The sequence below is a fragment of the Lutra lutra genome, chromosome 3 (genome assembly GCF_902655055.1).
Source record: "Lutra lutra chromosome 3, mLutLut1.2, whole genome shotgun sequence".
NCBI lineage: Eukaryota > Metazoa > Chordata > Mammalia > Carnivora > Mustelidae > Lutra > Lutra lutra.
In genome coordinates, this window is record NC_062280.1 from 82831945 (window position 1) to 83120302 (window position 288358).

At 43.0% G+C, this 288358-nt stretch overlaps 2 protein-coding genes and 1 pseudogene across 9 annotated transcripts in view; 1 reads left to right on the top strand and 2 right to left on the bottom strand.

Annotated features, from left to right (window-relative positions):
• Positions 1-41310: 41310 nt before the first annotated feature.
• LYPD6B (LY6/PLAUR domain containing 6B) lies at positions 41311-219438 on the bottom strand. Of its 8 annotated transcripts, none has more exons than XM_047723286.1 (7): positions 219349-219438; positions 94806-94883; positions 51568-51626; positions 50134-50286; positions 47555-47653; positions 43611-43741; positions 41312-42077 (listed from the first exon to the last, which is right to left on the bottom strand). In XM_047723286.1, the coding sequence occupies exons 4-7, from the start codon at positions 50246-50248 to the stop codon at positions 41898-41900; spliced, it is 525 nt and encodes a 174-aa protein (XP_047579242.1). In that variant the 5' UTR covers positions 50249-50286; positions 51568-51626; positions 94806-94883; positions 219349-219438; the 3' UTR covers positions 41312-41897. The 8 variants fall into 8 exon arrangements, with proteins under 8 accessions (XP_047579248.1, XP_047579242.1, XP_047579246.1 ...); XM_047723290.1 differs by lacking the exon at positions 51568-51626 and adding an exon at positions 80771-80853; XM_047723285.1 differs by lacking the exon at positions 51568-51626 and adding an exon at positions 130311-130361 and having other exon boundaries at positions 219349-219425.
• Positions 119373-119542, top strand: LOC125096512 (uncharacterized; annotated as a pseudogene).
• An 11508-nt stretch (positions 219439-230946) lies between the features above and the next one.
• The window catches only part of KIF5C (kinesin family member 5C), a 158299-nt gene continuing 100887 nt past the window's right edge, over positions 230947-288358 (bottom strand). Inside the window, exons 12-26 of the mRNA XM_047722402.1 lie at positions 285061-285236; positions 280043-280111; positions 277358-277564; positions 275098-275244; positions 268688-268876; positions 264429-264546; positions 262062-262138; positions 260727-260836; positions 258584-258685; positions 258298-258358; positions 254054-254125; positions 251201-251305; positions 249072-249288; positions 247302-247414; positions 230947-234889 (exon numbers count right to left, since the gene is read on the bottom strand). Coding sequence (XP_047578358.1) covers positions 247308-247414; positions 249072-249288; positions 251201-251305; positions 254054-254125; positions 258298-258358; positions 258584-258685; positions 260727-260836; positions 262062-262138; positions 264429-264546; positions 268688-268876; positions 275098-275244; positions 277358-277564; positions 280043-280111; positions 285061-285236 — 1757 coding nt within the window. The 3' untranslated portion in view covers positions 230947-234889; positions 247302-247307. The remainder of the gene's footprint in view (positions 234890-247301; positions 247415-249071; positions 249289-251200; positions 251306-254053; positions 254126-258297; positions 258359-258583; positions 258686-260726; positions 260837-262061; positions 262139-264428; positions 264547-268687; positions 268877-275097; positions 275245-277357; positions 277565-280042; positions 280112-285060; positions 285237-288358) is intronic.

Consider the following 288358-nt stretch of genomic DNA (forward strand, 5'->3'; position numbering starts at 1 on the left):
ATACTTCATGATGACCCAGTTCAGTCCAAGAGACTGGCTCTGAGTCTATGAAGATGTGTGAGGCGAACGTGATAACCACTACACTACGGAAACGCGGCAATGAAGATGTGAATATTTATTTCTTATAACTTGAGTTCTTTAGGGATATCAGTCACTTAGGGAAAGTCGTAGAGGTTATCAAGATCTTTAAAGAATTTTGACTTATATTAAATGTTCCCAAATAACTGATTAGGTTTTCAAGACTACTTTGTGGTGTTTTCCACCTCCCACCTTTCACTCAGGCTGACCACAGTCCTTCTTCTCGTCCCCAGGCTCCCTTTAAGAGCCTTGTGGATCCATCTGGAATTTGCTAAGGGCCAGGAAACTAGAAGCTGAGTCCAGTATTACATGAATAAGTGTAAATGAAGTTCATACCAAGTAATAATTGAAACTACTATAATACTGATACAAAAGTGTATCGATGAAATATCACACAACTCACCGAAGAAATTTGTAAATATCAGAAATTAGGATATTTCAAGTAAGTGGAAAAGGAGTGGATTTTCACCAAGTGGTTAGGTTAAAAGACTAAAAAGTTGGGGGGAATGAGGAAGTCTCCCTATTCTACACTAAACACAAAAGTAATTCCAATTTGATTCAAGTTTTAAAAGTACAAAAAAGACACTATAAAAACAAAAGACACTAAAAAAAGACACTTTAAAAACAAGAGAATATTAATATATTCTTATATATATTTTGTATATATATAAAGAATATTAATATATTCTTGGGATGGGAGGGCCCTTACTATTATACTATCATACAAGGCAAAAATAATAAAGAAAAATGCTGATTTTATATGTAAAACTACAACAATTTTACATGTAAAAAATGAATAAAATTATAAAGCAATCAACAGAAAAATAGCTGTATATTTATGACAGCCAAAGGACCGATAAGTTTGGTATATAACGAGATCCAGCCAACCAACTTAAAATCACAAAAATGGAAAATGGACAAAGAACCTGCAAAAACAATTCACATAGGAAATGTGTCTGCCGAGAGTGAAGTATTACAGGGACTCTCCTAAAGGAGACATAGTGGACGCAGACCTTATAACCGCTATTTGGGTCATTTGATGACCCAAATTAAGTCTTCCCAGCTTCCCTTCTTGCTTCTTGAATGGTTGAGTTTGCCAGCTATATGCTCCTGAAAATAGAATGATTTGCCCTGATGGAGCCACATTTTCCCTGGGCTTCCATTAAGCCAAGACTACACTTACAAAACAAATAGCTTGAGCTGAGAATGCAGACTATGCAACCATGGTTTTGTGCTCATTTACATACCTGTCCCAAGTTCCTGAGGTAAGCAGCCATGGACACCAAACACTGTCTTCCATCTCTCTGGTGCAGGGATCATATGTGTGGAGGCAGTTCAGTGATGTGGACAAAGAGGAGGGCCTAGACTATTGTAGAGTTAGGGCTACCTCATCCTGGCTCACAGTTTACAATCTGAGTTCTTAACTTCTCTGAGCCTTACTTTTCCAGCTATAAGATAGGGATAGGAATAACAATAGTACCTACCTTATAGCGTTGCTCGGAATATTTAATGAGAATATACCTACAAAGCACTTAGTACTGTGAATGATGCTTAGCAGCTGCTGAGTAATTGTTGGCTATTACCTCCATTATAGGCAAAGGACCTTAGTTCCCTTCCTTCTGGATAAAAATGTGCCAACACAACAAAGGATGATTTAGTTTCCCTTTATGTAGGTATGTGTGTAGTACATTGGGAAAAGCATAACACTTGGCACTAGGAGATCTGGTCCTAGTTCCAATTCCACCCCTAACTAACGTTAGAGATCACATGCCCATTCTGGGCCGATTTGCCCATTTGTTAAACAAAGTGAACTACTGATTGCCCTCCCTTGTTCTGTCCAACATTCAGCCCCAGAGAAATACAAGCCAACAGATAAATCAGGGTCTTTAAATATGGCTATAGTCTATAAGGGGTAAAAATGAAGGTCTTTGAGCTAGTAAGTCACAGCTTTTAAAGCCTAAAAGAAAGTATACATGAATTTGCTAAAAAGCTGGAATTCCATCAATCCATAACGGCAGTGATTATGTTATGGCGATCAGAAGCTCCAATTGGCAGTTAAGCCTGTCTAATTTTTTTAACTACTTAATTAAAGGCGTTCATTTAGTGTATTGCAAGGCATGGGGAGTGCCTTAGTGATGAAAAGTTTGCAAACCACTAGCCTGGGTGCTCACTATCAATGAAGATATCTCCACCACTTACAGTTTCATAGGGAAGCCAAAGTAGATACTAATTTATTCTTCCGAGCAGGGAAAGGTTGTAATAACAAAGATACCCAGTAGTGTTGGGCATTTGTAGTGAGCCACGAACTGTCCAAATCTCTTTATGCAGATTACCTCTTTTAGTCCTCACAGTGATCCATTTACTTCCATTTTACACGTAAGAGAACGGAAGCTTGAGAATGAGACCTACTGTCATCAAATAAGGTGAATCTCCAGAATTGTGGTGTTTCGAGAATAAAGGAGTCTAAAAAAATCATTTGAAAACATTTGAAATTAAGTGTCTCCTTTTTTCAGGCCAAGCACTGACAATGTGCAAGCCACACACATGAAGCGGTTCCATTGGAGTCCAGACATTTCGGAGGGGCAGCCCTTGGAAAACACAAAGGTGACATATGCCGGCGTTGAGAAAACTTCACTGGTTTACCCACTTAAGAGTTATCACTAGAACATTTTTCATTTACTCTTGATGCTTCCTTGCTATTCAGCACCCTCTAGGCTTATAAATTCACATAATTAGTGTGAAAGCACACACACACACAAAAAAACCCATGAACTTCAGTATTAACTTAAGCAAAAGGTAATTAAGGAAGTAAATCTACAACTGAGAAAAAAACCATATAATGCTTTGCAATGTCCAAGGAAATGGCTTTTAGATTATCTGCTATTAGGAAGTATTTCATTCCTATTCCCTTTTCCTCTGCTCGTTCATTTTTTCACTCTGTAATTATACAGAACCTGTTAAGTACCTGGGAATTGGGCCCTCAGCGGAGGTAGATCATGGAAAACTGTAATGCTGAATTGATGTTGAGCAGTTGTTGTCACCATTCACCTCAGGGTCTCCTTCCAGAGCCGTCCTTTGATCTTTAAGTAGAGACACAGAAAGTGACAAAGAAGGACAAAAGTCCACACTGGCCACACTTATGGCTTTGTCTTCCAGCCAGAGAGTCCAAGGTGAATTTACACACCAATCATTCCTAACCAGATGCCAGTTATCCATCAGAGTCTCACCCATGGGTGTTGTCTTAATCTCCCCCCAAACACAGTGGTCACTTTGAAAGTGCCTCAAACAAACCCTAAATTACCAGGATTCCTTGCTGTTTCTTTGAAAATGACTTTCATGTGAAAATGCTTCAGAAACATAAAGTTAATCACCCCCTATCATGGCTTGCATCTAGCAGCAGAGTAAAGAAGAAATTAAATTCTTCTTCATTCTTTCTTACAAAATGAATTAGGACCTCACTCAATCTTCTCCACGTTTTATGTAAAAATAGATCACAACTCACTACTTCTCTCTCTCTCTCTCTCTTTCTTTCTCTCATTCTGTCTCTCAAAAAGGAAAAGGTAAAATACGGATTGTTCCAAAACTCAAAGTGGGAGAGGAATTCAGGGACAGCTACGTCCTACCACCCGTGTATTGTGCAGGTCTGAGAATACACATTCATAGGAGGTTAGGTCTCTAGCCAAAAAGATGTAACTTTCTGACACAGTCCACATGAACTATCCAAGCCTTCATAAGTAATGTGACCCCATATATGCTATTATGGATGCTCAAAAAATCCTTTATGTTCGTTTTTAATGAGGACGCCCAACCCTAAATTTCCCTTCTATTTCATATGTTTTCACAGGCTGGCCTGAGGGTAAAATGGAAGCTTTGTGTTTGGCTAACTCCAGGGGGCTCAGCTTGAGCTCTGTGAATAAATTATGACTCTGGTCATTAAAATGTAATCAAAGCTAGGGCTTTGAAACCTTCACCTATACAAGCCTGCTCTCTGATCTTGGGGGCAGACATCAGCTGGTCTCCCAGCAGGGCCTCCCCTGCCCAAAGCCCAGGCCTCGTGGACACTGCTGAAGCCTGCTCATCCCAGACACACACAGCTAAACACACAGAGCCACTGCCACGGCAGCAGGTTCCCAGGGGCTCTCAGGGCTATCATTCTCAGGCTGCCAGGACCATCCTACATCCTCTCCTCCCAAAAGAACAATGGGAGAGGCAGGCATCAGCCTTAGGCTGTAAAGAGGTTAAGTTGGCCACTGAGGGTCCCACGATGTGACTCTTCCAAAATCTCCTTGGAGAGAACAGAACAAGATGACCCCTCAGTCCACTCACTCTTTAAGGGAAGGCTGTCGATTCAGAGGCCTGTCTGAAGCAGACAAGTAGGGGAGAGACTGTCCAAGGCGGAAAAGAACAGGAAGAAACACGCTGGCTTTTTTCTTCCTCCAGCCAGTGTCTCCCATCAGCTGAACCGAGCCAGAAGCCAACCGGTCTGGGAACGTGGAAAACAGCAGAGGGAAGGGTGGTGAATCAAAGACAAACAGACCCAGGAGACCAAGATGTATAAGATGTACTTGGGGATAATAGCTCTTCTCTATTTCCTAGTGTTGCTATGAAGCTCATATATATATATATATATATATATATATATATGTGCATATATATATGCAAATACATGTCATAAACTATAAGATGTGATCAAAAAAGGTATTCAGGGGCACCTGGGTGGCTCAGTGGGTTAAAGCCTCTGCCTTCGGCTCAGGTCATGATCCCAGGGTCCTGGGATTGAGCCCCGCATCGGGCTCTCTGCTCCGCGGAGAGCCTGCTTCCTCCTCTCTCTTCCTGCCTGCCTCTCTGCCTACTTGTGATCTGTCTGTCAAATAAATAAGTAAAATCTTAAAAAAAAAAAAAGGTATTCAGTGTAATTCCCACTTATGATCCTTGGCTTATATTGCCTTCAATTATTTTTACATCACTTGTCCAAGTCAATCTATTATTTAGTAGTTCTATTAACTTAAGCAACTTAGCACATGGCAAAGATTATAATAAACAATACCAATCTCATGCAAGTTATCTTCCAATCTTGACTAATGCACACACAGCTCTGTACTGGAATCAGCTTGTGCATACCACTTGATGTTCTGCTTTTCTCACTTCACATCATACCCCATTCTCAGGCTCTGACATGCCCTGTAAACTCTGTTACCGCAAACCACTAACACGCTATAGTTCGCAGCATCATTCCTCACTAGGCCCTGGTCTGAAAATATTGACCAAGACACAGAAACCTTTCAAGATGAATGTCTGCGCTAGCCATGTCCTTGCACAAAAGCGGCAGGCTAGAATCGCATGCAAGTGGGAACAGAAGTGGAGTGAACCTTCTTGACTGAAAGAATCCTGAGGAAATACCTTGAGGGAAACGGAAATGCTGAACGTGGTGAATGACAGTCCTGTGGAAAGACACCTCAATGTTGCCAAGTTATTAACAAAGAAGCAAGGCTAAATGGATCACAAGCGAAAGACTGAAAGAGTTGAGTAGGGAACCCAGAGTAGGAGACAGTATACAGAGTGACTCATGACTTCAGCAGCATCTCTGCAACATGGGTCTGAGTTCTGCCACCAGCTAGTACTGCTTCCTTATCATTGGGAAGGATGCTTGGCCTCCACAAGTTTCTGTTGTCCCATCTATAAGAAGCGATGACAGTAGTCTCTATAACTCGTAAATTGGCTTGAGAAATTAAATGAGATAATATACATAAAGCACTTAGCAAATACTCAGAAATCATACCCATAAAATTAAATTTGGCAGTGTTTCTAGACCTTAAACATGCACAGTGGTAAAGCTAAATGACATCTCTGTGGAGTGCTCAAGGCATAGCAACCCTGTGAGGGTCAGACATCAGCAACTGAGGAGTGGCAACTCAGTTTCTTTATAAGGACATTGGCCGTTTTTAAAAACGAAAGCTGCATTCAGTCAGTAGCAAGATGGCACCCATCTCTCCTACTCTAAACCCTTGACTGATTCCTGGGTGCAAGGTAAAGGATGTACTATTTCCAAAAGCCCAACCTTCTAGCATTAATAAAGCTGTATAGCAGCCAACCCTATCTGGAGTCTCAGGTCCTTGAAATTCATCTTTAATTAGATAGCAGTATCTATTAGCGAAGGAAAATACTGAAGTCCACATCCATACATCACAAATTCGAGACGAATGGAAAATATTTCTAAAGCTGCTAATGAGAAGTAGGTTTATCCAAGTGTGAAAGCCAATCTCGTGATCCGAGGAAGGCAAGTGGCATGAAAACAGCAGGAAACCCACAGTTAACTAAATTCTAAGAGTCTGAAACTTCTCAACATGCCTCACACCTGGCAGCTTCCAAATACAGGTTCTTCTTAGTATCGACCCAGGAGCCACAGTTGGCTCCTCGTTTTCATTTGGCACAAAAGTCAGTTTCCAACAGATAGAAAACATCAAGGAGTCGATGTCAGGAAGAAAGCTTATACAATTCTCCCTGTTTTTCCAAAATGTGAATTTTATGGACATAATGTATGTCCCAGCAATTTTAAACCCTAGGTGTATCCCCAATACTGTTATCCATATGAGTACCAAAAGTACATACCACACAGTCAAGATAGCTTCATTCATAAGAGCCCAAAGTGGAAACAACCCAAATATCCATAATTGGAATGGAAAAATAAATTGTGGTATATTCATGTAAAGGAATAATAATCAGCAATGAAAATGATTGAACTACCACTGCATGCAATAATATGAAAGAATCTCACAAATACGGTAAGTCAAGAAGCCAGATGTCAAAGAATATATACATTATGATTGCTTTTACTAACAGCTCAAAAACTGGCAAGCTTCATCTATGATGTTGGATATTATGAGAGTGATCATCTTTATGGGGGAGGGAGGGGATAGTCATTGGGAGAGTGCCCAGCTGGTAATGTTCTATTTCTTGACCTAGGATGTCATTATATGGGTGGGTTAACTTGGTGCTAATTCATCAAACTGCCACTCTTATTTGGGCATTTTTCTAGATGCATAGTGTACTTTAACTAAAAAATGTATTAAAATAGATCTTTCCTAAATTGACGAATATGAAGAATGGAGAAATTGCCTTACTGGATCAGACTGATGGACAATTAACCTAACTTTCTTATAATAAATTAGGAGGTGAGGGTTGGAGTTGCTACCTATGGTGTCATCAGTGAGTTAAATCTCCTCCTTTTGTCCAAATAACCTGTTCTGAAGCTCTAATATAATGATCTACTATTACTTCTTAAAGCTAAATTATTTTTATTTATCTGATTTAATAAGCTTCATATATTTATTACTGCTATGAAAAATATTTCCCTCTATGTATCAAATGATGTCTTTTAAGCCTTAAGTGGAATCCCACCCATCTTAGTATACCAAAATTTGTATCAATTATGTTCACTTTCATATTTCATAATTTTATCAATGTGTTTGATACATTCTTTCCACATTCATATTTTCAGAGTCAACAGTTCTAAGGTTTTAGTCTCTGTTGGTAGACCTCATGTTTGGAGTTTCTTTTTACACATGTCCTTCTGGCTTCCTGAGCATTTTAGCTGCCCTCTTTGGACCTGTTCCAAGTAGATTATGTCCTTCCTAAGGTCTCAATATGCAATGTTCCTATAGCAGGTGGGCGAGCCCTGGAGCGGGTGAGCATCCCACTTTTTCCTTATGCCCATTTGACAGTTTTAAGGAAGATAACGGCACCCAGCCTGACCGGCCTCTTAGCTCACCTTCCATATATGTTATGGGGAAATGTATTATTTGGATTTGCCACATTGAAGCTCGTCTGTCTACCTTATTTTGGAACTTTCACAGAGCCTTCCATTAGCTTTCCAAAATAACTACCACTAGAGATTCTTGGAGTTTCTTAACTCTTTTTGCAAAGTTGACAACATCAGTGTGTATCCCTGCCTTCAAAATCATTATAAAGTAGCTTCAAATGCATGGGCCCAGCATTGACTCCATACATGACCCCACATTCAGCCCTGTTGATCCAGAGACATAGGTCTATAATTCTAAGTTTACACTTCCTGGCATTAGTCTGGCTTCTCCTCCTTGATAACATAATTTCCAAAGTCCATAATAATATATTTCTTAAAGTTTTTTTTTAATAAATTTAGAATATATGCTTTTATGCATAGAATATGTGCTGGGAAAATATGTAGCAAGATTTTGTTTGTTTATTTTGGGGGGTTTTTTAATGTTCAGTTAATCACTATATAGTACATCATTAGTTTTTGATGTAGTGTTCAATGATTCATTAGTGGCATATAACACCTAGTGTACATGAAACCTGGTCTATGACCTTTGAAAATCCAATACATATGCCCAATAGTTGACACTTATCCACATAAGGACAACGATAACATCAGGAGCTTACCACATATCAAGGACCATGTTAAGTGATCACCTGCTTAGGTCTCATTTAATCCTTTCAAATATCCCAGGAGGTACATACTAACACCTTTCCAAGTTTCACAACCTGGCTGGGTTCGCCTACCTCTCCCATGGCAGAGACTTGATATGAATCCAGGAGTGCTTGCTACTGTCTATACTCTTAACATATTACTACCCGCTCCAAGCCTATTTAATTTCCTTAAATAATTAAACTAGATTCACCATATTGTGTGAAATATTATGAATCATAATTATCTTATCTTAAAATGAAAGCACCAAAATGCACGTTGAAGCTAAATTTAACTTCTTTTTGGATTGGGGGGCCACTCTTAGATTACTCTTCCACCTTTAGTTTCGGTAATCAAGGTTTGAATGTAAACAGTAGCAATTTAAAGAGTAGCTGGAAAATACACTTGGCCCAAAGTTTTGGTGCAAAGAAAAGAACAGAAAAGACTCCCCTCTGGTCCGACTTCACTCTTGCAAGCTCATGTGATCCTGCTCTGACGTTACTGCTTGCCAAAAAATACGCAGGCAGACATATTCAGGTACCTTCAATTATGTTTTTACTTTATATTTTTCCTATTATTCTCTAGTCTCAAGTAAGAAGATAACAAGATTAGTGTGCCAGCCACATTTTTTAATGTTAATAGTATCGATTGTGCTTTAATTTGAAAAGACTATGATAAATGCCCAGATAGATAGGACTCAGCAGCAATCTCAAGAAAGGAGAAAAAGTTAAGGTCCAAGGAGTCACTGAGAACATTATTTTAATGTATACACGTACATATAAACAGAGTCTACTAAACAGGAGCTTTAAAATTAACAGGAAGGGTAAGTTAGGGTCACTGTGAGAGTGACTACAATTTGCTCCTTTGAAACAGGCTCAAATGACCATAAGGAGATTTTAAACGGCTTCATCTGAAATGAGCTGCAAGAAGTCTGATTGTGAAGAACTACTGTACGGCAGTGAACAGGCAGGAATTTCATTTTAGAAGAAATATTTTTATCCTCAACATCATTAGCCCTGTGACTGAATCAAGACCACTTGGGGAAAAAAAAGGAAAAAAAAGACCACTTGAAAATTAATTACACATATATTCAAAAATGGAGATGAGCCAATATGCATAGGCCTGGAAAGGCTTGTTAGCTGAGTGTGTTGATGCAAAAGCACTGAGGTCATGTAATACTCAGTGAAGACTTCACTCACCTTCGGGAATTGGGCAATGAAGGAAGAGGGCTGATGGGGCCTGAAGGATATTTATTCATTTCAAGTATACACCAGTTTCACCAAGGTTGAACTATCTCCTTGGAAGTGATAACAAAGTATTCATTAGAAATAAGCTTTTCCGAGAAGGAAAAGAAGAACATAATCCTAGAAGTTCTCACTCAGTCTGCCTTTTCTGTCCAAAAGGAAGAGGGAAGGCAGGGGAGAGCAGGAGGGTTGGGAGGGAGGAAAAAGGGATGAGAGGAAGTGAGGAAAGAAGGGAGGGAGGGAGGGAGGAGAGAGGGAAAGAACGACAATTCTTCCTTCTTTGTCCAAAAGACACTATGCCATATTTTATCCTTTTACGCTTGCTGTATTTTTTGTCACTGTGCTCATCAATTTCTAGAAATTAGCATGTATTATTTATCTATTTGCCATGTATCTTCTCTCTGCAATGAAAACTCCACACCGGCAGGGGTGCCATCTTACCGCAGCTCTGCCCCCAGCTCCTCTAAAATGACACCTAGAACAGTAGGCCCTCAGTGTAGATTTGTGGAAGGAGAGTGGGTAAGCTGATTTGTTCAATAATTAATAGCTGGGGTATCAAAAGATCTTGTTTTTCAAAATGTTACTATCTGGGCTTTCTTTCACCCATCAGACATACTGTCATGGAGGTGGGGTGACGCTGACATTACTTCCCATGCCTGAGCCCAATTTAGAAGCACTGTCTTGCGTGTGCATATGTGCGTGTGCACATACACACACACACACACACACAATTCTGCTTATGCAAAGAAATTCAAGCTAAAAAAAGAAAATATATATTCTGATAACAAGTGAGAAGACAGGAATAGGCAATTAAAAGGAAAGATAACAAAGAGCAAACATATATTCTCTGTGGTGATTAAAGAAATAAATCTAAAATAGTCATGAGATACCAGTTTTTTAAAATCTCTGCCACTTGGACATGAAGAGCCAATATCCATTTTGGGGCATGTACAGTGAAATGAACACTTTTATGTGCTGCTAGTGGGACTGTCACATCTTAGACATTCTTTTCAGTCTGTCTCATCTCTAGAGGAGACTCTCAGTTGTGAGGTCTGTCCTGCCACAGAGGTTAGCCCAAGATAACCATAGCACCCAGGAAAAGGTAGGAAATGGTCCTGGGAAGATTAATTCTTTGGATGCTGCAGATCACTACAGATATTTAAAATGCTAAACTCATTCAGACAGATCGATAGCCTAGGAATGACCCACTATAGCACTCTTCCACTTACTGTAAGTGCAGCATTCTCAGTGGATATCTGGAGAAGGAGAAACAAAAAGAACATTGTCCTGTTTAAGAAGGATGCAAAGAAAACCAGCCTGTAAATATCCAGGTCTTGCCAGCCAAACCCCATGGAATCACACACTACAGTATGGTAGAGAGTAAGATCGGAATGCCCCCATTAAACTAGAGGCCAGCCATAGTCCCAGAGATTGTGTATGGAGTGAGTGGTCTTCTCCCTGCAAGTTTCTCCCTTGAAACTCAGTAGCTTTGCTCTATAAGTTATAATAGACATTTACCTACATATATATTGGAGAAGAGCTGAACAATTTGGTGTTTAGTATCAACACTAAAACAACGTTTAAATGGGCTTTGGGTTTGCTTTGGGTGAGCACAGGTTAGTTATGCAATGAATCAGTGCTCAATCCAAGCCACATGGAATTCTTGGGTTTCAGTCATCATTTGCCTAAAGTAATCTCAAGTAAGCAAATGGAAATCTGTTCTCTTTTCCATATAGTTAAAGAGAATCAAGAATAGTTTTCAGAGTTTCTCAACAAATATCTTCCTCTGAAATAGTGTACAAGGCTTGTCATATCTGTAAAGTAAATATAAATTCTGCACATAGCCATTTTGATGATGCACAAGTCAAATTTTTTAGTCCCCAGATCTAGATGGTGACATTTGGGGCAGGGCTGATGGTGGTTCAATCCTGTGAGAACCTTTGTACTAAACATACTGCTACCAATTTCTAGTAGTCCCGAGAGGGGCCCACCAGGGGTGAGAAGAACAGTTACTCCTTTTCAATTTCCATTCTTCTTCACTCAGCAGACCATGGGACTATTCTCTACCATTCTGTTTGACTGAACATAATTTCCAGAATTCTTAAGGAGAATTGGAGAAAATAATATTAAATATAACTCAGAAATCTTATCCAAAATGATTCAAAATCCTTTTCATGGAAAGAATTCATCCCTGTTTCTCCCTTCTTCTATATTCTCCTCTACAAGTAGAGTATTTTCACAGTATTTTAAGTGAGAAAAACAAGATTTCACTTTTACTGCCAAATCCAGAGGCACTGGAGCTCTAGCATCAGTTGTAGTTTTGGATCTGATTCTTTGATTCTATCTTGGCTCTCATCCTCATAGTCATAAAATGGCTGCCTCACCTCCAAGCATCACTCAGTTTATGTGGCCAGAGACTGGAGGAAAGGAGAGCAGAGATTTCTCTCATATTCTTAGGTAGACCATATAATTTATCGCTTAAACTAGAATTTTTCAAAATGAAAGAGAACATTATTAATAATTTCGCTAGGATAATACACATATCCCAGCACCATCAGAAAAACTGGGATGTATGCTGGTTCTACTTAATTAGAGACCAAAGCATTTCCCAGAAGTCCCAGCAGTCTGGAAGGAGCTCCCCTTTCCTGAGCATGTTGCCACCCACATAGACTTCTGTTACATGAGCAAGAAAGAAGGTGGGTTAGCTGTTGAGTAGGCAACAAAGCATATCTGTCATCAATCCAGGTATATGATACTAAAACTGAATTTCTTCTTCAGATCTTAGAAATGGAAAAGGAGGCTCGCTTTTCTGAGAACACAGCTACAGTAGAAAGTGGAGCTGTTGTTGGTGGTTACCATTCTTCCTCCAGACTTACATCCTCACAAATCCTATCATTAGACACAAAACTCTCTACTGTCCCACTTGAGTTGGTATTGCCAAATCGCACAGAGCAGTGCCCCATACTTGGCACAAGTATTGAATTGGTTTTCGATAAGTGGGCCTTCCTTAGTCCAAAGCACAGACATCCACATACAGGTGAGGATCCTCACACCAAGAGATATATTTCAAACGGAGTGTCAGGTTGAATGGCATTTATATTCTCAAAGTCAAGATTTCCAGAATAAATACCTTGAGACTTTAGTTTCATTCTCCAAGTCATAACAATGAAGTATTGCCTCTTATATAATCTCTAGCCATTCCATTTTTTTAAATCAGTTGATGTACTTTTTACCAAAATGCCTCAGAGTCCCAAAAGGTTATTCAGAAGATTGGCAAGCAGTCAAATAGATGTGCAATTAAAATCTTTGTCATCCTTTTTTGACAGCATCTGAAACATCTAAAAACAAAGTCAACATTCTGTTCCAAGACGTTTGTTTTTATGGCGGCAACACATATGAAACCTGCCCTAAAAACTACATGCTGGAGGCACTGACCTAGTACAAGTTCAATATGTTCACAACCAAAAAAGAAATACTCACTGTCAGATTTTGACAATGATGGCTAAGGTCCAATACCCAAGGCTTTGTCATTCAGAATGAAAAAACATCCTTTAAACTCTTATTATATTTCTTATTTAGTCTTCATTTCTATCTGGAATAATTGACAATGAAAAGTATAGATGAAGAGAAATTTTTTTAGAGTTGCCTAAGTCTTTTTATTTCCCCCCAAGATTTTATTTATCCATTTGACAGAGAGAGACACAGCGAGAGAAGGAACACAAGCAGAGAGCCTAGTGGGGGGTCTCAGTCCCAGGACTCTGGGATCATGACCTGAGCCCAAGGCAGGCACTTATGGACTAAGGCATTCCTGGAGTTGCCTAAGTCTCATGCTTGACTTTGTTCAGGAAGTTGAGACAGCGTAGACCAGTTGCTGGGGCAAATGGAGATGGAGAATGGTTTGGGCTGTGTTACTTGCATATATGCATGTGTTGGTGGGGGGATGATGATGGTCACTCGGGGAGAATTAGACCTAATCTCCACACCTCTAAGAGCATCCTTTCCAAAATCTCCCAGCAGAGGAAATTAATGTATATGTCAATTGCTGAGGCTCTCCCCTTGTGAAATATGGAAAACCTCTAATTAAGTAGAAGGCAATGGAAATCAGACAAGAGTCTTGGGTTTGGGGCAGAATTATAATCCCATTATTTTAATAATAAACAAACAAACAAACAAACTCCTTTTCCACAAATGTATAAAATGTCCAGGAAAAGACAGACCTAACTATATTTTTTACTTTGACTCCTGTGACCATTTACCAAGGGGAATTGGTACTCTCATAAATGTCCTTTCCAATGATAGTGTATATACTCTAATTAATCTAGTCTATTTTTAACCAAAGCTATACTACTTCATTATTATTTTTGTCCATATTGCATTGCTCAGAAACAACAAAAAATCAACTCACACATCAGAAGCCTTTCTATCCCTCATGAAAGGAAGAAAAAGACAGCTGTACCGTTATAGTGATCCCCTTTGTGGATGATTTTTTCCATGGGACAACAAAGAAATGATATAGAGAAAGATAGTAATTTAGAAAGTGCTTTCCAGAAAAAGTGATTTTCTTGGCTTAAATCTTTGCCGAAGTGGGGGGAAAAAAAAAGAAAAGAAAGGCAACTCTGTACATATCAGACAAAAGGAGTTTCATTTTGCACATTACAAAGTGAACTCATTATAGTCTCTTGCTAAGGTCCCAGAGAGAACCCTAATCTTACCAGCTAAAGTCCACCGTGTAGCTTGGAAACCCTTGTTGATTTCTGCACTTTGTAGTTCCTCATGCAAAGATCGCACATCAAATGTGTCACCCCAGGAAGGGCACAGAAGTAAAAAGCAGTCTTAGGATCCTGTCCAAGCATACTAGAAGGTTGACAGTCAAACAGATTTGCAGGTAAAATCTTTCCTCTTCTTCAATAATGATCTCAGAAAGTCACAGGAACATGCTCTGTGAGTGTGCTTTTAACATGCCCCATTGACCTAGCCTAAAACTGTTCATTGCTTGGCAAACAGGCCTATTATTTTAGCCCAAGGACAAATTCCATCAGACAATAGAGGATTTGCCTCAAGCTTCCCAGGCAGCAGTCAGCTCTATGGGGTTCTCCGTAAAGACACACCTGGCTCAGGAACGCACCTGAGGAAGCAGGGGTTAGAAGACAAAACAATTCAAGCAACCAGGAGACTTTCCTTCTTGAGCTTCCTCCACACCCATATATTAAAACTAAAATCCCTAAATAAGTTGTGCTCAGTATGCTAGCTCACTTGGTCCTCTTCTTAATCGAGTCTCTCCTACAGGATTGAAGACTAAACATAGATTGGGGTGTCTTGAGCTAGAAATGCCAAAACTTAATTTAAGAGCTTCATAGCCAAGTTACCCTTCCAACACAGTGTCCTCTGCTGCTGTGGGACTCTTCCATCCCAGAACTTGAGTTCCTCTTTCATGTCTCCATTATACAGTGAAAAAAGTCAGGGTTTTTTTTAATTAAATGAAAAATATGATACATAGAAATAACACTATAAGACAAGAGTAGTTATTCTTGGCTGTAGAACTATAGGTGGTATTTATATTTCCTCTTATTTTTCAAATATTCTTAGAGTTCTTCAATAAGTGTATTATTTGCATAAAACAGGCACCGAAAACTAGGGCATCTAGGTGGCTCAGTCGGTTGAGAGTCCAACTCTAGATTTCGGCTGAGGTCATGATCACAGGGTCCTGAGATCAAGCCCCCCCCCCCCCATGGGCTCTGATCTCACTGGGGAGTCAGGTTGGGATTCTCTCTCTCTCCCTCTGCTCCTCCCCCCGCATGGGCACATGTGCTCTTTCTCAAATAAATAAATAAATCTTTTTAAAAATGCACAGAAAACTAATAGTCACAATAATTGTACTGTTGATATGGTCTCTTTCTAAAATAAAGCGGCTAGGTTTTTCTTAATGCAAATCTTATGGAGTTCCCTTCAGGAGGTTAATTTTCTACTCAGCTCCTTATTTCACTTTTTTTCTTTAGATTTTCCAGATTAATTTTATTTTGGGTTGGGAAGAGCTGTCTCCTTGGGCCCCTTTAACAGAACTCTTAGACATTAGCTGAATACAAATAGATTATATATACTGTGTTGTAACATATAAATATCTTCCAAGCATCTATGTTTTGCAAGCAGGGGAATTATTTGCTCTATGCACTGTGTGCAGCTGTAACTATGAGGACTTAGGTGGAAAAATAATATAGGTCCTATTCTCTTACCTGGAAATTTTATTTATTCATTATCTGTCCAAATGTTCCAAAAACTAATCAGCTGAAGCCCCAGAGTGCTGAATGATAAAGTATGGAAGAGATGTTCTAGATCTGTAAGATTCTGAGGGCAGGGATTATCAACTTTCTGCCTCTTCCAAAATATAACTTTAATAGTGTTCCCATACAACACCTGATTTCTGAGAGAGGCTGCATACCAATGAGGCTGCCACATCAGTTAGCTACAAAAGGTACTTCCAGGTAAATCATTTAGCCAATGATTTGCCTTTCGATGCATTCCAAGAGCCTCTTTTAAATACAGTTTTCCACACTGAATTGAAATTATTCACAGATATCTATCCCTTGGGACATGAGGGCTTCATGAGGGCTGAACCCTTGCTTCTCCTTCCCATCCAGTCCTTATCAGCGTGCTTAGTGCACAGCTGATATTCTTAAATATGTGTTCAATCACTCACTTCACAGTGGTATTGATTATTTGCATTTTGGGATGAACAAAGCTGTAACAAGAAAAGACTTTTTTAAAAAGCACTGTTTGATAGACACAGGTTACTCATGGCGTGACACTTCAATGTCTCCCTCTGCCCCAGTCCTGCTCCACTCCCTTCCTTTCACAGGTGTTGACCCCAAATCAACATCATGTACACAAAGCCTGTTTTAACACCCTCTTCCAGAGAATTCAACCCACAACTGCCTGGAACTAAAATCTAAGACAAAGCAGACTTCAAGGCCAAACACTTTTATAGTTTCTGCAGAAATGTCAGGTCTTCAGAGAGGCCTTTGCTGACCCCCCTTCCCCAGAATAGTTTCCTTCCATCATTCACCCCTACTCTGCCCATCTTCATCCCCCTCAGTTTGCTTTAGTTTTCTTCCTAACAATCTCTCTTCCTGGATTGTTCACTTGCTTACTGTCTCCCTGTACTAGAAGATAAATTCCATAAAGCAAAGACTATGACTTGTTCATTGCCGTACGCCCAGCACCTGAGAGCATGCCTGGAATATAGTAGGCATTTGATAAATATTTATTGAATGAATAAACCATTGCTAGATTTATTATCTTCGAAACATAAAGGGAAAACCTAAAAGCCAGTTTCCATATATTGAAATTTTAATAAGAGTTTCTTTCTATGGTTGAATTAAAAAAAAAATCACTGAATGTACCAAATCGTCTCAGCAGTTAATTGGATTCAACAGTTATGACTATAAGCCTTTGTGCAATCATGGAAATGATTACTAATTCATAAATCCCGAACAAATAAAAATCTGAGGCAGACCTAAGAGGACCATCATCCACCTTCCCTTCTGTAGTTTTGTTTGGCTTCCATGTAAACTCTTTGTGTTTTGTTTTGTTTTTAGAGAAAACTCTAAGAGTATTTGTTTCAGGAAGATCTCATTCTCTCCTGGGCTAGAAAGGGAGATCATAAGAGAAAAGAAAAGCAATGGCCAGAAAGAGAAGGGTGGAGTGTTATTCAATGTGAACTTGGTCTATTCATTAATTCATTTTAAAAATATGTATTTAAAAGAATGCATTGGGGGCTCCTGTGATCTGAGCATAATGCTGGACTTCTTACTTCCTATAGAGCATATGCTAGTAGGGGAGACAGAGAACAGACAAGCTAACAGGTCAGCAAAGCAAAATCCTCTTAGGAAAAAAATTAGAGTGCTATCTATGATGAAGAGTAAATGGGGGTAGGGTGGGATTAGTGTTAAAACACGATAATCACTTTCCTTAAGGAGGTGTCACTTAGGCTGAGACCTGAAGAACAGAAAGGAACCACCCATGCAGTGAGCTGATGGAAGAGATTCCATGCAGAGGGAGAAGAATAAACAAAGATCATGAAGCAGGAATGAACTTGGTGGTTTGAGCAGGGCAAGGACTAGCATGAGACACTCACCTAGGTTATAGAATTAAAGGGAGTGCCAACAACCTCAGTAATCGAGATAAATGAGATTTTAATGCAATATTTTCAAAATAAAATTAATGCAAAAAAAAAAAAAAAAACCATGATGAACAAAATATCAGTGTGGGAAATAAAGACAGGTTAAGTATTACTGACTTCCCTTTGCCAGAAGCTCCAATAGAACTTGGCATAACACTGGTACTGATCCTATCTTTAAATTTTTGATATTTTACGAGTCATTCACCTCACACTAGTCCCAGCACTGGGAGTGAGAAATAAAAGCAAGGAAGTGGGGCTGGAGAGTAGTAAGTGAAAGGGGAGGGAAGCAGGGTCCAAAAGCTCCAGGCCCTTGCAGATGTATGGATTTTACTCCTGGAGCCATGGAAGTCAAGGAAGTGATTTAAGCAAAGGCATGCCAAGCTTCTGTTGGCATTTTACAAGATCAGATGTGCTGTGGGTATAAGAGCAGAAGTGGAGTGACTGACTAGAGAGGAGCTTACTTACATAGGCGTTGCCCTAGCTAGATGTGGTAGAAGTGTATATTCAGAGATAGAAACAAGGCTTCCTGGTGTAGTAGATTGGAGAGAATGCAACAAGGCAGAACACACAGTAACTTTTCCTTTCTGGCTGGACCTGAGGAGATGGTGGCATCATTTAATGAAGGGGGTGAATAAGACTGAGGAGAGACCAAAGGAAGTGAATCAAGAATTCCATTTTAGTTTGTTTACATTTGAAAAGCCATTGAGCCATATACTATGTCAAGTACACAACTGGAAATGCAAGTTTAGGTTTCAGAGGAAAGATCTGAAGCAGAGTTAAAAATCTGGGATTAAAAAACATGGAGATGACTATTAGAGCTTTGGAAACAGATCAGACCAGGGAGGAGAGTCTTGAGAACAGCATTTTCAAACTTAACCGCTCATTAGAGTTAATACTGCATCATGCCACATCTCAGCTCTGATACGTGTAGAACTCTGTATCAGTATAATTCTATTGGCCTGTGCCCATACCCTTTGTGACATTGTAACCCATCCTTTACTTCTACATTCTTCATAAACTCTACCTTAAAATGTCACTATTTTTGCTTTCAAGAGTCAAATGTCCTTTAAGAAAATTAGAAAAGTCATATTCTTTTATATGTACACATTTACCATTTTGTGTGCTTCTCATTCCTTTCTATGCGTAAGTTTCCAAATGTTTCCATTTCTCTTCAGTCAGAAACATTAAGCTGTTCTCGTTATACAATTTACTGGCTACATATTCTCTCAGCTTTCAATTACCTGAGAATGTCTTTATTCCACTCACATTTTTAAGAAATATATTCACTAGATAAAAGATACAAAGTAGAAAATTTGGGTTGTATGGTGCCAGGGTACTTCAGTCAGCTGGGCTTCCAACTCATAGCTTCAGCTCAGATCAGGATCTTGGGGTTCTGGGATTGAGCCCCACATCAGGCTCTACACTCAATGGGTAATCTGTTTCTCTCTCCTTCTCCCTCTGCCCCTCCCCCCACACATACTCACTCACTCTCTAAAATAAATCTTTTAAAAAAGGGAGACTGCCTACTTGTGATCTCTCTCTGTCAAATAAATAAATTAAATCTTTAAAAAAAAAATAAATAAAAAATAAATAAATAAAAAAGGGGAGAGAGAAAAATTTGGGGTTTTCCCCCCTCCTCATTTTCAGAACTTTCAAGATGGCATTTCATCATACAGCAGTCTGCATTGTTTTTTGATGAAGACCAGCTGTCATTTATCTCATTTCCTCTGGAATATGACATTTCTCTCTGGCTGCTCTCAAGATTATCTCTTCATCTTTGTGTTTCAGCATTCTGACCGTGATATGCCTAGGTGTGATTTTCTTTGTATTTATCTGCTTGGAAATCATGGAATTTCTTGAATACCTAAGTTGTTCTTTTTCATCAAATCTGTGAAATTTAGACCATTATTTAAAAAAAAAATTTTCTATCACATACTCTTCTCCTTTTTGTACTCCAATTACACATATATTAGACCATTTGATATGTTTTGGGGGCCAATGCTATGTTCATTTGACTTCAATCTTTTTTTCTCTGTGTTCTCCAGATTGAGTACTTTTTATTGATCTGTCTTTAATCTCACTGACTCTCTATTCTGCTATCTTCAATCTGATATTAATTCCACCTGATGATTTTTCTATTTAAATTATTATAACTTTTAGTTCTAGATTTTCAAAAATTATATAATATAGAAGAGATGGAAGGTGCAGAAGAGAAGGGAAATGGGATCTAGTGAAAAAGAGGAGAGATTTACCTTTAGCAATTCCAAAATGAAAGAGAGTAAGAAGAGGAGACAGATACAGATGAAAATTGAATTTTAGCTTCTATCACGAGGACATTTCAGAACTCTGTTCAATAGCTTCTGATTTTTCAGTGAAATATGAAGCATGTTGTCAACTGGAAATGAAGGGAGAAGCTTGAGATAGAAGATGGTAATGAATTGCTATCTTCAACTGTAGAAAGTTTTCTTTATTAGGTACTTGAGTGCAGTTTGCTATGCGGAGATTGTTTTCATGATTTTCTCACAGTACTGAGCTACATGGATGGAGAGAATCGAAAGTTTTGAAGACAGGCGTGACAGAGACAGACAATGGCAACAGGCTTGAGTGCGCTTGTTACCCTGGATAGTGATAAACTAAAAAATGGAGAGAGAGCAAAATGAAGACACAAAGGAACTGACCACTTGTAGGTAAGTGTTAGGATCATTGAAGTGAAAGTCATGCTGGGTTCAAAGACCTGGGGCGGTGAGGGTGGAGGCACCAGGAAGCCTTGGGAGCCATCAAAGGATGGGGTATTTAAAACTGAGAATTTTAATTTGGTACAGTTTTTAGTGACGAGATATTCAGGCTATGAACATGAGAGGCGTTTGTGGTGGAATAAATCAAAGAACTGAGCTGTTGGGGGGCATGTGGATAATAGGGCTTGGGGAGGTAGAACTATGAGGCAAAATGTAAACTGGGTACCAGGGAAGGACGTTGGGTGGAGGAGAGATGCTAGAGGTACCAAACAGTGTGTAGAAGAGTCCAGGTTATAATGGATACTTGAAAAAGAGAATGGGACATCTGGAAAAATCTGATATAAATAGGGATGAAACATGACAGGACAAGTTTTGAAGGTCCCTAAGAAGGTGAGAACTCACTTCTAGAATTATATACCTAAACATTTTGTTCCTTTTGTTCAAAAGCAGTCTGGCAGAAAATTATTTGTGAAAACAATGAGCAATTCTTCCGAAGGTCTCTGACACAGGCTTGAGTAAGCTGATGATAAACTCTACTTCAATAATGATAGCTAATCTACCAAAAGTTTTTTTTGTTTTTGTTTTTGTTTTTAAACTCATGGCCTGTGTCTAGTTTTGAGGTTCCCCAACCACCCCTAAACCAGGTAACATAATAAATTTAATAAATGTACAGATGGAGATTTTTCTATTTAAAGGAGAAATTAGGGGTGCCTGAGTGGCTCAGCCAGTTAAGCATCTGCCTTCAGCTCAGGTCATGATCCCAGGGTCCTAGTCTGAGCTTTGCACTGGGCTCCCGGCTCAGTGGGGGGCCTGCTTTTCCCCCTCCCTCTGTCTGCAGCTCCCCCTGTTTGTGTTCTGTCAAATAAATAAATAAAATACTAAAAATGTAAATAAAGGAGAAATTAGTCTTAGAACTATTTTTATCAATCAGCACACATCTGGGTTTGTTCAGGAACAAAGCAGCAGCATGTACCCAGAAGCCCTATCACAAAGAGAGTATCGCACTCAAACATAGTCTGGAGAAACTTACTGTACTCATATTTTGGAGCAGTGAAGTAAAAATCAAAGAGGAACATATATGTTGGAACTTGAACTTAACATGTCCAGCGCAGCTCCTTAAGAAAACAGCCCAGCGGGGTGCCTGGGTGGCTCGGTGGGTTAAAGCCTCTGCCTTCGGCTCGGGTCATGATCCCGGGGTCCTGGGATCGAGCCCCACATCGGGTTCTCTGCTCAGCAGGGAGTCTGCTTCCTCCTCTCTCTCTCTCTCTCTCTGCCTGCCTCTCTGCCTGCCTGTGATCTCTGTCTGTCAAATGAATAAATAAAATATTAAAAAAAAAAAAAGACAGCCCAGCTTCCTTCATGCTTGCATGCTAAACAAGCAAACTACAGCATGCGTTTTAAAAATCTCTTTATTACACAAAGGAAGAACAATAAATTCATCATCTCATTTGCCTGAAAGAATGCTTTGAAAGTGAAACCAATCACGTATATAATAAATAGGTGCTTATTCCATGTACTCCAACTTTTTTGACAATTTGTATTTAGAGTTCTTTCTTTTGTTCTCTCTCTCTCTCTCTCCCTTCCTTCCTTTCTCTCTCTCTCTCTTTCTTTCTTTCTTTCTTTTCTTCCTTTTTTTTTCTTTTCTTTCTTTCTTTCTCTTTCATCTTCCCTGCCACCTTAGGGCAGAACCTGTTGTGACAAAGACTAATCAAACCTTGTTCATGGCCTCAGTGTCTCACCGATAGCATGCATTTAAGAAAGTATTTGTAAACATGTATTTGTTGACTGAATGAATGTAGACAAGCAAAGAAGACAACTAATGTCTGGGAAGGAAACTAAAGCTATAACCTCTTAAATCCAAGATCTCTGATAGAGTAATAGTTTGCCTCCTCCATCTGTTTCTCATAAAAAGTAAGAGTTAAAATAATGCCATGAGTAAGAAAATGTGTAAAAAAAAGAAAAATCAGTTCCACTCTTAAAACTAAGTTTTGAATAGCACTGCCCTGAAAAAGAGAGTCTTACTGCTACTGGACAAAGAAAGTGAAGAGAATTTACTAACTCCCAACAATGTGCTAAGGTGTTGACTAGATCAAAATGTTGTAAGAGTTCTTGCAGGACTTGTAGAAATATGGAGGCCTTCGAGAGTTGGTCTCTGTCTTGGCTCAGGCTCCTATAACAAAAGGCCACAGACTGGCTAGGTGGCTTATAAACCACAGACATTTATTTCTTACAGTTCTGGAATCTAGAAGTCCAACATCAAGGAGCTGACATGGTCAAGTTCTGGTAATGGCCCTTCAGATTGGGGTTGTATCCTTGTTGTATCCTCACATGGCAGAGTGTGAGAGAGCTTTCTGGGCTCCCTTAATAACTAATAACTAACATATAAATAATCTTACCGGTTTATAACTAAGTATAACAAATAAATTGTAACTAACCCCATTCATGAGGATTCTACCCTCATGACCAATCATCCACCAAAAGCCCCTTCTAAACACCATCACACTGGCCGTTAGGATTTCACCATATGAATCTGGGGTGCGGTGGGGACATATTCAATCTATAACTCTCTCTAGGGACACTACACTGAGCATAGGATCTCTTGGCATATTGTAGAGATTCGGTCCAGGATGACAAAATTGAGATGTCCCAGTTGGCACTAGCTGCACCATTTGGAGTTTCTGGTTCAGTCTTCTCTTCATGGCTGCCATTTCATATAAGGCTGCGTGTACTAACGGCTTTTCCACTTCAACAGAAAACAAAAAGAGACACATTGTATCTCATTTGAAAGGGAAGGAGGAATTTGGTGTATGAACATACACTTTTAAAAGAAAAAATGTTGGGACGCCTAAGTGGCTCAGTTGGTTAAGCGGCTGCCTTCGGCTCAGGTCACGATCCCAGCGTCTTGGGATAGAGTCCCACATTGGGCTCCTTGCTCAGCAGGAAGCCTGCTTCTCCCTCTGCCTCTGCCTGCCACTCTGTCTGCCTGTGTTCACTCTCTCTGACCAAAAAAAATAAAGAAAGAAAGGAAAGAAAAGAAAAGAAAAGAAAAAATGTTGTGAATTGGCAATGTAGTCAACATACAGAAATTAGTGTATCAGAAATTGTAAAGGACAAAATCCAGATTTTACCTCCAAAAATGATACAGCGAGACTGCCCACGTAGGAGCTGTGGTAAAACACCACCCGTGCCTGACCACATGGCTATCATCACAAATACTTCCCTACGTGGCCCTCTGCAGCCCTAGCACTTTGTACTGATTTGTGTACTCCCTTAGTGGACATCACCATATTTTCACATACGTGACTCTTGTTTTTCTCATTATCATAACAATTTACAAAAGGAGGAGATGTGCTTCCTCTTCTCTTTCCTCTATGTCTCTGCCTTTCCTTTGTCTTTCCAGCCTTCTTTCCAACTTTCTCTTTATTTAGTTTCCAAAGAGCTTGTCTTAATTCCTGTCTCTATTTACTACCAGTTCCTCATCCTCACTGTGAACTTCCCAGTGCTCTGAGAATCTGAAGACTTTATTGGGTTAAGGGAAAAGCATTTGATGCAGAAGGAACAGCAAGAATTGATCTTAGAGGAGGGGTAGGAGTCCCTTAATGCCAGGTCTTCTTCAGTGCCGCCCTGTGAGGAAATGGTGGTTTTTGTTTGAAAACCCCATTCATCCCAGGGCAGGAAAAGAGTCTCAGGCCATGGACTGAAAAACAAGGGATCACACCTGCTCTCATAAAGGTGGGGAAAAAAGGGCTCATGCTAGATGTTGCATGTAGCCAAGACTAGAAATCCCTTGGAACTATCTACCTGTCGTGGCACCTTAGCAATGCCTGAGGAAACATGTGTTTAAAACCCCAAAGAGCTGGTCACTTTTGGATCCCAGTTCTGGGTAGGCTTGGAATGACCTTAAATGAGGAAAACAATTGAAAATGAAGACTTCAGAAAAAGATATGACAGAGGATGAAGATGAAGATATGCTCAGTGGCCCTAGATCACCCAAACTCTCTTTCCTTAGTGGGAAATTATCATCCCGGATGGCCAGCTTATTGGACTTCATTTCTGCACACATCTCCACGTCCATGCAGCTTCAAGCAATGGCTGGCATGACACCAAGTGGTCTGACCATCAGTGTTTCAGCAGTGTAAAGGCAGCAACAACTACCCCCAAAATAAGAGGCCTATTAGTGGACTAAAGAGGTTTCCTGAATTCCTGTCAAATAGAAGATTATCCAAGAAAAAAAAAAAGATTATTAAATTAGGCTCACATCCTGGGCAGAGTGACTATGGCTGGAGTTCTTGGAGAGATCCCAGGAAGGAGAGCATGTTAGAGAGAATGATATTATTTGTGATAGAATGAGACTCCATGGCATTTAATATGAATATTTAAAATAATGAGCTGCTATTCCATGGCCTGAGCTGAAGCTGTGGCTGCCCAGACCAGAGCCCTTGGCTGGCCCAGAGGTCACGTGCAGACAAATCTTGTCCACAGCAGAGCTCCGGGCAGCTCTCTCCAGAAGGAGAAGGAACATGTTCAGTCAGTGCACAGGGCAGCCCAGAAGGGCCCAAGTTCACATCCAAGGGTGACCTCAGCCAACAAAGGGTGGGAATTATTGGAAAAATGCCTCAGGTTCCTCACTCCTCAAAGAGACCATTCTGAGGTGTGACCCATACCATTTATCATAAGGTCCCAGGGAGACTGCATCCCAGTCGCCCAAGTGGTAACCTCCTTCTTCGTGTTCTCCTGGGTGGCTTTGCCTTCTTCCCGTCCTGCTTCCCCACCCCTCAGTGTTTCCTGGGACTAGCTGGTGAGGGAGAGAGGAGAGACTACCACCCAAATTCCTTTTTCAGAGTTTGCTTTTGGGAAAACAATTAAAACTTAGGGAAATAAAATTTAAAACAATTGTTAAATTGTTAAAACAATTGTTAACAGTAGAAAGGGATGTATCTGTTTAATCTCCCTATACATCTAGCTCTCTACAAGATTTCAGTCTTTGGGGAAAGGAACCATGTCTGTATTTCTTGCACCTCCCATAACCTCATACTTGTCAGGTCCTTAAATATTTGCTGAATAAGTGAATGAGGTACCAGAAAATATCCATTTAAGCTAGAACAAATTCAAGTTCTGGTTCAAGAAGATGACATTGGAAGCCTGACTCACCTCCTCCCACAGACACACACAGTGAGTTGATAGAGACAGAAGTTTCCTCTGAGAAAAAACAACGATGACAACAACAACAACAAACAAAAATATCTAAAGACCACTGAAAAGGGAGAAGAGGCTGGGACACAATCTTGGCATAAACCTCACCCCTGGCACAGCAATCTTCAATTAGAAAGGAACTCAAAACCTGGAGTTGTTCCTTATAGAGCCAAGTTTGAACCCCATTTCAGGCACCCCAACTTTTAAGACCTGCACCAGAGAAATGAACCCGCAAAACATCTGGCTTTGAAAACCAACAGAGTTCTCATCCACAAGAACTGCAAGGCCCATAAGACTGTAGCCATCTGGGAAACCTGCCCCAGGGCCCACCCAACTCGGACAAAGGAGTCAGCCCAACAAAGAGGCTCATTTGCTTATATTATTAACACGAAGCCCAAGAGACAGACAACTGAATTAACTCACGTTTACAGGAGCCTGCTGGAGTGCTCTCCGGAGGTCAGAAACTGGCGGGCGCCATCTTTTTCCCCTTAATACTTTCTTTTTCTTTTTTCATTTCTCTCCTTTTCTTTTCTTTTTCTTTTTTTCCAGTGGGTGCCATCTTCATACTCTCCCTCTGCCATGCTCCAGAGCACCAGTATCTCCCAGAAGAAAGCTCTGACACCCATCTGGTGTCCCAATATTTGCAGCTGCAGCCAGGGCACAGCCCTAGATTGCCTGTCTGCGGGAATATAACAATCGGCATCAGTGGGAAAGAAGCTTCCACCCTTGTCTGATACCAGGACTTTCGCAGCTGCCACCCGGGGAACACTCCACCTAGCCTGGTTCTAGAGGCTGGCATGGTTTGCTTGCAGGTCCCACAGGACTATAACCAAGGAAGAAAGAGTTCTTACACAGTTATCACTCCAGGACGCAGTGAGAGGCCGTGGTCCGAGGGGCTTGGCCTTCCTGGGAAGGAGGCCTGTTAGCTGATCCTCAGGGCTTCAGCCTGCACCTGTGGGGCAGGCTTCTCATTAACCCCTCATCTCAGGGCTGGTGGCAGTCCTTTCCAGAGACCTCGGAGAGGGGAGCTAGTGCCGGGCTTTCCCTCATGGCCTCATTTTTCACGGTGCACCAGAGTGCCGGTGTCTCATGGAGAGAACCTCTTACACGTATCTGGTGCCCTGGTTTTTGGGGCAGCCACCCAGGGACACCCCATTATTAAAGCCACTCTCTGGGGGCCAGGTGGACTTGCCTTCTGGGTCCCAAGGGGCTGTATCTATTACAGACTGTTTTTGGCAGGCTACCACCCCCAGGGCACTGGGCACAGACAGGAGACTGAAACACACCCTCTGTCTTTCTGTGAAAGAGGCCCATTTGCTTGTCCAGGAGCTTTGGTCTATAGGGCAGGCCTCTAGCATGGCTCACATCTAAGGGCCTAATTAGCTGCTCTCTGGGAACTTAGGCTGATGGACGCCACCTTCCCACAATCCTCTGCCTTCCTAGAGCTCACCTGTATCTCCCAGAGAGAAGTTTATACACTCATCCACAGCCCCGATTTCTGTGACTGCCACCCAAGGGGACACCCCCAGATCACCTGGCTCAGGTTACCAAAGGGACTTATGCTTGTGGCCCCACAAGAATGTATATATTTGCAGACTTTAAAACCTGCTTCCTGAGGATCTGGCTTCTACCTAGCCTGAATTGAGGTGCTGAGATCCTCCCCTAGGGGATACATCAACAGGTATTAGCGTATCCTCAACTATTGGGAATGTGCTGTTAAAAATAAAGTAGGCTGCCTGGACAATCACAAAAATTCAAGAGACAACCAAGAGCTGAGGTAGGTTGAATGACAGGGTTCACCTCTGACACCAGGCCACCCCTTCAAGACTTCAAGACTGGGAGCGGTGGTTGTTTCTTCTACTGTGCAGAAACCAGCAAAGAGCCAAGCAAAAGGAGAAAAAAAAAAAAAAAAAAAAAAAACACAGAAATATGCTCCAAATGAAAAAACAAGATAAAACCTCAGGAAGAAAACTTAATGAAATGAAGATAAGTAGTTTACCTGATAAAGAGTTTAAAGTAATGGTCATAAAAATTCCCTCTGAACTTGGAAGAAGAAAGGATAAGCTATCATACTTCCCTTCTGATAAGCACCAGATTATTGGGTAAAAGCAAACTGGTGATAATTATTGCAGCCCATGAAAAGTGGTAGCTACTTTGAAAAAAGACATCCACTTAGTTTTTTACAATGAAAAGCAAAGATGACCTCAGAGTCTAGGCCTACCAAGAGTTCCCTCAGGGATTATTCAACACACACTCTCACACCACACACACACACACACACACACACACACACACAACCTTCCAGTGCTGTACAAGGCAACACAACACCATACGTGCAATAAAAGCATACAACACAGTTAAGGCAAAATGCCCTTTCATTTCATACAGAAACATTCAGCAAAGCCCATGCTGGCTGGTGGAAGACATCAGAGAGAATATTCTAGCAGGTAATACCTGCCCTCTCAATTGACTGGCAGCTATCAGAGTGGGGAAATGTCTCAGACCCAGTGTTAAAAGACAATAAAAAGCTCCAAAAATAATTTCTATCCCTTCCTGCTCTCCTCATTTTTGCGTCTTTTCTTTTTACCACTCTCCCAGATTAACATCTGGAATAAGTTAAAGAATGGTCCAACATCAGTACATTCTTGGTTTTTCAGCCTTAGCTAACACTATGTTTCATATAATTACTTTTAAAGTCAACCATAATATGCCAGAGGAGGTGGGGATAGAGTCTCTTAAATGAAGTAGGCATGGAGTCCCAAGAAACAGACTATAAACCAAAGAGAAGAAAAGACTCCATCCTTTCTTTGTGCCAGGTACAAATGGATCCTCAAATAATTTAAGCACGGATATACCCAGTGGAGTTCTGGAGGCTGAGATGTTGTGGGCCAGGTAGAGAATGGGATGTGGCCCATCAGCTGGCTGCTGGCCCAGTAAAGCAAGCCAGGGGCATGTTGGGACCCCATGGTGTGACCCGATGCAGCCACTTTGAGTATCAGTGGTCAGTTATTCTGTGTTGTACTTCTTCTCCAAGATCATCTAACTTGCAATGAGGTTTTGTTCACACCTGTTAGTATGGTCTTAGCTCTGGAGGATTAAGGGAGAGGATTCATGTCAGGGGACCATGCCCTGCTGTCTAAGTCCTGAGTGGTGTTAAGAGGATCAGGCGGTTGAGCAGACTGCTTTGGGGGTGGGGGACAAAGGGGAGATAGAGCAGAAGGACTTAGAAATCCAGTTCCTACAGAAAATAGCACTTTAGGAGAGTTCTTGGAAATAGCTAAAATTGTTCTCTCATGGTTGGTCCCCAAGTCCCCTCCAAGTGGGTGTGCTGAGCGTTTCATGGATGTCTTTGGTTACATGCAGTCACAGATTTGTTTTGAATGGCAATGTGCACATAATATTACTCAAGAGAAACCTTCAGGAGCAGGCAAGCTAGAAGGGGTTGTTCTCTCTCTTGAGTGTCCATTGCAAATATTGTCTAGACACTTCTCATCTCCCAATTATTTGGTGAGAAAGAACAAATATCATTTATTGATTATGGTACTGGTTCATTGCAATGACCAAGGTTAATGATTTGTTCATTTAAATAGTATGATGTGTTTGTATTAACCATTATGGTCCAGGAGCAAATATTAAGGAATTTGAACTTTCAAACATCAACTTGAATTTCTCCTTGACCTTGGCATTTGATAATGTAATTCATCAATCCATGAATTCTTTACTACCATTTGGACATCAACTTGTTGGATTTTACCTTTTATTTACATCTGTTAAGGTTAGTTAGTGGGTGTCAAATTCTAATTTTCTTGATCAATTTCTAGAGCCTCTTTTTCTATACCATCCAAAACAAAACCTACACATAGATTTTGAAATGCATTGGAATTTGAATATTGAATGAGACAACATTTCTGAAATTTTGATCTTGGAATGTTTTTCTCAAAAAGGTCCTATACACAGATAGTCCAAATCTCTTAACCTTCAGAGAGCAGAAGAGACAACCCTTTAGCCAGCCCTTGGCCTAATTCTGTTGAGTCCCAGAGCTGCCATTATTTATTGAAACATAAGCAGTTGGTTGGATGAATGCCCAGGGGCCTTGGCATCGTAGGCACTTAAATAAATCAAATTATCCAGAAAACTGGTATTATATGAGACCTCCACTTGAACTGCCACTCCCCCCATACCCACTGGTAAATCCAGAAGACAGGGAAGACCCTCATCCATTATAAGGAAGAGCAAGGCCAGGCAGAATAAGGGGAGAGGGCCAGCCAGGCATGTCTGGTGATAAGTGACATGGAGACCTTGTAATAATATCATGGTGGGAGTAGAAAGAGACCCTCCCCCCTTAAATGAGAAATGCTATTTAGATCCTTTCTGGTGCAAACTTAACTTCTAAAATCCAGGCTGTTCCTCGGGTCCTTGCCCCGATGCTTTACTAAAGCATACAGCACAGGGTCAGGCAGAGACAAGAATTTAGATTTTTAATCAGGTTATGATTTTCATAAGTTCTATCATTTTACTGAACACCTGTGGTTTGTTCTTTAAAAATCTGGTTATTTTGTAGCCAGATAATTCTCAGAAATCTCCTCCTAGGAAAACTAAACCCTACTTGAGCATAATAAAGAAAGGCAACCCCACTGTCGAAAAATTCAGGATAGAGGCAAAAAGGCCTAATTGAATATTTTTTTTTATTAAAGATTTTATTTATTTATTTGACAGAGAGAGATCACAAGTAGATGGAGAGGCAGGCAGAGAGAGAGAGAGAGAGGGAAGCAGGCTTCTTGCTGAGCAGAGAGCCCGATGTGGGACTCGATCCCAGGACCCTGAGATCATGACCTGAGCCGAAGGCAGCGGCTTAACCCACTGAGCCACCCAGGCGCCCCAGGCCTAATTGAATATTGACCAAACAAAGCTATCTTATTTGTTCCTTACTTTAATATTCTTTCTTAAAGCAAACCTTTTCAGTCTGGCTTTTGTTCTCAGTTAGAAAGACCCACCAGCAAGATCAACAGGAAATTGGAAATGCTGCATTAAAATATTTAGATCATAAGTCTCCAAAAGTAGAACCGCATCTGTCTCCCAGTTTAGTATGGATACTTGGAGAGACCAATGAATGTTATAATCAATTATCACAACGGCAATACCAGCAAACAGGCAGTGAGTTACAGCTTGAATACATTCAAGATGGACTTCACCTCCATGAGATTTAATTAAATGCTATGCATATAAATAATCTCACACATTCTAATTCCCTGCTTTAGTCAGAGTAATCCTGGGCTTGCAGCCTCTTGCTCTGTTGCATGACTAGGTGTTGATCTTAAAGCTGAGAACAACTAATAAAAGGGTCAGGCCCAAAGGAAAATCAAGCATTCTGAGCTGTCCCCTCTATCATCTTCCTTGTGTCTCTGTGGATTTTATCCTTTTCCAAACACAACCTCCCTGGGCAGAACATTAGGACACAGAATGTTTCCCACACCACTTCAAAACTGTAAGCCACTAGAAGTGCAGTAGCTGGCAAGTCATGGTCTTCTTAATTGAAATCCAGCTGCTGGTGGAATAAATTTGATGTTGGAAGGGTTGGGATGTGGAGGTAAGAAGAAAGACCAAGAGAGGAAGAGGTCCCTGTATTGTTATAATTAGCTTCATAAAGATCCTCCAACGTGTGTCCTCACATATTTCTGGGGGTCCGGACCAGAGTACTTAGCCTACCCAACTTATGAGGGAAATAGCCCTGCCTCACTGCGTTGCAGAGAGAGAGTCCCAGGGAGCACTGCTCCTGCAACTGTGAGCCACAGTCCTCCTACCCACACTTCGACTGCCGTTCCTGGACCGGGGTAGCCAACCTTTAAAAGGATGAGGGCCTGTGTAGGAGTCTGGCGGAGAAATGACTTCCAGAGCAAGGAAGTGCTGAATGACTCAGATTGTGCAGTAGAAGTCAATGCAGAAAGGTCATGAGGTCAAGAAGAGATAAGGGCCCAGAGAGCCAGAGTCATGAAGGCTTCAAATGTCTGAATAAAGCAGAAGCTACACAACAGAGCAAGCCAGAGAGCCAGTCCTTAGGAGGAGGGGCAGAATGAGAAGAGATCAAAAAGTGGTATAATTGGAAAGTCACATTAAAAGGCAACACAGTAGAGAGGAGATCCAAATTCTCCTGCTTTACAAGGGTCTTGAATCCCAGTGGGCCTTAGTTCCAGTCTCAAAGAGACCTGGTTAAGCCAGGTTATATTCTGCCAAGAGGCCTGCTTCCCACACTCCTTATAGGTGAGAAGCTTTCTTTTCCCCACATATTAAAAGCTAAGAAGCAGATGAGTTAGGCTAATGCTCTTCTGGTGGTAGGCATATTAAAGTCTCCTTATATGACAAGCATCAAGGACAGTATAGGAACACTTGAGATGAATTTACTTTTAACTGTCAAGTGCAATAGAACTGTTACCCATCAGCATCTTGAGATGAAGGCAAAAAAAAAAAAAAAAAAAAAAAAAAGGATAATTAAAACTAGCCTTTCAAATAAGCATCATTGCAAAGGTTACAAAACACTACAGTCATGCCAAACTTGGTGAAATCAATTTCCATTTTGTTGCAATGTGTGTCATGCAGAGATTGCTGAAACCAACCAAATGAAGAGCATTAATAATTGGTATTAATAGCTTATATAAATTAATTTGCTTATTTGCTGAAAAGAAAATTCACCAAACAATTAATTATATGGAAGCCCCACACATTGCATAACAGACAGCATACATGTCCTACTGTTTTTAAAAATGAAAACAAGCACTTGAAGTTTCAGGAAATCCAACCGGTCCTTGAAAACTGAGAATCCCTTTGCCAGTAAGATGAAACTAGTTTGATGGGGAAACAGAAAGAGCGTCTTAGTGACTTTAAAACCACAGAAAATATAGAGTAGTGTATTTAATGTAACTGAATGACTGAAAATAAAATGGAGGTAACTAAGTCCACATTTGTTTACAGCCCTTTGCTGATGACCAGTACTTAAGGGTCATAACTTGATTTCCCTGCCATGCCCAGGAGGAGGGGGAGGAATAAGTAATAAGCCCAAATGGGACATCAAATACTGGTAACATGAAGTACTATGTGAAAAGGATTTCATGGATTCATTTCCATAGGTGTTTAGTGTTGGGCCCACCATGGTTTGCCTGCCATTGGCTCTAACGGGAATTAATACCCAGTGGTGGGGGAGGGGAAGGAAGTTGAGGACCTTCTATGTCCATTTTTTTGTTTATAATCATATCTCTTGTCACATGCCCTGGCCACCTTCCGTTCTTTAAGAGCTAAGTTAGAAGCTTTGAGGACTGTTGGGCTCTAGGCTTCTTCCTCTACTCTTCCTCCCTTCTTGCTTGTTCATTTTTATTAAGGATTCTACCAGAGGTTGGTTTCTCCCTGCTCTCAACAAAGACAAGTACATCAAAAGTTGAATACAATATCAGAGTTCTTAGAAATTTATCATAAAAATCTAGCAGGACTTCAGCAGGAGCGAAACAAGGGGTAGGAAGAATCTGATTCTCAAATGGGATAATATATTAGATTGCAATGCCATTTTTTACTCCTGTCTTATAAATAATTCACCTTCACACATATCAACCTACACAATACCATCCACTCACTCTTGGTCACAGAGAACCACAGGGAATAAGAGCCATCCTCATTCAACCACCTGGTCCCGAGTATGTTTAGGATGTTAGGGCCGACGTCATTCGGACCCTGACTGCTCCTCGATTGAGCTCAATTCTCCAAACAAAGCCACAATGGCTGCAGCTCCCCAGGCATGTGTAACCTTTCGGGTCAGGTGCCACTGAACGCCAGCACAGATCCCAAGAGAGCAAGTACTGTGAAGCCCCTCTGCACATGGGGTTTTCTGTGCAAATCTCAGACAGTACCTCCCTCAAGGCACTGCAGGTTGCTGAGTAGAAGAGGTAAGCCCTTAGTAGGATTCTGCACATGCGCACTAAGAGCTGCACCCCGCATGCCTCAGTGTTGTCCTTGCATCGTTAGCACACACATGCATCCACGTCTGACAAGCGACACCCAACCACTTCAGGTAACTGTGTTTCCAGAGCAATTGATACTGAAATGGGGAAGGCTTGGCTTTGCCGCTTGCCTTGCTCCGAACTAGATAAAATCTAGCATTCTTTCTGTTTAAAAAAAAAAAAAAAATCAAGAAAGTTTTGCCTCAAACTATTTGACTGTCTTTTCCCTAACCAAGAACTCTTAAGTTTTTACCATGTTCCTTTGTTTGCAATATGTGCTTCATTATCTTATTTAATCATGGATTATCTTTCCACTTAATTAAACTCACTTTTCACTTTGAAACTTTGTATTAAAAAGAAAAATACAGATGTCACGTAGAATTATTTCACTAATCTATTATATCAATCAAATAATTGCTCCCTGCCCCCAGGTAGTTAAAGATGAGACATTGTTGATCAAAATCTCTCTCATATCTTTCTTCAAATTCCAGAATTTTTAAAGCCAAGTAAGTATAAAAGACCCAGATCGCAAACACTGCTAAAAAACATCTTCCAAAATCAATGTCAGACATTTGGATTTCTGATTAATTACAAGAAAAGATCCACCAAAAGGAATGTAGGCTTATATAAGGGAGGCAAAACACTGTGTTCTTCCTTTACTTTTCAACTCAGTTATATCTTCATGTTTTTTTGTTGGATAACATATGGAAAGACTTTCCTTGTGAATCTGATCATATCCCCGACAAAAAGGCCTCTTTGGAGCACTGATGAATTCTAGTTTAATAAGTTGAAATGAAGATAATTAATATTCAAGACCATCTCTAACTCAAGATTGATTTCATAATAAGTCTTAAAATATTTAGAAATAACAAATGACTACTTTAGATTCTTTAGAGAGGATATAGAAAGAAAAAAAAAAAACAAACAAGAAAGCATGCTCCTGAGAAAACATTGTCTTCTAGATTGATTTAGAATTGAGTCCCAAGGAGCAAGGAGCAGTAGGCCCTCAGACCTAATGAGAAATGCCATGAGTGGGATTAAAATCCATTCGGGACACTGAATCACTCAACAAATATTAAGAACAATACCAAAGAAAAAGTATCTGAAGCTACTCAGAAGCTGCTCACCGAAGGATATTAGAAACATCTGTACAGGACAGAGCCCAAAATCTTGGAGAAATGGGTGTTTCTGAAGGGTTCCAGGTTCTTTTTTTTTTTTTTTTTTTTTAAATTTTATAAGGTTCCAGGTTCTTGCATTGAAAACACATTCATTAAGTCCCCAGGATGTACTACACATTTTAGGAGTTATGTCTTACCCATTACCATGGTCTGCAGCTCCTCCCCTATTTCTCTACATTTGCAAAGTACTACTGACTCAACAAAATGTGTTCTATGGAACCCAGATGCTCAAGGAAGAAAAGCTTCTCTCACAGAACAGTTCAGGATCTCCACTACTTGCAGATTTACAATGTACATTAACCAAAACTGTGGTGGAAATTGCAGTAGGTAGGAGAGCTTCTCTGTCTGGGTCTTTGTCTAGCTGGCCATGTGGTTAGGGCAAGTCTGCACAGCTCTAGAGGGCTCAGCTCTCTCATCTCTGACATGATGGTATTTTTCTCAACCACCTTAACAACTGCCTCCAGACATAGGCTGACTGTGGAACAGACATTTCTGGCTGCCCACCGGATCCTCCTTTTAAATTCCTATTTGATTCAAAGAGCTACCCTCTGCCAGGCAGCACACAGGACTCAGGCCACTGAGCTCCCTTTAGCTGAACTAAGCCAAGAGTCATCATATCTTGCTTGCAATTTGCTGGCAGCCTGGGTGAAGACCATCTTCTCTCCTTGGAAGTTGTCTTGTAATTTCCCTCCAACTGTTCCTCTGGACACCAGGAGGGCTGTATGGAAGAGCTAGAAGACAGGTGGGAGGTGAGAGTTAAAAGAACAGTAGAGAGGGCGCCTGGGTGGCTCAGTGGGTTAAGCCTCTGCCTTCGGCTCAGGTCATGATCTCAGGGTCCCAGGATCGAGTCCTGCATTGGGCTCTCTGCTCAGAAGGGAGCTTGCTTCCCCCTCTCTCTCTGCCTGCCTCTCTGCCTACTTGTGATCTCTCTTTCTCTGTCAGATAAATAAATAAAATCTTTAAAAAAAAAAAAAAAAAGGCACAGCAGAGAACAGAGCTAGAACTGTTAGTTTAAGCCCAGTCTGAAAATCTTTCTCTGGACTTCAGTTGTGTAAGCCAATACACGTATTTATGACAATTTGATTGGGACCCTGCCGGTCATAGTTGAGGTCATCCTGATAGATAAGACACTATATAAAAGCTACACACCTTGGGGACCCTCAACAACCTTATCAGAATCTGTCTCTAGGACGTACTTACCCTGTGTTGCTTATCCTCCTTTAAAGAATATTTGCATTGGATTTTGTTTTTAATCTTTAGCCACTGTGGATGAGCTCACCTTGCCCTTTACATTGCCTTACTTCTTCCTGCCTCAGACAGCAGTCAGAAGCCCGGACATCCGGCTTGTAAGAAAGAGGCCCCAGTTTTCCCAGAGTTCCCACTCATCCCAGCCTCCCAGGACCATTCCCAGCACAGCAGCTCTGCCAAGCCTCAGGGTCCAAGTACTCCCAGCCCTTTACCAGAGACCAATTTTCTTAGACCAAAAAAGTACAAGTTTGGAGGTTTTTTAGAAGTTGTGTGGTGGTCTCTGCTTACACCTTAGTTATTGTTTCTAACATAATTCCCTCAGATGACCAGTATCCAAATCGCCAGTCTCATGATCAGATGCTTGTTAGAAATGTAGGTTCCCAGACTTGCTGAGTAGTACTCCTGGGTTCACAGCCTAGCCCACGGTTATCTCACATTCTGCATTACCCCAAAGACAGCTCAGCTTCCAGCCTCAGCATCTGATGAAACAGAGGCCACAGCAGTGAGAGCAGGAAACTGGGGAAAGAATTAGGAATCAAAGGGACAACCTGGAAGTGTGATGGGAAGGTGCTAGATAATTTCGGAAACTCGGAGTGGAACTGTGCCTGGAGGCAGATGCAAATTACGACAGTCATTTGCCTCCCAACTTCCGTGACTTTGACCTTCATGCATGCTCTACTAGCTTTTGCTTCTGGCATGATTTGCACCCAGACATACTCAGCATCACGATGTATCTGTCCACAAATCGTAGAGCTGATGACAAAGAACTAGGTGAAGGATAAAATGTCCAAGACCGAAAGGTCAAAGCGAAGTTTCATAAAATGGCAATCTACATGTCACAAAAGTTTTGCATGAGAGTTAGTACTTCCACAGATGTGAAATATATTTCCCAGTCCCGCAGCACACCTCATTTCCCAAGTCCGCACCAGTTCATAGTGCTCATTTCATGCTTTGTGTGGCTTTCTAAGTTCTCTCCAGTGAAAAAGGGAAGACCACCCACTTCCTTCCTTTTTCTTATGAAATATATTTTACACAGTGACTGACACAACAGAATGCAGATTATATGGGGCATAATGCCTATAACTTCTGACTGCTAACTTCACTCAGATTTGGCTTTAGGGAGACTGTAGACACACCTGGGAAAAAAGTGTTCAGCACCATTTTTTCTTTTTCAGAAAATAATGGAATGGAAATTGAAACAATCTATTCTAGAATCTGTTTATTCTGGAGTCTATTCAAAATAGATATTTAACAGTTCATTCTCTCAGACTCTCCACATACCTAGAATTAATCCCCTTTTCTCCTTTATAACAAACCTACATCCTCTTCTCTGCCCCTACTACTCCCGTTCTCATTGGGTATTTTTTGTTTTAAAGATTTTTTAAGAAAGGGGGGCGGTGATGCCTGGGTGGCTCAGCTGGTTAAGTGTCTGCTTTTGGCTCAGGTCATGATCCCAGGGTCCTGGGATTAAGTCCCACACTGGGCTCCCTGCTCCATGGGAGTTTCTGCTTCTCCCTCTACCTTTGCCTGCTGCTCTGCCTGCTTGTATTCTCTATCAAGTAAATAAATAGAATCTTTAAAAAAAGAAGAAGACAGAGAGGGAGGGAGGAAGGAATGAGCAGTGGGGTGGGGCAGAGAGAAAGAATCTCAAGCAAACTCCCCACTGGGCAGGGAGCCCCACACGGGGGTTGGATCTCATGACCCTGAGATCATGACCTCAGCTGAAATCAAGAGTTGGTGGTTAATAAACTGAGCCACCCAGGTGCCTCCTCCTTAGATATTTTGACACCAAAACTATTTTTCATTTTCTTGCTCACTAGGGGCAAATCAGTCTGAGGTTACACTTGCCCACCATTCCCGAGCCCCATGCAATGGTCTAAAAAATTTATGTAATGGATTCTAATCCTGGACTGAGTTCTTAGATTCTAGTTTTTAAATTACATTGCAAACACCAGAGTTAATTTATAATACACAGAGCTTTCATGTTAGAACTCAAATTCAGGTGTTAACATCTGGGCCTTCTGATCACCGATGTCACTCCCATCTCTATTCTCTAAGTTAGTAGTTCCCAAAGTGGATGTGAATCAGAATCACTGGAGGAGTTAGTTCAAAATAGATTTTGACACAAGTCTAACACAAAAAATCTGATTTTCTCCCTTTCTTCCTTCCTTTTTCCCTCCCTTCCTGCTTATTTTTATTTATTTATTTTTTGTTTTTTGGCAAGCTCCCTGAGTGAATCTCATTGCAACCACCCAAGGACTCATTTACTGAAGACATTTGGGAAGCACTTCTCTGGCCCTAGTGGTTCTTACATGTGCATCAGAATCACCTGAAGGCCTTATTAAACTAGGGACTAAACCCTCAAAGTTTCTTGTTCAACACATCTGGGAGGGAGCCTGAGAACTGTGCTTTTCTAACAACTTTCTGGGTGATGCCGACGCAGGTCTGGGGACCACACCTGGAGAACCACAGCTCTAAACCAGGTTACTTGTATACATGTTTATTAGTCATTAGGTTTTTTTTATTATGTAGCCAAGGACTGGGCTTCAGAGGAAGGAATTATCCTTTCAGATCAAGGGTAACACACCCAGCTGAACATCATAATCACCCAGGAGCTTTTATTTTCTTTAATTTAACATTCAATTACTGGGATTAGGCTTATGCTTCACCCCAGAACTACTGAATCAACGTCTCCAGAATGCCCTGGTAATTTGTATTGTTTTGAAGTTACCCAGAAGATTCTGATTACATGGATTCGAGAACATGGCCTTAGACAAGCCAAACTAACTTACACTAAAAATTATCTGAAATTAAATTTTAATGGGGCATCCCACATTTTCAATTGTGCATCTGGCACCCTTACTCAGCTGTATTTATGAACAATTTATTTCCTCTATGTGTTCCATCTTTTGCTCAACACAGCCCCATTTTAAATGCTCAAGGGGGTGGTGGTAAGGAGTGAAATCCATGCAAACATGATGTACTGGGTGAAGAAGAGAAAATTAAGATGTTTCCTCAGGAAAGACACACACACACACACACACACACACACAGAGGAAAATTCATTAATCTAGACAGCAGAAACAAAATCAGAAAGGAAAAAAACTACTGTCTGCTAATGGTTTTTTACCAGACGATTTGTCAATTATACAGTCAAAAGAAACCCTGGGGAATAAAAGGACACCAAAGATGCTATTAAAATGTTCCAAGTGAAGCCATATATAATTAATCTCAAACAAGCATAAGCTATGAAAACTCAAATACTTCAAGGTGCTGAGTGAAAGGAGGGATAAATCTACATCAAGCTTCAAAACTGTTGCTTCCAGGTGAGTCCAAGATTAAGCCAGAGACAGGAAGATAATGATGTCTGCTCCCTCCCTGTTTTATTGGAAGCTAAAGAGCCTTAAGAGGAGATGCTCCCAGGGCATCAAGGACGAGAAGAAACAAACATACAGCCCAGCACCTGACATCAGCACATAACAACCAAGAAACTGAATCGAATGAGTGAAACAAAACCAAAACAGAAAAGAAAAATTCACTGATGCAGAAGACAAAGAATTCAAACCACCACACAGCCTGCATAACCACCATTAGTACCATGGTCCCTCCAAAGCAAGCAAATTTCTCTTGATGCTGTTCTGCCATTTCATAGGTTAGTCAGCAGCAAACTTCTACTGTGAAGGACAAGATAATGAATCTTTTAGACTTTACAGACCATACAATCTCTGTTGCATCTACTCATTCTTACTGTTGAGTGTGAAAATAGCCATAGACACTTTGTAAATGAAGACATGACTGTCTTCCAAAAAACTTGACTCACAAAAATACATGGTTCCTGTGAACTGAACGCTTGTGTCCATTCAAAATTCATATGTTGAAACTTCAATTTCCAATTTTATGGTATTTGGATGTGTGGTCTTTGGGAGTTAGTTAAATCACGAAGGTGGAGTCCTCATGAATGGGACCAGAGCCCTTATAAGGGAGTGAAGAGACCAGACTCTCTCTGCCCTGTATGAATGTAAGTAGATGGTGGTCTTCAAACCAGGAGGAGAGCCCTCACCAGATCTCTGACCTGCCAGCATCTTAATCTTGGACTTTTCAACCTCTATAACTATAAGGATTAAATGTTTTTAAGCCACATAACCAACAATGTATTTATGACAGAAATCCAGCAGACTACAAGTGGTAGGACAATTAAAAAAAAAAAAAGTGGTAGGACATGTTTGGTTCATGGACAATAGTTTGCTGACTCCCACCATAGTTGAGCCCACGCAGCAAGGATAGCATCATTAATGGATTCTATGGAGTGCTCAGTGTTCTGAGGGTGGATGCTCAGTAAAACACCAAAAACAAAAACCAAAAAACTCCATTTGCTCATCCCCTGAACATATAAGGGTAGAGTGTTTGAAGATCACCCCAGTTGCAAAGGCAGGAAATCCAGGATTCTGGAAATAGAAAGAAGTTGTTGAGACTGTTAAAAAAGGGAAAGACGAGACAAAGGGACCAAACATTTTAGCACATTTTTAGAAAGGATCTCTCGGTGATCCTGACATTCAGAGAAAAGTTGACCCTATGGGGGAGGGGACCCCTTGACAGTTTCTTTGAAGTTTAGCTGCTACTGGGGAGGAGGCCTCCTAGGAGGACTTGTTTTGCTTCTGCATCAGAAAGGCTTGGGGCGCTTGGGTGGCTCAGCCTGGGATCGAGCCCCATGGCTGGGATTGAGCCGCATGGCAGGGATCGAGCCCCCTCCCTCTCCAACTCCTCCTGCTGTGTTCCCTCTCTCACTGTGTCTCTATCAAATAAAATAAAATCTTTAAGAAAAAAAAAAAGAGGAAAGGCTTCCCGACCTTCTCAATTCACTAATTTGCATTGAATATCCCAAGAAGTGTCCTTTCCAAAAAAGAAAAAAGCTAGGTCACTTTGGCATGGAAGTTTATAATTTAAGCCAGAATATATCACTCATGGTACATGGAAACATGACTTCAGTGACCTCCTTTACAACACTGGTAAATGTTTTATCCGAGGTCACCAGGTCAGTCAAGAAACACACAAGCATGCATTCTGCATGGTATAATTTTAAAGCTTTTATTTCCCCCCCAACACGAGCAAACGGGTTTCTTATTAGTCAACTAGAAGTCTTCTTCCTATAGCTAGTTGTCTTTCTCATTGACTATGTCATTGGTGGGAAAACTGCATTCTCACGGGGGAACGGTGAGATTTCATAGAGACACTCTGAGCTCGTCATGCACAGTAAGGAGACGGTCTGGTCCAGCAGCTTCCAAAAGAGTCTTGGGGTTGACGAATCCCTTCAGCTAACAGCCTGGGCAGGCAGGAGCAACACAGGCTTATCGCCACCCACCCGTCACAGATGCTGGCAGGCTCCTCCCGCTGCAAGTGACAAAATGCAGCCCCTCTGGCCAGGAAGCCGGGAAGCCAGACGATCTCCTCAGTCCCCTTCCTTGATCCCGTGACCTGATGCAGGAGTGCTCTAGCCCAGCAAACAACTGGCTTCCGCTTCGGGGTCCAAACTGCAGTTTTCCAGTGCGAAACTGGTCTTCACTCAAATGTTCAGAGTTCACGCAGTTTTTGGCCTGTGCTTCAGGAGGCGGTTTCTGCTCTCCTAGGAACAGTGGCTTTGCATCAGCAGAAGCACAGAGACCCAGGCAAGCGCGGGTAAGGAGGGCGTGGGGGCGCCGCTGCCGGATGTCCTCTGCGCGCGCATCACGGCGAAGACCGCATTCGTGTGGTTGGTGGGTAACTCTACGTTACAGATCATGCCTTCACAGCAGGACCTGCACTCCTGTCACAAAAGCAAGACGACAGGGGAAAGAGAGTGAGCAATGGGAAAGAGAGGAAAGGCGGAAGCAAAGAGCCACCGAAGCAAGCTTCTTCAGCGCTGAGACTGGACAGAATTAGAGTTCACCAGCTCATCCAGTCTACGAGAGCGTCAGGCCCCCTCGAGTAACGTTCCCCCCGACTGACGCGGCAGTACGCATGATCTTGAAGTAAGGGCGAATCTTCTCACTTAACAGAGATTTATCTGCAGTGAGCCAAGCATAAGCACGCTGGAAAGAAGACGAAGGGGAATTGAATAAGACTGCCTGACTGAGTCAACAAATCCTCTAAGGTTTGTAAGGAAACACACTGAAACAAAAATGAAAGCGAGGAACCTTTTGGACTGGTCATTGATTTTCTTTCTCCGTACTACTCCTCGTTAGGGGATGGTAATGGCTCTCTATTGTCTATACTAACACCTGATTCCTATCATTACAGCAGCAATGGCTTGCTAATTATAGCTGCTGGGTGGTGAAAAAGGCTTGCTCCCTCCCAGCACAAGATGTTTTCAGGGGAAGCAATCTCCTGTCATAATACCTGGAAGGATGCTTCAACCTGATAAAGCTAGCCAGCCATTCACAGAGGCTTCTAGGCTGGCGAGCTGAGAAAAAAGCAGCAGCTCTGAAATACCTTTATTGGCAGCTTTCAACCCTGGGTGCATAGGAGAATCTCCTTGGGGAGCTTTAAAAAAGAAAGATGCTGATGCCCAGGACCCCAGCCTGAAGTTCCGTTTTGGCCCATCTGGGATCCCCATCCCCCACGACATAGCTGTGAAAGTTCCCTGGGAGACTATCCTATGGAGCCAGAGCCGGAAGCCACTGGTGTCAGAACCACTTTCTGTACACATCAACTAAATCAAACTCTACAATCTCATGAAATTAACACACTTTTCAAATAATTTTTTTTCACAAACATTTCAGAATTCCAGGCAAATAAAAGAGGAAAATTGCTCATTTAGGACGAGAAAGTCGAGATCGAGTGATACAAAATCTATCTATAGTTCATCCTATTCAAGAGATGAACTCTTTCAGACTCTCGCTTCCTCATCTAAGCTGAGGTAGGGGGTAAGACCAGGACTCCTTAGTCAAAGTGTCCCCATTTCCCTCTCCTCACCTTCCAGCTTCCCTGGGCAGTGTGCTTGGTGATACCTGGCCAAAAGCAAAATCTGTGAGCGGGGCTCTGTGGGTTTGTCATTCTCTCATGGATGGTTTGCTCTCAGGCTTCCAGAGCAGACTTCAATCTACCCAAAGTCCGAGGTCTAGGGTGTAGTTGTGTGGCCTGGGAATTATTGGTTGTTTTTTGTAATGTTATTTTTCCTTGAAGGACAGAGAGTTTGCAACTTCTCTGTGGTCTCTGTTGCATCACTGTCAGGGAGTCCTTCCCCAAAGAGTAAACACATACACCATCTCATTCATCCTTCCTGCCTTTTCATTATGTGTAACTAACCATCAGGAACAAAAAACCTCAGGACAGTAACTTTACACACACAACTCCTTACTGTATGTTCAGAATCTCGGCTATGGTGGCAGCCAACAAAATGACATTCACTTCTGGAGGCACATTTTTTGGTGATGGATGTACTTCTTCCATGACTGGTGAAGTGGTGAACTGTCAGACAGTACTGTGTATCTAGGCAAGAAGAAAAAAAGCAACCTCATCTGTCACATTGCAAAAGAGAGACTTGAAAATCACTTCAGAAAGGACTAAACTTCAGGACGAGCCTTAGGTTTCCAGGCAAGAGCGTTAATGGGAGGAGCAGACACCTTGCCTTTGCTGTCTGCTAAAGCTGACCTTAGGTCTGCTATTTCATTTCAAAGTGCCTGTATCTCTCTCCCCCATGAAACACAGGTTCTAGGACTCTATGAAATGAACGGTGTAAATGCAATGGGCTAGAGCACTTTGGTGTATTATTCAGCATTTGCTTCTTATCTACCAAGAGGCAAGAGGTGAAATGAAAAGCAGATGCTTCAAAGTATACATCAAGACCAGCTTCCTGACGCACCCAGTTCCTACCCACGCTCTAATCCCCCCAAGCATGTCTGACTTTTCCTGAGTAGTCCCATTTTTCTCCTCTTTCTTTACTCTTACTCCTTCTGTCCCCTCCCTGCTACGTGCCTAGCTCATTTCTACAACTTTCCTTAGGCCTTTAAGCACTCATGTTTTACTACTTTGAAAGAAAGTGATCTCATTCACTATCTGAGGACCTTCCGCTTTGGTTTCGCATCTCTCTGTAGTGATCTCAGGCCACTGCAATGCTCCTTAGGTTACTGAGAAGGGACGACAGCGGCAATATCATAAGATGGGGGGAGGGGGAGACTTGTTTAATATGGAGAACACCCGGCTTCACAGAACGGCCTCAGTCACAAGTGAGCCCCTTCAGGTCCTTCAAGCTCACTCTCTTTTAAATAAAATGATGTTAAATAAAAAGTATGCTGGGGGCACCTGGGTGGCTCAGTGGGTTAAGCCGCTGCCTTTGGCTCAGGTCATGATCTCAGGGTCCTGGGATCGAGTCCCGCATTGGGCTCTCTGCTCAGCGGGGAGCCTGTTTTCCTTTCTCTCTCTCTCTGCCTGCCTCTCTGCCTACTTGTGATCTCTCTCTGTCAGGTAGATAGATGAAATCTTTAAAAAAAAAAAAAAGTATGCTGACATTTTGATAGGGTTCTTGTAACTTCAAATAATACTAACACCTACCAAGTGGGTACCAGCAGCTACATACTCTAACATGTATTCACCCAGCCAATCCTTACGATAACCCTTAAGACAAGTCGTATTAATACCATTGTACAGATTAAAAACAACAATAACCCAAATCCAAGGCCCACAGTTTACATCGGGTAGAAGGTGGTGGAAGGTAGGATTCTAACCTGGGCCGTTTTCTACGGTTTTGTACTCTTCCCCAGAACACTATTCTGCCTCTCAACATACTCAGTATGAAACCAGATGATGGTGTGGGGCGCTCAACAGGAGTAGCTGACTTCTGCATTTGGAAGGAAAAGGAATGACTGTAATGTTTTGGAAAGGCATTTCAACCTAGACTTCAAACAAAGGAGAGCTGAAAACTGGTAGCTGTGTTGTTCATATAAAATGTCACCCGTGCTAAAGCAGCCCTGGAAAGTCAGAACAGAAGCCAGGGTAAATAAAACAAGAAATGTCATTCTTGTCATATCCTGTTACACAGAGAACCGCTCTTAACAACACTGACAGACCACAGAAGGAAAACTCAAAGGTGAAAAGGAAACCTGAGATGATATCCAACAATAGTTGTGGGCCTGTTCGCCCCAAGAAATAGTTGACTATCACTCCCCTAAATAATGAAAAATTGTACGAAATTACACCCTCGGGTAGAATTCCAGATGGTTAGTTAGTATCTTTGGGGCTTGACTGGAGAACAATCAAGATTGCACCCTCATGCACACTGGAACATGGGGTTATTTCATGGAGAGCTCTTTAAACAGCAGGTGTTCAGGGTGGACCTGGAAGAGTCCACGGGCTTCGCTTTCCCATCTCTGACATTTGCTTGGTGGTAGAAAGCTGCAGCAGTCCTCTTTTGTTCACATGTTTCAACAGAGATAAAATTCCAAAACCCCAAATATCCATGCACGTTCCCATTAAAAATGACTTTGATGAATAAATGACAATTTGGAGAGTTACACACAGATCCGGGGGAACAGTGTTTTGATACAATTCAAAATAATACAGTCTGTGAAGATGAAGCACAAGAAGTTAGACATCAATGCCCCAATTTACTACTGTGTTCATCCTTACCACCGAGTGTTTCAGGAGAATTTAAAGCAAATAGCAAAAGAATGATAGCCACCTTCTGAAATAAGGTAATAAAGCAAGGATTGGTCAATCTTGAAAACTGTGAAATAACTAAGATATATTTCTGTACAAAATGTAGAAATCTCCAAATGCATAACATATAGTCATGTATTCACAAGCACGTACCCAATTGAGGGTCATTCTACGGAAACATAAAAGAACCTTAAGAAAAAATTATAATAATTATTTTTGAAAAGAAATCATGATAAATACTGTCCAAGTAGATATCATAACCACTTGTGCTAATTTACAGAATCAGGGACCCAGGCCCCAAAAAGGTCTGCAGTATGGACTATTTCTTGGGGCCACACACTGGCTTTCTCTGGAAGAGGTAAGGCTATTTCACTGCTTTGTAGAATACGATACAGAAATTTCCAAAAGAGTCAAGGTAATAGAACACCAAAACTGGTCATCTTTAACTCTGGAAGAGATTGTCAGTTGGCTGGTTGGCTTTTCTCAGGCTTTTAGGTCTGAAAACCTAAAAAAAAAGTACCTCCTAAAAAATGTGAATAACCTGATCTTCTTATAGCTCTAAGTAGAGCTTTCCAATTCCAAATCCCCCGTCAGCACATCCGGTCTGCCTTACCACCAAGTCTGTATATATTAAATCACTGAACCTCTTGTCCCTCGATTCCTACCACCCTAGTCCCAGTTGCCATCTTCTCTTGCCTGAAGACAATGAAAGACCCCATCTGGTGTCCACTTCTACTCTTTTCCTCAACCATCCATTCTTCACATAGCAACAGAACAGTATTTTAGAACACAACTAGTATCCTGTACTTCCCTAGCATACAACCCCCTCCTGCCTTCCCATCACATTTATAATGAAATCCAAATTCGACCAGAAAAAGAAGATCCTATGTGCCCTGGTCCTTATTTCCATGAGACCCCTTCTCTATCTTCCACTAAGTTTTAATGGCCAGTCTTATTCCTGTTGACTGAAGAGGCCAAATCTTGTTCTCTTGCAGACTTTGCATTTGGGGTTCCCTCTTCCTAGCATGTTCTTTCTACAGATCTCCGCATGGCTGCCTTGTTTTGGTCAGTCAGGTGTTAGTTCCTCAGAGATTTTCCTGACCACCTAATCAAAGGCATGTGTTCATTCTATCAACAAATATTTACTGAGTGCTTAGCATTGGCCAGGCAACTGGACCGGGCACTAGGGATGTGTCAGTGAACTAAGCAAACTAAGAAGATACTCAAATGTTTGTCAAATGAATGAATGAGTTAATAAAGCATTAATGTATCTCAAGAGTATAAAAACCTTTCTTTGCTTCAGCCAATGCGTATGACTTTCCTAGAGGTATCATCAAGCATTTCTGAAATTCCTGGAATGCCTTAGACAATATTGTGGTTTATTTGTTCTGCCTGATAAACACTATTTAAGAAATTCTCCTTGGAGACACATACACATCGACGAATTGAGGATATGCCATCAGTTTCCAAATACTGTCAGAATAGTCTAATATCTGCATAGTCTCTTAAATCTCTGATTTATACAGAGCATCATCAGCCTGTTGATATGCTAATTCCATTATATATGGCATGTCTGCTCAGGGCCAGACATGAGAGACCTAAATGAGGTAGGATCACAAGAGCGTCTTCCAAACTCAGCACACTTACTTTGTGGACACCATTTGTCTTCTGCCCATCGATTGCAGTTATAATTATCTCCGGCATTTTCACAAGTAAAACACTTAAAGCTGTTTGGAAATGGCGTAGCTTTAAAGAAAAATGCATGGTGAAACAGAAAGGTTACAAAGGACAAACTTTCAAACATCAAAGATGGCACAAAATTAGCAACCTTTGTTAGATCAAACAAAACATACAAGCCATCATCCTGAGAACTGTTGTTGCTAGCAAGCTGGATGTAACTGCCAGACTTTGGGGCATGTTTTTTATTCCCTTTTCTTTAAATACTTTGCCTACTTATCTACTAGAGAGTACGGAAAATGATTCCATAAGCCACTCTGAAATATCGCTCCATTACAATTTATAATTTGGGAATAAGTGCGAATTGAGAGAACGGGCAAGGGTGGGGATGGTGTCAGAATCAATAACTTGGTACAGAGTGGCCCCTGAGAAGAACTAGAGTCAGATAAGTGTGAGCTTGATTTCTACTCTTCCCACTAAGTAGCTGTGTGGTTTTTATATTTCAAAGAATAATAATATTTACAGCAACACTAACAGTGAAGATCCCCAGGACATGCAGAGGAATCCTGAATATTAAACAAGAGGTTGCAATAAAAATATCTAGGAGAGACCCTACCCCCTTGTCGAATCATGCTAGTTTCTGTCCACATGCCCTTCCATTACAGCAATCTCATTTGGTATATGTCGATTATCACAGCATTAGACCTCAGTCAGGAATGTAACATTTCCTATAAGGATGGGAGTAATTCTCAGGCTCTTATACTCAGGCTAGAGTGTTAGAGAAAGCAGGAATTATGACTGCTGGCTATCTGCATTGAAAGCAACTAGAATGTCCTTTTTGTCTCTATCCTTTTTTCCCCCTACCTTGTACCTTATTGTTTTAATGGGCAAGAAGTCAAAAGTATAATGAATTTGACATGTCTTTACAAGCCATGATATAAAGCCTTGTGTAAAACTTTCAATTCTTCCATTTCTGGAGAAAAAAACAGATAAAGATCAAGGAGAACCCCAAACCACCCTAGTAACCTGACTATGCATTGGTCAATTTTTTTTTTCATTTTTTTAAATGTGTTTTTTTCTTATCATAAATTGTATTAGACCCAAAAGTTGAAAATGTGTAATTTAGATTTTACGAAAACTGTCTGTGCCATGTCATAAATAATGTAATATAATCATAATATGATCATTACCAATTTAGAAATGTATAATAAATGATAGTTCAAGGTGTGTGTGTGTGTGTGGTACACATGTGTACGTGTGTGTGATATATATGTGTATGCACATGCACACACAATGTCCTAAATAATAAAAAAGCAAAGTAAAGAACAGTAATGATATAGGCTTCATTTAAAAGTAGTATAGGGGTGCCTGGGTGGCTCAGTCAGTTACGTGTCTGACTCTTCATTTGAGCTCAGTTCATAGTCTCAGGGTCATGGGATCGAGCCCTGCATCAGGCTCTGCATTCAGCGTGGACTCTGCTTGAGATTCCCTCCTTTTCCCTCGCTCTGCTCGCATGCATGCTCTCTCTCAAATAAATAAATAAATCTTTAAAAAAAAAAAGTAGTAGTATAAATACAGTAGTTCCTAAACCTGGCTGTGCATCAATAATATCAGGAAAGCTTTTCTTAAAAGGAGAGGGGGTTGGGGAGAGAAAGAAAAGAAAAAAATAATCTGCATCCACCCTTCTGACGACTGAATCTCTGCAGAAGGGACCAGGGAATATGTAGTTTTAAAGTCTTTTACCATGATTCTGATACTCTTCCAGGTGTGGGAACGCCAGGCATTGGTGTTTCTACCAAACAATTGTTATCTACAACAATCTTTCCCTAATAAAACATATCAGAGAAGTTTTATTTGTCTGAAGAGAAAGGAAGACAGAGGATATCTGTATACAAGCACATATATACACATATGTATGTAACGTGCAAAGTCTGCCTGAGATTCTCTCCTCTTCTCCCTTGGCCCCTCCGTGTTTGTGTGCTCTCGCTCTAAAATAAATAACATCTTTTTAAAATATATATATATTTATTTTATCCTATAGATGATATTCACTGACACTTTTTTTTTTAAGAAATTAGTGGGAAAGTTTTCTTTCCAATAGTGACCGCACATTATCAATAAAAATCCAAGTAATCTTTCCCTCTAAATTTCAAACAAACTAACCTGTTCCAAAATTGTTAATGACCATTTGAAAGAATGTATCATATATGGAGAAACTTCCTACAGCCAATATCCTTCTACAAGGAACAGATCAACAAAGAACACTGAATTTTCTCTGCTAAGCCGTTCTTGGGAACAATATTCAAGAGCTTATTTTAAACAAGAACCCCTTGGAAACTTCAGCAGAAAGCCAAACCATTTTAAAGAAATAGAGCAAACTTCTGTCACCATGAATTCCCCCTCCCCACAGAAGTAGGGAAGAATTCCTGGTTTATTCTAGGTGTAAACCAAACATTCCAGAGCAGGCAAAGTTACGATAGGTGGAAAGAGGGTCTCTGAATGGTCACCCTGACCCCACAGCCATGAACTATGACTCGACCAGTACTTACGGTCCAGAGGAGGCCTCACGTTGTAGAAGTTGATGTTCTTGCCCAATGCCCAATTTTCTGACAAGATGAAGACCTGGACAGCAGCAACAGCCAGAGCATGACGGAGGGGCAGCATTCTGACCTTGGCTGTGGGAAAATCCCAGACTCACATATCTACGATGGAGAGAGAAACTGGTCACAGTTATCTGCATTTTGTTTATCAGTAGGAGAATGTTTTGCTTCCCTTTGGAAATCCTGATTATTCAAATATATTCCAACATCTACTTGTTCCGTAGGGCCCACACCTGTGCTAAACAGCTCTTCCCACACAAGTGAAAGGTTTTGTTGTTGTTGTTGCTGCTGTTTTTGTTATTTTTAGGTTTTTTTTAAGATTTTATTTATTTATTTGACAGAGAAAGAGATCACAAGTAAGCAGAGGCAAGCAGAGAGAGAAGAGGAAGCAGGCTCCCCGCCGAGCAGCGAGCCCAATGTGGAGCTCGATTCCAGGACCCTGAGATCATGACCTGAGCCGAAGGGAGTAGCTTAACCCACTGAGCCCCCAGGTGCTGCTGTTTTTGTTTTTTTTTTAAATGATTTTATATATTTATTTGACCAAGAGAGACACAGCGAGAGAGAGGACACAAGCAGGGGGAGTGGGAGAGGGAGATGCAGGCTTCCCATAGAGCAGGGAGCCGGAGGTACGGCTCGATTCCAGGACCCTGGGATCGTGACCTGAACTGAAGGCAGAGGCTTAATGACTGAGCTACCAAGGTGCCCCACACAGGTGAAAATTAAGCGATTACTGCCTTCTACTGGTCAGGCCTTGACACCAGCCAGCAGAGCTGGGGCCAGACACCGAAAGGCTTTTTAGGCTCCAGTAGAACAAGCAGCTGCAGGGGTGTGGCTGCACCGCATTCTCTCACTGCCTGAGGCTAACCAGGGTGCTTTGTGCTGAATCACCCAATCTCTTACTGGCCAGGGTTCAGAGCATGGTCCCCTGAAGTTATACCAAGCCACCTTTCTGTCAACACCATTCCTTGAGTAAACACTCAAGTTTGAGAAATTCTGCAACATTTTCAGAACCTGGAAGGAATCATAAGAGTTGGAGCAGTGGGGAGCAGGGTCCGTAAAAGAAGAGTGAATTTGAGAAAGTGAGTCTCTGCTGGATCCCAGAGCACAAAGGCATGGAGAAGAGAAAGGATTCACTGTAAAAATGCCATCCCCAGGGGCGCCTGGGTGGCTCAGTGGGTTAAGCCTCTGCCTTCAGCTCAGGTCGTGGTCTCAGGGTCCTGGATCGAGCCCCGCATCGGGCTCTCTGCTCAGCGGGGAGCCTGCTTCCTCCTCTCTCTCTCTCTGCCTGCCTCTCTGCCTACTTGTGATTTTTCTCTCTCTCTCTCTCTCTCTCTCTGTTAAATAAATAAATAAGAATACCATCCCCACCTGTGTCTGTCATACCTGGTGCAAGAAGGCGCCAGTAGGTTCTAGAGGAAGCAGAATAAAAGTTTTTTGAAAAGCTGAAAACCATATAATATTAGTCCTAGCCCACAAATACTCACAGCTTTCAAAGACTTAAAGTAGGCAGGCTTGGTACCCATGAAACAACAGATGTCCACAGAGCACTGAGTAAGATGGTTCATCTTAAGTTCCCAGAGGTCCTACCCTCTAGAAGCAACCCGGTAGTAAGAAGATCTTCAGGAGAGATGCTAAGAACCTATTGTGTCACTATAAACTTGTTCTCTTTGGCAAGGGGGAGGTGTGGGAAGTGGAAAAGAATATAACTGGAGTCCAAAGACTTTTGTTCAGGTATTGGCTCGCTCTCTATTAGCTGCCTGAACTTGGGCAAGCTCTGGAAGCTCTATTAACCTCAATTTCCTCATCTATAATGTGGCTTAATAACACCTGTTCTGCCCACATGTCGGGGTAATTGTAAGCATCAAATATAGGCTCAGGTAGACTCACATAGGATAGTGTAGTAACAGCACTTATAATACGAGTCTGTGAAAATGCTGGAATCTTAGAGTTCAATAATATTGCCTGAGTTCATTTTCTTCTTGCTGAATCAGCTGGTCTCAGTAGGTTTAGGGAATTTTTCAAAGAAGAAAAGTGTGATCTCTGCACATATGAGCATAATCCTTCACATGGAGATTTTGTCTGAAGCCAGGCTACTAATGCATGGAATCTGGGGATTTTATTTTTCTTGTGTTGGGAGTAGATTGGTTTTCCATGTGTGGCTAATGTCTATCTATGGAGATGGAACTGGATAACAGACAACATACAGCCATAGCACCTCCATCCCTACAAACAGCTTCTGCCACTGAGAACTGAATCTCTAAGGAAGTACTCAGTGTAAAGGAAAACCTGGCAAGCTTCAAAAATCAATAGTGCTAAACTTTATATACTGCATTTCATTTCAGTTCAGGACAGAATGAGACCTACTATTTCTATATATTTTTCATATATCTTTTACATGAGAAAAATACATATATATATATTTTCCTGGTTCTACTTTAGAAACCAAAATTGACCTTTCAGAGTTACCAGATTTCCAAATCCTATTCATATGCTCTTTCTGAAGAAATAGACATTTCTTACAGCTAACTGTATTACTCCTTACAAACAAGTCATTACACTGGTACAAATTCTACTTCTTCTATTCATTTCTCTGAGTTGGACAGTTCCATATTCATTATGAATCTGGAGCCCACGAATGAAGACCCCTGCTTTACACCAGTGGGGAGTCTTTGAGTAGGGGAGACTAATCCTTCTTTCAAAAACCTCAAATTCACTGTGTTCCAATAGCCACCCTGTACGATGTCTATGATTCTAGATTGAAGAGTCATATTGTCTACATTCAGTCCCTTTTCCATCACTAAGCAAAGGTGGGACTTCAGACAAGACAATTAAACTTCCCAAGCCTCAGCTTACCCATCTGTAGAAGAGGCATAACAACAGTCCCTACCCCAGGGTGTTGAAGCACAGACTAAATGACACCACGTGTATGAAGTACTTTACCCAGTGCTGGGCACATGGGCACTTTCATCTGGTAGTAAAGAGCGTTGGCTCAAATACATCTTTCCAAACATAGAGCCTCATGCAAGTTCCTTAACCTCCCATACAACAACTTATGCATCTATAAAATGGAAGTAATAACACTTACCTCATAAGGTTGTGGGAATTGAATTAGTTGATATTATGAAGCACTTGAACTATCTCATCAGCTATGTTTGCCATTTTCTACTACTCCCCAGGTAAACATGCCCTCTGATGAACCAGAAATCACAAGCCAGAATCCCTGGTTTGCCTCATGTAATCTCTATGTGAGACAGAAGCCCATTCCTTCACTCAATGTGGCTATTGCATAGAAAGACTTTGTAGTGCACAGAAAGACCTTTGTAGTGCACAGAAAGACTGGATCTCCAAAAAGGTCTTTGCTCTCATCATGTCTGCATTTTAGAAGGAGAAGATAGGCAATAAATATGGGAAAAACAAAATTTCAGATAATCCTAATTCTGAGATAAGTACAATAAAGAGATGTATTAGAACAGGAGGAGCTACTTTACGTATATGGTGGGCCCAGAATGAGAAGAAAGCATCCAAGCAAAGAATCAAGAGAAAAGATACCACGGTCCCAAGATAAGGAGTGTGCCTTGTTGAGGAACTCAGAAAGTGGCCAGTGTGACCAGCGTGTTCCCGGAAGGGGAGCCCAGATCATACAAGCACTTACAGGCCATGGCAAGGATTTGGGATCTAAGGAAAATCAAGGAATGATTTGGTTTTAGATTTCTCTAATTTTGAAAAAAATGCTTTGTCTCTGCAGACTGATAAGTCCCAAATCCTTAGCCTTATTTCTAACTCCCAGAATAAAGGGATGCCTATAATAGAGAATATAGAGGAATGTAGAATTCACCTACCTGGGAATCACAAAGGCATCTCTGAATAAAAGGGTGCATGGCAGACGACTTAAAAATCAACCAAAGGGGGACGCCTGGGTGGCTCAGTTGGTTGGGCGGCTGCCTTCGGCTCGGGTCATGATCCCAGCGTCCTGGGATCGAGTCCCGCATCGGGCTCCTTGTTCTGTGGGGAGCCTGCTTCTCCCTCTGCCTCTGCCTGCCACTCTGTCTGCCTGTGCTCTCTCTCTCTCTCTCTCTCTCTCTGACAAATAAATAAATAAAATCTTTAAAAAAAAAAAAATCAACCAAAGGAACAACACACCCAAGGATTAGATTTGTATTTGGGTTTCTCTATTCTTCAAAACAGCACCATAGGAAAGGTGGCCTCATTACCATTGTACAAGAAAGGTTCAGAGGCTGCGCATAAAGACCCTAGCACACTGCCTGGAACATCCCCTCAAAATATTCCCACATAGTTTCCTCTAGCCTGCTACCCTTGAGCAGTAGTGAAAAACAAACTGTAGGAAAATTGCTTCCAAATGGACTGGTGTCTTTTCATTTTGTTTTCAACTAAAACAGCACAGCCTTATTCCATCAAAATTCTCTAGAACTGCAGAAGTTTTACCTGTCAAATGAGGAAAATACTAAATAAAAACATCGCCTATTTTCCAGAGCCGGCTCTATAATCCATTCCCCTATCCTGCTTTCCCCCTAAGTGCCCAGATCCATCTCTATCTGCTCGGCAGTGGGTGGGTTTGTGTTAACATAACTGTTTTATCTTCCACAACCAAAAGACATTAGGATAATGAAAAAGCAAATGACTAAGTATGGTATCTGAAAGTCGTTTTACATCTAGAATCATCTCACAGAGACTCTGAACTAAAAATCATCTGCTGGGACTCTGCTGAGTAGGCTTTCAGTGCCTCTCAGTTACAGAACAAGGTTACAGTAGAGCTTGTATTTTGTTCCAAAAGGAAAACAAAAAAATCTTCATTCTGTTACTTTCTCCAGGACCATCATATAAAGCAGAGTCCTTCATAGCGGGGAGGGGTGACCTATAAGCTTCTTAGGGTTATTTGCAAAATTTTGTGTCTATACATATTTTCCCCCTGGGCTGAGCATCTCAAAGGAATCAGACCCAAATGATAGTGAAGAGAGGCTGCATGCTGTTTCAGGATACAGCTGTCATGACTGGGCTTCCTTTGACTTAGATGTTTATATGTTTGGCACTAAGAAAATTCTGCACATACATCAAGGATGTGGTATACACTCCTCAAGTTTAAGGGTAGCTCAAAAACATTCCTCCCCAGACAGAGCACATTATTTTTATACTATTTTCCCAGATAGTAGGCCTAGTCAGAAACCCCTCACCTGCGGTGCTGGCCTTCCATTTGTTTTATGATCTTCTCTTTGGAAAGTATGATAATTCTTGCTCCAGAAGAAGGCAGTGTGCTTCTTTGCCAAAAGATGAGGTGCTTTCTGCAAAGCACCTTTATAGGGATACCACAGGGATGGGCAACTCTCAGGCCTTCCAGGAAATGGCAGGTAGCCAGATTTATAAACTTACAGAACCTGCTTGAGACTTTGGCCTACTACTGCCCAGAGTAAAGGACCTACACAGCACTTGGTCCAGAAGCATGATTATGTCCCAGGTCTGAGAAGTCATCATCATCCTGTCCCATACATGGTATTTTATGCATCCACAGAAAACGTGCAAAGCTGATGGGAGCTTCAAGAAGCAGCATGCCCTTGACATCATTAATAATCTGGGGGCAGGAACATGACCTATGTTATTTTAAAATTACCTGGGTCAAGGCTCAGTGCATGGTAAATACCCTATAAACACCTTTTTGAATAGAACCAACCACTTAGCTATGACCTATAAGGAACGCTTCCCTTAGCAAGTAAGACAGAGAATGTGGGCAGTAAGGAATTGGTAGAGTGTCCAAAGATAAAGAAATGGACTCACAAGGAGAGATGAAAAAGAAGAGTCCAGATAGATGTGGTAAATATTGGTACTTCCTGCACAGTTGCTGAAAATGAGTCAGCAAGCCAAGGCTAACTTCAGCTGCCAATAAAACAAATGAAATGGATAATTTAAAGAAGGCAGCTCTGCTAAGTCCAACATGCCCATCAACACTCACATTCACACCTTCCTGAAAGCATCACTTATCCCGCAGTAAGACACTTTAATGACAAACTTTAATAGGTCTGGCTTCTCTTGTAAAAAGAAGGAAGGCAAAGTGGAAATTCAAAATGAGTGCTGAAATTTTACTCAGAAAGAATGGACTTGATGAAAACACTGCTCTCAAGAGGAGAAACTTGCCAGAAAATTTTACCATCCGCAACAAAGATTATGTTACTTGTTTCTGGCTGTTGGGTTAGGTGGGCCAATGGAGATACTCTGGTTCCCATCAAATTCAAGAACAGTGTTTCATGGGACTTATGCCGAACTCTGTGCCAGTTCCCTTCTTTGCAGGGGGACTGAGTTCTCAACTGCTGACCTTGCCTGGCCATTGAGAGCCCCACTCCTAAGATGAGAGCTTCTACCTTCTCTAATCAGTATTCTATTTCTGGTACATGAAAAATCTTTCTTCCCCCTAAGTTTAAATATAAATTTCTTGGGGCATGTGGGTGGCTCAGTCAGTTAAGTGTCTGCCTTTGGCTCAGGTCATGATCCCAGGGTCCAGGGACCAGGGCATGAGTTGGGCTCCCTTCTCGGCAGGGACCCTGCTTCTCCCTCTCCCTTGGCCCCTTCCCACCCATGCTCTCTTGTTTGTTCTCTCACTCTTTCTCTCGCAAGTGAATAAATGAAATCTTTAAAAAAATACATAAATCTCTTGAAAGATATTTAGTCTAGCCTTTTTATGTGCCTGGAGCAAAATATAGGAGAGAAATTAACTTTTTGCCCAATCTATTATTTTCATCAGAAAATACAAAATATCCATGGACAACAACATTCACTAAGGAAAAATAGGGTTATGACTCAACCTCTCATTACCAGCTTGTCCAAATCTTAAAAAGTAGTAGGACTATAAGTCATATTTTTATACCAGGTACTCTGCGGAGCACTTAGAAAATAATAAATAAGAGACATAATCCCAGTACTCACACATATCATTGGGGCCAAAAACTCAATGTGGGATGTGTCTGTCAAGGGTTAATATAATCATTTTAAAAAGTAGGAAAAACAACAGACTTTAGGTTCAGAAAGGGCACCCAGAATAAAATGCTGGTTCTACTTTTTTTTAAAAACGGGATCAGCATTTTTAAAAAGTTTTTATTTAAATTTCAGTTAGTTAACATACAGTGTAATATAAGTTTCAGGTGTACAATGTCGTGATTCAACACTTCCATACAACACCCAGTGCTCATCACCCAAACGTCCTCCTTAATTCCCATCACTTATTTAACCCATCCTTTCACCCACCTCCCCTCTGGGAATCATCAGTATGTTCTCTATGGTTAAGAGTCTGTTTCTTGGTTTGCCTCTTATTTTCCCCCCTTTGTTCATTTGTTTCTTAAACTTTACATATGAGTGAAATCATATGGTATCTGTCTTTCTCTGACAGATGATGTTGACAGTGATGTGAGCATATTTTCATTTATCTGTTGGCCATTTGGATGTCTTCTTTGGAGAAAGATCTAGTCATGTCTTTGGGCCCATTTTTTAACTGGATTATTCACTTTTGGTGTGTTGGATCTTTTAAGTTATTTATAGTATACTTTGGATACTAACCCTTTATCTGATATGTCATTTGCAAATATCTTCTCCCATTCCATAGGCTGCCTTTTAGATTTGTTGACTGTTTCCTTCACTGTGCAGAAGCTTTTTGTCTTGATAAAGTCCTGATAGTTCATTTTTGTTTTTGTTTCCCTTGCCTCAGGAGACCTATGTAGAAAGAAGTTGCTATGGCTGATGTCAGACAAGTTACTGCCTCTGTTCTCTTCCAGGATTTTTATGGTTTCAGGTCTCACATCTAGAGTTTCATCCATTTTGAATTTATTTTTGTGTATGGTTAAGAAAGTGGTCCAGTTTCATTCTTTTGCATGTAGCTGTCCTCTTTTCCCAAAACCATTTGTTGAAGAAACTGTTATTTTCCCATTGAAGATTTTTTCCTGCTTTGCCAAAGATTAGTTGACCATAGAGTTGTGGGCTCAATTTCTGGGTTTTCTATTCTGTTCCATTGGTCTATGTGTCTGCTCTTGTACCAGTACCACACCGTCTTGATGACGACAGCTTTGTAATAAAACTTAAAGTCTGAAATTATGATGCCTCCAGCTTTGCTTTGCTTTTTCAAGGTTGCTTGGCTATTTGGGGTCTTTCGTGATTCCACACAAATTGTAGGATTGTTCATTCTAGCTCTGTGAAAAATGGTATTTGTATTTTGATAGGGATTGCATTAATTGTGTATGTTGCTTTAAATGAATTATGTAGTATTGACATTTTAACAGTATTTGTTCTTCCAATCCATGAGCATGGAATGTATTTTCATTTCTTTGTGTCATGTTCAATTTCTTATGAAAACTATAAATTCTGCTTCTACATTTACTAACCAGGTGACCACAGAGTTAAGAAATACTGTCCCCATTTGTCAATAAGATAAGGGAGGCTTAGAGTCATGTAGGTAAATTTCTTAAGCTGTTGTAGGAATTGGGTGTAATCACACAGGTAAAGCAGCTTTTACTTAGATGGCGTTGAAAAAATGTTAGGTCCTTACCTTCCCTCCCCATTTCTTCAGACATCATTAGCAGGAGAACAGAGATAAGATTAAGGGATATAACTGTCCAATTCTGTTCCATACTAGCTGGACCAAATCTGGTAAACAGTATTGATTTATCTGCACTAATTTCTAAAGGATATTTAGGAATTATCTTTCTTGCAACCAAATGAAAAGTTGGAAGGAATCCAAGGTTCTTTCCACTTCTAATATTTTATGATTTTTATAGAAGGATACTAATGAAATTTCCAGTTATACCATAAAAAGTCATAAATGTAATACAGTATTCCCATATTTCAGATTCCTGCTATAATGTGTAGAAGGATAAAAACTTTTTAAAATCTCATCAATCATAGGATCAAAAATTCACAGAAATGAATATCTCATTTCTAAATAGCAGGCTGCACATTTACAGTGCTAAAAAAGTTTTTTCTACTACATGCAACCTAATAAAATGTCTAAAACAGGGCTAATATTAAAATAACATTATGCAAATGAACCTTAAATCTAATCATGAGTTAATACAAGGCAATAAGAGTGCAATTTGGGGTGGGAAAATAGTCAAATCAATTTTAAAGACAATTATCTAAACGTGATTCAAATTTTAAGGAAAAAAAAACTAAAAAATAAAACCCTTCCCAAGTAATAGCTTTTCTACTGAGTTTTTGTCAAAAACATGAGTTTACATGTTTTGAGAAGGTTTTGATGACACTGAAAGAGATGGTTAAGAACACCATGTGAACAAGATTAAAAAGCTTAGATGATTAGGAATTGGATAATGTGCTCCTTCTAAAAAGAATCAAGATTGGTTTGCCGGGTTTTATTGAACTATTTGGACAAATGGTGGGAACTTAATAAATAGATGTTAACTGATGAAATTTGAGAGTATCCTTCACACAGGTGAAATAATTTTTGCCCAGTTTATATCCATAAATGATTTTTAGGAGGCTTATGACAAATCACTTATGCACTGAGGTTCTCAAAATGCAGAGTAAAAACCTTATTAGATGAGAGGAAGATCTTAACCGCTAAACTTCGTTCATCTACTGTGCATTACCTTCCACTCTGTACTTCTTAGGGACTAAAGGGGACACATATTTTCATTATTTGATAAAAGCAAACTCTTTCTGATACTTAATTCTCAAACTGATGGGCCCTATGTCTCATCATACAGAGAGCACCAAACAACATATGGATGATGCCCGAAATTTATTTCAAAGAGCTCCAGACGCATCCTTCAATTGGCCATTTCTTTAAAAAAAAAAAAAAAAAAAGCCAAGGGCGTAATATCAAAAGATAATTCTATAGTGATATTTCTGCTGTTGGGGAGGCAAATGCGAGAGATTATTTTCTTTTCCATGAGAGAAGCGGGTCTTTAAATTTGAGAGAAAGATACCAGCGGACAGGCGTTCTGCAAGAGAGCTGCGGGCACACAGGTGTTTAGTGCTGTTAATGAGCAATTCCACTGGCGGAACTACACAGACATAAACTAAGCGGCAGCACAGGCTGGGCACGGAAGACATTGTTTTTATGTCCCATACCCTTGCTTGCTTTACTGAACCCGTTTCTTTTCATAACCAATCAAGGCTCTTATAATAGAAATCAAGGCTGTAATGTCCAACAGCTGGCTAAGAATCCATTATTCTACATTTGTTGGAGAGATGTTTCTTGCCAAGTGCACATTCTCATATTATATCACATACACAACTCAACTGAGAAAATGTAGCTTTCAGGGTCAGCGTGTAGATGACGGCTAGTACTTCTGACTTCATTTGGTCTCAGCTGACATAGAAAAGGGACCATAAAAATAAAGTGTGCACAGAGATGTGTTCCTCATTTGAATCTTTCTGTATCTATTCTAACAGGAGAGAATGTCTTTACAAAGCAGAATTCTTAGGCAATCAATTCATCTGGATATGCGTGCATGCATATATACACTCCCACACACATACATGTACGTGTGTGCATATACACAGACACAGATTTTTTTTAAAGATTTTATTTATTTATTTGACAGAGATCACAGGTAGGCAGAGAGGCAGGTAGAGAGAAAGGAAGGGAAGCAGGCTCCCTGCTGAGCAGAGAGCAAGATGCAGGGCTCGATCCCAGGACCCTGGGATCATGACCTGAGCCAAAGGCAGAGGCTTAACCCACTGGGTCACCCAGGTGCCCCACAGACACAGATATATTTTATTGAATGATTTGATTGTTTAAGTGTTAACTACATGCCAGGTTGTAAAAGTGTCCCTAGAACTCTGTATGAAAGACTGTATTACCCATCATGTCAGCTGTTTTCAGCACCCACACGGTTATCTTCCAATTGGGAGAGGGTTAGGATGCAAAACTGTTATTCTATGTCTGGTCTGTCATCTTTCTTCTGCACTAGGGTTTTATGTCACTGACAGTTGTTTATAGAGCCCTCACTAACTCAACTTCATTCTTGATTCTACAGCTGAAATACATCACACAAGTAAACAACATGTTTGTGGATATCATTCTGAAAACAGAAGGGCATTTTAAAAAAAACACAAACTGCACACTATAGCAAAAGAATATCATGCTGACTTTTGCATAGTCACAAAATCCGGGGCAGATTAGTCAAAGAACTCTCTGGAAGCTGACAAGCTTATAAAAGCAACCCTAATAAAAAATATCTGCATTCTGCATATATAACAAAGTTACAGCATTTCACTTGCTCTATAAATTGTCACTATTACCACTTGGAGCAGAAGGAAATGTACATATATAAAGATATATATATGCATAATTTCATATTCCCAGAGGAAACTGAAAAATTATGTGCATTAAATAGTGTTTTAATTGCAACATGAAAAACTGCATTTAAGCAATAGTTCATGATTGCACCAGGGTAAAGTCAAGTGTAAATGTTACCGAGTATAATGGCAGAAAAATGGCCTTTGTATGCAGCCCAGTCTGGGTGCAAATTCTGACCCATTACTTGTTGGATCTACTATCTCTAGCCATTCCCTCTATTTCTCTGAGACTCAGTTTCCTTATCAGTAAAATAGAGATACTAAATATCTGGGGTTTTTTTGTTTTTTGTTTTTTTAAGATTTATTTATTTATTTATTTGACAGACAGAGATCACAAGTAGGCAGAGAGGCAGAGAGAGAAGAGAGAGGAGGAAGCAGGTTCCCCGCTGCGCAGAGAGCCCCTTGTGGGGCTCAATCCCAGGACCCTGGGATCATGACCTGAGCCGAAGGCAGAGGCTTTAACCCACTGAGCCACCCAGGCGCCCCCTAAATATCTGTTTTGCAGAAAGTTGTGAAAATTGGAGAATAAATAAGTCCTTACCCATTGCCATTGTTGTCAAATGATCAATGGGAAGTGAAATGTAGAGATTTATGGTTGGTTCCTCTATAGATTACAGGCTGGCAAATATCATTAAATTCATGCAACACCTACTTGATTAAGACTGAAATTCATTATACATTTTTTCAGCTCTCAAATTCTATGATTGTCTGAGCATTTATGAGAGAAGGGTGTAAAATTCCTCTGAAGACCAATTTTAGGAAAACTACTCTAGAATATATGTGGGGACAAGAAGCCTAAGTTTAGCATTTTCATTTATCTGTTTTCAGATAAATCTATATCCTTAGCCTTTACTTACACGATAGACAGTTGCTCTTACAAAGTTTGCTTTCAAAAGCAGCAAGCTCTGTGCGCCACATGGGTCCTTACCTGTACTTGCCACTCGTCTTTAAAGACCTAGTTCATGGGGCACCTGGGTGGCTCAGTCGTTAAGCTCTGCCTTTGATCCCAGCTTCCCGGGATTGAGCCCCACATCCCTCATCCCGCATCACATTCCTTATCCCACAGTGGGCTCCCTGCTCAGCGGGAAGCCTGCTTTCCCTCTTCTAGTCCCCCTGCTTGTGTTCCCTCTCTCACTGTGTCTCTCTCTGTCAAATAAATAAATAAAATCTTAAAGGCCTAGTTCAAATATTTCTCATTCATTCAACCTTACTATATCTGCTCCAGCCCATGGGTTAGGCTCTACTCTGAAAAAGGCTTGGGGTTCGTTTGGGGACAGAAGACTATATCCCTCCTTGGTTAGCACTGGATTGGGCACAGCAAGTTCTTAGTCCTTGCTTTTAGAGGAGCTGAGAGTTTCTAAAGGTCTCACACAATTGCAGGCATCACTGATAAAAATACATTGGGAGGAAAAAAAAAAACCTTTTTCATCATCTTGACCATAGAATTCCCATTTCAACTGTTTCTGTAGATTTTAGGCTAACCCTGTGGACATTGTGAGAACGCTCTTTTCAGCAATGTAAGTCTACCCAACTACGCCTAGTGTATTCACGTGTTGTTCGACACACACTACGGCAAGCTTAGAAAATGCTATGACCACACCATCTTCCCAAGCTATCCTCACAGGATGGAAGGGAAATGAACCCTCCAGGCTTTCACCTTTTGTCCTTCCAGACCTACCCTCTATCCCTCTCCACTCTGCTCTGTGCCCTGCAAAGCCAAATAAAGATCACTCACACAGTTCTTTTTTCCACAGACTTCCAATTTAGTTTGACTAATGGCAGACACTCACAGGTTGGAGGACGGGAAGAAGTTGAGAGTGGGGTACATATTCCCTTGATTCACTCCTGCCTGGTTGTTATCACACCCCTCAGCTTCCGTCTCATAGCTGACTCCACAGCCACCTTCTCTTGGGTTCTGAGAGCCATTCTCTCTCCTTGCCCTGTGAGCCTATAGAATAAACTCTTCTCTGTTGCAGACCCTGGAGCATGGTACTATCTCTTTTTTTTTTTTTTTTTTAAAGATTTTATTTATTTATTTGACAGAGAGAAATCACAAGTAAGCAGAGAGGCAGGCAGAGAGAGAGGAGGAAGCAGGCTCCCTGCCGAGCAGAGAGCCCGATGCGGGGCTCGAACCCAGGACCTGGGATCATGACCTGAGCCGAAGGCAGCGGCTTAACCCACTGAGCCACCCAGGCGCCCCCATGGTACTATCTCTTGCTAGTTTTCCTAAATCTACCCATACCATTATAAACAGCACCCTATTAATTCTCTCCAATTATACCAGTCTGAATATGCCCTTGAATATGTCTGCCTGCCAAGTCCCAGCCAGGACCCTGACTGAGCCTTGAATCTGGTCCTAAAATACCAGGAGTCACTTTGGACCAAAGCATCATGGCTTATTATTATACTGGACTTATTATACTTCTTTTTTTTTTTTAATTTTATTTATTTATTTGACAGAGAGAGATCACAAGCAGGCAGAGAGGCAAGCAGAGAGAGAGAGAGAGCAGAGAGCCTGATGAGGGACTCAATCCCAGGACCCTGAGATCATGACCTGAGCTGAAGGCAGAGGCTTAACCCACTGAGCCACCCAGGCACCTCGGACTTATTATACTTCTTATAGGAACAGCTATTATGAATAAACATTACTCCTTTACTAGGTAAGAGTAAGAGAAAGTATTATCATTGGCTTATAATAAAGCAACATTTGAATTTATTCTATAAACCTAGGTAAGAATGAAGGCTGTAGAAAGAAAATGAGAATATTATATAGAAGATAAATCTATCTGAAGAATGTTATAATCTCAGGCAAATATCACAAGTCCATCAAAATTAGCTTTATCTGCTCCTACTGTCATTGAAAAATAACATTAAATAAGTAAAGAGATAGGCAAATTCTTGAACGTCAATAAAAGAGCTGAGAAAACAGAACACATGTTGTTATGGACATAGTCCTGAAACCCACTGAAGCTTTGCGATTTTCAGCCTGTACTCTCTTATGGCATTATAGTACCTACAAATATCTGCACAGAGATGTAGGCTTATTTAAATATAATAAATCCACTATAAACTGGAATCCTGTTTTAATACAATGGTGCTTGGCCCTGTAGTCTCCTTCCTAAGATCTTATATTTTGAAAAACACCATGAATTTTTACATGACAATAGGCTTCTCACTGAAGAAATTTTCTTGACCTGCCCCCCCTTTGGTTAGGCTTCTGATTACTTCTCATCTTATGCAGTCCCAAACCTTTCTGCAGAGATAATGTTTTTGGTAGCCTCATTCGCCCAAAAAACACTTCCCTTCACCTTGCAAGGTTACTCATATCCACCTTTCTTAATTTTCTTTCCTCCTCCCTTTCCATTCCCTGCTACCCTCACTCAAGGACAACTGAAAGAGGGTAGAAAAAAGTTCAGCTCGAAATGTACATTGAGATCTCATCCATATTCTGTACCAATTTCCAGACCATAAAACTCCTTATTGCCAGAGAAAGTGTTCTGTGATGATGCCTACAAGAGTCCCTTTTACCTTGTACTTAAAGTACACCTTGAATGCAGATTTTAAAACACTGGCATATAACAAAAGAAGTCAAAGAGGCCAAGTAAGGAAGTCTTCTCTTTTCTAGTACTTTCTTGTTAGTGGACCCAAAGACTCCCTTCGATGAAAGCACCTGAGAGAGAAGACTAGCTTAGGGATGAGTTAAGGGTGGCAACCAGAAAGTGATGGACTGAGGAAGCGCTGATGCCCCTACTTACTATTCAGAGTTTGCCAGAACGTGAAGCCTGCTGTAATGGATGCCCAGCTCACACTTCTGATGGCAAAGATGACGGACTTCTAGCGCAGAGTTAAAACTCTGGGCTACCACATCCCACCATGGGTGATGACCACTCCAGCAGTGAGCACAGTGCCTGCACTTCAGGGTAACCACTCCTCAGTAATCCAACCCCCCAGCACCCCCCACGACTGCCTGTATGTGTGCACAGGGTAGACAGTTAGTAGTCGTTGAATAAATGCCTGACTAAGGTGGGCTTCACCCATTCCTTCAGTTTCTAAAGTCCTTGACTTTCCTTGACTCTGAGGAAGACTGATTTCCCCTTCCCCTCTGGTGTCAGGGCTTGGGCAGCAGGCGATGGCCCCAGCTTGTGGCTGTGTAACCTCAAATTAGCAACCATCCCCTATGACTCATCGGCAAAGAACTTTCCCATCTGAAACGAGTTAATCTTGCCCACACGTTCTTGTGAGGTAAGTGCCCTGTGTTCATCTGCAGGTTATGAAGAGGAAATTGGAGACGAGAAGGTTTGGGGCTGTGCCAAAGGTTATTAAGGGTGTCTGCTGGGGAATGAAGTCACAAAGCAGGGATCCAGGTTCAGCACCTCCACCCACTCTGGATCCAGGCCTTTTCCCCGTGCTTTGACCACCTTCTCATTCTCTGGGCTTTCAGGAAGGTGTAGACAGTATCTAGCAGATATGTGCATTTCAGAGGGAGAAAAAATCATGATTTGGCCCTGCTAAATAAATACTTTTGGATAGCTTTCTGAGGAGAACGCCTCTCCGAAGTCATCTCACATTCAGATCTTTTCCAGCAAAAATACGTTGTTAGATAGATTTCATACTGTCTCCTGGAAAGAAGGCCGAGAAGATATATCCTCACTGCTCTTCCTGGGATATGCACAGGGAGGTTCACCCTCAGTCCTCACAGACACAAGTCCACGTGCAGGCTGCTGTGGCATTCACGTTGCTCCCCTTGTGAGTCTCTGAAGTGCCCACAGCAGAATGACAGCATGGCCTCCTCTCCACGCTTCATTCACCCGGGCTCTTGCTGCTCTACAGCATATTTCTTGTCTCTGATCAGTTCCCCGGAGCACGTACACAGCACATATCTCAACCTTTTTAATTATCAGCCTTCTTGACTTTGCAAAGAGAACCAGGATTGGCTATTTATGAGGGCAAAAGCTTCAAACATCAGAATCATGTCCTTTTCTCTTTGTAGGTTCATCTTCCTCCTCCCACCTTCTAGATGAGGACCTGCCTTGAGTTTCATGCTCTTCTGTAATTACTATTTACCTCCCTAGAGTGTGTTATTACTACTACTCTCCTTAGGGACCACATTCACTCTCACGCATTCAACTCCCATTCCTTGTCAGTTTCTAAATCAGGCCCATCCCTGACCTGAGGAGGCTGGTCTACCAACTATAATTTTCTGCCATTTTTATATAGCTTGAGTTGGAGTAGATGACTATTTCTTTTAGAGAATGACTCCTCCTGACAGACATGAAAACATTTGCTATGGCCACAGTAAAACAGCATAGTAGTCGTACATGAGTAGACAGACAAATGGAACGGAAAGTCCAGAAACAGACTCAAATACATGTGGGAATTTCTTATATGGTAAAGGTGGCTCCTCGAACCAGTAAGGTAAGATTTTACTTTAAGAAAATGAGTTGGGACGACTGGATAGCCAAGAAAAACATAAGACTGGATACATATCTTATACCACACACACAAAAAAATCAAAGCCATTACAGTTCCACAAGAGAAAATTTTGAACACAGGATGACATTAGATAATCATAAGGAATTACTGGTGTAATAATCACATAAGAGTTATGTTCTTAAAAAGCCCTTATATATTATTGATATATATTGATAAAAAGAATATATGTTGGAATACTTGGGTGGCTCAGTTGGTTAAGTATTGACCCTGGGCTCAAGTTATGATCCCAGGGTCCTGGGTTTGAGCCCCACATAGGGCTTCCTGCTCAGTGAGGAGCCTGCTTCTCCCTCTCCCTCCACCTCTGCCTGCCACGTCCCCTGCTTGTGTGCTCACTCACTCCCTCTCTCTCTGTCAAATAAATAAATTAAATCTTCAAAAAAAGAAAATATGTTACCTGAGGTTTGCTTTAAATATTCTCAAAATGATAATACATTGTATGTTAATAAAAAATAAATATTCTCAAAATGGATGGGAGAATAGGTAAAATAAAAGATTTGCAAAATATTCCTAATTGATGAAGCTGGAGGATGGGTAGTTGGGGTTTATTATACTATTTTCCCTAATTTGTATATGCTTAAAATTTCCTATAACAAAATGCTTTTGTTGTTGTTGTTGTTGTTTTTAAATACCAGAAGAAAATATGAGTGACATCCTTGAAGTGGAAGGAGGCCTTTCCAATTACGACTCAAAACCCAGAAGTTATAAAATTAAAATTTCATAAATTCAATTACATTAAATAAGTTCTGTATAAAAAAAATAGCATAAGCAAAGTCAAAGAACAACAACCTAGAAAAAGATATTTTCAATTTATATCACAGACAAAATAATGAAAATCTCGCTAACATGGAAATAGCTACTGGAAATCAATAAGAAAATTATCAGCAACCTAACAGAAAAATAACCAAAGAACACTAATAGACATTTCATAAGATATAGGAAATAGTCTTGAAACACCAGGAGAAAAGTTAAGCATCTTTTCAAATAGGAGAAATGCAAACTGAAAGTATACTGTATGGGTTCCAGATTTTGATGAGTCTGACAGGTAAAAATATTTTCTAATGCTGTCTTTTAAGGAGACCATAGGAAATCAATTGTTTTCATATATTGCTGGTGGAAAGGTGACCACTTAGGAGCAATTTGGTAACATTAAAATTTCAAATGCGTTTACCCTTAACCCAAAATCTCACTTGTTATAATTTTTTCAACAGATAGCCTGTACACATGCACAATGATACATTGCCATGATAGTCATCACAACACTATTAATAACAAATGACTGGAAATAATCCAAGTCCATCAAAAAGAGTGTGTGTGTGTGTGTGTGTGTGTGTACACACACACAAAACACAATGAACTATAACACAGTCATTAAAAAAGTGAGGATGTTCCCTATATGCTGCTATGAAAAAAGCTCTAGAATACAGACACATATATGAATGGGAAAAGATACAGAGATATGAATATAATGTAATTTTTATGTTGGAGAGAATATAGAATAAAAATTACTATATGGATTTACTTATATATGTATAAATATACTCAGTAACGATATACAGGAAACTAATAGAACTGAGGACCTGTAGGTGAAGGAACAAGGTAAAAAATGATAAAAAGAGGACAGAAGTAGGAAGAAGACTTCTCAGAGTACACCTCATTTTGTTGTTTTGATTTTTGACCCACATAAATCATAACTTATTAAAAAAAGTTTTTAGAGAGGGAGGTGGGGAGAGGGAGAGCCTTAAGAGTCTCCATGCCCAGCACAGATATATCATGGGGCTCCCTCTCACAGCCGTAAGATCAGAACCTGTGCTGAGATCAAGAGTGGGACACTTAACCAACTGAGTCAACCAGGTGCCTCTATTCAAAATTAAAAGTTAAAAAAAAAGTTCAATTGACTCTATAGTTTATGATTAAGCATGTGCCATATAGTTAAAGCTCAAGTTCTGTCTTGTTGACCCAGGGCTTGGAAAGAAGAGATGACACAGAGCAGCATTTGTTTTTTTTTTAATTTGGCTTTGAAGTGAATCATTTCGTGGTAGGAAAGGAGGCACCAGATAATTCACCACCCGGATTACACTTTACAAATTCCATCAGCAAAGTACCCTGAAATCTTGGTGAGAACACAGTCACAGTGGTCTGCAGTAAGAGCAGAGAATGCAGACAAGGAAGAGAAGCATTCTTCAGATGAGAAGTGTTTTTTATCCATTTGAGTATATTGTGATTGTTGAGTGTAAGCAACCCATCTTTTTGCACGACAGGCCAATAGTGGCTAATGTTTTCATTTCCAAAGTCCATTTCTATTTTGCCCTGACTCCAGACCCCAGATTCCATGTTGAGAAGGATTTATCTAAACTGTATGTAGGAGATAATTCATTACCTATTCTAAGATTAAAAATGTACAACTGCCACAAAATAAATTACATCAATGTAGTATATAATTTTGACAAATAAAAAAGTTTTTATACACTCAGCCTATATGTTGTTTTCTCTATACGAACAATTTCTTTTTTTTTTAAGATTTTATTTATTTATTTATTTGTGAGAGAGAGAGAGAGAGAGAACACAAGCAGGCAGAGCGGCAGGCAGAGGCAGAGAGAGAAGCAGGCTCCCCACTGAGCAAGGAGCCCAATGCGGGACTCGATCCCAGGACCCTGGGATCATGACCTGAGCCGAAGGCAGCAGCTTAACCAACTGAGCCACCCAGGAGTCCCACTAGACGAACAATTTCTATTAGGCTCTCTGAAATGTTAGAAAAAGCTCATTTCCTGTGACTCCATTAGAGGTTCTGAGATCCTAGATTTCCAACTTTCAAGTAGAAAAGGGGTAGTAGCCTGGGAAGCCTTTCTCTTAACCCCTAGTGTCAAGGCTTCATGGTAAGAGAGGGCTAGGACTCACTCCTGCAGGAAAGGAAGCAGTGACTCCTTGTGCACCTACAGCAAGGGGGAAATGCCCCTATTTAGCTGAGTGACCAGCTACGTATCTTGCCATACCTAGGCTATTTCTCTGGATGTAATCAAATGTTAAAAGTTATTGCTAACGTTGGGCAAGTCAATTCACCTCCCAGTGCCTCAGTTTCCTCACTGTAAAAAGGAGATGACAAACAATAATGACCTCAGTGAGTGAGTTAATATGTTTCAAGCACATAGAATAATGTCTGGAAGATAGTATGAACTTAGTAAATATTAGCTACTCACATGTTACATCTTAGAGCTATGTTTAAAACTCACTCTTTAGAGCCAGCCTTCCAAGGCTACCTCCTGAGAAGTTACAGAACACATCCCCTGTCACCATTTCCCTTCAACCAAATAGTTGTGGTACAAATGGAAATTACTCTCATAACTTCAACTTTACTCATGTTGAATGATTTACATAATCCTGTAGCTAGGAGGTCCCAGAACTGCATTCCTTTCTTTGGCAAATGTGTACACCTTCCTCCAAAGGCAGTATTTGTTCATCACACCTTGTCTGAGAAAGGACTGCAGGCTAGGCTTAGAAGGAGAATGCCAATCTCTTTCCCCACCTTCTGTGCCAGGGCCTGAAACCCTGGGCAGCAGAGGAAGATATTGTCCACAGACAAGGGCAGAACCAACTAGTCATGGTCCCGCTCTATTTACAAATGAGAGAGCGGTGATCCAGCTAAGGCTTCCCCCCAGCATCTAGCCCCTCTGAGCCTCTGTTCTCCATCACAAGAGGATACTCAAGAGTCATGCTCCCGAAGTAAATTGGAGAAAAGTGTGTCTATAATCAGTAGTGCTTCTCTTTCTCTCTCTCCTACAGTGTCTCCTCTTAACACAATCCAAATACGAGAGCAGAAGAACTGGGACTCTGCTCCCCTGAAGAGACAATCTAGAACATTACAAAAATGGTCCCCCAAATCATTTGGTCTTAGGGAAGAAAATGGAATCTCACTCTATGTCCCTGATGGGCAACGAGAGGGTGAATATTTTCCCGGCTACAGGTTTCAAAAATACATCTTTGCCACTTTTGAAATTTTCACCCATTATTTCTTTCCTTATACTTTATTTCTTTAAATGCACATTAATTTCATAAAATAATCCAATTTATACACTCTACTTGGACTAACTACGTTTATTCAGTTATTCAATCAATATTTATGGAGCACCTACCAAATGCCAGGCACGGCTTGGTTCACAGCCATGCTTCTGTCCCTAGAATAAAGTTCCTGCTCTCAGAGATCTGGTTTTCCAATGACTTGCTGAGGCTTTTCTCCATGTGTCCTCATGCAGGATAATTTCCTTTTCTAAGCTAACATTTACAAGAGGCTTCTGGGTGTAAGGTACATAACATCACTAGTTCATTTAATTCTTACAACATCCCTGTGAGGGGGGGTCCTCTTATCACCCCCACTTCACAGATGAGGAATCTGGGTTTTAAAAGAGGATCAGTAACTTGCCTGACACTACAAAGTTAGTAAACCATGGAGAGAATATAAATTAGGTTCCAATTCCAAACTCCTCCATTTTAATCCCTACATAACAGTGCCTTCAAAACTTCTTAAACATAGCTCGCTATGATGGATTTCTGGCTTAAAATGGTCTCCTCTGCATTTTCTGTGTTTGGTTTGCTACGATTCTTTGCCTCTTCTATACAATCCCCTTCTAGCATCTAGAAAATGATCATTTAAAAGCAATTTTATCAAGTCATGGGACCATGGCAGAACAGGCTAAGAACAGCCAATCATACTAAATATTTAAATATATGCACCACACTCCATTTAGTGCATTATTCAGACTCTGGGCTTACACAAAAAGGTTTCCAGAACTTACCAGCTGCTTCTTTTTGTGATCTCAATGATTCTCGCCCAAACAAGACTCAGAGGACCCATTTCCGAAATCAGCTTCCTCGTATTTACACCTGGACATTGATGTCATTCTCCTTTCCTGCCAACCCGAAACTGACTAGGTAGGAGAATTTGGATTCTCTCTCCCTAACTGCTTCTTTTCCTTTTCCCAAAACCTTGCATTTTTTTTCTTCCTCTAAAACTCCCTAAGCCAAAAGCATAGTCCAGTCAAGTGAGTGTGATTAAACAAATTAAGAACTGGCTCAGGGAGTCACTCTAATTGCTCTAATCAGGGGTGCTTTCCCTGGCCCTGCGTGAGGGAGACCCAGCTGGCCTAGAACATTCACTCCCCGTCAGGCAATGGTGTGTCAGCAGATGGCAATCACTGTGGCTATTTTTCCAGGTTAATGTGAGATTAAGTTTGGGGCTTTGGACCCTAATTATTCTTCCCAATGATTTCTTTTAATTGGTCTACTGAAAAATGCTTGGCTAATCCCTTAATGCTCCAGAAGCCCATGCAACCACTCAGACCACAACATCAGATTCTTCAATAAGGAGAAGAATGTGTGTGCAAAGGGAGGTTCCTATCTCCCTCTCTCACCAAATTCAAGCTCCCTGAAGGCAGGAGTCATCTTCCATCTCCAGCAATGGGCGTGGACAGAGCTGGTGTTCAAATGTTTGCTGAATATTGTGGAATGGAGAAAGGAGGTGTGAGTCCCATTTTATGTTAAGGATCATTTCATGAGACAATGGATTTGATAAGAAAAAAATACTTGCATAGGGTATGTGTACCTTATATGCTACACTAAAGTGAGAATGTAGAAAAGACATGGCCAGTGCTCCGTACATACTTTACAGCAAACATCATCTGATTCTCACCATGAACTCGAAACAGTTAAGGGTTCAAGTATATATAAGAAGGAGACAGAAGACCAAACTGACATCCAATCAGGAACTTTCATCAGGAAAAAAGTAGTGGCAAGAATAATCAACATTCTAATAAGCTTGATTTGCTTATGAACACCTTCAAGGAAAATTCCAGAACCTCTGGAGTCTCCTAGCTAAATAAGAGCTACAGGATGGTTGTATATTTAAATATTGCTACCCTGCTTAGGCTTTTGCTTATCTTCCTATAGCTTTTGGCAATGGTAACTCATGATGGAGAGTTGAGAGAGCTGTCACAAGAATTCCTCTGGGTCTGGGTTCACTGGGCCCTGCAGACAAATCTACGAAAATCTGGCAACGTCCTGCAGCTGCAGCATAGCCGCATGATGGAGTCCTCATTTATTAGGCTTCCTTTCATGTAGGTAATTACATTGAACACTGGGTTAGAAGTGTCATGTTTTGATATCATCAACCCACATTTATTTGGGGGGTTTTTCTTAGCTAAGAAAGTATTAATCAAACTTTTTAAATGGAAAATGCAGGGGCGCCTGGGTGGCTCAGTGGTTAAAGCCTTTGCCTTCGGCTCGGGTCATGATCCCAGGGTCCTAGGATGGAGCCTTACATTGGGCTCTCTGCTCAGCAGGGAGCCTGCCTCCACCTCCTGTCTCTCTTTGCCTGCCTCTCTGCCTACTTGTGATCTGTCTGTCAAATAAATAAAAATCTTAAAAAAAAAAAAAAGAAAATGCATACACACACACACGTATATCCACACAAAAATATGTACACTCCTTTTATTCATTTAATAAGCATTCTTGAACACCTACTGTGTACCATACGAGGAATCAGAAATAAAAATTTAAGACTTGGTCCATGCCCTAAAGTGGTCTGAATATAGTGATAAAAGCTGCTCATGTACAGACAGCAAACATGTGCCAGTTGCTATGGAAACAATGGATTATGAAGTGTTACTAACGCTACCACCTTTACTTTTAAGATTTATTTGAGAGTTCGTGTGTAAGCCTGAGTGGTGGAGGAGCAGAGAGCTCGTGAGAGGAACTCAGGCAGACTCCCTGCTGAGCCCAGATTCCCAACCCAGGGCTCAATCTCATAACCCTGAGATCACAACCAGAGCCGAAATCAAGAGTTGGATACTTAACCGACTGCGCCTCCCAGAAGCCCCCCACCTTTACTTTTCTAAAATGCTAGTGATTCCTACAGCTTGTAGTAGGGAAGGAGGCATATTATTTACGCTGAAACCATGTAGGGAGGACCCGAGAAACAAGCAAATCTGAAAAGAACAGATCTATGTACGTTTAGTTTGGCCAAGTAGAGGAAATGCCCAGGAAAAACTTTTTTTCTTAAAAAAAAAAAAAAAAAAATTTTTTTTAAAAAAGCAGGCTGGAGAAGATTTTCTGCATATATCCCCAGAATAAACGAATGGGTGCAGATTAACACTGTCTCCACAGCCTAAACTAGGAATTGGATAGCCTGGTACTTTGAGGATTTCCAAGAAATTTAGAGCTCCCATGTCCCTACGCTTGACTCAGCAACTTCACCTGCAACAAGTTCAGCTCTTCCAGAAGCATTCGATACCCTAGGTAAGTCAAGCCCGAAAGGGGGAAAATCAAGTTTTACCGATGGCCAGTTTAGCCCAAATTAAGCCTCCAGTGTAGTAAGATGCACCCGGCGCTACCTGGCATGCCCCCGCCCGCCCCCTCAGAGTTTATCACAGCATGCCCACCTTATCTTCCTGAAGGCATTCTAGTCATCTAAAAAAATGGTATCTTTCCCTAGGATTCAAAATGAAGTAATTTTTACGTACACGAAGAAGTATTTGCCATCCACTTACGGAGACACTAAGAGCACTCACTCTTTTTTTTTTTTTTTTTTTTTTTTTTTTAGATTTTATTTATTTATTTGACAGAGAGAGATCACAAGTAGGCAGAGAGGCAGGCAGAGAGAGAGGAAGGGAAGCAGGCTTCCTGCTGAGCAGCGAGCCCGATGCGGGACTCGATCCCAGGACTCTGGGATCATGACCTGAGCCGAAGGCAGCAGCTTAACCCACTGAGCCACCCAGGCGCCCCAAGAGCACTCATTCTTAACAATATAACATAAGAACTTACTTTCCTGGAACATACTTGACTCGGAAAAAGTTGGCTGCAAAGTCATGTGAGCTGCTAAAAGACATCATCTGAAGCCTGCAACGCCCTCTTTTGCTATTTTGGACAGACATGGCCTCCTCGGTGAATCCCAGTGCGGTTCTGAAGTCCCTCACTCACTGGAAGCTTCTCCTTACTCATTATGAGCATCCAGAGATTGGTTTTTTGCTTTGGGGGGGGGGGTTGGTAATTTTTTTTTCAGTGTTCCAAGATTCGTTGTTTATGCACCACACCCAGTGCTCCATGCAATACGTGCCCTCCTTAATACCCACCACCAGGTTCACCCAATCCCCCACCCCGCTCCTCTCCAAAACTCTGTTTGTTTCTCAGAGTCCACAGTCTCTCATGGTTTGTCTCCCCCTGTGATTTCTCCCAACTCACTTCTCCTCTCCATCTCCCCATGTCCTCCGTGTTATTCCTTATGCTCCACAAGTAAGTGAAACCATATGATAATTTGACTCTCTCTGCTTGACTTATTTCACTCAGCATAATCTCCTCCAGTCCTGTCCATGTTGATACAAAAGTTGGGTATTCATCCTTTCTGATGGAGGTATAATACTCCAATGTATATATAGACCATATCTTCTTTATCCATTTGTCTGTTGAAGGGCATCTTGACTCTTTCCATAGTTCGCATCCAGAGTTTTTAAAAGGCTATGCTGACCAAGGACTGACTGCCAGACCCACTACAACTGGTCCCAGAACCAGACTTCTGCCTCAAATCAATCTTCAGGAGAATATGTCACTCAGATAATATAGTTAGCCTGTTTCTAAGGCCTTCCACATCCATTCGAAATTCTTACAATTTTAGTCTTATTTTGAGAGGATGCCAGAAGCCCAGTCTCCCTTCTGATAATTAAGTGACCTCTATAGCTAGCACACCAAAAATGGTCAGTTCTTAGAAAACATCGGAGATCAAAATTCTATTAAACAAATCCCCACGAGCTACCTAATATGGGATCAGCACTGTGAGAAACACTGTAAAGTTGTATTGAAGTCAACTTTTTAAATTTAGGAAATATCTTTAACCTAAACTGGCCAGACTCGGTATCACATGTGAAATGACTGCAGCAAGGACAGGGCTGAGTTTGATTAGTAATGAAAACAAGTGCTCTAGGAGGAGACAATAAGGAATAATACCACCTTACTACTATGTAAGAGCAAAACCTGAAAAATGAGGTCTTTAATTAGACAAAGTGCATTCACATATAACTCTTCTCTTAATTTGTACAATGCATGGTGAGGTAGGCAAGGGAGATAATATCTTATTAACCCCACTTTACAGATGAGGAAACGGAGACCCAAAGAGGCTTAGCGAAGGGCATCTTGCAAATAAGTGGGAAAATCCCAGGATAGTAGTCCTGTTGTGTGATTTTGTTACCACCCCACATTGCCTCCTTGCCGAGTCGCATGGGAGGGAGAAGAGGGAGCATGGAAGGACATGAGGGGTGAGCTATAGAGGATATAGGTAGGCAACAGAAAGGATGAAGGGTCTTTATGGGGAAAGGAAGAGAGATGGGCAAAGAGCATGACCACAGGCTTGGAGGCAGAGATGAGGGAGAGAATAACTTACTGAAATGGAATTATATTAGAACAAAGCAGGGAATAGGGTTTGAAAGAAAATTAAACAATCATGGAACTTTCAGAAAGTCAGTGTCAGGAACTGAGTTTTGGTTTTTCAAACAATGGGGCTATTTTGTGAAAGAGACGGACATGATAAATACAGAGGTTAAGAAAGTTGATATGGTATTTGTATAGTTGAGGGTTAGAGGGGTGGGAGGAGGGGAAGCAGAGAGTCAGGGTTTCTGGAATCCAGGAGAGGGTAGCAAAGGGCCAGCATAGTTCTGAAATGTTGAGGTAGGTATGCTTTCCAGAATTCATCATCCACATTTGTTTATACATCACTGAACAACAGCAAAGCTAAAAATACTTGGGTGATAAGGAACAGGGCATATAAAAGAGAAGAATGATTGATGCTTTCAAATTTATGATGGATTAAGTCATTTTAGGCTGGTTGACTTAAAATTTGTAAAATATGCTGTCTTCAGGATTGACAAAGGTAAAATCACCTCCATTTTTAGGCCTTCTATTAGTGTGACTTTCTGCATTCTGTTATCAAGAGAGCTGGGGGTGGACCGGAGGTCTGTTGGAGTTCCAGTAGATGAAGGGGATTTGAGTGGGGTAGGGGGAACTCTGGGTCGCTCACACACACTTAAACGAGAATAGGTCAGATTTTGCAAAATTGCTTTTATCAATAGATCACAACACTTCATGTGGGTAAAGGGGTCCACAGCTTGAAACATCTGAAAAGCCATTGATCTAGTCTAATCTCAAGCTCAGAGAAAGCAGCAGAAAAAGGCCCATGCAGTGCCTTCTCCAAGGTCACAGGTCAAGGAGGCCACCTGAGGGGCATTTTTGCACAGCAAAGAAAACAATCAACAAAATGAAAAGGCAGTCTATAGAATGGGAGAAAACATTTGCAAACCAATGTCTGCTAAGGGATTAATATCCAAAATATATAAGAAACTCCTACAACTCAACAGCAAAACACCAAATACTCCAATTAAGAAAATGGGTCATTGGGGAAATACAAATCAAAACCATAATGAGATATCACCTCGCACCTGCTAGAGTGGCTTTCATCAAAAAGATAAGAGATCACCAGAGTCATGAGGATGTACAGAAAAAGGAACCCTTATGTACTCTTGATGGAAATGCAAATTGGCTCAGCCCCCATGGAAAGCAGTATGGAGGTTCCTCAAAAAATTAAAGACAGAACTCCCATAGGACCCAGTAATTCTCCTTCTGGGAATATATTCAAAAGAAATGAAATCATTTCCTTGTAGAGGCATCTGCTCTCCTACATTTATTGCAGCATTATTCACCCCAGCCAAGATCAGGAAACAACCAAAGTGTCCATCAATGGATGAATGAAGGAAAAAAATGTGGTTTTCTTGGTGTATATGCACGGAATATTATTCACCCATAAAAAAGAAATCCTGCTCTTTGTGACAACATGAATGGAAGTGGAAGGATTCTGCTAAGTGAAATAAGCCAGAAATATAGACAAATCTTGTATGTCATCACTTACATGTGGAACCTAAAAAAGTCAAAATGATAGAACCAGAGAGTAGAATGGTGGTTGTTTGCCAGAACTGGGGGCGGGGGATTGGATAAGGAAATGGGGAGATGCTGGTCCAAGGGCGCCAACTTCCAGTGATAAGAGAAATAAGTTCTCGACTGTAATGTAGAGTGTGGTGACCAGAGTTGATCATACTGCAGTACATACTGACCAAGAGTCAATTTTAACTGTTTTCACCAAAAAAGGGGGAAAAAAAAAAAAGTAACTGTGAGGTCACAATGGAGGGATTAACTGACTAGATTGTGGTCATCACCTCATGATGGCTACAAATATCAAATCATCACATTTACGCTCTGTACCTTGACACGATTTTGTCAATTTTACACACAATTACGTTTGCTAATCTGACCTTCATAAGGCTGAGGGTGTGGGGGAGAAGAATTGGGGCAACTGAGAACTCACCAAACAAAACTCACTCCATGGCCTTTCACACACAGGCTTCCCTCAGGCCCTTTACTGTGCCTAGGGCAGAGCCGTCCCCGTGGCCCACAGGAGGCCAGCACAGGCAGCAAGGGCAGTGACAGGGACACGTGGAGACACACATGGCCAGGCTGAGCCAGAGCTGCAGCAGCTTGTTCCCATGGAGAGCCTCCCACCAACGAATGAAACTTAAGCAAAGGGCCTGCTTAATAACTTTTCTCCAACTCATTCATATTTCAATATTTGCTTGTTTTTCCTTTTCCTTCCCTTCTGTTCCCCCCAACCTTTTTAAAGAGATTTTATTTATTTTAGAGAGAGCAAATCACAGAGGGAGAGAGATCACAGAGACAGAGGGAGAAGCAGACTCACCACTGTGTGGGGAGCCCGATGCGGGGCTCAATCCTAGGACCCTAAGATCGTGACCAGCGCCAAAGGCAGACACTCAACTGACTGAGCCACCCGGACACCCTACCTTTAGTCACCTTTTGAAGACTATCTAAAGCTAGCCGCCCCCCATACCCCACAACAAAAAACCAACCGACCACCACCACCCAAAAAAAGCCACCTTAAGACAAGGGATGTGTGTGCCCTAAGGATGATCAAGAAGGACTACAGGTTTGGAATTTCCACGGTTAAGAAGAATTATGATCCAGAAGCAGAGAATCCTTAAACCCGCTGCTTTCACATGTACAAGAGCACACAACACTGTACCTGTTCCTGCAGTGCTTGCTAGATCAGGAAGTTCAGAAGGGCCAGCAGAGCTCCTAGTAAATCTGTCTTTTTGTTTTCTAATCATAAAAAGTATTCCCCTCACTTTCTCACACAGGGCCTAACGTCACTTTAACTGTGTTCATCAAGACAGACCAAGTGTCTTCACCAAAGCTGGAACATTTCTCTTCTTTGACAGCACACACTGATTAAATCTTCCCAGAGAAAACTTCAACAGACCAGAATCCACCTTCATGCCAGGCACAAAAGGACAGACTTTACAGTTCTGGTAGTTACAATTCTCTTATTGTCAAGGAAAATAAATAAAAGTGATAGAACTGGGGGCGCCTGGGTGACTCAGTCAGTTAAGCATCCAACTCTTGATTTCAGCTCAGGGCTTGATCTCGGGGTTATGAGTTCAAGCCCTGCACTGGGCTCCATGCTGGGTGTGGAGACTACTTTAAAAAAAAAATGGTGACAGAATTTTGTAGAAAATGGCTACTGAAGATAGAGCTTTTTCCATTTTAACTTAGGTTCAACTATTTCTTACCAGTTTTGTGTATTACCTAACCTAACTAAAGGAACCCCTAAAGTAACTATACTACTGATTGTAAATTTAGGAAAACTGGAGCAAACACAGATGGTATATAATCCAGCAGTGCTAGAGGAGCTTTCCCCTGCAGGACCATTTCAGGGTGGAGGATCCTGAGAGAACTGTGACTTTGCTTGCAATGACATTAGTGTCAGGAGACATTTCCAAAAGGGGCTGTAAGTTATGAATTAACAAGAGTGTTCTGGGAATTGATTAACGCCTCCATACTCAGAATGCCCACTTAAAAAAATAACAAATCAAAATGACCTTTCCAGCACTCACCAACACTCCAAAGAGAAGTAGATCCCAGTTGGAAATCTGGGGGAAAAAATGATGTTGGTGGCATGTGTGCTGATCTGAGCAACAGAGCCTGTTATTTTAATGCACCCCTGTCCAAAATATAAAATCCCCTTAGAACATGTAATGCAGCTCTCTGTGCTTCATGAGCACTTTGCCATGAAAGCTCGGGACCATACAATATGAAGCAGTTATGGGCACGGTCTGCTCACGGACGGTTACTGAGATGGGTGGCCTTGGTAAAATATCTCCTGGTGCCTTTGAAAGTCAGCCACATAACTGCAGAGCTTTCTAATCCCAACTGAAGACCCATAATTGTCCCAGGATCAAGTAAGTCTCTCCGAACCCCAGTCCAGTAACTAGATGCACAAATCTCCCTTTGAATTGTTCTGAACCACGGCCCTGAGCATCTGTGTGGGAAGGGGAAGTAGGTCCCCTGCACCCCTCTCTCACCTGTCACCAGTCAGTGATTCCAAAATCACAAGGCACAGCTGGAACTCTCTTTCCTGACCTCCAAACTTGGGTATTTACAAGCTGGCTAATGAAGAAATCACCATCTCCCGACCCCTAGATAGCCGGACAAGAATGAACACCCTGAGATGTACACTTTTATTCTAGAGTTGGATAGGAAAAGTAATTTCCATCCCACGGAGCTCTAAAGGGTTGCCCTTTATCCCACTGGGGAAAGTGGGAAGCCTGCCTCGTGCCGACTGGCCTGGCTTTTGATGGATTTATTGACAAGACTTACTGGCTACAGGAAGTACAGAGATATATACCTTTTGTCCAAGAAAGAGGAATGTACACCACCGCCGGGCTTCCGGGACCTCATCAAACAGTCATTGGGCTTAGAAGATCATGTCTACAATGTATTACTATCAGGAAGAAAGCATTAAAGGCATTTCTCAAGTTTAAAGGAAAACAAAATTTCAAAAGCAAAGGGAGCTAGCTGCCAATGCCTGAAGTCAGTGGAGATGAGGAGCCTTTAACTTTGACAGACTCTGCTGTGTGAATAGGGGTTAGCTTCTGCATTGTTTCCTCACTCATGGGGTCCGTCATGGGCTAAAGAACAGGACCTAGAGGGAGCCCTGTTTGGTCTCATTGGAGAAGGGCAGGAGAGGGTAAAATGATCAGAATCAGAGTTAATTTTGCACTGACCTCTAGATCATAGCGGGGACAAGACGCTGTCTTTATACTACTCTACAATTTAAATAAAGCTCCCACATCACTGCCTAGCGAGAAAGGGAAAAACAAGGAACCACCCGCCTCTACACTTCATGCTTCATTAAAAGACTGCGCTGGAAGCCCAGTTGCTTCTCAGCCAGAGTTACTTAAATCCCTAGCTCCCAGCAAAACACAAGACATTCTCAAGGCGCAGTGTGTTCTGGATTTAACTGGAGCCAGGGAATCCTTGTTCAGATCCTGTGCTTAGGTTCTCTTCACCACCGGGAGAAATGGATGAACTTGAATGAGTTGGTAAACTTCTTAGAGCCTCTGTTTCCTCATCTGTAAATCACGAAGGCATAATTTAAATTGCAGGGCTGTGGTAAGACATCAACAGTAAGAAACACAGAAGGAAGTGAATTAACTGTAAAGTGTGTTTCACAATGCCTGGCCTAGAGTAAGTGCTCAATAAACATTAGTTCTCTTCCAGTTTTGTTTTGTTTTGTTTTCATTTTTGATGGTGTCCAAGAAACTCTTGGAGGGAGGAGAGAGCTCCAGGCAGTGTAGGAAGTTGACACCGTCTGAGCTTTCTCCGTGCTGGGATGGCGGATTTGGCAGAACCACACTTTCAGTCCTCCAAACAGGCTCTGTGTACCTCCCGCTGAAGTGTCTCAGCCTGGGGAAGGCACCGTGACGTGCCCGACGTGGCGGAAGGTTTGTTCGGAGCATCAGCCATCTATCCCAACCCCTCCCGGATCCCATGGCAAAACTTCCTGCTACTAATGACTCCCAAAATGTCTGCCCTCAAAGCCAAAAAGCAACGCATGTGCTGTTTCATCACCCTGGGTCATTCACATCGGTTTATCACAGAAAAGGCAACCTGATGGACTCCCCAAAAAAATGAGGTGAAAATGGGTAAAAGGAAGGAGGAAATGGCCAGATGGAAGAACAGTTAAGGTACCCAATTACAACAAACATCTCTCTCCTGCCAGCACACCAAAAACAGGAGGCCATCCAGCTTTGCAAGTTGCTATCTTAGCCAGCTGGCTACACATGGGATGGAAACAGAGGCCCAACAATAGAAAAAGGAAATCTCTTTCCCATCAAATGGGGAGGGGTCAGAAATACATGTAAAGAAAACTGCTGTCGCGGGGTCCTGAATTTATTCTCTCCACATGGTATGGAATGCATTTACACAGCTCCCATGCTTGGGGGCTGTTTCTCAAACTACCAATGCTGCCAATTCCACCTTGTAATCTAAAAACCGGGCTGCCCATTTGCTCCCTCCTCTCTCCACATGTAATAATGGAAATGTTATCTTTCATGCTCCAGAAAAACGCAAACACAGCTCAACTGATCCACTTCAAATCTCCCCAAACAATTCGATTGAGGATGAAAGCAGAGCAGACATTTCAAAGTAAAGATGGTTGGGCGTCTTAAGGCACAGGGGTAGTGGGTATGTGTATACAGCAAAGTCTCACCATAGAAGAGCTATTGTTAGTTTAAAGCAGAGGTGCTATCCTAATGGGTGCAGATCCTACAGGACTGGGTGAGACCTCCCTCAGGGTGATAATTGTACTGCCTTCCGTAGAACCTATGGGTTGGCCGTCATGCTAGGACATAAGTAACCACCAGACAAGTCCTGGAAATTGTCTCCAGTCACCTGATTAGCCTAAATGCCCCTCCAAAGCCAAGAATCAGACATACTTTGGAAGTCTGTGACTCAAATAGCTAAGGTAAGGGCAAAAAAGCAGTAGTTAATATGACCAAGTGCAAGTCACAGGTGTGGGAGTCCAGAGGTTATGGTGGCAGACAGAGGGGCCTATGCATACCAGGATCTGGGATCGAGACACCGAACACTTATCAATGGAAGCCTTATTCCTTTGAGTGCTCTTCCATTCCTTGTAAAACTAATCATAACTCCTTGAAGGATCCTTGATAGCAAGGACCCTGAAGTGCATTCCAATTCTCTGGTTCTTACTGGAGCTGATGGGAAGGAACCAGAGGGACAAGAGACACAGATCTCAGACCACTCAGTTGCTCCACTAAACTCAACACCCTCTATGCTGCGTCAGCTGAGACTGGAAACTGCTTCCCCCAGAAGAGCCTGCCCCTTAGGAATCCACACGTGGTCCAGTAGCTTTTGTGGCTCATGATGACTGGTCTGAGTATCCTGCTGCTGACGCCTTAATGTCAGCAGCCATACAGAAAATGAGGCAGGAAGGAGCAAAAGGGGAAAGAGTATAAAAGCTGAGCCTGCCAGCTATACAGCAGGGAGCTGGGGTGTGGGCCTGCGATTCAGAACAGAGAGGGGTAATCACAGTGCTGTGGGTGCTCACACACATCATTGGTTTTTATTGTAGATCTGGGGAAGAAATCAGAGAGCAAGTTTCAGTAGTAGAGAATTTTCTTCTTAAACCAGCACAACCACCACTTCACCAATGGCTTTAATGTTCTCATACCTCTCAATAGAGGAGAGGAGCTCTGAAAAAATACTTTTTTCCTATTTAAAATGTTTCCCTGCAATTCATGTGTTACTGCAAACATGCGGCCTTTCTTTCTCCCTTTTCCCATACTCTGCCCCCACCCCACCACATACAACAACAGGCTTGAGGCTACAGAACCTCTTAGGGGGAAAAAAAAAATCTGAGGCCTGGGAAGCAAGGGGAGGCTTCACATAAGAAATGAGAAAAACAGGATTCCTATCCTTGATTTATAAAAACTGAAAGGTACGGGAAATTTTATAGACCCAGAAAGTGGTGAAATGAAGAGAAAGACATCAAGTCTACCCAAAAGGTGATAAAATATTTTATTTGTTTTTTGGTTGTGAAAAAGAAAATAAATCATTAAGATGACTATCAGAATGCCAAGGAGAAGGGCATCGAATAGGACTTGGCTATAAATGTTGTAGAGAGTAATAAAAGAGCTGGGTTTGTTTCCTTAGCATTGGTCAGGCTGAGCCTTCCTATTGCAACACAGGACTCAGGTGCAATGGTTCAAGTCCATCAGCCACAGGGCATGCATAGGCATTATTGCCTTTCCAGGCTGGCCCTGTCCAAGGATCCCCAAGCAGCTGCCCCCCACCTCAGCTCGGGTTCCCATTGAACACGGACGCTATGGGACATGTTGTCAAATGCCAGGGCCTCGGGTTTATTTTCATGACCACTGATTACTTCATATATACCTATTTATAAAACAGGGTTGGAGGGGGTGTCCTTATTTTTCTTGGTCCTAGGAATTCAGGATGAAGAAGGCAAGGCTCCTTCCCCAAGCAGCTCAGTCTAAGGGGCCCTGGATGAATTCTGATATTGTTTAATGATGCATTTCAAGTGCCTGAAAGGCTGAGAAAGGTGACAAACTGTTGATTTTATTTAAACCCCAGAAGGATTAGTTAAGAATTTGTAAAAGAGGTAGGATTTTCAGCTACCTCACAGACTTGCATTCAGCCTTTTACCTTGAATATTTTCTTTCTCTCTTCTATATGTCAAGTGCTCCTATAAGCATGTGATGGCTCCACTAAGTCTTAAAAGTTAAGACTCAAAACTCAGTTTCTCCAGAGTTGTAATGAATATTCATACTAAGAACTCAGAAATAAGCTGAACTTCGGAGTGAACTGGAACTAAACACGCATGCTAGTCAATATTCATCTCCACAAGTACACATATATCCAAGTTTGATCTGGGACAATTCAGTCTCATTTGTCATCCGAATCACCTACAACTGAACCCGAGAGCAGTGCCTAGAACAGAGACACCGTATGGAGACAGGTAGTATCTGTAAACTGGAAACACTCCGGCTGCCTTGCAGTGGTACCCATCTAGGATGCCCCAGTCTTAAGTGTCAAGGTGCTTTCTCCACCATCACAAGGACAAGGCCTTAAAGTGGCTTGACTGAGACCGTCACTGAATATGCTTAACCTGCAGCGCTACTAAGAAGGAACAGGCTAAGGGCGCCTGGGTGGCTCAGTGGGTTAAGCCTCTGCCTTCGGCTCAGGTCATGATCTCAGGGTCCTGGGATCGAGCTCCGCATTGGGCTCTCTGCTCAGCAGGGAACCTGCTTCCCCCCCTCTCTCTGCCTGCCTCTGCCTACTTGTGATTTCTCTCTCTCTGTCAAATAAATAAATAAAATCTTTAAAAAAAAAAAAAAGAAGAAGAAGAAGAAGAAGAACAAGGAGCAGGCCAAAAAATGTGCTCCCAAATCACCATTTTCATCGCCCTATCTTTGCACTTTAGAGCCACACCAGGCTGGCTGGAGATCTGGTAATTCACAGAATCATTTTACACTGACCATCAGGATGGCCACTTTTGACCCTATCAGATAATCCAAGGCCTCAAAAAGACGCACGGCTGCAAACCTACACTTATGAAGTATTTTTCCAGGATGCAACACGACTCCTTGTTCAAGGAGATAACTAATATTACTAAACAGCTACCTTGGCCCTGGAGTCCACTGCCTGGGATTCTTATTCATTTGGAACCAATATGAGCCAGCCTGGATGACTCAGGGGAACGGTAATGATGGGATGAGTAATCGTTCTCTTCAAGTCACTAGTTAGGATAAAAGCAGTTTGTTCATTACCTGACAGGACAGGTTTCTCAAGCTGGCCAAAAACAGAACAAATAAATCAATGTCACTTTCCTCCCTAACACCTTAGAACTCTCTATTTAAAGTCTGCATTTCAGCTCACAGTTCAAGAAAATCTATCAACAGGATTATCCATTCGGCCTCTCCCTTACTGAGGAGATAGGGTAGAGGTGGCAGAGAGGACATTTGTAATCTTTGTGGAGAAAAATCCTATAGAAACACCACCTGGCTCTCTGCTCTTGGTCACTGCCTCAGTTATTTTAAGGATCCTTTATATAAAACTAATACGATGCCTAACTCTAACAGGGGGAACACACGTGCTGACACATAAAAGCCTTTAACACAGCAGTTCATTTTAAAGACTTGAAAATTGAAAATGTGTCCCTTTCAGAGCAAAACCAGGAGTAAATCCATACTTGCACTAGGGATTTTCATTTCCTAATTTATCTGCATCTCCCCACTATCTTCCATGTCATATTACTCCAATTTACCCTACAGGGACACATGTTAAAATATGGTTTACTTGTGGGACGCCTAGGTGGCTCAGTCGGTTAAGCATCTGCCTTCGGCCCATGTCAAGATGCCAGGGTCCTGGGATTGAGTCCCACACTGGGCTCCTTGCTCAGCGGGGAGCCTGCTTCTCCTTCTACCTGCCGCTCCCCACTGGCTTGTGTGCTCTCACTCTCTGACAAATAAAATCTTAAAAAAAAAAAAAAAAGTACATTTTACTTACAACTAGTACAGCAGTAAGTCCTGGGGAGCCAGTGCATGGTAGAGTGAATACAGACAACAATATTATATTATAATCAAACTTGCTAAAAGACTAAATCTGAATCCAACCCCTAAAAAGAAACAGTAATTACGTGACATGAAAGAGATGCTAATTATCGCTACAATGGTAATATTACAATATACAAATGCCTCAACATGTTGTGTACCTTCAACTTATACAATGTTATATGTCAAACATATTTCAATAAAAAAAACTTAACATTATTATTTCGTTCCAAACAAAATGCTACTAAAGAAAGATACAAAGTAAACTGATTTAATAGATGGCAAGTAACCCTCCACATTATTCCCTCATTTTAGAGTTCCTCTGGATAACAGCTGAATAGATTTATACTATGTGTGATTTTGGTAGTAATCTGATTGGATATGGTGCTGAGGCTTGACCACACACCTGATCAAAGCACAGTTGAAGGTTACTAGCGGGAGAGAAGCGAGGGCTTGTGACTGAGTATAGGCCGCTGCGGGTAACGTCACTGTCCACACACGCTGGCTCCTCCCCCGTCTGGTGGTACCACACTGTGGCTCGTGCAGACCTCCCACATTGGAGTAACCATCTTTCTCTGCCCTTCTTTTCTTAGCAGTTATCCACATTTGGGGAAAGGTCGTGGCTGGGTTTGCGGGGCGGGTGGGACCTGGCTAATAAGTAGTCAGGACTCGATATTCACAGGATAAATATGGAAAGTGATCATGGTGAAAACAGGAGAATCATGCACGGGCTTGCCATGCTCAGACACAGAGGAAATTTTCATGTATATTCTGGAAAGACTTCTTGAAGACGAAATTTCAAGAGCTGCTTAAGGTTCCATTTGAAAAGCTGTGCTTTAGTTGGCTCGCTAATAACAACCTTCCAAGAAAGGGACACTGAGGATAAGAAAGTCACCAAAGCACCTGGCGCCATGCATTAGAAGCTGAGGGATGCGTGTGCAGATGGGTAAACACGCATTCTTACCATTTAAAAGGCCTTCCTCAGCTCAGACTTCCTTGCCGAGAGCTAGCCTAGAGCAAAATCCTTTCTTCTTTTTTTAAATTCCCTTTCTGTGTTTATTATTAAGCAATCCTCCTCACCGCTGGGGGGAAAAAAAGGAGGGGCTCACACAGACTTGCAGGCATTGCTGTCCTACAACACTGGTCACAAAACCGATGAGAAGGGGGAACAATGAAACCCAGCAGTCCTAGGGTGAGTCAGAACTACAGTGGATTCGAGTAAACACCAGGTCAGAAATGGCCTCTGTGGGGCTAAGGTGACTTAACCTCCCATTCAGGAAACACGAGGACTTTTGCAGGCACTCAAGGCCCCTGTGGTGAACCAGTCTACAAGGTTCATCATGAACACCACCAGCACAGAAGGCCCAGAGGCCTCTCACCACCTCTTCCGTCCCACGTGTCCACCGCCCGCTCCCGGACACCGCCAGTCCCCCGGCACAGGCAATGTTAGCCAGAGCCAAAGGCAAAGTAATGTTCATCCACCAAGCCTATGGGACAACAGAAGTGCAGGCTTTGGTAGCCCTGGTTGACCAAACAGGTGGGAGCTGGAGGGGTACTGGTCTGCTGGACAGAACCATCCCAGGAAGCAATTAAGTTTACAGCCAGGAAAGAACAGCCCCAGAGGCCTTGGAAACAAGAGAAGCTTCCTGCCTGTGTTCTGCTCACTCATTCTGCCATAAAGGCAGGCTGAACTATTCAGTTGCAACAGCAGACAGTAAGGCACTGTTTAGAGAAGGTCTGCTTAGAGACCTGCCTGTCAGGTTTTCATTGCTATGCTAGGGGATAAACCGTCCCAGCTGGTTCAAATCAGAAAAAAAGCAAGCAAGTATCCAAAAAAGAGCAAGTACTCCAGGCAGGACAGGATTATAAACTCTTTAAGATTAGCGGAAGGAAAAGATTATAAGGGTAACAGTTTCTACCAGGATGGGGAAAGCATCCCTAGGATTTCCTGTTTGACAATCAAGAGATCTGGCCTTCCGGGAAGTTCCTGGTGTGGGAAGGGGAGATGGAATGGGAGGGCAGCCAACAGCAGCCTCTCCCTCATCCCCTACCCTATGTTCTGCCCTACCTGGTGGTAGGTAGGTAGGTGCTGTTTCAACTGCCCATATTCCAGCTTAGATTCTAGCTGGAGTCTGTATTAGGGCCAACGTGCAGCTTCTCACATACACAGAAGTTGTGGCAAATACCCCTGAGCAAGGGAAAGAGTCACTGAAGTTAACTGAGTCCTAAGAGGAGGACAAGGACATCAGAAGGAGGAGGCTACCTGTGGAGCGCAGAGGCAACAAGGAGATTTGATGAAGAGAAGATGCTAGATGGCTAGAATAACTGCCCTCCCCTCTTAGACTGGGAGTTTCTCTCCCATTTTAGTGGCAACTGCGTGTCCTGGCCCCTAAATGTGCCCCACACCTATCAGACTAAGGAAGGGACTATGGGCCACTTCATCTGTGGCAACAAGGGTAACCTTATAAATGTTGGTGAGACTTGTCACTTACTTTCCTTGTGCCACCTGGGACCCCCTGGAGATTGGACTGAATGCTGTTCCATAAACACTATGTAAAAGAGCTGTGAGCCCACCCTTTCCCTGAGGTCATCCCTAAACAAGAAGCTAAATATATTTTTTTTCTTTAGAGCTTATGTTCTCTGATCACCTGAAGCAACAACATTATTAAATATTATAATTCTTCAAAAATCTCCCCAGAAAATGAACAGAGTGACACCATGGCAGTGAGTGCCAGCGTTACGGACACCTCCACACATGCGCACTCGGAATCCCTCTCTGTTCCGTGGGATCTGAGTCTTTACTTTCTCTAATTAGGGTCTCCTACAATGTAAGCAGATCCACTTCGGGCCACATGGGTGTACCCAGAAAGGCTGTGTCCCTCTCCAAATAGCCGATCCCCTGCCTCTAGAAATAGTACGTGGCCCAAGAGAGAACTCAACTAAGAGTCAGGAGGATTTCACTTCCGTTAACCTGAGAGGCACTTGGGGTTAATGCAGACTCTGGTGACAGTTGGCCTGGGTAGAATCCCAGTTCTGCCACTTAGTAGCCTGATAGCATTGGTGGGAGTTACTTAACCTCTCTGTGCCTTGGTTTTCTCACTTATAAAATGGGGATAGGGGCGCCTGGGTGGCTCAGTGGGTTAGGCCTCTGCCTTCAGCTCAGGTCATGATCCCAGGGTCCTGGAATCAAGCCCCGCGTCGGGCTCTCTGCTCAGCGGGGAGCCTGCGTCCTCCTCTCTCTGCCTGCCTCTCAGCCTACTTGTGATCTCTCTGTCAAATAAATAAATAAAATCTTTTTTTAAAAATGGGGATAAAAACATATTCATAAGACTGTGTAATGACCAAATGTGTTATCACATGTAAAGGATTTAAAACAGTGTTTGATATTAGTAAGAACAATATTCACATTTGCTGTTATTATTATCTTTATTATTATCATTATATTCTTGAACATGTTACACAGCAGACCTCCATTTTCCAGAACTCTCTCAGATAGGCTGACAACACCATCCCTACTCCAGGATGGCTTAAGACAAAATAATTGTCAACTAAATTAATTTCAGATTGGTTTTGTACCAAAGTTAAGAACCTTGGGTAAATTTCACATGGCCACGAATTCTTTGCAGCTCTTCCATTCGGAGGAGAAGTCTATTTGGCATGAGGGATTCCAGGCAAGCCCGGCACAGCCCAGCCCAAACTGCTGATCCGCAGAATCATGAGCAAATAAAATGGTGGTTGTTTTAAACCACTGAGTTGCTGGTGGTTTCTTATTATACAACAGATAACTGATACAGAGCCCCAAACAAATGAGGCTTTATTACCAACAGCATTTCCAACACACACATACACAGGAAACCAGGCCACTTGTCTGTCTGTCAGCAGCTTTCCAACAACGACCTGGTGCTGCCAAGCTCTCATCCCACTCACCCAGGCCCACTAAAGCCACCACAGTCAGCCTACAAACTTGGGAAAAGCTAAGGCTGATTAACGACCAAATCTGGGGAGATAGAGGCAAGCTTTCTGTGCCAAGGTGGGTGCCAAATTAGGTCTCTGTGGAGGTGGAGGGGGGTAGGTATGGAAACAGAAGATTTTGTTCCTTTTAGCCCCCCAATACAATCCAGGCCCTAAAATGGCAAGATTTGGCTTCCTTGGAAGTAGCTTTATACCAGGTGTCTTAAATATTGCACCTGGGTGGCTCAGTGGGTTAAGGCTTCTGCCTTTAGCTCAGGTCATGATCCCAGCGTCTTGGGATCAAGCCCCACATCGGGCTCTCTGCTCAGCAGGGAGCCTGCTTCCTCCTCTCTCTCTCTCTGCCTGCCTCTCTGCCTACTTATGATCTCTGTCTGTCCAATAAATAAAATGAAATCTTTAAAAAAAAAAACTGCACAGTGAGGTAGGTAGATGCCTTCAAGGCAAGAGCAAACTAATTCAGGGTCCACCTCACCAAGTGAGAATCAGGGAGAGCCAGTCAGAACCAATCATGTGATCCCCGTGGTCCAGCTATGCGGCTCCAAGAAAGCAGGGAGCCCAGAACATCTTCATTTTTTTCTGCTGCTCACATCAAACGAATGATTACATTCCAAGCTTTGATTTTGCTGTGACCTAAGCAAAAAAACACTCCCAACCCACAACACAAAGGGAAAAAAATACCAAGTTCCATGGATCAGTATTCTATCATCTGTAACATGTGGGAAGAAGTGATAATTAACTTTGTAGGAAAATCAGCCTGAAATACATTATGAGACGCTCTGGAAGCTTAAGTTCCTGTCCGTTAAAAGCAAAGCCACCACAGCTAAATGAAAACAGTCTTATTAATCGGATCATCTGGATGACCCATAGTGCTAAAGCTTCTTAGGTGAAGATTAGTAGCTTTCATCTGTCCGTGTATTTGTTTATTCATCCGTCCGTGTATTTGTTTATTCATCCCATATTTGTTGGGCACATACTTTGTACCATTTAGTATTATGGGTGTCTAGGCATGAGAAAGTGGGGGTGGGGGAAAGCAGAGAAGTGAAGACAGCAAGGATTATATAAAGGCAGTCAAGACATTTCATGTTCCAAGAGATTACAGGACTGGTCAACTTGAAAAAACAAAATTCCCTGCTTGAAGTAATTCAGAGTAACCCAGCTGAGCCCACCCAAATTGCTGTATCAATTGGAACTGATCCAGTTATAAATTAAGAGGCTACAGAAAACCCTGTTTTAATGGAATTACAGAGCTAACTAGATATAACTGGCCCACAGATGAAGATGCTAAAATGAAGTAATTTACACAAGGACTCAACAACCGGTTTCAATGCAGCCCCAAACCTGGGTCTTCTGGGTTCCAGGCCAGCAGGATTTGGACCAACCCCATAGAGACCCTCTCAAGATACAAGGTAAGTTTACAGTGTAAGGGGGCAGAGACACCCAATTCCAACCCCTCTGGCAGTCACTGACCATCCAATACAGTGGGGAGAAACTCTGTGCTTGGGGGCACCTGGATAGCTCACTCGGTTGGGCCTGCAAGTCTTGGTTTTGGCTCAAGTCATGATCTCAGGGATCATGCTCTGCACTTGGTGGGAAGTCTATTAGAGATTCTCACTCCCTTTGCCTCTGCCCCTCCCCCGATGCATGCACACACACACACACACATGTACTCTCTCTCCCTCTCTCTGAGATAAATAAATTTTAAAACAACAACAACAAGAGCAACTCTGCACTTGTCACATGGGAACAACTCAAGAATACAACTTCTTGTGGAAAAAACTTAAGAGCCCTCTAACCATATACACTTAAGTGTTCAAACAGCCATTAAAACATGCTTATAAGACAAAGGCACAAGAAAACATGTAGGTTACATTTAAATTTCAAAACTTAAATATGTAGTAACTATACAAACTACAAAAAGTTTGTAGTAACAAACTACACAAAGGTAAAAATAGCAGCAAAACACACTAACATGTTCATGACTATAAAGCTGGCATTTTTTTTAACACTGAGTGACTTTTATTATTATTATTATTATTATTATTATTATCATCAACATCATTATTATTTGACAGAGAGAAAGAGAGCATGCATAAGCCCAAGCAGGGGGAGAGGGAGAAGCAGGCTTCCTGGTGAGCAGAGAGCCTGATGCAGGACTCAATCCCAGAACCCTGGGATCATGACCTGAGCTGAAGGCAGACACTTAACCGACTGAGCCACCCAAGCGCCCATCACTGGGTAAGTTTTATTCTTCATTCTTTCTGCTGTTTCCTACACGCCAAATATCCTTCAACATTCTTGAACTGCTTACATATTTTTTAATGTTTTGGCTACATCGATGAAGAAGAGACACAATGTCAATGGTGGTCAGAGGGCAGAGGGCATGTGAGCAGGGGCAAGTGTGAAAGTAGAGTGCCAGCCCTGCATACTGGCATGTACCTCAAAACCTCACAGTGCTTGGCCCCTGTTCTGTGCTATTCAGTCGGTCGTATTCCAAATCTGCCCCTTTTGGCTTGGCGATCCAATTTTAGGCAACATACCTACTCTTTCTTTTAAAATCTCAGGTTCCTGGGAATGCCTGGGTGGTTCAGCAAGTTAAGTGCCTGACTCTTGATTTCGGCTCAGGTCCTGATCTCAGGATTGTGAGATGGGACTCCATGCTCAGTAGGGGGCCCGCCTGACATTCTTCTCCTCTGCCCCTGCCCCACTTTTGCTCACTTACATGCCTATGTAAGTGCCCTCTTTCTCTATTTCAAACAAATCAATCTTTAAACCTCAGTTTTCTCAACCCTAAAAGGTGGATATTCATAGGAATGCCGTGCAGATTGAAAATAATGCAAACGAAATGTTTAATCCAGTCCCTGGCAGAAAGTAGGAGCCAGCAAATGATAGCTGTCACGATGATGGTGATAGAGATGGCTAATTTCAGTTATTATTTTTTATTGCCACTGTTATCATCATTCTTATGATTATCTGTATTAGGATGTTCCTAGCACTGTGTTTAACGCTGTAACTAAAAAGGCATTAAGATTCCTTGCTTTGGAAGACAGCCCAGTGCTCTCCACACATCTCATTGCTGGACCGTCCCTTCTCTGAATTCCATACTCTCTGGGTTTATTAATAATAGACTCTTTGGTGGAAGTAACAGCTTGCATACCACCCAATAGGCCTGAAGGGAAATGGTGATAACATACAGATTCCTACTTGTTTTTTTAGGCCTCATTAGGAGAATACAATGTCATCCTTTAAAAAAAAAAAAAGGCAAGCAATAAACCATCTCAGTAGATATCCTACAGAATTCTGCTTTGTGCTTGAAACTGGTAATTATCTTTAACAAACATGAGTGCTAATAATTCTACCTGCTCTTTAGACAAGAAACAAGAAGATTTCTGGGCCCATCATCTCACAACCCAATCAGCTCAGACAACTTCCTTTACAAGATGCCTCTCCCACCCATTAGATGCAAGGTGGGAGGTCTGTTTGCAAAGCAGAGGGCTTCTGGGCTGGGAGCCAATAGCCCACACCAGGAAGAAGACTTCTTAGCAGTCCAGACTCAGTCCCTGATTCCTCAAAAAGACATTCCCCAGTCGTGGCAGCCTGACCAGCGAAAACCAGACCTCAGATACAGTTTTTTCACTGAGAAAAGAAAGACAGGTCCAACAACCGAATCTGGTCAACATGTGTATTAAGCACCTCACCTAAAATGGAAAGGCCACATGAATGAAGTGAAAAGCAGTCATCAGTAAAACGTACAACTTTAAGCATGCCCAAATAGATGTTGTTTCCTCTTCTCTGTTGGAGTAACACTTTCATTCTATTTTGGATCAGGAAAAATGTTCTAATCCTTAACATTCAAATGTCCTATAATTACAAATGCTGAATAATTAAGGTATGCACTTCCTAAGTAGACTCGGCAATGTGTTTCATCCGATCTAGACACCTCTGAGCTTTACTCCCTATCCCCCACATATTCCTGCCCCCATCGCTGGGATAGTAACTCTGGAACATTCTCTTGTAACTGACCAAATTAGTGTATTATGTCGGAAACAGAGGAGTCTTTCGCTCACTGATCATTCCCTGGGCATGGGGACTCTCTCCTTAGGTTCACCAGAAATAAAACTTAAGCCAAAATCTGCCTCCCAAGTCCCAGGACCAGAGTGAGCAGTACATGGTGAAGATAGGCTAGAAAGTCTGGCAAATCACACAGGAGACAGGTAAAGGACAGAGTCCCAAGATTCCCAGAATCTGCCCAGATCCCCGATCACCTTACCCAGAGCTCCCAAATGAAAAGCCAATGTCCGTAATTGCTTCCATCCTTACCTCCAGAGAGAGCGCGGCAGTCAGGCTCCTCTCTCCAACTGACCGTGAAGAGGTCTCTGCCCACACAAGGTAACCAGCCTACCAGAGATAAAAAGATAAGGTAAGAACTAAGGCAGGCAATGCGTTACATTCCTCAAACAACTGGAATGCTTCCTAGTCCAAAGCAGGTCTCCGGGTGTCTGAAGACCTTTCAGACTACAACAGCAGCAACATAATCAACTGCACAATATCATCTGCACGAAATCCCTGGAATCAAGTCAAGTGGGGCTGTTCGAGCTGCAGAGAGTGAGCTAACATTTCTTCACACACACCTGGGGCAGTCTAATTGGGAATGGTAATAATTGGTGAAATCATATACCTCATCACGTCCCTCAACAAAAATGGCTGTTTACCAAGGAGCTGGCAGAACTCTGTGTAACACTTACATACATCAGGGTAGGCCGGCAGGTCAGAGCATTCACACATTCTCACACTCCACACATCCACACACAATGAAGACTCTATGTCATGGAACTAACCCTGCTCTTTGGAAGACAGCCCTACCAGCTGATGAAATGATGACTACACGAGACTTGAACCTAGATGAGGGGGTGGGAGGGAAATGCAACCTTCTTCTACATACACTCAAAGCAGCACATGTAAAAGACCCCAATTATGGCCTGTTTTAAGGAAATTCTATTGTATTTTTATAGCCCTCATCTGTGATGGTTTTGTGTTTAATCAACTTGACGGGGCTATGGTACCCAGTTGTTCGGTCAAACCCAAGTCCAGATATTGTTGTAGAGGTATTTTTTAATGTGACTAACATTTAAATCAGTGGACTTTGAGTAAAGGAGATTACCCCTTATAGTGTGCACAGGCCTCATCTGACCAGTTGAGGCCTTAAGAGGAAAGGCTGAGTTTCCTTCAGGAAGATGGAATTCGGCCTTGATGCAGCCTTTGAACTCAAGGCTGTGACATCAACTCTTCCCTGGGTCTCCAACCTGTTGGCCTGCCCTGTAAATTCTAAACTTGCCAGCCTCCATAATCATAGGAACCAATTCTTTAAAAATCAAGTGCCTGAGTGGCTCAGTCTATTAAGGGTCTGCCTTTGGCTCAGGCCATGATCCCAGGGGCCTAGGATAGAGTCCCACGTCAGGCTCCCTGCTTCTCCCTCTGCCTCTGCCCCTGCTCATTCTTGCTCTTGTGTGTGTTCTCTCTCTAAAATAAAAGCTGTAAAAAAAAAAAAAAAAAAATTGATCTATCTACTGGTCAATCACTAGACACACACACACACACACACACACACACACACACACACACACACCCCTTATGGGTCAGGATTCTTTGGAGAACCTTGATACACCATCTAACATCAAAAAAGAATGTGTTGGGGCGCCTGGGTGGCTCAGTGGGTTAAGCCGCTGCCTTCGGCTCAGGTCATGATCTCAGAGTCCTGGGATCGAGCCCCGCATAGGGCTCTCTGCTCAGCAGGGAGCCTGCTTCCTCCTCTCTCTGCCTGCCTCTCTGCCTGCTTGTGATCTCTCTCTGTCAGATAAATAAATAAAATCTTAAAAAAAAAAAAAAAAGAATGTGTTAATTTATAAAACACATATATGACGTGAAGCAGACAATACAAAAAAGAGGCCAGGGCATGAGGAATAGTCCACAGAAATGCATTTTGTAAGTACTAAAGTATTACTTGACGTGGTTCATAAATTAGGTTCTGAGCATCCTAGTGGCCAAAGCAATGAAGAGACACAATCACACTAACTGGAAGATATAAAGTATAACATACACACTTCAAGAGTGTTAGCTCTTTCTTGTTATTAAGAAATTTCTCCCAAGGGGTTAACCTTTCCTTCCTAGGGTATGTTCTTAAAGCATCCTTTATCACCCACACTGAAGGGTCAGGAGGGAAAGTAATTAATTAGAAGTGCGTCTCACTATATGTAGTAGGGAGTCTGCTATACTGCTTCTTACTGCATCCCTCAGGGGATAGGAGGCCGAAGCACAACTCACTGAAGTGATCTAGCAAGGCCAAAAAGAGGCCCTAGCACACAGCTGTCTGATCCTTTGGCTTAATCCAGGGATTAAAAATTAGAATGAGTGAATCCTATCTCCTTCGAGATATTTCCCAGAAATATCATTTCTCCCAGTGAAAAGCCGGGTGGCAAGTGGGCTACACTGTCTGAGGCTGTGGTCCCTGGCAATTGCCCGAAACAAAGGTTTTCTCTACTGTTGATTGGGAGCAGATCCACAGCAAAACTGCCCTCAGATAAGTTTATAAGTTCAGGTCACACATCTGAGAAAGGTAAGGTTTCATTTTTATAGGTTTGCATTTGTAGAAGTCTTAAATAGACTTCTTGCATCAGAATCAATTTTTTTTTTAAAGATCTATTTATTTATTTGACAGAGAGAGACAGCAAGAGAGGGAACACAAGCTGGGGGAGTGGGAGAGAGAGAAGTAGGTGTCCCACAGACCAGGGAGCCCAATGCAGGGCTTGATCCCAGGACCCCGGGATCATGACCTGAGCTGAAGGCAGATGCTTAATGACTGAGCCACCCAGGCGCCCATAGAATCAATTTTTTAAAAAAATTTTATGACAGTAAAATGTACATAAAATTTACTATTTTAACTATTTTTTTTTAATTTAGCTCACTTTATTTTATTTATTTATTTTTATTAAAATATAATGTATTATTTGCTTCAGGGACACAGGTCTGTGAGTCATCAGTCTTAGACAATTCACAGCACTCACCATAGCACATACCCTCCCCAATGTCCATAACCCAGCACCTTATCCCCTGCAGTCCCTGATAACCACTATTATACTTTCTGTCTCTGAGTTTGCTGATTTGAGGAACATCATGTAAGTGGAATCGTGTAATCTTTGCCCATTTGTGCCTGTATTTAACCTAACATAATGTTTTCAAGGTTCATGCACGTTGTACCATGTACCAGAATTCCCCTTCTCCTCATGGCTGAGTTATATTCCATTGTTAATATACACATAGCATTTATCTTGGAATGATCTTTAATGTAATTAACTCAACAATTACGGAATATCTACAGTGTAACAAGTCTGATTATTTAGACATTCACTTTATTCTGAGAACAGTACTTTGGCAGACTCAAGAAGTGCTACTCCACAAAGAATCAATTAATTGTATAAATCCTACCTTCAGAATCAGTAGCAGCAACAAGAAGATAAAAGTCTAAGTTTCTCTTCCCTAAGGGTTAGGTAAATCTCCCCCACAATCTTAATTACTGTTCTTCATGTGTAAAGCTGAAGCGAGATTCGAATATCCCCACTATGTGGCCAGTGTGCTCTGTAACGCTCCATATCCCGGTGCCTAAAGCTTACCAAGTGTTATTCTTGACCCCCTCCCCCAGGGATAATGAGCTTCCATCTAAACAGCTGATGTGAAGAAGTCAGAGAAACTGCAGTCCTGTGAAGCACTACTTTCTGTCCCTGCAGATAAAATACCCTGACAGAATCAGCTAGAAAAACATCTTCCCTCTAACTGGCTTGCCATCCATCAGCTTTTTATTCCTAGACATGTCCCTAAAGGAACAAGTCTTCTGTGTAGACACATGGGTCATAAGCAGCCCACAGCACCTCACCACCAGGACGATTTAATAGTTGAAAGAGAACTCGAGAATGTGCATTCCACTCTGGGTTTCACCTTTAGAGCATATAAAAGAGCAGATGGCGGGAACTGGGAGGGATGCCACCACACACCTGAATTCACAAAAGTGGCCCAGTGTGAGTCATCAAAAGATGTCCGCAGGAAGTTGATGAAAAACCACTGTTTCCACACACTGACAAGGGAATTGCAAGCAAAAATCAAGAGCCAGAGAGGATTTGGGTCACTTTGTTCAGCATAAACTTCTCATCTGGGAGGATCTGCTGTCATCCCAGACTGTTAACAATCGGCTGGGCTGAACTTCATTACTACTTTTGTATTCAGTTAACTGGGAATATGTCACTCAACCAACCAAAGTGGTTTTAGAAAAATACAGAATTTAGCCTTCAGTTCCTCCTGTATGTTTTTTAAGACCGATTTTGAAGCGAGAGTTTTTTGTAGATCAAAACAAAATGAACACCATTAAGATTGTTCTTTTTACACTACATCAAAAACTACATTGGGGAGGGTATGTGCTATGGTGAGTGCTGTGAAGTATGTAAGCCTGATGATTCACAGACCTGTACCCCTGGGGCAAATAATACATTATATGTTAATTTAAAAAACTAACGATGTATTGTATGGTGACTAACATAACACAATAAAAAAAGGATTGTTCTTTTTAGTATACAGTTGAACAATCCATTGCCTCTGAAACAGGAGACATTTCTATGAGTTGTAGAAGTCAGCCCCTAACAGGCTAAAAGTAGGATGCTAATACAAAGATCCCAAAATTAGCCTAATTGGGAAACCTCAGAAGGAAAAGACACTTAGATCTCCTTCCCAAGTCATAACTCTACCCCTCTTTTCAGGGCATCATTAATAGGTATTTTGGAAGTGGCTGAGGGGCACAACTGGAGTATGAAAATCTCACCTCTGATAGTCATTCGGATCCTCCAACTTGGGTTAAGTTCATTAAACCTTTCTCATGCACATCCACAAACACTCTCAAAAATATCTTCCCATAGCTTGGATCCATTTTCAAATGGATCAAATCAAGAATCCTGATAAGGTGGGTCCCCAAGTGGCACAGTCAGCTGACTGTCTGACTCTTGATTTCAGCTCAGGTCGTGATCCTGGGGTCGTGAGATCGAGCCCCGGGTCAGGTTCTGTGCTCAGTACAGAGTCTGCTTGGGTTTCTCTCTTCCTCTCCCTCTGCCCCCAGCTGCCCCCTCAAATAAATAAGTCTTTTTTTTTAAAAAAGAACCCTGATAAGACAATCAGAGTTGATCAGAAGTTATAAAATTAAACTTGAACCTGGTAGAATGCCAATTCCTTTCTGTTAAAGGCTGAATTGTATCTTCTTCCTTGTGGACACAGAACACAGATACAGGAGAGCTGACTGAGGTCTTTGTTAGTGCTGGGAGCCATGAACACCATAGCTTAATTTCCACTCTTCCCTCCAAAATTCATCTGTTGAAATCCTAACTCCACCCCCCTTCAAGTACCTTGGAATGTGAATATATTTAGATACAAGATCCTTAGAGGTTATTAAATTAAAATGAGGTCCTTAGGGTGGACCCTCACCTAATATGACTGCTGCCCTTATAAGAGGTAATTAGGACACAGACATGTACAGAAGGAAGTCCATGTGAGGACAGAGGGAGGATCGTGTGAGGACAGAGGGAGGACCGTGTGAGGACACAGAGAGAATATGAACATCTGCAAGTTGAGGAGAAAGGCCTCAGAGGAAACCAGACCTGCCCTCACCTTAATCTCAGACTTCTAGGCTCCAGAACTATGAGGTAAGAGATTTCTATTGTTTAAGCCACCAAGTCTCTGGTACTTGCTATGGCAGCCCTTCCCTTTTTCCTTCTCTGAATGCCTACATTTCCAGGGAGGACACTGTACAGGTGACAGGGACACTCTGTCTCCTACCTCCCAAGGGGCTTGCTTTCATTCATTTCCTTATCTCCAACCAGGGTGATCTAGAAATCCAAAGAAGTGACAAGTAGGATACCCTGAAGACCCCTACTCTAAAACAGGGCACCAGTGCCTACCCCAAGACCTCTGACCTCCAAAACTATAGGAACTTTCTCTGTCTTTCCCAAATGCTCCCTGCTAACCAGAAGTCACCCTACAAACAATCTTGGGAATACTGTGTCCAGAAACTGAGTCTTCATTTCTCTTGCCTCAATACCCAAAGCTGGCTCAGATGCCTTAACCAACCTTAATTCTCTCTCTTCCTAAAAAGAAAAGGAGAGGTTGGGGGCCAGAGAGCTTTGCACATTACAGAAACGAGTCCGGAGCAAGGGATTATCAGGAATAAGAGGACTCCCAGTTGCCTTAAGACTTGATTCACCAGTAATTACTTTCTCCTTCCCTAGAGACGTTCATACAGGAGAGCCGAATGACATCTTTGTTAGTACTGGGAGCCATGAACACCATAGCTAAATTTCCACTCTGCATAGATAACATTTGGCCTGTAGTAGGTAGGCACTGGGTCTGGCTCCAGGTGCTATGGCTTGAAAGGGACCGTGTTGTACTCATCAGGGGACGGGGCAGTCATACAAGATGGATTGGACTGTTGGTGGTTAAGTCACCAGTGACAGAAGAAGCTCAAGGAATCACCGAGCTTGTCCTCATGTCCCAGTTCCATTACCCTCCTCAAGCTCCTCAGTCTTGCTCTGGCCACCTTCCCGAGCCAACACAAGCTTGACATGGCTTTGCCTGGAAGGTCCAGAAACAAATGTGAAATCTCCTATTAGAACTAATGTCGCCGAGCACTCCAGGGTTAGCGGACGAGGCTCCTGGGGTCCTCTCCAGACTGCAGTGATGGGGTGGGGGATTCCATCCAGGGTGCATTCTAGCAGCAGGGACCACTAACACTCAAGCTCACACTCGAGCCTGCCAAGTTCTAGCCCCTGGAAGAAAAAGGAGAGCAGACTGATGCAATTAGCCAGGCCAATGGGAACTTGTCAAACCATTTAGATAAGACAGTACTTGAATTTATTCAGTTCCCATTACTGGAGGGTGATTGTGCCCCACCCCCCAACCCGCTGATTCTGTGGGCTGCACAGCATTTCCCTAGCAAAGAAGTGAAAAAAAGAAAGGATGATTTCTCAGCCTACAAATTCCAGGGCTCCGCTGTTAAATCAGCACACGCCATGCCTTCAACCAAAGGGTAATTTGACCTTAATGGAATTAAGGGACACATCCTGTTGACTTCGTCACAGAACCTCAAACTCAGTGATGAATTTTTTAAGTATCCAATTAATAAAAAAAAATAAAGTAAGTTTCCTTATCCAGTGCAATCTTCCTTACACCGCTTAACAACTGATGACACATTCCCCTTGCTAATGGCTCTGTTTCAATTATTGAGTTGTGAGCACCTCAAGAGTCCACATGAAATCTTACTCTTCTATCCTTCTCAGGCCCCAGCTTAGTGTCGGACACAAAATAGAAACTTGGCAAAGGCTCAATTACTGATTGCTTCTTTCTTTTGAAATAGCATTCCCGGGGCGCCTGGGTGGCTCAGTGGGTTAAGCCGCTGCCTTCAGCTCAGGTCATGATCTCAGAGTCCTGGGATCGAGCCCCGCATCGGGCTCTCTGCTCAGCAGGGAGCCTGCTTCCTCCTCTCTCTGCCTGCCTCTCTGCCTGCTTGTGATCTCTCTGTCAAATAAATAAAATCTTTAAAAAAAAAAAAAAGAAATAGCATTCCCAGTAAGAAAGCAAATCCAGCGACACCTGGGTGGCTCAGTCGGTTAAGCCGATCCTTCAGCTCGGGTCATAATCCCATAGTCCCACATTGGGCTCCTTGCTCAGCAGGGAGCCCGCTTCTCTCTCCCCACCTCTGCCTGACACTGCCTGCTTGTGCACTCGCTCGCTCTCTCTCTCTCTCGACAAATAAATAAATAAAATCTTTTAAAAAAAAAGAAAGAGGAGCGCCTAGGTGGCTCAGTGGGTTAAGGCCTCTGCCTTCGGCTCAGGTCATGATCCCAGGTCCTGGGTTCGAGCCCCGCATCGGGCTTTCTGCTCAGCAGGGAGCCTGCTTCCTCCTCTCTCTCTGTCTGCCTCTCTGCCTACTTGTGATTTCTCTCTGTCAAATAAATAAATAAAATCTTAAAAAAAAAAAAAAAGAAAGAAAGAAAGCAAATCTACTGCATCTGCCTCAACTAATCAAAAACATGACTCCCTCCCCACCCCCAACCCACACACCCTCTTCCCAAACTCACAACAGCAACAGAATCTTCACAATGAATGTCTGCTGTGGATCCAGTGAAACATACAAACAACAAAGACACAGATGGAGTTTCCAGGTTGGTAAACTCTCGTCCTGTTCTAAACTCTGAGCCTATCTGGCTGTTTCCCAGGATTGCCATAACAGTACTACAAGTTTAGTGACTGGCAGCAGATGTTTATTCTCTCACAGCTCTGAAGGCCAGAAATCCAAACTCAAGGTGTCCCTGGGCCCGATGCCCTCTGGAAGCTCAGAGAGCCTCTGTCCCCCTACCCTCTGGTGGCTGCTGACACTCCTCAGTGTGGAGCTACTTAACAGCCATCTCTGCCTCTGTCTGCTCCTGCCCTTTCCTGGGGTTTCTGTCCAAATCTCCCTCTCTCCCCTAAGGACACCAATCATTGGCTCGGGCGCATCCTAAATCCAGCATGAGCTCATCCGGAGATCCTTAACTGAATTACATTGGCAAAGATCCTATTTCCAAATAAGGTCACATTCACGGGTACTAGTGGTTAGGACTTAAAATATATCTAGTTTGGGGGGTACTATTAATCTCATTAAATATCCAAAGTCAGAACACATCATCTGTACCAGAAAACCCTTCTCCTTCCCAATGCTCTTTTTCATATTAACAGACTCATTTCCTACTCAGAACTCAGGTTGAACTCTTTGAGTCATGTTCAAGGGCCTTCACCCACTTGCTCCCTGGTTCCCATCAGCTGCATAATCCGTAGTGATGAAGTACAGTTCACTCAGTTCTATCCTACAAAAGTGCTTATGCCTGTCCCCTCTTTCCTATGCCTGCTGCCTGATGACCTTGGCCCCAGGTTGAATTCCATGTCTCCTACTGTTCTGCCAGCTTCCTTAACAGAACATGCCACATGTTGCTGCTTTAAACAGAGCCCAATCATGCCACAACCCTGGCCACAGACTTTCAGCGGCACCTCGCCAAATGAAGGCCAACTGCGGGGGTTGCCTAGCATCCAGGTCCACTAGAATGAGCCCCAGTCTTATTTTCCACAGCTACCCTCCACTTGGTCTAAGGCCTAGTCAAAGTGAATTACTGAGTGTTCTTAAGTAGATTCTCAAAGGTCTCTAAGACTTTCAAGCCCCTCTGCCTAGGATTTATTCATTAATTCAACAAGCTTCTATCTTGACATATATTCCCTTGTCGGTGTCTTCATAGAAGGGCCCAACTCAAAAGACAGCTCCTCCCAAAGTCTTCAGCGAGTTTCATCAACCACAGTGGATTCCTCTTTTTTTAAAAACTTAGAAGCCTGCCAGACAGATAGTGCATTCTTGTACTCTCCTCCCTTTAGTGATTTGAACACATGTCACAAACTTCATGACCGAGTCTGGATGGAACCCTGCTTCACTCATATGTACATCTTCTCCAATATTTAGCACAGCAATATGTGCTCAGAAATATGTGATCAAGGAACACCTGGGTGGCTCAGTCAGTGAAGTGGCTGCCTTTGGCTCAAGTCATGAACCCAGGGTCCTGGAATCGAGTCCCACACTGGGCTCCTTGCTCAGCGGGGACCGTGCTTCTCTCTCTGCCTCTGCCTGTTTATTCTCTCTCTGACAAACAAATAAATAAAATCTTTTGGAAAAAAGAAATAGTGATCAATAAAAGGTATACTGAATAAGTAAATAATACAGTGTCTGCCTTCAAGCAGCTTACATTTGGGGATAGGGAGGATGGGATAAGCACGAAGGCGAGTAACATTAACTAATACGGTACTATAAGATTCCCAGAAGAAGTATAGATGAAATTCTGGGGGAAATACAGAAATGGAAGTTTTGAAAAGGGTGAACGTTTCCTAAAGAAGTAGAACTTAAGAGAGATCTTGAAGGATATACAATATTTTGATGAGCACAGAGTGGTAGGTCAGGAAAGAGAACTAGATACAGAAGCAGCAGCATCTATAAAAGAACCAAGTGAAAGCAAATGCATTTTTCCACTTCCATGAAGAGCAGAGCCTTCTGGCCCCCTGACGGAGTGAGTGGTGAGTAACGGAAAGCAGGGCTAAGAAGATAAGCCAACATCTCAAGTGTTAGGCCAAGGAATTCGAAATGGACACTGCAGGAGCTGGGAAATATAGAAGGCTTTCAGACAGGTGTGATGTGGGCACACCTGCACTCTGAGATGAGCACTTAGATGGTGCTGTGGAACCTAGTCCTGGGGATACATCAAAGTCCTCTCTCGAGTTTCAAGACTGCTTAATACGGAAGGAAAAGTACAAACAATACAACAATTCTCCAACCATGATAAAATCATGTTGGTATTTTGCCACTGTGGCTTTAGAGTTTTTAAGAGAAATAAACCATTTTGTTCTTAAGCTCCATTTTGTTCTCTTCCCCCAGAAATAAACCCTTCAGGGAAGATCCTTCTAGTCCATGTTTATACAGAGAAAGAAACAGAGATAGGCATATAGATCTGTAAAAACCTTATAGCATTGGTTTTTGTGTTAAAATCATAAATAATACACTTAGCAAATATTGCTCTAAATTTGCTTTACTCACTGGAAGCATTTTTAAAAATTCAGATTCCTGCATCCTACCCAGATGTAACAAATCACAATCACTGAGTGGAGGGACACCTGGGTGGCTCAGTAAGCATCTGCCTTTGGCTCAGGTCATGATCCCAGGATCCTGGGATGGAGCCCCCTGTCAATCTCCCTGCTCAGTGGGGAGACTGCTTCTCCCTTTCCCTCTGCCTCTGCCTGCTGCTCCCTGCTTGTGTGTTCTCACTTACTGGCTCTCTCTGTCAAATAATTTAAAAAAAAATTTTTTTTTTAAATCACTGAGTGGAGGTATCCAGAAATATGCAGTTTTTAATAACTTTCAGTTCATTTTGCTGTCACTAGACCTGGACTGGGGTGTCATGGGTGTAGAAGACCAACTAGAGAAAGGATAAAGCAGGAATGATAATTCAAGCAGGGCTGTTGTGGTCCTAAGGATGGACAGTGCAAATGCAAAAAGGAGACAGGTTCTGAAGCCCTGTGAGGATTCGAGCAACAGGACTTTACAACGAATTAGAATCTGAGGTGAAAAGTAGTCACTAATAAATGGCCCCAAGGATTTTTAACTTGAATGAGTTGGAGGACAGAGATACCCTTAACAAACATGGAAAACTCGGGTGGAAGAGCTGGCTGTGGGAGACAAGATGGATTCAGTTTTAGACGTTTGAACTGGAGTTTCTGTGGCATCTTAAGCATCTCCAACAGGTATTTTAGAGGCTGGATTCAGTCAAGGGAGAAGGCTGGGGAAGGGCCACCGGGGGCAGGAAGCCACAGGAAGGATCAAGGGTCAAGAATCCACCACCAGAAGCTGAGTATGATAAAGAGAAGGACTGAGAGACATCACAAGACTGGAGAATCAGGAGCTTTCAAGGAGTAGTAGCGATCACAGCAGGGGAAGACGCATGTAACGTGCCTGAAAAATAGAGCAGCCACATTAAGCTACTCTTTAGTGTTGAAACTTGACGCCTAAAAGAATAGCTGGGGGGGTAACTATTTTCGGGCTTAGGGCAGGAGATCTGAATGTGCAGAATGTGAGAAAGGAAACAGTGGTAAAGAAGTTTAAAAGATACTTATTCTGCAGAAGCCCTGAGAGGTTCAAATCCAAAGACACCAGGTGGCAAGAAGGCAAGGGAAGGCCTTAGGTTGAAAACAGAGATTATTTAAAAGCAGACAGAGCAACTCAGACCTCCAGAGCCTCTCCTCATCCCTGCATAGGCAAGGTATCTAACCCTACAAAAGACAAGCACTCTGTGCTTTGGAAAAAATTGAACAAGAGGATTCTCTGGATTCAAAAAGCAATAGGCACAATGGAGCCGTGGGATGAAGTGTAAAACTGAAAACCACACTAACTAAAACCAACTGCTCCTGTAACAGTAGCACTCAACTACGGAAAGACATACATTCTCCCTCCCTGCCGCCCTTCAAACCCCACCTCACTCCCTCCTCCCTTGGAAAACTGGAATTTTTAGCCAAGGATAGCCAAGGATCACCAGGCACTTGAGGAAAGTCTCCCATATGAAAAAGTGAAGCCAAACCAAATAGATAAATAAGTCACATGGAACTCAGAGACCCTAAGGAAGATGAAGATTTTATGACTCTCTAGAAGCTATAATGGCCTGGAGAGATACTAATTTGGCTGCATGGATTTTAAAAATATATATATAAAGGGGAAAAAAAAAGATCACACAAATATCTCCATTTCTAAACTTGTCTTAAAAAATCAAAAAGGTCTGGCAATTCCAGAATCACAGGGAGCCTGGAGCTAAGAGCAAGAAAGAGACAGGCGGAGAGAGGGTGAGCCCAGACATTCTTTTAAGGCGAGGGTTCAGAGGTATTACCAGATTCACAGGGGTCCATGACCCAAAAAGAAGATAAAAGCCTTGAAACAGCCCTTCTTCCTTTCTCTGTCTTCCTGGGAAGAAGTAACAATTTAGAGTGCACCTAAAAGCTTTGAGAAGGAACATCCAAGACTTGATGTGTTAAATCAACTTCTCGCATGCGGCTGCGCAGTTCAGAAAGGAAAAAGCTGAGCACTCCAGGGAGTGTGAGGAATAGAAGCTTGCATGTAGCTATCCGCCCATGTTGCTGGTGCACTGAAACTGCAGATAGATGGATCAGGAGCAGTGCTCCTGCAGCCGTCTAGAAATATCCTGAGGAAAAAAGGAAGAATCAAAACTGCTCGCAGCTCAGGACACATGATGGCTAGAATCGCTGACTTGATTAGAAAAGAAAACCCACACACACATACACACACACACACTGACTCATATGCATACATTTGTAATCAGCCCAACCTGCTGTACCCAATCCCAAGGCTTCCTGTAGTCATCAGACACTTTGTTCTGACTGGAGGTAATCACAAGACATAAATAAGTTCCTGCCAAATAAGAATTAATTTAAATTCCTCTCAAAGCTTTACAAGAGACAGAAAGGCTGCCCTTGAGAGATACCTTCTCCTGGGTTAATGACTTGGGTTATTCTGTTTATCACAAGCCAAAGGTAACTTGGTAGGTGGACTGATAAAAGGTCTTTCTCAAATTGCTTTACCGTGGGGTTTCTGCTTTGTTTGGTTTTGAATGTGCAGAATATTTAGCCACACAAAGATCCCCAAAGCTCCTGGAAGCAGAATAGGTGTTGAGGGCTTGGGCACAGTGAGGCTCAAACAGAATTTGGGTCAGAGCTCTGGAGGAACCACTGAGAACGTGGGACTGTGCACACTCCTGTGTACAGTCCTAGCCCCGGACTGCATGGGAGGAGCCCTGGCAGGGCAGGGCCTCAGGAAGAGATCTGTATTCCAGAGTCAAGTTACAGAACTTTCTATGTGGGCACTCCTAGTTTCTTGCCCTACTTGACAATGCTACTAGGAAATCTAAGAGCTAATAGTCTAGAAAAAGCTCTGCATCACTTTGAAAAATGCCCTTCGGGCCGGCAAGTAAGTATGAGGGTCTCCCCAGCTACTAGCCCAGTGGTCTCTAATGCCTATTTTTTTGTTACTGGAGGGATTTTCCTGGAGTTGCTTTGCTTTCACATATCCTTGGGGTGGTTAATATTGGGGATTTCTCAGGAATGGCTCCAGAAACTATAGTTCTTGGGGCACCTGGGTGGCTCAGTCGGTTAAGCATCTGACTCTTGATTTCAGCTCAGGTCATGATCTTGGGGTCATGAGCTTGACCCAGAGTCAGGCTCTGTGCTGAGCATGGAGCCCGCTTAAGAGTCTCTCTTCCAGGGCACCTGGGTGGCTCAGTGGGTTAAGCTTCTGCCTTCAGCTCAGGTCATGGTCTCAGGGTCCTGGATAGAGCTCGGCATTGGGCTCTCTGCTCAACAGGGAGCCTGCTTCCCCCTCTCTTTCTCTGCCTGTCTCTCTGCCTACTTGTGACTTCTCTGTCAAATAAATAAAATCTTAAAATAAAAAGTCTCTTCCTCTCTCCCTCTGTCCTTCCCCTGCTCCCCCAAAAAAGCCACACCTCGTATAACAGTCTGAAGCTCAGAGGGTCTACAATATCTTACAGTCCTCTTGCCTGGATCTTCCAAATTACTGCCATCATGACTACAGCATTTCACTTAAATTTCTCTAACAATTTTCCATTGCTCCTCAGAACCAGGTGGGACTCCTTTCATACAGCCTGGCATGGCCTGGCCCCATATACCCAACCTCCTCCCCAACCATTCTCCTCGGCGCTCTATCTGCTCTGGCCACACTGGCCTTCTTCCTGATGTTCACATTTACCACGTTCCATCCTACCACAAAGCCTCTGGGCACGGTGCCCCCCAACCTACAGAGCTTGCCCGTCTCTTCCTCTTGCCCTTAACTCTTACCCATCTTTTCTATTTCGGTTCATGAGCCACTTTGCCTGGAAAGCCTTCTCTGACCGTTCACTGTGTTTAGCTCTATCTAATAAAGGCTCTCAGAGCAGTCGACTCTTCGCTCTCCTGAGAGCACTTAACACAGAGGCAATTTTACATTTGCTAGTATGATTAAGTGATTAATATCTGTCTCCAGCACTGGATCTTAAGCTCTGTGAAAGACGAGACCGTGTCTGTTTTTGTTCACCCATTACACTGCCTTAGCACAGACTAGAGGCTTAACAATATCAGATGGCCGCATAGAAGGATGAACACACAACCTCAGCAGGACTGTCTTCTTGCCTCTCCGCTCTCTTATTTTTACATCTCTTATTTTTCCTCTGCTGGGAAGGTTCTGCCCCCCATTCCACCTGCTGTTCATTCAGAGCTCTGCCTCCCCTAGTACTAGAAACAAAACCTATGCACCTTTTCTAATTCCATCAAGTACATCCCCAATTTCTCCTTGACTATCGCCTCCATTTTTGCTGGTCATTCCTGCACTTGCATACTAGCACCACGCTGTGCAGTGCAGTGTCCAGCTTCCTGAGCAGGCCCTGGGGGCTGGAGGATGCCAGCTCCAGAGGAAGCAGAGTTGGCGCCTCATGGGACAAAACCACCAACAGGAAAGGACATGGGAGTGAGGCCAACAGATAAATCCACCCTCCTTTCTCCCTACTCGGGACTATTTGGAGGTATAGCCCCTCCCTGCAACCCTCCTAGAGAGGTGCTGAGCCAGGAGAAGAAGCTACTGAGAGATAGACATGGTTCTTCATGGCTTGTGGAAAGGCGCCAGCCAGGACCCAAGCAGCCCCTCTTCCCGGGGCCCCTTCTCCCCACCTCATACTCACACCTGGAGCTTGCATCTTCCACATAAATTGTTAGCACTTCAATTCTCCTCTACCTTGCTCTCTTGAGCATCCAGTCTGATACCCTTGCATATCGCCTGTATCCGCTAAAGAGAGAAACTGCTTCTATAGCCCAAGTGCATTGTGCTTTTGAGGGGAGCTTCTCACACAATGTCACGTGAGTAACCAAAGCTATTGTAATCTTGGCCTGCACCAACAGAAGGGAATTCACAACACCTCTGCTTAATTCTGCATGGGCTAGAACCACCGTCAGTAGTACTGATTTTCATTCTGAGAAACCCAATTAAAAGTGTTTCTCTCAAAAGTTTTGAATGACAGACCTCTTAAGAATCAGATGACAGATTAATGAACCCTCTGCCCAAGGAAACACATGTGTGTCAGTTTGCTTTCAGTTTAGGGGTTCAAAGAACCCCTGAAGCCCCATACATAGATTTCATGTTAAGAAACTCTGCTTCAGGGGCGCCTGGGTGGCTCAGTGGGTTAAGCTGCTGCCTTCGGCTCAGGTCATGATCCCAGGTCCTGGGTTCGAGCCCCGCATCGGGCTTTCTGCTCGGCGGGGAGCCTGCTTCCTCCTCTCTCTCTGCCTGCCTCTCTGCTTACTTGTGATTTCTCTCTGTCAAATAAATAAATAAAATCTTTAAAAAAAAAAAAAAAAGAAAAAGAAACTCTGCTTCAGAGAAACAGAGCCAAAGAACAACACAATCAATAAACAGTGACAAGAAGAGCAACTGAAGCCACGTTTTATAAGAAGCAGATGTAAGAACAACTAAATCTTAAAAGAAAAAAAAAAATCAAGGAAGGATAATAGGAAAGCTGGTATATTTGAAGGCCTATAAGGAGAGGTATCAGATGTTTGCTCTTATAGCTCTTCGACTGGGGGTGGCTTCTCTGACTTCCCCAGTCAGATTCAGCTGTGTTCTTGTAGCCTGTGGGCCTGCTGCTGTTCTAACCCATAAAACTCTAGGCCATCATCTAAAGGGCCAGACAGAGGCACCGCCTTGGCCAGAAACACACACACACACAAATAGACAGTGGTAGGAGATCCCATAACCCATCTACGTTTTCTCTCTGCTTTACAAAAATCATTCTCAGCTTGGGGCACCTGGATGGCTCAGTCGTTTAACCAAGGGACTCTTGATTTCCGATCAGGTCACAATCTCAAGGTCATGGGATGGAGCCCCACCCCCTCATGAAGGTCCGCACTCAGCCAGAATCTGCTTGAGTTTCTCCCCCTTTGCTCCTCCCCCAACTCCTGTGCCCATGTCTGTGTGCTCTCTAAAATGAATCAATCGAAAGAAAGAAAGAAAGAAAGAAAGAAAGAAAGGGAAAGAAAAAACTCATTCTCAGCTCATGGGCCACACAAAGTGAGGTGGCAGGCTGACTTGGGTCCCATTGGCCATAGCCAGTCATCCCCTGGCCTGGACTATGGCCACTGATGAATCAGTCCCCCACCCCACCACACTGTGAGCTCCCCATGGTGAAAGGCCTAACTTATTTCATCCAGGGGTTCCAGTTCTAACAGTGATGCATACAGAGTCCAAGTTTAATATACGGTACCAAACGAAAAAGTCCTGTTCATCTTTCAAGACTGAGCTCAAGTGACACCCTCCACAGAGAGGGCCCTCGTCCTCCAGTTTGACTGGATCTTGCCTCACCGAGCAGTGCCAGCAGACCAGTCTCAGGCCCCTACTTATGCTGTGTATTGCAGCTGTCCACCTGCTGAGGAGATCTACAATGAGTGGCTTACGCAGAAAACCCAGAAAATTCGTCTCTTGCCAATTCTTAGGCTGATTCCTTACTTTCTTATGTGAAGTATAAAATAACCACTCACTATGTATTTCCATAAAGTAGCCTTTTGAAAAGTCCTATCAAAAGTGAGGATGGCTCCAAGAAAGCTGTTAAATATTCTTGTGCAGCTGTTCACATCTTCTCATTTAATTAGTTATAATTACAATTTTAAAAACAATCAAACTCCGTGGGTGTTATTTACTGCATCTCATGATGATTCTGTTTTTTATGCTCCTCAAAAGAGAACTGGATGGAGATACCCGGGTCTAGAAACTACCAGGATTGAAAGGACAAGTTTTTATCACAGTTAATTTCCTTTGTCATTCTTTCGGGGTGAGAGTGGGGTGATTTAAGAAAACATTCTACAATTTCAGAAGACAAGATTTCTAAAATCATCAAATGGGATATCCAAAACTTGGTGGTGTAGACTTGTGGTTTTCACCAATGTCCTCAGCACAGGAAGACCAAGAACAGCCATTTCCCGCAGACCACCCTTGCCGTAGAAAAACTCCATGGCCTTTATGTTCCTAAACACAAACTGGAACCAAAATTTATATAACACTAGCCAAGAAGTTGGGAAGGAAAAACAAAGGGGAATCAAGTTATGTTAATGTTCTTGCTTTATCAGAAAGAAAGCTACCAATTAATTTATTTTCCATTTAAGTTATTTTATAAATATTTTTTAAAAAATCAATGATAGTCCATAAATGTAATGTGGTATACTAGATGGGATCCTGAGACAGATAAATGATGTTAGGTAAAAACTAAGGAAACATGAATAAATATGGACTTTAGTTAATTATAATGTATCATCATTGGCTCATTAACTTTGATAAATGTACCACATTAACAAAGGATGGTAATAATAGCAGGAAGTGGGTGTGGGGTGTGTGGGAACTCTGTACTATCTTTTCAACTTTTCTAAAAATCTAGAACTATTCTAAAGTAAAAAGTTTATTAATTTTGAAAAACAAGTCCCTAAAGAATAAAATTTTTAAAAGTAGCTTATAATCAATCAGGTAGAGAGGGAAAGGATAAACGAGAATTTTGGTTAAAGAAAATGCAGTAAATAAGAATACCAATGGGGGTACCGATGAGTAAGCAGAGTACACAGCAAATACAGAAGTGGCAAAAACAAGGACTGAATGCCAAGGATGTGGTATCTCTTATTTTCCTGAACAAATACTGGGCTGCTACCCTCCAATTCCCTTCACACTCCTAACATTTTTCACTCCTATCCCAGGCAGCTTATTAGCTGTCTGTGATTAGGTCAACCAATTAAGAAATATTAACTGAGTCACCAATAAAAGACCCTCAGAAAACACTATGGGACCACATTCCCCAATAAAGCAAGGACCTTCCTTATCTGTGCCTCCACACACTTAGCACAGGATCTGCAGACTGTAGATGCTTCACAATTGGAGAGATTAGCCAGGCAACACCCTGGCTGGGCAATGAACTCACCTGGGGAGCTCTTAATGAAGACCAATGCCCAGCAACACACCAACAGATTCTAATTTAATTGGTCTTGGGTGGGGGCCAAAACATCAGCATTTTTTTTAAAGCTCCCCAAGGAAGTTCTAACATGCAGCATGGTTGAGTATATCAGATAAGTCTCTAAGACGAACTAAACCAGAGCAAGCCTGGGTATTAAGAAATCAGTTAATTTCTTATTACAGTAGTACAGATGTGGGAATTTCAAATCATCACTATTTCCTCTTCCTCCAGCAGCTGTAATTCACTGTGTTCATCTCTAGCAGCTGAGATGTATAGTCTGCTTTTAAGTGTTAAGGGTATAAGAGGGGGACACCAGTGTCACATAATCCCCAAGGCCTACTGAATGGTCAGATAAGAAATGCTCCTTATGAATTCAGATAATATTTTAAGTCCTCAAAGAGGAAGGATATATTCTGGAGAAAAATAATTTCAAAAAGCAAGGACCCTCTCTCAAAAACTGACAGAACAACAGACAGAATCTCAGCAAGGATACAGAGGAATATAAAAGAACAACATCAGCCAGTAGAATCTGACATTTAGAGAACACCCCAAAACAGCAGAACACACATTTTTTTCAAATGTTCATAGAAAAATGTTCATTTTCAAATGTTCAAATGTTCATAGAAGCATAGACCAAGAGAGACCACATCATGGACTATAAAACAGACCTGTGCAAATTTATAAGACTTTCTATAAGCCAGAGGCTATTCTCCAACCACAATGAATCAACTAGAAATCAGTAACAGGAAGATAACAGGAAAATCTCCAAGTTCTTGGAAATGAAATAATACACTTTTAAAAAATCCACTGGTCAGAGACAAGTCTTCAAGGAAATTTTAAAATATATTTAACTGAAGGGCGCCTGGGTGGCTCAGTGGGTTAAGCCGCTGCCTTCAGCTCAGGTCATGATCTCAGGGTCCTGGGATCGAGTCCCGCATCGGGCTCTCTGCTCAGCAGGGAGCCTGCTTCCCTTCCTCTCTCTCTGCCTGCCTCTCTGCCTACTTGTGATCTCTGTCTGTCAAATAAAAAAAAAAAATCTTAAAAAAAATATATTTAACTGAAAAGAAATGAAAGTACAACCTATCAAAATACATAGAACAGATAAAGCAGTGCAAAGAGGATGATTCGTAGCACTAAATACAACTATTAGAAAGGAAGGGTCTCAGGGCACCAGGGTGGCTCAGTCAGTTAAGCAACTGCCTTCAGCTCAGGTCATGATCCCAGAGTCCTGGGATCAAGTCCCACATCAGGCTCCCAGCTCCTCGGGGAGTCTGCTTTTCCGTTTGACCTTCTACCCTCTCATGCTCTCTCTTACTCACTCTCTCTCTCTCAAATAAATAAATAAAATCTTTAAAAAAAAGAGAGAGAGAGAGAGAGAAGAAAAGAAGGGTCTCAAAGCACTCTAAACTCCTCCATCAAGAATCTAGAAAAGGAGCAACATAAACCCAAAGCAAGCAGAAGAAAGGAAATAATAAACTAAGAGCAGAAATCACTCAGAGATCCCTGGAAGTCAGGGATTGCAGCAATGCAGCTGCAAACCAAGGAATACCAACAACTGCCAGAAAACTACTAGAAGCTAAAAACCAAGCAAAGATTCTCACACACACACACACACACACACACACACACACACACACACACACCATCCCACAGGCTTCAGAGAGAGTGTGGTGCTCCTGACACCTTGATTTCAGACTTCTAGCCTCCAGAATTGTAGGAGAATAAATTTCTAGGTTTTGAGCCACCCAGTTAGTGGCACTTTGCTGTTGTAGCCCTAGAAAACTAGATGAGATTCTAATTAGCTAGAAGGAGGGGGGAATAAATAAGAGAAAATTTGATTAATCCAACAAAAGGTAGGAACTATTTTTTAAGTAGCAAAGGGAAAAAAGGTTTATATAATACAAAACATAGCAGAAAATATTCAAATATGTCGGTAGTTCAAAAATTATGGACATATTAAAATCATTTGTTAGAATACAAAATGCTGAATGGTTTGACAAATCTAATTCATTTATAGTCTTCCAATGACAGTTCTAGAATCACAGAACAAAATCATAGAAAATACATAAAAATGAAGAACATGAAAAAGATATACCAAAACCACCTGAAAAGAGAAACAGCTGGTGTAGCAATATTTTTTAATGATTTATTTATTGAAAGAGAGGGTGTGCAGGCACAAGTACATGCACATCTGGGCAGAGGGACAGAGAGCTAATCCCAAGTAGATGTGGAGCCCAAGGTGGGGCTCAGCCCAAGACCCACAAGATCATGACCTAGGCCTAAATCAGGGGGATGGATGCTTAACTGACTGAGCCACCCAGGTGCCCTTGGGGTAGAAATATTAGTATCAGAGACACAAAAGAACAAATTCATGCTTATGATGCACCAAGACAAAGTAACTACAGTGTTTCTAAACAACACAGCCTACAAAAACATCCAGTGAAAGCTGACAACTATAAGGACAAACAGAAAAATGCACAGAGTTGTAGATGTTCTCTTCTGAAAGATCTTAGATAGTATGCAGAAAAAAACTAGCAGGGTTACAGATCATGAGAAGAATGTAACTAGCAAGATTAATCTAAAAACGTGTTCAAAACCCTATTCCCGGGGGCATCTGGGTGGCTCAGTCATTAAGCGTCTGCCTTCGGCTCAGGTCATGATCCCAGAGTCCTGGAAGTGAGCCCCACATTGGGCTCCCTGCTCGCCTGGAAGTCTACTTCTCCCTCTCCCATTGCCCCTGCTTGTGTTCCCTGTCAAATAAATAAATAAAATCTTAAAAAAAAAAAAAAACCCTCTATTCCCATCAATAGAATTCATTTTTTTAAAGCACTTGGGAGGATTTATATAACTATCCATGTACTAGGTTTCCAATAAGTCTCAACAGATTTCAGAGAATCATGGTCATACAGATAATAGTCCTCAACCAAAACACACTGTTGTTTATCTCTGATTTAAATTTCACTCTAAGAGACATCCAAAGAAGACTACACTAAAAGAGCATGCTTCACTTATATTGTAAACACAAAAGGAGAGCAATTATAAAGTGTCACTTAGGATGTGAGAAAACCCAGGGTTTTCTCACCCAGGGTGACCACAGATAGATACAGTTTGGCGATACCTATCAAAATTTAAAATACACATTTTCCCTTTGCCCCCCAATCCACGCCTAGGAATTTTCCCCACAGATACACTTATAAATGTGCAAAGAGAAGAATGTGCAAGGATTTTCATCACAGTATTAAACCGTTACTGCAAAAGATACAAAAACTTTCACGTCCATCAATACAGGAATGAGTCAACTGCGGTCTTGTCAGGTAAGTGGCTATTAATGAGAATGAGGCAACCTGATGTCTATGATGCTTATGATATGGAAGTGCTCCAAGATCTGCAAGATCTGCAACAATGTGTATGGTCACAGTTCCTTTTTTTTTTTTTTTTTTTTTTTAAATAAAAGGAAGGGCATTTGTTAGAAGGTGGAGGGGGGTCAGTAAGTATCCTCCAGCCTGAGAAGTCACTTTATTTATTATTTTTTAAAGATTTTATTTATTTATTTGACAGACAGAGATCACAAGTAGGCAGAGAGGCAGGCAGAGAGAGAGAGGAGGAGGCAGGCTCCCTGCTGAGCAGAGAGCCCGATGCCGGGCTCGATCCCAGGACCCCGGGATCATAACCTGGGCCGAAGGCAGAGGCTTTAACCCATTGAGCCACCCAGGCGCCCCCTGAGAAGTCACTTTAAAACCGAAGAAACAAAGCAAGCCTCTTCATCCCACTGACACAGTATTTTATTCAGGTACTTCACTGACAGGGGCAATAGGGCAGGTGGGTGGACAGGCAGGCAGACAGAGGATGGAAGAAGTAATATGCGGCTAATTCTCCACACCTTCATTTCCAACTTTCATGGAGCTAGGGGCACGGTGGGGAGGTCCCAGGGTAGTTATCTCAATGCGCTCAATCTCCTAGGCACACCAGAGGGCAGAACAAGGTGGAAGGTCAACAAGGGAGTCAGTGTTGTCAGCACTCCTACAGTCTACATTCCAGAAACACCCTGCCGACACAATGTACTAACAGCAGTGGCTTCTCAAGTACTAGGAGACAGGGAAGCCTTATTTTCACTAAAAGATAGTATCTGCATTTTTACCATGTTCATACATTATTATTCAAATACATAGAAAGCTTTTAGTCACAGTATTCATTTAAAATACAGCATCTAAATAAAACGAAGTCTCTAGTGATAAGCCTAATAAACTGCAGAAATTCCAGATTACTTTGCACGTTCCCATCAAATTCCTTTTTTGATGAACTGTCAGGGATAACATGTCTGAGCAATTAAACCAGCAAACATGTTCAGCAAGGTTTCCAAGAGGTTCATTACCTGACCAGTATATGTAAAGGTGCTTAGTGAAAAACTTCAAAGCCAAACCAGTACAAACAAATGGAAGACTGCTCCCTTTCATTGCAAACCAGCTTGGCAATCCTCGCTACCTCTCCAATCTCTCTCTCCTATCTCCTCCCAAAGGACACATCAAGTAACTTCTGGCCCAGCCTCCGGACCTTTGCACGTGCTATCCTGTCTCCCAGAATGACCCTTCTCCTCACACTCCCACCAGATAGTCACATGGCTTACTCCCTGGATTCATGGAGATCTCTGCTCCAACATCACCTCTTCAGAAAGGCCTCCCCTGACCAGCTGATCTAAAACACTAGACCTTCCCAGGCCCTCCCAATCTCCCTACCAGCTTTACTTCTTTTTTCCTTACTTATCACTACTTGATAGGATTTCACTACTTGTCTGTTTGCTTCCCACAACCATAAGCCCCACAAAAGTGTTGACTACTACCCCGCAATTCCTTGCAGTACACAGTAGACACCAAAGAAACATGACAGTTTAAACAAGATTTGCACGTGGTAAGTCTATAGCACAGTTTTATGTTTTGGCCAAACCCTATTTCACATAAGTTTATTTTTTTCCAACTGCTGCTTTTTCTCCTTTTGCCCTAGCCAATCATCAGAAATAGGGCAAAGAGAGAAGACTTCTCCTGGAGAAAGAGCAGACTCAAGAACAAAGAAAGAACTTATACCAGGATGCTGGATTTTGTTGAAATTCACCAGGCTAACATGTTAGAAGTTCAGAATCAGTGTTTACTTTCTTGGTCATCTAACCATAAAAGTTAGGGGAAATCTTTTCATATAGTATGGGGAATAAAAATGCAATGCTACAGAAGTACCCTAAAAGAAAGATGAGTTTAAAGAAGTTATTTGAATCTAAGCATATGGGAGGGACCTTGGCCCTCATGGCCAGCAGGTGAATCCGATCTAGCTAAGTTTCAGAGAGTCAAGGATTCAGCTGCCTGTCCCCTGGAGGGACACCCTTATTCTCTATCAAATTCTGCTCTCTATTAGACTTCTCCCATTTACCTCCTCTAGGCTTCACTTATCAGGAAAGGGCACTATTCTATGTCAGAATCCTAGGGACAGAAAGAAGTCTCTCCACCCTGATGCTTTGGGACAGGTCTGCTTTAAGACAACCCCTCCCGCTTTGGTTCTTTAAGGGAGCCCCCTACCCTTTTAAGCACTGAGTCACAAGCTCATCCAGTACCCTGGTCTCTGAGTTCTGACCCAAAGAGAAGATGGTGTTAACTCTATGACACGAGCCAGATGTCCACTCTCCCTAGCCCCTCCTCACCACACCCTTGTAACCCACTAAACAGAGAAAAGGACACCCCAAATCCCACCACACCCACATGGTTCTCCAAGGGCAGGTTATATGCTTTTATGAATTAGCACACGGTCTGATACCACCCTCCAAAACAGCTTGTGGAACCCAATTCCGGCCAAGAAAATAACTGCCTACTAAAAGACCAAAACAAGTTAGAAATAGGTGAGCCTGCACCACCTCCCCTTCCCCCTCCCCCCTGCCTACAGGCTTTTCTAGTCTCTAGTCAGCGAGCTCTCAGCCTAACCTAATTCTTCTGTGAATCGATATAAGACTTATATTTCTCTTGTTTTCACTGAAAAGGAGAGGAGTTCCTAATTATTGCCTATCTTATAGATCTTCAAATACTTGAGGGCTCCTTTCTGCCTTCTCTTCTCTAGAATAAATGAGCTTACTTCTGTAAGTCTGTAGCAATCATCTAATTTCCTTCATTGTCCCCTTGATCTTGAAAAAGTACAAGTTTGAATCACAGATAAAAATAGTTATATTAGCTTTGCGCAGTGGCAGTATCGTAGCCAATGAGGTTTATCTGAGGCGCGATTATTGCTAATTGAAAAATAGTTATATTGCTGCAAGTTCTGCTCCTCTAATACTTAAACCTGCCCAATTATTATACATTTTGGCCTGTTATACCTTAAACACAGCAGGGAATGAGAAAACAAGTGCTTTTTCAAGCATCTGCCGCCACTGACCCTGGGTTACCTGGGTAGTGTATGCTTACATCACTTACCTAAGGCTGTAAAGTGCTCCAGTGACATTATTACAAGAGGGGCAGGAACAGTGTCAACCTAATGAGGTGGCAGATCATATCTGATGGTCTCCATCTGAAAATCAGCACAGGCCAGGCTGTGTACTAATCAACTCACCAAAAGCCCTTCACTCTGGGACAACAGCAGCCTTTGTCTACACCTGAGAGGAAAATGAGCTGCCTTCTTTCTAGTGCTAATAAGTTTAGTGGAGAAGGGTTATGTTCCATGGGAAAAGCTGGGCTCTCCCCGTCTAGGGCAAGAATCCAAAGCAAGACTCAAGGAGGCAGGACATTCCTTTTCGAGTTAGAACTCGAACCATTTTGCTGGAGGGTGGACACTGTGTCCTTGAGCTCAGAATCCCCGGCACTTTTACGGGGCCTGACATGTAATAGGGGCTCCTGACATGTAATATTTACTGAGTAAAACAAATGAATGAGTGATTAAGATTTACATTTGGTACTAAACTTCATGGTAACCAAAGCAAAAAGGAATGTACTGGTTTACACAGTTCACATGTGTGAACCAAAGAGAAGAAAACACTACTTCAGAAGACAAAGTACTGGTAACACCATTTTTGAAGAGTGTTGCACACAAGCTTCTGTGAGTTCTATAAAAGCCTCTGCTGAAAACCCATGAAAGAGACCAACAGTAAGTCATTTCTATCAAGTAAGTACTGTAAAGAGAGCTATCTATTGGTCACACATAGATTTTTCCCATCCACAGGGCTTATGGCACAAAGATCAAGGTCAGACATCCTTAACAGCCAACAAGAACTGCCTATGGCATCTCAGTCACTCACACTGGCTGGCTGGGCTGGGGACAAGAGAGCACATGTTTCCAATGGCAGATCACTCCCAGAGGGTTAAATTTGGTTTAGAAACGTAGGCATGGTCTGTCAGAGAGCGGGCAGATTCCACTTGCTAATGATGTACAGTTAACTCTAGACCAATGACCAGAGTCCATGTATTCAAACAGGGGGTGCAGAGAGTAACAAAGAGAACAGAAACTGAGGTTTAAAAAGATAATTTCATTAAATAATACCATCCCACAGCCTCTCCCAACTGAGGAGGAAAAAAACCACACTCTATTGCCCTAGCTCCTAAGCAGGATAAGTAGAAACTTAGATGAAGCAGTAAGCCTTCCAAATTCTGGAATTTAATGATACCGTAAAAAAACAAAAAGCAAATACACTGAATGAAAACAGCCTTTCAGAACATCCATCCAAATGAGATCTGTGCTAGATTTTCAAACAGTAAAGTTCTATGGTAAGAAGTGATTTGAAACATGGGTTGCTGCCTTTGGAATAAATGATCAGAGAGCATTTCATATACATGCAGGTGGGGAATTTTTCAAATATGTCCACAGTCAAGTGGAGATCAAAGAAGCGCAATGAAAAGAACTGTGGACTGACTATGACAATGACAACAGTGGTTGGAGCAGAAGTTCTTTTAAAAGGGCTACCTTGAAGATGAGGACTCAGACTTTGGAGGAACCAAGGAGACTGGCAATGGAAGGAATCACATGCAACATTCCTTAAAAAAAAATTTATTGACTTAAAAAATACATACATACATACATATATACATGTATATGTAAGAACGATAGCTCCTACTATCAGCCAAGTTGAGATGAAACAGATCATCTTACACACTGTAAGAAAGATGGGCGCCTGGGTGGCTCAGTGGGTTGGGCCTCTGCCTTCGGCTCAGGTCATGATCTCGGGGTCCCAGGATCTAGCCCCACATCGGGCTCTCTGCTCAGCGGGGAGCCTACTTCTCCCCCCCCCACCCCCCGCCTGCCTCTCTGCCTGTTTGTGCCCTTTCTCTCTCTCTCTCTTAAATAAATAAAATCTTAGGGGCACCTGGGTGGCTCATTGGTTAAGGCCTCTGCCTTCAGCTCAAGTCATGATCCCAGGGTCCTGGGATCGAGCCCCGTATTGGGCTCTCTGCTCAGCAGGGAGCCTGCTTCCTCATCTCTCTCTGCCTGCCTCTCTGCCTACTTGTGATCTCCATCTGTCAAATAAATAAATAAATAAATAAATAAATAAATAAATAAATAAATCTTAGAATGAAAGGAAGAAAGAAAGAGACGGGATCACTGATCCACTGTGCTGAACTGCACCCAAAAAGGTAGTATCAGGATCTAAAATATGTATCCTTTGACCCAGCAATTCCACTCCCAGGAATCTATTATAATGAAAGGTATTTGTTTATAAAAAGCAACAATGTATAGATAAAGGACTCAATTGTAGCATGGATCAGTATAGTTTATAGAAGAAAAAATGGAAACAATCTAAATGTCTACTAATACAAAGTTGACTAACTAAAGCCTGACATAAAGAACTATGATGATTCTTTCACTCCTGCATGCACAAGCATGTATTGGGTAACTGCGATGCTGAGCCTGGTTGTAGGCACGTGAGTTACATTACACAAAATGTACAAAACAAACAAACAAACAAATAAACAAAAAAACCCTAGGTCTTGTTGAGTTTATGTTCTAGATGTAATGCTTTTAAATAAATGTTTAAGGAGAGATTCCAAAATGGCTACATATTTTTGAAATATATACACCTATCTATAAGACATGTATTTTTGTGTACAGAGAATCCTAGATGTGCCCTTAAATGTACCCGCCTTGCAACAGCTCTGAAGCCTCGATGGGTTCAGAACAAATGGGAAACCACCAGAGCACTTTTAAAATTAAAAAAAAAAACAATATCAGCCTGAGCTTTGGGACACACTAACTGGATCTGATACTGGCTTTGAGAAAGTAGACGCTAAATGAATGATCTTAATGATTTACTTAACATCATTAATGCAGTTTCCCTTTCCTTGACCATAAGAGTCCAAAGGAAAAGAAAACTGTCTCAAACATTGAGAAGAGAGAGAAATGTCTCTCTTCAAGAGATGCCTGGAAAATAGTAGATGCTCAATAAAGATCTTTCTTGCCCGTTCTCCTCAGAATGCCTTGGGATTCAGAGCACTTCACCTCTCAATGTCTTCTCTCCTAAGTGATTATCCAACTTACAAGAAAATACATCCCTGAAAACATTTCAGTAAATACTGTTGCTGGATCAAAGAATTTCTCAAGTATCTCTCCTCTCTCTCCCACCTACACAAAAAGCAATCAATCTTCCTTCCCTTTGCAACATTATCTTCATTCTTCTCAGCATGATTCTCTCTTCCCAAAAGCAACTGGTTTAAAAAATTGTTTTTTAAAGATTTTATTTATTTATTTGACAGATGGAGATCACAAGTAGGCAGAGAGGCAGACAGAGAGGGGGAAGCTGGCTCCCCACTGAGCAGAGAGCCCGATATAGAGCTCGATCCCAGGACCCTGAGATTGTGACCTGAGCCGAAGGCAGAGGCTTTAACCCACTGAGCCACCCAGGCGCCCCTCACCTTTTTTTCAAAAAAAGATTTTATTTATTTATTTGACAGAGAGAGAGTGATCATAAGTAGGCAAAGAGGCAGGCAGAGGGGGGGGGGGAAGCAGGCTCCCAATTGAGCAGGGAGCCTGATGCAGGGCTCGATCCCAGGACCCCAGAATCAGGACCTGAGCCAAAGGCAGAGGCGCAACACACTGAGCCACCCAGGCACCCCCTAAAATGTTTGTTTTTTTTTAATTGAGCAGATATCCATAGCTTATTCTCACCTGTATTCTAACTGGGAAAACAGTCCCTTCCTCAAAAGCCCAAAAGGACCACAACTGAACCAGGAAGAAATAGAAAACCTGAACAGACCCATAACAGTCATCAAAAATCTCCAAACAAACAAAAGCCCAGGGCCAGACGGCTTCCCGGGGGAATTCTACCAAACATTTAAAGAAGAACTAATTCCTATTCTCCTGAAACTGTTCCAAAAAACAGAAATGGAAGGAAAACTTCCAAACTCATTTTATGAGGCCAGCATCACCTTGATCCCAAAACCAGACAAGGATCCCATCAAAAAAGAGAACTACAGACCAATATCCTTGATGAACACAGATGCGAAAATTCTCACCAAAATACTAGCCAATAGGATCCAACAGTACATTAAAAGGATTATTTACCATGACCAAGTGGTATTTTTTCCAGGGCTGCAAGGTTGGTTCAACATCCACAAATCAATCAATGTGATACAATACATTAATAAAAGAAAGAACAAGAACCATATGATACTCTCCATAGATGCTGAAAAAGCAGTTGACAAAGTACAGCATTCCTTCCTGATCAAAACTCTTCAAAGTGTGGAGATAGAGGGCATATACCTCAATATTATCAAAGCCATCTATGAAAAACCCACTGCAAATACCATTCTCAATGGAGAAAAACTGAAAGCTTTTCCGCTAAGGTCAGGAACATGGCAGGGATGTCCATTATCACCACTGCTATTCAACATAGTACTAGAAGTCCTAGCCTCAGCAGTTAGACAAGAAAAAGAAATTAAAAGCATCCAAATGGGCAAAGAAGAAGTCAAACTATCACTCTTTGCAGATGATATGATACTATATGTGGAAAACCCAAAAGACTCCACTCCAAAACTGCTAGAACTTGTACAGGAATTCAGCAAAGTGTCAGGATATAAAATCAGTGCACAGAAATCAGTTGCACTCCTTTATACCAATAACAAGACAGAAGAAAGTGGAATTAAGGAGTCAATCCCATTTACAATTGCACCCAAAACCATAAGATACCTAGGAATAAACCTAACCAAAGAGGTAAAGAATCTATACACAGGAAACTATAAAGTACTCATGAAAGAAATTGAGGAAGACACAATGAAATGGAAAAATGTTCCATGCTCCTGGATTGGAAGAACAAATATTGTGAAAATGTCTATGCTACCTAAAGCAATCTACACATTTAATGCAATCCCTGTCATAATCCCATCCACTTTTTTCAAAGAAATGGAACAAATAATCCTAAAATTTATATGGAACCAGAAAAGACCTCGAATAGCCAAAGGAATATTGAAAAAGAAAGCCAAAGTTGGTGGCATCACAATTCCGGACTTCAAGCTCTATTACAAAGCTGTCATCATCAAGGCAGCATGGTACTGGCACAAAAACAGACACATAGATCAATGGAACAGAATAGAGAGCCCAGAAATAGACCCTCAACTCTATGGTCAACTCATCTTCGACAAAGCAGGAAAGAATGTCCAATGGAAAAAAGACAGCCTCTTCAATAAATGGTGTTGGGAAAATTGGACAGCCACATGCAGAAAAATGAAGTTGGACCATTTCCTTACACCACACATGAAAATAGACTCAAAATGGATGAAGGACCTCAATGTGCAAAAGGAATCCATCAAAATCCTTGACGAGAACACAAACAGCAACCTCTTCGACCTCAGCCGCAGCAACTTCTTCCTAGGAACATCGCCAAAGGCAAGGGAAGCAAGGGCAAAAAATGAACTATTGGGATTTCATCAAGATCAAAAGCTTTTTCACAGTAAAGAAAACAGTTAACAAAACCAAAAGACAACTGACAGAATGGGAGAAGATATTTGCAAATGATGTAACAGATAAAGGGCTAGTATCCAAAATCTATAAAGAACGTAGCAAACTCAACACCCAAAGAACAAATAATCCAATCAAGAAATGGGCAGAGGACATGAACAGACATTTCTGCAAGAAGACATCCAAATGGCCAACGGACACATGAAAAAATGCTCCACATCACTCAGCATCAAGGAAATACAAATCAAAACCACAGTGAGATACCAGCTCACACCAGTCAGAATGGCTAAAATTAACAAGTCAGGAAATGACAGTTGCTGGCCAGGATGCAGAGAAAGGGGACCCCTCCTACACTGTTGGTGGGAATGCAAGCTGGTGCAACCACTCTGGAAAACAACATGGAGGTTCTTCAAAAAGTTGAAAATAGAACTACCCTATGACCCAGCAATTGCACTACTGGGTATTTTCCCTAAAGGTACAAATGTAGTGATCCAAAGGGGCACGTGTGCCCTAATGTTTATAGCAGCAAATTCCACAATAGCCAAACTATAGAAAGAACCTAGATGTCCATCAACAAATGAATGGATAAAGAAGATGTGGTGTGTGTGTGTGTGTGTGGGGGTGTGTGTGTGTATACACACACACAATGGAATACTATGCACCCATCAAAAGAAATGAAATCTTGCCATTTGCAACGACGTAGATGGAACTAGAGGATATTATGCTTAGCGAAATAAGTCAATCGAAGAAAGACAACTATCATATGATGTCCCTGATATGAGGAAGAAGAGATGCAGCATGGGGGGTTTGGGGGGTAGGAAAAGAATAAATGAAACAAGATGGGATTGGGAGGGAGACAAACCATAAGAGACTTAATCTCACAGAACAAACTGAGGGTTGCTGGCTGGGGGCTGGTCAGGAGAGGGTGGTGGGGTTATGGACATTGCGGGGGGTGGGTGAGTGCTGTGAAGTGTGTAAACCTGGAGATTCACAGACCTATACCCCTGGGGCTAAAAATACATTATATGTTTATTCAAAAATTAAAAAAAAAAAAAAAGAAAGAAAGAAAGCCCAAAACATCAGCAAGTGCAACTTGTCTGAAGCAACTGGAGGACCCCACCGGCCAGGGCAGGCTGCAAGTCTTAAATTGACTACAGCAACCTTACAACTTGCTTCTACTGGAGCTTTCCCCTTAGTTCACACACTTTGCTTCATAGCACAATAAAATCTTCCAGTACAGTATCTATTAGATAGTTGCAGTCATGAAAATAAAATGCAGCAGCACAAAGGAAGCTCTTTTGTGGGCCCACTGCCATCTGGGAAAAAGAATATTCTAGCAGGGAATCTGCTAAGAAGCTAATGAAAACCCAGAGCCTGTGGGAGCCAGAGTTAGCATCTAGCTGCAAGGCTCTACCAAAAGCCACAGGATTTCTTTCATTGAGGCCAGGGCCAGAGGAGCTTATGGAGTATTGAAAATAACACTTCTTATAACTCACTACCTTTATACCACATTTCATCAGATACTTTCAGGAACTTAGCACCAAGACGAGAACTGTATCTTCTGAAGGAATGCTCAGTTTAATCTATGCCTATGAGAACTGTGTAATCGATTTATTTTTCTTTTAGCTTTGGTTACCAGGAAGTTCAGAACCAGATATATACCTTAATTCATTCATTCACTCATCTCTTCAATAAACATACACAGAACCCCATTACATGTCAAGTATCGCACAAAGTGCTGGCAATTCTGAGCTCAAGGACATAGTCCCTTTTTTCCAGAAAGCCTTGGACAGATACTGAATTCACAAGTGCCCATAACTGTGATTGAGACATACACAGTACAGTCAGAGCTCAGAGGAACTGCACCCCATGCAGCCGGTTGGCAGGAATGGTGGGATGGGAAGGGGGGGTGGAGGCGGGAGGAGGGGCAGGGGTTGGAAGACAGCAAGGAAAAAGAAATCAAGAAAGGTGCCCCTTAAAAATGATATATTAGCTCTGCTCTTGGTAAATTAGCTCTCATTTGATTTCTGATGTTTGATACTTTTAAAATGTTTTAAACTTTCATAGAAATAGATTGAAAAATCCATATTTATTCATTCATAAGCATGTTTAACTGAACAATATCCTCTTTACCTAGAGGACCCCTCAATATTTACAAAATACAGCTTATAATGGGGCTATTACAAGGGACCCTGGGCGGCGGGGGAGGGGCAGGGATCAGATGTAACTAGGAGTAATCCGCTTTGAAGAGTTGATTCTTGAATATCTTTTTTTTTTTTAAGATTTTATTTATTTATTTGACAGAGAGATCACAAGCAGGCAGAGAGGCAGGCAGAGAGAGAGGAGGAAGCAGGCTCCCTGCTGAGCAGAGAGCCCCATGCAGGGCTCGATCCCAGGACTCCGGAGATCATGACCTGAGCCGAAGGCAGCGGCTTAACCCACTGAGCCACCCAGGCGCCCCTGATTCTTGAATATCTTTTGAATATTTTCCAGGATTCCAAAATAACTTTGGTTTAAAAATATGAAGGTATCCTCTTATTAATTCATCATATCCCTAACTTTGTCTGCTTCACTACTGTTGACTATAGTGTGCCAGCCTCAAAGATCTTGATTTGATAGCTCTGGGCCAGTTGACAGTGGATTGACAACAAGGATTAACTATACGGTTTCTAGATGGATCCTGGCTTACTTCCAGATTTGGCTAATGCTAAACCAACGCATTCCTTTGCCTCCCCCTATAGCAACACTTCCCTGTGCCACAGCATACATTGAGAGAATGGGGTTGCTGGCACAATTTCAAGTTATATCATTGATTCAAATCTATCCCCAAGCAAACCTGCTTTTATTTCAGATGAACACTCTCTAGTGATCTGAAGTGCAGGGGCAGTAAAACAATTGTACATTTAAGTAGCATTCCCATCCCCAGAGGAATAGTTTTCTAGGCCTACAAATACCTAAGAGGCAATAAAGAGTTTCATGAGCTGGAGTCTCCTTTTTGTCTATAGTTTGTTTTTTGTTTTTTTTTTGTTTTTAAATCAGAATTCCATGTAACAGAAAGATAACGAATCTGGTGCTTAAAAGCAACTGTCCTAATAAAGTATATTGTACGCATAATTCTCACTTAATAGTAAGTACTGCAAAAACCTATGGTAAAAATGGTAATATTCAGCTTGTATATCAGAAGCAGCAAGAAAAATAAGTTGTGCCTTCAAGGAAGGCTGCAGGGAGATGCTGACTAACTACATCCTTGGATTTCCTCTGCCCAGACATTCTCCATCTGATATCCACAGGGCTTCCTGCTTCCCTTCCTTCCTTCCATGCTCTGCTCAATTGTCTCCTTATCAGAAAGGTCTTTCTTGACCATATTTCTTTAAAACAGCAATCCCTGCATTCCCTAGCCCCTTCTCTACTTGCTTGTTGCTTTCCACCCCCCCATTTACTTGTTTGTGCATAACACTTACTACCACCAGAAACAGGTTCATTTTCTCTCTTCCCCGAATCTAACATATGCCCAGAGAGCAGGGGCTGGATTTTCTTCAATATTGTATCTCCAGTACACCTAACACCAAGTAGGCATTCAATAAATACTTGATGAATGAATGATTTTTTTTTAACTCTTTCCAATCACTCACATTCCATCCAAGCATCTCAACAGTGAAACCAAGACACAGAGAAGGTAGAAATCTTCCCAACATCCTCTTCTCCCTTATTCCAGCAAAGAATAGCACTCTACGAAAAAATCAAAGTTGATCCAAACAAATGCTCCAAGAATCTGTGAATCCTGCAGCAATACATCTAGAAGTGCACCTTACAGAGCAACAACTGAATGAATTTTGACTTAGTGGCTCTGACACTGCTGAAAGGTGCCCACTTTGCATGGTTCCCAAACATGTTCTCCAAGAGTTTATCCAAAAGAGGAGAAATCAACCACTATGTCTACTTACCACCTTAAAACGAGACCAGTGTATACCAACTATATAAGCTCCTGTCCACCATCTAAGTTAAAAGGACAGGGGTAGATACTAAGACCAGTGATTACCGTGGACACTGGGCATGCATGAACTTCATTAAATGGACCACACAGTACCACACGGCACCAGTACACGAATGCTACTTGGCACTTCAGAATCTCTCCAGCACACAACATCACCTTCCCGAATATGAGACTATAAGACCATTGAAGTCTTCAGTGTAGCTAAGAGGAAGCAACCCAGATATGCCAAGAAATGAGAGGCTGTGAATCACTTAAATCACAGGAGATCTAGAACCTACTAAAAACAGAACCATGAAATATAACTAAATAAGCAGTAAAGTGTCTGATCCATAATTGCTCTTGGTGCTGTTGCTACAAGTGCACATACCAGAGAAAAAATTTTAAGAATGAGTAAATAAATAAAAGCTTCAGTCCACAGAAGCTAAGGGGCTCTGGGCAGACCATAATTCTGTCTCGGTATTCTGTCTTGACGTTTGCTACCGAAGTGTTCTACTAAACTACCTGCCACGGAGCAATGAAGCAGAGCCCCAGTAATTCTTCCAACAAGTTACTGAGATTGGAAGGCTAATTTAATGGGGCAGGGCCAAGTGCACTTAACAAACCACACATCTGAAAGATGGAAATACGTTGTCCTCGTCTTTAGCAGTAACTCTCTTCACTAAGTAGCTCTCCAGGAGTTCTGAAGCCTTTCTCCTTCCCGGAGTGCAGCAGCCAATGAGTTCACTTCCTTCTGCACAAAAGACGCTACCAAAATGGGGGAGGGGGGTGCCCCGGACCCACTGGAGCTTCGGTGAATTGAGAAATCTGAGCCGCATCTGATCCCATCCCTGAAGAATGCGTGGACTCCTGTTCTCCATGTTAGTAATCTATATACCTTCCCTAAGTCCCCTTCTCCTTGCCCAAATGGAAATCAAATCATGGAATCACATGGATGGGGAGCGTGTTTCCACGTCAAGCTTTCAGGTGTAAGTCTGTGCCAGGCCACCTGGGCTGCCCTGAGAAAGCTATGCATGGGGAGAGTCCAGCGCAGCCCGGAAAAAGAGTTTTCAAGACGTCAAAAAGATGAACTCCATTTTAGACATGGCTATTCTTTTGATGTAATGAATCAAACTCTGGTCTGGCCAGCTTTATGTGATTCTATGCCACACAGCTCTGACTTGCCCAGGATTACATTTCTAGAAAAGGCAGCACAACTGTATGGAAAACCCCCACGACGCACAGCTTTGCTCAGCCACTCACCGCAGCTCTGGGCTCATCACTTCTCACTTCCTGGTCTCAGTTTTGCCAGCTCTAAGACAAAAAAGGAAGACCAAAATGAGATTGCAGCCTACCTTCAGATCCTCTGGTTCCGTGGGGTTTTCTGGGATGTCTCTCTTTGAAAGTAGTATTTTCATCATCCATTCTTTCTGGCCTTTCTGGTTAGCCTGTATTCATCCCTAGAGACTTTACTAGTCAGCTGTCCTCTGCCTGATGCTGGAGAATATTCTGTGTGACTCTTCAAGTCACATAAGAGACTGACTTAAGACACATGCATACTTTCTTTGGGGAGCCTGCAGATAGGTCCTTTCTAACCCTTGGCTCCTAAGCTCTCATACACAAGACTAGCCTTTAAGTCATTAGTGACCTTCCAGAATGCTTTGCTCTTCTCTCCCTTTTCTTTTCCGTCCTCCTTTCTCATCTTTTCTCACTTGGTCCTGCCAGCCCAACTAAAGAGATATTTAGACCCACTGGGAACTTGGAGGAAGAGAAGAAATCGTTGCTTATCTTCAATGAACAGAACCACAAGATTAGGACTAAAAGCTACTTGAAGCACATTCGTGTTGACATTAAGAAAGCTATAACATAAAGCCATAGGAGATGAAACAAATTCTGGATTTGCAAGTGGACAGCAACAACTACCTTCACGTTGAAACATTCTAAGACACTGCTTTGTGTCCAAAGTTCTTTAATAGAAAGCCGATGATTACAGTAAGATGCAGAAATCACAGAATTTAACCAATGTGCCAGCAGCATAATCCCAGAGATTAATGAAGCTCCAGATCATAACCGGTTCACATATTTTTGTTCAGCAGGAGTGGCTCGTGTAGTGAGGATTTGTAGTTCAATCAAATTATCCTCTCTACATCCACTTATGAATATAATACTCACAACATCCATGTGATTAACCAAAGCAGCCTAGTCCAGGAGGGCTGCCAACGGCAAGCAGCAATGTGGCCTATCTAAACAAACGAACATGGAAAGGTATCATTATAACTGAAGTTGCAGACATTTGGGATATAAGTTTTTTAAAGTAGGAAACTTTAGGCAGGGGAGGAGTCCTAAGGCAGTCCTTAGGCTCAATAACCTTTCCCAGCCACACACACCAGGTGCAAGGACACAGACTTCATACAGCTTCCTCCTGTCCCCAGGTAGAACGATCTGGTGGGATGCAGATGAAGTGAATGCAAATTTTAAGCAGTGGAAGGACCAGGGAGGAGGAACACAGGGGATGCTCCTCTCCCCAGTCATGGAGAATCACTTCATTGGGCCCTGCTGTAACTCAGTGGGACCAGGCCCCCTTGGTCTTCCAGAGGCACAAACCTTTGGTTTCCTGGCAAGCACCTTGAACTGTGTCTCCAGGTGTGCAAGAGAATTTGCCAGGTGCCTAGGATGGATGACTAACCCCTGTCCCTCCTTGATCAATCCCTTTGTGGGTGTCTGCCTAAGTAAACTCCTTGGGATGGATATAGGACATAAGCCAAACCACTCTGATGTCCAAATTAAAGCACTTGACTTCCCCCCTCCCCCACCTTCAAAAAGCATTTAACTTTTTTTTCCCTAGAACAATAGGATCATAAAGCATCTGGAAATTTGCCAGTTTGGCAGCAGGGTCTGGAGTACAGATTAACAGAGCAGCACAAACTACATCCTGAGCAAGAGCCTAAGCTCCTGGCTGGGTCTGGGGTAAATCCAAAGCAGAGAAAGACAAGGTGTAAGGGGTGAAGGAGAAGGGTTGCCCCTGAAGTCCTGTTCTGACAGACCTCTTAAGGGCATCCAGGGAAGAGGGGGATGCATTCACTCTATTTGAGCACAAGGCTAACAGCACCCAGACTCCCGGACCAAAGGTGAGGGCCTGGGATGGAGCAGAAGTGGAAACCTGGGGGAGTAAGAAGAAACAAAAACAAAAAGCCACTCTTTTTTTTTAAGATTTTATTTACTTATTTGACAGAGATCACTAGTAGGCAGAGAGGCAGGTGGTGGGGTGGGAGAGCAGGCTCCCTGCTGAGCAGAGAGCCCAATGTGGGGCTCAAACCCAGGACCCTGAAATCATGACCTGAGCCAAAGGCAGAGGCTTAACCCACTGAGCCACCCAGGCACCCCAAAAAGCCACTTTTTTTCACCAAAAGAAGAACAGTAATGAGAAGCACTGGGACCATGACAAAAGAAAGATCCGACAATGCTTCTGTTCAGCATGCTAGCCCTCAGTGTGTCAGGTACGTGTCTCTGTATCTCCTTCTCCCTCCTTCCCTGTTACCTCAGCCTTGCTGCCAAGTCCTGAGCTGACATCCACTCAAGAGTCAGCACACACAGAGCTCCTACTGGCACCAGGCATAGAGTTAGAAATGAAGGACACATGGAACCATGATAGACCCTGAATAGCCAAAGCAATGCTGAAAAAGAGAAGCGTAGGTGGAGGCATCACAATTCCGGACTTTAAACTCTATTACAAAGCTCTAATCATTGAGACAGTATGGTACTGGCACAAAGACATATAGATCAATGGAACAGAACAGAAAAGCCAGAGATGGTCCCACAACTTTATGGTCCACAATCTTCGACAAAGCAGGAAGGAATATCCAGTGGGAAAAAAAGATGATCTCTTCAATAAATAGTGTTGGGAAAATTGGACAGCTACATGAAGAATGAAAGTGTACCACTTTCTTACACCATACACAAGAATAAATTCAAAATGGATAACAGACCTAAAAGTGGGACAGGAAACCATCAAAACCCTAGAGGAGAACAGAGGCAGCAACTTCTTTGACCTCAACCATAGTAACTTCTTACTAGATGTGCCACAGGAGGCAAGGAAACAAAAGCAAACATGAACTATCAGGATTTCATCAAGAGAAAATCTTCTGCACAGCAAAATAAACAATAAAACTAAAAGGCAAATAACCGAATGTGAGCAGATATTTGCAAGTGACATATCTAATAAAGGGTTAGTATCCAAAATCCATAAAGTACTCGGCAAACTCAATACCCAAAAAACAAATCCAGCCAAGAAATGGGCAGAAGACCCAAAGAGACATTTCTCCAAAGAAAATATCCAGATGGCTAACAGGCACTGAAGAGATGCTCAACATCACTCATCATCAGGGAAATACAAAACAAACCATGATGAGACACTACCTCACACCTATCAGAAGGGTTAAAATGAACAATACAGGAAACAACAGATATCCGTGAGGATGTGGAGAAAGGGGAACCTTCTTACACTGCTAGTGGGAATGCAAACTGGTGCAGCCAATCAGGAAAACAGTATGGAGCTTCCTCCAAAAGTTAAAAATAGAACTACTCTATGACCCTGTAATTGCCATACTAGCTATTTACCCAAAGGATGCAAAAAATACAGATTCAAAGGGGTATGGGCATCCCAAGGTTTACAGCAGCACTATCAGGAATAGCCAAACTATGGAAAGAGCCCCACTGTTCATAGTGTCCACAGCCTGATGAATGGATAATGATATATACACACAGAGAGAGAAATGTTACTCAGCCCTCAAGAAGAATGAACTCTTGCCATTTGCAATGACACGGATGGAGCTAGAGTATATTATGCTAAGTGAAATCAGTCAGAGAAAGACAAATACTGTACGATTTCACTCAGATGTGGAATTCAGGAAACAGATGAACATATAGGAAGGAAAGGTGGGGCAGGAAGAGCAAGAGAGGGAAGCAAACATAAGAGAGAACAAAATGAGGGTTGCTAGAGGGGAGGTGGGTGGTTAATAGGCTAACTGGGTGATAGGTATTAAGCAGGGCACTTGTGATGATGCACCCTGGGTGTTTTATGTAAGTAATGAATCACCAAATTCTACTCCTGAAACCAGTATTACACAACAGGTTAACTACCTAGAATTTACATAAAAATTAAAAAAAAAAAAAAACACAATGAAGGCCCTGGAAGAATTCTATGGGTTCTCTGCTCTGAAGATACAAAGTCCAACAGAAAAGCTGGATAAATCCCACTGGGGTCTCCTCTATTTCAGCATGAGTACCACCAGCTAAGGATCCCTGCCAATGTCACAGGAAAGGGCTGTGGCTTTGTCAAGTCCTCAGCACTCCCCATTCCTCCTTTCAAAGGCATCTTCCCCTCCCCAATAGATAGCCTTCCTATTACACAACTGGATTTACAGTCCCTTGACTCAAAGATTATCTCCAGTTGAAAACCAGGAGGAAGACACTCATGATTCTCAGTGATTTATACCTCTGAAGGAAGGAGTTAACTGTACCCATCCCAAAGGGAAGATTTCCAGACAGAGAATGTGAGGGTATGCAGAGAGCAGCCCAGGCCTGGCACCTGTCCTGACTCTTTCAGGCCATCCTCTTAAGAAATACCCTGCTGGGACGCCTGGGTGGCTCAGGTGGTTAGGCGGCTGCCTTTGGCTCAGGTCATGATCCCAGCATCATGGGATCGAGTCCCACATCTGGCTCCTTGCTCAGCAGGGAGCCTGCTTCTCCCTCTGCCTGTCATTCTGTCTGCCTGTGCTCACATACTCTCTTCTCTCTGACAAATAAATAAAATCTTAAAAAAAAAAAGTTTTAAGAAATACCCTGTTTGCTATAGTTTATATATTCTCAAGCTTGAGAAATCATAATGCTCTAAGTAATCCCACATGCAATAATTCTTATATTTGTTTCTTTATGGGGGTCTTAGAAATCTAGAGGAGATAGCTTTTTTAGAACTTTCCTAAGCATAGATTTTGGTCTTGGTGATTCTTGCCCTGCATGTCCCCAGTAGATAGCCAGCAAAAGACCTCCTTGTGTTGAAGAACATATCCAGAGTTTTAGGAAGCATGCAACAGACCCCAGATTGCTATTCACCCACTCAGTATGACATTTCAATCAATCAGGAATTATCATTTTTCATCAGGAAAGAGATGCAATTCCCCTGGTGAGTTTTCCCTTCCTCTCATTTGTGAGGTTAAGGTAGGTGGCCTATGTGATTCTCATCAGATTTTCTTCTGGAATACAATCAAAAGAATCAGAACACTAGGCAAGATTAAAAATAGAGCCATCTCTCAAGAGAAAAGAAAAGGGAGGTGTTATGTTCTTTGGCATGTCCTTAAGCATTGAGCAATGAATAGATATGTAACCTTCTACAACCCATCTTGTTGCTATTTTGTCAATACAAGTGGCTCTGTAATTGCCTTCAGAAATTCTGACTTGTTTTGAAATGTTATTTTTGAAGAGAAAAAACTTAGGATATGTTTCACATTCAAAGACCCTGTTGCCACTCTTCACTAAAAACACAGAGTACCTTACCCATTCCTTCAAAGGTCTGTATCCAGATGAGGCAAAAATGCTAAGTATTAGCTTAACACCAAATAAAGCACTGTTCTGTCTCTACTTCCCATCCTTGTGAGGTTCTCTCATGTAATCATAGCAGCTACTCATCAATAATATGAAGGGAGATGCAATACCAATGATTAGAACCAGGACAAGAAATCAGTGTCCAGAAAATATCCCTAAAGTCCCTGATTTAGATCTATAACTTAAACTGAACAACTTGCTCTATTTAGATTGGTCTACCAGGAGGTTTCAAATCTATCTAAAGGTTTAATTTTTGTGTCCGCATTCAATAAAATCTTGCAGGGAAAATACAAACAAACAAACAAACCTATATGCTATATCCAAATCTCTGAAAAAAATATAATTCAATTACAGAAAAATTTTTCATGGTAGGTATAGTCAGGTATAAAAAGAAAAATGAGACACAAACCTAATTTTCAAGAAGCAAATAATGCCAATACCTTATCTAAATGGAAAGAGCCACTTGGATAATGGGTTATGTTTTTTCTTCTAAATAAAGAAATCAGTTGCATACACAAGTTAGCTGAAAATATATCTTTTAAAGAAATTAAATACTTAAATATGGGATCCATTTTTTTCCCTAAAAGAAATAGTCTTTGACTTATACATAACACTGTATTTTGAAGAAACACCTCTGACCAATGACCCCAGGGTTATCAGTAAAGAAGAGCATACAGAAGGTAGTATGTGAAATGCTGGGTGATGAGGACACTATCATACCCCAGGTTGGGTCCCCCAATAATGGGTCCATGGTCAAAGGAGCAAGACTGATACAAAGCGAAGTTCAAGCAAAGCTTTATTTCCCGCCAAGCATCAAGAATCAAACCGACCGTCAAACAGACCAGTCGGGGTCGCCCCTTACAGAGAGGGAGACCCCTCCCTGCCCCACAGACTAACTTTTATAGAGCAGAGGCCATGTGGTTGGGTCTGACCACACACAGGTGGCGAATGATATTGTAACACACAGAGAAAGCTGCACAGTCATGCTAGGTCACACATGGGTGGCCAATTGAATTACAGTTCATCCCATAGTAGCTATTTGAACTAGCCTATCATCTTAGTCAGAACTGGTGCCCAAAACGTGGGGCCCACACTCCTTGGTAGCTAGGGAGACAGTACATGCACTTTACTGACTGGATGTCTCCACCTGACCCGACTCATCCCTGCATTCGGGGGTTATCTCCACCTGACCAGACTCACCCTTGTATTTGGGCTTTGTTACCTGGGACTGGTTTCCCAGACTTGCTTTTAAGTAAGTTCCCCTGGGCGGGGGGGCGGCAGGGGAGTGTATGCACAAGTAGAGAAGAAGAGAGAGAGAAAGAGGGAGGGATGGAAAAAATGTAAGATAAATTCAAAATTGTAAGTGGCAAGCATACATGTAAGTCAGGATTGCCCTGGGAGCAGATGCTCCAGCTTCAGATATGGAATGCTGGGTCCCTCACACAGTTGGGTAGCTGAACCTGACACTCGTGAAGTCAAGACCCCTGAAGACTGCTAACATAGTCCTAGGTCAGTCCTGCCCCCAAGCTCCACACAAGAAATGCAACTCTTCTTGGAGAAGAAGAAAGAAAAGCTCTCAACTTAAGTCTTTAATGTTGCTATAAATTGAATTTTAATCAAATATAAGCTCTCAAAAAATAATTTCTTCAACACCCAAGAAAATAAAGCAACATAAATGAGAGTTGCCAGAAACAGAAGGACACCCTTAATTTCCAAATATTTAGCACTCTTAGATAGATTGTGCTTTAGCACTCTCAGATTTTTATTCCATATTCTATTACATGAGATATTTCATGTTTAGTACTCACTAAATATGAAATATCTCATGTAATAGAATATGGAATTAAAAAATGAATGAGACTTTTAAAAATGACCAGAAATATTCACAAATTATTCCAAGAGAATTTTCAGAAACAACACAAAATCATTCAAATTAAAAACTCAATGGACAAGTTAAACCTCATATTTACCACAGCTGAAGTTAGAATCACTTGAACCGATAAGAGTTCTGGAAAAAAGTGACCAGAACACAATAAAAAGAGACAGAAAATATTAAAAGGATATTCAGAGGCATGAAGCATAGAGTAAGAAAGTTGAAAATTGAAGTCCTAGGAGAGAATTAAGATTGGAGGACAGGCAGTTTTGAAACATAACAGCCAAGGTTAATGAAAGACACCAATCTGAAGACACAGAAAACACTCTATACAAGCAGAATAAAAAGAATTCCACGTCTAGGCACATTGAAGTGATCCTGCAAAGTACCAAAGACAATGACATTATAATATCACCCACAAAAAAAGACCAACAGTTAGACTGACAGATTTCTCAAAAGCAACCACTGAAGTCAGAAGACAGAAGTGATCCAATCTTCAAAGTGTTAGGAGAACTGTTAACTATAAAAGAAACCACAGTCTCAAAATCGCATCACTTAAGGCCAAGTCACCTACCTGGGGCTTAACACCTAACCTAACTGCAGTTTCAACCTCCCCCAAAACTGTAAATCTTAAAAGGTCAGTCAGGAATTTTCTGATAAACACCTCTGAGGTAAGCTGTCACATGGGCCCAGAAGAAGAGGTAATATCTAATCAGACCCCTGGATTCCCCTAGGGTATGGTGATCTCTCCTGGAACAATCCTGTCTTTTCTTTTGCTAATAACTTTCTTGCCCCATCCTCCTCCCTATAAAAACCTTCCATTTTGTACAACTCCTCAGGGCTCCCCTCTACCTGCCAGATGGGCTGCTGCCTGAATCATGAACCCATTAACAAAGCCAATTAGATCTTCAATTTACTCGGTTGAATTTTTCTTCTTTGACATCTACAATGCCCAATGAAGCCTTTTTTTTTAAAGAAGGAGAATGGAATAAATACATTCTTTTAAACAAAAATGGAAAGTTTACCACCAACAAATGTCCCTAAAGAAATGCCCTAAAGGATGTGCTTTAAAGATTTATTTGAAAGAGAGAAAGAACAAGCACATAAGTGCAGGAAAGGACAGAGGGAAAAGAAAGAGAATCTCCAGCAGACTCCCGCTGCTTGAGGAACCCCCCACCACCACCATGCAGGGCCTGATCCCACAACCCTGAGATCATGACCTGAGCTAAAACCAAGAGTTGATGCTTAAACGCCAGAGCCACCCAGGCACCCAAAGGATGTACTTTAGGAAGCAAGAAAATGAACCCAGAGAAATAGCTGATATGCAAGAAATGATAAGCAGAAAAGATGGTAAATACATAGGTAATTTTATACAGGTATTTTTACAACTCTGTAAAACAATGCTAAAACTAAAGTGTATCTCATGGTGGTAAAAAGCCAGAACAAAAATGTTAAACAATAATAGAATTCATGAGAGTGATTAAAGTACTCCCAGAGGCTGTGTTGCTTAGAAAGGGGTTATGATTCATTAGAAATGAATCATAATCATCAATGCATTTACAAAGGGGGGAAAATGGCACCAGGGCCCTAACCAGCCTGGATCACACCAGGACTCCCCACTTTCCTGCTCCCCTTAGACCTCTCCAATTTGTGGGGAAGAGTTGGGAGGTGGGGGAGAACCAGCAGATTTGACATGTTTCCTAACACAAGGGGATTCTGGGTCAGTCCCTGAGAGAGAAGGAACACCTCTGAGCCAAGGAAAGGCCTGGAGGCAGATGAAAGGCGTTTTTGCAGCCACTTTCAGCTGTGTCTAGAAAGTAATCCACTTAGTTCACTTGCAGACTAGACTAGGTGTGGCTTTGTTTGTGAAGGGCTTTGTTGGGGCTGTGCATTGTTTGACTTCAGCAAACAGGCTTGGGGATTAGGGATTTGTGAAGTCACTTCACTGCCTGGTACTTGAGGATGTGTTTGAGCTCCTGGGTCTCACCATCCCGAGTTTTGGGGTGGCAGGGAAGAGAGGACGTGAAAGGTCTATGTTCAACTGGGGAAGTCCAATTTCCTCCTGGAATTTTCCTGCTAGGTGCAATCTCACGTCATCAACCCACATTAACTTCCTTCTTGAGAAAATAAAAATCACAACCAAAGTCTTCTGTCTTCAAAGGCTTCCTTGCAACTTGGATTACCCAGTTCAGGTCTCACATGACAGGGTCAGCCTCCAGGAAAATTGCCCAGAGAAACTTCCTGTGGCTGGTTCACCACTTTTCATAATTTGGATGTTGGGATTGGTAAGGGGAGAAGCCGGTGAGGAGCTGCACTGTAACTTGTGGAACGCGCAGGGTCCTTTTTACCTAAGCCTAAAGCAAACAGCACCACATCAACAGGCAAGGGAGAAACTGAGTAACACATTTCAGTGTCAGTTCTAGTTATTTAAGACTTTGTCTGTTACCTAGGTTATCTCTACCTCTGAAGAGCTCCATTAGAAGAATCAGGGAGCAGTGACAACCGTGAATAACCACCCTGTTCCTACAACTTTAGAAGCATTAGAAGTGATTCTACTCCTGAGAGCTGCTAAGGACAAGGGGTGTTGCCCCACTAAGAATACTCAGCCACTCCAGGACGCACACCTTTTCCTAGTATCATACGATGCCTCCATTACATAATGTGTCTTACAACCCTACCTAAAAAACTGACCCGTGCATTCAATACCAAACACCCTTTACCTATTTTCTCAACATGCATATAACTGCCTTGAGTATTAATATAAATTTTCTGCCTTTATGCATAGAGAAGACAATGCCCAGCAGAAAAACTGTCACCGATAATTACAAGGCAGTTTCTCCCATCCCCAAAGAGGACTATATATGGATATCCACCCCCCCCCCAAGAAGTATTGCATTCAAAATCCACACAACACGGGGGTGGGGTATTGTAGTGAGAAATTAAGAGACATTCCCTAATATTTTCTTCTTTTTTAAGATCGGAGAGAGAGAGAGAGAGAGAACATGAGCAAGGGGGGTAGGGGCAGAGGGAACGCAAGCTCTAGCTGACTCCCTACTGAGTGTGAAGCTGGCATAAGGGGCTTAGAGCTCGATCCCAGAACCCTGAGATCATGACCTGAGCTGAAATCAAGAGTAGGATGCTTAACCTACAGAGCCACCAGGGCACCCCTAAAGACATTCTTCTACATTTTCAAACAATGAGATTAATACTTCAGAAAATCAATCCCCAAACATTTACAAGATTTCACTATGCTACTTGGTAATGGCAGAAATAGGAAGAATCAGCTTTGGATTCCACAGGAAAGAGTCCCAAACAAGAAAATCATGGAGCAAATGAGCCACAGGGAACTTTTGGCTAAGATCAGATTTCCTAACTATGTACCACTGAATCATCCAAAACCTCATGAATTCTTGATATGAAGACTCATAAAGTCTTCTTAGCACTAAAAGAGAGGTTTAGAAAAAATTTGTACCTTCCTTCCTCCTTTAATTCACAGAGGCAGGGATTACCAATCCAGTGTTAACTCCATGAAATTGTCCAACTTAAATTATATCCAGACTTTTTTTCAAAAAAGAAAAACATTTGGGGCACCTGGGTGGCTCAGTCTATTGAGAAAAATATTTGGGGCCCTGGGTTTTGGCTCAGGTCATGATCTCATGGGTCATGGGATTGACCCCTGGATCAGGCTCCAAACTCATCAGGGAGTCTGCTTGAAGAGTGTCTCTCTCTCTCTGCCTCCGTCTCCTGCTCTCAAAATAAGTGAATTTTATTTTCACTTATTGAAAAAAGGAGTGGGGGGCACCTGGTTAAGCATCTGCCTTTGGCTCAGATAATGATCCCCAGGTTCTGGGATCAGGCCCCACATTGGGTTCCTTATAGTAGGAAGCCTTCTTCTCCCTCTCCCTCTGCCTGCTGCTCCCGCTGCTTATGCTCTCTCTCTCTCTGTGTCAAATAAATAAATATACTCTTGAAAGAAAGAAAAAGAGAGAGAGAAAGTGAGAAAGGAAGGAGGACGGAAGGAAGGAAAAGCAAAAGAAAAATGTTCCCTCAACTCTCCCAACTTTAACTTTGTTGTTTTTAGTGTATTCCTTAGAAAACAGCAACATAAAACCACGTACAAAATCTTTAGATGTATCACCCTTTATTTATACAAACCAAAGCACATGTATAAGCAAACACAACCCAAACTACAGAACCAAGAGCATTCAAATTAACCGTAATTCCACACGCTAGCTCATGTTCAGCTGAAACCATGCTGCTGTCCCAGTGAGGATCTACAGGTACTGGCCACCGACTGTAGTGGCATGGGTCCTTTTGAGCTCCACGAGCATGTACTTCCGTGTTCTGGGTGAAGACTGGGTTCTCCCACCACTTCCCCTTCTAGAAGTGCTGTGAAAGCTTTCTTCATCAGCCTGCTCTGTGGACATTCAGTCTTTAAATGCAAATAGTGCTTTGGTGTGGAGTTAGTTCTATCCTGGGTTTTTTTGTTGTTGTTTTTTGCTGGGGTTTTTTGTGGTTTAATAACCCTCCACATTTAAACAGGTTGTGCTTGACACTAATTTGAACACAAACCTAAATGTATATTGGAGATCATGTGCCAGTGCTTAGTTATAAGACAGGTATCCAATGATCCAGGAGAGGCCTGGATAAAATTTCTCTTGCCATGCACATGAAAGCAACTTTTTAAAATTCTTACATAAGACTCATAAACCACCCTTACCCTCCTCCCCCGAAGTTACCAAGGCCCAGAGGTCCCCAGCTGCCAATGTGAGAAACTGCCCCCGTGGAATGCTGTCTATGACCAAGTTCCTACAGAGAATCTCCCTTTAGTGTGTTCTTAAAAGTAGAAACATGCTTGGATCAAAACTTCGAGGGGTGAGGGCCAGAGCTGGAGGAGAGCTGGAGTAGCAGGTGTAAGAAAGAACATCAGAGCAGACGTAAGAGAACTAGAGAGACTGCCAAAAAGCAAACACAGCCTACAGACATGGGGTTGTTCTCACCAGTGCTGAGTGCTCTTTCTGAGACCCCCCCCCACCCCGCCCAGCTCTCTGACTGTGACCTAGTTTTCATAGTAAAGGAAATGCAATATTTAAGGTCTTTCTCAGAGACTGTAGTCCAGAGAGATGTTAAATACCGTCCCACCCTGAGATTCTACAAAATAGGCCCCGAACAGCTGCTGAAACAAACTTCCCGTCATCGCTGTGCTAGTTCATTTTTAGCCTTTGCACCTCTACCAGCCTGAGATCCATTGTCTGCCCTGCTGTGTCACCCAGGGGGGTGAACCCTGCAGACTGCATCCCCAGGTTCTTGTGGCAACTGAATTGTATTGGGTTTGGCTAATGGAGGCAGTGGCGGGAGACCAGAGCAAGGGAGGGAAGGGACTCCCCCCCACCACATGTTTCAAGCCCAGCATCACCCATACAAGTGGCGTCCCTCTGCAGACCCAGCCCTAGGGCACTGCTTCCTCCACGGCCGCAGTTCTGAGTGCTCTTGAGACACTGCTTCCTTTCCTTGTCTCTTCTGTCCAGAGCTGGCCATGAGCCCTCCCGGAACACGCCTTCTCTCTTGTCCCCTCAGCTGAGGGCTCCTGTGTCTTTCTGTGGCTGTACTCCCCTGTCCTGTCACCCTGCACACACTCTGCAGGTAGAATCCCCTGAATTCTCCTCATTTGAACTAATGGCATGAATTCTGTGTCCTGCTGGGGCCACTGAGGATACAGTCATCAAATTTGGTCAGGCCGATCAGAACCATGCAAACCCAGGGGTGCCTGGGTGGCTCAGTGGGTTAAAGCCTCTGCCTTCGGCTCAGATCATGATTTCAGGGGCCTGGGATTGAGGCCCACATCGGGCTCTCTGCTCAGCAGGGAGCCTGCTTCCGCCTCTCTGCCTGCCACTCTGCCTACTTGTGATGTCAAATAAATAAATAAAATCTTTAAAAAAAAAAAATTATGCAAACCCATAGGTGCGGATTAGACGTTCAAAAAGTAACAATATAAACAAGAGAAATCACCAAACCCATAGAAAGCAAACCCATGAAGATAATCACATAAACAAAAGCCTTGACCCTCTAAGTCCATTCGCGAAAAATTTAGCTAAAAAATAATAATACCTTTTGGAAATAAAAAAGCTATCTTTGTGAAAAAGTTTACTACATCATCATCTATAGTAGGGGAAATTTTGGAAACAACCTAGATCTCCTCCAGTAGGAAAATAAATTCTGACACTAACAACTTGAAGGACTAGGATGCTACCATGAACTAGTATTAAGACTTTATGGGAGAGCACCTGGGTGGCTCAGTCATTAAGCGTCTGCTTTCAGCTCAGGTCATGATCCTGGAGTCCTGGGATCGAGCCCCGCATTGGACTCCCGGCCAGCGGGAAGCCGGCTTCTCCCTCTCCCACTCCCCTGCTTGTGCTGGCATGCACTCTCTCTCTCTCTCTCTCTCTCTCTCTCTGTGCGTCAAATAAATAAAATCTTAAAATAAAATAAAAAGTGAAATGAAATAAATAAATAAAATATTTCCTTAGAAATAAAACAAAGAGCATAATATCGAGAGGCCTCATGGCTCCAGCCAGTGACAGGAGAGGTGCATTCAGAGAGATTAAAGCTCTTCCAGACTATTCCCCACCTTCCGATCAATAAGGAACCTTCAGCAGGACATTTAACGTCCGCCCGTTTCTTTGCTCTGCAGTGGAAGGACTACTGACCCCCTTACAAGAATGTGAAGTTAATGAAACCCAATAAAACTGCAAGAAATATATATTTTTGCTTTCGTACACCTGCTTCACTGTCTATACTGACTGCATAAGTTGCCTCTAGCTGGGACAATTTAAAACGAAATCATTTTCTTCAACAAATTTTGTGGTGCAGTGTTTGTGAGCTGTGTTTCCGAGACGGAGGAGCACTTTCATTAGTAAGTGGTAAGACGAACACTGTCATTTGAGGGCCTTCATTGGAGGTTTTAAAATATGTTTCACGTTCCTCCTTAAAGAGATCCTATCTAGCAGAGTGATAACTGATTGATGGCTATGACCTTCTTCACATTCTTCTAACTCCTTTTAAAATGAAATCAAGGCTCTCGCTGCTGCTGGTGTCTACGGGCCCGGTGCCAAGGCACGGTAATGAGGGCTACATATCATTCCCCCCTCCTTACGCCCGCCATCTCAGTTCATTGTTAATGTGTTAATGCGACCAACAAACACATCAAAAGAGGGGCAATCCAAGAGAAACACGCTTTCCCCATTCCCAAGGCTTGTATCCTTTAAACACTGGTTGTCGGAAGGGCAATGTCTTCGTACTGAAGACGAATATGACACCGTATCAACATTACAACAAAACGCTTTTACAGACATAAAGCTCTTTATGCTTTAATTTTAAACTGATGATTTGATATCTTCCTAAATTATACATTTTAGCAGAATTTCCTAATCTAAAACATTTATTTGTCTAGAATATATATTAACTTGAAATATTGCCATTCCTACTTCATAGCTGAGCGGATGATAATTTTCTTTAATTACACATTAATTCCAATGTACTACTTGGCTAGGCAGTTATTGTTTTAATGGGGTGCGGATTAATGGGCAGGTGTTCTACTATACTCTGAAGAAGAAATAGAGGAATTATACATGATTCATTTTCTCACTTCTCTGAGCTGAAAAATATTAACAACACTGCCACTTACACTTATAAAGCACTTTTCATTTTCAGAGTGCCTTCTTATCTGAGATTATGTTTTCCTGGATCTTTTAGCTTTGACAGATTTTTCCAGATAACACACAACTCTAGTTTTTCAACTTTCTGATGCCCAGACATTTTATGTGCCTATGTTTATATCAACAGGATGCAATAAGATGTAATAGAATAACCAACCACGGCCTTTGGAGACCAAAAAACCTGGGTTCAATCTCGGTTCTACCAACACTCCATGACCTTGGGTGAATTACTATGATCATCAGTTTTGCCATAATTACAATAAGGATAATATCCACTTCTGGGACACCTGGGTGGCTCAGTCAGCTAAGCATCCAACTCCTGATTGCAGCTCAGGTCATGATCTCAGGATTATGAGATCAAGCCCCACATCAGGCTCCGCACTCAGTGTGGAGTCTGCTGGTCCCTCTCCCTCTACTCCTAACCCTCCTCAAAGAAATAAATAAAATCTTTAAAAAAAAAAAAAAAGATAATATCCACTTCCATCAATGGCTATTGTAAGGAATCAATAAGATATAATTTATAAAAAAGAGTCTCTTCTATATCTGGCTGGCATATTAGCAGTTATCCTCCTCTGTCTTAGACATTGTCTTGCCCCTAGCTGCCTTATTTTCTTCAAAAAGGAAGTAGAAAATCAAGAATAACAACATTAGTTCCAGAAATTGTACTAGGGGTCTTGCATTGGGATTCTCCCAGATACCTTCTGTCCTGATGGGCCTACTCAAGCAGTCTGCAAATATTCATCCATCTCTCTTCTACTTTAATAAAGTTAACAATGCTTTGGATAAAACCAATACTCCTCAGTTGGCACTCCTGTATTTTAAGTTTAAAAGCATGTGTCAAACCCAAGAAAACATCTAAAATATGGAATACCTTTTGGTTACTGTGGGAGCCAGGCTTCACAATGGGCCCCAAGGATCTCACTTCCTGGTGGCCATGCCTTTAGGAGTGTTCTCCCCTGCCCCCAACACATACTCTAAAGTCAGATCGGTCTATTAAGCCACCAATGAAATGAGGTAGAAGTGATGATGTTTGACTTCTGAGGCTAGGTCCTAGAAGACATTGGAATTTTTGGGTCTCGTGGATCAGTTGCTCTGGGGAAAAACAATCAGGTCATAAGGACACTCAAGCAGTCCCATGAAAAGGCCCACATGAAGAGGGACCAACTTGCCAGCTACATGAGTCACCTTAGACCTAAGTCTTTCAGCCCCAGTCAGGCCTTCAAAGGCCTGCAGCTCAGGCCAATATGTGACTACCTCATGAGAAACACTGATGCAGAATTGCCCAGCCAAGCCAATTCTGGTTTCCAGACCCACTGAAACCCCTAAGAGATAATAAATAATTATTGTTGTTTTAAGCAACTAAAACTTGAAGTTGTTACACAGAAGTGAATTATTATTACGGTAACAAGTGTAATTTAGCAAGAATATGCAATGAAGGGGCGCCTGGGTGGCTCAGTGGGTTAAGCCGCTGCCTTCGGCTCAGGTCATGATCTCGGAGTCCTGGGATCGAGCCCTGCATCGGGCTCTCTGCTCAGCAGGGAGCCTGCTTCCTCCTCTCTCTCTGCCTGCCTCTCTGCCTGCTTGTGATCTCTCTGTCAAATAAATAAATAAAATCTTTAAAAAAAAAAAAAAAGAATATGCAATGGAATGACCTGACCCTTCCATGTAACTACCAACCCAGAGAACATCTCCAAACCAATGATTTTAATATAGAGATCACTGTCATATTCTAAACATCATCACCTCACAGATTAACAAATTTCTCAAATCCCATACTAATTCCAAAAACCTTTCTAAAAATGATATATTTGATTATAAAGATGCAAAATGTCTACATAGAAATGCTAGAAAGTAAAAATCTAATGACAAATGAGGAAAATTCCCAGCAATGTATGATAGAGGGTTAAAACCTACATAAAAGAATGTATAAATCAATAAAAATAAACCATTCAATAATAAAACAAAAAGCAGGTATGATTGAGAGATTCAGATAAAAGAGAAGAGCTTCAGAGACTATACTCTAGAACACTCCAGTATTTAAATATCAGGAATAAAAGGATTCAGCAAAGGAGACCAAGGAGTGGCCACTAGGACAGGAAGAAAACTAGAATATGCTGGCATCTAGAAAGCCAAGCATCAAAAAGATTTCAAGCAAGAGAGGGATGAAATGTACCAAACCCTGCTTCTGAGGCAAGCACGAGGAGAACTGAGTGCTGGCTACTCGATTTTGCTACATGGAATCACTAGTAACAACCATATCATCCAATTTCTCTTCCTACTGCCAATAAAGGTTTGTTGAATAGCCATTAAATGCCAGATACATTACTTCTTGGAATTACCACCTCTCTTTGTGTGTTGTAAGTGCCAATAGAGTTCATTCTTTTAGGTTACATCCAAAAGGCCAGTGGAGATTCTTGGGCGTGGGAGGATGGGAAAAGAGTTACAATAATCAGAATATGAAGTGTCAGAATATGAAACACCAGCAAATTATTCAGAAATATTAGGATGGGGGCACCTGGGTGGCTCAGTGGGTTAAAGCCTCTGCTTTCGGCTCAGGTCATGATCCCAGGGTCCTGGGATCAAGCCCCACATCGGGCTCTCTGCTTGGTGGGAAGCCTGCTTCCTCCTCTCTCTCTCTCTGCCTGCCTCTCTGCCTCCTTGTGATCTCTGTCTGTCAAATAAATAAAAAAACAAACGTTAAAAAAAAAAGAAAAAGAAATATTAGGATGAATCTGGGAGACTTCTGACTAATCATCACAGTGATAATTTTCTAACTGCCTTATACCGAGAGCTCTCTGGATCAGCTGGGTTATGCTGCCATAACAACAATCCCTCAGTCTCTGCTCTGACACACTAGGTCTATTTCTTGTTGAATCAAAGCCTACTATGGGTCCAGGCACCTCTCTGAGATAACTATCGTCCATGTGTTGTCTTAGCATTCCAGACAGCTGTAAATGGAGAAACATATTTCCACAATTACCACAACAGGGATAGAGAGCCCTAAAGGGTCTAACACCAACTAATTAGTCTGGCCCAGAAGTGACTCATGTTCAGCCACAACCCACTGCCCAGGAAGAGTCACATGACCTGCCCAATTGCAAGAGGAGTCAGGAAAAGAAATTTTCCCTTGAAGATGAACTAAATGCAGGTGAACATTGTAAGTCTACCATAGTCAGGATTCTACTTTTCAAAGGATCTGACATCTAATCATCCATTTGACCATGAAACTATTCCAATAAGGTAAATAGTGAAGTTATTTGAATCTGTTTACAGATGTGAAAATTGAGGTAACAAAGGTTTAAACAGCTTATCTAATTAGTAGTAAAATCTAATTTAAATCGCTGTAGTAAGGATTGCCTCCTAGCTCCATGAGCTTTCTTGTCACAAGTCCATGCTGCCATCAACTTGGGGGGAAAAAATCATTAGGATCAATATAGTTTGTGGTCATGGTATACATAAAATATGCCACAGAACAGAATACTACATGATTTTCTAAGTACCTTATACAAAAGGAAAGCCCTTTCAAATAGCTGGGATCAGTCCCTTCAGACATATTCTTGGCAATGACTAGCTGATGTCTAAAATAAAAGTCAAAAATGCTTAGGATGGAAGATTGGGGTTTTCCTAACAACACTTGAGGCTCCTTTCTCTACATCTGTCACTAAAGATTAGCCCTCAGAATAGCATTGTGTGAACCCCCTTTATGTTAAAGATGAACTTTAAGTTTCAACATTCCCCAGAGTTCTAATTTGCAGGCTGCTGACAGCCCAGCTTTAACAGAGACCAGCCTTTACGACTTCTGTGTTAAACCTTATGGTACAATTTCCTTTTCTCAGATATGTGGGGTCTTGATAGGATTTCAGGATAGCAGGAAAGAGTTGTATTGGAGTTTTCCTTTATCACTACTTAATTTAGCAAGACAAAATGCTAACATTTTGCAAAAAGAAATGCATATCCAAGCCCTGGATTCCTAGATCAAAATGAAATATCACTTGGCATTGAGATAAAAGCATTACTTACAATAAGACTTCTCCAAAGATTGTACATTTAGGGGAAAAAAGTAGTTGGAGGAGTAATTAGCTATAAGCTTCTATTTTTTCTTTCCTTCCTTAAATTCCATACTGTAATGCTTAATTCAGAAATTGGTATGTGAGTTAAGTACTAAGCAAGAGCCTCAAATGGTATCAGGTCAACCCCTTGAAGCTCTTTTAACCGTTCTGTCCACGGCTTACCTTCCTTTGCTCTACCAGGCTATCAGAGGGGAAAAGGAGGCAAAGGAATTTCCAAGGTTAAGACAAATGGCACATACCCAAATCTGACAGTCAGCCAACTGCTATGCTGTTTGTTGGCTTTGGTATTAAAAACATTGGAGGGGGAAGAGGGTGGTTGGGTTATGGACATTGGGGAGGGTATGTGCTATGGTGAGTGCTGTGAAGTGTGTAAAGCTGGCAATTCACAGACCTGTACCCCTGGGGCTAATAATACATTATATGTTAATAAAAACAAAAACAAAAAAAGAAGCACTGGAGGGGCACCTGGGTGGTTCAGTGAGTTAAACCTCTGCCTTCAGCTCAGGTCATGGGGTCCTGGGATGGAGCCCCACATTGGGCTCTCTGCTCAGCGGGCAGTCTGCTTCCCCCTCTCTCTGCCTGCCTCTCTGCCGCCTACTTGTGATCTCTCTATCTGTCAAATAAATAAATAAAATCTTTAAAACAAACAAACAAAAAATATTGGAATTGGGGCACCTGGGTGGCTCAGTCAGTTGAGCGGCCAACCCTTGATTTTGGCTGGGGTCATGGAGTCATGGTCTCAGGGTCAAGAGATGGAGCCGTGCATCAGGCACCATGCTCAGCAGGGAGTCTGCTTGATTTTCTCTCCCTCTGCCCCTTCCCCTACCATTGTTTGTGCTCTGAAATAAACAAATCTTTAAATTAAACAAAAGTAAAAATAAAACACTGGAGATAGGCAAGAACTTCCAGTCCAAAACTCTACCTCTTCTTAATACCTATGTAGCAAAACTACTGCCAGGAGTGAAGAGAACATGGTCTCCTAAACAAGTAACCATGCAGTTCACTCCAGGAGGCCCCTTCAATGCACTTTTTGTCCTAGTCAGAAAAAGCCTTCCCCGGAGATTCTAGCAAAGGCTTTCCAACATGTGTGTTAATGGAAAGAGCATGAGGAGATTTGGATTTTATTCCCAAATCAATTACCAGCTATTCCCACATCTATTTAAAAACCCAAACTAGGGGCGCCTGGGTGGCTCAGTGGGTTAAAGCCTCTGCCTTTGGCTCAGGTCATGATCTTGGGGTCCTGGGATCAAGCCCCGCATCGGACTTTCTGCTCAGCAGGAAAACTGCTTCTGCCTCTCTGCCTACTTGTGGTCTCTCTCTGTCAAATAAATAAATAAAATCTTTTTAAAAAATTGTTTTTAAATAAATAAATAACCAAACTAGATATTATGGTGAGACTCACAGGGAATAGTACATATGAAACCAATTTACATTTTCAATAGAGCCTTACTGTTTGCAACACATTATACTTAATAGGGCTTCCTCGGGCTTACATGAAGAATCTGCACTTATGCCACCCATGTAGCCAGGACAGAAAATGTCACTGTCCAGCCCCAAATGTTATCTTTCTTCACCTCATCACAGAATTTCAGTTTAGAAGCTGACCTGGATATCCTTTTAATCTTATTGGCACACCAGCCTACTCCCCATGTTAATATACAAATCTTCAAGCAAAACCATCCAAGAGCAGTACTGAGTCCTGTGAAAACTTCTGCAGATTCCACATCCCTTCGGTAGGGGGACCTTATAATTTGTCATCCATATTGGGACACTTCTGGAAGTGAGAGAGGACTTTATAAGTAATGACACCAGGATACTATTTAAACTGGAACTATCCTTGTGAGCCACCCTCTTCACAAACCACATGAAAGACCTCAACCCAGGCAGCAGATGGAGGCCTGGAAGGCTATCTATAAAAGAAATCACATTTTCATTAACCTATTTTTTGATGCATTGGATTTTCTCCAATTAATTTTTCAGATGGTAGGTGCCCTCTGAGCTTTTAGTCCCCCCCACCCCCAATACACCTTCTGCTCTTATTCAAAACAGTCAGTGACCAGGGCAAGAAAAAAAAATCACCTGATGTTTCTACTTAAAGAAACTATTTGTTGACGTGTTGGTTTTTATTTTTTTTATTTTTATTTTTTAAAGATTGTATTTATTTGACAGAGAGAGAGAGAACACAAGTAGGCAGAGAGGCAGGCAGAGAGAAAGGGGAAAGCAGGCTCCCCATTGAGCAGAGAGCTTGACACGGAGCTCAATCCCAGGACCCTGAGATCATGACCTGAGCCAAAGGCAGAGGCTTAACACACTAAGCCATCCAGGCGCCTCTGACCTGTTGGTTTTTAAAAGCACAGAAAACTATACTGGATAGGAGATAACCTAGAACCAAACACTACTAACTGCTGTTCCCAACTGTTTTCAATGTTTCTGACTTTTAATTACTCTAGTAATTCATGAATATTTTGTTCCTTTTAAAACATGAGACAATATGAAAAATTCAAGCGATAATAATGGCCCGGGCACCTACTGATTTCCAGGCACTTAAAATACATCATTCCAGATAAGCTTCGCACTAACCTTTGATGATAGTATTTTTATATATTACAAATAAAGAAGCCAAGGCTAAGAGACATGAAGTGATTTATATGAAAACTCCTAGTACTTTGATTCCAAAGTTCATTTCATTTATACCTTATTTTAAATATTCTATACATTTTCCTCCTTTTCCCTACATAGTTTTTTTCTTACTGTTTGACCTAATCATACTATGTATGCCATATTCTATGTTTATATGTACATTAATGTATTGATATAAACTTGTGAGGGCTGCTTCTCATTAAGAGCACCACAAGCATGATGAAGAGAAAACAATACATGATGTTTCCTCCATCTCCTCCGTACCCAAGTCTACTCAGTCTCTCTCAGGGGTAACCACAGAGTGCCCTCTCCTATACCTCCTTTAAGACATCTAAGCAGGTGGGGCATATGTATCTGCTTACACTCCAGTCCTCTGTTCCCCTACACAACATGATTCCAAAAACCATCCATGCTCACTACTGCCAGTTCCTTTCCCCATGTTCCCTGGAACTCACCCCAGTCAGACTTTCATTCCTACTACTTCCACAAGACTGCACTTGTGAAGGTCACTGATGTCCTCCACCTTGTCAAGTCCCAAAGTCAATTCTAAGACCTCATTTTATTCAACTCTGAATAGCAACTGACAGAGTGTATTGCACCCTCTATTCTTTTTTTTTTTTTAAAAGATTTTATTTATTTATTTGACAGAGAGAGGTCACAAGTAGACAGAAAGGCAGGCAGAGAGAGAGAGAGAGAGAGGGAAGCAGGCTCCCTGCTGAGCAGAGAGCCCGATGCGGGACTCGATCCCAGGACCCCGAGATCATGACCTGAGCCGAAGGCAGCGGCTTAACCCACTGAGCCACCCAGGCGCCCCTGCACCCTCTATTCTTGAAATACTTTCTTCTCTTAGCTCCCAGGATGTCCCTGTCCCAGGTATCACCCTGCTTCTTTGCCCATTTCTTTTTGGTCTCCTTTGATGGTTCTTCCTCATCTTCCTGACTTCTAAATGTACAATAATCTAATCCTCAGCCTTCCTTCATTCTCCAACTCTACGTACTTCCTGGGTGATCTCATTTAGGCCCATGTTTCACATGCCTTCTACATGTCAATGGGTCTCCAGCCCAGACTTCGTCCTTGAACTTCAGATGTGTAATGTTTAATTGAAATTATATAGCAAATCTCAAACTCAACATATCCAACCTGAACTCTTGATTCTCCCCCACAAGTCTTCTCCATCCTACTAATGGCAACTTTTTTTCTTCTTATGTATCAGGAGTGCAAGGAGAGGGGTAAAAACTAAACAAAAGCACTGATGAGCCATTCTTAATTTCATTCTTTCTCTTACCCTACTACATCTAACCCAACAACAAGCCCTGCAGGTTCTAACTTCTAACCAGATCCTGAATCTATTTTCCCATTGCCTTCACCATTACCAAGTACTTTGGCCTGAATGATCATACAGCTTTTAACCTGGTCTCATTACTGCCCTTTACCTACACTCAATTCTCCATATGGCTACATAACATACTTTTAAAAAGTTAGAGCAGATCATGCCATTACCGTTCTCAAAACCCCTAAATGATTTCTGTCACCCTCAGAGCAAAACCTAAAGTTCTCGCCACACACAGCAAAGCCTCACAGGGTCTCCACTGTCCTCATGTTCTCTCTCCTCCCTCATCCTCACTGTACCTTCCCTTACTTTCTACCAGCTCCCAACCATACTACCTTTGGTCTACCTCAAACAAGTCAAACCTATTCTTCTGGCTTACTATTCCATCTCAGTACTTATTCAAATATCAAGAATGTCCTTCCCCCTGACAGCCATCTGATGTGTTCCTTTACTTCATATTCCAGTCTTTGCTCAAATGTCATCTTTTGAAGAAGTTATTCCCACTCATGGTACTATATCTTATTCTACTCCCCGTCATGTTCTCTCTCCTTACACTGCTTTATTTTCTTCAAAGCATCTATTTCTACCTGACATAGTATATAACTATTGCCTTATAAGTCTCCAACCATAGAATGCAGACTCCTTAAGAGCAAGGATTTTGTTTTATTTGCTATTCTATACCTAATGTCTATTATGTATTCATAAAACAATCACTAAATAAGGGAAATACATGTGTATATTTTACATTAAGATGGAATATAATACATAATGTTCTAAAGCAGACATTTCCACTAGTCAGATTGCAAAACCTCATAATTCATGGGCAGATAATTCATAGAATTCACCATCCTCAGAAGGGTCTTCCCTCAATAGCAGGGAATATTTAAATCTAGACTCTGGTCTCCCCCTAGCAAATACAAAAATTACCAAAAATGGTCAAACTTTCCAAAATAACTGCATCCTAGAATGAAGCTCAATAATGCTTATAGGAGAGGCACCTGGGTGGCTCAGTCAGTTAAGCATCTGCCTTTAACTCAGGTCATGATCCTAGGGTCCCTGGATAGAGCCCCACATTGGGTACCCTGCTCAGCAAGAGGCTGCCTCTCCCCCCAGCTTTTGCGTGCATGCTTGCATGTGTGCTCTCTCTCTCTCTCTCTCTCTCTCATAAATAAAATCTTTTAAAAAAATGTTTACAGGAATACAAAAATATCCAGCACCCAAGAAGGTAAAGTTCACAATGTCTGCAAATAAAGATTACAAGACATAAAAAGCAAGAGAACACAACATCATTCAGAACCACCCAGAATAGATGCAGATGTTAGAATTAACAGACAAGGACATTAAAACTATTTTAACTGCAGTCTAGCTCTACTTAAGTTTTTTAACAGAAAAAGAAAAATTTTAAATCCCAAATCAAACTTCTACAAAAGAAACTGCAACCTCTGAGATGAAAAACACATTGAATGCAATTAATGATTAAACATTCCAGACCAAAAGATTAGGAAACTTCACAGAGCAATAAAAACTGTCCAAAACGAAACAAATTTAAAAAACAGAAAGAGTACCAGTGAACTACAAAGCAACTTTTTTGCCTAAGATACATATGATCAGAATTCCTTTAAGAGATAAGGGTAGGAGAAATAAAGAAATATGGCCTAAAAAATTTTCCAAATTTGATGAAAACAGTCAACTTGCAGATCTAAAACACTTAATAAACCCAGAGCATGAGAAACATGAATAAAACTATAACAAGACACATAATTATATAACTCCTCAAAATCAGTAGTAAAAAAGAATATGTTAAAAACCAGTCAGAGAAAAAAGACACATTATGTTCAGAGGAACAAAGATCAGGAGGACAGTGGATTTCTCACCAGGAACAATGCAAGTGAGAAGATGTCTGAACATCTTCAAAGTACAGAAAGAGGAAAAAACCCATCAATTGAGAATTTTATGCCTAGTAAAAATACATCTCAAAAATAAGCTTTATTTGAAATAGCTTAAAATAGCTTGAAGACCTGCACTACAAAAACTGTCAAAGGAAGTCCTTCAAATCAAAGGACAAAGATACCAAGTGGAAGATGGATCTACACAAAGGAATGAAAAACACCAAAAATTCTAAGTACACAGATAAACACAGAAGACTGTTTCTTATTATTTAAGTCCCTTTAATAAATAAATGTCTGTTTAAACAAAAATCTTGTCAATATACTGTGGGGCTTCTTAGATACACAGAACTAAAATGTATGAAAAATAGCATTAAAGGCAGAGGAGAGGAGCAGAAATAAAAGTATTCTATTGTAAAGTTCTTATATTGTAAGTGAAGTGAAACAATATCACTTTGAAGTAGACCAGAAGTTAAAGACGTGGAATATAAACTACAGCAACCACCCAAACAGATAAAGCTAATGGGCTTTAATAAGCTTTGATTTAGGGGCACCTGGGTGGCTCAGTGGGTTAAAGCCTCCGCCTTTGGCTCAGGTCATGATCCCAGAGTGCTGGGATGGAGCCCCACATCAGGCTGTCTGCTCCGCAGGGAGCCTGCTTCCTCTTCTCTCTCTCTCTGCCTGCCTCTCTGCCTACTTGTGATCTCTGTCTGTCAAATAAATAAATTTTTTTTAAAAATCTTTAAAAAAAAATAAGCTTTGAGTTAGCTAATGAGCTAATAAAGTTTATTTAGGTAACAAAGCAGCTAAAATGAAATCACTTTTTTAAAACCTCAATCCTAAAAGAAGCAGAGAAATAGGAAAGGAAAACAAAAAAACAAAAAGGACCAATAAGAAAACAAACAGCAAGATGAAAGGCTTAAATTTTGCTATATCAATAATCACATTCAAGGGCCCCTGGGTGGCTCAGTCAGTTAAGCATCTGACCCTTGAACTTAGCTTAGGTCTTGATCTCAGAGTCATAAGTTTATGCCCCATGTTGGGCTTCATGCTGGGTGTGGAGCCTACTTAAAAAATAATAATCACATAGGCATATTCATTTTAAGCCATCTAACACCCCAAATTAAAGTCAAAGGTTGTCAGCTGGATAAGGACATACCCAAGCATATGCTGCTTACAAGAAACACACTTTAGATATAAAGACTTAAACAGATTAAAACCAAAATGATAGAAGATACAGCATGCTACTTAAAAAAAAAAAAAAAAACAACTGGAGTGACAATACCAGACAGTGTACATTTCACAGCAATATATTTTATATATTTATATTTCTAGGAATAAAAATAGCCATTTCATACAGTGATCATTAATCAAGAGGACAGAATAATCCTAAACATTTATAAATCTATTATCAGAACTTCAGAATACAAGAGAGGAAAAAAAAAAAACAACTCCTTGAACTATAAAAATTAGAGAAATCCGTAATTATAATTAGAGATTTCAATACCCCTCTCTCAACAATTGACCCAACAAATAGAAAATTGTTAAGAATCTACTATGACCTACTTGCCAATTATAGAATACTCTACCCATCAAAAGTGGAATACACTCTCTTCATATGCACATGGAACATTTAACAAGACAGAACCTATTCTGGGCTATAAATCAAATCTAAATAGATAAACAGTATTTCAAGTCCTAGTTCTCTAACTACATAGAATTAGAAATCAGCAATAAAGATCTCTGGAAACTCCCCAAATATTTGTAAACTAAAACATAAACCTCAACCATGGGGTCAAAGGTTAAAAATAAAATTAGAAAGTATTCTGAATTAAATGAAGATGAAAACAGAGTATGTGGGACTCCTAGAGAAAAATTTACAGCACTAAATGCCTAAATGCCAAATGCTTCAAGAAAGCCTCAAATCAATAGATGTTAGAAGAATGGGAGAATATTATGAACTTTATGGCAATAATTTCAGAATCACAGGTTAAAAGAAAAAAATTCTTGAAAGACACAAGTACCGAAGCTTACTCAAGAATTAATAAACTTAATAGCTCTGTATCTATTCAAGAACTTGGATTTGTAGTTTAAAAACATTCCTACAAACAAAATACCCAGATGAATTCACTGGTGAAGCCACCAAATATTACTGAAGAAATACAAATTCCTCCCAAGCGCTTCCAGAAAAATCAAGGAGAAAATACTTTTCAATTCACTCTGTGAAACATTATTCTGATACCAAAAGCAGAAAAGGACCTTATAAGAAAACTGCAAACCAACATCCCTCATGAATAGATGCAAAAATTCTAAACAAAATGTTTGCAAATTGAACTTAATGTATAAGATAATACATCAAGACCACACAGGTTTTCTACAGGAATGCAAGATTGGTAAAAAAAAGTCACCAGAAAAATAAAAGTCAATTTACTATATTAAGAAACTTTAAAAGAAAAACCATATGATTATCTCAAGAGACAGAAAAATCACTTGAAAAAACTCCAACATCTATTCCTGATAAGAGGAAAAAAAAAAAACCTCAGCAAACTAGTAACAGAAGAACTTCCTGAATTTGACAGAGTATCCACAAGACACCTATAGTTAATATCACACTCAACAGAGAAACACTGCATACTCTCCTCTGTGATCAAGTACAAGAATGTCCCCTCTCATCTCTTCTATTCCACACTGTATAGAAGCATCTAGCCAGTAAACTAAGTCAATCTAAGAAATTAAAGGCATCCAGACAGAAGTAAACTAATTTAATAGAGGATATCGTGACCATGTATGTAGAAAACTTAACAGAAGGCTCAATGAAGCTACTAGCATGAATAAATGATTTTAGTAAGGTTTTTTGGGCACCTGGGTGGCTCAGTCTTTGGGCGTCGCGTCTGCCTTTGGCTCCGGTTGTGATCCCAGGGTCCCGGGATCAAGCCCTGCATCAGATCAGGCTCCCTGCTCAGTGGTGGGAGGCCTGCTTCTCTGTCTCCAACTCCCCCTGCTTGTGTTCCTGCTCTCGCTGTCTCTCTCTCTCTGTCAGATAAATAAATAAAATCTTCTTTAAAAAATTGTATATTTACATACCAACAAATAATCAGTGACTTAAAATCTTTTAATCACTTATAATATCATTCAAAATAAAAACCACTGAAGGATAAATCCGGCAAAAATGTGAAGGAATTCATTACTGAAAATAAAACATTACTGAAACAGAGAAAAGAAAACCTGAATGGAAGGTTACAGCCTTATTCACAGATTGGAAGGCAGATACTGTTAAGTTGGCAATTCTCCCCTAACCAGTCTAAAGATTTAATGCTATCCAATCAAAATCACAAGAGGCTTTTATAGAAAGTGAAAGGCTGATTCCAAAATTCATATGAAAATGCAAAAGAACCAGAGTAACAGAAACATCTATTTAATTTCAAATTACACAGTTAGGAGCAATCAAGTAAGGAAAGGCACACAGATCAATGAAACAGAAAAGAGCTCAAAAATAGACATCTATTAATATATGAACCGATTTTTGACAAATGTGTAATGGCCATTTAATGGAAAAAAAAAATACTTTTAGCAAATAGTGCTGGGACAATTGGATGTGTATTTGCAAAAAGTTTAACTTTGAATCAAAACTTGCACCAGCTGAGAAAAATGAATCCACACAGATCACAGATCCAAATGTAAAATTTGAAGTTTTTAAACTGTGAGAAGAAGAAATAGGAGAAAATATTTGTGCCTTTAGGTTAAGATTTCTTAAATGTGACACCTGAAGCAAGATCTGTTGAAAAAAAAAAAGAAAGAAAATTGATTTCATTAAAATTTAAAACTTCAGTTCTTTGAAAGAACTGAAAAAACTGAAAAAAACTGAAAAAAATCTAGTTAATAGATTAACTGTTAGAATCAAAAGACATGCCACAAACTAGGAGAAAATATTTGCAAAGCATGTACCTGATAAAAGATTTGCATTCAGACTATATAAGGATACTCAAATAGATAATGAGGATACAGCCCCATTTTGTAAATGGACACATCAAAGAAGATAGACAAGTGGTACATTGCACATAAAGGATGCTCAACATTATTACTCAGGAAATATTAAGACCACAAAGAAATTAAATGGCTCACGTGCCATTAAGTGTTGGCAAGGATTCAGAGGAATTAGAACTCCCACCAGAAATGGAACTCTCATTTTGGTGGTGACATAAAATGGTATAACTCTTCCAAAAACAGCGTGGTAGTTTCTTAAACTTACAACTACCTTATGATCCATTCCTAAGAGGAAAGAAAATATACATCCCTACAAAGATTTATACATAATTGTTCATAGTAGCTTTACTAGTAACAGCCCAATGCCACAAACAACTCCAGTGTCCACCAACAAGTGACAACAACCACAGACAGACTGTGGAGTGACCACACAATGGAATGTTATTTACCAGTAAAACACATGAACTAATGATGTGAACAACATGCATGAATCTCAAAATAATTATGCTGAAAGAAGCCAGACAAAAATTAGTATAAAACTGTACTCTTAACATAAAACTCTAGAAAATGCAAACTGGTCTACAGTGACAGAAGGCATTTCCCACCAGGGAAGGTGTACACAGAGAGGGGTAGGAGATTGGGATTACCAAAAAACACAAGAAAGCATTTAGGTGTGATGAATGTGTTCATTATCTTGATTACGGTGACAGCCTCACAGATACATACGTGTCAAAACTTAGCAAATTACACTTAAAATATGTGCAGTCTGTTGTAGGTCAATTTTATCTATAAAAAAAAAAGAATGAAATTGCATATCTGAGGTTGCCCTTTTGTCAACCTAAGTTTCGGCCTCATTGCAAAAATTTTTCTTGAAGAGCATTTAGGAACAGACTGACATTGTTAAACTTAATGCTCTGTGAAATAGTCTCAACTAATTGTTTCAAAGGCCTGTGGCAGCAGTTTTCTGAGCTCATATCAGATGACACTTTTTTTCTTTATGTAAACATAAGCTAATGTTGCCACTGGATACCAAACAATGCTTTTACTGCAGAAATCGCAGCCATATTCACACCCATGGCTGAGTATGTTCTTTCATCCGAAGAGGGCTGGAAACAATGCCCTTCATTCTGTGTGTCACGCCTGAAACTTTACATGGTCACTTCTGCAGGGAATCCTACAAGGGAGATGGCAGATCTGAATCACTAGTGGATTGGCTGTGGCAGGGGTGGAGGTGTACACACACGTGTGAGAAAGACAAAATGAAGGAGACACAGAGGGACATAAAAATGAAGACCTTGAGTCAAGTATCAAGAGCAGTGCTCCTCTTCTGGAACTTTCTGGCTTCAATCCAGCCATTTCTTCCCTACGGAAGAAAAATGTTGCTTGACATCTAAGTGACTCCATCTCTCCTCCATCTTCTAGTCCACTCTCTGGAATTCACCAAGCCCACATCTCTCAGGTTTCGTTTATGGAGCAAGTACACACAAACACAGAAATACCAGTGCATACTTGCTCATTTGAAGCCCAAATCCTTCCAAAAACAGTGCAAATGTTTCATTCTTTTCTTAGCAAAAGTTGTCAGAAACCTGTCTTACCGTGAAGACCTCTCTTTGTCACACTAAAATAATCCCATCTTACATTTGGTCTTTTTACATGAAACCAGTGCTTCCTAAATTCAGTCCGTGCTGGTGACAACTTGGCTTTGACTAAAACAAAGAATCAACTCATTGGCAAAGATCAGGTCATTCTAAACACAAACGCACCGAGAATTAAAGCTGTGAGTTAAGTGCCTACAAGAATCTCCTGCAGCCTCTTACATGTGTTGTCACGTGAACCCTGAAATCATCTCATGCCATGGGGTTCCTGCCCTCAGGGATCTCTGAGAGCCCATCTCCTGAGCTCCTGAGGCCAAGAGAGATTCAGAGTTCCCATAAAAGTCTGAGGTGCTCTCAGGGCCCAGGAGCAAGCATTAGGGCCCCCATTAGCCCAAATGGCACCATTATACAAATCAGGAAAAGGAGCTCAACATGGGCAGAGGAGTCCTGTGTGTGCATGGCTCGGTGAGAGGACAATATCTGAGAGCCTTTGAACAAAGCCTCCCTCTCTCCAGGCCAACACCGCCTTCTGCCAGATAGAGCAAGGGCTGGATTTAGGCCCCACTTAACCCTTTGGCTCAGTGCCCTTGTGCAGTGAACAACAGGCACAACAGCTATCCTTGATGGTTTGCCAAGTACTCCCTAAGCCTTGGCATTTCCACGAGTTGCTATTCAATTTGTAAACCAGTGGCTGAATTTCTAGGGCTACTTGTGGTGTCTCCCCACCCACACTGCTTTTAATTTCCAGCCTTTGGACTGTGCCATGGCTTCCATGGAGATGCAAAAGGGGAATACACTGGAGAAAAAAGAAGCATCGCCAGTTCCCTTGGTGGTTCCAGATTTCCTCTGGTTTTGGCTCATCACTGCTAGACCAGTCCGCATCACCTGCCACACTCAAGGCTGGCTCTGGCAGAAAAGCACCATTCAGGAAGATGGCTAAATTCCCCTCAGCTGTGCTGATACTGAAAGCCGAGGAATTAGCCAAGTTTAGAGGTATGCACTTTTGCCAATGGCCTGTGCTAATGAACATCAAGTCAAGATAAATTAGTGAAAGCAGCAGAACCGACAACAAGAGGTTCTATTGTTTAATTATATGCGTGCTGTCTGAAAACACAACTCTGCCCTCCAAGATTAGAACATGGACAAGGGTTGGTTCAAGCCACAAGAGTGTGGATTAAAAATACCACAAAGAGGTGGGCAGCAGGAGGGCTCTGGGTTAGTGTGAGCTCAGACAGGAAGCAGATTTTTATTTGCTTTGCTTTTTACACTCCAAATTCTGGGTAACTCACAGCCCAGCCTACACGGTAGTTTTGAAAGGAGGATTCTAAATTGTTACTAAGTTCAACGATGGATTCATGATGGATTCATTTAGCCTTTCTCAATAGCTTACACAAACCCCTCCATTTTAAAGTCCATACACTGAGACAGATTAAGTTCATCAAGCCCTGTGGGAAAGGGTAGTGAGGAGGAACTGAACTTACCCAAGAAGACAATACACTGGCTGGTTAGCTCTAGTTGAAGCTAAGCCTCTACAGGGTCCTCTAGCCTCATCCAAAGTCCCACTGCCCATTGGTGACAGGGCAAGAGGCCTGGGGTGAAAAGCAAGGTTTCCTTATGCCCAATCCCTTTCAGACCACCCTCTGTCTCAAGACCTGGCCTTTTTTCTGCTAAGGTCAAAGGACTCCAATCTGAGCCCCCACTTTTAAAAACAAAAACCAAAACCCACAGAGCTGTTTTTGAAGGCAAATTTCTAGAGAAATTAGCAGAGAAAATAATCCCTCTAAACTGGAAGTGGCCACTGGTCTGATCAGCTCAGGTGTCAACGACAACTAATTAGCAGGACGGTGTGGAACACTGAGTTGAGCAGCATTCTGAGGACACACCTGGGCCCAAAGAAAAGGGGCTACAACTCCTTAATAAAATATAGGATCCAGGGGTGCCTGGGTGGCTCAGTGGGTTAAAGCCTCTGCCTTCGGCTCAGGTCATGATCCCAGGATCCTGGGATCGAGCCCCACATCAGGCTCTCTGCTCAGCAGGGAACCTGCTTCCTCCTCTCTCTGCCTGCCTCTCTGCCTACTTGTCATCTATCAAATAAATAAATAAAATATTTTTTAAAAAGTACAGGATCCAGTTCAGCCTATCACCTACTCTGCCACACCCCATCCCTTCCCAGCAGCCCCCAGCAGATAGAATCAATCTTTTCCTAACAGGAAAAGTTGGTGTAAGTGGTCTTCTTCACAACAAAAATGTGAAACTCCTCATACTAAACATAATGAGGACAAACCTTTCATTCAGAACAATAGCACTGAAACAGTGGAGGGACAATGCCTACTGAGAACAGCTCTATGAGGCCTGCATGTAACTAGGAAGTAACTTCTGACCAAAGGCCCTGGCTATTTCGTTAGGAACTATCAGACTGCTGTGCCAATAAGCTTACAAGCGCTCGAACTCCAGCTGGGTAGTCAGGTGTGACCTCACCCTGAGTGCTAGCTCTCTTTCCCATCTTTTAGAAAGTAAGGTTTTAAAAGTCCCTGGGTTTAATACCGTATTGCTCCTCAAGTTCAGCCACCACAAAAAGAGGCATTCAGTCCTAGACTTAACATAGCTACTGACACCACTCACACAGCTTTGGGGATCTCCGGGAAGCCTGAGATGGGCATGGTTGCATCCTGGTTATGAGGACTCACTTCATATTCAGAGGTATGGCATTCAACCATCCTAGAGTTCTACTGGGTTCCAGACTTGGGGCGGGGAGGGACAGGGGTCTTGGAACATGCATTACTGGCATACTCTTACTGGCACCGGTGTGTGATCCTTACATGGGTCTCCAGGCTGTTCAGAGACACACTCTGATCTCTAAGGAAACAGATGTTTAAAAAGGGCTTCTGGGGGCGCCTGGGTGGCTCAGTGGGTTAAGCCTCTGCCTTCAGCTCAGGTCATGATCCCAGGGTCCTGGGATCAAGCCCCACATCAGGCTCTCTGCTCAGCAGGGAGCCTGTTTCCCACCACCCGCGCCCCCCACCTGCCTGCCTCTCTGCCTACTTGTGATCTCTGTCTGTCAAATAAATAAATAAAATCTTTTTTAACAATAAATAAATAAACAAATAGAAAGGGCTTCTGTCCCCTGTGAAGGGTTTTGTTTGACTTCCCTAGTCCAGTGGATAACAATAACAACACTTTTCTATAGATTTCACTAAAGGATAGACAGTACACCTCCAGGATCTCTGTACAACCAGCTGTATACAGAGGATGTTAATGGTCATTGGACATCAGGAAACATTTACTTAAGCAATTGTTCTGGCAGCTGGTCAGGAATTCAGGAGGCATTCTTCGCCACTGATCATCGCTGTGACAGTTCAATATATAGGAAAGGCATGAGAGCCTTGTGGATGTGCAGGACGTGGCAATGCATCCACGTCCCGTCAGCTCACGTCTGTCTTCAACTATTCACCATTGAGGCTGTGTGACTTTACAAAATCTGTGTATCTCTATATATATACTCACATGTATCTCTACATCTATGTCTACAGAATAGATGTGTCAAAGTTCCAATGTACTCAAGAAGCCAACAAGTTTAACTTACAGAATCCATGCAAAAAGAAACCAAGCCCTTGCCTAACCCCCCTTGGGCATGTGCAACACAACTCACACAGAGAAAATGGTTTTGACAACATGGCTCCAAATGAGTTTGTGAACGCAGAAGTTAGGGTAACCTCAGAAGATTTAAGTCTCCGGAGTTCACAATGAAATTCATAATGTGTCAACATCGATAGCTGATCACTAAGGAAATAACTCGGAAAGACCACTGGAGCCAGGCCTCTTAACTTCTAGGATTTTTCCACCACTCTAAGTTCACTCCCTCAAAAAAGCAAACAAAAGGCAAAGTTACAACAAGTGAGCAACTACTCACAAGTTTTTATATGCAAGTTCTTTAAAAGATACTGCCTCAAAGTAATAAAAAAAAAGCAGTATTTGACTCAACAGCTTTTAAGAATTATACTCCCTTCTCTCTCCTCATTAAATAACTCTTGTGTCTGTGCATTAAAAATCATGTAGGGTACGTGACGGAATGACCAAATAGCCCAAGAAAAGTGCTGATGGTTATATACAAGCACACTTGTATTTCTCACTGATGAATCAACAGCCACGGACTTTTCCTCAAGTCAGGAAAGCAACCTAATTTAAGAGGGTTGTTTTATTGCCTGCTCTAACTTGTATAAATCTCTGATGAGATCTAGTTCAAAAATTCTGCCTTCTCCCTTTTACGCTCATTCCCAGTTACATGTACGCTGTCTTCTAAAAGAAGGTACAAGGATTCTTGGACAAATCCCCACATCACAGGCCTGGGAACTATAGGCTCAACTGCTACCCAGCCCAGTCTAATAGGGTCCGGGACTCAGACGAGGTGGTGCAACCTGGCTGGTCAGTTTAGCGAATCAACACAGGATGTGCAGTCAAAATTCCATCCAGATGGATCAACAGCCATTGCCTTCTACTGAGAAAGGAAAAGCCATCAAGTTACTTTTTCTCATTTACTGGGAGTTTCATAGAAGCAGCAAATAATGTTTCACTCATTGTTTATCTGAAATTCAAGTGTAACTGGATGTCCTGTATTTTATCTGGCATCCCTTCCCCCCACCCTTGTGGGTTTCCATGTTTGGCATGAAGAAAAGGACCTTCCCAACACCTTGCTCATCCTGCTACTTTTGCAAATGTAAAGTTGAAGACCGGTACCTAGGTGTCTATACCATGATCTCAAAGGCTTCATACCTGAAGGAGCCTCAAAGGGGCTTTGTCCTGCTCTTCCAGCGGGAGAGTTCTCTTCTGGGGGGAGCAGGGAGCCACCAGAGCAGCATGCCTCCAAGACTTTCAGGCTTTACTTCTGCAGTAACGCACAGCTATCAAAGCACTTCATAGATGGTGATAATAACAATTGTATGTTGCTATTTTTGAGCACCTGTTCACAAATTGCCAGAAACTGAAATTGGCAAGCATGTCTGATTGGCTCCCACTGAGGATGGAGATGTAGCTCCATTTTCGAGATCTGGCTCAAAAATACACCTATGAAATCTGGAGTTTTGAAGGTTCTATTCAAACTTAAAATTCTTTCCTTTGGGTAAAAAAGTAGCTGATCTTTTTAATCTTTGGTCCTAAAACATTCTGCTCATTCCCCTCTCCTCTTGATGGAAACTTTACCTACCTCCATTAATGAATAACTTAGCAGCAACTCAGTCTTTTCCCACCTGCAGAAAGTTTAGGAGAAAACAACAACAACAACAACAACACCACCTTAAGAAAAAAAAAAAAAATCAACCATCCAGAGATGGCTGAGAGGTTTAATTATTGCCTGGAAAGCAACACCTTTTCACAACATCTTTAAGACTAATTTTCATAATTACTTACTGATTGAAACTGGGACTTGCAACAAAGTAAACTCATTTCCATATTAATATTCAGTAATGATTAATGTAGCTCAGAGCCCAAGTTCAAGATGTGAAAGCAGGGAGTAAGTGGAGACAAAGAAATTCAACCCACGGGGTAAATCGGCTACTTCTCTCTCCAATGGTCTTCCATTCATTAACTGGCTTCCAATAAACTTGCTCTGTGATGACTCACCAAGAGGGACTTCAGGCAGTAACCCAAGACCTCCACAAACTTGTTGACTCCCTGCTTCCCCTTTTTCTCTCTCCCTGTCTCTCCCCTGCTTGTACTTGTTTCTGTATTTCCTCTTCCTCCCTCCCTCATTCCCTCCCTCCATGCATAATCTCCTGCCCCATCCACCCCCATTCATCTGTCTGTCCCTTTGGTGTCCTTTATTGATCTATCCATTACTTTCTCACCCTCTCACTGTCACTTTGGCCCTTCCTCCCTTCCAGTCCCTTGACATCTCTTGCTTGGTCTTGTGCTCTCTTGCAGGGCCTGCATTTTTATTTTTGCTCTCAGTCTGAATCCAAGGTCTTGAACATCAAACAGAGAGCAATGATTACCCCGATTAGCGAAGAGCAAATAAGTTTTATTGTTCAAACCAAGTACATACAAATCACTGCTGAGCTTCACTAAACTCCCATTTGGGTGGAGGGGGAAAGAAGCCCAGCTAGACACACACACACACACACACACACATACACACACACACTAATTTACACTGCAAGAATGAAATGTCTTTATTTATCTGGGAGAATGCTATCACACAGGACTGTACACTATCCTTTTAAGAAGAGAGATGTCCTTTCAGCTTTTGTCTTTGTCTGACTTTACCACCTAGGGTGTCCTTGCTGTCCTCTTCCAAAACAGTATTTCTTAAACATTAAAAGCCACAGGAGCCAAAATTAGGACATAGACTTTGCTAATTCTTTATTGTTCTGATAGCTATTTTTGGAGTTGTGACTTGACACAAGCCCATTCCTCCTTAGAAGTCCTTTGACAAGAGGCTAAGCAACACCAAGCAACGGAACAACATGGTGATGATCTGAAGACCCCACATTACAATGAACAAGTTAGGCCTACGTACGGACAAGGATCAGGCGTGAAAATATAGGGATTGCAAATGGTGCTTGTGTTCTCATTGTCCATAAATGTCCCTTCATTTAAACGAAGTTTAAAGTAAAATCTAATTTTATTCATTCTTCTTTCCAAAGAAGAATCCATCTGAGACTTAATGAATGCTTTCAAGAATTTCAGTCTTACAGGAAATGCATAATTACTCTCCTGCTCTAATAGCTACCATATCCAGAACTTAATGCCCAAGTGGTTAACCCCAGAGGAGCATTCTCCTCTAACTATTCATTTCCATCTGCTGGGGTTGAGGAGGTATTTTTCAGACAATCCTTTGGATATTTGGTTCAACAAATCTAATTATGATCTTTACATGTACAGTATGTCCTCAAGATTATATTATGTCCCTGGCATTCTAGAAATGAAGTTACAAAGCTTTTTTCCATTTCTTTCAAGTGGGAGCCAGAGTCCAATCTTTCTCAGATCCAGAGGTCATTTACTTTTAGCGAAATTACATTCTGGTATTAAAATTTTTACAACAAACATTTAAAAAGGAAAAAAATAAGAGCTTTATTCTATGTACTATTTATTTATGTGTATTCAATCACACACAGGGACCAAAAATAATTTAATCTGGACCAAAAATTAAGTAGATAATTATTTTCTTATTTGCTGGGAGAAATCTCATCATTATTTATGTTTATTTTACCCATTTATTGTTTCACCACTTTATATCAATTCCATGGTACCAAAGCCATATTCCATTAGATCAGATACCAACAATAACAACAAAAGTCAAGAAAATTCTTATTCCATTATAATTAGAAGGGCAAAGTTGATGCAAAGGAGTCTGAGTAACTGTTAAGAATCACAGATGAGGGGCGCTTGGGTGGCTCAGTGGGTTAAGCCGCTGCCTTCGGCTCGGGTCATGATCTCAGGGTCCTGGGATCGAGTCCCGCATCGGGCTCTCTGCTCGGCACGGCAGGGAGCCTGCTTCCCTCCCTCTCTTTGACTGCCTCTCTGTCTACTTGTGATCTCTCTCTGTCAAATAAATAAATAAAATCTTTAAAAAAAAAAAAAAAAAAGAATCACAGATGAGGGGGTTCCTGGGTGGCTCAGTAGGTTAAACATCTACCTTTGGCTCATGTCATGATACCAGGGATCCAGCCAGGCAGGCATCCTGCTTCCTCTCTCTCTTACCCTCCCCCGTCCTCCTGCTCTCATGCACTAGCTATCTCAATAAAATCTTGAAAAGAAAAAAAAAAAAGCCACAGATGAAGCAGAAAATGCATCATCAAACCACTGATTCCCACTGGGAGTTAGTGGGAAAAAATAATTTAAAGTGACTGTCATAAATCAGGAAAAAAAAATATTCACCCACAAGAGCTGAAGAAGTGCAGATTCCTAATACATACAAGAAAGCAAAGTCTTGAGGAAAGAGAAAAATCACAAATTCTAAGAGCCACAGATCACAAAATGCGATGTAAGAATACACATGTGGAAAGAGATTAAAGATATCCAGTTCGAGTCTAGATAATGAACGGTGAGCCATGTGCACCTCAAAATGTCAAATCCAAGGGAAAATACCTAACCTTGATATTTAAAGAGATGGCCTAAGAGCACTTAGAGAAAAAGTAGAGATCATCAGAAACCACCAGGGATTGTCCCAGAATAATAGGCAGTATATTACCTTTATTTCCTTCTTGAACACTGGTCCCAGTCTTATTCACAGAAATGCTGATAGGGTATCTTGACACAGTCCATCACAAGATCCCATCTGACCAGGGCGTATTTTTGTCCCAGGCCTCAGCACCAACACACATTACTTCCAATTTGCTATGGCCATCGGGCCTCCCGCCTGTTTGGGGTCAGTTGCGTCTGGACCAATACAGACTACATCAAATATCTGCTAAAGTCTTTGAAGTCAGCTTCTACCACTTGCCTTGCATCCCTGACTTCTTCAGTCTCTGCCAAAATGTAAATTCCCATTTCTGCATTCCAGAACTATTCTCCATCCTTGCTTTCTTTGGTAGCTATCTTCCTCAAAGCTTTCCACTGTACCTTTTGGCACCCCTGTTTCCACATAAAATAGCCCTTTGGCATCCATAAACTTGTATCAGAACACAGTTTCCGGGACGCCTGGGTGGCTCAGTTGGTTGGGCAGCTGCCTTCGGCTCAGGTCATGATCCCAGCGTCCTGGGATCAAGTCCCACATCGGGCTCCTTGCTTGTCAGGGAGCCTGCTTCTCCCTCTGCCTCTGCCTGCCATTCTGTCTGCCTGTGCTCGCTCTCTCTCCCTCTCTCTCTCTGACAGATAAATAAATAAAATCTTTAAAAAATGGGGCGCCTGGGTGGCTCAGTGGGTTAAGCCGCTGCCTTCAGCTCAGGTCATGATCTCGGAGTCCTGGGATCGAGCCCCGCGTCAGGCTCTCTGCTCAGTGGGGAGCCTGCTTCCTCCTCTCTCTCTGCCTGCGTCTCTGCCTGCCTCTCTGCCTGCTTGTGATCTCTCTGTCAGATAAATAAATAAAATCTATAAAAAAAAAAATTAAAAAAATTAAAAAAAAAAAAAAAAAAAAAGAACAGTTTCCACCTTCTGACTTAAACTGAAATCTGGCTCTCTCTTAGGGCTGGTGCTTATTTCCCCTACTGATGCTCGCTATCCTCTCCCCCAAGTCCTGAGCTATGTGAAGCATTCATTTGACTATAAGGGACAGAACCCCAGAACCCCATGATGGCAATGGCCTTTGGAGGTAAGACATTGCATTTCTCTCTCACATGAAAAGTTACTCGGGGCGGGCTTCACAAGGTCAGGAGGAGCCCAGGTTATTTCTTAACTTACTGCTGCACCACACTCAGAAGTACCTTCTACCTCATGGAACAGGAGGACTGTCATTTCATAAAAGAGCAAGCACATGAAAGTTAGCCAGAAGAGAGAAGACTTCTAAAGAAGCTCTAGAACTACCGTAAGCACCACTCCCACTTATATTCTATTGGTCAGAACTTAATCACATGGTCTTACCTAGTTACAAGGTAGGCTGGGAAATGTAATCTTAATCTGAGCAGCTATGCTCTCAGCTAAAAATTATGATTGTCAAGGAAGAATAGATACAGGATTTTAACTCACAGTGTCTGCCTCATGAATCCCAGATTTCAAGGCCACTTCCAGAACTGTACACCTGTCTTAGTTTATAAAGATCACCTGTTCACTTCCACATTGGTTCATGGTCTTCATGCCATCCCAAGCCCCAACGTCATCTGAGATGACTTTCATGCATACAGACAACCTACTCAACACCCTAGGATCACAATTATTTGACCTCAATACCAACATTTTCACCTTCCCTCCAGTTCTGCTATCACCTTCTAACCATATACTAGACCTTAGCATGATCTTTGACACCTTAACTCAAACCTCCACACCAATCCCAACTTCCAGTCCTTCCAGCTTTCTTACTTTCCTCCTATACCATCATACATTAAAACAGCTAGATCCTGAAAGCTGCATTTTTTTCCAGTCTGACAGGCTTTCTCTCTATCCATCTCTTTCTTTCTTTCCTTCCTGCTCTTCTTCCCTCCCAACCTTGCCTCCCTCAACTACTCTGGACACCACACTTGCTCCCATGAACTAATCACCCAACTTTCCAAGCAAATCACCATCCTGAACCAATTGTTGCTAAACCAGTGGTCCTCAAAATTGGATTAAAATTGTCACATAGTCTTAAAACGGTCCCTTTATACTACTTTCTCCTGTATCAGATTACAACTTATGTCTTCTCTAGGTTTCCATTGCAGAAGTGGCACAATATGTGACTCACAGGAATCTCTAATAAATGTTGGTTTATGGGTAAAATGATGGAAAGATGATTTGATGACAAGAATACAAAGTGGACTATAGTATACTTAGGTAGATTTGTCCCTATGTGAAACAAAGAATGCCAAGGGAAGCTTATAAAAGGCATAGCTCAAGACATTATCCTTAGACTTGTCCTGCTAACAACATTAATGAGGCTATAGGTGGTATGACTATTAAAAATACCAAAAATTTGCAACCAAAAAAGAGAAATAAATGTAATATGCCAGAAACAAGATCCAAAGACTTTCAGTAAGACAGATGATGGTCAAAATCAATCTACCATAGATGGACAGTTTGGTACAGTCTTTTAAATCATTTATTCATTTGCTCACTTATTTATTCATATAAGGATAAAGCCCTTCATTTAGGTCCTTCATTTAGATCTGAAACCTCAACTTCACATGATGCAGAGATATAATGGAATCAACACAATTGTGTAAATGAAAATATACATAAGGCTTTATGTTATTGCAACTGATGTTTGCTTGCTGAATGCAGGTCTTACAGCCTGTGGGTTTCAAAATGTCAATGCTGGTCAGGTACCAGGCACTTAGTAGAAATCAGTAAATAATTACATGAATAAAGAAATTCTTAGTGTTTCTGTATCAAGTTTTAAAGATTTAAATGCCTTGCCTTGCCTTATATAAACAATATCATTGGGTCTCCTGAGTTATCTCCCCAATGGTCTGAGGTAACCTTTGTTAAGAAACAGGATATTCCTTCAAAATAAAAGATTTCTGTAGTAAGACCACATATTTAAGTCTTACATAGAGAATTTTGTTATGTCTGGTTTAATATGAATAATCCTGCATGAAGAAGCTAAGAGTACTGACAGCATTGATAAAGATCATTTCCATTCCTAACATTCTGTGAATACCTCTGACCTCTGGCTTGAGCCAAAACAAAGCAGGTCTAAAATGGAAAGAAGTGATCCAAAAAGATGATTTAGCCATATTATTTAAGTGTACAATGATTTCATTTTGCCATGTAAGTCATTAGGACCCAGTGGTCAGTTGGAAATTGAACCACTCTCCAAAGGTCAGTCCATTTGCTAAAAAGCCCATACAATTGCATATGAATCTATGTTATGTTAATGCCTTTGGCTACATTGAAGTTCTTTAAAGGATGGATTCCTGTAGCTCTGAAATATAAAGACTTTTTTCAAGATACACCTGTTATCATTAACTCAACATCTTGTGAGGACACAAAATCCTCACCACAGAAACAACAGGAATACATGCAAAGAGAACCAAAAATTCCCTGACCCCTTCAATAGACAAGTCAAGACAGAGTCACAGATTGTAGGTTCCCAGAATAGGTCATCTCCATTCCTATCACACACTGTTGGGTGCATTTTGTAGAGGAAGAAAGAGATGGACTAGGAGCACAAAGGGACTACTACTCTGGAGTAAGACCGGAAAAAGGAAGGAGAGAGGAAGCACCAGATTTTAAACTTAGCGCTTTGTGATACTTTGAAGCTCGTGGCACCACGACTGCTCATTTTCTGAGGCTCTTTTCCCCTCCCAGGGCTGGGAGGAAAGGAGTGCCATGTGTGGAGGGGAGTGCGGCCAAGAAAGCGCACTATTCACAAACCCAAACGAAACATCTTTCTCCTTGCCTTTCTATCAGGCAGAGGGCAAGCGAGGAGACGCCTTCCCATTTTCTAGATGCAACTGCCTTTGACTTTATTGTCATCAAATGTATGTAAATATGGGCAGGCTGTTTTACATCGGGTAAGTGTTTATGTGTATGCGAGTGGGGAAGTATAGTCTAGAAACATGTCATTTTGGAAGGGAAAAAAAAATGGGCTGCATTGCACTCTGGTTGGAACCCTTGAGCTAAGGTGCATCCATGCATGCACTGAAACAGCCCAGGCACTGCCCCTGAGAACAGCTTCCTGGCCATGTCTTGGATTTTGATAGAGTTGTTTTTAATGGACCTTTCTCCCGCTGCCTGCATTAAGAGAGACGCATGGAGAGCCTAAATTCCTCCTTGGCGGGGGGATCCCAGTCCTCACTGATGAGCCTTGTGAACAGAGCTACCTTCCTGTCCTCTCCCACAAGCCACTTTTCATTTTTCTTCCGGGACCAAAAAAAAAAAAAAAAAAAAAAAAAATTGTAAATAGGCTAAAAAAATGCTTCCAATTAGAAAAAGACTTAAGAACACAGAAGTTACCAGATGGAATCCTCACTCTCCTCTTTGCTTCACTTTGGCAATTCTCAGCATCAAAGCTCTTCTTAGGTTCCACAATTTTACAACTGCCCTGAACAAAGCTGATCCTTAAAGAGAACTAACTCCCCCCACACATACACAACCCAGTGCTGGCACACTCGAAACATCCCAGTTTCTAAGCCAGGTGCCTAGAGTTAACAAGCTATTTGAAAGGGCTCCACTTTTTTACAAGCAGAATTTGTCATTTAGCAAAACGTGTGTCCTTCAACATGAAGGATTACCAGAGTATCAAAAAGAACCACAGCCATAATTGCTTACAATGTATTAGATATCAAAAAAAAAATCACAAATCTATACTGATACTCACAAAAAGGGTGAATAGGGGGGCACCTGGGTGGCTCAGTGGGTTAAAGCCTCTGCCTTCGGCTCAGGTCATGATCCCAGGGTGCTGGGATCGAGCCCCGCATCGTGCTCTCTGCTCAGCAGAGAGCCTGCTTCCCTTCTCTCTCTGCCTGTCTCTCTGCCTACTTGTGATCTCTGTCTGTCAAATAAAATCTTTAAAAAAAAAAAAAAAAAAGGGGTGAATAGGAAAATTGTTTAAAGAAGGCCAGCAGCGGGACCCCTGGGTGGCTCAGTGGGTTAAAGCCTCTGCCTTCAGCTCAGGCTGTGATCCCGGGGTCCTGGGATTGAGCCCTGCATCGCAATGGGCTCTCTATCAGGAGGGAGCCTGCTTCCCTTCCTCTTTCTCTGCCTGCCTCTCTGCCTACTTGTGATCTCTGTCAAATAAATAAAATCTTTAAAAAAAAAAGGCCAGCAGCTCATTGTGGAAGCACCGAAAAAATTACAAAACCCCCATTTTGCAACACCAGCATAATAGCTTGAGGCAGGGATCAAAGGAAGCTCAAAAGTTTGGTAGAAAAGCTGTTAGGAAACAAGATATTTGCACTTTGCCAAAAACTACCCCACAAATTCTTACTAATTGCAAAGGAAAAAATGTACTTTTGCAGTAGAAAGATCTGGAAGTTCCACATCAGTAATACTGTGACAGTAGGACCTTCAGCAGTAGGCAACTCACAGCATCACCCACCACAGGGTTTGGGCAAAATGTCTCCTATAGTCCAAATGTTTGTGTCCCCAAAATTCCTATATTGAAATCCTAACTCTTAGGGTGTTAGCTATTAGGAGGTGGAGACTTTGGGATGAGGTTAAGTCAGGAGGGTGGAGCTAATCCCATGAACGAATTAGTGCCTTGTTGGAAAAAAAAAAAAAAAAAAAAAAGGTTCCACAGAGCTCCCTAACTCCTTCCAGCATGTGAAGCTACAATGACAAGTCTGCAGACCAGAAGGGACCCTTACCCAGCCATGCTGGCTCTCTGACCCTGGACTTCCAGCCTCCAGACGAGGGAGAAAGAAATTCCTGTCTATAAAGCCACCCAGTCGAGGGGCACCTGGGTGGCTCAGTGGGTTGACCTCTGCCTTCAACTCAGGTCATGATCCCAGCGTCCTGGGATCGAGTCCCACATCAGGCTCCTTGCTCGTCAAGCCTGCTTCTCCCTCTGCCTCTGCCTGCCATTCTGTCTGCTTGTGCTTGCTCTCTCTCCCTCTCTCTCTCTGACAAATAAATAAAATCTTTAAAAAAACAACAACAACAAAAAAAAAACCTCTGAGACATTTTTGAATAGGCAAGAAAATTTGAAAAGCATAATAAAACAATCACTGTTAATTTGCTTAGGTGTAGTATCATATTCAGGTAATGAAGGGCAAAGGTCCTTACTCTTAGAAGATGCTTTCTGAAATATTTAAGGATGCTCTGTCCAGAGTTTCCAGATTCTAGCTGGGAGATAGGGCTGTCTGCCTCTGCTCCATGTGCAGGCATCTGGTTTCCTTCATGGAGGGCACACCCAGGTGCACCCAGGCAAGGAGAGAGAAAGCTGTTCCACACCCTGGATTCCTTATTTCCTACAGGCAATGAGGTAGAAAGGGAATTCTGAATTACGGCCTTGCCCAGCCAGGTTCCGCTGACAAGCTCTTCCAGCGGCCTAACTACATGGTAATTATTAACCACACAATGGAGTCCAGCCGCCCTCGGCCTTTGGCTGGCACAAGGAAAATCCCAAATAATTTCCAGGAACAAAAACAACCACAGTTCTTGAGTACTTACTATGCACCAGACATAGTGTCTGACATGTACCACAGTGTATGGAATTCCAGATGTGATCAATCTTTCGCAAATCGTTACATACTACAATCAACTACTGACTGAAACACTCCTTGTAAGCCAAGGCTAAAAACTAATTTGTGATATTATTCACATTCAAGGAAGGGAGAGTCAGTTATCTTTGCTTTAAAAAAAAGGTAATTGGTACTGGGGGCAGAAGGAGGTTCACCCTTTCTCCCCTGAAAACCATTAATGCAAATCACCCCTCAAATTCTTGCCTGTTTAGGCATCCATAATCATTTATCATCAGAAAGAATGTATTACAATTAAAATCCCAGCTTGCTTCCTGATGTTCACCATAGCAATCAGAGCAAGAGAAGCAAAGATCTCTTACTGCACCGAGCTGTTCCTTCAGGCCATAGCAAATCTGGCCATGGCGATCCAGCCACTTGCCATTGCTCACGGCTCTTCCCACATTAGTGGCAGAACATTCAGAAGACTTTAAGGAGGTGTTTCTGTCCTTAAAGTTACTGCAGAAAGTTACTAAGAGGGTAAAATTAAGTTTCAAATATGCCATGGGGATATAATAAAGAGGAAAAAAGACCTTCAAACCCCAAGGAAGCTAGGCAGGCGTCCAAATCTTGAAGGGCAGCAGCTGAATTACACGAACATGTACCCAAAAAGCACAGCAAACCCTCTAGCAGGTGACTGCCACGCTTACGTCCGTGGTCACTATGTAGAAGACAGTAACTTCCTCCCAGTAGGAAAACTACACCGGAATATCATACAGTGATTGGAACTGAAGAGTAGCAGAATATGCCACCCCAAAAGAGGACCACAGGTGTTCAGGACTTGCCACCAAAGTGGGCCACGTAGGGAGCAGGGCTCGAACAGCTTGAGCTGGAGACACTTGAGAAACAGCAAACGCAGGGAGAGGCCAGCTCCGAACTCCTCAATCTGCCTAAAGACATATCCTCCATAAGTAGCTCAATTATCATAAATACCCTCCCAGGAGTTTCATCAACCCAGGAAGACAGACGCTTGTCACAGGAAAGACAACAGAAAGTCAACACCACACCCAGACTTTGTCACAAATGTCCTACTTCTCTTCTGTTCTTCTAAGGGCCCTTTATTTTGGCTTTCCTAAAAATCATTTGCTCTCCCCTAGGAGCCCTACATCCCACTCTTGTTTCCCTGAGAAGATGGTATTTAACCCTGAATTCTAAACTGCCTCAAGGAATTACTTTTCTTTCAGTGTCTCTCATGTATACATGAGGTATACAGGTTAATAAACTACTGTTTTTCTCTTGTTACTTTTTTTTTTTAAGATTTTGTTTATTTATTTGACAGAGACACAGCGAGAGAAGGAACACAAGCAGGGGGAGTGGGAGAGGGAGAAGCAGGCTTCCCACTGAGCAGGGAACCGGATGTGGGGCTCGATCCCTGAACCCCAGGATCATGCCCCGAACCATAGGCAGATTCCTTACAACTGAGCCACCCAGGCGCCCAGTTACTCTTTTATTAAAAGGTTCTCAGTCAAGAACTCAGAAGAGTAAGGGAAAAACTCAGAAGAGTAAGGGAAAAACTCTATTTCCTCCCCGATGAAATAAATGGTCATCCCTAGAGGCCACAGCATGGCTAAATCTCATATAATGTTGACCAAAATAAGCCAGGCACTGAAAAAGTACATACCGTGACTATACAAAATAAGTACTTTTTTTTTTTTTTTTTTTTTTTTTTTTATTTGACAGAGAGAAATCACAAGTAAGCAGAGAGGCAGGCAGAGAGAGAGAGGAGGAAGCAGACTCCCTGCTGAGCAGAAAGCCCGATGTGGGGCTCGAACCCAGGACCTGGGATCATGACCTGAGCCGAAGGCAGCAGCCTAACCCACTGAGCCACCCAGGCGCCCCACAAAATAAGTACTTTATTTAAATTTTTTTTTAAAGATTTTATTTATTTGACAGACAGAGATCACAAGCAGGCAGAGAGGCAAGCAGAGAGAAGAAGGGAAGCAGGCTCCCTGCCAAGCAAAGAGCCCGAAGCGGGGCTTGATCCCAGGACCCTAAGATCATGACCTGAGCCGAAGGCAGAGGCTTTAACCCACTGAACCACCCAAGTGCCCCTATTTAAATATTTTTAATTTAAATATATTTCCAAGTATGTAGATATATAAATAAAATTCAAACCAAGTGAGAATAACTAATGCTGTTAGAATTTAAAATAGTAGTTATTTTTGGAAAGAGGACTAGGGAGTAGGAAGGGATACAATGGGCAGGGAGTGTCTCTGCTCTATGGTAATACAGGGATGTTCAGTGTGTGAACTTTCACTGAACTGCACTCTTCTCTGTGCACTCAGGTTATACTTCAATAAAAAGTTTAATTAAAAAATATGAAGACAAAACCACAATGCAGGATCACCTCACACTTGTTAAAAAGGCTATTATAAAAAGGACAAGAAATAACAAAAGGGAGAGAAAAGGGAACCCTTGTGCCGTCCTGAGAAGGTAAATTGGTGCAGCCACTATGGAAAACAGTATGGAGGTTCCTCAAAAGATTAAAAATATAACTACCTTCTGACCCAGCAAATCCACTGCTGAGTATTTATCCAAAGAAAATGAAAACAGGAACTCAAAATTATATATACCATCCCATGTTCACTGCAGTATTATTTACAATGGCCAAGACAGAAAAACAACCTCAGTGTCCATCAACAGGTGAATGGGCAAATAAAATACGGTATATATTTTTCATAAAACAATATTATTCAGCCATAAAAAAGAATGAAATCGTGCCATTTGCAACAACATGGATTGACCTTTAGGGCATTATGCTAAGTGAAACCAGTCAAACAAAAACCATATCATGACTTCATTTATATGTGGAATTTAAAAAACAAAAAACCAAGTTCACGGATACACAGAACAGATTTGTGGCTGTCAGGAGCAGGGGATGGGTGGTGGGGAAAATGAGTGAAGGGAGTTAAAAGGTACAAACATCTAGTTATAAAATATACAAGTCATGGAGATGTAATATACAGCACGATGACTTTAAAAGTTTCTACCACAAGAAAAAAAATGTTGTAACTATATGTAGTGAATATCAATTAGACTTGTGATCATTTTGCAATCTATATGAGTATCAAACCATTTTGTTGCCCATTTAAAACTAATAGAATGTCATAGGTCAAGGAGATCTCCAAAAAATGTAAAAAATAGGAAGACAATGGAACCTTCCCTTCACCAAGAGACAGGACTTCTGTAACACCTCCCCACCCCTCCACCACCCCAAGAGACTGTGGTAACATAGTCATCCACTTAAAGCAAGTGAGAGCTCAGGGCACCGAGGAGTCAACATCACAGTCTGTGTGTAAAGTGAAATTAGACGCAGTCCCTGCAATAGCCGTACAAATAACTCCACAGGCATTAGCAAGAATCGCTGGGGGGGTGGTAATTACAAAGGCCTTTGATCCTCTATTACATCTTCTATCTGGGATCTCAAAGAAGCCAGTGAACAAACAAGGCCCAGCGGCGGTCGGCAGAGGCAGCCATGTCTTCGTCTGTCTACAGTAGCAGACCTGGATCCTGCACCTTGGCCTGGTGGCAGCTGGACTCAGGAAGGGACTGGAGGTTACTAATGTCCTGTATAGAAAAACATTCTGATTAAATCAAGACTCCACGGATGTTAACTTCAGTCTGGTCTTTTTAGATAGGAGCCCAGTCAGACAGCAAATGTATGTGTCCCAGGTTGACATTTCTCCTAAGACAATGGATTCTAAAAAAAGAAGAACCAAGAATTTGAGAGAAAGGACACAGCCTGCTACTTCAGACCTCCTGATCCTATTTGAACTCCCTGCATCATGTTATGGGGTGAATGGTGTCGCCCCTCCACCCACTCCCCAACCGCAAAATTTGTATGTTGAATTCCTAACACCCAGTACTTCAGAATGTGACCTTATTTGGAAATAGAGTCCTTCTAGATGGGACTAGTTAAAATGAAGTTATTCTGAATTAAGGTGGGTCCTATTCCCATATGACTGGCATCCTTATAAAAAGGGAAAGTTTGGGCACAGACACATAGACACACACACCCCACAGAGAACCTCATGTGAAGACTGGAATTACACTGCCACAGGAAGCACCATAAGCTGGGAAAGAGACCTGGAACAGATCCAAGTGCCTTCAAAGGGAACAGGGGCCTATGGACACCAACATCTCAAACTTCCAGCCTCCCAAGTGGGAGCAGACACGTTTCCGTTGTTTAAGCCACTTGGCTGTGTTAGTTTGTGATGACAGCCCTAGCAAATGAATCCATCTCCTCAGCCCAGCAGGCCTGGCCATGTCAGTTAACAGGGCAGTTCTAGCTTTATCTCGGAGAAGAAGAAACAAGTACAGAGAAATAAATGGATGGCTTTAAGACACAAAGCCCTCACTAGAATTCAGAAACCAAGAAAAAAATATCTGCTACAAAAAGTTGTGAGAAGTCAAAGCATGAAAGAAATGACAAAATCTCCCTCCCTAGGAGCCTGCTAGCTCCTCTGAGATGGCTTAGGATGGTTCTGTCTAAAAGGTGGCTAGTTTGTCCTCAAGGGTGTCTCCCCATCCTACAAATCTCAGCCAACTCTAGCATACCTTCCCCCCAGACTCCTAATTCCCACTGCAGGAATGAATTACTTTTCAAGGGCCTAAATCTACTAAAAAGAATGTAGCTACTGAAAATGAGGCAAGGGAAAAAAAGAATATGAGTAGAAATGGCATTTTAAAAAGTAATAACACTTTAAGGGAGACTAGTTCAGACTCATTCTGAATGTAATACAGAAGTCATCTACAATCTCTTCCAAAAACATCTGTCTAGCGAAAACTTTGCATGATATTGTCCATTTCAAGTGTGGCCATAGAAAATAAAAATGAGCCTCTCCAAGCAGTTAGTGTTAGGGTTGGGTTTTATGAATTGATCTCTGGTATGTGCCAGCTATGGCCAAAGAACAAATTGTAGCAAACATCAGTAGTATCTGGATTAAATTTAGTATTTGCTACAACAATATGCTTAGGGTTAAATTTTATGAAATGGCAATCTACTCATGTAAGAAATACTGAGCACCTGTAAATGTCAGTCCAGAGCTGACAATCAGACCCAGGCATGGATGAAATGAGCCTAGCCTTGTCCTCACAGAGCTCAGCATGCAGTGCACAAAGTGGAGTTCGAAGGTACCCCAGTCAGTGGTAATACTTCCTGGTCTTTAAAGGTGAAAATTTAGTAACAACTAGCTTAGAAATTTCTATTTGTTCTTCTGAATTTTAAAACTAGCCTGGTACCCTTGAAATGAGTACCAAAGGCTCTAGGCTCCTCTCCGGTATAATGCATAGAGTATTGCCCTCCATGTGTGTGCCAGCCTTGGAAGCAGACTGGTCAATAGCTTGAGAAGACCAAGGTCATCAATTTAATCCCCAAAAAGGACCATGGTAACTTCCACATTTCAAATCATTGGTTATACAGAAAGGAACTGTGGCCTCCAACACAGAGAGAGGATAGGGGCAAAGCATTTCATGAACAGAGAGGGAAACAAAGGCCAATACAAATGAAGATCTGGTTACAGCAGGAAAAAGGCCTCTATCCAGGCATCATGGCACCTGGGGTGGGGGGTGGGGGTGCCTGGGGAGGGCAGCACTCCCCCCTCCATCTGGGATTCCCTCAGTCCTCCCAGTATGCTCTTTTGGCCCGACACAGTGGTACTATGACATTTTCCAGTCAGCCCACCAGGCAAACTAGCAGTGTTCCCAGTCACATTCGTGTGAATTCTAGAATTTACCTTTCCTATTTAGGGAGGACGGAGCAGTTCAGAAGCAGCCTCTCAAACCAACAGCAGCGGTTTGCTTCAGGGAACAATGGCTCCGTGTCAGCCCCAAGCTACCCCTCTGGGACTTGAGGCCCATCCAACTCCCCTTCTTCCGCAGGGACACCAGATCACTTTTGGCAAATGACAAGCTGAAAGGTACAGGCCAGAGTGATTAACACCAGTTCTCCATTGTTAAATTTGCAATTTATCCACTAAAAAGATACCTAGCACTTGAAGAAAGGACAAAAACCTTAAAAGTCACTCCCTTCAAATCACTTAAAAACAGCCCTTTGGGGGCGCCTGGGTGGCTCAGTGGGTTAAGCCGCTGCCTTCGGCTCGGGTCGTGATCTCAGGGTCCTGGGATCGAGTCCTGCATCGGGCTCTCTGCTCAGCAGGAAGCCTGCTTCCCTCTCTCTCTCTGCCTGCCTCTCTGTCTACTTGTGATCTCTGTCAAATAAATAAATAAAATCTTTGAAAAAAAAAACAAAACAGCCCTTTGAAGAGTTACTCCAGCAGACACCACTTCTTACTATAGATCACATGGTCTTTAAAAAAAAAATCGAAGTATTACAGAAATAAAATGGTTTCCTAATACAAAGGGAATTTTTTTTTAAGTTAATCAATTATGTCCAGATGGTTCTTTAAGCCACTCCAGAAACCCAAGCCCTCACCTTCCCAGGCTGCTGGGAAGTTGCCCCCACTCTCCAGAGCTTTCTGCAGACCATCCCTAGGGGCAGCTGATGCTCCCAGTGCATACCCAACATGATTTTTTGCCTTATTATTTCAAGATTGCAAAGGACTTTCTGGGAATTAAAGATGAGCTGTCAAGGCCTTCTGCGGCCTTTAGCAGGACACCAGTCACTAAGTTGGCCATAGCCATTCCTTCCAGCCAGCGGCCTGGCGATCTATAGCCAGAGGCACAGGTTGTTCTCTCCACAAATTACAAATGCCTGCAGCACATATATGGGGGTGGAGGAGGGCTGCAAACTATGCACAGCCTGGGTTAGTAATGTTCTCGCTTCTCCCTTTTAAGGGTTTCTTCCTCCTCCCTACATAAGTTACTTCAACCCCAGTATATTGTAAGCTTAGGCTACCTTTAAGGAATTCACAAAAATGCCTTGAACACCTCAGATTTTAAATGTTCATGGTAACATCTTCCACTGAATAAGGATACTCAAGTTTTCTGTCCATTTTCTACTCTTGGTCCTTTTTTTTTTAAATTAGAGTCGGCGATTTGGGGGGCACCTGGGTGGCTCAGTCAGTTAAGTGGCCAATTCTTGATTCCAGCTCAGGTCATGGTCTCAGGGTCCTGGGATCAAGGTCTGCATTAGGCCCCGCACCCAGCATGGAGTCTGCCTAAGGATTCTTTCTTCCTCTCCCTCCTGCTCTGCCCCTCCACTACGCACAGGCACATGCATATGTGCGCTCTCAAACTCGTTCCCTAAATAAATCTTTAAAAAATAAAATTAGAGTGAGGATTTTTTATTCTACTTTTTCAGGTAGTACATCCTTAATACAGTATATTTATTAGATCCAGAACAGTCTTTAAAAAAATTCCCATCTCATAATCAACACTGCTTCCTATCTTTTCCAAACAATCCTTATCCTGGTTCATACTTAATGTTGATCATAAATATTACAGTAGCTATAAAATGTCCATCCTATGGATGTAGAATTTACTTATCCCTCCCCTTTTGTTAATTAACTCACTTTCCATTTTTATTATAAATCCCACATTAAAGAACACCTTTATGCCAAAGATTTTTTTTTTTTTAATTTCAGACATTCCTTGAAAATAGATTTCTAGAGTTAGAATTTGTCCTGGTGTAATTATCCAAATGAGCAAATAATTTTAAAGTTGTCAATAATGGACTTCCAAAAGGGTTCTCATGCATTGCAGGGTTAAATCCTGACATTTTACTTTCCCATATTCAGGAATATTCATTTACTTTCCCAAATTCCCATTTCCTAGAATCCCTTCCTCTCCTGGACTAGCCCCTCCTTTCAGCCTCCTGCTTCCTTATGCAAAACTGGCCCCGACCCTAGGCTTATCTGTCTCACCTAGAAGAGGGTCAGGCTTTGTTCTTACTTGCTTTTGTTTCTGCCCATTTTCACTCCTCCTCTAACTCTGCCACAATACTCACCCAAAACTATCTCATTAGCAATGGATACATATAGAATACAGGTATATCTCACATGCTTTTTAGAATGTAAATCATTTAGTGACTAGAAATATTTGATTATAAAAGATATAGTCTTATGATAATTTCTAATTTCCTTCTTGTGAATTTTTTTCTCAAGTTCCTGTGACTAGGAAGTTGACTAGGACACTCAGTCATAGTCAAATTGCACTAATTTACAGGTTCATCCTCATTTCAATAATTTCTGCCCACTATTTCCCCATTCACAAAGAACAAACAAGTTTCCTTCTTTCCTCTGTCAAAAGTTTGACAACTTTTTAAAAAGTTTGTCTTTTTTCAGAATCCCATAAACTATTTAACTCCACCACACTGAAATTAGCACAAACACATAATGGCTCAGATGCTCAGAAACATTGAGATGTAATCAAATGTACGTGAAGACTGCAAAACACAATATAAAAACCACAGCCAGAAACATATGTATCCATCAAAACACAAGTTGTCAACCTAAACCTGACTGGCTGTTTCTAGGTTTTTCTTTTCTTTTCTTTTCTTTTTAAAGATTTTATTTATTTACTTGACAGACAGAGATTACAAGTAGGCAGAGAGAGAGGAGGAAGCAGGCTCCCCGCCGAACAGAGAGCCCGATTCGGGGCCCGATCCCAGGACCCTGAGATCACGACCCGAGCCGAAGGCAGAGGTCTCAACCCACCGAGCCACCCAGGCGCCCCTGTTTCTAGGTTTTTCTATCACCTGTCTACTACTACTTTACTCGGGACCTGCAGCCCCTTAAGGGATTTCCAGCAAATGCCCAAGATTTAAGAACAATTCATGGGGGAAATGAGAGAAAGGGAGAGAAAGATTTTCAATTTCACAATCAAAATCACTAAGCTTATAGACCACCTAAATCTGTGCTGCAAATTAAGAAGAGATCACCATCATTTAACTTTAGCAACAATCGTGAAGAATAACGTGGGGACAGCTCTACTAAGACCATCTCTCCCTCTCTCCATTTCACTTGGACCTCAGTCACTCTGCCACCTGAGGCCAATGGTATGAAAAGGATACACAGCAGTGGCTTCTCAAACGTCCACGTGCCTCTGAATCTCCTGTGATCTATGGAAGGCTGATTCTGCTTTAGGGGCTGGGGGTAGCAGCTCCTGAGATCCCGCATTCCAGCAAGCTCCCAGGGGCTAGTTACTGCTGCTAGTCTGAGGACCATACTCTGGGAAGACTTCAGCATCTGGGAATTTTGTCATCACAAAAGTTCCCAAAATGCAGCTATAAATGATTAACTCCCTTTGTTTTTATGAAAGGCAAAGTTCTTAAGAAAAAACAAGGTGTCTTTTCTTTAAAAGCTTAAACCCTGAAAGATTCTGAAATACATCAGAAACTGGTAACATGGGTTGCCTTGAGGAAGAAACTGGCCAACTGGAGGAGAGGAGCTGGAGAGTGTTTTGCAACTTTTAAATGTTGAACCAGGTGAGTGAATTACCTATTCAGAAAACAAATAGTATTTCAAAATTTTAAGGCATTTCATAGGATATTCTGGAAGTTCAATAAGCATTAAATCAAATTAATCCCTTCCCAAGAAAGTAAGTGGGAGGCCCAGGAGACCACCTACCTTAAATAATTTAGCATCGTTCTTCAAAGAGGGACTATCCCTTAGTTCAACCAGCTTCTAGGACAATGCCAATACTACATTTTTATTATAACAAGATTTTTCAACCCAATCACTCTTCTCCAGCACTGGAAGGGCCCCATAGCATACGGTAATTCATAGTAGATTCAAAAAAGCTATGTGCACCCTAGTAACTTGGGTCCCACTGCTGGGAACAGGGAGCAAATGCAGAGAACTTTCAATCACCTCAATCTCTGGCCTGTAAATTTGAGAATCGGGTCTATTCGCACTATCTTTGTTCCTACAAACATCATTCAAGTTGGCGTTTTAGAGCTGTCTAGAAGAAACTGCAGCTGAAATCAGAAACCATAGGCAGGAAAGGGAGGGAATGTGTGTACCAGTGTGTATGTGCTCCTGGGTGTGTCCTCACAGGAGTGACCCCATGGCTGACCTTTAGAGTAAACATTAACTCCTGTGTCTGTTCTCATCTTAACCCATACTGACTCTGTCCCCACCTGCACCCACCCAGGCAGGGGCTCTGCAGAAAACACATTCTTCTGTAACCTGGTCACGACACGGCTCTAGGATGCTCTGAAAGTGCGTGTGGCATTTTCAACTTCTAAAATTGATATTCATCCATACACCCTTAAATGCTTGTCTGGGCTCTATTTTTTACCGCATCACCATAAAGCAGACCATCCCGCATTCTGCTGAGGCTTCCTTCCCTTGATGGCTCGCTTCTGCCCTCCCTCTCCACCCACACAGCTGTCACCCCGTGGGGATCTTTATCCCCCCCCAGCTCCAGAGCCCCATCCTCTCACTTTCAGGTCTAGCCTGTGCTTAGAATGGATGGGCTCAGCTGTGTGGGAGCAAGGTGAATGGTCACAGACAGACAAACCCATGTCCCAGCTCAGCCTCAAGGAGGAAGCCAACAGTCCAGCAGATGTGTCTGCAGAACCAAAGTCAACCATGCCTAATTCCAGTCTCCACGTCTGTTAGTTGACAAGGCAATGGTAGGGAGAGAACCAAGAAACACTGGAGTAAAGGAGGCTACAGCAGCACAGTAGCTCTTCCTAACTCTCTACAGAGCCCCCCAAGAGCCACAGATACAGCCCAGAACCAGCACTAACTCCCAGCAACACAGGCGTGGGCCTGGCGGGGAAGATGTCGAGAACCAGGCACAGCACTGGACCCCGCCAAGAGGGCTGCATTTCCAGCAGGAACGTCCATGCCAAGCAGGAAATGCAAGACACTCAGAATTATAGGCCAAAAATACATCGTGAGGGTTGTGGTGGGAGTGCCGTTCAGCTCACGTGGGTGTTCTCACCCAGGGCTCAGGCTTGCGTGGCTGGTTTCTTCCCTGCCAGTCGGGGGTGTGAGGGCCTCTGCCCACATCAGCAATGGATCAGGAACAGAGAGCCACCAAGCTGGGCTGCCGGTTAAAAGCAAGAGGAGCTACAGCTGCACAGGGCTGGAGAAAGTAGTAACAGCTGCAAAAGGGCCACTCCCCTCACTCCCAAGTCTGATGAGCCCCTCCCACATCACAGCCTCCCCCAGAAGCATAGGTAACTAGGCAGGCATTGCACTTAAAGCCATCACCCAGACCATTCTTCCTGCTTGTTCCTCTCTAGCCACTCTAAAGTGCCTTGAACAAGGCAGGTGAGTTGCCAGCCTAGGACCTTTGTTCCCTCTGCCTAGAAGGCTCTTACCATAGGTGCCTTTACAGCTCTCTTCTCTCTCTTCCACTCTTCACTCAAATGCCTGTTAGCCTTCCCAGACCACCCTATTTAAAATTACAAATCCCCTCTACCAGCACCTCAGCACTCTTTCCTTCTGGTTTTATTTTTTTTTAAAGATTTTATTTATTTATTTGACAAGAGAGAGAGAGATCACAAGTGGGCAGAGAGGCAGGCAGAGGTGGGGGGGGGGAAGCAGGCTCCCCACTGAGCAGAGAGCCCAATGTGGGGCTCAATCCCAGGCCCTGAGATCATGACCTGAGCGAAGGCAGAGGCTTAACCACTGAGCCATCCAGGCGCCCTTATTTTTTTTTAAGGGAGAATTGTGGGGAGAGGGAGAGAGAGAATGTTAAGCAGGACCCACATCCAACATAGAGCCCAGTCCCACAAACCTGAGATCATGACCTGAGCCAAAATCAAGAGTCAGTCGCCCCCTCTTTATTCTTCTTCCAAGCACTTATCGCACTGATGTTCTGTACACTTTACCGACATATTGTTTATTGTCTCCTTCACCAGAAACATGTGTGCTGAGAGTCTAGGAAGACTTAAAGAACTTTGAGGAGAGAAAAGTGGTATTACAAGCCAAAACCACACATGCCCATTATGTCCCCTTCCTCACTTTACTCAGCCATTCCCAATCGTTAGATATAGATTGAGAAACGTCCTTCTTCAAGTTCTCCTTCACCTGCTTCTGCTTCCCTGGTATCCTCTTTCTCCAAGCTCCCATATCACTGTCTATTTATACAAAACTTTAATCCAATAGCACCTGCCTCACTGGGCAACTGGGGGATAAGATGAGTGAGTTCGGGGTTAGAAAAGCTTCAAGACCGCGCTGGGTGCTGTTACTTATCCAGTAAATCACAGTCATTGTCATCATCTAGCGTATGTATCATGTCACATATACTGACCGAAGTCTTATTTCTACAGCTAGATGATAAGCAAACTGAGGGCAAAGATTTCATTCTGTATTTTGAAATCCCCCGGAGTACTTAACCTGGTTTTTAACAATTGTTTGCCAACTGGTTAAAACGAAGAATTTCCACTTTTAAAGATTTGTTTGAAACCCCTCCGAACCTCTATTTAAACAGTGATTCTAATCCTCTCCCTCCTCCAGAACTGACCGGGTAGGTAAATACAGCAAATCCTTGAAAATGGCATGTATAATAGGAACTTTGCTATTGCATGAATAGCAGAGCCAAAATACTATATGAAAGATCAAACAAATATTGACTCAAAAGAATTTTCCCCAAGGCAACTGTTATAGTCTTATCTTGAATAGAATGTTTGCAGTTAATTAAGTATTGCTGTGCTCTCAGCAAAATCCCAGGCAGTCCCTGCCAGACTGAGTTTTACATTCCCATCATCTTATCACTATTTACAAGTCCCTCTCCTCACACCCCCTCACCTAGCACTACTGCCAATGCTGTATGTGGGATTAAATGATAAGTAAATCATACACCTTTTATCCATGGACAAAAGATAATGGAATTTCAGTCCCAAAGATTCCATTTACCTATCTCACAGCAAATACACTCTGTCTCTAGCCTCCCAGAAATCCATCAGGCTGCATCTATTACTACCTGTGGACATCTTAAGAAATGTACGAAATAGACGGGTGTAGAGATGGAGCGTTCACTGGCTTCACGGAACACGCCTGTCTACACCAAATAGGAGAGTTCACCAACCCTGAAGCCTGCCAGCAACCATGAGCTTCAAAATTCAGCTCAGAATCATACTGTTCTGTGCGGGGAGTGGACTGATTGCTAGCTTACACTGGGTTGTCTAAAATGTGGAGGAGGTCAATTACCACGGGTAGAAGCCAACAAAAATCATTCACAAAACTTCTTCCTTCCCTCCAGCCTTATTTATCAAGTGCTTTATGAGATGACATCATAGTTCCTCAATGGGACAGGCACCCTTCTAAGCACTGGGAATACAGAGGAAATAAACCCTACCATGCCCTCAGGAAAGTGATATGAGAGAGAGAGAGAGAGAGAAAAGAGGGGGTCAACAATAAGTAAAGTGTATACAGTTGGTCCGTGAACTACAATGGGTTTGAACTTCTTGGGTCCACTTACATGTGGATTGTTTTCAATACAGTACAGTACTATATAGGTATTTTCTCTTGTGATTTTCTTGACCTTTTCTCTAGCTTATTTGACTGTAAGAATATAGTATATAATACATGTAACATACAAAATATGTGTGAATTGACTGTTTATGTTATCAGTAAAGCTTCTGGTCAACAGTAGGCTATTAGTAGTTTGGTTGAGGGGAGGTCAGAAGTTATACATGGATTTTCAGCACAGGGCTTGTGGCTCCTAACCCCCATATTGTTCAAGAGTCAACCGTACCACATTAAATACTGATAAGTGCAAAGGAAGAGAGAAGAAGAAGAAGAACAACAACAACAACAACAACAAAATAGGGAAGCACAATATAAAATGTTATAGGGCCAGAAGGAGGGGTGAAATTACAGAGGGGTAGCCAAGAATAGTCTCAGTGAGAAGCTTATATTTGAATCTGAAAGGTGTGAGGAAGACAGCCTTGCGGAAGGATGGGGAAGAGCATTTAAGGCAGTATTAAATACAAAAGTCCTGTGGCAGATCATGGCTGGCATGTTGAGGAAACAGCAAGGAAGCCAGTGTGGCTGGAGCCAGCATTCATGGGGATAGATTTAAGAAATAAAATCCGAGAGGAGCAGGTACTAAGATGTATGCTTCCAAAACATATACCTGTTTGTATCACAGAGAAAAGTCACCCATTTACCAAATTTTCATATACTCAAAATGCTGTAGTGGTTATTTTTCAAAAGAAAAAAAAAGGCATATCTCTATATTTTCAAGAGAACAACAAAAAGACAAAAAAAAAAAAAAAAAAAAAAAAAAAAGCCAACATACAAAAGAAAAGGAAAAGAAAGCCAGCATATTTGCCTGGGGAAAAATCCCAAACTTCCATTAAGAAAAATGAAAACTGTCTGTGGCTTTGAGCTTAAGCTTCCATAGAACTGGGACCAACCATCACAATAGAGAACACAGCTTAGCACCACAGGCAACTGGATGAGCAACAATGCTATAAAAAGACATCATGCTGGTACAAAAGAATAACATGCAGAATTACAAGAGACGGGGCATTGAAATTTACCACAGGGACATTTCTGTAAATGTTGCAATGCCCCAAACGTCTGTGGCGAATTTGAATGCCAAGCTGGCTAATGCAATATCCAGACCACACATCCTTCCTGCCCAACCAGCTTCTCAACATGAATAAGATGCTATCAGCCAAGATCTGCAACACAGCAGGGTTTGGGGAGGTCCATTAAGCTCTGCTATCTTCCAATTCCACTCAGTCCTCATCAACCAGTTTCATGAATCATGTAAACAGGTTTCCTATGAACAAACACTCATAAATTCTAAACAGTTGAGTGCGGTGATTCCACTGTTCTTCAGAACACAGGGTCTGTGTCACCAAAGACCAAGGCCAAAGACATGGACCACAGGGCCTACTCTGAACCCTGTGTAACAGAAAACAGCCATTATTAATGACTAGTCACAATCCCTCCCCATCAGGTTCTGTGAGGCCACGCCCACCTCTCCACCCACAAAATGGACAAACACTTGTTCCGAGACTATCCTTAGTTGTAAATTACCAGGAAGAGAATTGAAAGAAGTCAGTGGGACTAAAGTGATCTACAGAATAAAGGACTGTAAGGAAAGAAGTGACCGAAACTTCCAAAAAGGATGGACCAGAGGAGCAAAAATGAGTATTGCGGAAAGGTGATCTGGGACAGCGCACACTGGCAGAGAAGCAAGAGAATTTTTAGGGATATTACTTAGCACTTTTAGAAACATACATTAGGGGCACCTGGGTGGCTCAGTGGGTTAAGCCGCTGCCTTCGGCTCAGGTCATGATCCCAGGGTTCTAGGATGGAGCCCTCCATCAGGCTCCCTGCTCAGCGGGAAGCCTGCTTCTCTCTCTCCCACTACCCTCTGCTTGTGTTCCCTCTCTCGCTGTGTCTCTCTCTATCAAATAAATAAATAAAATCTTTTAAAAAAAGCACAAGTAGACTTGGGGAAAGAGTCCATGGACAAAAAAATGCAGTGAATACTTCACTTGACAGACTACATTCTGCATTATCAAGGGCAAACAAAGCATGGCAAAGATGTTACAGGGAAAAATGACAACCAGATGTCCCCTACCCTGCTTCCAACGCTGAAGCCCATTATTCTACAGATGTTAAAAACCACAAGCCAAATTCCTCCCAAATGACCTAAAAAAGCAGAAATATGGACAAAGATTCATTCTATCCTGCATTTTCCCACTCTCAGCAAAGAGCCTAGGTAACAAAAACCTGTTTCCTTGCAGTGGTATTCCCCAATCATCTAGAAGTTTCTACCCAGTTGACCTAAGGGGAAAAAAGGATTTCCTCTTGGGATCATGTATCTAACCAGTCCCTCCTTTTCCCCTCCAGAAGACAACCTATTAGGCAAGTTGAGAGGAGGGTAGTCACTCACCCTTTAAAAGCAAAGATTTTTCTATCCACCAAGAAGTTTCTGATCAAAAAGGATTCATAAATAATATAAAATACGCCTTGCTGCTGAGTAGTCGATTTTTCAAGTGCACAAGGAAGTTAATAAATTCTCCACTCTAACCATACAATAACTATTGGAAACACTAATGATTATACCAGAATTCTGTTTAAGTTATATAAAATTTTTTTAAAAATTAGGTGGAGAAACAGAACCTATAAGTAGCATGAGAACTAAAGACAGCAACTATCGCAGAAGATCCTCTAAAACCAAAGAAACAAAGACCATGTGAAATACTGCTTTATAATTCTACATAAAACCCAAATACCTGCTTATGTAGGATGATTTCTGTTCTCTGTTTTAAAGTTTTTGCCTGTTTTCTTGATTTTCCAAAAGGATAATAACAATGTCTACAATCAGGGGAAAAAAAAAAAAAACTATGAAGTTTTAAAAACTGATGTACAGAAGCCAGACAGACGATGTAGGGCTCGAGCGCAGGGCCTGGGACCATGACCTGAGCTGAAGGCAGATGCTTAATCATCTGAACCACCCAGGTGCCTGAAAGAGCAAATTTTAAAAAGACATTCAAATTATTAAAGTGTTAAAGAACTAAAATGTTCATTAAGGGTCAGAACGTATAAACAGAAAATGTGGTCAGGAAAAAGCATTCACCACTGAGTAAGCTACCTTTCACAGTTCAACAATTTACACATTCGATACCAGTGCTTCTCATGCTTGAGCACGTCTTCTGTTCAAGTTCTTATGCTGCCTCGAGGGTGTGTTAAAACACAGATGATGTGGTCTGAGAAGGTGCACCTCTAACAAGCTCTCAGGTGATACAGTGCTACCGACATGCAGACCTCACTTTGAGCAGCCGCGTTTGAAGCCACGGGAAGTGAGTAGACTTTAGCCTGTGTTCTCCCAGGAAGCATTCCCCGCTCATTCTAGACAGGGCAAAAGAGCAAATGAACTCAGAATTCCACCTCCTTTCAAAGTTCTAAAGCAAAGGCACAGGGTCCTCTCTCTTGTCAATCCTTGGTTATTAAACAGTTGTTATGTTCTTTAAAAGGGGGGTGTCAATTAAGACAATCAGGATTGCAGGACCTAATGAGTTTGCTGGAGCATCCAATGGAACCAGCCTCTGGCAGACAGTCTCTGAACGCCCTAGAATTCACAAAACACCGATCTCTTGGTGGCAGTTTTCAACCGCATCATTTCTACAATGATTTTGTCAGATGCCTAGGAATAGGAGGCAACCCACAAATTCAGAATCTATCACTCATAAGGACACAAAACGAGGCAAACATGCCCTCCATGAGCTTACCTAGGGCATCCAGGTGACTCTGAGAACACCGGTGTACAGGCCAAGGGGGGAACTTGAAAGGAGTCAGAACAGAGCCTGCCCTTTTACTCCCAACTTCATACTTGCTGCCTCCTCAGGATCCATCAGGAGCTAACAGCAAAAGCAACTCTCACAAACTCCATGCTGCCACAGTAAGAGACGGCAACGCCTGAGAAATGACTCAGGCCCACACCCAATATCCTCCACATCGACAGCCCATCAAAGCGGTGGAGGGTGACAGTGCGGACTCCTTTCACCCTAAGGAAGAAGGCACCTGGCTGAGAGGCCTCCAAGTTCTATGCAGCGAGAACCTCAGCAAGAAACTGACTTAATTAACCATGCAGGGGAGCACAGAGAATTCCCACCAGCCTCCACGTTCCCCAAACACCACATTGCCATTTATCCCCCCATGCTGTCATTTCCTGCCCGCAGTGAACTAATTACACACACTGGGAATTCTGGAGCTGCTGGTTCTAATGTTTATCTGCTGTTAACTTGTTGTGTGACCTCAAAGATATTTCTCTAGTGCCTTTATTTCCTCTGCTATAAAAACAAGATAAGGGAATGACGTGCTTGACAAAGCACCCTCACAGAATAGTATAGTCATCACTACCCTAGAGAAGCTCTCAGGGATGGTAATTAACGTGTCTCTTTTACGAAGGCCTTCAGTAAATATGCTGACATGCTGTGGAAAGTTGTGAAAAGCCTGGGATCTCAATTGCTATTTCCTCTTCTGCTAAGACAGGTTTTGGTGACAGATGCTACCTATAAAATTATTGGTAAAAATAGTATTGAATGTGCTTCTTTGTAAATCACTGTTTCATTCACTGAGATGTATTTTTCCAGAATCATAGCTCTAACGACAGACCATGGCTTCACAAGTAGAAGAGATACTAGGAAAACCACCTTGAGTGATATTTCCATAGCCTTAACATCCAGCACCAAAGACTTAGTTAAGTAAATTTGGGCTGTTCCTCCTTTCCAATGAAATAATTTGCTACCTCTGAAAACCATGTTTTAGAAGGTTAATTACTCTGAGCATGTGAGAAAAGCTGGTTACAAAATATTCTGTAGCTAAAACAATCAGTATAATCTGATTTTGTAAATCTATCCATGCATAAAAAATACTCAATAAATTATATTTTACATCTATTAGGTCCCCAGTCCTTTTCTTAAGTATTTGAGTAAGCTATGTATACAAGTTATAACACATATTAATCACTTATGTGTGACAAATTTAATGCAAATTTTCCCAGTCCATTGTCTCTTCATTTATACGTAAGTTTTAAGTTTTTATATATTCAAGTCTATTTGTTTTTTCTTCACTGGTTGCTTCTCTTGCAGTAAAGCCATGAAAACTGTCATTTCTATGCAGACCTAATAAATATTTTCTGCTAGTTTTTCTATAATTTGATTTGCAATATTCAGCTCTCTGTAGAGTTTATTCGTAAGACATGGTATGTTTGGTGGCGTCGAAAGTGATATCTTCTTATGTGAAAAGCATTTATTAAATAATCTATTAAGTAATTCTTCCTCATTGACTTATTTTGAAAACGTTAGCACATTGGCATTAGATGTAGTTAGGAAGTTATTCCAGTTCATTTTTTAAATAAAAAGTATAAAAACCTCAAAGCAAAAACCCAAATATACATAGTAGTCTCATAAGAAATCTCAGTAAGAGATTATAAACAAATCAAATGATCAAGCCACTTTGCCCTCATTTCAGGCATCGGTCAGTTAAGCAATAACTCCTACTTAAAATCAATTCTTCCCATTCAGTAGAAGGCTTTGAGAATGTATTCGGAGAGCATATAAGTATATGGTGGCTAACTCACCAATTGCTGTTTGGCCTCCCTGCTTACTTGGGGATGGGCAACTTCCTGGGCAGCAAGCAATATTATTCCAAACCCAATAATGGCCCTTGGCCTGAAAACACTAAAAAGAAGTTGAAGAATTCATTGCTTAATTTAGTCAAGATTTAGAACTGTCATTTTCACTCTATTGATTTTTCCTCCAGATATATTAGAAACCTACCATACACGATATGTACTATATAAATTTAGACTTGTTCTTTCCATTTCTAATGTCTGCATCTTCCCATTCCCATTAAGATATAAGCTCCTGGAAAGCAAAGGCTGTGCTTGTTAGGGAAGGAAGAAAGGACAGACAGACGGACGGACGGACAGGCACATTTGCTGAGCCTTGCCCACAACAGACACCCAGGAAAGCCTGCCAACAAATCGACATTTAAGCAGTTCTGCCATAAACGATGCTTAAAGAAAAAAAATTATCTAAACATACGTATACACACACACACACACACACACACACGTATATGTGTATGTGTGTGTACATATGTATAGATATCTCCCTAAATGTTTTCATCTGAATTCATCTCTCCTACTAAGTAACATGGACAGATTTTTGCCATCAACTCACACCCTGAAGCACAAGACATGATGATCTTTCTGTTCATTTGCATAGCTACGACTCATCATTATCCAGCCTTATTTTTTTGACTCAACAAAATAGAATTGCACCATTACGATTTCAGCATGTCTGTTCTTGCAGTGACTATTTTGAATTGTGCCTTCTAGAAGCAACCACTTTAAGAAAAGAAAAGAAAAAAAAAAAAGTGTAACTTCCAAAGTATACACTTGGCTTGGTTTTCAAACCTGAGCTTTTCTGGGTTCACTTGCCTATTGTTTTTCCACATAGAGAAGGACTGAGAGGTTCCTCTGGAGCAAGGCAGCTGCTGAGAGAACTCAGCCTTATAACCTCTGTTTGTAATCCTTTCCACCCATAAATGGACAAGTTCTCTAGGCACTATCATCATCATTGTCATCATCAGTGCTACAATTTACTGAGCACTTTATATATGTCCGTCACACTGCTAAATGTTTCACTTGTTATTTCCATTACCAGAAAATTCTGGAATATACCTCCAGCCCCTATCTTAAAAAATTGCCCAACTTAATATTATACTTAAGTGTAATTTTAGAAATCTTGCTTAATTTTTTAATCTAAGAAATGACTAGCATATTGAGAAGTTTGTTATTTAATTTCATAATATACTTGGATTCTCACACATAAAACAGAGAAGTCTAACCTATAAGAACATCTCCCTGTCCCTGCTTCTCTCTTTTCTGTTTGAGAAGAATGGATGCGTTTGTCGTGCAGCAAAAGGAGGCCCAGGAGGAGCAAGAGAGATGATCTTAAAAGTTGGCAAAGCAGCTGTATTTGACTCCTCCCATCCCTGTCCCCATCCTGCTCCTGAGGAGCCGGGAGAACAAGGTAGAGTTACGCACCAATAAATACTAACCAGGCTGCCTCTCCCAACATTCGCCTAGGGGTTTCCACTGAAGAGGCAGGCACACCTCCCAGGAGGTTCCCAGGGAATGGAAAGCAAATGTCAGGGAACCCAGGAAAAGATACAATTCCTTCCACTGTATCAAGAGAGATATCTAAAAACACATATAAACAAACACACAGTTTATTCTTGGGCTTACACTGTAAGTCTTATCATAGCTGTTCACATCTGCCACAAACCATGTTCGAGAAGAGCACTGCTGCCTGGGGACGTCTGAGAGAGGCGGCAAGCATTCCTCTGCTCCTCTGCACCCTTTCTGGTGGGTTTCATGAGAGAATATTATCATCTCCATTTCATTCCACAGAGTCCACAGTCAAACCCACACCAGTACACTTACCCCTAAAAGATGCGGACTCCTCCGATGACTCAGGACAAAGAACACATTCGCAAGGCCAGGAGGTGGGCATTGGGACAAGCGCAGCAACGTCACTAATTGAAGCCAGGCCCCCAGGGTTCAGATTTGCCCACGTTGAGTGTTAACTCTGCCCCTCATGGAGCTCCCTCGTGGGACTTGCAATTGTAGGAGGCACCAGAGCGGCCCCTGGGGCCTCAGGCTGTTGGCCCCAATCCTTCAGCCCTCCCCGTGTTCATACCCTTCGCCAAGTGCCCTCGCAGCTCCTCCCACGGGTGGTGATCAAATCATCCCTTGCCTCTGGATTTGAGGCTCGGCCTGGGAATGGCTTTGGCTGGAAGGAATCTAGGCAGTAAGAAGCCTTGCAGGTTTCCTTCTACCCCTTCCGGCTCTGCCACGGCCTTGGGAAGGGCCGCCCCAAGTAGCTGCTGCCCTCAGCTTGGATCCCACCTGAAGCAGAGGAAAACCCAACCTGCACTGCCAGCTGGGTCCCAGCTGGAAACATGGCTGCTCAGTCAAGCCCAGTGGATTCCAGCCAAACCCCAGAGCCGACCGCAACTGCAAGAGCCTTAATAAGTAATTGCTGTTCTGAGCCACTGGGTTCTAGAGCATTTTTTTTCTATCTGGCATTACTACGGAACGGCTAACTGATACACGGTCGAAGAAGACTGCTCGTGGAAGGCACAATAGGCCGCATCCCCAAAAAAATGAAAACTAAATTTTTTTTTTTTAAAGATTTTATTTATTTATTTGACAGAGAGAGATCACAAGTAGATGGAGAGGCAGGCAGAGAGAGAGAGAGAGGGAAGCAGGCTCCCTGCCGAGCAGAGAGCCCGATGCGGGCCTCGATCCCAGGACCCTGAGATCATGACCTGAGCCGAAGGCAGCGGCTTAACCCACTGAGCCACCCAGGCGCCCGAAAACTAAATTTTAACAAGTGCTTCCTATGCACCCATTGTTGTAAGAGCTTTAGGTGAATTTATTTACTTATTCATTCCTCACAAGAACCCTTGAAGACAGATAGGATTTTCATCCCTATTTTAAAAAGATGAGGCAACAGAGACCCAGTTAAGTAACCTACCCACACCGGGAGGATGGTAAAGCAGGAGTGAACCCCCGTCACCAGTCACTGGCATCAGAGCCCTTGCCTATAAGTGCCACGCTGAACAGCCTGGCAAGCCCTCCTGTCCCAAGCTGCCTCAAATCTGTGGCCTCTCAAACCCTGGGGTGAAATCCAAACTGACCAGTACACTGGTAAAATATTCCAGGTCCTTCACAGCCTGGTCCCAGCTTATGCCATCCAGGCTCCTGCTCTCTCTCCCCCTCACTCTTCCCTCAAGGTCTGCCCCAAGCACACTGAGCCCCTACCCTTCACCAAACTCCCCAGCCCCCTCGCACCTTGGCCCCACCACTTCCTCTGCCCAGAATGCCCTCCCTGTCCTTTCTGACCACCTCAAGGTCATCCTCTAGGACACAGGTCCCGGGTTCCTCCTGCAGAAACTACTTCCTGTCCCCAGCCAAGGGCACATGGTTGGTCATCCTGACTGTTCTCCCAACTTCCAGGACCTTTTCCAAAAAAGCACAGACGGCTTTGCACTATTACCATCAACTTAGCCCTTTCCACAGCCTGGCCATCAGCACCTTAAAGGCAAGGCCTAGGTCGTACTTACCTCTGTGAGCTCAGTATGTAACAAGGTACCCAGTTTCATCTTGGGAACTCAATAAAAGCTGACTAAATTAAAAAGCTGGCAAAAGGAGCAGTGACGCGAGGGAGAAATTGATACGGAGACAGGAGGTTTAAGTTTTCATTTCTAAATAGCAAGTCTTCATTTCTAATAAACATTAATTAAACTGCCTAACACCCCTGGGTCTCCAGCTATATGTTCTTCAATTAAAATAGTTCTTTCATGACGGCTTCCTCTGCCAAACCTTTCCTCCCAGGCTTATGTGTTCACCAGAGCGACTCAGGACAAGTAACAAAAGGCACGATATTTGCTTGAAACAGAGGGGAAATTGAAGGTTAACTCCCTCAATGTTCACTCCTGGCAACACAAAAGTACACGCGCTCTGACTTCCAAAGAGATGGAGGGAAGTTGGTGGCAGAGGAAGGCACATTCTTAAGGAGTGAAAGTAAAAGACTCCCAAGACAGGGCACAGAGAGGGGATGACTTGATGTGGGGAGAAAAGGCTTATTTAATCCGAACCAGCAAGTGGTCCCTGGGAGAGCCCAGCTCTCAGAATTGCAACTTGCCGCTGACAAGATGATTATTCCTTAGCCTCAGGGGCACCCAGTAAAAGTTCAGGGCTGGGCAACTCGACAGCCCCTGTGGAGAGCAGACAAGGGCCACAAGATGGACGTGATGGCTGTCCTCAAAATCACAGGTCTCCCAGACCATGTGCAGGAGCCGGACCCGAATCTTGGAGCCGCAGGGCATCTCTATCAATAGGGGTGACGTGGTCTGCTCCTGGAGCCTGAGGCTGAAATCCTATAGGCACAGACCCCTTTCCCCACCGCAGCTTCGCTGTCCCTGAAGAGTGGTGTTTCTGTTGCTGGTGTCTCCTGAGAAAGGTGGGAGACGCCCAAGTAATGGGTGTGTCCAGATCCCTGCCACAGGCACCTGGGACTGGATGTCAGAGTTACAGATGCCTGGAATGCAAGAACCAGAAGATCTTTGAGATCAGACCATTTACGAGTTTTCAGACATTTTCTAGGGACCACGTGGTGGTTTAAGCAACAGCTTCCAAAAGCATAAATATGAGAGGGGAAACTGAGGCTGCTCTCTTTGGGAAGCAGGGGCCAGGAACCCCAACTCTTGGTGCAGGGACAGCCTCTGAGATGACTTGGTGGAGGCTTGGGGATTTGGATTGGGCATCACAGGCATAGGCCAAATCCACCTCCTGCTATATAGAAGCCACAGTTCAGAGGGGTGAGGTGACCTCATCCAAGGTCACGCAACCTGAAGGCAGAAGGACTAAGAACAGAACTCAGGTCCTAAATACCAGTCCAAACACTCATTCCTCTACACAGTGCCACTCCCCTTTCTAGAAGGGGCCCTCTACACCCAACCTTCCCTCTTCCCCATTAGCAAGTCCCAGAGCCACCCTAGCGCTCAGACTGAGGTAAAGGGTAACTTGATGACAGTATGTTTTACGGGTGCATTTATCACACACACCAGGGAAAGCTCTGCCCTAAACACCCATCCATCCCCTCCTCCCCTCCCCACCCCAACTGGCCTCCAACAGGGACGAATCCTCAGAGGCTTTTCCATGACCTGGAACCTTCTCAGGACCTGTTGCCACCCGCTCTCCTTTTCTGCTGTATTCCCTCAGCACTGAATCAAATGACTGCCTGCGATGTTGTGATGCTTCAATCGGCTACATTTGTCCCTACACACTGTTTGCGCCTGGCTTTAGAATGCTGCTTGCACCACTTTCTAATTTCATTTTAGAAGCCTGCAAGGAGAGAAGCCAACATTTAATCGTAGGGACTGGAGGGGACTGTACAAAGCGCTTACAAGGCACAAATAGAGTAGTTATTTTCCTATTTCCCTTCTGATTGAATTGGCTGCTGTATCGTATGCAGTAAACAGTGTGAACCAGAAAGCAGCTCTGCATCCTTATCTCAGCCCCTCACATAATCAAAAGAAAAAAATGCATTGTAATAAAAAAGAAAAAAGGAAACGAGGACTTCATATTTGTTTGAAAGTTAATTAAACTTGAAAGGTTTGTGGGGTTGATTCATTTTCTTTTGTAGCTTAAGACAATAAGGTTTGCATTCCATTTTACCAGTGGAATGATAAAAAGTAACCTGATGTTATTTTAATTGTAATAATAAATAATAAAGCTGGAATAAAAGGTTTATTTTTAAAGAGCAAAATAAAAATGGAAGCATATGTACCATGCAATTCAGACGTGACTTATAAAATAAAAACTGTAAAACTTTGTTAAGGTGTGTGCCTATTTCATCGCTTTTGCTAATACCACTTTCATTCTTTTCCGGAAAGATGACTTCAGAGCAAGCATACAGGTAGGACTTTATATGCATCCTAGTGAATCTCCTGAACTGACAAGATTAAAAGGGAATATGCTCTTTACAAAGAAAATTCAAAGTACAATGAAACAGAGCAGGAGGTCCCCTGCAAGCTTTCCGGGTAACAGGGGTGTGGAGAAGGATGTCCCCATCCTTCTCAGGTCCATGTCATAGGACCCACAGAAAGGACAAAGCCAAGTAGTCTTCACAGTCAAGAGAAAACAGATTCCTTGATGAGTCATACTGAAGAGGGCCACTGAGGCTGGTGTGATACTACCAGACACAACAAATGGAGCCAAGAAGTGGGCTAAACATAGATTACCTCCCTAGAGAAAACGTTGTATGATGGTGTGTGTGTGTGTGTGTGTGTGTGTGTGTGTGTGTGTGTGTGTGTGATAAAACATTTCAGAGAAAGAAGAACTGCCGATGAGAGAGAAGAACAACTGCTGAACAAGGTAAGAGGTTACTCCTATTGAAAAATGTGGAGCTGCATAAGAGGATTTCCAAGCCTCCAGTCCTAAAATTCCTTGATTCTATGGAGTGAAAAACTGAATGTTCCATCATCAAACTGAGACCTAAAAACCCCAAGGGGGAAACCCACATCTCTTACCTGTTTCCTTCTGACAGGTTACCCTGCATGGGAACCACTTGCCAGAATATTTAACATCCTTTTTTCTATCTGTCTCCCCTGACACTTCTCTGGGAGCACCCTGAAGACAAAGTATGTGTTGAATTCATCTTTGTGATCCCAGCACAGTACCTGAAGCATATACTGGGCAGCCAAATATGGAAAGGCAGAATGAAAAACTAGTAGGGAAAATTTAAGTTTTATTTTTAAGTAATGAAGGCTTATACCCTAGAAAGCATTAATCAAAGTTCTTGGCACCTAGATGTCACATAAGTAGATTCTTCAATTAAAATACTTTTTTCCGGGGCACCTGGGTGGCTCAGTGGGTTAAAGCCTCTGCCTCCAACTCAGGTCATGAGCCCAGGGTCCTGGGATCAAGCCCCGCATCTGCTCTGTGGGGAGCCTGCTTCCTCCTTTCTCTCTGCCTGCCTCTCTGCTTACTTGTGATCTCTGCCTGTCAAATAAATAAATAAAATCTTTTTTAAAAAAATTTTTAAAATACTTTTTCCCCCTACTAACTATGAGGCCAAACCTTCAAATGCACAGGCAAAAGGGAATTTTTGTCTGTTCCTTCCCTAGGAGAAACCAATCAGCAACTCCTGCTCCATTACTCAGATTCTTAGAGTATAAAAGAGGTCACCAAAAAGTATCATAAAGGGACACCTGGGTGGCTCAGTGGGTTAAGCCACTGCCTTCGGCTCAGGTCATGATCTCAGGGTCCTGGGATCGAGTCCCGCATTGGGCTCTCTGCTCAGCAGGGAGCCTGCTTCTTCCTCTCTCTCTGCCTGCCTCTCCGTCTACTTGTGATCTCTCTCTGTCAAATAAATAAATAAAATCTTTAAAAAAAAAAAAGTATCATAAATAATATTGGCCACCTTGTTAATCCAGAACTTAACATAGGAACAAGAATGTCTGAGCTTACCACTTCTAGTCAATGTTGTGTTGTTGGTACTAGCCAAGACAATCGGGCAAGAAAAAGAAATTAAAAGCATCAGTATTGGAAAGAAGTAAAACTATCTCTTTGCAGATGATATTATCTTCTCTAGAAAATCCAAATGAATTTACTAAAACACTATTAGAGCTAGTCACCAGGTTCAGCAAGGTTTCAGGATACCTGATCAAAACATAAGAATCGACTGCATTTTTATGTGCTATACATAAGCATACACAACAAACAACTTAAAAATGAAATTAAAACAATTGCACCAGGGGCGCCTGGGTGGCTCAGTGGGTTGAGCCGCTGCCTTCAGCTCGGGTCATGATCTCAGGGTCCTGGGATCGAGTCCCGCATCAGGCTCTCTGCTCAGCAGGGAACCTGCTTCCCTTTCTCTCTGCCTGCCTCTCTGCCTGCTTGTGATCTCTCTCTGTCAAATAAATAAATAAAATCTTTAAAAAAAACAAAAACAAAAACAATTGCACCAGAAAAATTAAATGCTCAGTAATAAAGTTAACAAAAGAAATACAAGGCTTACCAAACACCACTAAAAGAAATTAAAGAAGACGTAAACTACTGGGAAAATATTCCATGTTCATTATTAAAAAACTTAATATTGTTAAAATGGCAATAATCTTCAAACTGATCTATAGATTAATATAATCCTTATCAAATCCCAGCTGGCTTTTTGCAGAATTAACAAACTAATCTTAAAATTCATATGAAAATATAAAGGACCCAGAATAGGCAAAAGAAGACCAAGTTGGAAAACTTATACTTTCCAATAACAAAATTGGTACAAAGCAAGATTAATCAAGATTGTGTGATACTGGCATAAGGACAGACCTATAGATCAGTAGAATATAACTGAGAATACAGAAAGAAATTATGTATTTATGGTCAGCTGATTTTTGACAAGTTATGACAATCAATGGGGAAAGAATACTCTTCAACAAATGTTGCCAGGACAACGGGATAGCTACATGCAAAAGAGTAAATTTGGATCTCTAACTCACACCATATATAAAGATGAACTCAAAACAGATCAAATATCTAAATGGAAGAGCTAAAACTGTAAAACTCTTAGAAGAAAATACAGGTGTAAACCTTTGTAATTTTGGATTAAGCTATGGTTTCTTAAGTATGGCATCAAAAGCACAAGTGAAAAAAGAAAAAATAAATAAATAGGATGTTACCAAAACTAAGACTTTTGTATTTCAAAGGATACTCTCAAGGGAATGAAAAGAAAACCTATAGAATGAGAAAACATATTTGCATATCATATATCTGATAAGGGTCTAATACCCAGAATATATAAAGAATTCTTACAACTTTACAATAAAAAGACAAACAACTTGAGTTCAAATTGGCAAAGGATCTTAGTAAACATTTCTCCAAAGAAGATATACAAATGGGCAATAAGCACATGAAAGAGACTCAACACCATAACTTATTAGGAAAATGCAAACTGGAACCACAAAGACATACCACTTCATACCCACTAAGATGGCCATAAGCATAAAGACAGATAATAAAAGTGTTGGTGAGGATGTGGAGAAATTGGAACCCTCACAACATTGCTGGTAGGAATGTAAAATGGTACAACAGCTTTGGAAACAGTGTGGCAGTTCCTCAAAAAACTAAAGAGAATAACCGCACAATCCAGCAACTCCACACGTAGGTATATACCTTCAGAGACCTGAAAACACAAGTGCACACAAAAACTTGAACATGATTGTTCACAGAAGCATTATTCACAATAGTCCAAAAAATGGAAACTACCCAAACCTCCATGAAGATGAACAGTTTAACAGAATGGGCTATATCCATACTACAGAGTATTTTTCAGCCGTGAAAAAGAATGAAGGACTGATTTATGCTATAACCTGAAAAACATTATTAACCTTAAAATCTTGAAAATACTGCATTAAGTAAAAGAAGGTAGACACAAAAGGTCACATACTGAATGATTCCATTTATACGAAATGTCCAGAACAGGCAAATCCAAAGAAAGTAAATTCATGGCTGCCAGGGGCCGAGAGAAGGAGGCAACAGGGAATGATTACTAATAAATATGAGATTTCTTTGCAAAGTTTTGAAAACATTTTGGAATTACATAATAATGATGATAATTTATAACTTAGGGAACATACTAAAAACCACTGAATTGCATATTTTAACAGTATAAATTTTATGGCATGCGTGTTTATCTCAATTTAAAGATAACAATTATGGTGAGATACTTGTACACTGCTGGTGAAAATGTTCACTGGTAGAACAGTTTTGGAAACAGGGATCCAATTTGCTCCCATAATTCAAATTCTAAGAATCTAACTAATTATTAATACCACCACTTCAGTTTTAAAGATTGCTTGCCATGTAGTTTATAAGATCGGAATATTGGAAATACCCTGAAGGTGCACACATGGCTCCCCAGTGCAAACTGGTGAGTGCCTTTGATTCTGGCAGCACCGGGGCTGGTCCACATGGCCTCCCTTGCTGAGTCGACACCTCTGAGTCCCCTGAGCTGGGAGTAGTGAAGAGACTGGGCCAGCCCCAGGCAAGAACACTACAGACTCCTACTGCTCTTACCCCAAATGCAGCAGTTTTTTCAAAAATGAACCTTTCTCAGATTGTTACATGCCTCTGATAGATTACCAAAGTGACAGAAACGCTGTTTCTGGGGGTGCCTGGGTGGCTTAGTTGGTTAAGTGTCTGACATCCGGCTCAGGTCATGATCTCAGTGTCTGGGGTTGGGTTTGAGCCAGGAACCAGGCTCTCTGCTCAGCAGGGAGCCTGCTTCTCCCTCACCCTCTGCCACTCCCCCTGCTTGTGTGCATTCTCTGCTCCCCTCCTTCTCTCTCTGACAAATAAATAATAAAAAATAAATAAAAGCCTAGGTGATAAAATAGATTAGTTCATGTCTTCTGAAAGCAACACAGAAATATAAATCTAGAGCCTAAAAGTATTAATTATTTTAAGTATTTATGCCACTTCTAGAAATCCTATTCTAAGGAAATAATTGTGGATCTGCTCAGAGATTTAGCTCCAAGGAGGTACATGACAGAGTTGTTTATAATAGCAAAAAGCCTAGTTCAAATGAAACGTGCAAGATACAGCCTCATGATGAAATATACTAGCCATTAAAACTAATGTTGCACAGGAGAATACGGCAACATGGAAAATGATTATAAAGGTTAAGCTAAAAAATAATTTTAGTACAGGGGCGCCTGGGTGGCTCAGTAGGTTAAGCCTCTGCCTTCGGCTCAGGTCATGGTCTTGGGGTCCTGGGATCGAGCCCCAAGTCGGGCTCTCTGCTCAGCAGGGAGCCTGCTTCCCCCCGTCTCTCTGCCTGCCTCTCTGCCTACTTGTGATCTCTCTCTCTCTGTCGAATAAATAAAATCTTTTAAAAAAATAGTTTTAGTACAGAGTGAAAGGTATCATTTCATTTTTATAAATACATATACATAACATTCACACATATATAAAGACATGCATGCTTAGAAAAAATGAGAATGGTTCAAACAGCGACTATCTCTGGGTGGTGAGAAAAGATCTGATTGTTGGGGCAATCTATTATTTTCCACATTTTCTATAATGAACATGTATCACCCTGGTAATAAGGAAAAAGCAACAGCTACTGTTTCTAAAAAGGTGAAATCAGGGGCGCCTGGGTGACTCAGTCATTAAGCATCTGCCTTTGGCTCAGGTCACAACCCCAGGGTCCTGGGATCAAGCCCTGCATCTGGCTCCCTGCTTGGTGGGGGACCTGCTTCTCCCTCTCGCACTCTCCCTGCTTGTGTTCCCTCTCTCACTATGTCTGTCTCTGTCAAATAAATAAAATAAAATCTTTAAAAAAAAAAAAAAGGTGAAATCATATAGTTTAATATAGGATGTCTCTGTACTTAGAATTTGAAATAAAGTTATCACATGGTTGAGTATTTTTACATTTAGCTCTGGGCTTCCTGGCTGCCAAGGCAAAAAGAGAAATAGGAAGAATTATCTAGATCTGTACTATTTTATTTCTCAGTTCTTCCCAGAAGATAAACTACCATTCTGGCACTAGACGCTAAGAGAAGCACATGTGCACTGCTTCTCCATAATACGAATAGCCACCCTGTAGCGCAGCGCAGCAGGTGCTGACTCATAGCCCTCACTTCTGTTCCCTTACTGTTACTGTTTAAGAACTGTAGTCCCCACCCTTTGCTAAAGGATAACTAACACACACACAGTGCCTTTTTCATAACGTGCTAGCATCCCTATTTTTCACCACAGTTAAGATAGTCCCCAAATGGCGCCTGGGTGGCTCGGAGGGTTAAGCCTCTGACTTTGGCTCAGGTCATGATCTCAGGGTCTTAGGATCGAGCCCCGCATCAGGCTCTCTGCTCAGCAGGGAGCCTGCTTCCTCCTCTCTCTCTGCCTGTCTCTCTGCCTACTTGTGATCTCTGTCAAATAAATAAATAAAATCTTAAAAAAAAAAAAAGACAGTCCCCAAATGAATGTTTCCAGTAGACACTGATGATGTTAATATCTGGCTTTTATGCCACATCTTGATGGTGACACCTTTTTACTCTGAACAAGGATCCTCAGAAGATGGTCCCATAGATGAAGTTGATCTTGAAGAGTGGTAGATGTAGCATAGTTTGAGAATGTATTTTTTTTTTAAGAGATTTTATTTATTTATTTGACAGAGAGAGATCACAAGTAGACAGAAAGGCAGGCAGAGAGAGAGAGAGAGAGAGAGAGAGAGAGAGAGGGAAGCAGGCTCCCTGCTGAGCAGAGAGCCCGATGCGGGACTCGATCCCAGGACCCTGAGATCATGACCTGAGCCGAAGGCAGCGGCTTAACCCACTGAGCCACCCAGGCGCCCAAGAATGTATTTTTTTTAATTAAATTTAATTTATTTATCTGACATAGAGAAAGAGAGAGCACAAGCAGGAGAAACGGCAGGCAGAGGGAGAAGCAGGCTCCTCGCTGAGCAGGGAAGCTGATGCAGGGCTCAATCCCAGGACCCTGGGATCATGACAGGAGTCAAAGTCTTAACCAACTGAACCACCCAGGCACCTGGAGAATGTACATTTCTTAATAATACATCCGTGTAAGAGTCTTGGATAAGAGAAAGCAGAGAAAAAGTTAGGTCAGTGGCTATGGACAGTCACTCTAAAACTTGACGGAGGTCACAAAGAGGCACTTTCCGACCTGGCACTAAAGCTACCAGCCCTGAAACTGCTGGAAAGCTGAACCTTGCTATGACAAGAAGTAGCTTCCAGAAATACACACAAACCACATTGGTCAGAGTCAGAGCCTCTGAAGGCTGAGATGAAGGGTAGGGATAAAGGGAGCTGTGCCTATGACCTTCTGTGGATATCAATCCCTGCTACAGAAATAATTTAAATTAGATTTTCTTCTGTATCTTACCTGCAGTTTCTTCCAGATCCCATGGATCCAAGCCACTCCCAGAGAGAGCAGAGATTCTGTAGAGCCTGGGAGATGCTAAAATAGCTTACTTGTCCCTCCAAATCCCCCCACCCCAAAACACCTTTTGCTCCATGTGTCTGATGCTTCAAGGCTGGAACCAAGTCTTTCCTGACCACCCATGTGGCCTTTCCTCCGTGACTTCTGAGAGCACTCCCCCACCACACGACTCACTGACACGCGCCACGCATGTCATATGACTCCAGTCAGGTTGTAGACTGTAAAATATTAGGCATCTCACCGAGCACCTACCACAGTGTCTTATGCGTGAGTACTGAGGTGACAGGTTCAACTAAATTACCCAGTTTATCTATTTCCCTAAGTAAATACATGGCGATCAAGCCCTGTGTTGGTAAGAAAATAAGGTTGATAGCACAATTGTCAGCAAGGCAATAATGCTAAAAGGCCAAAGTTTACTTGACCAGGAATGTAGTTTTTTAAATTTATTTCAACAGACTAATTTTATTGGTGTGATCACTACGGACAGGAAGAATGAAATATTTTTCCTGACCTCAAAGGAGTTCACAGTCTTTCAGAAGATAAAGATGCACACATAGCTAATTAGGATAATGCATTATTAATATGGAAAAAGTGGGAGGACACATAACAATTACAAAGCCATCAACAACATTCCTCAAGAGATGGCTGCAATTTACATCCCACTGAAATTGGGCCACTTGACTAGAAATAGTGTCTAGAAAAAGACAAGGAACCCTCCCTTTCTCTACTCTGAACAGATGTGCCCCCCTGAGGAGCCTTGGTTTCTGAACTCAGCCACTGATTTGCAGAGGACACCACACAGTGCAGCCCAACTAATGCATGACACTGGCCAGAGCAGGGGGTTAGCTGAAACACAGCTGAAGGAAGCAGCATCACACCGGGTACAGCAAAGCTGAGGTACCAGGAGAGCTGTCTTGAAACCTTTGGGAATGAGAGCTTGTCTAGTGAAAGATGGGCTGCAGAAGCACTTCCCATACTGAAAAAATAAATAAATAAATAACCCACTGGCGGGTCATGCAATCAATTTAGAAGTACAAGACTTACGGTAAATGCTATTTCATAAAATGCCTGTCGTGGATATGAATGTGTGTGTGTGCATGTATGTGCACAAGTGAACACATACTGGATCATGAAAACAGATGTTTACAAAACAGTCTGCAAGGCTGTGGATCAGGCAAATTATTTGGGAGATTATAGAAGGATTTATTTCAATTCAATAGAAGGAAAACACCTCTATCAAGGAAAACGATCTCACACTGAGGTTTACTGTTTTGAGTGGCAGAGAGTTTCCAGCCCCTGAAACACTTCAAGCAGAGCTAAAGCCATAGACCGCCATGAGGATATTCATTAAGCAGAGAGTTAAATGAGAAGAACTCTGTTTCCTCCCCCATTCTATGAGACTATCAGTCTATATCACAGGCAATTAACTATCATTGAAGGCACAATTAGGAGAAAATAATCTGATGGAGTCACAAGGGCAAATGTATATAGCCTGAAATTTTATTTGGTTGCTTATGCTGGAAGAGCATCTCTGTGAAAGAAGAAGCTGTAGGGGATACTTAGACCGCAATTTTCAACCTAGATATACATGAGAATTACCTGGGGAGCACTTAAAAGATATCCATGCTTGGATCCCAACATGTATCAATTAAAACACTGGGACTAAAAATTTGTATTTTGTTTAATGCTCTTCAGGCCGGAGTTGAGAAACACTGATTTATAGGTATAAAATGAAAAAATGAGGGGCACCTGGGTGGCTCAGTGGGCTAAAGCCTCTGCTTTCAGCTCAGATCATGATCTCAGGGTCCTGGGATCGAGCCCCACATCAGGCTCTCTGCTCAGCAGGGAGCCTGCTTCCTCCTCTCTCTCTCTCTGCCTGCCTCTCTGCCTAGTTGTGCTCTCTGTCTGTCAAATAAATAAATAAAATCTTAAAAAAAATGTATAAATGACACTCTATAAAACACAGAGGGAAGGGAAACAGCCCCAGGATTTATATAAACATCATAAAAAGGGTTAGAAAGCATCATATCAAGGCTTTTAATTTCTGCCCAGGGTGCAGAGAGCTGAAGAGAGCATCACTCCCATGCTCACAACAAATAAAGAACCAGACAAATGGCAAGTCCAGAACATTCTTGAATCCACTGGAAAGCTGAGGTCATAGGGAAATAAATTAGCCCCAAATCTAAGGAGAAGCAGATGCCTACAGGAAGAGAGAAAACAAGTACTTGTTTACCTGAGGTTGATGCACCTGGACACCGGCTAATAGGCATCAAGTAACAAACAACAACAGAATACTGCTGGAAAAGTTGACAGAGCATGGAGCCAGACCACTTGGAGGTACAGCACAAAAGGAAAACCTAAGGCTGACACTGAGACAGACATTAGGAAAACCCCTCTGGCCAACCAGCTCCAAACTCAGACTATCACAAGAGGAATTTGAAGAGTATGGTGCAATGAGAATAACCATACCAACAACAAACCTCAAATCCAGTTCAAATCCTGATTAGAGTGATCAACCCCACACTAAAGGTCTAGCAGAAATAGAAAGGCACTACCATTTCCAGACATAAAAACTATTATCTCAGTCTCTCAGGTCCTACACAAGATGTCCAGTGCTCAACAAAACACACAGGGCATACAAAAAGCAAGCAAGAAAGAAGACTCCCAAGAAAGGGCAACAAACTGAACCAAACTCCGATATAAAACAGATGTTGAAGGTATCAGACACTAAATTTTAAATAACCGTAATTAATTGTAAAAGGCCCTAACAGAAAGAATGGACAACATGAAAGATTAAATGCTTAATTTTATCAGACAGATAGGACTTGTAAGGGAGAATAAAATGAAAAAAACTTGAAAGGCTAAACACGGTAACAGAAATGGAGACGGCTTTTAACATTCTTCCACAGATTTGACACAGCCAAGAAAAGAGTCAGTGAACTTGACAGGTCAACAGAATTGCCCACACTAAAACAAGAAACAATAAAAAGAAGAATGAAACAAAACAAAGTGTTCAACAGCTCTGGAATAAATCAAATGTTCTAAACTAGGTGTAATCAAATTACAGAAGGAGAGAAGAAAATGGAGCAGAGGAAATCTCTGAAGAAATAATTGTTGAGAATTTTCTAAAATTAATGACAGACACCAAACCACAGATCCAAGAAGCTCAAGAACATCAAGCAGGATGTGCAAGAATGTACATATATGTACACGTGTGTAGGCACACACGCACATGCACACAGAGGTACAGCATATTAAAACAGCTGAAACCAAAGGCAAAAAGAATCTTTTTTTAAAAAAAAAAGATTTTATTTATTTATTTGACAGACAGAGATCACAAGTAGGCAGAGAGGTAGGCGGGGGGCTGGGGGACAGGCTCCCCGCTGAACAGAGAGCCCAGTGCAGGGCTCGATCCCAGGACCCTGAGATCATGACCTGAGCCGAAGGCAGAGGCTTAACCCACTGAGCCACCCAGGTGCCCCAACAAAAAGAATCTTGAATGTAGTGGTAGAAAAATAAAACACTGAATATAAAAGAAGATAAGGATTGTAGAAGACATCTTGTCAGTAGCATGCAAGTAAGAAGTCAATAAAGCAGTGCCTTTTTTTTTTTTTAAAGATTTTATTTCTTCGACAGACAGAGATCACAAGTAGGCAGAGTGGCAGGCAGAGAGAGAGGAGGAAGCAGGCTCCCCGCTGAGCAGAGAGCCTGATATGGGGCTCGATCCCAGGACCCTGGGACCATGACCCGAGCCCAAGGCAGAGGCTTTAACCCACTGAGCCACCCAGGCACCCCAATAAAGCAGTGTCTTTAAGGTGCTAAAAGAAAAAATAAACTGTCAACCCAAAATTCTAGACCCAGTGAAATAAATTTCAAAAACAAAGGAGAGGGGCACCTGGGTGGCTCAACAGCTAGCAAAATGGCAGATTCTTTTTTTTTTTTTTTAAGATTTTATTTATTTACTTGACAGAGAGATCACAAGCAGGCAGAGAGGCAGGCAGAGAGAGAGGAGGAAGCAGGCTCCCCGCCGAGCAGAGAGCCCGATGCAGGGCTCGATCCCAGGACTCCGAGATCATGACCCGAGCCGAAGGCAGCGGCTTAACCCACTGAGCCACCCAGGCGCCCCAAAATAGCAGATTTTAATTAAGTTTAACAGCATAGTAAATGTGAATAGTCTAACACACTGAAAAATAGATATTGTCAGATAGGTGAAAAATGTAAGACTCTGAGGTCTACAAGAAACCTGCTTTAAATATACAGACACAGACAGGCTAGAAGTAAAAGAAAAGTAAAAGATACAGGAAACAAACACTAAATTAAGGAAGCTGGAGTAACTATATTATGAACATCCAAAGCAGTAGAACCCAGAACAAGGAATACTAACAAGGAAAAAGAGGAATAGTACATAATAATAAAAGGATCAGTTCTCCAAAAGGACATAACAGTCCTGAATGTGCATGTACCTAAGAACAGGTGATCAAAATACATGAAGCAAAAAGTGATAGAACAAAAATAGAAGAAATAGAAATATAAAAATAGAGAAATAGAAAAATCCACATTTATAGTTGGAGACTCCAACATGCCTCTCTGTTATTGATAAAACAAATGGACAGAAAATCAGGACAGAGAAGACCTAAAATTTCCAGAACATTCTACCCAAAAATAGCAGAATACACATCCTTTTCAAGTACACATTGAACACTCACCAAGACAGACCATATTCTGGGGCATAAAACAAAGGTTAGCAAATTTAAAAGGACAGAAGTCATGCAAATTATATTGTGAGACAATAACAGAATTAAATTAGAAATCAGTAACAGTAAGACTTCTGGAGAATTCCCAAATAGTTAAAAATTAAATGATATACAGTCAAATAACATGTGGATTAAGAGGAATTCTCTTGGGGCGCCTGGGTGGCTCAGTGGGTTAAGCCGCTGCCTTCGGCTCAAGTCATGATCCCAGGTCCTGGGTTCAAGCCCCGCATCGGGCTTTCTGCTCAGCAGGGAGCCTGCTTCCTCCTCTCTCTCTGCCTGCCTCTCTGCCTACTTGTGATTTCTCTCTGTCAAATAAATAAATAAAATCTTTAAAAAAAAAAAAAAGAGGAATTCTCTTAATATTCTTAAATATTTTAATTTTAAATAAGTGAAAATGCAAATACACATAACAGAATTGTGGAATGCAGCTAAAGCAGTGGTTAGAGGGAAATGTATAGCACTACACGCTTACATTAAAACAGAAGAAAAATCTCAGATCAGTAAAATGAGCTATTAAGAAAGCAACATAATTAATTAATTAATTAATTAAACCCAAAGTAAGGAGAAGGAAGTATTAAAGAAAAGAGCAGAAAGCAATAAAATTGAAAACAGAAAAACAGACAAAATTAATGAAACCAAAAATCTGGATCTTTGAAAAGATCAATAAAATTAATAACCTTCTAGATAGAATAAGAAAAATATCGAAGACACAAATTACCAGTATCAGGGATGAAAGGAGAAAATCACTATAGATTCCATGGACATTAAGTGGATGATATGAGAAGACCACAAAAAATTCTATCTCCATATATTTGACAACTTACGTGAAGTAGAACAATTCCTTAAAAAATACAAACTACCCAAACTTATCAAGAAATAGGCAACCTTAAGTGCACCTATACCTATTAAATCTGTAGCTAAAAACCTACCAAAGAAAACTCTAGGCCTATATGGTTTCATTAATGAATTCTACCAAACACTAAAGTAAGAAATAATACCAATCCTGCACAGCCTCTTCCAAAAATACATCACAACCAAGTGAAATTATCCCAGAGATACAAGATTGGTTCAATGTGTGAAAATCAATCAGTATAATTTGCTGTATTAAATATGAAGGAAAAAATCACATTATCTTGTCAACAGATGGAGAAAAAGCATTCAACAAAATTCAAAATTGATCCAGAATAAAAACTCTCAGTAAACTCAGAATACAATGGAAATTTTTTAACTTCATAGGGCATCTGGCCTCAGTTAACATCATACTTAATAGTGAAAACTTGATTATTTCTCCCCCATGACAACAAACAACGCAAGAATGTTCTCTCTCACCACTTCTATTTAACATTATACTGGAATTCTTAGCCAGTGCAATAATTAATAAATAAATAAATAAATAAATAAATAAATAAAAGGCATCCACACCGGGAAGGAAGAAATAACACTATCTTTATTTACCAATGACATGATTGTGTAGAAAATCCAAAGAATCTACAAATAAGCCCCCTAGAATAAGTGATTTTTAGGAAGGTAACCAAATATAATGTCAATATATAAAAACCAATTCCAGAGGTGCCTGGGTGAACTCAGTTGAGTTGAGTAACTGACTCTTAATTTTGGCTCAGGTTGTGACCTCAGAGTTGTGGGGTAGAGCCCCACACTGGGCTCCACACTCAGTGGGGAATCTGCTTGAGATTCTCTCTCTCTCCCTCTGTGCCCCCACTCGCTCTCTTTTTCAGTCTCTCTCTTTAAAATAAATAAATAAAGGGAATAAAAATATAAGGCACAACCTGAGAGAAATTCAGGCAAAACACGTTTCTGACAAAGAACTTCCATCCAAGTTAGGTAAAGAACTCTCAAAACTCAACAATAAGAAAACAAACAACCCAATAAAAATAGGCAATCAAAATCACCACTGCATAACATTTAAAAGCTTTAAATTTTTATTTGAATTTGTATATTTTTTCCAGTCCATTAAGAGTCTAAACAAAACTCCTCACCAATTTTTTTTTGGACCATATCATTTGACCCAGAACTAGCCTTTTGATCTCTGTCAACCTTTGATGTAGTTTATATTGACCTAAAAAAAAAAAAAGAAACTATTAGTTTTCATTGAACTCAGGAGATAAATTTTGTAGAAGCCCTTCATAAAGAGACTAATTTTCCCATCAAATAAAATTGGCTCTTTAAACACACAAACAAAAAAGTTATAACTTTCTGAGGCATAAAAATTTATTTTCTCGGGGTGCCTGGGTGGCTCAGTGGGTTAAAGCCTCTGCCTTCGGCTCGGGTCATGATCCCAGGGTCCTGGGATCGAGCCCCGCATTGGGCTCTCTGCTTGGCGGGGAGCCTGTTTCCCTCTCTCTCTCTCTGCCTACTTGTAGTCTGTGTCTGTCAAATAAATAAATAAAATCTTTAAAAAAAATTATTTTCTCACCTGAGCATGAATCACATTTTTAATCACCATACTTCCTCCTTCTCCCTGATACCAAAACTAAACAATTCTAGAACCCAATGATGAAAGAAATGACTCTTATTTTCCCTTTGCTCATATTTCTTCACTTATTTCTCACCAGCTGGTACCACGTTTTGTAAGTCACTATAAATCATGTTTGGGAACAATGTGAAGTATAACAAAGAAACAAAGAGAATCTGTGTGAAAGAAATCTTTTAAAATCAAGTTATTCAACATATAACCCTCTTCTTCCAAGAGGGAAGTGTCTTGACATCCAAGTGAATGTCTTTTCCTCCCGAATATCACGCTGGCTCGGGCCATACTTCTCTGCTGGAAACCAGAGAAAGAATAAACCTTGAAGATTTCCAGCACTATGCCCAGCTTGTTTCCAACTATTGCACTCTTTTCTGACCCTGTTTTATTTTTTTGAGTCTTTTTTTTTTTAAATTTGAGTATGTCTGACACATAATGTAACATTACTTTCAGATACACACCAGACTGATTCAAAAAGCCTATATGTCACACTATGCTCACCACAAATCCAGTGGCCCCCACCATACAAAGCCGTTACAATACCGTGGACTATATTCCCATGACATTCATGCCATAACTGGAAGCCGGTATCTTCCACTCCCCTTCAGCCATTCTGCCCACCCTTCCACCACCCTCCCCTCTGACGATAACTTATTTCTCTTTTAGTACTTCTCTTCAACTGAAATATGAGACAAAACATAAATAAATAGGTTCCCTTCTAGTAGATTGTAAGTGCGATGAGCAGAGAGATTTGTCTTTCTTTTTTTTTTTTTTTTTTTAAAGATTTTATTTATTTATTTGGGTGCCTGGGTGGCTCAGTGGGTTAAGCCGCTGCCTTCGGCTCAGGTCATGATCTCAGAGTCCTGGGATCGAGTCCCGCATCGGGCTCTCTGCTCAGCAGGGAGCCTGCTTCCCTTCCTCTCTCTCTGCCTGCCTCTCTGCCTACTTGTGATCTCTGTCTGTCAAATAAATAAATAAAATCTTAAAAAAAAAAAAAAAGATTTTATTTATTTATTTGACAGACAGAGATCACAAGTAGGCAGAGAGGCAGGCAGAGAGAGAGAGGGGAGGATGCAGGCTCCCTGCAGAGCAGAGAGCCCGATGTGGGGCTCGATCCCAGGACCCCAGGATCATGACCTGAGCCGAAGGCAGAGGCTTTAACCCACTGAGCCACCCAGGCGCCCGAGATTTGTCTTTCTTGTGTACTCTTTTACCCTCAGCACCCAAAACAGGGTCTGGCACACCGTAGATGCTCAATAAATATTTGTGAACCAATGACTTCCCAAGACATCTCTCCCTCCCCATTCCTTCATGTTTTTCCAGTGATCCTGAACATCCCATAACAGCACTGCTGATGGAAAATATGCTGCCCTCCACTTCCTCCTCTCAGGATTAGTGACCAAGTCTTTTTGCCAATTTCTGTGCCAACGAGATATGGACGATGGACAACTTGTTGCCCAATCTAACTCCAAATGTCCACCAACATCTGCCATATCAGATGGAAACAAAAAGCAGCAATCCCTTCCCACTTCCAATGAAAACAGGCTAAATGCTTTAAAAGCAATTAGCAGTTGAGGCCGGTTTCCTACCAAAACAACTACAGACAATTCGCCCACTGATTTACTATCAGGACAACTGTTTTCTTGCCCAGGATCTCCCACTAACTGCATCTTCACCAAGTCCCAGCCTGTTAGTTTGAAGACAGGTAACAATACTGAAATGAAGCCATGATTTGGAACAAGCGAGTGTTCTCAACGGGAAGCACAGGAGATGGTGGAGGGGAGGTGCTGGGGACTGAGACGCAGACCAGAACCAGCTGTGAGGCTTTTTCAAACTATACGCATCCCCCCAACCCCAACTCCTCCACCCTAACCCACTCCTACCGAATCATCACCATAGAGTAAGCCATTGTTGCTGTTGCCAACGGGAATATGAAAAACTCAGAAAAAAATGTTTAAGTGTAAGTTCTTTGAAGAATGGGACCAAGATTTATGCTTCTTAGCAATAGCCAGAATGATATCTCGCACTGGGTACTCTATGTTAGAGTCGAGTCTCTACCTGTGTCTCTGCCGGTGTCTCCTGCCTCACTCTTCTCTGCCCTCAGCCACACTCTGTACTTCTATTGTCCTGCACTTCTCCCGACTGTCCGTACAGGCCAGCCCTTTCACCATCTGTCCCTGCCTATGGGAAAAACCATGGACTGACTGCCTACCTAACAGCCTGAGAGGCCATCTCCCTTCCTCCCTTGCTAGCAGAACTACAGCTTTGTTCAGATAAGGGGCATCAGTGTGTGGAAGCTGAGTCCCTCTCTCAGCTCCAGAAGATGGCATGGATAAAACAATTATAGCCCACCTTCTTCTCCTTCACCAGTGACCGGTTTAGGGTGGGCATGTGACCATTCTGGCCAATGACCTAGGGAACGTCTGGGAAATCTTGTCCTTTGTTTTCTAGACAAACACCGTCCCTCCCTTCTGTTTTGGAAGTTATCACCCACAGCCATGATGGAGCCATAGTCAACCTGTGGCAGAGCAGGGAAAAGCAAGCGAATCCAACCAAGAGGGCTGTGACCACTGTGAACCACTTCCTGCAGACTTCTTAAGTGAGACAGTAAAGTAACCTAAATCACGTAACTTACAACAGCAAGCACTGATTGCCCACCACAATGGCCTGGGAAGTCCCTCCGGCTTTTTCTCCTCAAGCAGCCCTACTATCTCCAATTTTGAACACCACTACAGTCTCCTTGGGAAGTCTTCACTCTATGCCAGACAGTTAAACGGTCCCAAGCACTGTTATCCGCACATCTGCCTTTCCCACCAGACTGTGAGCTCCTCCAAAGAAGCATTTTTCAACCTTGGCAGAGGCCCTGGCATACTGAAATTAACACTCAGTTTGAGCTTAGCGTAAGTGACTCCACTTTGGTCCTCTTGAATGAATGATCAACAAAACAAGGAATGGAAGGATGAACACACAGGATGCTTCCCATGCCTTGGATAAAGACTTGATGACTGACAGACTGAATATGGCACCCAGGCTGTCTACACTCTACTATAGACTTCGTTTTGGTGGTGATGAGCAAAGGCAGAGATAGTGCAATGGACATGTACTATTTTTATCTGCCCAGAACTCAGACTTCTCACTGGGAACTGCCCCTCTCCAGCCAGCAGCTGAAATGGAGCTGAACAAATCCCCAGGCACTGGTGACACCTGGGTAAAGTATTCACTCCTATTGTGAATATCCGTATCACTCTTACCACCACTCCCTATGCACAGAGATGACTTGGCCCAGCTTTGGTCTAGCCTATCAGTAAGACTTGCTGTAAGGACAAAAAAGCTGGAAGAAGAGAGAGACTCTCCCCTCCCCCAAGGAGTGGATAAACCTGAAGTCGCCAGTGCTATTTATCACCTCATATTAAAAACCAGTCATCACAGAAGGCGAAAAGAATTAAGACATGTATGAGAGAGAATGATCCCTGCAACCACATGTGAGCCCCTGGATGTAGCCATGCCTGAAGCTAAAACCCTCAGCCTTTTTCATTTCTGTGACCCAATTTCCATATTATTACATCAGGCAATTTTCAAGTGACCAACACCCAACTCAAAAGAATTCTGACAGACACAGTTGATAATGATGAAAGCAGGCTGATAACACCCCTCTATCTGCACCTTTCGATCGACTGCCTCTCGGATGGCATCAGGAAGTAAAAGAGCCTAAAAGTAGCCTAGCAGTGAATAAGTCAGAGTGATTAAAGAAAAAAAAAGAAAGAAAGAAATGCCACCCCCAAAACACATACACACACACACACCCCACCGCCACCACACTAGGGTTTCACCCTAAAGGAGGGTAATCTAAGCCTCCTGGATCCCCCTTCTGTTCAGAAATGTGCAGAGACCTCTGGGAGGCATAAAGTGTTACACTCATAGGGAAAAAAATGGAGAGAACTTTCACCAAGCTTCGTGCCATGCACTTTGTGAACATGAGATAACTTAAAGCTATTTTAATGACTATAATACCCATTTTGCCTTTGAGGAAACTGAGCATTAGCGAAGTGAAGCAAGTTGCTCAAGCTCACATAGCTAGTAACTGGAATTTAAAGAGCACTCTAGACCTTTTCCTTCTCTCTTGGATGGCTGGGTCCTGGGAGATGGAGGCACTCCACCTCCGCCCTCATCTCCACAACGCCCCAGGGCACACAGACCTGCAGTCTTCCCACCGAAGGCCCCTAGAGTCAGAGCAGCCGAGCGTACTCAGCGCCCAAGGAACAAACTAACCCGGGTGCGTAGGTCCTTTAATCACCACCACCACCAAAAGTAAAGAGCCGGGCAGAGCAGCGGCAGGACGCGGACCCGTGTGCCGCGCCGCAGAGAGAGAGGCGGGAGCTCCTCTGGGCTCCTCCGCTGCCCGAACCCCCGCCGCAGCTCCGGCTCTCCCCAGCAGCCCGGGCCCCCGCCTCTCCGCTCCCTACCAGCGCCACGCAAACGCTCGGCGGTGCCCTGGCGGAGCAGGAGACCCTCCGCCGCCCTCCCCCGCCGTCCAGGTGTTCCCAGCTGTTAGCCCCCCGGCGGCTTCGGGACCCCCGCCCCTCCACCGCACCGCGGCCCTCCACGGCCCCGCCACAGCCGCGCCGTTCCGCACGTCCCACGCGCGGGGTCCCCCGGCCCCGGCCGACCACCGCCCCCAGCTGACCGCGGCCTCCCCGCTCACCTATGCCGCCCGCGCCCGCGGGGCCTCTCGGGACCCCAGCCCGGCTCCCGGCCTCGGCTCCGAGCGCGCCCGCCGGGGGCCGGCGTTGGCTCCGGCCGCGCGGGGCGGGGCGGGGCGCGGCTCCTCCCCGCCTAAGCCACCTGGGGCGCCCGCTAGGGGCTCGGCCGGGACAGGTGGGCCCCGCCCGGAAGCGAGCCGCCCGGGGCTCAGGCTCCTCTGGGAACCTCAGGGATCCTCCGCCGGTTGAAGGGAGGCCCGGGCGACCTCATGTTAGGTGACAACCGGGCGGCAGGGAGCCACGGCCCGGTCTGTTTCCAGCCTGACCCGCTCAGGAAATGGAACCCAGAGCGTGAGGCTGACCGGACCAAGCGACCAAGCCACCAAGCCAGTGCGAAGAGTGGAAGCCAACCCCTTTATTTGGGGGATGTACAAACCGAGAACCCAGAACTGAGACCCTCAGGTTGGGGCACAGTGACTTCGTTCAGAACTGTAAGAACTCAGGCCTTTTCTGACCATCCCATACTAAGCCATCTGCACCTCACCCACGGTGGGTTCAGATGATGTCCAACCCTTCCGTAAAATAACATTAAGCTATAAATAAGATCATTTCAGGTAATGATATCCTCCCTCAAGAGGGGAGGAATCTCCTCTGTCCACTGTTAAATAACCAAAGACTTGAACAAATCCAAAACAGTGCATGTGCTCAGTGAATACTTGGTGCACATATGAGGCGTGGCCCGGTCTTCTGAGTCCAGCCTTCTGCTGGTCCTAACAGGCCAGAATTGTCCCAGCATCTCTCCTACTTTCAGTGAGAACCCAGAGTCAAGAGGCCAGGCTTCCAAGCCACCACCTATCCTTTCTGTACCGCTTGCCTCCCCTCCCACTGCCTGCCAGGCAGCTGGCTTGAGGGAGTCCACACCCCCTGGACATCTCTGTAAACTGTGAAGCAAATCTTTTAATTTCTGAAGATGTCCCAGGCAGGGTTACTCAGAAATATAATGCTGTCCTGCCAGCTTTGCACTTGTGGAAACAGCTGAGAGTTTGTAACACTGACCCAGGAACCCCCAGCTAGTAGCAGAGCTAAGCCTCAGGCATTTGTGGTGATGGTGGGTCCTGTAGCCAGGAAGCCTTGAGTGGAGATAGAACTTCTACGGAAAGGGGGCTTGGGTTTGGTCCTCTGCTGAGATCTCTAATTGGTGGTCTCTCCAGGGCTCTCAGAGGGCAAGTGTGATATGAGACACTCACACTTACTGAGGCCTTGACTGTTTAAAAAAAAAAAAAAAGTGTGGGGCACCTGGTTGGCTATGTCAGTAGAACATAGGACCCTTGATCTTGGTGTTGTGAGTTGAGCCCCACGTTTAGTATGGAGGTTATGGTAAATAAATTCCATTTAAACAAACAAACAAAAGGTATCAGAATAGGATACAAAGAGTGTGGTGTATTTTTTCCACTGGGCAAATGAATGGCCTTAACACACACACACACACACACACACACACACACACACAATGATGTGTGTTGCTGCTACTCACACATTAATATCAAGATTCATTAAAGAAACCCATTCTAAGCACACTACAGGAAACACGGCACAACTTTAAAGTTGCATGGAGAACATTCCTGCTTAGAACTATTTCAGTATACTTCTCTATTAAACCTCAAAGCCATAATTAGATGCTGTCTGTTAAGGTGAGGTCAGGGCCAAGTGGTCTGCTCCACCCATACCCCCAACAATAGGCTTAACATTCTTAGGGCCTGGAACCCCCCCCCCCCCGCCCCCGATCCTGCTTCATCAGTGAGTCTGGCGCAAATGGGTGTTTAAGTGGTGGTAGGGCTTGGTTAGTTGCTTCACACTGGGCAAGGCCAGCCTGGTAAAAAGTTACAGAAAATGCCCCACCTAGGTGTGCCCTACTCCAGCTGTATTCCCCTATGCGGTAGGTGGGGAGGCTGGTGTCCCAGGGTGGGGCTGTGAAGGGTCCTACGGTTGGGACAGCCACTTGCATCAGCACATGGGACTAGGCTTGGGAGCCCCTGCAGTTCTCACCCACACAAAGTGGGCCCGGCCCTTCCTGTATACTGGTTTCACTCAGAGGAGCACGTGTCCCGTGATTGAAGATCTTCCCACTAGGTGTGTGATCTTGGCCAGGCCAGTCTGGTCAGGGATGCCACCCAAACAGGCCTGGGAACGATCATCAGGAAGGCACAAATTCTGCCCGGGCGTCCCTTCATTCTCTCTCACCTTCTCTCTCTCTCTCTCTCTCCCCCTCTACATTCTCTCCTCCCCCCCACCCACCCAGGGCTTGCTGAGTAGCCCTGGGCAAGTTCCCTAATTGTCTAATTGTGTGTTTCTCCCATTTGGAAAACCTGCAGGCATGAAATCAGACAAGATCTCAGCTGGAAGTTCTTGGGTTGAAAGGAGGATCCGAAATAAGGTCTGATACCATTGTAAGGTTAAGTGAAAGAATGCAGTTAAAGTGCTTGAGCACAGAGCCAGCACAAAGCACCTGCTCAGTAAACAGGTCTTGTACTTCCTTTAATGTGGCTCAGACAGACAGTGCAAAGGGAGCCAGCTAATATCTGGTGACACAGTTAAGGGCTGAAAGTAGGACAAAACCGCTGATAGACTTCTAAAGGGTCTAGAATTAATTAATCCTTGCCAATGACCATGCATGTTACCATTCTCTGCCAATCCCTAGGCAAATGATACCTCAACTAGGAAATCTTCGGTTTCTTCTCTATCTGTGGTCCTCTGATAGTGCAGTGAAAGAGAAAGCATCCAAAAAAACAACCAAAAAATTTCTGGGTCTTGAGATATTATTTACCTTTTTCTCCCTACCTTTACCTTCTCAGTGTGTGCCCCCAATACTATACATCATTTTCTGAGCACATTTTTTCAATGAAACAATATACATGAAGTGCCTAGGATAGTTCCTGGCACATAATTGCTGCTCAGTTAACTATAACACGCACAGGAGAGATGTAGGAGGGTGGTGAGCAATAGAAAGAAAAAGCCATGAATTCAGGTAGGCAAATATGATAATGACTTTATTAGGTCACCCAGAATTTTAAGTTCACTTGCTTTGTTTTCAGGTGGGCTTGGGTTCAAATCCAGCCACCACTTAACCAGGTATGTTAATCTCTCTATGCCCCAGTTCACTCGTCTATAAAATGAAGATAGTACTAGTATATCATAGGAGCTGGCAGGCATACATAGAACAACCTTTAGAGAGTTGCTACTTTAGCCCAGGCACGGTTCTAACTGCTTCGTGTCTCTTCTGAGAGCTGACTTCGGGGTATTATATCTTAACCTAGATCCATAGACCCTGGAACTGGATTCAGCACTCTGTGTCTACATACATTTTTGCGAACGAGAGCATCCACAGCTCTCCTTAAATTTGCAAATAGGTCTGGGTCTCAAAACTGGTTAGGAATCACTGCCTTCAATCCTTAGCAAAGAGTCTTACAGGTGGAAGGCTTGTCAGAGGTGGTGCAGACCACTGCTCCCAGACATCTGTGAGGAGGGGGAATCTCTGGGGATGCCTGCTCGAGACGCAGGTCACTGTGCCTGAGAATTCCAAGTCAGGACAGCTCTTTGAATAAGAGTGCTACTCACCTACAGGCAAGCCTAGGAAACTGATCTCATCCAACTTCTCATTTCTCGGGTGCAGAAATCAGCCTGGGGACCCGTTCAGTTTGAAGCAGCTTCCACCTCACACCCACGGACCAGCCTCTCTTCCCTCTGAGTCAAGCCCTCACCTCCCCTGAACAAGAGAAGGGAAATGCTCCTCTCTCCACAGCCCAGGTTCCCGTGAGCAGCACTCTAAGTACAACAGAAGACTTTTTTCCCCAAGCTTATTTTTTCTCCTTATTTATTTAATTGAAGCCCAGGTAACACACAGTGTGACCCTAGTTTCGGGTGTACCACATAGTGAATCCACGAGTCTATACATTAAGCTGTACTCATGAGGGGCGCAAACATCTCAGTGCACAACTATCCCAATCCCATTAATGTGCATATTGCCACATCCTATTCATTCCATATTAATTCCTATTCATTCCATAACTGGAAGCATGTACCTCCCCTTCCCCTTCACCTATTTTGAAACCAGCCTTCTATTTTGAGGGGGAAAAAAAATGTGCAGCCACCTCTGTGTTAGCCCTTTAAATCTCAAGGAGGCCTAGACCTTTCTTGCCAGAACTGCTCCCCCAGGACCCGCCCCCTCCACACACCCCACTGTATGCCGCTTTACTATTTGAACAGCTGAGGCTATTCAGTGAACACTTTCAAGTGACATCCTACAAAAATGTAGACGCTTTGTTCCACTTCCTACAGCCACAGGCTAATTAGGCACTGAACAGGGAACTTCAGTCTGGTGCCATTTAGTTGTATGAGGCCCATGGTGGGAACCACGTCTTTCCTGGTGGATCTTGGCAAGAAATGAGTCTGAAGCAAGAAAAAAAAAAAAAAAAAACAGAAGAGGCAGCTGTGGCAGGCAGCAAGGATGGTTATCAATGTTACATTTCAGGCACATCCAAAAATGTGGGCTCAAGAATGATCAGACAAGGGGCACCTGGGTGGCTCAGTGGGTTAAGCCGCTGCCTTCGGCTCAGGTCATGATCTCAGAGTCCTGGGATCGAGCCCCGCATCGGGCTCTCTGCTCAGCGGGGAGCCTGCTTCCTCCTCTCTCTGCCTGCCTCTCTGCCAGCTTGTGATCTCTCTGTCAAGTGGATAAATAAAATCTTTAAAAAAAAAAAAAAAAGAATGATCAGACAAAATCCAGAACCTTTTCTTTTCAGTTGGTGAAATTCTCTCCGTGCTTACCAAGGGCAGCCAAGGATACATGGGTGTTCCTGGAGTTTTTGAGGTTCATCAGTCACAGAATCCTAACATAGCAGAAAGTTGAAATAACCTCCCCGAAGCAGGTTGGGCATACCTCTCACATACAAGGCCAGCACGCAAAATTTCCTGGGTGGCAAACTGTAGAAGCTGCATTTCCCTGAGAAGACGACTATAAAACGATGCGGGTGGCCCCTTCAGGCCTGTGCTTGACCTTGAAGCTGGGCAGCAAATCAGTTTTTCCATACTTATTCCTCAGTACTATTCCTTACACTCTCAAGGCCCACCAATCAGTGTGAATCTGCTTGGCTTTCTTTAACACATCAGCTGGGGATTGCTTGCCCTCTTTCAGTTGGGTTTCAGAGCAAGCACTGAAACATGGACTATAAAGTCATGGGTCTGCTTACAAAATTGCTGGCTACAAAAATGTCCAAATGTCTTTGGTGTTGTATTTCTGAACCCAGGAAGGAAGTTCTTGATTATTCCAAATTTACTTTTTTTTTTTTTAAAGATTTTATTTATTTGACAGAGAGAGATCACAAGCAGGCAGAGAGGCAGGCAGAGAGAGAGGAGGAAGCAGGGTCCCTGCTGAGCAGAGAGCCCGATGCAGGGCTCGATCCCAGGACCCTGAGATCATGACCTGAGCCGAAGGCAGCAGCTTAACCCACTGAGCCACCCAGGCGCCCCCCAAATTTACTTCTTACTTTTGAAGATAACACAAACATATTGACCCTCTTTTTAATTTGCTAGGTCAGTGAGGAAATGGAATACCAACGTGGAGAAAATTCCTTGTGTAGAATCAGAGTGCAGTTACCACTAACATACCAAGAAAATCTTCCTAAGGACCTTTGCACTTACTATCCCTTCTGCTAGGAACTGTCTCCAGATCTTTGTATGCTGGCTCCCTTAGTCACCCTCAGGGAGGCCTTCCCTGACTACTTCATTCAAAGCAGACACAAGACACTTGCTGTCACAGCACCCTGTTTTATTCCCTTCATAGCACTTAAACATATTAAATTATATTAAAAAGTGGTGTTCAGTAGTTCATAATTTGCCTGTAAGAGAATAAAGACCCTGTCTTGTCTTATTCGCCACTTTTCTCCAGTTCTGAAAACAATGCTGTGTTCAAAGCAGGTGCTCGAATATTTCTGGAAAGAATGAATGAATGCTAATATTTTGGCAGAAGACTTTGAGTTCATCACATGGAGATTCCAACTGTTCCTATATGTATGTGGCTTAGGTCTGTGAATAAGCTCTGGTCGGTGAGTGAAAAGTGATTTTAACCTAGTCTCTCTATGCTCCTTGGTAACCACGTAACCCAGGGAAACTTAGCCTCCTGGTTAAGAAAATAGACTCTCAAGATAGTTCCACCACTCCCTAGCTCTGTGATGTTGGGCACTTAAACCTCTCCATACCGCAGTTTCTTCATCTGTATATGGGGAGAATAACAGTACCACTCTCACCCATACCTTGTGAAAAGATTCCAGAATACACTTGAAGAACTAGCTGCTGCATGAACCATGCATAGTACTAGAGGCTTTCGGTTAGTACAGGGAAGGGTGGGAACTACCGGAACTCTGTTGTATAAACTGCCGGAGTGCACTCTTGATCACCAGCTTCCTGGCATACAGCCTGAGGCTTGTCACAGGAGTTGCAATGGCAGTGGGTGCCTCTCTGACATCATTGCACCAGTAGGTCTGATGCAGTCCTGATGGTTGGTGATCTCCAGGTAGAGCAGGTGCACCAGGCTCCCGCTCTCTGTGGGTATGGTGTGGGGGGGTCAATTAACCTTGCCAGGTGGACACAGGTGATTCCTAATGTCTCTTGCAGCCTTCCTTTCTACTCCTAGTACTGGTGATGTACACCTTATTTCTTCCAAGAACTCCCCAATTTATTGGCTTAGTAAAGTGAAAGCCACTTTAAAAGGCACTTTGGGGGCACCTTGGTGGCTTGACCGATTGGCTCGGTCATGATCCTGAAGTCCCAGGATAGAGCCCCGTGTTGGACTCCCTGCTCAGTGGGGAGCCTGCTTCCCCCCATCCCCTCCCCTCTCTCATGCTCTTGCTCTCTCTCAAATAAATAAATACATAAAATCTTTAAAAAAAATAAAAGACAGGGGCGCCTGGGTGGCTCAGTGGGTTAAGCCGCTGCCTTCGGCTCAGGTCATGATCCCAGGTCCTGGGTTCGAGCCCCACATCGGGCTTTCTGCTCAGCGGGGAGCCTGCTTCCTCCTCTCTCTCTGCCTGCCTCTCTGCTTACTTGTGATTTCTCTCTGTCAAATAAATAAAATCTTAAAAAAAAAAAAAAATAAATGAAAGACACTATTGACTTACAAGTCATAGGGGAAATCAGGAATGAGAAAATTGAGATGGGCAAACAGAGGACTGTAATAGAAGGAATGTGGGCTCTAGAGCCAAAACTAACCATGTGACCTTAGGTGACTTTACCGGTTGGATTTCGGTTTTCTCTTAGGTTTATGGCCTGAACAGAGACAAGCAGAAAGCAGAGGTCATGACCCCGAGTCATGTGCTTAGGAGCAGCTGACGCACATGCCGTAGACCACAGAATGGCCCACGCAGCACAGCGAATACCTGCCCCCCATGTGGGACCAGGGGCAGAGCTTTCAGATGCCAGGCTCTTCCTAGCAGAGGCAGCAGACGGCTTACTTCCAGATGCTGGCAGAAGCTGAGTGTGCTTTTGTGTTCCGGCTCTGCTAAGTGACTCCTTGAGTGCCTCTCGTCTCACTTTGGGGAGCTTGTTAAGCTCCGATAAAGATGCTGCTGGGATGTAGGCTTTCAGAAATCATTTCAGTGATTTCTGAGATGCAGAGTGGACTTGATTCATGAGGCAGTGTCAGGACCTCGAGTGCAGAACACGCACAGGAGCCCGGGGTGTGAACCAACCCCAGGCACAGAGATGGACACCGGCCCCAAACCCTCCTCACTGCCATTACTGAGAGGGTATGAAGTGTTCCATCCCGGGGAAACAGCCTAAGAGCAGCTCTTCCCCCAAAAGGAAGGAGGGGGGAAAGTGTGGGAAAGGAAGAACCCTAGACAGAGGGCTACAAGGAGATCTGACTCACTGAGTAGATCAGATGATTCCCAGGGTCTCCTACACTAAGTAGCAGCGGTGATGGGTAAAGGCCTCGCTGGGGTCCAAAGTAAAAATACCTTCTCCCAGGAAGTTTCTGATAATAACTATGAAGAACAATACAACAGGCCCCCAAAGGAGTCACTTAACCCTAAGTGCAAACCGACACTTAATTACAGTTTCAGCTCTCCCAGAAATGGACTCTTTAAAGCGGTCAGCTAGGAATCACCTAGTCAGCACTAGGTCGGTTATCGGCCCAGCAGACCCCTGGCATCCCCTGAAGGAAAGTGACCTTACCAGAACTACTCGGCTTTCTGCCTCTTTGTTCCCACTCCCTTCTGCCCATAAGTCTTCCATTCTGTACCACTCCTCGGAGCTCCTATCTGCTAGATTCATGTTGCCCAATTCATGAATCACTGAATAAAGCCAGTAAGACCTTTAAAATGTACTCCGTTGAATTTTGTCTTTTAACACAGCAATCTCTTCGATTTAAGTAGCACTTTCCTAGAATGCTTGCACACAATTTCTCGTCTGATCCTCCAACCAAATGTGAAGAGTAGAGAGAGGTGGGCTGAACGTCTCCGTAATTCAGGTATGGGGATGAGTTCACTGACATGCTGCACAGCTCAACAACGTCACCGTTGGTCAGTGCGCAGTAGAGCGGGATCCAGGTCCCAAGTCCCTCGTTATTTCCCTTTGGAATTACTGAACAGTGCCATTGCTTATTGGTCCGGGGTATTTCGCCTTTGCGCGCACGTCCCAGAAAGGGGCGCTGCAGGGCAGTAAAGAGGCCAGGCTGGTGATGGGGTCCCCAGGTCAGCAGCCTACCTGCCAGAAGGAGGTAGCCACCCGTGACCAAGACGAATCCGCCACCAGCCTCCCGCCCCAGCTCTACAGTAGCCCATCAGAAGCACCCGCAGACGGGAGAGGCACAGGTAAATGGAGTCTGTGGTAAAGCAGGGTGGGGGTTGCTCACAAGGGAACCCCACTTGTATGGTTTCTGCTCCTTTCTGTAGTTGGACCTGCAGATGCATGTGTGGTATGGTTGGCATGTGTACTTCTTCTAAACTTAAGGCATTAAAAGGAGACTCTATTAATCATCCTGACAAGGCTGGAGGTGAGGGAAGGGCAGCTCCTCTCAGCAGTCTCCTCCAAGACCTCACAGAGACCCGGGGAGGGGGAACCCACCCAGTGCCCCTCAGACCTCCCATTTAGAGCTGGACCAGATGGGGCAAGAGAACCCTGCTTTACTGGGAGCTGACACAGCAGAGGACAAATGTTATATATTTTAAAATGCAACTAGAGAGCATTAATGTCCTAAAGAGAAAGAAAAAAAAAGTCAACATGAGTGAAGTTAAATTCTTACAGCAACCTGTACGGAACCGCCAGGAGTGACTGCAGCCTTCTAAGTGGAAGAAAGATCCTGACAGCCGCTGGGGCACAGACTTCCCTTAGGAGGTGCACTGTCAGGCACCCCTGCTGTGGGGCATCCTCCTTCATTATTGTTTTGATTCTTTCCTAGATGCATCTGACTGCTTAACATAATTCAAATAACAAGGGATTCTTGGATTCCTCTGAGAGGAGAAAACAGAAAAGTTGCAAAGGTGTAAGACTTTGTATAAATTCTTTGTAAAAGGATTTTTGCGGCTAGTTGCTGGTATTGCCCCCCCCCCACACACACACACAGCACAGACCTCGGGACCAGACTGCCTGGGTTTCGATCCTGACTCCTTGCAGCTGTGAGGCCTTGGGCAAGTGACCAAGCCTCTCTGTGCCTGTTTCCTGCCCACTAAAGTGGAGATACCGGTGCCTACCTCGTGGGGTTATTAGGAGGATAAGATGGATTAATACATGTAAAGCACTTAAAACAGTAGCTGGCACACAGCCAGAACAGTCTCTGGCATTCACTGGCTCTTTCCTGCCGCTTTCTGAGCATTTTGAGGTTCTGGGGCTGTCGTATGGCGTCCAGAGCTAGTTTGCCAATTGCTGCATACGTCTGATGGGAGTAAAATAGGACTTGAGGTACAGTTTTTGAAGAGTTGTCCCATGAGAATCATGCGAGTCTGGTCATGGGGAGGGGTGAGGGTTTGGAGGGGCGCCCAAACAGAGCCCTTGGTGCTGAGGAAGCAAAGCAGATGGAGAATTCCAGACTGTGCCATCCACAGTGCTGTAAGAGGAAAGATCCACAGGAATTCCCTCCAAGTCTTTGACTATTCTGAGCCCAACTAACCACACAGAAATTGGGGAGTTCTTTGCAGACTGGATGAGGAAACAGGAATCGCCAAAGGGAGAGTAAAAACCCCATGGCTCGGGATACCTTTGGTCAAATGAGCCCACATTTTCACTTGATGTGTCACCTGGAGATGCCTCCTACTTCTGTTCCATTTACTATGTTCAGAAGACAAATCACAATATGTAGTCTGTCACAATGCCACAGTTAAACCCGCCAATACACAAGTCATCTGTAATTACCTTTGCAGGCTATGGCTCCAGCTCCACATTCTCCCACAGATGTTCATGGGCTCTGTACTTCCTAGGCATAGCCCAAGCATCAGAGCTCCATGGAATGGGAAACGTTGAGAAAGACTTGCAGGAACCCGGGGAACAGTGGGTGTCTGTGCAGTCCTCCTGCATCACAGAACCCTTGCTTTCTGGGACCTGTGGGGTCATTTCCCACTGATGCTGAAATTCGCTTTGCCATTGGGTTCCTTTGGAGGACTTCCTTCTCATCTTAAATACACAGCTTCAGCCTAAATATTATCTACATCTAAAGTTTTACTACATAAGTCACCTTTAACAACTCTGATATCTGGAAAAAGGCCTCTTCTGAGTTCTTTGGAGAATCACAATTTCAAGCAAGATGGATAAGACATCATAAAAGCACATCATTTGCCATGCCCTCAATTCCACTTACCAAACGTTTACCTGGCATCCATCCTTCCCGTTTTTAATTGATTAAAGCAGTTTACTGTCTGGCTCTCACGCAACATTAAGCAAACCACGAATGAGGGTATTTCTCATACACAATGCCTGTGTGGCCACAGGGTTCCAGTGACCCGAGCTATAGAAGTCTCCTTGCTCGGAGCAGATCTAATCATCCTGCAGCCTGCCTTTCTTTATTCTCCAAAGGCTTCACATTCCAACGTCCTCTCCTAAGATCTCAGACCTATACGTTAATACTCTCGGTAGGTTAAACAGGAACACAAACATGCCAACCCTTCTCAAAAGATACCAATAATCTTCCAACATTCAACATGGACAGGACTCCAACACATTAGCTGAAGAAAGTCACTACGCTAAAGTATTATTGGAATAAGTGCCTTACTCGGACAAGAAGAAATTCAGCTATTACCCTGGTCTGCTGACCTTCATCTCAACCTTACCTTAGAAAAAAAGTTTAAGACACTTATTTATATCAATTGCTCTCATTTCAGTGCTGAAGGAACAAATGTCACGTTTTCTGGTTCCTCACTAAAAAATAAATAAAAACAGATATTCGAGCCAAGGGGGAGGCAGGAAGGTTAAGGCTGACTTTACTCATGCTTTGAGGCTGAGTGGCTGTCTACTGAAATGAACTCTTCTTTTCAGGCCAACAATGGTTCTACCTGACACTGGCCTTGAGGCCTTCAATGAGAATGCCTTTAGGATGACTCAAGAAAAAACAGACCAGACAAAGTTTAACTCAGTTTTATTTTCCACTTTTAGTATTTTTCAAATTATACAACATGCAGTCTGCCAGAGTATCCATACATCTTCATTTTAGAACCTAGAGGATAACCAAAATTTTCCACGGGCCAGGGGAGGGTTACTTCCAGATCTTTTGTTACATGTACTATATATTACAGCATCATTATCTGGTATAAATGGCCATTTTCCCCCTCAAACCACCAAAACAAGTTTGTCCACAATTTTTTTAACAAAAGCTACTGTACAGATACATAAAGCCCAGAGAACACACCTCTGCAGTACACATTACATACTTTACAAACTAGACATGTATAATCCTACAGAATGCCCTATTCCCCTTATAGCTGCACATGATGAAAAAAGTCTTTAAAACTGGTACACGAGATGTAAATGTGTAAGCAGACTTCATGGAGCAAGGCTTCCTTTGGCAGTTACCTGGCCCTTGTTCAATACTTTAAGAAAGGCTAAATTGTTAGTGTTATATAAAACCATTCTAGACTATGATGGTTCCTTTAGCTCACGAAAGATATTAAGGGTGAGACAATGAAGTGAAATCCTCCCCCTGCCCCCTTCCAGTGAAAAACTTCCCCAATATGTCATGTAGCCAGACTCTAAATGTCTTCTGCCCTGCTAAAAAACAAACAAACAAACAAACAAAAAAACATAAATACACTTCAAAGAGGGGACTGTTAAGACTTTTACTGGCTTTCAGTTATTCCTCTAGGAAAAGAGGACTGATAATTCCCCCATGAGTCTTGGTGATGGCTTGGTCTGGCCTTAGACAGAAATATCACTCCTTCATGTGAAATTAGGGCATCAAAAGTCACTAGATGCTACATTCTAGACAAAGATTTTTATTTCTTTGTTTATCCCAATATTTCTATAAATTCTAATTTTTGTAATCACATGATACTATTTCCTTTAAGTCTTACTCCACACTTATTCTCCCTACCTGCCAAACAAGCAAACTGTACAGCATTTGAAGAGATGATGCATTTGTACAGAATTCTCTAGTAACTGACCAAAACACATTTGGCATTAATATATTTTAGTCTCCAAACATATATCTTTTTCTTAAGTTTTAAAATCACTCTATGAATTGATAATACAGTCAATGAAGGAATATACTACATTATAAAAATGCAATTGGTTAAGTTGAATCCAACCATGAACATTGATATTCCAAACAGCATTTCTCTAATTTAATAATCCACCATCCTGCAGGTAGAGATTATTTGTATAAATCATCTGGCTATTCCCTTATAGCATCAAAAAGTAAACTTTCAAGAAGTAGCATGAGATACAAAATTATTCACAGAGGAGAAACACACATTCTCTCTCTCTCTCTCTCCCACAAAAAATAAGCATACAATCAAAAATATAATCATAGGCTCAGTCACTCAGAAGTGTGGGTTTTATAGTTAGAGTACAAATGTAAAGGAGTAAGAATTTTTTTAAAATGAAAAAGTTGCATAAATGTGGCTTTTTAAAAAGTGGCCTATAGAGGACATGGTCCTGGTCTTAGTTTATCATATAAAGTAATATTTAGGGATCCATTTGAATATGCTGTATAATCCATTCCAATCATCCTCCTACCTTTTAGTCAAGTGCAGGAAAGTTAGTTTTGAGGTCCTACAAAGATTGAAGCTAGGTGAACTGACTGGCTGATCAGCAAGTAGCATAATTATCTTTTAGGGACATCAAAGCCAACTTTCTCTGTGAATAAAAGTCGTGTGAATTTTGTGAGTTCCTTGTGGAGATCAAGAAATATGTTACAACAAGTGAAATGTGTGGGTCTTTTTGAAACATGAAAGGGCCAAGCAACTCTAGAAATAGAAAAGGGGTGCCCAGGGAAAAGTTACTTTGGGGAGATTTTAAAACAATCTAATAACAAGAGAGCCCCAAAAAAGAATTATTGCCCTTTGTTCAATTTCTGCACATAATAGTTGCATAATAGACAATAGCGGTGTGACAACTATTAACTGGCAATCCTCTCCAACACCAATGTTTTAGCTTCTAAAATCAGAGCCAAACATATTCACAGCAAGATGATAATCTATGGCATACGTTATTACCTGATACAGTTGGCAAAACCTGCCCTACAAGGACCCTTCTACCAGACTGCAAATCACCATGGAGCAATTGTATTGGGCAAGTACTGGCAATTTATGAAAATCAAAAGAATTTTTAAAGTGTAAATGAATGCAAAATCATCAACTTTGCGAAATAAATACTTCAGTAGAATTGATCTTCTTTTTCCTTACTCCCCTCCCCACCAAAACAAAACACATATAAACAAAGTGCAACGTTTAACAAATAAATTAAGTCAAAGCAGCTTTGCTATGTCGGGTTAATTTTATACAAGAAAAGTGTGGAAATTGATTCAGAATCCTCAGTGCTTTATACACGCACACACACGCACACACACTAGTTGTAGTTCTCTAACTACAACTCACAAGTGAAGAGAAAGCTCGAGGTCTCCCCGGCCGACACTTCATTCCAGTGGGGACAGCAGCAGGGACAGTGCCCGCTCCCTCAACTTGGGCAGGCACCGAGATGGGATGGGTGCTTTCACGGACATTGGTCTGGTTGTCACGGACTTAACCTCAAATTTGTCAAAACTAGTAGCAGCACACAAGACCAAGTTAATTGAATCCTTGTCAGCTTCCCTGAAGACTTTCCTACTTGGAAATCAATCCTTTTAAAATCCTTAGCTGGAAGAAAGAGTTGATTCAGCTTTTAAATTTGTATGTTGAAAAAAACCCAATAGTTAAATGTAAAAAAAAAAAAAAAAAAAAATCCATCCATACTGATTTCTTCACATTCTTGCCAAGATGAAATATATCTGATGCCGAAGAGATTAGTCAAATAAACATTCAGCAATGAAGGGTTAAAATAACAACTTATTCATAGGAACAAAAAGTTGTCAGCCACTCCCCCGCCCCAGGGTTTCCTTTTCCGATGGATGGAATTGATCCTGGATTTCACTGGGCGGTACCCCCTCCAGGCTTAAGATGGTTCCCTCTGGTGAGCGGCGAGAGGCCATCCCCAGCGTGCCAGCTCGGGTAGGATCAGGGAGGAGGACCCCAGGAGGGGCGGGTCGCCCCAATCCCAATCATCCAACTTCGCAGCATTTTCAACACTTCTGAAGGAAGGCTGTTCAAACTGGGCTGGCTGAGACTAGTCGCTGCAGGTTTAGTAGCAAGCAGCTCTGGTGGATTTGATGACTTTTTGCATTTACCTAGATGTGTTTGAGTGAACAAATTCTACGTTGCTACTGTCAGATTGAGAAATTTGCTTTGCATGTTAACAGGTGCCTTATGAAAAGGTGTCTTTTACAGCTCCAAAGATGTGACGGGGGTATTCAAAATGCTTCTTTGGGGTAATTTGTTTCAGAAAAGTGTTCAGAATGAAAATTTTGAACCTTGTAGCAGCACTTTTTTTGTTCCCTAAAAATATAAAGGAATGTGTTTTGCAGGAAACCAGACAGTTGCAACGGAGCATGACCCCTGCCTCCATGGCACTTGGTTGCTACTCCCCCTCCCAACGCACCCCCAAGCCCCTCCAAGACCTCCCACCCGTCCCAGGGAATGGCACGTTAGAGCATTTGCTGGGATGGCAGACTGCGGAGGAAGGAGGCTCCAGGATGGCCCAGAGACCACCCAACGGCCTAGGCCCTGGCACTTGTTCCCAGGATTGAGTGGATCTTCTGGAATTGGCCCCTTCAGGTTTCTCAGGAAGCGAGAAGTCCAAGCACACGTCTGTACACAAGAGATTCTACACAGCTCAAATATCTGAAACCGGTGTACTGCAGATGGCTGGGGTAAGCACGTATAAAAGAAAATGGAAACCGTGTAGGAGGGGAAACAAAAAATAAAGGAATTGGTGATTAACGGAGTCCTGGACATGCTATGTAGGGAGCCGTATCTGTTGAGAGAGAACCAGAGAGAGAACACGGGAATTAGAGGACATAGTGGAATTTCACTCCTCAGAAAAGTGTTTCAATATTTGGAGTATCTGCCGTGATCAGATATTTAGGGAAACGTTCTAGGTATTTAGACCGGAGCTGTCAAATAGAAAGACCACCTGAGCCACATATTTAATTTAAATTTTCAAGTGGCCACATTAAAAGTAGAAAGAAACAAGTAAAATTAATTTCAGTACTATATTTTATTTAACACAAGAAATTCAATATATTGTCCTTTCCACAGGGGATCAGTACAATGTGTTGAGAAATCTTATGTTACACTGTCACTATGGGGCTCTTTCAGTCTTTCTCCCACAGTGTTTGCAACGTGGTATAGGTTTTATACTTTTGGCACATTTCGATGTGGACTTGGCCACATCTTGAGTGCTCAGTAGCCACACATGGCTGGTGGCTATCGTGGTGGACAGCACAGCCTCCTACTTACTGCTTCTGCCCTGACTACACTCTCTTCCAAAAATCCGTATCTATCGACACTGGTGGTATTCAGAGAAACACCACGCATTTTCTCATTCCTCAGATGGACTCGAACACCACTGGCACTTGCCAGGGGTTTTGAGGGAGGTCCCACATGGACCCTAACCCAGAAAAGAGGTTCCTAGTCCTGACTGAAAGGTAGGACTCCCCTTTCTGGGCTGATGAAGTTACTCAGAGGGTATCCCCTTGATTTCACCCCACTTCCCACCAGAGGTCTGTCCCATCATACTCAGGTCTGCAGGATAAAAGTCTGGGCTAGTCCTGACTTAGAGGCCAGCCCTGAGTGATCTCTGTCACCTTCGGACCAACTCCAGTAAAACCCACTTTCAGGAAGGAACCAAGAGGTTCAGCTTCCCAACAGCTGGGAGCCCTGGGTCTGTCAGTGGTTTTCCTATATGTTTTGGGCAGAGCTCACAGGGTTTTGCGGTGGGGAGGGAGTGACAGCAGGGGTATGCTGAGCCTCATCCTCGAGAGACCTGGGCAATGCCCAGCACAGAAAAGCCCATGTGCTCTCTCTCTCTCTCTCTCTCTTTTTTTTTTTTTTTTTTTACAAACCCTTGTGTCGAGGGCTGACTTTCAATAGATCGCAGCGAGGGAGCTGCTCTGCTACTTATGAAACCCCGACCCAGAAGCAGGTTGTCTACGAATGGTTTATCATCTACAAATGGTTTAGCCCATGTGCTCTTCTGATTTTAAAAGGAACTCCATAACCTGACACACTGTGCTTTCTGTTTTTGCCTCTAGAAGGCTTAGATTCCCATTCAGGGCTCAGCTGGGTAAACACCCAGCTCAGATTCCTGCTACAATGCTCTCTCCCCGACTAATGTGTTTTTCTTCACTCTCCCAACTCATGTGTTATAATATTGTAAGCAACCTCATGTACTTTATATAAGTAAGCAGGATGTAAATTATAAATAAATAGAAAAAATTCAGGGTGTGGAAAGGGGTTATAAAAGTAGATAAAGAGCAAAATCAGTTGGGGGGAAAGAGGAGGAAAAAAAAATTCTTTATTACAATACCCCCTCCTCCCAGACACAAAAATAAAAAACTCAGAGAGCTCATTTGGTAAGTACCATCTCTTGCTCCGATGGTGTAACTACTCAGAGGAATAAAGCTGCTCAATCAAAAATGGCTTAAACAACCTTTTATGTTAATAGTCATGTCATTTTTAGATGTCAGAGAGAGAGATTTGTCTATGGGAAGAGCATCTTTAATGATTAGCCTCTTTGGTAAGATTTTGTGCTTATTATTAGGACAAGAAATGAAAACTCCAAAAGCCTGGTCATAGTGGTCATCTAAATCATTTTGAGCTGAAAACCAAGCGGGATGCTTCCTGAATATCCCCATTCAAATTCCCATTTCGCTTTCCTTACAGGTTCAATTTCTCCAAGCACACTATCTCATGATCACTTACAGGTCACCCTGGTCCGATGGGATGGTCTTCCTACGTGCCTGGGAGCAGGGAGGTACAAGCACATGTCTTAAATTGCATGGTTAGGGCTTACTGGGATGACGGCAGGCACCTCTTGCTGACAGAGCCTCGTTCTAGACACACACTCAATGGGTGGCCTCAGGATTGCCCGCGGACCGTGAAGTCACACGATTGCCACCAGCGGGCCTTTCATTCAAATCCCCCACCCCTCCATGTGCAAGAGTCAGCACGTCTGGCTAACAGTACGGAAGAAACAAGGGGCCCCAGAGGACACCCAGCCTGCTTAGTCACCTCAAGGAGGGCGAGAGAAGACAGAGGACAGGCTGCCGAAAGGAAAAACACAGGGAGTCCACCAATAAATCGTCCTTTAATCTCAAGAGCTTGTTCCTCTTCATCCTGAGTTACAGATCTTTCCAGCCTGTCTGCCAATGCAGTCTTCCCAGCAGGCCCAAGAAGAAAGGAGTCGGCTGAGATACTCCCATCCATCCCCCAACTATCTGAATGTTCATCTCTTCTGATAAATTCAGGAGAGAAAATGGACAGAATGTAGAAAGGTAAATGGCTTAGCTCCTGCAGAAACCACTTCTGACCACTCTGATCACCGAGAGTGGCCAACCTGGAGAGGCTGGCAAACCTCAAGAAGACCGACAATCCAGCTCTGTTGACCCTCTTGGATGGGTTGGAGTTGTTACTCTCCGGAAAGCACAGTACTGGCCCGAGTGACCCGCTAGGAGGCCGTCCCTGGGCCTCTGCCAAATTGGAGATGGTAATTCAGAGTGGCAACGTGTGACCAGGCTTAGAAGGAAATAAAATCACCTTTCTTTCGAAGGGGTGAGAAGGCGGAAGAAAGAAGCGAATTATACAAGGGTTTTGTTTTGCAAGAAGTATTCAGAGATTTCCCCCCAACTTCAGCCTTTGCAATTGTTCGCAAGCAGATTTATGCTTAATCCAAATAGTACATAGTTTTACCTTTTCTCTTGCATTTCTACCATTCAGTGCCCACATTGTAAGAATGGCCAATTGTACTCTATGTACCACTCACTGCTGGAGAGAAGTGGGTTTATCTCCCAGGAGCTTAGTGCAGTCTGCTGTGTGGGGGAGAATCGTTCTTCCTTCCAGGTCCTCACGATTGCTCCCTTTATGCACACAGTGCTGGTTTCCAAGTCCCATGCCACAGTGCCCGCGTGCACTTCCTTCTGCCCCCTCTCCGAGTCTTGCTTTGTCTGTGCTGCTTAGGTCTGCCCCTGTGACTACTGTAACATTGGCCGATACTTGGGTGGCCCTCATTTCTCCTAGAACTTTCCCCTCTACTTTCACATCTCTCATCCAATTCTCAGAAGAAGCTTGTGATGAAGGAAGTGCTATGGGGGTACTTGGGTGGCTCAGCTGGTTAAGCATCTGACTTCATGATCTCAGGCTCCCTGCTCAGCAGGGAGTCTGCTGCTCTCTCTCCCTCTGCCCCTCCCCCAACTCGTGCACACTAGCATGTATGGGCTCTCAAAGAAATAAAATCTTAAAAAAAGAGAGAGAGAGAGAGAGAGAGAGAAGGTGCTATGATCATAACTTCTCCACACCTAAGAATTCTGTCTGGAGTGACAAGGCTGGGTTTTCTTCAACTAAAATAAGACACCGCAACCAAGAGAATGCAGAAGCAGACACGAGAATCCAAGGTCATCATCCACTAAGCCAAATATTAAAAAGCTTTGCAAAACTGCAAAGCAATTGCCATTCTCCATTTTGTTTTGGAAAATAATTACGTTTCATTAAAAGTGGCATTTGTGTTAACAGTAGTGATACTTAAAATTTTTTTGCTTCAATTTATATCAATAACATAAAGCAGATCAAGAGATACAGTCCAGGAATATAAAATCTCTTTGATGTCAGTACTTTTATTTAAGACTACAAGGGGTCTTAAGGCCAGGAACCTTGGGAACTGCTGCACTGGGGATCAGAGTTCAGGGTCTACCACAGACAAGATGTATGATCCTGACAGTTCACTTGGCCTCTTTGTAAAATGTAAGATGGCGTAACGTCAACATGGGCCAACGCCGGGTGCCTGCTCCTGCCAGGAACCTGCCTAAGCTCTCTGTGTATTAATGCACTGAATCCTCACAGCCACCCCGTAAGTAAGTACGGTCATTTGACACATTTTACAGAGGACAGGGAGGCACAGAGAGATGAAGTAACTTACCTAGGACATGGCCAAGCTGGGATTCAACTCCAGGCAGCCTAGCTCCATATCCTGAACGCACAGTCCCTCAGCTATGTACCCTGCTTGTAACAGACCCCCTGCAGAGAGGCGACTCACATTCTTGTGACTCAATCATTTCATTGCTAGGATTTCCCAACAGCAGTAGCAAGTTGGACAGCCCAGCGGCTCAGGAGTAGACTACCGGTGTGGCTTAAAGATCCCACATGGCTTGCTGTGAAGACAGCTTCCTGACTTCACTACTTTGGAGGATTAAATCTGAAAACAGCTTCATGCCCACCCTTCACGTAGGGAGTGAACCCATCTCTGCTGTGGGCACAAGGCAACTCGTACATTTTAGGTATATGTGATATTTTTTATTTGTGCTTAAGTGGGTATCATCGCCGAGAGAATGGTCAAGGTGAAGCCCAGCAATGATGTAAGACGGTTTGGATCCAGGTACTCAGGACAGAGAGGAGAGCAACAAGAAGGAAAGAAAGATTTAGAAAAGCAAATAGAGTATAAATGAGAAAGTGCCAGCCTGAACGTCAGGGTAAACTAAGGACTAAGGTCAAGGGCTACCTTTTTGTTCTAGCAGTCAAAGGCTTCAAAAGAAAATTCTATTCTGCCTGAGGTAGAGGAAAACAATGAAGGTGGGGGGGGGGGGTGTGCGGGTGTTGAGAGGTGAACTTCCTAGTTCAAAGACAGAAGAGCTAGAGGCCTATGTGGACCTCAAGTTTAGGGCTTTAGCTAAAGGTAGTAAATGTGGGGAAATGGCCAGGGACATTCAGTCAAATAAATCTGAGGTTTAAGTATTAGCCTAGAAAATACTGGACTTCCTATCTCTAAAGGTACATTTGGAATTTCCCCTTTTCGGTATAGCTTCCTGTGACAATACTTTTTTTTTTTTTTTTTTTTTTTTTTAAAGATTTTACTTATTTGACAGAGAGAGAGAGAAAACACAAGCAAGAGGAGCTGTAGGCAAAGGCAGAGGGAGAGAGCCTGATGTAGGACCCCAGGATCATGACCTGAGCTGAAGGCAGACATTTAATCCACTGAGCCACCCAGGTGCCCCTGTGACAGACTTCAGAGTAGGAAACCATTCGTGCATTCCAAATGTCTGGGCCAAGCCTGAAGAGCCTGACTGTGACTGGCACACAGGCAACATGAGGTCCAGGATTTCAGGGCCTTAGTCACAGATGACCATTGTGGCAGCAAAAGGGAACAGTCGTGAAAGCCTGGAGATCTGTGTTCTGTGTCTGCTTCCAGCACACAACTTAAGAATGTAAAGATAGTACTTTTACTAACAACTAATGGATCTATTCACAATAAAGGCCTTAAAGTGTAAAACCTGAAGAGGACAGAGCCATCCTAAAGTGGCTGTCACACAAATCAGAGATACAGAGATCATAACAGTACACCTGGTCTGCTTTGATGGCTCTTTGTAGCTGCACTCACCCTTGTGAACCTGCTGTAAATTGCAGAAAAATGCTTTTCCAGGGCTGCATGAAATCACAGTCTAAAAACATGGGACTGCGTCTCCGTGAGAGCCCTCATGAGTCCCTGCTGGCTCTACCACTGTGATTTTACCCAATATTTTATCAAAGTTTACTGAAACTTTATATATATATTTTTAAAAGATTTTATTTATTTATTTGACAGAGATCACAAGTAGGCAGAGAGGCAGGCAGAGAGAGGGGAAGGGGAGCAGGCTCCCTGCTGAGCAGAGAGCCTGATGCAGGGCTCGATCCCAGGACCCTGGGATCATGACCTGAGCCGAAGGCAGAGGCCTTAACCCACTGAGCCACCCAGGTGCCCCGAAACTTTATATTTTTAAAAGGCTTTATTTATTTACTTATTTGAGATGACAGGGTGAGGGGGAGGGGAGCAGAGCAGAGGGAGAGGAACAAACAGGCTCCATGCTGAGCACAGAGCCTGACACTGGGCTCGACCCCATGACCCCGAGATCATAACCTGAGCCAAAACCGAGTCAGACGCTCAACGAACGGAGCTACCCAGGCGCCCCAAAACTTCATAGGCTGTGATTTCTAGACTTAATATATGTGGTTTTTTAATAAAAGTACAGTCCTCAAAATAACAGAGTCTTTATCTACACCAACAAAGTGAGTGGCATTCTGGGCCTTTCGTTCATTTCACAGTATTTTCAATTTTATATTTTTTTTCCCACAAAAATCTGAAGCATTAATCTATGCATATTCTAGGGGCGCCTGGGCAGCTCAGTTGGTTAAGTGAGTAAGCATTCGCCTCTAGATTTTAGTGGGTCATGACCTCAGGGTTGTGAGATCAAGCCCTGTGTCAGACTCCATGCTCAGCAGGGAGTCTGCTTCTCACTTGCTCCCTCTTCCTCTCCTGCCCACACTTTCTCTCAAATAAATAAAATGTTTTTTAAAAATATGTGGGTATTCTAGATTATCTAGCTGACTACCTTACAACCAAGCATTTCCATGCAACTTTAGCCCCACACATGCTTTATGCTACGACCAAGTGGACGCTACTGCTCACAGCTTAAATATCCTCCAGCTAAAGCTGGACGCAAGGGGACAATGATGTGTTCCAGCCACAAGAGAGCAAAATGGCTTACAGGTATGCAGCGATTCTGCAGTGTCTTCCTTCCTTCCTCTCTCCCTCCTTCCTTCCCTCCTTTTTTTCCTTTCTCTTTTTCTTTCTCTCCTCCTCTCTTTTCCTTCCTTTCTTTCCTTCCCTTTTTTTTCTTCAATATTTAATTTTTAAGTAATCTCCACACCCAACATGGGGCTTGAATTTATAACTCCAAGATCAAGACTCACATGTTCTACCAACGGAGCCAGCTAGGCACCCTCAGTGGTTTTAACACAGGAAGGAAAGAAAGAAGTGACCCCTGTCATGACACACAGAAGCACCTAGGCAAGCCAGACTCTACCAGAAGCAACGCATACCAGACTCACATTGCACCCAGCCCTTTTCATAGAAAAGCTATCTTTCATTAACTTCTGTTAAGGTGGGTGATTTGATTGTTTATGGTTCATTTCAATCTAACTTCTAAATTTGTTTTGGACTTGGTAGTTGTAAGTATACGCTATTGTAAATTTGCAAATACCTAATTATAATAATAAAAACCTCTGGGTAATATGAGAACTTTATCCCCTTAAAAGTACTCTGCTTATATTCAAATCTGAGAAATAATGGTCTAAACATAGGAGAGTCAAAAGACCCTTTTTCCACAAAGCCTTTTAGCGAAGTTCCAGCAGTGCCCCACTGGCGACATCTGGTGGACATATTGGAACAAACACCCACTGGCTTGTCAAAGGACCGCCAGGAAAGGAGGTCCGAGTCCAGGGCCCACAGAACCAGGGAGATATTTAAATGATGTCTGCATTAAATGTGGGGCCATGAATAAGCACTCAGCCCTGCCTCAGAGGTCTATTTCACACCTTATCTGTTCTCCAGGCTGCAACCCCATCTACCACCTGCCAGCAGTGGTCCTTCCTCCTCTGCCTTCCCATCACCTCTGCTTATGTTCCAGATTGCAGCTCCGCTCAGGCGGCCAGTACCCCCTACATGCAATTCTCCCATTTCCCACATTATCAATCTCCCCGCAAGATCCTCTAGGGGAGCCCCTTCTCTGACTCTCATGCACCCCGCCCTTTCCATGGGGTCCAGCACAGGGTGGTCTTTCCCAGTCATGAACCAAGTCCCACCACTCCCAGGGCCAGAGCTCCCCTGGCCCCACACACTCAGATTGCACTCTATGCTGGTGGCCTGGCCTCAAAGGCCTCATCTATCTGGCCCGTCCTTCCCTCCCCTGACAACCCCAATTATGAAGGTCTCTGTGTTCTCTGGGCTCTGGCCCCATCAGCCTTCCTGATTCCTCAAACATAACCAGCCATCCCCACCTTGCAGCCAGTGTGCTACTCTTCGGTTACTACGTGGCTGGTACTTGTCATCATTCAGTGCTCAGCTCAAATGCCACCCCCTCTAAATGTTATTCCCTGTCTCCATCGCATTAATCTGTTCTTGTTTTCCTCAGAACCATACCATTATTCGAAGTTCTCTTGTTATTTGCTGTCTGCCTCCCTGCAAAAAGAGAATTACTGCACAAGAACAGAGCCTTTGTCTCATTCGTTGTTAAACTAAGGACAGAGCAGGCTCTCTGTGCCTGACCCCATTTTGCAGATGATGAAACTGAGGCTGAAGAAATCCAGCCAACTTGCCCAACATCACAAAGCAGTACAGCCAAGGCCAGGGCTGGAACCCACGGTCAGCCAATCTCCTATCCCATGGCCATACTTTGCTGCACTGGACTGTTCCATGCCCAGCTCTGCAGCTTGAAAAAGATTTCCCCTCCCTCTGGCAGCCCCCCTAAATTTGAACTAGTTGAGATAGGAAGCAGTATCCTGAGTTCTGATTTCTCCATGTCGGCATTTTCAGTCACTCTGAAACTTTGAGCATAAACCAAAATACTCATTGTGACTATATTCCTTGAAACCTGAAATGAAGCAGAAAGAAACCCCAGAGATATCCAGATGCTGCCCAAGTACAAATATGCTGCTCTGGCTTCAGTAAGAGGGCTGGGAAGAGCTGGCAGCTGAGATCATTTCTCCCTAGAACAGACACACTTCAGAGTGAGCATCCCAAAGACCAGGACAGATCACCTCAAAAGGTTTTGATCCCAACTAAGCAATGAATCCCACATTTCCAGTTATCTTTCTTTCTTTCTCTCTCTCTCTCTCCCTCCCTCCCTCCCTCCCTCCCTCCTTCCTTTCTTTCTTTCTTTTTTAAGATTTTATTTATAGGGGCGCCTGGGTGGTTCAGTGGGTTAAAGCCTCTACCTTCAGCTCAGGTCATGATCACAGAGTCCTGGGATCCAGCCCCGCATCGGGCTCTCTGCTCAGCAGGGAGCCTGCTTCCTCCTCTCTCTCTCTGCCTGCCTCTCTGCCTACTTGTGCTCTCTGTCTGTCAAATAAATAAATAAAATCTCTTTTTAAAAAAGAGATTTTATTTATTTATTTGAGAGAGACAGAGAGAGAGAGCACACATGCAAGTAAGCACAAACAGGGGAAGGAGCAGAGGAAGAGGGAGAAGCAGGCTCCCCACAGAGCAGGGAGCCCAATCTGGGGCTCGATCCCAGGACCCTGGGATCATGACCTGAGCTGAAGGCAGACGCTTAACTGACTGAGCCACCCAGATGCACCTCCAATTATTTTTTTAAAAATGATTTTGCATTTTCTCTTTCAATGATAATTTCCTAATTCATTGGCTATTATCCTTTTTTTCTCCCCAGTCTTTTTCCTAAAAGTCTTTTTCATAACTTTTAGACAAATAAATGATAATATCTTTGAAACACCTTATATCTGGTCTTAGCATCAAACAGGATACTCAGTCATGGGCCTTCTCCACTCAGTGACGAGAATTTAGGGTGAGGGACTAAAAACTATGTTGCAACGACTATGTGAATTAAAGGAGACCATAAGCCAACATTCATCCACCACCTACTGCGGGCCACGCAGCACTCTGCTGCTCTCTACGGCACCAACGGTTTTATGGTGCACCTGCTAGATGCCAAGCAACTCAGAGGTATGACCTCAGTTAGTCCTCATTTCAAAACCAGTGATCCAGGGAAAGGATTCTCCCCATTTCACGGATGAAGAAGCGAATCGAAGGGTAAGTAACTTCGGGAGAGCAGAAGACCTAGCTAACACCGTGACCATCTCCCTTCTAAAGCCAGGTTCCTCGGCCACACTGCCATCCTGATAACCAGAAAGGCGCCTCTCTGTTTTGTGATGCGGAGAATGCACCCAGCTACAGGAGTTGGATGTATAGGGAGAGTGGCTCAAGGGGGCTCCAGCTGCAGAGAAAACAATCAAATTCCCTTATACCACCTCAAGTTCAAGAAAGCAATGGATCACCAGGATGGGTGAGGGTGGTTCTATTAGCCTTAAGGTCTAAGAAGTCTCACCAGACCTACTGCCTCTCCAGCTCAAGTGTGAGAAGGGAACATTTTGTTGTATGAAGCTTATGCAAAACGTGGGTCCGACAGACCCTTATGGGACTGCATGAGGGAAGTGGCTGTGTGCTACACAGTCTCTGGACCCCAGAATCCCTGAGCCTGTGTACTTATGGAGAGCCTGCCGGGAGCCCAGCATGGCCACCTCGCTGCACGCTTACACCGAAGGAGGTTAGGTAGGTACTGCATGAGCGTGGGCTCTGCTGTGTAGTAGGGGCTCTGTTAGCACAGGCTCTGGCTGCCCACCCAGCACCAATCGCCTTGTCCTCAGCTAAGGAACAGTAGCACTCTTGGGCACCGGGGTGGCTCAGTCAGTGAAGCGTCTGCCTTCGGCTCAGGTCATGATTTGAGGGTCCTGGGATTGACCCCCACATAGGGATCCCTGCTCAGGGGGGACCCTGCCTCTCCAGCTCTCTCTGCCTCTGCCTCTTCTAGTTCTCTCAAATAAATAAAATCTTTAAAAAAAAAATTAAAAAATAAAGAAAGAACACTATTCTTACGTGGTGATGTGCCTAGCTCAAAGCTGCTGCTTTCCAGCCCCCCTCACAGCTGGACCTGGCCACGTGCCTCCGATCTGGCCAGAGGGACGCAGGCATCTGCACTACATGGACCTCAGGAAGGCCATGAAAGGAAGCGGATTCGGCTGAGAAGGGGCTTTTGCCTCTTCCCGGCTTCCTCTCTGCTTGTTAACAACGGTGTGTAGGCATGAGAACTAGAACAGAAGCCACTGAGGTGACCTTGAGGAAGGAAGGTACTTGCTGAGGACAGGACCACCCTGAGGTTTCCTTCGCATGACAGAGAAATTCACTTCCACCCTAGAGATGTCACAGTTCCTTCAGGACAGGAGTCCTCGAACTTTGGTGGCTAACGACATCGCCTGTGGTGCTCAGTAAACACACAAAGGCTCAGGCCCGAAGTGGCTTCACGAAACCTAGGTGTTGGGTGCCAGGGAATACTGATGGCCACCCGAGTTCAAGAACCACCGCTTTAGGTTTCTATCCTACGCTGCCTCAAAGGAGCGTACAGCTCCCTTCGAGGGCCAGCCCCAACACCAACAACATGCCGTCAAAAGCAATTTTATAACATCCAAATTATTTTATCTGTAATGGAAAGTGATCAGATCTGAATGGGGTGGCCCGCTGCTGCGACAACTTCCCATCCACCCTTTTAGGATATGGCAGATGGTGGTGGACATGCCGTCCACCCCCGGGCTGCCCCGGCCTTCCCTCCTGTTCCCCTTCCTGTCCTGCTCCTTGGCATGCTGCCTGGGGCAGCGCCGGAGAGAGCTGTCTGGGGGCGGCCACCAAGCTTGCTCCTTGGCAGCTTTTGCGTGAGCCTTAGCAGTGTTGTCGTGTCCCCCGAGAGAGGGCTCCTGACCCTCACCTACACATCCCTTAACTTGATCAGAAAGGACAGGAGAGGACTCAGTGCTCTGCGGAGTTGGCCATGACCACGGTGGCCAGGCCATGCCAGCGTGCCTGTCTTGCAAGCTTGCTTCCTTAGTGAGGGCTCAGAGTCTGAGGACAACATTTGCAGCTACCCCCTCCCATCCACAGGTTACTGGTTGTAAGTCGGAGTTTTCCTAGACAGTTTTCTGGCCACCTAGTTGTTTGTCTGCCCCACCCAACCCTATAACCTCTTTTCTCCACCTCAAGTATAAAAGGACCGTTCATGGTCTCTCTTTCTCTTTTCTAAAGTGTATCACTTTTTGTGTTTGTTTGCTGGTAGAACAATCCCACGCATGTGGATATAGACCATCATCTCAAATAAAAAAAGGTAGTCCTGACCTACCTAGATACAAATTAGCACCATTCTTAAATTGCTGAGTTCAGAGAGCAATTATAAAAACATGACTTTCTCTATCTGGCCCTTTCTTTATATTCAGTTCCTAAAACTTAAAGCAACCACCCACATCTGTCTGCTCTGGGCAAAAGCAGTTGACAAACAGGTAATGCCCTTCTGGATGCCAGCTGCACAGGGAAGTCCCACAGACAAAAGAGAGCTCCAGTGAGTCATCTGCCACACCCTCCTCCATCCCCTGGGAGGGTCCCCAGCACCAGCTGGCCCTAGTGAGAAGACCTGGAGGCTCTTCTCGGAGTTGAGGTAAGCAAGCTACCCCCCAGGCACCCGTTCCAGGAGAGCGAAACTGTTCACTCTTGCAGGGGCACATGCCAGAGGCTGAGAACCAGGCAGGGGCAGGGATCCACCCCGGGGCTGCCGGAGACAGAAACCACCAGGACACCAGGGACTCACTCATATTTATTTCTGGTAGTGAGCGGAGTTTGAAGAGCCACCTCCTCCCCCTCGGATGGCGTGGACGGCTGTCGGAGATGATGCCGGGTAGTGTCCAGGGCGGATGGGCTTGGCTGTATCGGACAGAAAGGACAGCGTGTTCAGATGGGCGTAAATGGCCACACCCACAGGACCACGGGTCACGTGTGAAAACCAAGACACACAGTTTTTATCATTACAATTCTCATCAAAGGTCCCCCCCTCCGAGCCCCACCACCCAGAGGCGGCCGACGCCCAGCGCACCTCTCGCCCGGCCTGCATCTGGCTGGGGGCCCGCACCCGCCATGCCCTCCCCCGGACCCCACTCGGGGGTGCCCCTGGTGCCCTTCAGGCCTGGCCCACTACCCTCCTTCCCCAGCGGCGGCGCCCCCCCCCCCACAGGTGCCCTCCAGGCCCACGAGGGCCCCGCCCAGCGTCCCCAGGGTCGGTGCTGTGAAGCATGAAGCTGCTGAGTCTTGAAGTCATGGGCTCAGGGTACTCGGACAACTAAGCGACTTTTGTGACTAGCCTGTGTGTCTGATTCTCCTGAAATCATGTCCTGAAAATGTCCTGACTTACTCCCTCAAGAACCCACTAAGCATGTGACTTCCTATAGCAACTGAGTGTCATTTGGGCACATGATGAATGCATCTTGTGATTTCTGATTTCGGCCATGAGGTTTTGTTTTCCTTGCTGTCCTTCCCCTTTAAAAAACAAATAAATTTGTGATTAGGTAAAAAAAAAAAAAAAAAACCTTTCTGAAAGCATGATGTCTGCTCTCCTGACAGTAGAGCTTGCTAAACCAGAGCACCCAATGGTTAGGGCGCGGGCAGAACTCACATATCAATTACTTTAACTCTGGCTGAGGAAAATTAGAAGGACTTTCAGTTTTATCTAAGGCAGGTAACACTTGGGTTCCAAAGGCATCTGCGTAGCCCCTGAAACTGGGTGCAGATTTCTCCCTATGATGCACTTTCTGGGAAGAAGCTCCATAGTTTCTGGATTTACAAAGAGCACGAAATCCGATAAATGCAATGAAACATTAATCTAAGGTATGATCTAAAAACCAGAAACACGAAATTGTTGGTTTACAAAACATCTGCATAGCATTATCTGATGGGAAATAATATCACGTTATTGGAAGCATTTCAGTTTAAAAAAAAAAAAAAAGCTCTTTAGAGAACATTCCTAAATCCCTTTGCCACCTGTGGCTCCACCCTGGGAACTAAGACTTAGCAGCTACACCCCCATTGTCAGCAGGAGCACAACGCCCAAATCCAGGTTTGGCAGGGGTGGACGTCCAGGCCCCCTTCCCGGCTGGGAGCCACACCCTGCTCAGGAGGCCCGCCTCACTCTTCCTAAGGTGCTTCCAAACGAGCCCTTGCAAGTGGCTCTCCCTGAGGCTTCTGGCTACACCCCCGCCCCTCCCATTCTGCCTGGTACAGAACAGAAGGGGCCTTTGGGCGTTGCTGAGAAGCAGCCAAATACCTTTCGCTGACAGCCTCAGCTGGCCACCTTCTCTGCTCAGCGCAGCAGCTCTGAGGGCCACACTGTGCGCTGCAGCCTCTCGCGATGAGGGCACAGGGGCCTGACACTGCCATTCTCCCAGGAGGAGTGCAGGGGGCCTGGAGGCACCAGCCACCCCAGCTGCTGCAGGCCTGAGTACAGCCTGGCAGATGTTCCAGAACACTTGTGCTTCCGGCCAGCAGAGCCCTGCCTTCCGCCAGGGCCGTAGGGCAGGGTCACACATACCGATCTGCGCCGAGTGGGCCCTCCTGGCCATGTTCTTGGCCCGCACAGCCTCCTTGATGCGATCCACCTCCTGCTGGTAGCGCTTGCGGTCCCGCATGGCGTTCTCCTTGGCCTCCTTCAGCGCGCTCTCCAGGGCCTTCACGCGCTCCGCTGTGGCGCGCAACCGCTTCTCCAGCTTGGGCAGCTCGCAGCGCAGGTCTGCGTTGTCCCGGACCAGCTGCGGGGAGAGCGGACGGGGGTGACTTATGGTGGGAGGGGGAGCATGGGGGCCAGCAGGAGGGGCAGACAGCCATATAGGACGACGGCCAGCCAAGCAGCCTCGCTAGGTCAGCTCGGGACGTCCACGTGCCCGTTGAGTGATGCTAGGCAGGTTCAGAAGCCCTGGGTACAGGGCGGGCATGTTCTAGAGCTCTCTGCAGGCCTCCTCCCATGCAGGACGCGCTGTCTCCACCAGCATGTGGTTTGGACCCACTCTGCAACATATCCAGAGGCTCACAGGTGACTCTGGGACATTGCTCGTTCTCTTATTACTTAAGACCCTCAGTTAAGAAGCGACAGGTGAGACTGGGCACGTTCAGGGTGGTCTGGCTGCAGATTGGTGGTTGCCAGAGGAGGGGTGGGGGAGGATGGGTGAAAGAGGCGAAGGAGATTAAGGGGACACTCATGGTAATGAGCACTAAGTAATGTACAGGATTGCTGAACTGATACATTGTACCTCCGAAAATAACACAGCACTGTATGTTAATTATGGAATTAAAAATAAATACAAATTAAAAAAATAAAAAAATGAAGGAAAATTTTTTTAAAAAATTAAAAAAGAAAGAAAGAAAAAGAAGCAACAGGCTTGCACTGGGTTAAAAAAAGATTAAAAAAAGGCTCAAGCGTCAACTCTATTATTTCCTGACATCTGACTTGGTAAGTCATCCAACCCCTACACATATCAGGTTTCTCACCTATAAAAAAGGTGAGTATGTAAGAAGACCATTGTGCAAATCCCTGTGGATCCAGAAAAAGTTTTGAATATCGGAAAGTGCCGTATGACCATTACCTATCCCGAGGCCACACCTGCTTTCTTTACCAGCTCCAGCGCCTGGCAGAGAGCAGGTTTTTTTGTGTTTTTTTTTAAGATTTTTTATTTATTTATTTGACAGGCAGAGATTACAGGTAGGCAGAGAGGCAGGCAGAGAGAGAGAGGAGGAAGCAGGCTCCCTGCTGAGCAGAGAGCCAGAGGTGAGGCTCGATCCCAGGACCCTGGGAACATGACCTGAGCCAAAGGCAGAGGCTTAACCCACTGAGCCATCCAGGTGCCCCCAGAGAGGTTTTTAATGGTTATTAAAACATTCACTGAATTCACAAATAAAATAATTAATGAATTCAGAGCCCTATTTCACATTAGTGACTCAGACTACAGACTACAATAATTTGCTTGAATGACTTCAACCATATTGAATCTGTCATCCTCCCTTTGAGGAAAAATGCCATCCTAGGTAATGCTGAAGGACGTAGGCCCAAGAGAGAGCATCCCCTTAGCCATGCAGTCCAACCAGTGGGACCATTTTTATCACATTCCAAATCTTTAGGATTTAGGGGAAACATGAGCATTCCAGTATTTATACAGAAAGGAGACAAACAACTGCCTCGACTGCCAGCAGATTTGTCCATGCACTCTGCTGTCCCTCTCGATAAACTCCAGAGCCTCATAAGAACCGAAGAGGGTGCCCAGGAAATAGGGCAACAGAGCAGAGAGAAAATAAAGCAGATCACTTCCTCTCTCAGCCTGTTTCTTCAGCTGCAAAAACAAGGGGCCTGAACCAGCTTGGTGGAATTCACTTTGCCTTCTGTGCAGCCTGTGGGTCCAGTGCTGGGACTGGAGGCAGGATGATAAGGCAGGGTTCTGAACACCCCACTTCCCAAAACCTGGAGCTCAAACTCCATTGCTTCCATCTGGCTTAGATAAAAGACTTTTATATGTAAGGGAAGTCACTAAAGACTAATGCAAGGACTCCGAGGACCCATCTGGCACCCCTGGTGATGCAGAGCCTTCTCCTGGAACTGTGGCTAGATATAGTGGGTGGGGTTTCTTCCCAGGACAGTAAGGGAAACACAGGAAGCTGGCACAACTCTCCTACCTGTTTGTGAACCTTCGTGAGCTGCTCCAGGTTATTCTCCAGGAAGGAAATTTTTTGCTTCTGGGCAGCACTGCCGCCTCCGTCATCACTGTCCAGCTCCACGCTCTGCAACAACACAAGGGGTCAGTGGGCCTGCAGGCTCCCCCCGGCCCCAGCCCCAGTATAAACTGGACCACATTCTAGTTCTTCTTTATAAAAAACCACTACCCCCAATCCCACAAATGGTTATTCTGAAAGTGGAAATAAAGAGAGGTTCTAAAAGTTGAGACTTAGTGACCTTGCCAGTGAATTCCTTTGGTTGATGTCAAGGGTTTTCTGAGCATTATAGAGAATTGAAAACAAAACAAAACAAAATAAAACTCCCAATCTTCCTTTTAAAGATACAGATTAGTTCTCTCTGTGAAATTCACCTCTCCCTTGCAGGTGGGTAAATAGACTTTCCTTTTCAAAAGGAACTCTTCCAAAACTCAAGAAGAACCAGCGTGAAAACATAAACCCAAGATCTAAGCCTGATTTCAAACATCCCAACTAAGCTAAGTCACCAAGCTGTTGGGCAAGTGCCTATGGTCCTACCGGGAAGTCTCAGTGGCCATTGCTTGTCCCTTCAGCTTCCAATCCCATGAAATTAGTTAATGAATCCATCTCAATTAGTCACAGCTTCTGAGTGCTGCTGGTAGATAAACTCTTGAAATTCATTAGATCTTGAGATGGACAAAAAGTGCCCTTCTGGACCAGGAGGTCAACTGAGAAAACACATGTGCAAATATCCTAGAGCTCAGAATGTGCTGCATCTGATTACAGAGAAGATCATCTTCCCTCCTCCTTCTTTTTTTCTTTTTTTAATTTTTTAAAGATTTTATTTATTTATTTGACAGAGCGAGATCACAAGTAGACAGAGAGGCAAGCAGAGAGAGAGAAGGAAGCAGGCTCCCTGCCAAGCAGAGAGCCCGATGCGGGACTTGATCCCAGGACCCTGAGATCATGACCTGAGCCGAAGGCAGAGGCTTAACCCACTGAGACACCCAGGCGCCCTTCCCTCCTTCTCCTGAGAGGAGATGGGTGCATGCAGATCTCAAACCCGTGTGTCTTCTGCCTACATCTGGGGTTCTCAAACTTTGCCCAGAGGAGGGTTTGTTAAAACTCAGATTGCTGGGCTCCACCCCCCCAGTCTCTGCTTCAGTAGACCTGGGGGGTGGGGTGGGGCTGAGAATGTGCATGTCTAGTGAGCACCCCAGTGATGCCAAAGCTGCTGGCCAGATAACCACATTCTGAAAGCCACTGGTCTACCAGTAGGTCCTTACTCAAGAGTTTTATATCCTGAAATCAGGGAAGCCCAGTCTTAGCTCCCTTGGACCCCCTCCTCCCTCTGACTGAGCATTTCCAGTTCTTGCCATTACCTCTGCAGGCTCCCTCTCTAACCCCTCTGCTCTCGCCTCTCCCTCCTACCTGGTCCGGGTCTGGTGGTCATTTCTATTTTGATGACTGTGCTCACTACCTGCCTGTCCCGCCGCTGCCATTCAGGCCTTAACCTCACCTATCCTTCTCCACCTTCCTTTATTTTCATTTCCAGGCCTGGAACCATTCTGTCAGGGTCACGGCAAATCCATGCTCTGACCTTCAGTTGGACACTCAGCAATGCTTTCACTCATCCCTGACAAATGTCCCCCACCGCCCCCACCCTCCTTGGCTGCCTGAGCCTTCTCTAGGCTGTGGGGCCTCTCCATTGTCTTCCCGCCCTCTCCATCAAGGACAGAACCTCCACATTAACCGAGAAGATCAATGTAGTCGGATGCACCTTTCCACAATTACATATTGTCCTGTGAATGTCTCCACCTCCACTCTCCACTACTGCCCTCCGGGAAATTGTATCCCCTCCCCTTGCCAAGCCTGACATACCCAACCAAGCTGTTACTTCCGTCCATGCAGGTCGGACCCCATCAGCCCCTCCTCTTTTGTTATATACGTTTCACCCCTTTCCCTCAGCTCCTTCACACACACGCGCGTGCGCACACACGTGTGTACTTTTAAATACACCTTCCTTCCATCCTACCACACCGCTGGCTACGGCGCATTGCCCCTCCTCTATCACACTTAAACATATTTAAAAGAGCAGTCCCCTGCTGTTCCCACCTCTGCCTCCTTCCTGAAACTTCTGCACGCTGCTCTGGGATTCACCACACGGTGACTCCCCAAGATCCCTGTGGGAGGCACGAGCATCCACGAAGCCCAGAGTCAGAAGTCACACGCCCTGGATTCCAGTCTGTCTCCAGCTCTTCCAGCTGTGTGACCTTGGGCAGGTTACTTAACCTCTGAGCCCATATCCACTAAGATAGAACCGAACAGAAAGGACCACGTACACGGTTGCCAGGAAGAGCAAATGAGACACAGGTTCAAGCTCTTCAAGCGCTCTGACCCAGCCCCTGATGGCCCCCCACAGGCAAACAGGAGGCTCCTGCCTCTGATTTCTCCGGGTTTCTGGCACTGCTCACCAAGCATCAGAGCAGCACTGCCTGACAGGATCCCCTGGATTTTCCCGCCATCACACACATCAGCTCTCACACTGCAGCTAGATAGGTGTGTGCTCATTTGAAATGAAAGGCCAGGGAAAGGATTATAACTTCCTTTTACTAAGAAGAAAAAATCAGATGGAAAAATATTCCCAAGTACTTTTCTCTCTCTCTCTCTCTTTTTTTTTTTTTGCCTCCAGTACATTCTTTGAATACATATTCTGGCATGAAGTAATTAATTTTTAAGCACAACCAGCCCCAATTTAAGAAAGTGATATTTCAATGGAAAATGATTCTTTCTGTCCATATTTTCTTCTCAGTCCTGGTCACAGAAAATAGAACTCACCTTTTTAACCCGGGCAGTCAGATCCTGGACAAAGAGTTTCCGGAGGTTATGCAGAGTCTGCAGTTCCCGAGACTGGAAGGGAAGATAGTGAAAATGTCACTAAAGTGGGGGAGACACCTTGAATTCAGGACACAATGGCGCCAGACCGTCTGGTGGCCCCAACAACCCAGACGGATCCCGCCTGCTCTGCGAGCCTGCCATCCAGGCCACAGGGCTCCCACACTTTCCCACCACATATGTCCACCCCCTCCATCTGTCTCAAGACTACCCCCAGGGGCAGAGACTGGGAGCTCAAACCATGAACTAAAATGGAACAGAACCTACTTGTTAGTGGTGTTCTAAATAGAACTTTTCCTCTCCCCTCAACTACAAAAGTTAACCCAAAAATTTCTCACAAAAATACTACAGAAGTTCTCACAAAAATTCCTAGTTGGCTGTTATATCAGGATGGATTCTTTTTTTCCTCTAATTTATCACGTACGCATTGCACAAAAGGCCTGCAAGTCTCAATGGAAAGTTACCCACAATCTCTCCCATCGTGGCAGACCGACATTTTTCGTATCTCCACGCCCCACTTCTGGCCCTGGGCCGTGTGCACTGGCTTGACGTCACTCTAGCTCATGGATGAGGTAGGTAGTGGGGCTTCTACCCACGTAACCCTGGGCAACCTACTTTGCCTTCCTGTGCCACAGCTCTCTTATTTGTAAGAGAATAAATTTAGTAGTCGCCTCATAGTCGTCGAGATTAAATGTGATAATCGTTATAAAACTCTTACAATAGTTTCTGGCACATTGTAAGTGTTCAGTAAACATTAGCTAGTATTAACTTATTGATGCACCGTATTTGACAGTCATTTCTTTGGTAGGTTTTGTTGTTTCCCTTTGTTGTCATAATGCTGTTACACCGTAATCAACTTCTTGGGGCATTTTTTTTTTCTTCATTTTGAGTTATTTTCTACAACCAAATCTTTAAGAATTAGACTGCAAAGACAAGGCTTTGTATTGAACCTGGTGACCTTTGTTAACAAGATCAGAAAACCAAAACAGTTCCTCTCATTCAAGACTCCATGTTCTTACTACTGGAGATACAATTAGTTCCTTCCAAGATACCTCCCCATGAGGGAGAAGAGAGATAAACTTGCATCTGAACTTCCCAATTTGTCTTAGTTGACCTACTCTTAACACAATGTCAAGGGATGCAGCTCACCCATGCTCACAAGGAAAAAAACAGGCTCTACAGCCATGGAAACACTAAGCTTCTATGTTAATTTAAGTCTTATTACTGGGTCCAAGTCTGCAATTCTGTGTTGAAATAAGAAGCACCTAAAGTCAACTGCTTCCTCAGGTGAGGCAAATGAGTTTGTGCAGGAAGCCAAACAGGCCTACTATGAACACAGTGCACATCACACCTGTGCAAGGCCCAGCCGCCTTCCAGGGCAGGGGCAGGGGTACGGCTTCTTGCTCACATTTACACAGACATGCTGTTCCAGCCCCTGCCCAAGGATCTCAGCACTCCCCCACCCACCTCGAGCTGCTGCTCTGAATTCTCTCTCTCAGGGATTTTATTCAACTGTAACCATAGTAAACATTTTCCATAAAAAAGCCACCACACCAAAGGGAAATGAGAAGATAAGACACAGGTCCCTTGTCAAAGGGCCAGGCATCTCCTTGGGGCCTAAATACTAAATACTATGGAGTCCTGAGTTTGGCATCTTTATCTCATTTTTGTTTGTTCTTAGGTGAATTCAGCAGTACAGGAGGGGTGGTTAAAAACCTTTAAAACAATTTGCAAATTGCACATTTAAGCTTAGGTAGCTAGCATTTGGCTTCCCACAGCAATGAATTTTCCTCCACGATATCATCATTTCTTCACCACATCTGACTCACTTCCCTGAAATGTTCCCTATCACAGGCCACTGCCCTCTGTGTAAATGCTCCGGGCTCAGCTTCCTGTCAGAGGGGACAGCAAAGGTGAGCCCAGAGAGGTGAAAACACAAGGCCCATTAACACAGCAGGAGAGGTCCAGACCTAGAGTCCCAAGTGTCCTGTTAAAGCAAGATGGCTACCTCGGGCCCCAAGACACCCTCCACATCTTCCAACGTCAACCCCTGCAGTGGTGTTCAGACTCCAACCCCTGCACGGCAGGTTCCACCCTCCCTCCTACCCACCCCGTCCCACCCAAATACCCAAGAAGCCAGAAGAGGCCTTGAACTATGGAGAGTTCAAATAAGGTCAGCCAAGGGCAGTGAGCCTGTTGCTGAAGAACATTTACAGCTTGGGGTGGATTCCAAAAGCAGGTTGAGTGAAAACATCCAAGTCTAAAATGACACAGGCTGTGGGGATCGGATTTGGAGTTTCAAATGTGGATGTGAGCGATGTGTGCCAGTGGTGAGCTGAGAGCAGGAGAGGAAGGGAGCCAGCATGTTAGTGGGTCTGTCCCCTATGGGTGAGTATGCACCAGGTGGGAAGGGCCAGGGATGTTGGGTGAGGGTAGTTCATGGGTGGAAGGTACTGAAATGTCACTTATCTCTGGGTAGTGGGATACAGTAACACTTTAAATTTCAATATTTTTCTGAATTTTTAGAATCATCTGTAACTGTGGGTATCATTTCTCCGGTAAAACAGACATAGATGAGGCAACGTTAGGGCTTCATCTGGTTTCCCCTAGAGCCAGCCATCCATCCACCATCTTCTCTGCCATGTTGGAATGGCCCAAAACACTTTGAGCCACAGTCATCTTACTTCTGTTCTGAGTGGATGGTGCCCTCTGTCCCTTCACCTGGCTTTGAGGGACAACTAACAACAGCCCAGGAACAGAGTGCACAATCAGGTCCAGCCCTGAGTAACAATTTGCCTACGGCCTGGGGTCACCAGGTTCTTGGGAGGCAGCTCCACATAAATTCACACGACACAAATGGAATCAAAATATATGACTGTATCAGGGCCGCCTAAGTGGCTCAGTCGGTTAAGCAGCTGGCTCTTGAATTCAGCTCAGGTCATGATCTCGGGACTCTGAAATTGAGCCCCATGTGGGGCTCCGCACTTGGCACAGAGTCTGCTTGAGGATTCTCTCTCCCTCTGCCCCTACCTCTACTTGTGTATGCGTGCTTTCACTCTCTCTCAAATAAATAAATAAATCTTAAAAAAAAAAAAATGTATGACTACATCCCAACAACAGTCTCTATTGTTTTATCATATGAAGTGACCTGACATGCTTTCACCAAATTAAGAGGCTCTGTTGGGACAGTCTGTCTTTAAACACAGGCTGTGTGGCACTTTGCAGAGCTCTCAAGAGCCCTCACCCTCAGAGCAGCTGAAACGGAAGTCAACCAGAGCAGACAAACCTCATGAATTCAGATGCAGGATGGAGAAAACCAACCAGGATCTCAAATGATGAGACTTTCTGATCTGTCACTCTTGTGCCCCAAAACCTACAGGCCTCAAGGCCTTACCTCGCCTACAACTGCTCTTGCCTTGACCCTTCTGTGCCTACCTCTTGTCTCCTCGCTGCATCATTGACTTTCCTGCTGTTCTCCAACATGCCAACTCCAGGCTCACCTCAGGGCCTTGGCATAAGCTATTGCCTCTGCTTGGAAGGCCCCTCCCCTGACATTCCCATGGCTTAGTCTTTCACCTGCTTCAAGTCCCTGCTCAAATATCACCACCTTGTGGGACCTTTGCACTTTCTATAACCATGTAATGGAGGTCATGATTTCCTTCCTAATGTTCACATCTGTCTCCCCACCCACAGCTGAAGGCATGCTTAAAAGGGCCAGGATCTTATCTTTGTGATTTACTGATACAACCCAAGCACCTAGAAGAACACCAGCCCTTAGCAGGTGCTCCTGCATGTTGAATGGAAATAAGTCACAATGTGCAAAGTCCGTAAAGATTCAGGCACTGATTTTCAGGTCAGTTTAATTCTCGCTCAGGGCCTCTAGTTACAGCACTAAGCATGGAGGCAAGGATGGATGGATGGATGGATAGATGGATGGATGGACAGACAATCATGGTATCCAGAGCTGGGGAATAAATTCTACAATCCTCACTTTTCCACAGGACATTTTATCTAAATGTCTGTATTTGTCTTAATGTCTAAATATACGGTATTTGCCTAAATATTTTGTCTAAAATGGTATGTAATAACAATGGGCACAGAACATGTTTCAGAATACACAAATTCAACAAATCACAAATTAATTGGGTCTTTGGGACTGAAACGAGTTGGGAAACATGCTGACGTACCACCGTCTCCTCTAGCCCTTTGAGGTCCTCTCTGGCTTGTTCCCGTTTATCATTGAGCAATCTAAAAAACAAAAAGGAATCATGAACCCAAAGGGCATCAGAGAATTCCAGATACCACCTGCACCTATGGATATGTCAACAGTACCAACCACCTCACACGAGTGGGCACTATTGTTACATAGGCCCAACCTAACCAGAATATTGAGGAATCGGAGTCACGAGAGTAGACTTCCCTAAGACTCAGTGGGAAGAGAGAAAACAGAGGAAATATTTAAAGTGCACTCACAAGAGCTTTTCCAGTTTCATTTCCCTTTCTTGGTCCTCCACTTTCAGCTTGTTATAATCAGAACTGAGCTTCTCCTGTTCCAGTTGCAGTTTCTGATTCAAACTGAAATGGAGGGGGAAAAGCAATACATTGCACATGAGTCTGAAATTCTGAGGCACCCAGCTAAAGACATGGTTCTGTTCCAACCCCATTAGTTCTGTGCAATAAAGGCGGCAATTCTGGAGGATTCTGAGTGATCAGAGAACAACCTCACAGCTTCCTCCCTGCCCAAGTGAAAACTAATTTCTGGGAACATCTCAGAGGCATGAAACATAAGGCTTTGAGAATATATTTATAGTTGGCTTGTGCAAGAGCTTTGGGGGGAAAATAATGAGTAGGAAAAGGGCTGATATTTTAAAACAGAGAAAGAGAGCACAGTGAGAAGAATTCTGCTTTGTCTGCCCTACAGACGGCATGCATGCACCCACTCAGGAAACCTTATTGGCCATTGCACCCTTCCCTTCCTCTCTGGTCCAGTCACCTGAAAACATCCCCTAAGTCCAAATTCCTGGCCGACACAGGGACAGTGCCGCTGTGTGAAGTCTGCAAGGAGGGGGTACAAAAAGAGGAAATACAAAGAAAGCCCAGGGTCTGCGGCAAAAAAAAGAAACTTGCCATCTGGTTGGGGGCCCTTGGCCAACACTTGCATGCAGTATTTATAAAACCTTTTGTGTGGCCATGCCTGTGCGTCCGTAAAGGAACAGATTCTACACATCTGAAGGAAAACCCAGAGTCGTTTGAAAGGCGCAGGCCAAGGAAACTTCTCGTCAACTAACTCATTCACCAACCCGCCCTCCTTCCCGCGTTCCTTCCCTCCCCTCGTTCCCCTCTGGCTGAACATGTCAAGGGTGATTAATCAGAATAAAGAACACAGGACACGCTTGAAGGGGAAAGAACAACATGAGTAACAGCACGGGGGTGGTCCAAAAGGAGGAGGGCAAAGACGATGCTAAGGACTTGCCTTAGGTAGACAGTGTGCATGGAGCCCAGATCACACCACTTACACTCTGCTTCATTACCATTCTCCTCTTTCAAAATGCAAATGTGCTGTGGGAGCAGCTTGCACACGGCGAAGAGAGATTGGGATCAGTAGCCTGGAGAATTAAACTCTAACTCCAGTTTGATTCCTACTTAGCAGCGCAACCCTAAGAAGCTCACGGAACCTGGCCTTGCTCCCCATACAGAAATGCAGTTCTCCGTCTACAGAACGTGGGGGTGGAGGGAGGCTTCGGTCTAGATCTTGGGAATGAGGGTGGGGGTGTCAGTGGATGGGACTGTATTTCAACATAACTGGTTTTCTTCATTTTCCCTCGTCTTCTATTTGGGGGCATTTAAAAACATTATTCTGCAACAGGGTCAAAGACTGCCAAGGCACTCGCTGTGCGAAAACATAAGAACCCTCAAGGAGAGGATCGCGAAGGCACTCGCCAGCTTGCTGCCTTGTTTTGACAGCGAGGCGGGAAGGTAAGAGAGGAGGAGGGGGAGGTCATTATGGGGCAGGGGTTCTTGAGGTGCCGTGACGGGATGGGAGTATGGCCCTGAGGGGAGTGACAGCAGAGACGAGCTGCAGTGACACCATCCTGGCAAAGCCACAGGTCCACGAGGACAGACACGGGTCCCCGAGAAGTGTGCGCATGTGACCAGGTGGCTCAGGGCTGTGCGGGGAGCATTTACGTGTTGGGTAAGGAGGCAGCAGGGGCTGACTATCTCCTTTGGAGTATGTTTTAGCCTATCAGAACCCCTGAGTCAGGACCAATGCAGGGGGGTTCGTTGTATATTTTCATATATAATTTCATACAAACAGTGTCACCACCTATGAGGGCATGTGTCTGCCCAGCTGAGTCACCAACATGACCCCGACTCCCGGGGGATGAGGAAGGGTGGCTGCACTCGCCTGCCACCTGCCCCACCAGAGCCCCCAGAGGCTCAGCTCCAGATGGGAGAACAGAAGTCTGAAGCTGCGCATCCAGCCTGCCGAGGCACAGGGCAGGACACAGAGGCCGCAGGCCAAGGAGGGCAGAACTGGGCTCAAAGCCGTGTCCTTCCAGGCTGGCCCGAGAGCCATGCCCACCCCCGTGTCCCAAGAGCTCCTGGGCCGACTCACTCCCGAATCTCATCGATGATTTTCTGCTTCTCCTCGATTTCATCCCGAAGTCTGGACAGCTGCTTCTGGTGAGCTTCCCGGTGGCTCTCCATCTGCTGCTCCAGCGCCTTCTGCAAGCCAGGCCAAGAGAAATGTGTCATCCTCGTTGGCTCGCAGCCCACGCCATGACAAGCCCTGGATTGCTTCTGCCTCCTACTCTACATCCCTCAGCTGTCAGGTCCCAAAGCTGGGGCCCCCAGAACCTGCCTTGCTTTACTGGCAAAACAAAACCCAAAGATCTATGATAAAACCCAGCAGGGCTTTTATCCTAGGAGCAAATCAGTCCATTAATTGAATAAAAATCTCTCCCGTGGCCCCCTACAGCTCACGTGAGCCACATGGCTTCTCTCACCAGGTCAGCCAGAGGGCACAGACCTCTTACTAAATACACCCAGGTGACGGCAGACAAACCATCTAACCCACGTGAGCCACACTTCCTCCCCTGTAAAATTTAGAGAATTGTCCCTGCCCTGAGCACTGCCCAGATTTATGGTGATGTTTGTAGGAGACCTCTTCACCAAAGGGACGTGAAACATGGAGGAGGGCCCATCAGGGTGAGCTTGGAGAGGCTCATGCCATGGGCACTGCTTTTTTTGTTTTTGTTTTTTAAAGATTTTATTTATTTATTTGATGGAGACACAGTGAGAGAGGGAACACAAGCAGGGGGAGTGGGAGGGAGTAGCAGGCTTCCCACCAAGCAGGAAACCCAGTGCAGGGCTCGATCCCAGGACCCTGGGATCATGACCTGAGCCAAAGGCAGACACTTAATGACTGAGCCATCCAGGCACCCTGCATATTAACAAGCGGTTTGCCTAAATGAATCAAAATCCTACATCCTCTCCTATCTCATTTTATTCACCCACAAAGCTTCTTTCCCAATTATTTTGCCTACATTTTCCTTCACCACTTACATGTGACCAAAAATAAACATCTTTATGGTACACAGCAATCCAAATCTGGAGTGCTTCTTTAAAAAGGTCAAGGGAAGACATGTTCTGGCAGTTCAGCAGAGCAGTGCGGCCCACGCAGTGACCGGGGCGGGGGGGGGCCTGCTGCCTCCCCTTCCCCAGGAACAGGGAAGCAGCACAGACTAACGCAGCATGACTACCGGACTTCTGGACACCTCCGCCTTCCTCTCGGTCCTGCGCCAGGCCGCACTGTGCCACGGCCGGCACTGGTCCCTCCCCCCTCCCTCCTACATGGCCACACAAGTCTCTGAAGGAGACAGATTTTCCTAGAGTAAGAAAATGCAGTCCATATGCACGCTGGGCTCCAGGGCAGGGGCCGCGCACACACCTTCATCTCCTCTGCGTCCTGCAGCCGCGTCAGATGTTCCTTCTCCTTATCCTGGAAGCTGACTTCGTGCATTTTTTCTGTTTTGAATTTTAAATGATGATTGAAGATTTAACTGGCGGGACTCACATCCAAAAGTAAACATATTTTTAAAAAGACAAAAGACAAAAAAAAAAAAAAAAAAAAGGAAGAATGGCCATGGAATGAAACAGAACTTATATGACCAATTACAACCACGCTATCCAAGATCAGGCTTCCCAGGCAAGACTTCAGGCTGGTGGAGGCTGCCCACTCCAGTGGGTCCACTTCAGGCCAGGGTGCTGACTCGGAAGTGGGCCACTCTAGGAGGGAACTGACTGGGCTGTGTCTGACCTCTCCCCTGGCCTTGGTGAGCCACCCCTGCGGCAGGATACAACAGCCTGCTTTGCACATTGGAAAGCACTCTGTGAAGTTTAGAGGCATTTGGATGCAATGCCACTATTAGAGTTCCAGAAAGAGCTAATTTACCTCTCATCAGTACACTGTTTATTCTCAAAGAATCTAGAGCAGAAGAACAAAAAATCTAAGAACAAAGAAAACAAAAAATAACAGGCTCCATATTAAAAAGGAAGGCCCCACATTTGGTGCATGGCACACCTCCAGTGGGAGTCTGTCCCAGCCTATTCTTGGTCAGGGGCACGCACCCGGCACCCCCAGCAAGCAGCAAGCTCGGTGGCGGAAGAGGGGCCGCGGGTAGCAAAATGGTTTAGAACAGTGTCATGCAAGTCATTACGCTTTCTATCTAGTCTGTTCCACTTTATTTTAGATCTTCTCACCTCTATTTTATTTCTACTTAGGGCACCACTACTGAAGCCATTTACCAGAGAGAGAAAAGTTCTTTTCAATGCCAAGTATTACGGGGAGCGTGCTATCTCTAACATTCATCCATTATCACATAAAGAAAACATGCAAGGTCATAGCGGGGCTGAGGGTGTTCTCGATCTTTCTAAATTTGCCTAGACATTTGGAACAAAATGTATTTACTGAGCAAGTAACTATATTAACAATAAAGGAAATAAAAAGAGGTGGCATCATCACCAATCCTACTACCCTATCAAAACAATTTTCATTTCAAATATTAATCTGCTGGCCTTGGAACACAAGTATCCATTGATTCCTGGATGTTATAACCCAGTAAAGATTACATATTATGATCTTTAATCTAAGGACGCCTTGTAAGCATGGCTGCACAGCCTGCACTTACTTCACCTCCAAAATAACACATCCCATAGCTGGCTTAACTGTTTGACATTTAGGTTGGCTGCCTTTTCTTCCTTCCACTAATACAATGAATTCTACAACGAATATCTGAGATTTGAGGATCAAAAAGTATGGAAAGTGTTATGATAATTGCTATTTATCCTCAAAAAAAATTTTTTTAGAAAAGATTTTTTTTATTTGACAGACAGAGATCACAAGCAGGCAGAGAGAGGAAGGGAAGCAGGCTCCCTGCTGAGTGGAAAGCCCTATGCGGGGCTCGATCCCAAAACACTGGGATCATGACCTGAGCCAAAGGTAGAGGCTTTAACCCACTGAGCCACCCAGGCGCCCCTATCCTCAAAATGCTTTCTAAAAGAACTCTAACAATTTTCATTGCAATTCATGGTACATGTGTCCCATCTCACAGCAATGCATATGTTCTTAAAATCTATTCCAGTTTCTGCATTTCTAGTTACCTCTCTTGAATTTTTTCTATTTATTCATATCTTTGGAGTGCTTCCTATGTGTCAGGCACTTCGCTAAGCAAAGGGCATCAGGAGGCTGTCCGGCAAAGGGAAGAGCTGGTTCCAAGGACGGAGGGTCAGGCAGCCATTGGCAGAAGTTCAGACTTTATATTAAGAGCAGGGGGATATCAGAGGGATGGGGCTGGGCACAAGATAGAAGGTGCTTTTATAAGAGTTCCCTGAGAAGCAGCACAGTGGCTGGCCTGGAGCAGATGGGCTGAAAGCCTCTGTAGACGATGTAGTCACAACTCTTAATTAAGATTAAGGATAGTGAAAATAAAGGTGGAGATGAGCAGAAGCAGACAAGCATCTGGCAGATCAAATGGACAGGTCATGGGAACAGACTGGAGGCCAGAGGTGGAGGAGAGAAGATTGACTCAGGCAGCAGGGTGGATGGAGGGAAATGGGAAGAGGGGCATATACCGGGTGGGGGCAATATTCTAATTTTTTTTTTAACCACACCCCCTTCCCTCAATTATTCCATTGTTTTTCAGGAGACCTGGAAATGCTATAAATGAGCAAAACTAAACGTTGTGAGATTTGGCCAACTAGAGACTATCTGATGTAGACCAAGAGCTCAACACCTGCAAAGGAGTCAATTACTTACCTTGGGCTCGGAGCTTGGCCAGCTCCTCACTGAGCGAGTCCTGGGACTCCTCCAGCTGCCTCCTCTTCTGTTCCATGTTCTGCATGTAGTCTGTCAGGGATTTTATCTTGGCTTCATGCTTTAAATAAACAAAAAGATGAAAAGGAGGCATGAGGGACAAGCAACCCGGCTTGCCTGAAGTTGTCTGATGGGAAAAGGCCCCAGAGGACTTCCTGGGTCCGTTTTTCGAGGACCAACTCCCAAACAAAGCATATTCTTCCCTCGTCTTGAGATCTGTGATCGAGGGCTAACATGGCCCTCTGTTTCCTCCCTGTGCTCCACTGCTTCATTCCACACTGACCCATGTCATCACCACGGCCCTCCCCACCACCCGCCTAAGTGAGATGCCAAAGCCCAAGCTGGTTTTTCTCCTCATAGAAAACAGTGTCCTGGAAAAATGTCTAGGGCAGAGGCTTCGTTCTTGGAACTGGCACCTCTAGGTTCTGTCTTCAGAACTCAAATATGGTCTTTTCGTTTCCTCTCAAACACACCAATTCCTGTGTCTGAGAGACCTTGCATTTTACATTTTCCTCTCCCTAGGACGTGCTCCACCCTCCCCACCCAGAGTCCTTATCACTGGGGTCCTCACAGTTTCTTACAGTACCCAACTTTGGCAAGATTTATCTATTTCTTTTTACTTGCCAGCTTCATGAGGGTATGGAGCCGATGCTTAATAAATATTAGTGGAACCAGTGAATGAATGGAAGCTCATAGACTGAAGTAAAGACAGGGCGCCCTTCCAGCAGACGGATATATGTAGGCACTTCCCCCACTCAAGATCTACAGCGTTCACATGAAAGCAGGAAAACCCTGGAGACTAAGCTCTCATCTAGTGAAACAACCTCTGGGAAATGGGACACAGTGCAGTCAGGTTATAAGCACAGCTTCTGATGAAAAGGATGAGTGTAAATGAAGAAAATAATTGCATTTTTGCTCGAAATATTTTGTCAGATTCTTTAGATCATGTCAGAAAGTAAAGAGCCAAAGTTTCTCTGACTTTCGAATCCCCAGAAAAAATGATTAAATATTTGTCTCTGTGTAAATTGTAACGGTACAAAGTAGCACCCAACAGAAAGCTGTATTTGTTGCTAATGGAGAACACACTGACACATTTATCCTTTAACATTCTAACATGCTGATATTCTTGACTCTGATCTCATATACCCAAAGTCAATGTCACTGTCAGACTTGGGCAACTAGAGCCTCGGTCCTGGGCCCCACACTGTGAATACCCCACTAGGGCTGTCTTCTGGCTGCACTCACTCCGCAAAGAGCATGTAGGCCAAGGAGGCATGCCCCATGGAACCCATGCCCCCTTCCAGACCACACTCTGAAGACGAGAAACCCAGGAACTCCCTGCTCCAGTGGCCATAAAGGCCACTCCTAGGGCTGGCACTGCAGCTTCTGTCATCAATTCACACAGATTAGAGTTGACAGTTACACAGTGCTATCAGTTTCCACGAAGGGCAGAAGGGCTGGTGCATCCAGATGGAAAGAGAAGACAGTGGGCTGCAGACGGAGGGACCTCTGTTTCTACTCTTGCCTTGGTCTCCAAACGTTAGGGGCAGGACTATCCAAATGCACATATTCCCAATACAAGAGGTGACCTGGATATCAGACTTGTGTCGGTACTCTGCCCTAAGGTTTATCATTTTCTCCCATTTTTTTAATTATAAAAATGTCAAGTAGTAAAGCAAATCCAGAAAGAAGTGGCATAGATTTTACCCATGTAGCAGTTTTGGTGGTTTTTTGTTGTTTTTTTTTTTTTTAAGATTTTGTTGGGGATGGGGTCGGGGGGGTGGCGGGAGCAGAGGGAGAGGAACAAGCAGACTCTGTGCTGAGCACAGAGCTGATGCGGGCCTCCATCCCACAACCCTGATATCATGACCTGAGTCAAAATCAAGAGTCTGACATTTACCCGACAAACCACCCTGGTGCCCCCACCCATAAACCATAGGTGCCCCCACCCATAAACCATAGTTATCAACTATTCTTGGTCTTAACTGTATGAATGCATACTAGATAGAGTTGCAAGGCATGGCGTACACATAACTGAGCACTTTCATTTTCACTTATGTTTATATAATCATTCTTTCCAAAAGGCAATGTTTTATAAATTTTTGTAAGAGCTGCATAGCAATCTTTCATGTAACTTAACGTCATTATCTTATCAACAGATGTTTGGGTATTTCATGTTATTATAACATAAGTAATATCGCACTCACCATCTTCCATATAGGCTTTGCACATTTTAATCGGGAAATAAACATATAAAATAAAATTTTTGCATTTTCATTACCAATGAAAAATACCATAAATGAAATTACTGGACCAAAGTACTTCAATTTTTATGGCTTTTGATTCCCAAAGTGCTTTCCAAAAGGACTGGCCGAATTATACTTTTCTCAGCAATGTGTATAAATTTCACGATCACACACCAACACCGGATAATCTTTTACAGTACGTTTTTGCTTACTGCACGGTTATAAAATGGAAACCTGATGTGCTCATTTGCATCTCTCAGATTACTACAGTGGGAGGGGAGAAGGCTGGAGCTGGTTCTGTGATGATATGTTACTGTTTACAAGCATACCAGAAGGACGTATGCTTTGGTCGGTCTCTCAGTATTATCTGACACACCACTCCCTGCTAGTATTAGTTTCCTGCAAATGATTTCAGCTGTTTTAATGCCTGGTCTGAGGCAGTGGGCAGCCCTCACTGCAACACTCCCAGAAGTCTCAAGCCCCAAACACTAAGCTCAGATATCAGTGGTGGACCAGAAATGAGGCTGCTGCTTTCTGAAACCACCTCACTAAAATGAAAACGCCATTTCAGTGGGCAGAAGAGTGGCCTGACTCACTGAGCAGACGAAATGTGGCCTGGGACTCAAAAATCCCTTCACGGCTTTGTGTTCACACATGCTTTGGTTTGAGACCCTGATCTGCCTTTTGCTGGCTGTGGGATTTTGAACTGTGTATTTAATCTTTCTGAGTCTCTCCTTCCTCATCTGAAAAACAGGAATAATAATAAAACCTGCCCATCAGGACTTTTTTTTAAAGACCAAGTGAGGGACACCTGGGTGGCTCAGTGGGTTAAAGCCTCTGCTTTCGGCTCAGGTCATGATCCCAGAGTCCTGGGATTGCGCCCCACATCGGGCTCTCTGCTCAGCAGGGAGCCTGCTTCCTCCACTCTCTGCCTGCCTCTCTGCCTACTTGTGATCTCTGTCAAATAAATAAATAAAATCTTTAAAAAAAATAAAAATAAAAAAAATAAAGATCAAGTGAGATGATGCATGTGAAGAGCTTAGTGCAGTGTGGGGAGCTTTGTAAACACTCACTAAAATGTTACGTGCTACTAGTGGATGGCTACCCCTGGATGGCTCAGTTGATTAAGCGTCTGCCTTTGGCTCAGGTCATGATCTTGGGGTCCTGGGATCAAGCCCCGCATCAGGCTCCCCGCTCACTGGGGAGTCTGCCTGTCTGTCACCCGCTTCCCCTCCCCCACCTGTGTGGGCATGCACTCACTCGCTCTTTCTCTCAAATAAATAAAATCTTTTTAAAAAATGTTACCTATTACTGGGGCACCTGGGTGGCTCAGTGGGTTAAAGCCTCTGCCTTCGGCTCGGGTCATGATCCCAGGGTCCTGAGATCGGGCCCCGCGTCGGGCTCTCTGCTCGGCGGGGAGCCTGCTTCTCCCTCTCTCTGCCTGCCTCTCTGCCTACCTGTGATCTCTGTCTGTCAAATAAATAAATAAAATCTTTTTAAAAAATAAATAAATAAATAAAATAAAAATGTTACCTATTACTATTATTAATAATAGCAGTAGCAGCAATAGTTTCTGTTTTCACATATTAAGTTGGACCTGTGGTAGAGATTAAAAGATGAAGGAATGTTCCTTACCTCATAGGAGTTTTAGCTTCCACCCAATCTCATCCATTCATTATAATCTCTACCTACCTCCCTACATGTCCATATACAGATAGAGAGATGTAGACACATCCTCTAAAAGGGACTGAAGGTAATTCATGTAATTCACACAACAAAGTCTAGCCTTAAGCAGAAGCTTGGGCTGTAATTGTCTGGGGAGGCCGTGGACAAGTCTTATATAAAGCAAAGTCCACCAGCTATCCCTATCATGCACCATCAGACCCAGTAAGAGCACCAAGCCAGCAGATTTCAAGAGGTCGAGGGAGTGAAATGAGGGGGGAAGGGGTGACCTACCTGGGAAATGAGCAGCTGGCAGGCAGCCAGCTCCCGCTCACTGGCATTCATCTTCCTGTTGGAGTCCATCTGGGCATTCTCGAGCTGTTTGCTGCGGTTCACCAGGGATTTGACCTCCGACTTCATCTTGCTGATATACAGGCGGGCCATGGTGAATTCCTCCTCAATGACTCCATTCACGTCTGCCAACTGAGCACAGGAAGGCATACGCTCAGCTATTGCTTACAAATGCCAGAGATTCATGGGGCCCCGAAAATCTGTCCATGGATACTCAAGATGTCTTTGGGTTTCTGATTAGGAATCCTTAATTATAGGACCACAAGCTGAAAATGATAGCTTTATGTTACTATATATTCACTACATAAATATATCCCAAGTTTTCTGAAACCTCAAGTAAGACTGAATTAAAAACCTCCATTAAATATCGTTCTCAATCAGCCAGGGTTTTCACTACAATTAATTTTTAAGATGAAAGACATGATATCAGAGGGAAAATATACTTCTTTTTAATCTTAAGAAGATTAAAAAAAGGATAACTCTGAAAAGGTATTCCATTCAATGTCCAGCACCTTACATTTCTAGAATAACGGCAAGGCCTAGTGTTTTTAAAGGGGACTCTGAGTCCCTATAAGAATTCAAATCAAAATTTCAATTCTGGGGTGCCTGGGTGGCTCAGTGGGTAAAAGCATCTGTCTTCGGCTCAGGTCATGATCCCGGGGACCTGGCATTGGGCTCTCTGCTCAGCAGGGGGCCTGCTTCCTCCTCTCTGACTACTTGTGATCTCTGTCAAATAAATAAAATCTTAACAACAAAAAAAAAATTTCAATTCTGTTCTCTATGGTCTCCTATTCAGAGAGTGTTGAATATGCTTCTATAAGCAAAGGTTGAAATAAAAAGGGTTTTCTACATAGCCTTCAGTTAAACAATAATAAACAACAAAATTGAATTAAGAACATGCTGTTACCAAATGCCCTTTTAGATGAAGATTTTCCTATGACTTTTTGTTTACTATCAATCAATATTTCCCTGTCTCTATGTGCCTGCCCCTTCCAAGGAGATAAGAATCGAGCTTATATTATTTAAAATTATCTGAGTGGGGTGCCTGGGTGGCTCAGTCAGTTAAGCAGCTGACTCTTGGTTTCGGCTCAAGTCGTGAACTCAGGGTTGTAGGATGGAACCCTGGATCGGGCTCTGTGCTTGGTGCAGAATCTCCTGGAGACTCATTCTCCCTCTTACTCTGCCCCAACCCCCAGCTCTCTCTCAAATAAATAAATAAAATTACCTGAGAGTTTAACAATCTAAATCCACCTTTAGAAAGAAAGATTCTGAAAGCCAGCATTTCTGCATGATCTCATATTTGGCATCTCAGTTTCAGAGCTCAACTGGAAACAAAACCTGAAGCAAGATACTTGGGATAGAAACCCGTTTGCTCTCAAGACGCAAACATGCTCTGAAGGACAATTAATCAGAGGAGCAAAATAACCGTGCACATATTTTCTTTAACCACCAGAGGGCATCCTAGCCCCTCAGGAGAACACAAGAGCGCTGTCCAGTATCCAGCCCACAAACAGAAAGCTTCAATTGGTTCTAAGACAATGATTCCAGATATGGTTTTAATGTTCCACAGTACGTTATAACTGCCCACTTTTGTCATTATTGCTGTCATTAACTCATCATATGATGATTTTTTTTTCTGTAAAAATTTAAGAGCTAGGAATATGGAATCGTATATCAACCCCGAAAATTGGTAGCAGATGGGAAGTATACCAGACCACACCGGGTGCCTGTAACTTTTGTGTCAGCCTTCCCCTAGGACTCCACAACAGGATCTGTTAAATGACACCGGTGTCAAATCAACACAAAGCAGAACCTATGTTAACAGCAAGAAAACCCACAGTCCTATTTTAATGAAGGTTCTTGCTGAGCCACTTCTAATTCTGACTGCCAATAACGATTTGCCTACCAACAGGTTTTCATTGCATTCCTGCTTACAACCCAATGGCATGAAGAGAAGGGGTGAGATACGCCCCAATCTTTCAGCACAGTTTTGTTCCTCTGCCTTTGTGATTGGCCCAACGTGGAACACACAGGAGAAGCTTGTTCTTTAGGCTCACCAGGTATGTCCTATGTGTTTGCCCAGCCTCTGTGGAAAGATAAGTGACTTCCATCTCTTTGATGTGGGGTTTACAACCTACACCAACTCCTGGGGAAAACACCACCAGACCAACAAGTAGGGCATTTGGGGAAGGGAACAAACACCTCCTCCCTTCCAGCTCTGTCTTTAGACAAGGACACTTTGTACTCCATGCCCAGATCCCATGTGCATTGGGGAAGAGCAAAATAGCACACAATAATGGGCTTCCTCCAAAATGCAAGCTGGATGCTTGTTCCCCTACCAGAACCATAACTTCTGGAGCATACCCTTGTCCTAGGAAGTCTAAGACGAGATTTTGAATCTGATGAAACACCCCCCCACACACACAAAATGGTACTCTGAACAAATGGTTTTACTTTAAAGTCGTGTTTTTGTTGATTTTTTGTTTTGTCTCAACCACTTAGGAGTTCATATATTCAGTCATTCAAAGTAAACTCAAAATTTTCCATAATCCCAGTAAACTGTTATTTCAAGAGGGGAATCAAGTTTGTTGCTAAAATGTTATTTATAACTCTCCCCTGGGTTTGACAATGACTCCAACAGCACACACTAAGCTGCGTGATCCAGGAGAGCTGACTAATCCAGGAGAAAAGGCTGCCTTTCTGTGGGAAGGCGATGCTGCCGGCCCCTCCCACCCTGTCTACATAGGAGTCACCCCCATACCCACCCACCCCAGGGCTCAGGAGCATGGAGTGATTGCACAAGGTGCCATTTCTAGGCCAAGTAAAAGGTAAGTAAAATGACTGTTGCCATTCCAATACCTAAAAGTCAGAATGGAATGAGAAGTCCCTTTTTTTCTTTTTGTTCTCTTTTTTTTAAGTGCTCAGAAATGTCCATTTTGTTTGTGCAGTACAGAGCTCAGGCATGATATGGTGGCTTCCAAGAGTTTGATAGGCAGGAGGGGAATGGAGAAGCAAGCCTTCTTGGCAGTGAGACCCCAGCCCCAACACAACCAAGACTGTACTGAAGAGGCTGATGGGATGTGAGCTGTTGGTGATGAGGGCTGATTTCAGGCCCAGGATCTGCAGAAATGTACCTGCCACACTGGCCAAGCTATAGAAATGTCCCCAATGCTGCTGGGGCCAGGGCCCCTCAACTGCCCGAAATTCTTCACCTGTACTTCACCCAGACCCAAAGTCAAAAGAAAATCTGGCAGCTATCCAATCCATTTCATTTACTATACCTCAACTTTCTATCCTAGAATCTGGAAACTTTTTTTTTTTTTTTTAAGATTTTATTTATTTATTTGACAGACAGAGATCACAAGTAGGCAGAGAGGCAGACAGATAGAGAGAGAGGTGGAAGCAGGCTCCCTGCAGAGCAGAGAGCCCGATGTGGGGCTCGATCCCAGGACCCTGGGACCATGACCTGAGCCGAAGGCAGAGGCTTTAACCCACTGAGCCACCCAGGCGCCCCTGGAAACTTTTGTTTTAAAGAAAGCCGGGTGACATAGGAAAAAGACAAGAAGAGGAAGTTCACTAATAACCCCAGAGAAAGTCAACTCGAGGCTCATCTCATCATTGGGTGGTCACATTTTGTTTTGTAGACTAAACAAAGTATTGCCTGGGCTCTGAAAATGTTTCAAGACATGAAAGAACTGGAGAAATATGGGTCCTTCTGTTACCCTGCTGTCTGGGCCTGTTATATTCTGGAAAGAGGGCATCTTTTCCCCTCTTCCCAGGGTATGACCAGGAGTCACCATGTGGGAACTGAATAGGGTTTTAGGAAGAAAAACAAGGTCAGTGACAAATGTCTCCCTGATCTAATCATTTTCTTAGATAAAAGAATTATATCTATCTATTGAGTAGTCATAACCAATGCTCTATGCCCACAATGTAGATCTAAGAAATATATGTATAACTCATGCAATTTCTGACAACCTGTAAGATAATGTGGGCTCATCTTGTCATTGCACAAATCAGGAAAATGAAGCCTGAGAAGTATAGTGAATTGCCCAGTCACACAACTCCTACGCATTAGCTCTCATTGCCCTGACGATTAAATCATAATTGTGGAAAAAAAAAAAACTCAAAATGATTAAGAATATGATGCTCTATGAGTGAGGATTGTCAATGAAAATAACTAGTTATCAATGAAATTAACTAAGGCATCCAATGTCTGGAATCCAAAAATATCTTGAAAACATCCAGCTAAATATTTAAAAATAATTTCAATCATACTTCAGATTCCCAAAGGTAAAGACTCTTTTTTTAATGCTGAAGCACCCAGACACTCCTTGATTTCATTAGCATTTCTTATCAGCTCTATTTTAGAATGTAGCATAAAAATATCTTCCTTTATCATTATCAGCAGCAGCACCAACTTCTCCTATATCAACTCCACCTTCACATTGCATGGGCCACTTAATCCCCCAAATCTCGGAAGCTCAGTACCAACGCGTGCTTCTAAAAATTAAATCCCCAAACATAAAGCCACCCAACTGGGGCTGAATGGGTTAATCTTATAGTATCTAAGAATTCTGTGCTAAAATTAGATTCATTCGCAAAGATTCATGAAATATTCAGTTACAATAGAGGTTCTATGAAAGAATGATTAGGCTTATAGGAGGTCGTATACTCTAAGACTAGATCTGCGATATTATCTAAGAAGAGATTTCTAGGCTTTCCAGAAATGTCTATAAACAGAAAGAATTGGGGGAGCCTTTTCTAGTACTTAACAATCCCAGCTCAAAACCTAAGTGTTCCCACAAAGCAGACGGATGTAAAACTCAGCCTTTTAAAAGGCTGACCTCAAAAGAATTTGATTTGAGTTGCTCAGGAAGTGGAAGTTGAGAGATATAATACCATTCCGTGGCTTGCCACAATCTGCCACATGTACCGATGGCTACTCTGTACAAGGGTGCTGTGTTATGATTACAAAGCTACAGGAATCAAAACAGTGTGGTTTTAGCATAACAATTAGATCAATACAATAGACTAGAGACCAGAAACAGTCCCATACACTGTTGGGGGCGATGGATACGTTCATGATCTTACTGTGGTAATGGTTTAATGAGAGTATAATATGTCAAAACTTCTCAGACTATACTCTTACAAAGCTATTTTTAAAAATATCTCTAGCTTAGCTCTCTATGTCTCCCTACCGCAGGTAACTGATAATTGTTCTTGGCTGATAACATTCTACACGCTCTCTTGTCCCTCTATTCCTAGCTCACAGACAATTTCATACCACCCCCATTTTCCCCGCCTCCCTTACTTCCTTGCTGCCAGTGGCACCAATGTGCACAACTCTAGAGGACCAATCACGATTGGCTGAAGCCAGTGACAGCAATACTATTTCTCTTTGCTTTCCCAGTTTCTCTTGCAATTTGGGGTGACCATGTGACCCAATTCTGGCTAATAAGGTATAAGGGGACATCTACTAGGGACTTATGGGATATAGTTTCCTCCTGATGGGAATTGGCTGCCTTTTCAGCCCATCCTGCCTTGGATGTGTTTGTGTGAAGATATGATGGTTGGTGTTACAGCAGTTATCTTGCTATCATGAGACAAAAGACTACAGATGTGAAAAGGTAATAAGCTAATGAAAGCAGAAAGGAAATAAAGAAAAGGCCTGAATCCTTGACATCGTTGGGACAGTGGATCAAAATTTGCTTCTGAAACTTGAATAAGGTTAGACTGACCTGGGCCATCTTGTTAAAATGCAGATTCTAATTTCAATAGGTCTGCAGTGGCCTGAGAGTCTATACTTCCAACAAACTCCCAGGTGATGCAGATCACAACCCGAATAGCAAATTCTACACAAAATTCTCATATTGTGAATAATTAAATGTGGATTTATTTTTAAGCCACTGTTAGAATCCTATTACTTTCACCTGAAAGCTTTCCTAATTCATACTGTTGGCTGGGGAATTTTCATTCTGTTGGGTTCTCACAGAAAAAGAGGAACACAATTCTGAGACTAGAAGTATTGCTTAACCTATCCAATTCCAAACTCCTGTGACATTGGCATGTAAGTTAGAGAAATAACCCCATCTGCATAAGGATCACTAACATTTGAAGACGTTTCCTGTATGTGAAAGGTAATTTTTTCTCCTCTGCCAAACCCAGCCAATCATTCACTTAGTCATTCAATCAGCCCTTGGTTTGTTCATTCCAGTATTACCAAGCATGTGGCAGGTACAAAGCACTATGCTGAGTATTGGATACTTAGGATAATAAAACACAGACCCTGCTTGCTTAGGGCCCCACCATTATAGGAGCAGGTAGACAAGATAAAAGAGGGGCTGGCTTACAGTCTTCACATCATTGGTGCCGATAATTCCACCTATCTCCCCCAGGTCCTTCAACAGCAAATTCAGGATCTCCGTAGCCCTCTTCTTCTGGTGGTTGCTAAGCTCTTGTAGCTGGCTCAGCTCCCTCTGTGTGGTTGTCAATGTCGTCTGAAAAACACATTTTAACAGCAAATTAAAAGAGCTGCCCATCAATTCATACCCGCTGCATTGCAAAGAATAACGAAATAACACATGATGGAGCTCTTTTATCATTTCAAGCACTTTCAACAAAGGAGTCCTATTAAGTCAAACTAGAGTACAGCACCGCCTTCTTTGATAAAAAGGAGACTTGGCCTTGGCCTGATAGGTTATGTCTACATATCCCATGACAATTTGCAGGTCGGTGAAAAGTTTTTAAAAATAGAGTCCAAAAGGAGCCCTCAGGTTGACAAGGCGTGAATGCATCTTCCTACCCTCGACATGTTCTGCTTCAGTCCCCATGGTCCCAAGCATCCCCACCTGCCTGCATCTCCACTTCCACATCCAAGCAAACCTCCTCCCTGGACCATTTCCAAAAGTTCCCATCTGACTTCGTAATAATAGACAGGTCAGGAAGGCCCAGAGAGAGCCATTCATGAGTTTAGAAAACAACTTCTAAAAAGTCTTGCGACCTTCCCGGTGATGCCGAATTGAACACGCTTCGTCTATTCTCAAAACTGGCTGAGAGTCTCCATCTTAACATAGAGCAGTAGCTCCATTTTACTGCCAAACATCAACACCCATCTCTTTTTCATCTCTCACGTACGTTACCCAAAGGTAGAGATTTACAACTAACTTGATGAACTCTTCACATGAGAGGAATAGCTGTGCTTTGGTGTCTTGGTACTCACTCGGCCAACAAAGAAAATAATTTTGCTGCAGTACCGAGCTGTGGAGCTGCAGGCAAAGACACACAGGCAAGTCTGCCATCACGGCTATTATACTAGCACCCTTTCCCATGGTCTGGCTAGAAACAGTACTCTAAACCAGTCTAGTGATACTTGGGCTTGGCAGAAAATAAGAACTGTATTAGGGAAAATGTGTCACTGTTTTGAGATGCAACTAAAATGAAAGACTCATTTAAAGGATCCGGCAGAAAACAGTAAGCAGAGAAAACCGAAGTCTCCTTTCCTAGGTGACTTCTGGTTTGTTTTTCTGCTTCTTTTAGGTTTTGTTTTGGCATTGCTACTGCTTATTTTGTTCCGTTTTTAAAGCCTACGGAAGCAGTAGTTTCCATCTTGGGAAGCCCTTTAAAAAGCCTTCCTTCGTGCAGGTGAATACAGAGTTCGGAGCATTTCCCGTCGGCTCTACGGTCAGCAGATGAGCACTCTCCAGCACCATCTGCTACTTGTGGCCCGGGAGGACTGGATGTTTTCCACGAGGCAAGCTGGGCACAGTCCCATGATACCAGGCCATTGGGCCGAGGTGCCAAGGGCAGCCGGTTACAGCCATTCGGCTTCCTACCACCTATTTTCCAAGCAGAAAAGGACAAAATGGAAACATCGCACCACCAGCCACCTCACCAAATGTGCACTGGCCCTGGGGGGCTGCTAGCTCACTGCACACAGCGGGCAGTGTCTTTGCCTGGGAGCACCAGCTCCCAACCAGGACCATCAGTTCCTGGCTGTGGCCGGAAGTCATGGGGAAGGAATGGGTTTATTCAGGAGGTTGTAAACAAGAAGTGCAATCCAGACCTTCCATCGGTCACCCACGCACATTTGTTACTATATTATTACTAAATTATTACTATATTTGTTACTATAATACCTGTGATGAATTTATTGGTATTGTAGCATAGGCACAGGCCTTCACTGAGTGCTTTATATCAACGTTCTCTAATTCTCACATATTGAAAGGGGCCTGTTATTAATCCCATTTTTTACAGATAAGGGAATGAATACTCACAAAGTTTAAACGTCTCAATTAAGGCCTCATAGTTGTAAAGTCACAATGTTAGCTAGGATTTTTGTGGCTCCTAAGTTCTGCATTCTCTTGACTATTCACAAAGCATCCCTACTAAGGTTATAAAACTCCTGGAAAGAAAACAATCCCCAGTTCCAGAACGAGTGACAAAAGTCACCTACGTGAGGTATTTCAGTTATTGGAAGATTTCAGAGAATGCCTCTGACACTGAATAACCACCCTGCCAGCTGCCTTCCTATACAGTGTCTGTCAACAGACGTCAACATCGAGTACAGGAGCAGCGGCCCAGAGTCCCGCCCCCAGAGGCAGATGCTCCAACCGTTTTCTGGGCCAGCTCATCTGTCAGCTGCTCATTGGCCCTGGTCTTGTCCTCTACTTCCTGTGACTTCTGGTCGTAATTGACAGCCAGCTCTTCCAGGGCCTGGAGAACTTCCTTCACTTCATCTTTGGCTGCCTCATTCTCAATCTGGAGACGTGTCAGCTCTTCCTGGATCTTCTCGTAGTCTCTTCTTGTGGAAGCCAAAAGCTGGGGAAATGAGATGACATGGAACTGATGAACGTAATGTTCAAGCATTTCTGTGCTGTGTTCTATCCCAAATAAAGTGATTTTAAAAACAGATACGGGTGGGGGTAGGTGGTGTGGGGAAGGGCTCCTGGGTGGCTCCGTTGGTGAAGCCTCAAGACTCAGTCTGGCTCAGGTCATAATACTGAGCCCTGTGTTGGGCTCCACACTGAGGGCGGAGCCTACTTAAGATTCTCTTTCTCCCTTTGCCCTCCCCCCTCTCCCTGCCGCTCACGCACTCTCCAAAAAAGCAGATACAGCATGCTCAGCATGACTAGAAATCCTACTGTTTATCTAGATAATAATATTTTTAAAAAATAGCATGAGGTTTCAAAAATCTTTCTTTTTCTTTAATTTTTATTTGTTTAATTATTTATTTATTTAAGTTTAAAGCTGCATAGGCTGAACTCAAAGAATTGATTACAAATCAAAAATTTCTGGGGCGCCTGGGTGGCTCAGTGGGTTAAAAGCCTCTGCCTTCGGCTCAGGTCATGATCCCAGGGTCCTGGGATTGAGCCCCTCAGCGGGGAGCCTGCTTCCCCTCTCTTTCTCTCTGCCTGCCTCTCTGCCTACTTGTGATCTCTGTCTGTCAAATAAATAAATAAATAAATCTTTTTAAAAAAAATTTCTACACTCTGCTGCTGCTGGCTCTTCCAAATGCTGAACAAAGAATGAGCGGAGTCATCCCAGAGGACAACGGTAATACTTGCATGGCTGTTAACATTATCATTACTCCACAGAGTCAACCAAAACAGCATACAAGGACAACTGTCAACTTCTCTTTATATTCATCTTGAATGTATGGAAGGATATATCCCAAACATTAACATTAGTTAAAAGTGAATGACTAGGCTTGTGGACGTTTTCATGATCTTCCTGCCTATTGTATTTTCTGACTTTCCTATGTAAAATTGGCAATATAGAAAAAAAATATTGAGTTTTAACTGTTACATAAAGTAAGTTTATCATAGGCAGTTGTACCAAGTTAGAGATGCAAAGGCATAGAATGAGAGGAAGAAGGCAGGAAACATGAAGCAGATGGAAGACCCAACCAAAGCTAAGAGAAAAATCAGTTTAAAATGACTGCTCTGGGGCGCCCAGGTGGTTCAGTGGGTTAAGCCTCTGCTTTCGGCTCAGGTCATGATTTCGGGGTCCTGGGATTTAGTCCCACATCGGGCTTCTTGCTCAGCAGGGATTCTGCTTCCCTCTCTGCCTGCTGCTTTGCCTACTTGTGATCTCTTTCTCTCTGTGTCAAATAAAGTTTTTTATTTTTTATTTTTTTTTAAGATTTTATTTATTTATTTGAGAGAGAGAGAGAGCACAAGCGGAGGGGAGAGGCAGAGGGAGAGAGAGAAGCAGACTCCCCGCTGAGCAGGGAGCCCGATATGGGGCTCGATACCAGCACCTGGAGATCATGACCTGAGCTGAAGGCAGATGCCCAACCATCTGAGCCACCCAGATGCCCCCTAAATAAAGTCTTTTAGAAAAAAATAAAAATTAGAAAGTAAAATGATCTGATTGAAAAAGCATAGATGATCTCCCTGCCAAGGGAAGTATTTGGACAAGGGCCACAATCATTGCCCTGGAGCAACAAAGGAAAACAAAGAGGAAAAAATGTATGGCTGTAGAGAGAATTTGCTCTGTGGGAAGGCTGGGACTGGGGACATGAACCCAAGCCACCTAGAATTATATGATATGATCCAGTCCATAGCAGTTTAGCAACAAAGCAGAAAGTACTCTAAAGCACAAAAGAGAAAAAATACTTCGATGGTGCTCAGCAAGAGAACCGCTAATCATCTATGTTTGACAGATTGGCTATCTACCCTTTGCTTAGGTTCCTATTTGTAAAATACTTGGCAAAACACAACACAATAAAGACACTCACTAGAGATATTAATGCCATCCAGGGAAAGACTGAAAACAATTTGGCTCCTTTTTACTGTACCAAACACATACTATGTGAGCACTTGGACCCCCTTCCTCTTTGTCTTCCCCTCCCCTCCCCTCCATCTCTACTTTTTTGTTGTTGTTGTTATTTAATTCCTACAAGATAGTATGAGAACATAGTGTATATCAAAGACCCGAACCAGCTGGTTTTCAAAGCTGGGAAAAAACTAAACCAGCAAGCAACAGGAGTGCTGGGCACTGGGTATGAGGAATTAGAATCACCTTTGCCCAACCACCAAACTCCTTTATCTCTGCTCTTCAAAGACTACGCGTAGCAACCAGCTACTCACTCTCAAAAACCTCAGAGCTCTACCAAGTCAGGTATTTATTTTCAAAAATCAGCTTTAAACAGGCCCTGAAAGGAAATCTGCCAGGAAATGTCCACATGATTCAATGATTTTTGAAAAAATTCTTTACAAATTAAATCTCTGGAACAAACATCAACAACAAAGAGTAATAAGAGAACTTCATAAAAAAAATTATTGCATTCTTTACCTCGTCCTGATCCAGCATCTGTTGCTTTAGCTTTTCAGCCAGCTGGCTCTGCTGGTTAATTTCATCATCCTGAAACGAAACATCATGTTTAATGTTTTTGGGTTACTTATGTCATTTTTGATATCCTGGTTTCCCGACAACAGTCGGATACCAGAGTGCCAGCTGTAAGCTTTACTGATAAGATGAAGGGAATGGTGTGGTGCTTCCTCATAGGTGAGAGACTGGCTCTGGGATCTTGATTTGGTTAAAGTTCCTCTGCACCTTTCTCAGCAGGTGAAACAACTGGGTATTCTGGGATATAAAATATCCTACATATTGAACTAAATTCCTGCTCATCCAGAAATCAAAGATCTAGGGTTTGGGAATCGGAAAGGACTTTGAAGCTAGCACTCCCAATTCAAAGATGCTAACAAAAAATAAGGCAGTGAATTTCGAACCATCTGCACTGTAATATATTCATGTTCCAAATCTCGTCAAACACATCAATGACCAGGAATGCTGCCATGTGATCAGAAGGAGCGACCAGTATTTCCACTTCAAATCTCTTAGAGAGACTGGAGAACATTCACTAGAGAATTAATCTTCGGCATGAGCAGGTCTCCCACTTGATTAGAAGTTAATTTTCTTGCCAGTCTAAAAAACGAAAAAAAACTCAAGGAAGTGGGGGTGTAGAAACGATAATGCTTACTTTCTGGCCTATCATTAAAGTGGGAAATGATCTCCCCAGAGGCCATTTGCTTCCGTCACTCTCATTTCCTGCCACTAGGTGTCACTGCCACAAAAGCCAGAGCCGTCGGCCTCACCCTGCCTGGTCCAAACGCGTCTGCCTCTCCCCGGACTCTGCCCACCCAGCTTGGGCAAAGCAGCAGGCAGGACAGCATTTCACCAGGGGGACTCAGCCTTCACCATAAAGATTTTCATTAATTCAAATGCAAATGTGAAGCCTCCGCTTGAGAAAAACAACTTTGCTTCACCGTACCCCGCCCTTAAAAACAGGAGAAAAATCCTATTTGGTAACACTTCTAGCCTCCAAACCCCATGCAGAGTCAGATTCAGTATTTTAGGTCCTCCTGCATGCCTGGTGCTGCCCAGATGTTCTCCCAGCAGCCCAGAAAAATCCTGCACCCCACCTTCTGGCTTTTCCAGAGGTGAGGTTACAGGGGTGAACTCAAGGGTCTGGGTTGCAGAACCCCGTGGGCTATTCTCTAGCCTATTTGGTCCTGTGTATGCATACATTTAAATCGGACTGACTGATCCATGGAGCAAGAAAGTCCTAAAATCAGGATTACGGGATCTCTACCTCATTTTCCTTTGTGTAGAACATCTTTTGGCCTTATTTCTTCTCTGTTCAGGGAACCCCGTTTCTACTGAACTTTTTACACCCATGTTTCTTTAATGGTTTGACAAAATGCTCATGACTTTCCTCCCCAAATCCGATTTCTGGCAGGAGAATTAGGGAAATTACACTGAGTGAAACTGCCAAAAAATGGTACTTGCACAACGAGGAGACTATTCTGTAGGGCATATTTCCTCTTTTACTTTATAAACTTAGAATGTCAGTTACCAGGAACAATTTTTGTTTATGTTCCTTGGCACATAAATATTAAACATCTTAACATAAAAGACTCAAGGAGTTTAACATCAGGGAGCTGCCATCCCTTCCCCTGGGATACATAAGCAAGAACTCCAAGTGATACAAATCAGGAGAGAGGCAGAAGGGTGAAGCCAGCCCTTTGTTCTTACACTGTGTTCGCTTCAAAGCCTGAAGGTACAGCTCCCTCCCTGACAGGTGAAAAGCCAGGTGCAGTGATTTTTGAGGTACAGTAAGAAACCAAGGGCCACCAGCCCATCTGGGAAAGATATGAGGAACAAGGATTACATTGTAAGGACATGAATGACTTATACGAGATACCTCCAAGACTACACTTACCCTTTGTTAAGGTAACTTCTCCAAGGAATTAGCATAGTCTACCATAATCTTAAAATGTTTTCAAAACTTCATAAAAAAATGTGCTGTGCAGTCTATATCTATACATTCGAGTGCATTCCTTAGAACATGCTCCCTCTGATGCTGACTCTTTTTTTTTTTTTAAGATTTTATTTATTTATTTGACAGAGAGAAATCACAAGTAGGCAGAGAGGCAGGCAGAGAGAGAGGAGGAAGCAGGCTCCCTGCTGAGCAGAAAGCCCAATGTGGGGCTTGAACCCAGGACCTGGGATCATGACCTGAGCCGAAGGCAGCAGCTTAACCCACTGAGCCACCCAGGTGCCCCTGATGCTGACTCTTAATCCACAGACAACAGATTTCAAAGCACTTGTCAGAAAATATTCTTGTTCTTAAATTTGCTTGCATGTGAAATGGTGAGCCGTCACTTGGTCACGTGCCACCTTTAATTATAAAAAATGTCCTCGTTGCAATGGTAATTAGTGGAATAAGGTTCAACATATTTCTACTTGCACTTAATTCCTCTCCATATTTCCTCTAGTATTAGAGGAAATGAGAAGTGAAAGAAACAGGGCCAACACCAACTTGCTCTTCTTGTAACTCTGCTTGCAACCCACCTCTGCACCACCCCCCCATGCCACATAGGATGGTGTTCTCCCTTAAGTAAACAGAACCCAGAAGAGAAAGAAACCACTACTTATTGAGCAATTGCTACACACTAGAACCTTTTAATCCCCACTGCAACTTTTTGAGGACGCAGATAGGAGCCCCAAGCTGCAAATGAGAAAAACATCTTCAGCAGGGGAGGCCATTCATCAGTCCAAGCCCCAGCATCATTAAGACACAGGTCTGACTCTAAAGTGTATGTTTTTCCATCGCACAGTATTGCCTTTGATGGTAACTATCCTGAGACCCCTGGAGGGACAGCACAGAGGGGCAGAGGGGGCAGCTGGGGGGAGACTGTGCAGTCTTTCTCCCACAACATTCTAATTAGATTCATTAGGGTTGACAAGTTCCTCATCTAAATTACTAAGACCAAAACAGGATGACCACAGCCCTGGGAACCAGAAGATACACAGCCTTGTTCCACCTCTGCCACCTACACGTGACATAAACTGGGCAAGTCACGTACTCCCCGGGCTAGCTTCTCACCAGAACGGATACTTTCAGCTTCACCACTCAGTAATCTACGAAGCTGCTCTGTCTCAACTCATGTGTTCTCAAAGGTACCAAACTACCCATCTCGTCAGAAGCATGAAGTACCTTCTAGAACCTTTAAGCGGAAGACAAATAAGAATGACAGCTGATGAGACATAATCAGGCAGTCCATGGGTAGAGTCACTAGAGTCAGACCACCAGCTTTGGGGCCCTCCCTGGCTGAGGCGTGTGGGCTAAGAACTCTCTCAGATCCCAGCAACCCCTGTGAGAGACCACAGATGCTAACCTCGAAATGTGTGCTTTAGAGGATCTTCAAAGTACATGCTATAGGAAAATGACATAACAGGAAGTGTCCGACGCTTATCATCAGGAGGCAGAGACGCTAGGGTCAGCTCTGCCAGCTACCACCTGAATATCCCCAAGGCCTGGCATTCTCCTCACTCATCACTCAGTCTTCCTCACTACATTTCAGAAGCGACACTGAAGACTCTACAGTCTCTCTTGGGTCAATGAAATCTCCTTATGCTACCAAAGGAAATGATCCCAATTCCAACCATGGCAGGAGTCTATTCATAGAAAACAAAGTGTAGAATCAGGTTATCATCCCTCATGCAAAAATCTTTGAGGATTACTAACGTGAACTCATCATTTCTAAAGTGAAAAGGAAAACTGCAATATGTTTAAACAATAGCATTTCTTTGGAGAAATCAAGAAATTGCATACACTGTTAACTTACTATTGATCTCCTTTTTCTCTTACTTTGAGGTTTTGCATAATCATATCTGGTTAGAAATGGAAGGATAACAGTATGTCAAATGCCTAAGGGCAATTAACCCAGCTCTCAAAGGTGTGAATATCTCATTAAAGAGGCTACCAAAAGGGTAGGAGTGTCCCCAGTTTAACGCTGCGGTTACAACGCAAATTCCCAGAGTCCTAGATAAACAGAACTTGCTTCACATTTTGCTTGTAAAGGTGATGCAGACCGAGCTTTACTCAGAATATACAGGCCTGTAAGATTAATGGCAATGGGCACATAACAAAGCGGTTTCAGCTAAACCAGAAGTGTCCCCAAGCACTCTGAGCCAAACCACAGCAAAAAAGATTAAATCAGACTAAAAATATCAGCAACCTTGATGAAATGAACTGAAAGGATTTAGAATATTCCAAGGGCAATATGCCAAGGTCACATGAGACATCAATTTAATTTCCTATGCCTCCAGGATTCCTAGCCCGACCTTAACTGGAGATGAACAGTGTTCTCCAAGGTCTCTTTTCCTTTGGTCCAACTTGGGCATTTACATGACTATTTGAGCCCCAAAAGTCTGCCATAAAATTAGACAACCCTAACAGCATGTTCAAACTATTTCATTCAAGAGTATTCCTCTGAAAACAGATTTACCAATACTGGACAAGCTGTCCAACCCCACGCCACTACCATGATTCCTCATCCCAGGGCCTGAGAGCTACATGATTACAGAACACATTTAACATTAGGAGCCACCACACTGTCACTACAGCCGGCACTACTCTTGAAGTTTTCAAGAGGTGAGGAACAGGCCCAGAGAAAAATAGAAGAGACAATTAAACAAAGATCAGACACACTCTCACCACCCCCACTCACACTCAGTGATGAGCCCCAGTCCCACATCTAGAAGTGAAGACTATCTCTCTATCTAGACCAACTCTTCAGTCTTCCAATCAAATTTCCATGAAAGCTTCCATTCCGGAAGAATCAAGTTCCCCGAGTCTGCCCAATCAAGAGTTAGGGTAGATATTAGGAAGACAGACATAACATCAGTCTGCACCCCCCTACATCAGCCCCGTGGGGCTTGAAGCTGCTTCTGGCCAATAGGTCTAGGACCTGCCACCTTTAGTCTCAGAGCCAGAGTGAGGACTATAATCTCGGGCAACAGACCTTATCATCCAGCTGTCTGTAGAGACTGGAGATCTCCTCATCGTACTTCTCCTTCTCCTCTGCAGAGATGCCAGCGACAACAGGAGCAATATTGTCTATGATGGGGGTGTTGTCACAGGGCTCCAGGGTCTTCTGGTCCTTAGCACTGATCTGTTCATCCTCGGGCACAGCTTCTCCTGCAAAGCACAAGAGGATTTGGAGATTGAAGAAATTCAGCAAGTAACTCTACAGGAAGAGTTCCAAAAATAGCCACTCCCATGCAAAGACACAGAGGACACAATCAGAGCTGTTGTAGAGAGTTAGGGCTTGTGTTCTCTCTATTTGACAAGAAAGGTTGTAGTTAACTGACCAAAACTAGTCTAAGGAAGAAGAGGGCTATGTAATACTCCCTCTCTCATGATGCATCACTTAAGTACACGGCTTCCACCAACCACTCTTCCCTCCCCAACCCCCACCCCCAGAGAGAGAGAGAGATAGGGAGAGAGAACATGGATACAGAGGAGAGGGAGAAGCAGACTCCCTGGGAGCCCAATGCGAGGCTCGATCCCAGGACCCTGTGATCATGACCTGAGCTGAAGGCAGATGATTAACAACTGAGCCACCCAGGAGCCCCTCCATCAACCCCTCTTAACTAATACAGCTTGCAGTGACATCCAGAATTTTTGTGTACATTTTCCTTGTGTTGGGGAATATTCTGGGGTTTTACTATAATCATATTCTATCTAGCGGTTGACTCCCAGGGAAACAGACTTCTGAGGCATCCTAATTACCAATTAATTAGGTTACTGTTTCATTAGGAGAAACAGCCAAATCAAGGAAATTCACCACTACCAAAAAGAACACTGCAGGGCCCTAATCCTCTGAATCTGAGGGTCTCCAAATCTCAAGGAGAAAACCAGGATAGCCCTGGACCCAGGAGCTCCGACGGACATAGCACAAAAACACGTTCTACTACCATCCTCTCCCCTAGGAGGGCAGAATTAATTGGCTCAACTGGAGAGTTCAAATAGAATAATTTCTTATGATGTCAAGTAGACCCAGGAAAGAAAAAGCAGCCAACCCAGAATGCCGTGCAGAGACCCTGCATACCACCTCTCAGTTTGCAGACCAGCACATACCAGTTCTCGGTCTGCGGAGCGGTGCTTGTCAAGGCCTTGGAAGGCAGCATTACCAAACTTGACTGTTCAAACTGAGGGGCAAAAGCGAAGGTCTCAGGCTGGTCGGTAGCCTAGCCCCAGCAAGAAAATCACCTTGTGAAGACAGACTGCTTTAAAAGGAGTCTGTGAAAACCATGTGGCCCAACTGAGTCTCTCAAACATCATTTTGGAAAGCAAACCAAAACCAAATACGCTTTTTCCATCACAATGTTTACCATCAACTTCGTACTCCGTTTGCTGCCCTCAGTGAACGTCTGAGACGTCCCAAGACTCACCCAGTTCTCAGCCCATAAAACGCGTTTTGTGGAAAGTCCCCAGGAAAACTGCTCTAAGACAAAGGGAATTTCTGAAACAAACAAACAAAAACCGGATCCCCTCGTCTGTGGCTTCATTAACAGTATGTATCATGCTTCAAGGAAGCCACCTGAAACTGTACACATTTATCTCAATATAAACAAAACACTTTGTGACGGGTTAGCTTTGCTGCTCCAGATTTCATGATCTCACCTGATAATTACAAAATGGCAGGAAGGCTTCCCTGTCAAATAATATTAACATCCAGTGATTTCGTTTTTGCATCACAGTTCCATTTGAACCAAAACCTGGAATAAAGTATTCCTTTGCTGAATAGAAGGCTGAGCCAACCCTTTTTTCTTCTGAAGCTCAACTAGACTGTACTGTACCTACGCTTTTTCTAAAATTATTGACCTGAAACAAAACCAGAATATCAGAGTAGCCTTTGAACTGAACCTGAACCAAATCAATATTTCATTCAGTTCCAATTCCTGGTTTAAAACATCTGTCAGCGACCTTAGTGTGCAGACTGGATTTCTTCCAATTAAAGGATCTATATTCTCTACGGCCTGCTAAATCCACAGGCTATAAAAGCAGTACCATATTCTAGTTCCCAAGGATTTTTTTTTTTGCTTAAATATATATAGCTATCTTGTTCTAACCACAGATTACATACACAAAAACTGAAAGGCCCTGAACCTCTACCCCTCAGTTCTGTTCCTTCTCTAGAGAAATCCTCCACGAACATTTTCATGGATCTTTCCCCTATTTGGGTTATGAGCATATCTCTAATTTTTCAGCGCTACCTTCTGAACTTTGTGAACAGGGCAATGCAGTGCGGCATGAACTTAATCTTGCAGCTTAAGCATGATGAAGGTGAAATTCTTAAAGGTAGTAGACCAGAAACCAGGCAGAACACGGTTCTATTATCCTACACCAACTTGCCCCAAGTACAGAGGTGAGATACAAACACAGCTGGAAGAGACCTAGTCCCCGTGTTCCTTGGTTCCACATGGCTGAGAGCCAGGGCCACCACGAGGCTGAGGGAGCTAAGGAACCCAGGGATGAACCCTATAACCAGCAGCAAGTGATCCTAAATCTGCCCTCTTGTCCCGCTGAGGAATCACAGCCTCACTGAATACCACAGTTGCCCAAGGATAGCGCGGTTCATCAAGCCAGCCAACACTGCTACAAGGCACCCTGAAAGTGATCAGCAGACCACATTAACATCCCCAGCGCTATGGCAGGACGCCGAGCCACACCACACATTTTAGCGGATCTAATTAATCACAAGCCCATCTCCTGTTTCACCTCTTGGTTTGCTTTTTTGTAAAGGAAAAAACAATAATAATAATGCCTTTAACACAGCATTGTTTTAGAGATTTAATTACCGTAGTATATGTAAAAAAACACAAAGGTATTATCTTTTAAGGTCCATCTCTTACCCTGCCCTCTCCCTAACAAACTGTCAACTCTTCAGGCTGTGCAGATATTTTTATTTATTCTGAGATTATTGTTCCTGAGGTCTTCATAATACCTTTGTGGTTGTACTTAGTTCCAAAATAAAACACAATGTAGCCACACAAGTCCCCTTCAGGTTTATTTATATTATTACTAAAACAATATTTGAAACCTATAGCAGACTTTCTGGTTTCTCTTAAGCAATTCTACGAATCAAAGCATCAACATGTCACCTACAAAGCGACATCCAAACAAGGAGCTCTTCCCAGTTTATATTCCAAAGGTCGGGCAGTCAGGATTATTTTTTACAACAGCCATTCAGCCCGAGAACAAAGCAGCAACAAGCTGGAACAAAAGCAGCGGGCATCTGTGGGAGAGCACAGCTC

What these genes read in the sequence shown, in the direction of transcription:
- LYPD6B (XM_047723284.1), bottom strand. Translation starts at nt 50,248, where the DNA reads ATGCTGCCCCTCCGTCATGCTCTGGCTGTTGCTGCTGTCCAGGTCTTC. An exon ending in CGTGAGGCCTCCTCTGGACC is followed by an intron (nt 47,654 to 50,133) that starts GTAAGTACTGGT and finishes TTTTCTTTAAAG; the next exon opens with CTACGCCATTTCCAAACAGC. An exon ending in AGACAAATGGTGTCCACAAA is followed by an intron (nt 43,742 to 47,554) that starts GTAAGTGTGCTG and finishes CTTCTTGCCTAG; the next exon opens with ATACACAGTACTGTCTGACA.